Below are 288,358 nucleotides of genomic sequence, written 5' to 3' on the forward strand. Positions count from 1 at the left end.
ATGGGGAGTCCCCCCCCCAAAAAAAAATAAACAAAATATATTTGTTTCTCTTTCCATCCTTAATGCTGGGTTCCTCTAATACAGGGGTGGGTACTTCCAGTCCTCGAGGGCCACAAACAGTCTGGTTTTCAGGATATCCCTAATGAATATGCATGAGAGAGATTTGCATGCACTCTGCCTCAGTTGTATGCAAATCTATGTCATGCATATTCATTAGGATATCCTAAAACCGCGACAGGTTTGTGGCCCTCGAGGACTGGAATTGCCCACCCCTGCTCTAATAGCAGGAACTTTGTCCAAAGCTATCTATTAGCTCTGGGCCTGGCACAGGGAGTATTGGCTTCAGTGGTGCCAATTCAGGAATGTAAGACTTCATATCTTCCTCTAATTCCCCAGGGTGGCTATAAGTAGCCTCTGGCACTTGCATACTCCACCCTCAGTATGGAGTTGTGAATGTTCTCTGCATACCTTTCTCCTCCCTGAGCCTGCACCGACAGCTCTGTGTGATCAGCACAGACCCGCCGGGTTCAGGAGCCAGACCGCGGCCCTCGACATACCTCTGCCGCCGTTGCCACCGCTATGACCTCGGCCCGCCGCGCTGCACCGGCTGGAGCCTACCAGGCTGCTTGTCCGGAGCCCTCCTCTGCCGCGACATGAGTCTGCCGCCACCCCCGACCAGCGCCAGGGCCACGGGCCCTGCCCCTACCGTACCAACCAGCCGCCGACGTCCTGGCCACAGTCCTCACTTCTGGTCGGTGTCACTTCCTGCCGACCAAAGGACTTTAAAGAGGCCTGAAGCCCCGGCGTCACGCACCAAAGGAGCACAACCAAGGGGCCTGCCCCTTTGTGCGCCCCTTAGTGTCGCTCCTTCACTTGCTTTAAAACCCATTATACTTAGCTCATCACTCAGCCCCTCCCTCCCTTCTCTCCCTCAGAGCCTACTCCCTTCCCCCACCCCTGGACCAAACATTCCTCCGACACCCTGCTCCCCTCTCCCCCATCAATTACCCACTGCTCTCAAAACAGATACCCCTCCAAATTTCACCTCACCCTCTCCCTCCTCCCACACCATGGAGGCCTCTCCTGTCCCCAAGATCGCCCACTGTCCTTTCACCCTCCGTCTACCTTTCAAATCCCATCCCTCTGCCAATACCAGATCCCTCATACCCATATTGATATCCCCATTGACCCAATTTCTTGGTCTAACAGCCTTCTCAATTATCCTCTTCAATGCCCAATCACTCATCAAAAAAAACCCTATCCTGACCGATATGCTGACTGACCTGAACCTGAAATCTGCACTGTCACCGAAACCTGATTCATATCTACCAATCATGTACTCATCAACCAACTTCCCTCCCACCTCTATTACATTTTGTCCATTCCTAGAAGAAAGAATCGTGGAGGTGGCCTCCTCCTTGCCACCAAGAAAACCTTGAACCTTCGACTACTCCCCTCCATATCAGAATCCAAAATTGAATTTGGCCTGTTCAAATCCCTCTGCCTCCAAATATACCTGGTTTATTCACCCCCTGGCCTCCTAGAAAACAACCCCTCCCCCCTCACCGAATTCATTGCCAAACACATAAAATTTGACTCCCCAGCCATCATCTTAGGCTATTTCAATCTTCACATTGACTCGATTCCTCTCTCGCTCAGCTGCGAAGCCATCCTAAACTCACTGGATGCTATGGGCTTCAAGCAAATTATTAACACCCCCACCCACAAAGCTGGTCACACCCTTGACCTCATCTTCATTAACTCCTTTTTTCAACACACAGAAACCACCTCATGCTCACATGTCCCCTGGTCTGACCACTCCCTTCTAAAAGCCTCACTATCCTTAAACAGAACCCTTACCCCCCTCCAATCTCACCCCTGTCATTCAATACAGAAAATCATGCAACCAAGAAGACCTTATCTCCTCATTTAACACAGTCTTAGTTGACCTCGACTGCTCTAATCTAGACCTTGCCATGAATACCTGATCTAAAATCAACTCCACGATTGCCAACAAGCTGTGCCCCCTTGTATCTAAACGAAATCAACCCGCACTCACATAACAAGAAACCCTGGTACACCAAACTCAAAAATCTCAAGCGCACCCTAAGGAATACTGAGAAATCTTGGCAAAAGAACCCTTCCCCCATCTTACTCGCCGCTTACAAATCCACTCTTCACAAATATAGAACTGCTCTCCAAAACACCAAACAGGATTTCTACACCAACAAGATCCACAACTTCCTCTTTGATCCCATAGTTCTGTTCTCATACGTATCTGAGCTCACCAAACCACTCACTCACCCCTATATTAACCCTGAACCTGACAACAAATGCAACACCCTCGCCAAATACTTCAATGACAAAATCTCCAAAATCATGATGAACCTTCCACCTCCTGACCCGGACCTCCACATCCCCTCAGTCACCATCAACACCTCTTTTACCACCTTTGACACCATATCCGCCCCCCCCAAACTGAATCCCTCATCAAGAAAATAAAACCTGCAGCCCACCCATCTGACCACATTTCACCCAGCACCCTTAAATCCATCTCCTCCACTATTGCCAAACCAATATCCGACATCATAAACTCCTCCCTCACTCATGGAACCGTCCCAGACATTCTTAAGCAGGCCATTGTCAAACCGATTCTAAAAAAACCCAACCTCTCCCCCACTGAGCCCGCCAACTTCAGACCCATTTCCAATCTCCCCTTCATAGCCAAATTCCTAGAAAAAACTGTTCTGAAACACCTCAAAAACCACAACATTCTCTTCCTCTCACAGTTTGGGTTCCGAAAATTCTTTAACACCGAAACCCTCCTTCTCTCACTCTCTGACATCGTTATCAAAGGCCTTGACACCGGCCACTCATACATCCTGGCTTTACTCAAGATTTCCGCTGCTTTCAACACCATTTGTCACAAAACCCTCTTATGCAGACTAGCCGAGATAGACATTTCTGGCTCAGCCCTCAATTGGTTCAAATCGTATCTTAACAATAGATCCTACAATGTAAAAGTAGACAACCATGAATCCCTTCCCATCAGTCTCACCCGCGGAGCCCCCAAGGCTCCTCTCTGTCCTCCACCCTCTTCAACATTTACATGTTGCCCCTCTGCAGTCTCCTTTCTGACCTGGGCCTAACCCACTACATCTACGCCAACGATATCCAAATCGTCATACCTATCACCAAATCTCTCTCCGCTTCCCTTCAAACCTAGCAAAACCACCTAACCTCTATTAATAACTTCTCTCAAACCTAAAGTTAGATTTGAACTCCTCCTTCTCACACACGACCTTCCACCTCCTCCCCTCCCCCCCCCCCCCCCCCCCAACTCCTTCCCCTCTCTTACTCCACCAAGCACGAAGCCTTGGTGTCACCCTGGAATGCAATCTCAACTTCAAAAAATTTATCAGTTCCACCCTCAAAGACTGCTACTATAAACTCCATGTCCTTAAAAAACTCCAATCCCTCCTTCACAAAACCAATTTCCGCACAGTCCAAGCAGTAATTTTCTCCAAAATCAATTACTGCAACACTCTCCTTATTGGTCTCCCTGCCTCATCCCTCAAACCCTTGCAGATGCTCCAAAACTCCAATGCCCGTATTCTCACCAACTCTCGTAAATGTGATCATATCACTCCCATCCTTAAAGACCTACATTGGCTCCCCATCTCATCTAGAATTCTATACAAGACCCTCACCTTAATACACAAAACCCTACACAACCCTGACATGCAATGGCTAAACAATTCCCTATACTTTCACACTCCTTACAGACTTACCAGATCCTCCAACACCAGCACCCTATTCATTCCCCCCGCCAAACATACACACCTTAGCTCCACCACTGGAACTCGATGCCCTCTGACATTCGTCTAGAACCCTGCACCCAAACCGTCAAAAAGAAATTAAAAACTTGGCTCTTCAAACAGGCCTTCTCATAATACATCGCCACTCCTAATCGCCGACCATTTTCCCCTCCTCTGTACATACCCCTACCCCTACCCTGTATATACTCCCCCCCATGAAAGTTATGATTGTACGCTATATTTCTCCAGTTAACTTTTTCTCTACCTTTCACCCCTCTCCTATCCACCTCTCTTCCCTCCTCTTCGTTCTTATATCCTCATATATAATCAATTAATTGTTTTATTGTAACTTTTCTTTCATTTCCGCTTCCTTTGTTTTATGTAAACCAATGTGATGTCCATACGAACTTCGGTATATAAAAGTGTTTAAATAAATAAATAAATACCTGTAACAATTCTTAAATCAAGGAGAATCAATTGAATACAGGTATTGCATGTTATATATTTGTTACCTTAACACCTTCCAAAGATGTCCCCTCCAGGATAATAGGATCACCCCCATCCTCGAATAATATCAATGAACATTCAAGCTCATCCATTTCATTTAGAGATGGGAACTTCCCAGGACATTGGATTTTATTTTGGAAGAAAAAGCAACTTACCTGCTATCTTGTTATGCAGTTGTGCAATTCAACCTTTCCTCCACTCTCCTCAGCTGATTTGGCCAAGGATTGCAACCTCCTGTTTTGCTCTGGTGTTGCTGTATCCTGACTGCATTCTCCTAAATTGTTCACTTGCTGTCCTGGAGTCAGTGTTTAATGTTGTTGGTGATTCTAGCCAGCACTCCCAAGCAAAGATTCTGCACTTATCACCTTCTCATCATGCTCCTTTGCAGCCAGGGAATTAAATGGTGGTTAAGATGTGATAATTTTGTGGAACATGTTCCATGATCATGTCACTAGTTCTTGGATATAGTGGAGTATACACCAGCATGCAATTAGCTCTGAAGCACTGGAACATGACGCAGCCTTCTCCTATTTATTTTCATGCTCTAGCATTGATGATTGTGGTTAGTATGTTGTGCATCCTTACTTCTCTGCCATTTCTTTCACATTTCCTTCTTCCGCTCCATATCTACTCATCTTAACATTGAACTCTACCCTCCCTCTTACCCCAGCATAACCTGCTATCTGCTGCAGTTCCCCACAATCATGATCTGTCCCTTCAGGCTCATTCTCAACTCAGCATTTATGTTCCTAATCACACTCTCATTATGGCCATGTATTAAGAAAGTCACAATCCCTGTACCATGCTCAATCCTCTCCATGCTCACACATTGTCACTCCTTTTTTGCAAGTCCCAGCATGGATATTGTAACACTTGAGATAGATAGAGACCAACAGATTGACCATCACAAAGACCAAACACTAGGTTAAGGCTGTTTAAGTCATCATCATAAGTTAAAGAAAAGTCTAGCAATGGGAGATTTCAGGGGTATAATTAGTAGGGATGTGCAGACCAAAAGTTTAAGTTCATAAGTCCATAAGTCGAAAGGGGGTCCCATTTGCGGTCAATATGGACATATGGAGAATTCCATAAGTTGAGTCTATGTCCATATGTGCAAATAAAAATTTAAACCCCTCACCCGCCTTAATCCCCCCCCCCCCAAGACTTACCAAAACTCCCTGGTGGTCCAGCGGGGTCAGGACGCCATTCCTGAACTCCTTTGCAAGGAGCACGTGACGTCGGCGTCACGTCGGAGTGACGCGGCGTCACGTGATTCCTCTCGGGTTTGCTCCCGGATCCCTCGTTGGGCTCAAAAGTGCCTTTTGGGCCCAACGAGGTGTCCGGGAGCGAACCCGAGGGGAATCACGTGACGCCGCGTCACTCCGACGTGACGCCGACGTCACGTGATTCCCCACGCGTCCGCTCCCGGACCCTCACGGAACTTTTGGCCAGCTTTGGTAAGTCTTGGGGGGGGATTAAGGAGGGTGAGGGGTTTAAATTTGTATTTAGATCAACAATCGCAATTTCCAACGTATTCAACATAGCTATGTTGAATAAGTTGGAAATCCGATCGTTTAAGCCTCATCTTTTTTTTAAGTTAAAAAAAAAAATAAGTTGCGTTTTCCATTTAAGTTCAAAACGAATGCACACCCCTAATAATTAGTATGTCACAAACAGGTTAGGTCTATGCCTAAAATGTATAAGGGTGTCTCAGTGGGGAGTAAGGGTGATTCAGAAAGTGGCTGTGGCTCACCAGGGTTCTGAAAAGGGGAAAGTTGCTTTGCCTTCCTTTTCCATTTGGAGTATGTGCTTGTTTATTTCTTTCCTTCAACTGGATAGCGTGAATTCTAGGAGGATTTCCTCTCATGGCTTTCAATACCATTTTTATTCTGATTTCCAAGATATACTTTTCTACATCAGAACTTTCACCAGAAATCCAGTCCCAGATCTCAGCCTGCTTGACTAACACTGCTGCCTGGATGTCCCACCACCACCTTAATTTCAACATGGCCAAGACAGAGCTCCTTATCTTTCCCCCCAAGCCAACCTCCCCTATTCCTCCTTTCTCTGTTTCTATGGATAATGCAGTCATGATTCTAGTCCCATTGGCTCATAACAGAGTCCTCTTCGACTTCCCTCTCTCTCCTTCTCTATGCATATCCAAAACTCTGCTAAAATGTGTTGTTTCTTTATAACATTTCCAAAATCCTTCCTTTCCATTCTGAACACACTACCAGAACCCTAATCCCCTCTCTTATCTCCTTAGACTCCAACCTGCTCCTCACAGGTCTCCCATCAAGCCATCTCTTTCCACTCCAATCTGCCTTAAATTCAGCTGCGTAACTTATCTTTCACCAAAGTCGCTATGCTCACATAACCCCTCAGCTGAAGTCACTGCATTGGCTCCTTTTCCACTCTTTGTTGTGAACCTGCCTGTGAGGAGCACGGGCAGGTCCCCTACCTCTCGCGGCCAATCGGGCCGCTGACGCTGTTCCCTCCGACATGGCACAGGAGCCGTGTTCTCTTGCCCTGCGTAGCAGGGCCGAGTGCTGGGAGCCTTCCCTCATGGCCGGGCCCCACTGCTGCCACTCCAGGGCGCTCTGAAGTTGGTACCGGGGTCTTCAGCCGGCAGGGACGTCATCCCTGCCGGTGCCTGCTGCTGCCAGGGTCCTTTTCCTGCCGGTGCCTGCAGCCTTCCTACTTCAGTCTTCGTGGCATGGAGCCACTCCTGCAGCCTGCCTTCCTCTAGTTCCACAGCAGGTCTGCTCCGCTGCCTGCCTTGCTCCATCCTGGACCCTCTTCGTGGCTAGGACGCCACCAGCGGATCTGTTCTCTTCTTCTGGATCTTCATAGGCGTGGGCGCACGCCTCTCTTGTCCTCTTCAAGGGCCAGCCAGGTGTGGCCCCCTGCTGGCTCCTCCCTGTGTGTTGTCCTTTTCAGCCCTACAATAAGGTCCAGCGTTCATTCAAGCTTTGCCTTCGCAAGGAGTTAGTTGCTCCTGGATGTTCCTGTCTTTGCTCCAGGAGTCTTCTCTGTTCAAGCTCTTCTTCAAGGTCCTGTGTTCCTTGTTTCCCATTGGAGCTCCATGTCTCAACTTGAAGTCTGTGATCCATTCCTGATGTCCGTGTTCCAGTCTATATGTCCGTCTCCTGTTCCTGATGTCCGTGATCCAGTCTTGATGTCCGTCTCCTGTTCCTGATGTTCGTGATTCAGTCCTGATGTCTGTCTCCTGTTCCTGATGTCTGTGATCCAGTCCCAATGTCCTGAACCCCAGGTTCCTCATCACCACCTTTCCTGGTGTGCCATGTCATGGTCTGCGAGCAGTCCCACAGGTGGGCTGAGTCGGGCGCTTCTTGATATTATGCCTTCTTCACTACCGTAGCTCAAGCCTCCGGAGGGAATACCTTGCTTGAAGCCAAGCTGTGTCTTGATCCCGTATCCCTTGCTTGAAGCCAAGTCGTATCTTGGTCCTGTGTCTTGAACTTTGCTCGCCCTCGGATATCTTGTGTCTTCACCATCCATGCCTAAGACTCTGGTCATGGACCATTGCAGCATGGTCCATGACCAGCCATTGGTGGCTGTGTAGGGCATGCCTCGGTGCAGGCCTCTTCAGTATCTTTGTCATGTTCTAGTATCAGCTTCCATCATCTCGTCTAGAGGCTCTTCGAGTCCAGTGTGGTCCGCGACCAGTCCTGTGGGGGGACTGTGTAGGGTGTGCTGCATCGCAGTCTCAACCCAGTACTTTGCTTGAGACTTCTGAATACCTTGTGCATCCAAGTACTTTGTTCCTGAGTCTCATCTGTGCATCCAAGTACCTTGTTCTTGAGTCTCGTCTGTGAGTCCAAGTACCTTGTTCCTGAGTCTCGTCTGTGCATCCAAATACCTCGTCCCTGAGTCTTTGTCTGTGCACCCAAGTACCTCGTTCCTGAGTTTTCATCTTTGCACCCAAGTACCTTGTTCCTGAGTCTTTGTCTGAGCACCCAGGTACCTTGTTCCTGAGTCTGTCTGAATCTCCATGTTCTGGTCTTCGCTGCCATGGCCTCTATCCAGCCTGCTGCTTCTTACCGTTACCCAGCGGCAGGTCCGAAAGGGCTTGGAATGGTCGGCGGTCTGTTGATAAGACCACCATTGCGTTGATGGTCTTCCTGAGGTGTGCAGGTCCGGAGGAGGGTCAGTATCTTCAGTCATCCTTGTCTTCGCTCCAGTCTTGTTTCTGCTCCGGATTCCATCTGTCTTCAGTCCAGCCTCGCTCCTGTCCAGCCCATGCTCGGGCATGTCTCGCCTGCCGCGGCACCTCTTCGGACTTCTTCTGGGGTCAAGCCGTGGTCCAAGAACAATATTCCCCTGGTAAGTGGAACCGCTCTCCTAGTGCTTCCCAACAGATTGTGAAGACCTCTGAGCTTTCCCAAGCTCAAGGTCTCCATCTCCATAACAGATTACGAAGGCCTTTGAGCTTCCCCGAGCTCAAGGCCTCCATCTCCATAACACTCTTTCATGCAGTTCAATATTCTTTTCTCACCTACAAATGCCTTCACTCAGCAGCACCTCACTACCTCTCCTCTCTTATCCCTCTCTAAACTCCACCTCATGCAATCCACTCATTGGATGAGTCACTCCTATCTGTACTCTTCTCCTCTGCCTCCGTGCTTTTCACCTGGCTATGCCGTGTGCTTGGAAAAGTCTTTCTGAACTCATGTATCATCCTCCCTCTCTCACCAAATTTTTGGGACTGTTTTTAAATCTTAGGCCTGATTATTTGCATTTAGCCTCATTAACTTTCTTTTCTTTTTTAACCATTGTCTTGTGTTATGAAATGCCCCAAGTCTCTTGTCCTGTATGTTTGTATTATTAGATTGTAAGCTCTATTGAGCAGTGACTGTCTTTTCTGTGTGTACAGTGCTGTGTATGTTGTGTAGAACTATAGAAATGATAACTAGTAGTAGGGACTCAGAACAGTACTTAGGAGGTGGATATTTCCAGCTATCAGGGATAGAAATGTTTTCCTTGTTGCACTGTGAGATAAGAGGATTTTAGTATGATTGTACTTGTGCTTTTATTTTTGTTTACATATATATGTGTGGCTATATGTTATATTGCGATGATGTTATGATTGTACTTTTGTAATTTTTAAGTACTTCTTTTGTAAGTGGGAGAAGAGGATTTCAAGGTCCATTTGAGGTCCTAATGGAGAGGAAGCCCCTAGAGAACTGAGGAGGTCCTGATTCCTGCTCTTGCTATGAAGCAGCAAGATAAACTGACTTCTTGGGATTTTTTTTTCTGATTGAGACTGTCAACCATTTGAATGCTGTGTGAAGGACTGTTTTCCTGTACATTTCTGTTTTGTGCTGCTTTATTTTTACTTTGTTCTGGACCACAAGACTTGATGCATGGACTTGTTTTGTGAGTGTGATTCCTAGGGCTTTACAGCTTCGATATCTTGCATGGAAGAATCCTGATCTGGAGCTGAGGCTCGGATTTCCTCTAACTTTACAGCTCAAGAAGGAGGCCCCCTAGCTTATTTTCAGCAGATCCTAAAAAGGGGGTTACACCAGGAAGGAAAACAGAAATGGAAACAAATCAAATATATAATTCTACCTCGCATTGCAGAAGAAAACTGAACATGTGGTACAGTATCAATATGAAGCATAAGGTACTACACACCATGCTTATGTCCAGGTGCTCTGCCCTCTGTCCAGGCAGCACTGATAGCCAGGGCATGTGCTAGTCTCCATTTTACGTGATTTTGGAGAAAAAGGAGAAGCTGGGAGTAAAGATATGTGGCAAGGATGCATGAGTTATTATCTCATGTGACAAGGTGCATTAACCAGTAGGGATGTGAATCGTTTTTTGACGATTTAAAATATCGTCCGATATATTTTAAATCGTCAAAAAATCGTTAGGGCCATGATACAATACCAATTCCCCCGATTTATCGTTAAAAAATTGTAAATCAGGGGAAGGGGGAGGGCAGGAAAACCGGCACACTAAAACCCCCTAAAACCCACCCCCGACCCTTAAAATTAAATCCCCCACCCTCCCGAACCCCCCCCCCAATGCTTTAAATTACCTGGGGATCCGGCGGTGGTCCAGAACGGCGGTGGTCCGGAACGGCCCCCTCAATAGAATTGTGTTGTCTTCAGCCGGCGCCATTTTTCAAAATGGCCGCCGCAAAATGGCGGCGGCCATAGACAAAAACGATTCGACGGAGGAGGTCGTTCCGGACCCCGCTGGACTTTTGGCAAGTCTTGTGGGGGTCAGGAGGCCCCCCCAAGCTGGCCAAAAGTTTCCTGGGAGTCCAGCGGGGTTCCGGGAGCGATTTCTTGCCGCGAATCGTTTTCGTACGGAAAATGGCGCCGGCAGGAGATCGAGTGCAGGAGGTCGTTCAGCGGCGGTCCGGAACCCCCGCTGAATGACCTCCTGCAGTCGATCTGCCGGCGCCATTTTCCGTACGAAAACGATTCGCGGCAAGAAATCACTCCCGGAACCCCGCTGGACTCCCAGGAAACTTTTGGCCAGCTTGGGGGGGGCCTCCTGACCCCCACAAGACTTGCCAAAAGTCCAGCGGGGGTCCGGAACGACCTCCTCCGTCGAATCGTTTTTGTCTATGGCCGCCGCCATTTTGCGGCGGCCATTTTGAAAAATGGTGCCGGCTGAAGACAACACGATTCTATTGAGGGGACCGTTCCGGACCGCCGCCGTTCTGTACCACCGCCAGATCCCCAGGTAATTTAAAGCATTTGGGGGGGGGGTTCGGGAGGGTGGGGGATTTAATTTAAAGGGTCGGGGTGGGTTTTAGGGGGGTTTAGTGTGCCGGCTCACGATTTTAACGATTTTTCACGATAGTTTACACACCCAAACGGCAACAATACGATTCCCTCCCCCTCCCAGCCGAAATCGATCGTTAAGACGATCGAGGACACGATTCACATCTCTATTAACCAGTCCCGATTTGTCCGGATCCCATTGCCTGGAAAAGATATCTGATATCTTTTCAGTGTCAGATGTCAATTGTCTCTGTGGGGCTGATTTTCAAAGCACTTCACGTGCATAAAAACCAGGCTTTGAAAACAATTCACAGGGCCTGCAAGTAAAATAATATGACCCTATTTTCCATATACTTTTACCCACAATTGAAACAGATGCTCTGCGGGGTGGAGTTAGAGTGGGCAAAAGATTTGCATGCACTTGGTTTTCAAAAGTATGCAAATAAATCTGCATGCACAAAGGTACCCTATTCCCATGCATGGCCCCTGTTAGCTTGCACTTTTTCAAAGCAGACTGAGGCGCCTATGATATCAGCACTATGCCGTATGCTCTGTTCCACATTATTTTTTATGCACCTCTAAGTTTTTCAGATTGAAGATCTCTAATTGTACTGTTGCTTAGCTGTGTTTAACATCTTTCCCTCTTGATTGGGTCAGTAAAATGCTCTGAGTTTACAAACAGTGTAATGAAGGAAACTTCCATATACCTGCTCAGTAATGCAATGGTTCATGACGAGTAAAGCAGCAGCTAAGACAAATTGCTTGACATCTTTTTATATTCTTCTTAATTACTGTAGTAAAATGAAGAACCATCCCCGAATGCAGATCAATTATGCTTTCAAATTAAAACATAAAACCAGAAACTCATTAGCATAATTTTCATGTCAAAATACTTCCTAGATTAAAAATCACATAAAATGCAATAATTGTTTTTCCATAAATTATACTAATTTATAAAGTAAAAACATTATTTTTAATGTATAGTATTACAATTATATCTTCAATACCCTCTTTTGAGAAATAGCTTCATTATTATAGAGAGAAGATAAGATTCATGTTCTTAGTTTTACATTACAGGAGTCAAAGGCATAGGCATTAGGAGCCATCTGTGCCTAACACAAACACCATTTCTTTCCATTGCACAGCTCTGAAGTTGCACACTTCCTTCCACCTCCCCTGTGATAGGACGCACTGACATTTTTAGACAGACAAATACAGAAAAGAACTATCACCAGGGGAGGCAGGGAGAAAGGGGAAGAGATGCGGATGACACTGAGGAGCCGTCTGCAACTTTTGCCTTACTTACAACTGACCCTGAAACATAGGAGAACTCCATGAGGATTTACACTACTGTAACTCATGCCTAAGATGATAAAATATGATGGTAGAGTCAGTAAGCCATTACTGCAGATCATATTTCATGATTGACTTGACTCCTCTTTTTCTCTGCCAGGATCATCTCTGCTTTGTGCTATGCTTTCTTGAATTGCAAAAATGTTATAACCTCCATTACTTCTGGTGGGAGTATATCCCACTCCTCCGCCAGCCTTTCTGGGAAGAAATGCTTTTATATGTTATTAATCCCGAATCTCTGCCCTTCGGCTTCATATCATAACCTCCGGTTCTCAAACTTTCTTTTCTGTGCTTTATTCACTCAAAAAGTCTTAATCTGTCAATCTGACTTTGTGTCTTCCCTGAATGAAGGATTACAAAACAGGGTACCAGTGGTATGAGCAGGAACAAGGAGGAGAGGTATGTGCCTCAGTTACACTTAAAGGTGAATTTGAAAAGCTCAGCACGAACCAAAACCGGGAGATATGTGCACAGGTCGGACCAGCACGCAATGAGCAGATTTTAAAAGGTGCCTGAGTGTGGGCGTATCTTGCACTACATGCACACATGTAGTGCATGTAGTGCATCTTAAAAAATGGTGCGGGCCATCCATTGCTCCTACCATGTGACAGGGGCTGACCAATGGCACTGATAGCCCCTGTCACATGGTAAGGGCAAAGGGCCATCGGTGCCATTTTGATTAGGGGCAGCCGATGGCCCGAGAGGGGGAGATCACTCCCGGGACCCCTGCTGGACCACCAGGGATTTTTGGCAAGTTTTGGGGGGTCAGGAAAGTGGAGGATTGCAATTAATTAAATTTGAAGGGTTGGGGTGGGTTTAGGGTTTCTTTTTTTAAATGTGCCCTTTCTCCCCCCCAAAAAATGATAAGAAAACCACACAAAATTTAGTGGGTTTTTATCATCGTTTTGTCGCTCCCCCCCAAAAAAAAAAAATCACAATGAAATAGGAAATATCATCTCTATTTTCTATTTTGTCGCAAACGAATGCACATCCGTAGAGGCTATTAAACCTAGGGGTTTTGGAAGTCCTATTCCTTGCTTAGGTGAATTGGGAACAAATTGGGAAAACTGGTAATTATGTCTATTAAAATCCCACAACCTACTCGGCAAAAGTGGCATCTGCAGGTATATGCAGGCACCCACTTAAAATTGGGCCCACATCCTGTGTATTTTATATCATGTGTGTAATGCATTCTTATGCGCTGGTTATCGTTATAATGTAACCCGAAGTGATTTGTAACTTGTTACATGAATATCAGTATAGAAAAGTGCTAAATAAATAAATAAATAATGAATATACCTGTATATGTTATAAAATGGATGCGTCTCTGGATGCAAGCCAGCAAATACACAAACATGTGTGTCCACGCAGCAGTTTCAAGGTTACAACCTTACAGTTTTACCATGAACCAGATGTCAAGGGCTGTGGTTTCCCACACTGGGCTACAGTCCCTGTACTGTTTTCTTTGCTTTTGGTGTTCATATCTATCCTGAAGTTGCTAAATAATCCGAGGGTAGTTTGTATGCTGCACATAGCACTTTTGCATTTGATAAAGGTTTATTCACTTATGCCAAAGCTGTCTCTATTGATAACTCCATATATTTACTTCAGGGTAAGGGATCATTTTAGCTTGAGCCAGGAATGGCGATCCAATTTTGAACAGGCCTTTCTTGAATCTATATTGAATGTCTTTTCTTTGAAACACTCATTTATCATTTTTGCAATGAATCTTTATTTCTCCGGACACTTCTTGCTGCGATCAAAACAGTTTACTTTCTCTGTTGTATGTAAGACTTTGTAAATCAATAAACCTGCCTGTTTGCTTGTTTGATAAATTTGTACTCATTTATATTGTCATAAATTTACAAATTGGAAGCTGGTGCCCAGATTTCGGAATGGAAAACACAACTGGAGAAGAAAGAAATAGAAGTTATCAGCAGCAGGGAAGCCTGCAGGTATATATGAGAGTAGTTTGGGAGAAAAAAAGCACCATAAGTAGATGAAACAGAGAAATCAGAAGAAAGTAATACAATGTTTTATGCTATCCAGTTTATCAAACAGTGCTGAAGGAAAAGAACCAGGCGTGGGATAAGATATGAAGAACAGACCTAGAATATTGATAATTCAGGAGGTTTAAGGGTCTTTGTGCCATACTGAAAATATTTGTGACATAAATACAAGGTGATATTTAAAAGAATTCCCAGGAAGAGCAAATAATAAAGTAGAAAACTAAGATGTTTCACAGATGATGAGGTTGATTTCCAGCAGTGCATGTTAAATTAGCATGAGGAGAAGTAGCATTGGTCAAGTAACCAGGGAAGCCTCAGTTCCATTTGCTGATGCTTCCTGTGATCTTGGGTGAGTCACTTCATTCTCTATTGCCTCAGGTACAAACTTAAAAGTGAATTTTTAAAGGGGTTCCATACATAAAAATAGCATATACATGCAACTTTATAAATCTCAAGCATAGACACATATTTTTGGTTTTGCACATATATTTTACCGGAAAAAAAAAAGGATGAACTGGGGCAGCTCAGGACAGAGTTCAAAATTACATACAATAATAATTGCTATTTTATAAGAGATAGGTACCTATACATTACTGAATGTAATCATATACTTATATGCCTGCTAATTAATTCATGTGAATTAAATAAAACGTCTATTGTCTACAGTTTTTCAGTGGGAGGTCTTGGTGAACAGGTAGGTATTCAGGGTGAATTGCTAGAGGATGTAGATGAACTAATGTAGGTATCAGCAAACCAATAATTCCAAGAATACGTGCAAGAATTGCCAAAACAATATAACTTTTAAACAGAAGCACATGCCTCCACATATATGTGTATATGGGTGCATGCGAAAATCTACTCCCGTGTTTTTATTAGGGATGTGACTCGTGTGCCCGATCGTCTTAACGATCGGGTTCGGCTGGAGGGAGAAAAAAATCTGATCGTTGGAGATGTGAAGCGGAATCGGTTCCGATTCACATCGTTAATTTTTTTTAGTGAGACCTGACCCTTTAAAATTGACCCCTTACCTTCCCCCACCCTCCCAAACCACCCCAAAACTTTTTACGAGTGCCTGGAGGTCCATTGGGAGCGTGGGGATGAATCTCCCGCTCTCTGGCCATCGGCGCCATTCTGGCTGCCACTCAAAAATGGCACCGATGGCCCAATTAAAAAAAAAAAAACCCACCCGACCCTTTAAAAATGACCCCTTAGCTACCCCCAGCCTCCCAATCCCCCCAAAACATTTTAAAATTACCTGGTGGTCCAGTGGTGGTCGCAGGAGCAATCTCCCATTCTCGGGCCGTCGGCTGCCACTCATAAAGATGGCGCTGATGGCCCTTTACCCTTACCATGTGACAGGGTATCCGTGCCATTGGCCGGCCCCTGTAACATGGTAGGAGCACTGGATGGCCGGCGCCATCTTTAAAGTGGCAGCCGACAGCCCAAGAATGGGAGATCGCTCCCGTGACCACCACTGGACCACCAGGTAATTTTAAAATGTTTTGGGGGGATTGGGAGGGTGGGGGAAGCTAAGGGGTCATTTTTAAAGGGTCGGGTGGGTTTTTTTTTTAATCGAGCCATCGGCGCCATTTTTGAGTGGCAGCCAAAATGGCGCCGATGGCCCAAGAGCAGGAGATCGGTTTTCGCGCCCCCACTGGACCACCAGGTACTCGTAAAAGGTTTTGGGGGGGGGGGGGTTCGGGAGGGTGGGTTTAGGGGTTGTTTTGGTATGTCAGTTTTCCCGCCCTCCCCCCAAATAACTCCCGTTAGTGGACACTAACGGGAGTAACGATTTTTCACGATAAATCGGGAAACTTTATATTGTATCGCGCACTCTAATGATTTTTGACGATTTAAAAAATATCGGGCGATTTTTTAAATCATCAAAAAACGATTCACATCCCTAGTTTTTATAACCTGTGTACAGATGATACAAAATTATTCAGATTAGTTAAATCACAAGCGGATTGTGATAAATTGCAGGTGGACCTTGCAAGACTGGAAGACTGGGCATCCAAATGGCAGATGAAATTGAATATGGATAAGTGCAAGGTGATGCATTTAGGGAAAAATAACCCTTGATGTACTTACATGATGTTAGGTTCCATAACAAGAGCTATACCCAAGAAAGAGATCTAGGCATCATAGTGGATAACATATTGAAATTGTCAGTTCAGTGTGCTGCGGCAGTCAAAAAAGCAAATAGAATGTTGGGAATTATTAGAAAGGGAATGGTGAATAAAACGGAAAATGTCATAATGCCTCTATTGTTCCATGGTGAGACCGCACTTAGAATACTGTGTACATTTCTGGTCACCACAACTCAAAAAAAATATAGTTGCAATGAAGAAGGTACAGAGAAGGGCTACCAAAATGATAAAGGGGATTGAACAGCTCCCCTATGAGGAAAGACTAAAGAGGTTAGGGCTGTTCAGCTTGGAGAAGAGACGGCTGAGGGGGGATATGATAGAGGTGTTTAAAATCATGAGAGGTCTAGAATGGGTAAATGTGAATCAGTTGTTTACTCTTTCGGATAATAGAAGGACTAGGGGGCATTCCATGAAGTTAGCATGTGGCACATTTAAAACTATTCGGAGAAAGTTCTTTTTCACTCAAAGCACAATAAAACTCTTGAATTTGCTGCCAGGGGATGTGGTTAGTGAAGTTAGTGTAGCTGGGTTTAAAAACAGATTGAATACATTGTTGGAGGAGAAGTCCATTACCTGCTATTAATTAAGTTGACTTAGAGAATATCTATTGCTATTACTAGCAACAGTAGCATGGGATAGACTTCATTTTTGGGTACTTGCCAGGTTCCTATGGCCTGGATTGGCCACTATTGGAAACAGGATGCTGGGCTTGATGGACCCTTGATCTGACCCAGTATGGCATGTTTTTATGTTCTTATATATGCAGGTCTGAAAATACATGCAAATGTACCCTGAGACATGTGCATTCATGAAAAAAAAATGCATTAATACTATCCATACAAATTCCAATGTTTCCATCTAAGTAGCAACGAAAGCACTGTCTGGTTGTAGCCCTTTATAGACTTACAGGTTGATTTCAACTCCCCCCCACACATAAAGTCTGGGGGTTATGCATGTGCACGCACCACACGCGTTCTAGGAGTGTCCTGGCCACGCGCATAACACTTGTTATGCGCACAAGAGCTGGGCCTTCCAAAAGGGGCAGTCTGAGGGGCAATCCAGGGGGTGGGGCGGGAGGCAGCCGATTCAGCAGACATCTGCCGCTGTGCTGGGAGATCGCGCGTGCCGCGTGTCGCGCGTGCCAGATTGACAAACTAAAGAGTAGCAAATCACCTGGACCGGATAGTATGCATCCTAGGGTACTGAAGGAACTAAAAAATGAAATTTCTGATCTATTAGTTAAAATTTGTAATCTATCATTAGAATCATCCATTGTACCTGAAGACTGGAGGGTGGCCAATGTAACCCCAATATTTAAAAAAGGCTCCAGGGGCGATCCGGGTAACTATAGACCAGTGAGCCTGACTTCAGTGCATGGAAAAATAGTGGAAACTATTCTCAAGATCAAAATCGTAGAGCATATAGAAAGACATGATTTAATGGAACATAGTCAACAGGGAAGTCTTGCCTAACAAATCTGCTTCATTTTTTTGAAGGGGGTTAATAAATTAGGGATGTGAATCGTTTTTTGACGATTTAAAATATCGTCCGATATATTTTAAATCGTCAAAAATCGTTAGAGGCGATATACAATAGGAATTCCCCAGATTTATCGTCAAAACTCATAAATTGGGGGAAGGGGGAGGGGAAGGGGGAAGGCGGGAAAACCGGCACACTAAAACAACCCTAAAACCCACCCCAACCCTTTAAAATAAATCCCTCACCCTCCCACAACCCCCCAAAATGTCTTAAATTACCTGGGGTCCAGTGGGGGGTTCCGGTGTGATCTTCCACTCTCGGGCCACGGGTGCGTTAATAGAAATGGCGCCGGCGCCATTTTGGTTCCTGTCCCCCGACGTCACGAGTGCAGGAGATCGCTCCTGGACCCCCGCTGGACCCCCAGGGACTTTTGGTCAGCTTGGGGGGGCCTCCTGACCCCCACAAGACTTGCCAAAAGTCCAGCGGGGGTCCGGGAGCGACCTCCTGCACTTGAATCGTATTGCGGTATTGCAAAATGGCGCTGGCCGTATGGCCATATTGCCGTATTGCAAAATGGCGCCGGCCATTTAGTTTGTCAATCTGGCCTACTACATCTTCCAGGTTCACAATGATTTCGTTCATTTCGTCTGACTCATCACCCCTGAAAACCATCTCCGGAACTGGTATTTCCCCAACATCCTCATTAGTAACACGGAAGCAAAGAATTAATTTAGTCTTTCTGCAATGGCCTTATCTTCCCTCAGAGCCCCTTTAACCCCTCTGTCATCTAATGGTCCAACAGACTCCCTTACAGGATTCTTGCTTCGGATTTATTTTAAAAAAGGTTTTGTTATGAGTTTTTGCCTCTGTGGCCAACTCAATTCAAATTCTCTCTTCGCCATGTAAATTAACAGGGTAAAACCTCCACAAATATATTTTTAAAGTTAGACATAAAAATATGTGAATTTAGCAGTGGCACACTTCTTATCCAGATAAATTCCAATTTATCCGGCTAAATCTTGAAAGCAACACATTTCTATATGAGTTATGACAACTGGCTATGTAGTGGCACTTACTTGGGCAAGTTCCAATTTTTCCAGAGAAGTAGAAGCAAAGCCACTACATAGCCAGATAAGTTAAAAAATACCACTTATTTGGCTAGGTTAGATAGCCGGATAAGGGGTAAATTTTGAAAGAAGTGTGCAGACGCATACATATTATAAAATCAATGGGCCATGCACACATGTTCACCGGATTTGGTAAACTGCATGTACGTGCAGCGCACGCAAGGGGGGGTGTGTGTAGATTTTGCTAGTTTTGCGCTGCTACACATCCTGGCCTTCCCCACTTCCCTCCAATTAAGGATTGGACTGGAAGGGAACTTTCCTACCCCCTACCCTAAACTCCCTTCCCCTTCCCCTCCTCTCCAACCCCTAATTCCTACCTTTCTCCTTGTTTTTTTTAATTTCACAACTTACGCCAGAGCTCAACCAGAAGTACGTTGTGCACGCTGGCAGGCTGCCGGCACGCGCGATCTCCCAGCATAGCGGCAGATGTCTGCCGTATCGGCTGCCTCCCGCCCCACCCCCTGGATTGCCCCTCAGACTGTCCCTTTTGGAAGGCCCAGCTCTTGTGCGCATAACAAGTGTTATGCGCGTGGCCAGGACACTTCTAGAACGCGTGTGGTGCGTGCACATGCATAACCCCCAGACTTTATGTGTGGGGGGGAGTTGAAATCAACCTGTAAGTCTATAAAGGGCTACAACCAGACAGTGCTTTCGCTGCTACTTAGATGGAAACATTGGAATTTGTATGGATAGTATTAATGCATTTTTTTCATGAATGCACATGTCTCAGGGTACATTTGCATGTATTTTCAGACCTGCATATATAAGAACATAAAAACATGCCATACTGGGTCAGATCAAGGGTCCATCAAGCCCAGCATCCTGTTTCCAATAGTGGCCATTCCAGGCCATAGGAACCTGGCAAGTACCCAAAAACTAAGTCTATTCCATGCTACTGTTGCTAGTAATAGTAGTGGCTATTCCCCCGCTGGACCCCCAGGGACTTTTGGCCAGCTTGGGGGGGCCTCCTGACCCCCACAAGACTTGCCAAAAGTCCAGCGGGGGTCCGGGAGCGACCTCCTGCACTCGAATCGTATTGCCGTATTGCAAAATGGCGCCGGCCATACGGCCTTACAGCTGGTGCCATTTTGCAATACGGCAATATGGACATACAGCCGGCACCATTTTGCAATACCGCAATACTATTCGAGTGCAGGAGGTAGCTCCCGGAGCCCCGCTGGACTTTTGGCAAGTCTTGTGGGGGTCAGGAGACCCCCCCCCCAAGCTGGCCAAAAGTCCCTGGGGGTCCAGCGGGGGTCCGGGAGCGATCTCCTGCGCTCGTGACGTCGGGGGACAGGAACCAAAATGGCGCCAGCGCTACCTTTGCCCTGTCAGGCAAAGGTAGCGCCAGCGCCATTTCTATTAACGCACCCGTGGCCCGAGAGAGATCACACTGGGACCCCCCCACTGGACCCCAGGTAATTTAAGACATTTTGGGGGGGTTCGGGAGGGTGAGGGATTTATTTTAAAGGGTCGGGGTGGGTTTTAGGGTTGTTTTAGTGTGCCGGTTTTCCCGCCCTCCCCCGATTTACGATTTACACAATTTAAAAAAAAACAAAACCGCGACGATCCGATTCCCTCCCCCCCAGCCAAATCGATCGTTAAGATGATCGATCACACGATTCACATCTCTAATAAACTTGTGGATAAAGGTGAACCGGTAGATATAGTATACTTGGATTTTCAGAAGGCGTTTGACAAAATCCCTCATGCGAGGCTTCTAAGAAAACTAAAAAGTCATGGGATAGGAGGCGATGTCTTTAGTGGATTACAAACTGGTTAAAAGACAGGAAACAGAGAGTAGGATTAAATGGTCAATTTTCTCAGTGGAAAGGGGTAAACAATGGAGTGCCTCAGGGATCAGCCGCATGCATGTTATAAAATCCGTGGTCAGTGCGCACAAGGGGGTACACAATAGTGCGCCTTGCAAGCGCTGAGCCCTTGGGGAGCCCTGCTGGCTTTCCTCATTCCCTCCTAGGCCTCTCCAAAATTGGAGTGGCCTCAGAGGGAATTTTCCTTCCATCCCCCCACCCCCAGCCCTACCTAAACCCCTCTCCCCAACCTTTATTTTATAAGTTGTGCCTGCCTCCAGACAGACATAGGTTGCACGTGCCGGCCGATGGCCGGCCCGCGATCCTGGGCACAGCAGCAAATGGCCACTGTGCCTGGAGGCTCCGGCCCCACCCCCAGACCACCCTGTCCCCGCCCACACTTTGCCCATGCCCCACCCACATAGGGCTTGGAAAATCTGCCCCACTCCGTTTATGAAAATTCTTGCCTTTGCTTATTCATTAAATCACCATTTCAGTGTCACCCCCACCTGTTCACCCTGACCCCACTACTTAACCTAGACCTCCCATCCTAAAACTGCAAGCAAAAGACTTATGTGGTTTCATTTTTACAACTCGAATAGCAAGAGTAAAAGCATGTGTGATTTGCACATACACTGCATGCAAGAGATACAATTCCAAACCCCCACCCTGGAGTGCCCTTGAAATGCACTCTTTTTACACACATAGAAGTACGTGCATACTTCCGATTTTCTGAAAATTTGCATATCAAGCACAAGGGCTATATATGAGTGATGTCTATCCTATTTTTACATGCACAAACGTCACATCACTCTTTGAAAATATATACAAAATGAACTATGTGTAAGCCCAGGCTAGGTAGACCTAGATGGGGGCCTAGAGCACACATCTCAGTTCAGGTGTCAATTCACGCTGAGTGTTAGTATTTGCAAACAGGGTTGGGAGGGAGAGAGATTGACTTTTAGACTCTAATGCATTGCTATAAACTTAGTCACACTTTAAGTTCATTGTAAATAGCACTGATAATCTCAAGAAGGTAAATGGCAGCAATAATCATGCTGGAAGCTGGGTAGATTCCAACTCAATTTTACTGATAGTTAATAAAATGGATGAAAAGTTCTTTACTGGTCTTGATGTTTCAATCCAATTAATTTACAATCTGAATTCTTAATAAATTTGTGACCTTCAACTTCCAGCAAAGGTCTTTAATTGAATAAAGCCATTCCTTCAATAATTTAGCTCTTTCTCCTTGCCAATCTGTATAAATTAATTGTGAGGTTCTTCTCATTGTGAAATGAATATAAAGTTAATTTCTTTTCTCACCTTCTTCCCATTGTGAAATGGGTAGATATTTAGTTCCAGGGGAGGAGTCAAGATGGTGGCCTAACTTTTTACCATCTGGTTTAGGATTTCAAACGCAAACACCGGCTGTTGATCTGGATAACCTTACAGATTATTTGGAGTCCTCCAATTATGCAGTGATAGAAAGAGCTACACTGCTGGTTTCCTTCTTAACTGATAGTGACTTGAGTGCTGTTATGAAGAAGTATTTCAAGAAATCTAACATCCTATTCATGGGACAATCTGTGAGAATTTTCCTGGACTTGTCCAAGACCATACAAGAAAGAAGGAAGGTATTCTTGACTCTGAGGCAGGATACATAGAAACATAGAAAAGACGGCAGACGAAGACCAATAGGCCCATCCAGTCTGCCCAACAAGCTTTTAAACTTATTTTCTCATACTTATCTATTACTCCAACACTGAGTTCATGGCCCTTATTGGTAGTTTTTTGATTCTAACTTCCTTCCACCCTCACCATTGAAGCAGAGAGCAGTGTTGGAGCTGTATCAAAGTGAAGTAAAAGGCTTAATGTTTGAGGGTGGTGTATGGCCTGGGTGTGGTGTGGAGAATATGTCTCTGTGTCTGTCTGGGATGTTTTGGTTTGTATGTGGGGTTCCAATCTGTATGTATGATGTAGTCTGTCTGCCTGTATCTGGTTATTAGGGATGTGCTGCAGGGACGGATTTGTCCCATTCGGTATTCATATTCGTCGGGATCCAAATCTGTTGCATCCGTTCTCAGGGGACCCCGATCCGTTCATTAGTTACATATGTATTCGTTTCCCCCCCAAAAAACCCCCATCCCAACCCTTTAAATTTAATTAACTACAACCCCCCCACCCTCCTGACCTCCCCAAGACTTACCAAAAGTCCATTGGTGGTCCAGCGGGGGTCTGGAAGAGATCTCCTGCACTCGGGCCATCAGCTGCCAGTATTCAAAATGGCACCGATAGCCTTGCCCTTACTATGTCACAGGGGCTACTGGTGCCATTGGTCGGCCCCTGTGACATAGTAAGGGCAAGGCTATCGGTGCCATTTTGAATACTGGCAGCTGACGGCCCGAGTGCAGGATATGGCTTCAGGCCCCCACTGGACCACCAGGGACTTTTGGCAAGTCTTGGGGGGGGGGGGGGTCAGGAGGGTGGGGTTTATTCGTTAGTGATACGTTGTATTCATGGGGGTTTGCCATATGTTTTGTGACCCCACGAATACAACAAATATGGCATATATGTTGCGGATTGCCAATACGTTCCAAACAAATGCACACCCCTACTGGTTATGGTGTGTCTGCCTGTGTTTGTCTGAGTGTGTTAAATCTATGTTTGTGTCTGAAGTATGTCCATGTCCTGCCTGGGGGCAGTGTGTCTGTGTCTCTGTGACTGAAGGGCTGCCAAAGCCTCCTTTTTTTTTTTAGTGGTTTGGGTTTGGGATTTCTTTCCTGTTAAATATTTTTTTTGTTTACCAAATGAACCAAACTTAAAAAAAAAAGAAAAAGAAAAAGAAATATGAAAAAAGAAAAATTGAACCAAACTGAAAATTTTTGTGGCAGACTATCCCTACTAAGAAATACATTTTTGCTAATCACATAACATCTCTCACTTTCTGTCTTAAATCAAATGAAAGACCAAAATGCTTGAGTATCCCCATGGCACTTGGCATTTCACCTATACAAATCAGTGTTATGTGAGCCAGAAGTGAGCATACATATTGCAGACCATTTTTCAAGGTTTAGAGCAGAGGTACAGGGAGCAGAAGTGGTCCATATATTTTTTAATAGAGATACTATTCCATTGACATGCTTTTTAAAGCTGCATTATCCCTGCTTCCAAGATCAATGCAGAGGAAAGGATACTATACTTGTTTGTCTCTGAACCTGATGAACTGGATTCATGTTCTGAAAAGATTGCCTCAATAAATGTGTTGGTCTATAAGATAATACTAGCCTCTGTTATTTTTGTAATTGATGACTAATATAGCTATCTCTGTAGTTGCTTCTGGCAAAGTTGTCTCTTGTTCTTAATTTGGATATTTCTAAAGTGCTTTTCAGAGCTAAACATACATCAATAGAATACATCATATCATACATAATACATTTCAGGTCTGATTTTCATAAGGATTTATGCACATAAAACATTTTATTCATGTAAATGGCCATTTGAAAATTGCCTGGGGCATTGTAAAAGCATTTGTAGAAGTGATTTTGTGCATAACTTTACATAAACTAGAAAGAGGCATTCTGGAGCAGATTTGGAGTCACAAAGCATTTACTAGGGATGTGCAGCAGGGACGGATTCGTCCCATTCAGTATTCATATTTGTTGAGACCCAAATCCGTTGCATCCGTACTTGGGGGACCCCGATCCGTTCATTAGTTACATATGTATTTGTTTCCCCCAAAGTAACCCCATCCCAACCCTTTATATTTAATTAACTACAACCTCCCACCCTCCTGACCCCCCCATAGACTTGTCAAAAGTCCCTGGTGGTCCAGCAGGGGTCCTGGAGCGATCTCCTGAACTCGGGCTGTCGGCTGCCAGTATTCAAAATGGTGCCGATAGCCTTTGCCCTTACTATGTCACAGGGGCTACCAGTGCCATTGGTCTGCCCCTGTCACATGGTAGGAGCACAAGATGGCACCGGCCGTCCATTGCTCCTACCATGTGATAGGGGACGACCAATGGCACCGGTAGTCCCTGTGACATAGTAAGGGCAAAGGCTATCGGCACCATTTTGAATACCAGCAGCTGACAGCCTGAGTGCAGGAGATCACTCCAGGACCCCCCGCTGGACAACCAGGGACATTTGGCAAGTCTTGGGGGGGTCAGGAGGGTTGGGGTTTATTCGTTAGTGATACGTTGTATACGTGGGGGTTCGCCATACGTTTCGTGACCCCCACAAATACAACGAATATGGCATATACGTTGCGGATTGCCAATGCGTTGCAAACGAATGCACACCCCTAGCATTTACATGCATACTTTTGATTTGGATAATATGTATATAAATTAGGGATGTGAATCGTTTTTTAACGATTAAAATTATCGTCCGATAATTTTAATATCGTCTTAAATCATCATAGAACACGATACAATAGAAATTCTAACGATTTATCGTTAAAAATCGTTAAATCGTGTTAGTGCGCACTAACGGGAGTTAGTGCGCACTAACTCGAGTTAGTGCGCACTAACTGAAAATGATACAAATTGACACTTTCCAGGTCAGTAAAGGTCAGTTAGGAATGAATATGTGTTCCTATTGGCTGGCTGCCCTCTTATCTATTGATGTTAACCAGGTTCCCACTGAGGTGATGGTTGGGGGGATGGGAAATGGAAATGGAAACTCAGGAACACTAACAGAAAATGATACAAATTATTGACACTATCCAGGTCAGTAAAGGTCAGTTAGGAATATGTATTCCTATTGGCTGGCTGCCCTCTTATCTATTGATGTTACCAAGGTTCCAACTGAGGTGATGGTTGGGGGGATGGGAAATGAAAACTGTTGGTAGTTGACAAAAAAAGTAATGTGATCAGTCAATATGACTAGAACCTGTGCCCTATTCCTGATACCAGGGGTGTTGTGATCTTCCTGCACTCAGTGCCCTATCCCTGATACCAGTCTGAGACAGCTCCCTCCCTGCATTACTAGTGAGAGGCTGGCTTCACAGACAGGGGGGAGCTGCCTGACCCTCACTCCTGACTTCCCCCATATCCCAGCTAGTGAATGGTGTGTGGGTGAGGGGGGGGGGGAGGATGGTGAAGTCTGAGACAGCTCCCTCCCTGCATTACTAGTGAGAGGCTGGCTTCACAGACAGGGGGGAGCTGCCTGACCCTCACTCCTGACTTCCCCCATGTCCCAGCTAGTGAATGGTGTGTGGGTGAGGGGGGGGGGAGGATGGTGAAGTCTGAGACAGCTCCCTCCCTGCATTACTAGTGAGAGGCTGGCTTCACAGACAGTGGGGAGCTGCCTGACCCTCACTCCTGACTTCCCCCATGTCCCAGCTAGTGAATGGTGTGTGGGTGAGGGGGGGGGGGAGGATGGTGAAGTCTGAGACAGCTCCCTCCCTGCATTACTAGAGAGAGGCTGGCTTCACAGACAGGGGGGAGCTGCCTGACCCTCACTCCTGACTTCCCCCATGTCCCAGCTAGTGAATGGTGTGTGGGTGAGGGGGGGGGGGGGGGATGGTGAAGTCTGAGACAGCTCCCTCCCTGCATTACTAGTGAGAGGCTGGCTTCACAGACAGGGGGGAGCTGCCTGACCCTCACTCCTGACTTCCCCCATGTCCCAGCTAGTGAATGGTGTGTGGGTGAGGGGGGGGGGGGGAGGATGGTGAAGTCTGAGACAGCTTCCTCCCTGCATTACTAGTGAGAGGCTGGCTTCACAGACAGGGGGGAGCTGCCTGACCCTCACTCCTCCGGGGTATTGTGATCTTCCTGCACACAGTGCCCTATCCCTGATACCAGGGGTGTTGTGATCTTCCTGCACACAGTGCCCTATCCCTATTAATACCAGGAGTGTTGTGATCTTCCTGCACGCAGTGCCCTATCCCTATTAATACCAGGAGTGTTGTGATCTTCCTGCACACAGTGCCCTATCCCTATTAATACCAGGAGTGTTGTGATCTTCCTGCACGCAGTGCCCTATCCCTATTAATACCAGGAGTGTTGTGATCTTCCTGCACGCAGTGCCCTATCCCTAATACCAGGGGTGTTTTGATCTTCCTGCACACAGTGCCCTATTCCTGATACCAGGAGTGTTGTGATCTTCCTGCATGCAGTGCCCGATCCCTGATACCGGGATGTGTGCAAGAAGATCCCAACACCCCCGGTATCAGGAATAGGGCACTGTGTGCAGGAAGATCACAACACCCCTGGTATTAGGGATAGGGCACTGCGTGCAGGAAGATCACAACACTCCTGGTATTAATAGGGATAGGGCACTGTGTGCAGGAAGATCACAACACCCCTGGTATTAATAGGGATAGGGCACTGTGTGCAGGAAGATCACAACACTCCTGGTATTAATAGGGATAGGGCACTGTGTGCAGGAAGATCACAACACCCCTGGTGCCAGGGTTAGGGCACTGTGTGCAGGAAGATCACAACACTCCTGGTATTAATAGGGATAGGGCACTGTGTGCAGGAAGATCACAACACCCCTGGTGCCAGGGTTAGGGCACTGTGTGCAGGAAGATCACAACACTCCTGGTATTAATAGGGATAGGGCACTGTGTGCAGGAAGATCACAACAACCCTGGTGCCAGAGTTAGGGCACTGTGTGCAGGAAGATCACAACACTCCTGGTATAAATAGGGATAGGGCACTGTGTGCAAGAAGATCACAACACCCCTGGTGCCAGGGTTAGGGCACTGTGTGCAGGAAGATCACAACACTCCTGGTATTAATAGGGATAGGGCACTGTGCGCAGGAAGATCACAACACCCCTGGTGCCAGGGTTAGGGCACTGTGTGCAGGAAGATCACAACACTCCTGGTATTAATAGGGATAGGGCACTGTGCGCAAGAAGATCACAACACCCCTGGTGCCAGGGTTAGGGCACTGTGTGCAGGAAGGTCACAACACTCCTGGTATTAATAGGGATAGGGCACTGTGTGCAGGAAGATCACAACACTCCTGGTATTAATAGGGATAGAGCACTGTGTGCAGGAAGATCACAACACCCCTGGTGCCAGGGTTAGGGCACTGTGTGCAGGAATATCACAACACTCCTGGTATTAATAGGGATAGGGCACTGTGTGCAGGAAGATCACAACACTCCTGGCATTAACAGGGATAGGGCACTGTGTGCAGGAAGATCACAACACTCCTGGTATTAATAGGGATAGGGCACTGTGTGCAGGAAGATCACAACACCCCTGGTGCCAGGGTTAGGGCACTGTGTGCAGGAAGATCACAACACTCCTGGTATTAATAGGGATAGGGCACTGTGTGCAGGAAGATCACAATACCCCTGGTATCAGGGTTAGGGCACAAGTTCTAGTCACATTGACTGATCACATTACTTGTTTTGTCAAGCTACCAACTGTTTCCATTTCCCATCCCCCATATACTGTCAGTGGGAAGCTTGGTAACATGAATAAATAAGAGGGCAGCCAATAGGAATACATATTCATTCCTAAACTGACCTTAACTGACCTGAAAAGTGTCAAATTGTATCATTTTCAGTTAGTGCGCACTAACTCGAGTTAGTGCGCACTAATCGGAAAAAACAATTTTTAACGATTTTTTAACTAAAAAATCGTGCCTAACACGATTTTCTTGCCCTGCCACACGATTTCTATCTTTAAGACGATATGGAAAACGATTCACATCTCTAATATAAATCTACTCATACATATTTACATCTGCTAACAAGCATGGGGAAATGTGCATGCATATGCCATGCTGGGTTAGGCACATGCCTGCTAGTTTTCAAAGTGGTCTTATACACATAAGCCTGTTTTGAAAATTTAGGATAAAGCCTGTTTGTAATTTGTATATGCAAACCCTAGACCTGAGCATTGAGAATGACCAACTTCAAATACATTATTGCAAAGTCATAACCCTTATGCTATTGAGCTGAAAGGAATAGATCTTCACACAAAGCCAACCAAATGTACACCCAAGTACAACTATCATAAATACGAATGCTCACTGCTAACCCTAAATTAAACAATCTAAATAAAAAATAACATGCCAACATACTATTACTCGCTGACCCCTCTGCCTTCAGCTTCACAGGGCGAAAATGCCCCTTAACAGTAGGATGAAGTATGTTTATGCTTCATTACATCTGTTTCTCCAGAAGGAACCTCAAGCCTTTTTCTTGTTTTCACTATTACAAACTAATGTGTAAGTTTGTTTGTGGCATAAATGTGAACGTGAATGCAATACCTTCTTGTTGTATCCTTATTCTGTGCTTGCCAGCAAACCAATTTTACCTTCTTGTGCCTTATCCTTTCCTGTTTTTCTGTTTAGACAAATAAAGATATAAATATCCTACCTCTAATTATTATGTGACTGCTGTAACTAGGATGTGAACATTTTCTTTAGGCAGCATTGCAAACTGTAATGGTTTTATAAAGAAGTATATTAAAAAAAAAACCATAGAGTTTCCCTCCGCACATTTTAAGTGCCTAACATTGCAATCCTGATGAAAGCAAAGATGTGCACAAGCAAACAAGAGGCAATATAAAAGAAAACAGAGGAGCATGCCCAGTAGCCCTGTATATTTCTTTTTTTCACAGAAAAGGTGGTAGTTGTCTGGAATGCCCACCTGAGTGGATGATGCAATCCAAAAATGGTTACTGAATTCTGGAAGGCATGGGTAAGCACAGATAAGAACATAAGAACATGCCATACTGGGTCTGACCAAGGGTCCATCAAGCCCAGCATCCTGTTTCCAACAGTGGCCAATCCAGGCCACAAGAACCCGGCAATTACCCCAAAACTAAGTATATCCCATGCTACTGTTGCTAGTAATAGCAGTGACTATTTTCTAAGTCAACTTAATTAATAGTAGGTAATGGACTTTTCCCTCCAAGAACCTATGCAGTATAGGGAGGGGCGGGGACATGGCCAGAGACCTCCATAGGGCCTCTAGGCTGGGGGATAGCGCGCCGACCAAGTGCCGGTGCACGCAACCTATGCCTGCCCAGAGGCAGGCACAACTTCTTTAACAAAGGTGAGGGGAGGGTTAGGTAGGGGAAGGGAGTGGAAGGTGGTGGGGAGGGAACAGGGAAAGCCATCGGGGTTACCCTAGGGCTCAGCACAAGCAAGGTGCACAAGTGTGCACCCCCTTGCGCATGCCAACCCCAAATTTTATAACATGCGCGTGGCTGCACACGCATGTTATAAAATCGGGCGTAGATTTGTGCGCGCCGGGTTGTGCGCACTAATCTGCGCCCACACGTAACTCTTAAAATCCAGCCCTAACTGCACTAACCACATCCTCTGGTAACAAATTCCAGATTTTAATTGTGCATTGAGTAAAGAAGAACTTTCTCCGATTAGTTTTAAATGTGCCCCATGCTAACTTCTACTATCCGAAAGAGTAAATAACTGATTCACATTTTTTTATTTATTTTATTTATTTAGAGTTTTTTTATACCGGCATTCATGATTAAAAATCACATCATGCTGGTTTACAAATAACAGGGGGGGGGGGGGGGTGAAAAAAAAACAAAAAAACGGAACATTAACAAGTGCAAAGAGGTCATAAAGTTACATTACAACAAGGTTGATATAACTGGGGAAAGAATTAGAGCATGATAACTGAGCAGTTAAGGATTAAATATTTACATAATATTGTGAAGTCTCTTAAAAGATTTATTTATTTTATTTATTTATTTGAGGTTCTTTATATACCGACATTCGTTTAGTAACATCATGTCGGTGTACATTCAACAAAACTTTAGCAGCAGCGCTGGAACAGATAGAAAATAGCGGCAGTGCTTTACAATTAATATTAAGATGTTGCTGTTCTACATCTCTCATGATTTTAAACACATCTATCACATCCCCCCTCAGCCATCTCTTCTCTTCTCCTTAGTCACAAAATAGTGAAGAGATGCAAAAGAATTAATTAACAACTCAAGCCATCTGGATGGCTGTTCGTACAGTAATAACTAGACATTCAACTAGAAAGATAGCACTTCCATAGCTGGATCTTTTTGGTAAGACTACACACTCCTGATATTGACTCAATCAGTGCAATTGGCTGGGAGTGGCAGGGAACTATCTAAAAAGAAGAAGTAGACCTAAAAGGCCAGATATTCCTAAAAGGCCAGGTAATAGCTGTGCTGGTTCTGGTGGCTGCTTAGATTATTGTAGGATCTTGTGCTTTGAAATGAGAGGAGAGAGTATTTGGTATAAAATAAATAAATAAATAAATAAAGATCATGTATACTAGATATGTGCATTCGTTTTAGGCAAAACGCACCAAAACAAACAATATTTTGCTGAAATTCAGGACAAATTTGAATTTTGTGTTAGTGCGCCCTAACAAGATATAGGGGCAGATTTTCAAAGGTTACGTGCGTAACATATTTGTGTAACCCGAGAAAATCTGCCCCTACGTGTGCCAAGCCTATTTTGCATAGGCTCGGTGGTGCACGCAAGCCCCGGGATGTGCATATGTCCCGGGGCTTGCAAAAAGGGGCGGTCCCAGGGCATGGCCTGTGGCATGGCGGCTGTTCATGGGCGTGCCCAGGGCATGGGGGCAGTGCAGGGGTGGTTTGGGGGTGGGGTCAAGTGCTCTGGCACAGCAGCTTGTGCCGGGGCATGGCACGCTGGCATGCGGCCAGCATGCGCAAGTTAGGCAGGCGTAACTTTTGCAGCAAAGGTAGGGGGGTTTTAGTTAGGGATGGGGGGTGGGTTAGATAGGGGAAGGGAGGGGAAAGTGGTGGGGGCCAGAAAAAAAGTTCCCTCCAAGGCCGCTCCAATTTTGGAGCGGCCTTGGAGGGAATGGGGAAAGCCATCGAGGCTCCCCTCGGGCTCGGCACATGCAAGGTGCATATGTGTGCACCCCCTTGCATGTGCTGAGCCTGGATTTTATAACATGCGCGCAGTAGCGCGTGCATGTTATAAAATCGGGTGTAGATTTTAAGATCTGGCCCATAGTGTACACTGACTCTCATTAGTGCACACTAACACGAAATTTGTGAAATACAAAAAAATAAACCCCCGAAACGTGGATAAACCCAAAGTTAACCACGGAAAAAACAAAGTACGAACCAATACGATATAAAAATGATACACATCTCTAATTGATCTACCTATGAGGGAAGAGTAGAACAGATGAAGTTGGCAAAAGCTTTCTTGGATAAGGAGTGATATCCTATAGGTGGTCACACTCTCTGACTGAAAACTGTGATGCATTATTTGCAGTGCAATTAGGAATAACTGAGCATACTTAAACAGTCTGTTTTTTTTTTTTTTTTGCTGTCACCTACTATGTTACTATGTTATTTAGGGGTAAACAGATGTTCTATGTTTTCAAAATTGCCTGCCATATTTGAAGCTACAGCTATGCTTGTTGTATGATAATGATCACAGCTGTGGCAAAGTGGGATGGGATCTAGCGTGGAACAGTAAATTTTTGCAAAGCATGGGTCCTCCAAGTATGTTGCCTAGTAGGGGTGTGCATTCGTTTTGAACGCATTTGCATGCCGCAACTTATTTTTTTTCAAACTTAAAAAAAGTGATGATGCGCAACGCATCGCGACTTCCAACTTATTCAACATAGCTATGTTGAATACGTTGAACCTAAATAAACACTTAAACCCCCCCAACCTCCTGACCCCCCCAAGACTTACCAAAACTCCCTGGTGGTCCAGCGGGGAGTCAGGAAGCCATCCCTGCACTCCTTTGTGATTTCCTCATGGCGCCGATAGCCTGTGTCACAGGGATTGCCGGTGTCATTGGTCAGCCACGGTCACATGGTCACCGGCGCCATCTTGTGCTCCTACCACGTGACAAGTAGGTCATGTGGCAGGAGGTCGCTCCCGGACCCATTGTTGGACCCAACCGGAACTTTTGGCCAGCTTGGGGGGGGCCTCCTGACCCCCCCAAGCTGGCCAAAAGTTCCGGTTGGGTCCAACAATGGGTCCGGGAGCGGAGGAGCACGTGACGCTGGAGCGGAGTAGCACGTGACGCCGGAGCGGAGTGATGCCGGCGTCACGTGCTCCTCCGCGCCTCCGCTCTGGGACCCCCGTTGGACCCAACCGGAACTTTTGGCCAGCTTGGGGGGGTCAGGAGGGCCCCCAAGCTGGCCAAAAGTTCCGGTTGGGTGCAGCGGGGGTCCCGGAGCGACCTCCTGCCACATGACCTACCTGTCACATGGTAGGAGCACAAGATGGCGCCGGTGACCATGTGACAGGGGCTGACCAATGGCAAGGGCAGCCCCTGTGACACAGGCTATCAGCGCCGTGAGGAAATTGCAAAGGAGTGCAGGGATGGCTTCCTGACTCCCCGCTGGACCACCAGGGAGTTTTGGTAAGTCTTGGGGGATTAAGGAGGGTGGGGGGTTTACATTTTTATTTAGGGAATGGGAAAAGTATGGACAGATCATCAACTTATGGAATTCTCCATAAGTCCATATTGAACGAAATCAACACCCCACGAAAACGTATCAACGATTCAACGAAAACTTTTTGTCTGCACATCCCTATTGCCTAGCATAATTTGCACATGTAAGTACTTGGGTACTAGGGATGTGTAGGCATTTGAAACAAATGAAGAATACATAACCAATGAGCCCATATTCATTTCATGTGTGAACTCATGAAATGAATGGAAGGGTCCCACAAATGAAACAAATAATAATTTTCTAATGTGTTAGTTTCCCATTGACATCTATGGCCCATTGAAGTCTTTGACTATGTTCTCAGTAAAAAAAACAATAGATTCAGGTAACTTAGCAAGCAGCTCTTGCCTGTCTGACCTCACAGCCTTGACAAAGCCAAGGGAGGACAAGTTGATAAAAAGACAAATCACAGTGAAGCATCTTGCTAGGCTAGCCTATAGATGTTATCTGGATCAAATGATGCTGATCCACTCCCATTGTAAAGTCTGAACATGTGCCAGAAACCTTCAATATTTCCTATCTAGCTCTTGGCAACGAAGGAAATGCTACTAGAAGCTCTCACAAAGTTTTAATAAAGTTTAGAAACATTTGGATTTGGCACTGGTAATAGACTGGACTGCTCTACTCCGTAGTGCAGTGGACTCATACACTCACTGTGCCAGAAAGAGAGGCAACGCACTGCTGCTGATTTTGAGTTTTCGCTGAGGGAAGGTCAGAGTGGGAGAAAGACTAGAGATTTCATTTGCTGCAGTGCTATTGATGTTTTTTTTGTCTCTGAACACAAGGGAGGTGAGAAGTGTATACAGGGACTGAAGAGAAAGGTCTTACCAGGTTGTTAGTCTTTTTGGTTCTGTACTTGTTTAACAGATTTCTTTTGTGTGTGTGTTGAGTTAGCCATCACTAGTGCACACAGCACAGCACACATACACTGTATCTGTGTGTGTGTATGCGACAGTTCTCCATAAAATGAGAGTTACTGTGGGGTGGAGTATGGTTACAGTATCACTAAATACATTTATTTGTAATATCCAAACCTCTATTGCCAGCATCATCCCCCAAAGATGTAGAGAAGGGATGGCAGAAGAAATCCCTGATCTGGAAGCACTTGAAGTGTGGGAGGACCCATACTTTGCTCAGTGAAGAAAGGATATCAATTGAGGGAAGCAAGAGGGGCACCTGACAAACAATGGTATATAACATCACCTAGACAAGCAGCACCTGCTAACATTGACATCAGTGAACGGTGGCAGGAGGGAATCCTTCTTCCAATCCAAGTAAAAGACAGAGAAAAGGGCTTGAAAAGGGCTTGAAAAGGGGAAGATTTTTCCCAAGCTAATCCCATGGGCCCTTCCAGCAGTCAGGTGGCAGGCCATGCGTCCAAAGCGGCCACCCACCATAGAGGAAATGAGGTAGTGCTCCATAGCACTGTCCCAGGGTAAGAGGTAGGCAGCATCTTAAGTAGTGACAAGGATCATGGGGGAAATGATTGCTCTTGAAGAGCAGGGCCTGCAGGCAGTGGAGAATGTGAGCTTTATGTGTTTGCTGCATGTGTTAGTCCCCCATACCTCATGCATACCTTTCATAACCAACTGCATTCTAACATACTAATATCCCACGCCCGAGATCTTGGAGTCATAATAGATAGTCACCTGAACTTAAAGCAATTTATAAAACATACCACAAGGGAGTGCTTCTACAAGCTACAAGTACTCAAAAAACTCAAACCGCTCCTATTCCATTATGATTTCAGATCTGTCCTTCAAGCCATTCTTTTCTCCAAGATAGACTACTGCAATTCCATCTTGCAAGGTCTACCGGCTTCTACTATAAAACCTCTCCAGCTGCTCCAAAATGCAGCGGCGAGAATTCTAACAAACACTAATCGGAGAGCACATATCTCCCCCATTCTAAAAGACCTTCACTGGCTCCCAGTAAACTTCAGGATCCTTCATAAATCACTGACAATTATCCACAAAAATATCCACCATCAGACCCCAGTAGATCTTTCACATCCTCTCAAACTGCACTTGACGACCAGACCCTTAAGAGATGCCTACAAGGGATCCTTACATGTTCCCCCAATCAAAATTATACACCACTCAAATATCAGATACAGGACATTCTCTACCACAGGGCCCTCCATCTGGAACGCCATGCCTCCGGATCTCAGGCAGGAAACTTGTCTTCTAATTTTCAAAAAGAAACTAAAGACATGGCTATTCTGCCGAGCCTTCCCCACCACTAGCCCAACAGTCTGATTTAGAACTTTCAAATTGCTTATGTAAATAAACAAAAGCTAATCATGCTCACAGGTCATCATGAGGTCGGCTCCTTGCCTCCCTCCCATATTCCATTGTATATAGTAATTTATCTTCGTTCTCCCCCTCTTTTTTTCCTTATCCCAGTTAAGGCATCCTTGTTATAATGTAACTTTATGCTCCTTTAAATTGTCACTTGTTGATTGGTTGGTTATAGTTCTGCTTAGTTCGATGTAAACTGAGTTGATTTGATTTGTATCAAGAAAGTCGGTATATAAAAGCCTTAAATAAACAAATAAATAAATAAATAAATAAATGCAATATTCTTTCAGCCCCAAAATACCCCCAGAATGCCCTTAAGTTATCCTACTAAATTTTAGCCGGACAATAAGATAGCCAGCTAACCATTACCTACATAACTTCTGAATTATCTGACTAAATGCCTCTGCATATGAACCTCCCTGTAATTTTTGGCACATGAACTGTAATCATATACATTTATATAATGTACCTGCGACGTACAGTGCCTTTTTTTAATAGTGGTTTAAGCTTCATATTATCTTATATGTTTGTGTAAAATTGGCCAATAAGTTGGTAAATATTGAGTTTAGGATGATAAACTCATTATATGAAGACTTTTCCTATCTTTTAGTGGCTTTAACTTTGCACATCTATGGCTGGTAATTAATCAGAGAAGATGAGGTGCTTCAGTCATCTATGTATGTCCCTTGTGTAATAGACTTCATGGTGTTTTCATATGGACTTCTTTGCCCCTTGTAATTTACATATCATATTTAATATTAATTATGTCTAGATGGGAAGCAACTGAGGGAACTCACAGTTCTCAACTTGCTTTAGGTGATTTACCTCATACTCAATGTTGCTTTCTGTGGGTTCTTTTCCATATAAGGGACACAGGTAGATGAGGGGATGAGGAAACATTAACATCTAGGAAAGATCACAACTGGGAGCTTTAATGAGAAAGCCTTTAATTACTCCTTTAGTCTACATATCTGATAGAAGATAGGGATGTGCATTTGTTTCAAATGGATTTCAAAAACATGATGAATAACACAATTTGTTTTTTAAGGGGACCCAAAATGAATTGGGGACACCCAAATGAAACAAACATTTGTTGCATTCATTTAAAATGAATGCATTGAGCTAAGTCTAGGCCTGAGAACAGGGCCTCACCTAAGGCATAGGGTGAGGCAAAAAATAGGGGGCATTACCTGGGCCTGAGTATCAATGCTGAGGTCTCAGCCTAGGCCCAGCCCGATGCTGGAACCTCAGCCGAGACCTAAACAATGGCAAGCCTGGGCCTTGGGTACCAATACCTGGGTCTCAGCCTAGGCTACAGCCTGGGCCAGGACATGACCTGGACCCAGACTGAGTCTGAATCCTGACACCTAGCCCGGATCTAGGCACAATGTCATGACCCAACCCATAGGCTGGGTCCCAATGCTGGGGCTTCAGCCCAGACCCAGGATTGATGCCAGGGCCGGGCCTGGAGGCTGGGTCACAAAGCCTTGGCCTTGGCTTAGAGTCAGACCAGGTCCAGAGCCCAGGCCTCACAGCTCCTCTCTATTCATCATTTTCTTTCTTTTCACCCCATGCATTTGGGTTGCATTGGAGTTAATTAACTCCATTGCATTTACTTCAGTGGCTGGTACCATTCTGATGTATGGCAATTGTTTGGCTATGCGTGCATGGATTATAAAAACCTCTTTTGTACTTACAAGTTTGGTGCGTGCACATACAGAGGTCTGTGGGCAATTTTGCAGACTCACATATATTGGGACAGCGGTGCTCTCTGAAGCCAAATCCCCAGTCGGCCTCTTTTGTAGTTACAAGTTTGGTGCGTGCACATACAGCAGTCTGTGGGCAGTTTTGCAGACTCACATATATTGGGACAGCAGTGCTCCCTGAAGCCAAATCCCCAGTAGGCCTCTTTTGGAAATAATTATTTTAATTGAAATACCTAGTAAGCAGTGATCTTCAATCCATAATGTCAGGGAAAGCTAGACATGGTCGAGTGATTGGGACGGGACGAGGAGGCACTTCAAAAGGCAGTGCCAGTCCCCCATTAAAGTTAAAAAAGGACCTGTTCCAATCTAAAATCTCTGGAGGGGCAGGCAGTTCCATCTGGAAAAAAATGAAATTTAAAGATGATGCATCGCCACCACCTGTTTCTGACTCTGTAATTTTGGAGGTGAGGGAAGGGGAGGATGAGTCATGCAAGACAAAATGGTGACACCCAAAAGCAGCAGTGCGAGAGCAGACTCAACTTAGCATTGAGAATGTAGCGCAGAAACTGTTTGCTTCTGATTCTGATGAAGACTCATCTTGTGTGGGATTCTCATCATCAGAAATGGAAGAAGTAATAGCTGAAGAAGGTTTAGGAGGATTAGTTAGTCCTGTCTTAGCCTCCAATTCAGTGCTGCAGGGGAGTGATGAAACTGATGATGAGAAGGAGGAAGAGCTGTCAGCGCAGGCATAGAGTGTGACTGAGGCTCCTGGCATTGCTTCTCAGGGTGCACCCACTACTTCAGCTCCAGTGCCAGCATCCACCCTGAAAGCTATAGAGAAGGGATCACGAAAGAAATCTGCAATCTGGGACCACTTTAAAGTGATGGAGGACCCACATTTTCCTCAGTGTAATTACTGTGTCAGGGCTATTAGCAGAGGCAAGCAAATGGGACATCTAACTAATTTTGGCATGATGCATCATATGCAGAAGCAAAACCCAACAGTACTGCCATCTGGGGATGGTGGCAATACCAGTCATGGGACCCCCTTTTCCAGGCAGCATAAAGAGGTTGAAAAGGAGCAGAGTCACCCCACGCCCTCAGCCCCTTCTAGCAGTCAGATGGCAGGCCATCAGCCCCCTGCCATGTGGCAGATGCAACAACCCACCATGGAGGAAATGGGGTGGAGTGCGGTAACACTATCCCGGGGTAGGAGGCAGGCAGCCTCAAAAGTTGTAACCAGGAGCATTGGGAAAATGATTGCCCTTGTTGACCAGCCCTTGCAGCTAGTGGAGAATGTGGGTTTCAAGCATTTGCTGAATGTCTTAAATTCCAAATTCCAAATTCCCCTCCAGAACCACATTTAGCAGAAAGGTCATCCCCAGCTTGTACAACCAGTGTCACAGTCGCATCCAAGCGCTGCTAGCTAAGGCACAGGGGAGTGTGCATTTCACCTGTGATATCTGGACTGCCATGAATGCTGCACACTCTTATCTCTCCCTGATAGCACACTGGTGGGACCTGGCTGAGGAAGGGGCAGGCAGCAGCTCTGTTAGTGAACAGGTATCAGGGTGGAGGTGGGTTTTAATGCACACCCACCTGAAGGATGAGCCAATATTCTAGCATGCATCAGACAGATGCTGGCTGGCTGGCAGCTACACCAACAAGACAGGAATCTTCAGGCAGGGTTCTTTGTCACAGATAATGGTGCAAACATGGTAAAGACAATATCCGATGAGCACTTTCAGAACATCCGATGTTTTGCACAAACTCTGCACCTGGTAGTGAAGTCAGCTCTGGGGTTGGAGTAAAATCACCAAGAAAATGAATACCTACATACATTAATACACAAGTGCAGGAACATAGCAGCGCACTTCCACAGATGTTTAAAGGCGGGGCAGGTTCTCCGACAAATGCAAACTGATTTGGAGATGCCTCACAAGCTTCTCATTCAAGACATTTCCACCCAGTGGAATTCAACTTATATGATGCAGAAGAGGTTAGTGGAGCAGCAGACACTCCTTCATGAACTTTCTGTGGCAAAGGACATAGGTGTGCATAGTCCCCTAAGGCATCATGTTTGGTTTCGTTATGAGTCAGCTGGTAAAAATCCTGCAGCCCTTCAAGGATGCCACGAAGGAGCTGAGTTCCAGAAGTGCCACCTTGGCTGACATCCCTACAGTTAATTTTGTGGAGGAAAATTTGGAGGGCTTTAAAGAGGAAGAGGGAATGACAGCAGAGATGCTGCATTGTCTGGACTTTTTGCAGAAGCAGGTGCAAGAGAAATTAAGGCCTTTAACAGAACTACCAGACATACATGCTTGCCACAGTCTGTGATCACCGTGTGAAAGAAAAACTCGCCTTACAGTCCAATTGTCTCACATTTGTGAAGGACCTGCTGTTATTAAAAGTCAGTGAACAGGAGCACCATAGGCAGAGACAGATTAGGCATGAAGCAGAGGAGGAAACAGTGGGCACTTCAGAGAGTTGTGCTAGCCCAAGCAGGAGCAGCACTCTGTCAGCAACAGCTAGTGCTTCCTCCTCCACTTCAGTACGCCAAAGGCATGTTTGCCCATAAAGAATCATCTGTTCTGCAATGGGCTAGAGAGAAAGCAGCTGGCATGAGTGACTCTCAGCCCACCCAAGCAAAGGAGACACCCATACAAATGTCAGTGTCACAGTATCTCTCAGAGTCCACAAAGGACATGCAGATAGATCCGCTGGCCTGTTGGGCACACAAGCCCACTGTCTGGCCAGCCTATCTCTTAATGCCCACCAACCCTTGTTGAACCGCTGTTCACATGGAAACCTCCTCCACGTCGACTCGCCACACTTTGAAGGCTTGTGCTCCACTCTAGGTGCCAACAACCCATTCTAGGGAGCCGTTTCCTGTGCATTAAAATCATCCAGTGTACCTGAAGACTGGAGGATAGCTAATATAAGCCCAATATTTAAAAAGGGCTCCAGGGCCGATCCGGGAACATAAGAACACGCCATACTGGGTCAGACCAAGGGTCCATCAAGCCCAGCATCCTGTTTCCAACAGTGGCCAATCCAGGCCATAAGAACCTGGCAAGTACCCAAAAACTTATTCCATGTTACCGTTGCTAATAATAGCAGTGGCTATTTTCTAAGTCAACTTAATTAATAGCAGGTAATGGACTGCTCCTCCAAGAACTTATCCAATCCTTTTTTAAATGCAGCTTTTTTAAACGCAGCTATACTAACTGCACTATACACCAACGGAAACACCCCACTGTAGGGGCGAACCCATTCTAGGGAGCCCTTTCCTGCACAAAGGAAAGGGAACTCTCCCCGGGGCCAGCCTGTCTTGCCCCTATAAAAACCACAGGGACCTGACTACCTGAGCTTTGCCAGCCTGTCTTGCACCTATCAAAACCACAGGGACCAGCCTGTCTTGCCCCTATCAACTTTCTGCCACTCTGCCTTGCTGCCATACACCAGATGACTCACTCTATTCCTTGTGGTGTTCTTGCCACTATCATGGTTCCTCAGTGTGTTAGTGTTAGTCTTTCTGCTGCTTTGTCCCTTTATTTGCACCTTGTGGGTTTTTTCTGTCACTCTTTCTGTTTGCTATGTTCCCCCTTCATTGTGCTGTAGCATGTTGATGCCACTTGTCTTGCCACTTTGCCTGTCTTGCTGCCTTCGAGGTTTCATGCAACTGTTACCGGTGCTCTCTTTTGAAGCCTGGTGTGTTTTTGACACTCTCACTGCTGCTTTGCACCTCTGTTAAAGCACTCTTGCCACTCTTGCCACTCTTGGTACCCCTTTGCTCCTTTACAGTGCCTTAGGCTATTCATGATACTTTGGAGCCACTTTGCCACAGTCTAAGTACCTTGGAGCTCTTTTCTTGTTCTGATTCTCCTCCCCAGAAGTTTCATCAGAATTGATAAGAAAACCCCAATTCTGCAGCCAAAAATAGGCTGCAAATACTTCCCCCATTGACTTTAATGGGAAAACGGACAATGAATAAAACTAATCAACAAATTGGTTTTTCCCCCTATGAAACTAATGCAATGAATTTGGGTCCCGGCGAAACGAAAATCGAATTGAAACAAATCCCTAACCTTTACACATGCAACCTTTTCCCAAGCTTCTATGAAAAGCTGCTTGCAGAATACAAAAGCCTACACCAAGTTGCATATCTACCCTGGTTGCCCATGTTTTTTTAACCCCTTAGTTCCCTTGATGCACTTATATCTCGGGGATAGGAAGCCCCATGCTTGAACTCTCTCTACAGGCCCTGCCAGGCCTGCCTCATGGTCCAGGCAATCTTCTGGACTCCCAGGATGGGGAACAGCATGTCCTTATTTTTTATTATGAAGAAGGCTAGCCTGGTCATGTCACTGGCTGTGAAATTTAGCTGTATTGCTATGGGGGCCATTTCGGAAAGAGCTCGCACCAGTAAAACCAGACTTGCACACTTGGTGGAGTGGCACATGTATTCCAAAGTTCCCGAGTAAGCACAAAGTTGTTCGTGCACTGAAAACAAAATGTGAAGAAATGTTTATTTTTAAAGCTGCCTGGGTGTTTCCATACAAGTTATAAAATACTAGAGAAATGTTCCATGGACTCCTATATGCACATGTGTGGGGCCACGTGTGTTGTGCGCCCCGGCCGTGCTAGTGCCGTGCCCAGGCCTGCTCACCTTCTTCCTAGTCCCGCAGGCTCCGGACCTATCTCTCCCGCTGCCGTGGAGTAGTATGAATGGTCCAAAACATTTAGGAAAAGAAATCTCTCTAAAACAATACATAAAATATAAAGTTTTCTATGTAAGAATTAATAAAGTTAAGCTGACACATTGAATGAATAATTTCTCTATACAACGTATTTTTCCCAGTTGTAAATTGCAATGCCAGCCCCTCAGAATTCTCAGGTTGAAAATATGGAGGATCATTTTCAAAGTCAGTTCCATAGCAATTGGATTTTAGAAAATTGCCTGCCCTATATGAACGCAAAAGTACCTGCGTAGGGCTTTTAGCACATACGTTTACCCACAGGTTAAAGAGATGTTCAGGGGAAGGGTTGGGAGGGAGTTTGCACGTGTGCTCACACTTTAATATTTTTAAAGTATGTGAGCATTTTTTTCTCAGAAAACCTACCCATACAGATTAGCAATAGGCACAAATGTGTGCAGGGAATTTTGGGGAAGATAAATTACATTCCCTTTGAAACAAATCCATGAAGTTACAAAATCCCCCCTCCCCTCACACACACACACACACAAGGTTTTCCTCGGTATACGGATTTTAATCTACTGAAATATTACCTATTTGTAGCTATTCTTTTAAATATATTCTCCCATCTCCACACGACTCTTTTCCTATGTAAAAACATTCTTTAAAGTGTAAGTTTAACAGAACATTTTTTCTGAGAAGGGAAACATTTCCTATGGAGAATTTTGGTTTTGTCTATCTCATGTCATGTGGGTAAAAAAAATGAAAAAAACCTAATGTCTGTATGAGTGTCCTGGTGTTTCTCCTCCAGCACTCTTAAGGGCAGTTAATGTCACTTACGAGTTGCTTCTGCCTTGTTTCACTCTGTGAGCTGAAACTCATATACAATTTATTGTTTTCCTGCATTATTAAAAGTCAATATTTATCTCTAGAGAGAGAATGAACTCGCTTCTCTGTGCTGCCATGAAAAACTAAATATTTCCACATCCCTGTAAAACTAAAACAATATTTCAGCCTCTTCCCGAAAATAAATGATAAAATAATACTAGCTATGATGCTATTACATTGAAATACATATATATTATAACAAATTCTGGACAAATAACAAATAAAGTGCATTTTATATAAAACAGTTTTTAAAATTCTGACTATGCAAGAAAGATACTAATAACAAAGATATCCACATCCTTAGAGGATTGCTAACATTTGAGACTATTATTAAAAAATCAATAAGATATTTCAAGCCTTGATTTTTTTCATGTTTTCCATGTTTAAAGATGGTGTTTTTTTATGATACTAATGCCATTTATGCGGTGTGGATAAGCTTTCAAACATTAATGCCTACTATGTAAGAAAAGGTAAGCTATATACCCTTCCATTCTGACTCCTACTAGCCCTTTTATGCAATGGCATTGCAAGAAAGCTATGATGCTACTTTCTTAATAATTATTGTAAAAAGACAAAAAAAAAAAATAGTTTCAAAGTAAAATCTAGGATCATAGGAATTCATGTCCAAGAATAAAACTGTAAAAGAAGATTTTGCTGTAGATAACCTTTTCCTTTACTTTCATACAATTTAATAGTTTCAGCATGGCTATCATCTTATAATACACTTATGGACTCTTGGCATTCATCTATCTATGGAGGTTCATGCTAGCAGTGGCTACAAGGTGGCAGTATAGTATGATACTGACACCTTATGGACTCTGATGGTACTGCAACCTCTTGCATTTTCTGGACAGAGAGAGCATATAAGGAAATGTGGCCCTGCATGTGACATCTTGGTTAGTGTGGGTGCAGTGCATGAATGTTTGGACTGACCTTTCAGGAGATGCCTAGAAGTTAGAGTTGCAGGCTACGAACCTGGGAAATCAGTGTTCAAATCCTGCTGATGCTCCTTGTCATCTTGGATAAGTCTATTCATTCTCCATTCCTTCATGGACAAACAATTGTGAACCCTCTGGAAACAGGACTCATTTATTGTATCTGAATATAAGTTCCCTTGAAAGCTTAATGAAAGGTAGACAATAATTGTTTTAAAAAAGAACTAATTATTGTGGTATTGTGCAGGTTGTAGTACTGTGACCATTTTTTTTTTTTAATTTTAATATAACTGCAGGAGTTCAAACATCCACTGAAATCAGCATTATGATCAGGGCAAGGTCCTGTAGATGCAGGAATGCAGTTGCGGCAGGAGTGCTATTAGGCCTTGATGTTTAGGCTGTGATTGGTCCCACAAGGACTCATCCCTGCCACTCCTTTTCCCATTCATCTTTTTCTTTTATCTCTACTACACTCCTTGCTCTGCATCTCTTTCTCTCAATCCACCATTTGTCCTGAATCCCACTTTCACCCCCAATCACAGATATGCTAAGGGCCGAATTTTAAGACCTTCACGTGGGCGTAGATTTGTGCGCGCAACCTGGCGCGCACAAATCTACGCCCGATTTTATAACATGCGCATGCAGTTGTGCGCATGTTATAAAATCCGGGGTCAGCGCACGCAAGGGGGTGCACACTTGTGCACCTTGCACGTGCCAAGCCCTAGGGGAGCCCCGATGGCTTTCCCCATTCCCTCCTGCTCTCAGAGAGAACTTTCCTTCCGCCTCCCCCGACCTTTCCCTTCCTTCCCCTACCTAACCCGCCCTCCAGCCCTATCTAAACCCCCACCTTACCTTTGTTAAATGTTGTGCCTGCCTCCGGGCAGGCGTAGGTTGCGTGCACCGGCCAAGTGCCGGCGCACGATCCCCCGGCATAGCCACTGTGCCGGAGGAATAATCCCGCCCCGCCCCCGGGCTGCCCCACCCCTCCCACTCCTTGCCCCTTTTTTCAAGCCCCAGGACATATGTGCATCCTGGGGCTTGTGCGAATCGCCAGGCCTATGCAAAATAGGCTCGGCGCGCGCAGGAGCAGGTTTTTGGGGTTACACACGTAATATACACGCGTAACCCTTTGAAAATCTGCCCCTAAGTCTCGTACATTACTTGTTAGACTCATGCATCAGAAGGGATCTCATACTCCCACGCAATGAGCCACAACACACATGCATTCAAAGCACAGTGATGCAGTGCTGATGTGCCCATAGGGTTCCCACTCCCTGCAGGCAGAACTGTGGCAGCATGGTGATGATGCATCCCAGTTTCCCACCTTCTATGGGTAAAAAAAATAATCTGTGGTGGTACTGAAGATCATGCCTGTCAAGCCATGTGGCATGACAGGCAAGCAGTGAAAGGGAAGGGAAGGTAATGGAGACAGAGAGAGGGAAAGGGAAAGGAAGGTGGAGTGAGAACCTCTCATTCCCTCACCTCCTTCCCTTTATTATCCCTTCCCTTCTTTTCCCATCCCATCTCACTCACTGAGCTCCCCTCCCCTTCCTTCTCACTGAGAAAGGAGGGAAGGAAAGAGAAGATGAGCTGAGTAAGTAAAAGGGAAGGGAAGGTAGAAAGCTATGAGTAAGTGGAGATGTGAGTGGAAGGAAGAAGGTATGAGTTGAATGGATTGATGAGTGGGAGATGATGAAAGGAAAGCAAAGGAAGGAGGAGTGATTGAGAAGGATGGAAAGAAAGGGAGGGGATGGGTGAGTAAGAGGGAAGTTCAGTGGGTATGAATAAGCGAGAAGGAAAGAACCCAACAGCACAGGCCCATGTGGCCAGAAGAAAGGAGCATAAGAAGCATCGGCCCATGCCTCAAGAGGAAAGAGGAGTAGTTCATCAACTGTGAGGGCTAAAGGTGGAGCCTGCTACAACATGTGCTTTTTGGAGGAAGGGAAGAGAAAAGTTTGTATGTGTGAGCATTTGAGAGAGCGTGAGGTGTGTATGTGAGAGAAAATGAACTCGTTTGTGTTACTGTAACATATGTTATCTCTACATCTTGTAAAGAATTGTTGTTTTTATATGTAACTTGCTTTAAATTTATGCTTGCTAATGTGATGAACCACTGGTGCGCGCAAAGCCCCGGGACACGTTCAAGTCCCGGGGCTTCGTAAAAGGGGTGAGTAGGAGCGTGTCTGGGGTCAGGGGGTGGTCCGTGGTGGGTCCAGGGGTGTGTCGACGGTTCGGGGATGGGCCAGGAGGGTAGTCCCGAGTCCCCCGGCACTGCGGCCTGTGCCAGGGGATGGCAAGGCGGCACGCGCAAATTACGCCTGCTTCAAGCAGGCATAACGTACAACAAAGGTAGGGGGGATATAGGTAGGGCTGTGGGATGGGTTAGATAGGGGAACGGAGAGGAAGGTGGGGGGACGCGGAAGGAAAGTTCCCTCCGAGGCCGCTCCGATTTCGGAGCGGCCTTAGAGGGAATGGAGGCAGGCTGCGCGGCTCGGCGCGTGCAAGCTGCCAATTTTGCGCAGCCTTGAACGTGCTGACCCCGGATTTTATAAGATATGCGTAGCTACGCACGTATCTTATAAAATCTGGTGTACTTTTGTTTGCGCCGGTTGCGCGAACAAACATATGCGCGTGCGTACTTTTGTTTGCACCAGTTGCGCAAACAAACGTCTGTGCATGCGTACTTTTTAAAGATCTACCCCCTATGAATTTATAGATCCAATGCAATTGCGTACTTATCTAGATTCTTCATCGTGATCCTAGGATGAATCCAAAGGTGGTTGGAAATAGGGCAATTTTTTGGTGTCACTCACAGGGTATCAGCATGTTATCTTTCTAATGATAAGATTACTTTTATTTATCTGCTATTTTCACCCTTGGTCTCTCATATTTCTTTATGGTATGATTTCAATGTGCATAAGACCAGGTGATATTGTATGATTTATACTGTTTTGAGATAAAAATGTGAAAGTTGGATCTGTATTTGCCTACCTGGAATATGATAATACATTGGAAAAAATGTCTTGTAATTAAAGCAAAAATGCAATAAAGTATAAATAAAAAAAAAAAAAGAACTTATACAATTAAATCCTTGGCATAACGAAAAGATAAAAGAAGTCAAGCAAAATCTTAGAAAAATAGAAGAATAGAAAAAATATAAACAGATAACTTGACTAAATTCAGAAAACACCTAGCTTACTACAAACAAGTAATACTTGATGCAAAAAACAATACTTCAGCTCAAAAATTGAAAAATTTGCAAACAACTCAAGACACTATTCAACATAGTTAAAGATCTTAGCAACAATAAAACAGAGTCTCCCCAGAACCTTCCAAAATATAGGTGCAACGAAATAGCGCAATTTTTTAGTGACAAAATTATAAACTTAAGAACCAAAATTCCAAACTCAATGAAACAAGAAATTAAAATGCACAAAAGAGACATGACACAATGGTTTACATTCGATGAGGTTTCAGATTTTGACATAGAATCCATGCTAAAAAAGTTAAATCCTGCCCCACATATAATTGACATCCTGCCTACTATGGAGATAAAAAAACTAGCTGACATAGCTGCCCGAATACTAGCAAAGATCATAAACTTATCCTTAGAGGAAGGATCAATGCCAAATATACTTAAAGTAGCAATTATCAAACCAATTATAAAGAAAAAAAACAGTGACCCTAATATCCTCAACAACTATAGACCAGTCTCAAATTTACCATTAATGGCAAAACTAATAGAAAAAAACTGTACAAAAACAGCTAGCTGAACATTTAGATAACAACAACATAATGTATCCTTTGCAACATGGCTTCTATAAACATTACAGCACAGAAACATTACTAATCTCAATGACAGACAATATTCTGAGAGGTTTTGATAGTGGAAAACATTACATTCTTGTACTATTAGACCTGTCATCAGCTTTTGATTCAGTAAATCATGTTATACTATTAAAAAGACTAGAAGAAATAGGACTACAAAACAACACAATTGCCTGGTTCAGATCTTATCTAAGTAACATATTTTTTCAAGTATAGATTAAAAATGTAATGTCAGAGAAAATAAGTCTACAAACAGGAGTACCACAGGAATCAGCTCTGTCCGCGACACTCTTTAACATTTACTTGCTTCCGTTGTGCCACCTACTGGCAGGCCTGGGAATCATATATTACATATATGCTGATGACATACAACTAATCCTACCCATTGATGACACAATTGAACAAACATTAAACCTAGCAAACATGTACCTAGACATAATTAAACAACTACTAAACCAAATAGAGCAAGTTATTAACATTGAAAAAACTGAATTCCTACATTTAGAACAAAAAAATATTGAGCTCATTCAAAATCCAATTTTACTTAAAAATAATCAGAAAGTTGAATTAGCCGAGAAGGTACGGAACTTCGGTGTAATAATTGACATGGAACTCAGCCTTAAACAACACATTTCACTAAAAGTAAAAGAAGGGTATGCTAAACTTATGGTCCTCAGGAGGCTAAAACCTTTACTAACACCAACAAACTTTTGAACAGTTCTAAAAGAACAAATATTTGCAAGCACTGACTACTGCAACACACTGTTTTTGGGATTACCATATACAACTATAAGACCACTCCAAATTTTACAAAACTCTGCTGCAAGAATACTTACTGGTAAAAGAAAAAGAAATCACATTACTGAAACGCTAGCAGATTTATAATGGCTACCCATAGAACAGAGGGTACAATACAAAACACTATGCACAATACACACATTAATTAATGACGAAAAAGCTGAGGGGCTGAACACAGCACTATGTGTGCATGTCCCACAGAGAAATCTTAGATTGGCCAACAAAGCCCTCCTAACCGTCCCTTCTGTTAGGAAAGCAAGACTGACCCAAGTTAGAGAGTGGGCACTATCCTTAGCAGGACTGATACTATGGAACACCATGCTCCTCGAGATCAGATTACAGAGAAATTTCAAACTTTAAAAAAAAAAGTTTAAAAACTAGGCTTTTCAAACAAGCGTTTTATAAAGAGAACAGAAAAAATAAAGCAGGCAGTAGAACATCAACACACAGCACGTAGTTTAATATATGCGTATTTTATTATTTTATTATTTTATTTTATTATCTCTCAGCTAGTATTAGATAAAATATACAGTGAAAAAATATTATACATGTAAAGTTAATCTATTACATGTATAAATGGACAAGATTCATGACATTCATCAAGTAGTCTTTATTTTTTAAACTATATAACTGGAATCTTATTGGCACTTTGATAGTAATTATTACCCAACTTCAACATTACTACACGGTGCCTATCTGTGGACCGTTGTGATGGTATATAACTTAATGACGGTATAGAAAAGATTTTAAATACAAATAAATAAATAAATAAATGTGATGAAAGTGAGGGGGAAGAGGAGGCAAGCTGAGGGGGGAAGGGTTGAGGGGGGAAGAGGAGGGATTAGAGAATTCAGAGGGCTAGATGGTGCTGATGGAAGAGGTTGGGAATTGGGGACGGGAAGGGCTAAGAATTGTAAGGGGAGGTGATATGGAGAATGAGGGAGAAGAGGAAGGAGAAGGGGTTGAGGGAAAGAGAGGGTGAAGGAAATTGGTGATTTATACTCATTTGACTGCAAATGCTTCATGGGTTTAGGCTAATACTATAATAATCTTTTTTGTCATTCTTCTACCAGACTGCAACAGTCTTTCTAGTTCTTTCTCTTCTAAACACATGGGGGTAGATATTCAAAAACCATTTCGATGGATAGCTCAATAGGTATCTGTCTAAATGGCAAATGTGGCATATTCAGCCATTTATCCGGCTAGCAATGAAGATGTGCTGGGCCTGGATTGTGGTAGGCCACTGCCATGAGTACAAGAGAGTCGAAGGGACAGAGTTGAGATGGGAATGGAAGAAAGGTGGGCATCAAGCCTGGAAAGAAGGGTATTTTAAAAATAGGAAGCGAGAGCAGGGGGTGCAGGAGGGGATTTAGCTCAGCCCCCAGCTCTATTATATGTATTAATTCATATGATGCCATTGATTTGAGGAGTGGGGGGGGGGGGGGGCGCACAGGCTCGACCTGGCCGAGCTGAGCCTTGAAGCTGCAGTAAAAGGGAAAAGGGATTCTAGATAAGGCCTATAGGCCCAATAGTTTCTTTTTATGTTGTTGATGTTTTTTTTAATATACAGGGATATTCAGTGGGACATTTATCCTATCGAATATGCAGAACAAGTTATCTGGCTAAACGTCCTACTGAAAATGGACCCCATTGCTTTCTAGATTTCTTTTTTTTTTTAATAAATACTGCTCCAGGAAAAGAGTGACACATGCAGAAAAGCTTAGTCAAATCCCTTATCGTCAAAGCTATAGTACCGTATCACAGGTACTTTAATATTCTCTTCTAGAAACAGAATGAATCTGGTTTTTGGTAAACTGAGGTATTAGTTGTAGACGGCAGAAAATGAAAACATATCTTTGTGTTCTCAGCTAATGAAGTCCATTAACGGAAAATCCATTAAAATGTATATATTCTGCACACAGCTACAAATCACATCAGAAGCAGGAAAACTGCTTAAACAAGAATTCTAAAATATACAGAATGTTCCAGCATTTATTATAATTCATGTAAAGTCAGCAATAATCTAAACATGGGTTGTTTTTTTTTATCTCATCTGCAATAAATGGAAAAACTACCCCTTCCTTGCTTTTTAAAAAAATAATATGCTATTGATTTTTTTCTAAAGTAAAGAAGCATTATCAGTCATAAAGAGTGTTTCTTCTTACAAATGTACATATTGCAGCAATGGAGAAGTGGCATAATCAGTCTCGAGGGCTGAAAGATCAATGAGGTGCGCTGCATGATGTTTATAAATAAATAAATGCATGCATACAGAAACAAATCTCTACTGCAGTTCAAATGCTTGAAAGAACTGTGATAATTTCCAGCAACAGCTTTGAAGAAAGGTGGACCTGGACAATACTCATGAGTTCATTCATAAAAGAATCTCCCTATATCAGCAATCAAAATATTTATTTGACTGGATCTCATACCCTGCGATTCTACAGGACAGAGAAAAAAAACACGTGGGCAACAGAAATCAGAAGCAAGCAATCCCACTACTACTCTCATTGACTCAGTAGCTAGCAAAGGCCGAGTTGGAGAAATCAACGGGGTAAATCGCTGCCTTACTAAGAAGATTAGGTGTTGCTTCAAAGAGTGCACACTTCAAAAATCAGGCTCTAAAATGACTAGAGATATTGCCAACACCCAACCTCCTCCAAACACAGTCTTTTCTAATGCAATCCAAAAATAATAAATCTGTCAATTAAATATCACACTTAATGTGAATCCGGTGTCCCTGAGAGCAATGTGAATTGCTTATGAAGTTATGCCGAGTTGATAAAGGATTGAGTTTAATAGTTATATTATTTCTAATGTATTCATTTAGATTGTTTCTTTCACATTATTCCATAGATATTTTAAATTAGAATACTTACAATCAGGAAATGCAATGCTTAGAAGATGGAATGTGATCTTCCTTGTTTCCTGGTAGCCCATTCATAGAAGAGAAGTAACTTAACGTTGTTGTTTTTATTTGTGACATCAGAAACTAGGTTAAAATAATTATCACAAAACATAGTGTTACAATTAAACACACATTTGTGCTACATGTACATGGTATGAAGAGTCACAGATTTCCATTGTAAGGAAAAGAAAATAATGATAAAATGTATTCTTGACTTCATATGGGAAGACAATTTTTCATTAAACTATACTACAAATAATGTCCATAAGGTGATTAATGCACATCATTTTAAATGTAATCATATTGATTTTAATCGTTGTCATGATACAGTATCACTACAGATATAATTCTTACTGATGTTCATAATATCACGATATCTTCATGCTCACAGTGACTACAGCAACATCCACATCTATGTCAATGTGCTTAAAACTGTGTAGTGCTATTGCTGATACTGGTGGTGACAGCAATCCAGAAATTATGGAAAACAACATCACAAACAAGTTTTTGTTGCAAAGCTAATTAAATATCAAAACCCTTCAAATCCACTAACTAGTTTACGACAGAGCTAACACCATGACCCTCTATTAACAGAGTGGCAATTGCAATTACAAATGAGCTTGCTATAAAAAATACAATAAAAAATATACTGAAAATTCACTAACAAACTCTGGGCATAATTTACTAAGTTGCATTAGGGCTTCACCTTATGGTAAAAAGCTTTTATCATGCTGTAACCGGCCTAGCACGGTGAAAACATGTGGTATTTCAAACACCATACATCATCTTCACCACCCAAAACCTACAGACAAGGTAATAGTGATCACATTTGCAATCATAGTAAATCAGAAGCAAATAAAATAAGGTCTGCATGAAAATCTGCCAACCACATTATTTGGAGGCAAGTTAGCTACGCTTCAAGAGGGGTGGTTAACCTTCCTCGAGAGGATCTGGATGCTAATGCGTGTCCCTGAACTCCTGGAATAAATATGCATCATCCCTGCTGGTGGCATTAAAAGCCCTGTGAGCCTTGAGAGAGACCCTCTGTCCTACCTTCTCACCACCACTTCAACAGTCCCCGTAGTCAAATTGTAAAAAAGAAAAAAATGTTTTGACCTTGGCCCAACTCTCTCCTAGGCTCTGACCCCTTTTGACTTAAACTTACTTCCCCAGACCTTCTACTTCACAAAAATGGAAATGAGGAAGAAGCTGGGAACTTTTCAGACAAATGTAATCAATTTCTTTGGCTGGGTGACCAGAAAGTTGGAACAGGGGAGGACATTAAATGTAGTTTACTTGGATTTCAATAAGGCCTTTAACGAAGCCCCATGTAGATGACATAATAGACTGATCATCCTTGGTATGGGTTCTAAAGTGACTGGCTGGCTTAAATACTGGTTGAATGGGAGGCAATAGTGGTAAATGGAGATCACTCAGAGGAAAGTGGTACTACTAGTGATGTGCTGTGAGAATTGATCCTTGGTTTGATTCTTTACAATATTTTTTAAGTGACATTACAGAAGGTCTATTGGGAAAGGTTTGTCTTTTTGCAGATAATACCAAATTCTGCAAAAGGGTAAGCACACAGGAAGGTATGGAAAACTTGAAGGGGAATCTAATGAAGCTTGCAAAATGGACTAGAGTCTGGCAGCTAAGATTTAATACTAAAAAATGCAGGCATGCATTTAGGTTGCAGAAAACCCAAGATAGCATAACATTTTAGAGGTGAAATATTTCTATAGCCAAAACAAGAGATGGATCTGGGGGTGATAGTATCTGATGAGCTCAACTTGGCCAAACAGGTGGATAAATAAATGGAAAAAATCAGAAAGATGTTTAGTGCATAGGGAGAGGAATGATCAGCAGTATAAAAGAGGTGATAAGGCCCATGTATAAGTCTCTTTTGAGACCTCATTTGGAATACTAGTGTGTACTAGAGATGTGAATCGTGTGATCGATCGTCTTAATGATCGATTTCGGCTGGGAGGGGGAGGGAATCGGATCGTCACAGTTTGGGTTTTTTAAATATCGTATAAATCGTGTAAATCGAAAACCGGCACACTAAAACATCCCTAAAACCCACCCTGACCCTTTAAAATAAATCCCCCACCCTCCCGAACCCCCCCAAAATGCCTTAAATTACCTGGGGTCCAGTGGGGGGGGGGAGGGGAAGGGGAAGGGCGGGAAAACCGGCACACTAAAACAACCCTAAAAACCACCCCGACCCTTTAAAATAAATCCCCCACCCTCCCGAACCCCCCCCAAAATGCCTTAAATTACCTGGGGTCCAGAGGAAGGGTCCCGTGTGATCTTTTACTCTCGGACCTCCGTGCGTTGTAGAAATGGCGCCGGCGCTACCTTTGACCTGTCATATGACAGGGCAAAGGTAGCGCCGGCGCCATTTTGTTTTTTTGTCCCCTGACGTCAGGAGCGTAGGAGATCGCTCCCAGACCCCCGCAGGACCCCCAGGGACTTTTTGGCCAGCTTGGGGGGGCCTCCTGACCCCCACAAGACTTGCCAAAAGTCCAGCGGGGGTCCGGAACGATCTCCTACCGCGAATCGTTTTTCCGTACGGAAAATGGCGCCGGCCATACACCGTATGGCCTCTTTCAATAAAAGAAATGGGGCTCTGAAGAGGGATAATGGTCAAAGGAGGAAGATAAAGGAGTAATCTAAGCGAGTATTTCTTTATGGAAAAGGTAGTTGATGCATGGAATAGCCTCCCAGTGGAGGTGGTGAAGAAAGGATAGCATCTGAATTCAAGAAATCATTGGACAAATACAGAGGATTTGAAAAATGACCCCCCTCAGTAAGAGGTACGGCTGGGGGAGCAGTGGCATCTACACCTTAAGTCCCTGAGTGGCCAAGGCAACAGGAAAGGATTGGACAGAACAATAGCAGGTTATTTCCTTCCACTCTTCTATCAGATACCAGGAGAATATGTTGTAGCTGCCATCATTGCACTCTAAGCAAAGGGCTGCAGGATCAGAGGCATTGACACCTCAAGTTCCAGAGAAGGTATGTACGTTAGTTTGAAATGAATGGATACAATGCAACAAAAGCGATAGTTTGTTTTTTTTTTTCATTTGTGGCCCTCAAAACAATGAGGGCCACAAATGAAGGGTGCTCACAAATATCTGCAAAAATATTATTTCATTTATTTGTGTTTCTCATTCACATCTATGGCTTATTGAAAGGTGCTGCATTGAAACTGGCAATTATAGTAACTAAGCAATACCTACGTAAGAAAGTAGCATAGACAGAGCTAAGGCAGGAAAAATAGGCAGAGGACAAAGCAAGGTAAAACATTTATTTTTTCACTCGCCTTTAGTTGGCATTTGGATCATATGACACCAACACCCTCCCATTGAAAGGTCCAAGCACATGCAAAGAAATTCCATTACCTCTGTTTGATTTCACAGGGAAGGTTGTCGTTTCACAATCTTTCTTAGAGTCAAAGAAAAAGATTAAAATGGAGAGAAAATAATTTTGACATGGGCAATAGACTTTTTTTTTTGTCTTCACAATACTCTCACAGTGGGAAGGAAAAGAGGTGTTTCATCAGCATTATGTCAGCACAATGGAGCAGGGCAAAGAACAATGGCATGAGCAAACAGCAGTGATTTTTTCATCTCTGACTCTGCACAGTGAATTGCTTGACTGAAGAGAGAAAACAGAAGAGCAACCATGCCAGTTTTTTCTCTGACTTTTTTTCTATGTACAATAGGATTTAATCAGCATGTACACCATTTATGTGTATGTGGGACATTTTTACATACATTATGAGGGATAGCCCTAGCCAGGCAAAGACTAAGTTTGTGCCACTGGCAAGCTGCAAATTTTGCTTGGCAAGTTGGTATAGTGTTTGCTAAACACTCAGTCTCTGAACTCAGTCTGTGCACTTGATTAAGTGTGTGTGACAGACAATCAGTATTAGAGTGGTACTTGTGAATGGTATATTATCAATAAAGTATATTGTAGCAACAAAACCCATAGTAGCCACTTCCAATTCCATCATGCCACTTTGAGGAAAGGGGAGAGGAGGGAACAGCAGCAGGCAGAAAAAAGGCAGGGGCAGAGGTGTGGGTGTTGCTGCAGGGTCAGTCTACTCTGTACAAAATGCAAGTACTACTAGTAGCAGTGAAAAAAAATGAAAGTCCTGCCTCTGAAATTAAAAGAGAATTTTTAGCCACAGGAAACCAGGAGTGGAAGCTGGTTTAATCCATAATTAAAACTGAGAGATCATATGCCACTGCCACCTATTCCTCTACCTCTTACTTTGGAGAACGGGAAAAAGGTGGAAAAGCCATCTAAGACTAGTGATAGCAGTTTAGAGGCAGAAATAGGGGTTGCAGAAATGTTACCCCCAAACCCAGCAGCGCACTCCTTCATGATTACTGCTTCTGAGGTAATGGAGGCAGTATTTTCAAAAAGTGAGTTTGAGAAAGAATTATGTATAAGATTTCCTGAATTAGTGGATATTGAAAAACTAGTAGCCAAAGAACATTTGAGTGCTATAGTCAATACCATCTTAGACCCCAATGAGGAATTGGGGGAGATAGGTAATGCTGATGGTTTTGAGATCAACCCTCAGGAGAAGCAGGCAAGTCAGTTAAAGAGTGTAAGCAATGCCCCTGACTTTTTTTTTTCTCATGGTTCACCTTTAACCTCAACTCCAATGCAAGCTGCAGCAGGGTCCAAAGATGCAGAGAGGAGACTGTAAAAGACATTCATGTTATGGAGACATTTTAAAGTGAGGTAGGACCCTAGATTTCTTCAGTGTATTCACTGAAGTAATGTCATCATTGAGGGAAGGGGTGGTATTAACAAATGCTAGTATGCAGCAGCTTTTTTAGAAGCAACACCTGCTAAAATTAGCTTTAGGGGAGGGCAGCAGTACTAGCCTGAGGACCCACTCTGTCACTCAAAGCAGACAAAGTAGCAAAATAAAAGAGGAAGACTTCTCCCTAAAGCTGATCTCACAGCCCCATTCCCCAGTCAGGGGTGGTGTTTTCTATCACTGTCCCAAGTAAAGAGGCAGGAAGCATCTAAAATAGAGATGAGGATCATCATGGAAACGATTGCCCTAGATGATCATCCCATGAAGAGAGAGGACCCTGGGCTTTAAGCATCTGCTGCATTCCCAATAACAAAAGTACCCTCCAGGATTATATTCAGGAGGCAGGTTATTCTACCCTGCACAATCAGTGCTATAGACACTTGTAAGTGCAACCGGCACAGGCAGAAGAGAGTAGCATGTGTTTAACCAGTGATATTTAGACCAGGCAGAATGCTCTGCATGCCAAATTCTCCATGCCAACATTCTGGTTGGAATTCCCCAAGTCAAAGGCAATCAACAGCTCTAGCAGAGACGGATCATCAGGGTGCTGGTGGGCTGTGCTGCATGCTAGTGGTGTAGAGAAGCAAACATTTAAGTCTGGTATGTTCATTCATTTCACAGGTCACCTCCATTTGTTTCATTAGTTTAAAAAAAAAAAGTCAGTGGCTTAGCAAGAGTGAGGGTGGGTGGTCCAACGTTCCCAAGTGCCAGGGTATAAGGAACATCCGAGGGGGGGGGGGGTCTCTTTTTTTTTTTTTTTCAGCTGCACACAGGTAGAAGGTGAGAAGTGGGTGTTATTTGAAATATCTGCTGTTTCTGTGACCTTAAGCATTTCTACAAGGAGGATGGTGGTGGTGGGGTGCGGGGCGAAACAAATGTATTGGTCCCTAGGCAATGGAGAACCTTGCTGCGCCACTGAAAAATGTTTGTTTCATTGGTTTCCCATTAAAGTCAATGGAGGAAGCAACGTAGCCTGTTTTCAGCTTCAAAATTGGAGGTTTCTAATCAAATTATAAAGAAATTCACAATTAGACAATATCAGGATGCAGAAGAGAACTCCAAGACCCCAAGACTGGCAAAGGAGCAACAACAATGGTTTGAATTGACTAAGGCATTGTAAAAGGCCAAACGTTCTCCAAGGCACCATCAAAGAAGCAAAAGCATTTGTAAGAGTGTCAAGAACACGCCAAGGTTTCAACAAAAGTGTACCTATAACAGTGGTGTGAACTTACAAAGGCAGCCTCAAAGGGGGAAATTGGCAACAAGAGTGGCACAAACATGCTAAGGCACTGGGAAGGGGTGCAAAGCAGAAAAGGTGCAGGAAAAAACACAGTGACAGAAGGCCAAATCTGCACAAAGAGTGGCATGAATACTCAAAAGCCTCAGGAAAGGTGCAAAGCAGTCACCTACTGTGGCGAGAATATCCCCACGTTGTAGAGTCTGAAATAGGACAGCACGGAAAAGTGGCAGAAAAACATCCAAGTTGTAAAGTCTGTGGCATGGCAGCAAAAATAAGGTGGGAGAGTTAGAGTGCATAGCACTGAATGAAGAGATATAATTGGCATCTCAGAAACCCGGTGGAAAGAGGATAACCGATGGGACACTGTGATACCAGGGTGCGAATTATATCACAGTAAGGGGTTGTTAGAACAGGTGGAGGGGTGGCACCGTATGTTAAGGAGAACATTGAGTCAAACAGAATAAACGTTCAGCAGGAAACAAAATTCAATGTTGAATCTTTATAGACAGAAATTCCAGGTGGAAAAGGGAATAAAATAACAGTGGGAGGTTTATTACCATCCAACTGGCCAGAATGAACAAACAGATAATGAAATGCTAACAGAAATTAGGGAAACTAACAAAATCAGCAGCACAGTAATAATGGGTGATTTCAATTATCCCAGCATTGACTGAGTGAATGTCACTTCAGGACATGCTAGAGAGGTAAAGTTCTTGGATGAAATAAATGATTGCTTCCTCATGCAACACCTGGTACAAGAACCAACAAGAGGGGAAACTGGTTTAGACCTAGTCCTTAGTAACTCAGTATTTGAAGCAAGAGGTGACGTTGTTGTTGCCATTGGTCAATAGTGATCACAACATGACCAAATCTGACATAATAATTGAAGGAAAGATACAAAAGAAATCAATTGCAATATCATTTAACTCTAAAAAGGGTGACTATAATACAATCAGAAAAAATGGGTAGGAAAAAACTGAAAGGAGCAACTGCAAAAGGTTATGAGTTTACATCAGGCATGGTATCATCTCAGAAGTCCAGGCCATGCATTAGAAAAGGTGTGAGGAAGGCTAAACTACTACAGGCAAGGTTAAAAGGTAAGGTGAAAGAGGCTATAATAGATAAAAGAACATCTTTCAAGAAATGGAAAGCAGGAAACAGCATAAGCACTGGCAAGTTAGATGCAAATCATAGATAAGGAGGGTAAAGAGAGAATTAAAAAAAAAGGTTTGCCATGGAAGCAAAATCTCATAATAAAACCTTTATCAAGTACATTTAAGAACATAAGAACATGCCATACTGGGTCAGACCAAGGGTCCATCAAGCCCAGCATCCTGTTTCCAACAGTGGCCAATCCTGGCCATAAGAACCTGGCAAGTAACCAAAAACTAAGTCTATTCCATGTGACCGTTGCTAGTAATAGCAGTGGCTATTTTCTAGGTCAACTTAATTAATAGCAGGTAATGGACTTCTCCTCCAAGAACTTATCCAATCCTTTTTTAAACACAGCTATACTAACTGCACTAACCTCATCCTCTGGCAACAAATTCCAGAGTTTAATTGTGCATTGAGTGAAAAAGAATTTTCTCCGATTAGTTTTAAATGAGCCACATGCTAACTTCATGAAATGCTCCCTAGTCCTTCTATTATCCAAAAGAGTAAATAACCGATTCACATCTACCCGTTCTAGACCTCATGATTTTAAACACCTCAATCATATCCCCCCCTCAGCCTTCTCTTCTCCAAGCTGAAAAGTCCTAACCTCTTTAGTCTTTCCTCATAAGGGAGCTGTTCCATTTCCATTATCATTTTGGTAGCTCTTCTCAGTACCTTCTCCATCGCAATTATATCATTTTTGAGATGTGGCAACCAGAATTGTAAGACATAAGAACATAAGAAATTGCCATGCTGGGTCAGACCAAGTCCATCAAGCCCAGCATCCTGTTTCCAACAGAGGCCAAAACAGGCCACAAGAACCTGACAATTATCCAAACAGAAGATCCCAAGCTACTGATGCAATTAATAGCAGTGGCTATTCCCTATGTAAACTTGATTAATAGCCGTTAATGGTCTTCTCCTCCAAGAACTTATCCAAACCTTTTTTGAACCCAGCTACACTAAATGCACTAACCACATCCTCTGGCAACAAATTCCAGAGTTTAATTGTGCGTTGAGTGAAAAAGAATTTTCTCTGATTAGTCCTAAATGTGCAACTTGCTAACTTCATGGAATGCCCCCTAGTCCTTCTATTATTCAAAAGTGTAAATAACCGATTCACATCTACTCGTTCAAGACCTCTCATGATCTTAAAGACCTCTATGATATTCCCCCTCAGCCATCTCTTCTCCAAGCTGAACAGCCCTAACCTCTTCAGCCTTTCCTCATAGGGGAGCTGTTCCATCCCCTTTATCATTTTGGTTGCCCTTCTCTGTACCTTCTCCATCGCAACTATATCGTTTTTGAGATGTGGCGACCAGAATTGTACACAGTATTCAAGGTGTGGTCTCACCATGGAGCGATATAGAGGCATTATGACATTTTCCGTTTTATTAACCATTCCCTTCCTAATAATTCCTAACATTCTGTTTGCTTTTTTGACTGCTGCAGCACAGTGAGCCGAAGATTATAAAGTATTATCCACTATGATGCCTAGATCTTTTTCCTGGGTGGTAGCTCCTAATATGGAACCTAACATCGTGTAACTACAGCAAGGGTTATTTTTCCCTATATACAACACCTTGCACTTGTCCATATTAAATTGCATCTGCCATTTGGATGCCAAATCTTCCAGTCTTGGAAGGTCCTCCTGTAATCTATCAGAGTCTGCTTGTGATTTAACTACTCTGAATAATTTTGTATCATCCGCAAATTTGATAACGTCACTCGTCATATTCCTTTCCAGATCATTTATATATATATTGAAAAGTACCGGTCCAAGTATAGATCCCTGAGGCACTCCACTGTTTACCCTTTTCCACTGAGAAAATTGACCATTTAGTCCTACTCTCTGTTTCCAGTCTTTCAACTAGGTTGTAATCCACGAAAGGACATCGCCTCCTATCCCATGACTTCTTAGTTTTCGTAGAAGCCTCTCATGAGGGACTTTGTCAAACGCCTTCTGAAAATCAAAATATACTACATCTACTGTTTTATCTTCATCCACATGTTTATTAACCCCTTCAAAAAAATGAAGCAGATTTGTTAGGCAAGACTTCCCTTGGGTAAATTTGTGTTGAATGTGTTCCATTAAATCATGTCTTTCTATGTGCTCTATGATTTAGATCTTGAGAATAGTTTCCACTATTTTTCCCGGCACTGAAGTTAGGATCACTGGTCTATAGTTACCCGGATCGCCCCTGGAGCCTTTTTTAAATATTGGGGTTACATTGGCCACCCTCCAGTCTTCAGGTACAATGGATGATTTTAATGATAGCTTACAAATTTTAACTAACAGATCAGAAATTTCATTTTTTAATTCCTTTAGTACCATAGGATGCATACCATCCGGTCCAGGTAATTTGCTACTCTTTAGTTTGTCAATCTGGCCTACTACATCGTCCAGGTTCATAGTGATTTTGTTCAGTTCGTCTGACTCATCACCCCTGAAAACCATCTCCGGAACTGGTATCTCCCCAACATCCTCATTAGTAAACACGGAAGCAAATAATTCATTTAGTCTTTCTGCAATGGCCTTATCTTCCCTAAGAGCCCCTTTAACCCCTTGGTCATCTAATGGTCCAACCAACTCCCTCACATGTTTCTTGCTTTGGATATATTTTAAAAAGTTTTTATTATGAGTTTTTGCCTCTATGGCCAACTTCATTTCAAATTCTCTCTTCGCCTGTCTTATCAATGTTTTACACTTAACTTGACAATTTTTATATTTTATCCTATTTTCTTCAGATGGATCCTTCTTCCAATTTCTGAAGGATGATTATTTGGCTAAAATAGCCTCTTTCACCTCACCTTTTAACCATGACGGTAATTGTTTTCCTTCCTTCCACCTTTCTTAATGCGTGGAATACATATGGACTGTGCCTCTAGGATTGTATTTTTAAACAATGTTCAGGCTGTTGAACACTTTTAACCTTTGCAGCTGCACCTTTCAGTTTTTTTTCTAACAATTTTCCTCATTTTATCAAAGTTTCCCTTTTGAAAGTTTAGTGTTAGAGCTACAGATTTACTTATTGTCCCCCTTCTAGTTATTAGTTTAAATTTGATCATGTTATGATCACTGTTGCTAAGTGGCCCCACCACCGCTACCTCTCTCAACAAATCCTGCGTTTCACTAAGAATTAATAAATCTAAAATAGCTCCCTCTCTTGTTGGTTCCTGAACCAATTGCTCCATGAAGCAATCATTTATTACTTCCAGGAACTTTATATCTCTAGCAAGTCCTGATGTTACATTTACCCAGTCAATATTGGGGTAATTGAAATCTAGCCAAAAAGACAACGAGCACACGCTGCACTTCATCAAATATTATCCAGCCAAAAAGTGCAGACAAACCAAGATTAAGTCCCAAAGAAATTCCAAATACAGAGTTTATGAAAAAATGTTTGTTGTTTTATTGCGGCAACTCCACTGACTTAATGCCAACCAGACAAAAGTAACACATATCACATTGAACAGGTTACCATACCTGGATGCAGAAACTCATAACATAGCAGGGAGTGCAATAAACCTCAATACAATATTTAAACCAAACAGAGTTAGGCGCGAAATTCAGGTGAAACGATCGCGATGCTCCAGGGAGCCAATCACCGGCTCCCCCGACCCTGAAGCACCCAATAGCAGACAAGCGAACAAATGCCATTTAAGCACCAATGATATTCATGTAAATAGGTGCCATTCGACTTCTCGATTCAAGCCCTTAGGTGTTACAGTGTCTAAAGTAAAGATCCACCTTTGTTCCTTATGACCTAAATATTCAGCATAATTCCCTCCCCGAGATGGACGGGGGACCACTTCAATGACAAAGAAAAACAGGTCAGAGATAGTGTGTGAACACCGGGCCCAATGTTCAACCAAGGGTTCATTCTCTCAGGAGGTCCTAATATTAGAGCAGTGTTCAATGATATGCGTTTTTACCATCCTAGATGTTTTACCAACATATAGTAAAGAACATGGGCATTTAATAACGTACACTACCCCGTGTGGTACAATCAGAATCGGATCTCAAATGAAAGATTTTATGAGTACTCGGGTGTGTAAAAGATGACAAGGTATCCGTAACCGTATGACTGAGCAATTACCACATGGTTTATGTGTGCCGGATGTTATAGGGTCCTCATCAACCCGGGTGAAGTCCGCATTAATTAATCTGTCCCTTATGTTCCTCCCCCTTCGATAGGTGAAACGCAAAGACCCCTGAAGAAGCTGATTTAATGATAGAGCCTGCCAGTGTTTCCAAACAATGTTTGTTACCACCCGACTCAGAGTGGAAAATGGTAGAATGCAGTTATTAGTAGTATCAGATGAGCAGGTCTGGGGAAGAAATAACAGGTCAAGATTTACATGTAAAGCCCGCTTAAAAGCATTCCTAACCACTTTTATGGGGTAACCTTTTGCAATAAACCATGATGTCATTACTCTGGCCTGTTTTAAGAACTCTGCACGGGTAGAACAAAGTCGCCGGAGCCTCAAAAATTGACCTGTCGGTATATTGTTCCTGAATATGCGTGGATGACAACTATCAAATGACAGCAGGGTGTTCCTATCAGTCTCTTTTCTAAATATCGTGGTCTGAAATTTATCACTGTCAGCAGATATTAGAATGTCCAGGAATGCTATACGTAAGGGATGTATAGAAAAATTAAACTGTAAATTGTGATTAAGCGAGTTCAGCCAATCTAAGAACATAAAAAAACTGTACGTCTGCCCCCTGCCAAATAATGAACACATCATCGATAAACCACAGCCATAAGGAAATAGAATTAAACCATTCAGAGGGATAGATGAACAGTTCTTCAAATCTCACCACAAAGAGACACGCCAAACTGGGGGCAATAGTGGCCCCCATGGCTGTGCCCATAATCTGCTGATAGAATGTATCTTTGAACCGAAAAAAGTTTCTTGTTAAAACTAATTCAGCTAGTTTCAGCAAGAAAGATGTTGGGACCCAACATGGAGCAGGACGCGAGTTCAAAACGTCCTCCACAACCTCTAACGCTTCTGCCTGCAGGATATTGGAATAAAGGGAAACTACATCCAACGTAACAAAGAAAAAAGAGCCCGATGGTGTAGGCATAGCCTCTAGGATAGAAATAAGGTGGAAAGAATCTCGAACATATGACCTTATTTTGGGGACAAACAGTTTTAAAAATAAGTCCACAAATTGTGAGAGAGGCTCCAAAAGAGAGCCAATCCCCTACACAATAGGGCGACCCGGAGGATTCACAAGAGTTTTATGAACCTTAGGGAGAATGTAAAAGATGGGAATAATCGGAGATTCAACCGTCAGAAATTTTCCTTCTTGGTTCGTAAGTATTTTCGCATCCAAGGCTTGTTGAACCACATGTTGGACTAGCTTCTTCAAATCATGTGTGGGATCCCCAGGTAAGGGTAGATAGAAGGTAGAGTCATTGAGTTGATGGCACACTTCAGCTTCATATTGGCTCCTATCCTGGATAACTATCCTTCCCCCTTTATCAGCGGGTTTAATGATAATATCCCGATCCCTCTCAAGCCTACTGATAGACACATTTTTATTTCTAGACAGGTTAAAATGTGTATAATGATTACCAGACACAAGGTGATGCACATCCTGATTCACCAATTTTTCAAAGGCAAGAATAAGGGGATCAACCGGGCCAGGGGGGGTCCACCTAGATTTCACATATACAAGAGATTTATCCCGACTGGCGGGGGAGTCAGCAAAAAATAACTTTAACCTAAGAGATCTAAAAAAAAATGGTATAAATGCACCTGGAGTTCAAACACATTACACTTAGCTGTTGGTACAAAAGAGAGACCCCTCCCCAATACATCAAGCGTTATTACATGTAGCAATGCCATAACGTGCTTTAGTGAATGACCCCCTAAGATTGCTGAGGCTAGTCCAATCATAGTTTTAGTAAAAGAAAAAGATAGCTGATACTGTATCTTGGTGTTTCTTTCTCTTCAAAACAAATTATTTTTTCTACAGTGCTAGTCACTTCTAGGTGCCTGTGACTTGCACAGTTGACCTATGATTGACTTTTAACTTTGATGATGCTGCAGCTGGTTACCATGGCAATCCATCAACAACCAATGATTGATGGCACGTTTGAAACAGAGAATAAATAGTCCTTCCATTTTACAGAAAAAAAAATAAGTAGCTTTAGATATGGTCAGCTGCCTCCTATTCTTGTCTTGAAAGGATAGGCTCTTTGGGGAGCTTCAGAAACATTCAAACATTCACATCTTTGTGTAATTCATGAGAGATGAATCTCCTAACAATGCACTATATTTGAAGGGTACTTAGTGAACAGCTGAAAGCTGGCCCTGTTAAGTGTGGTTTGCTTCTTTTCAATCTATACCTATGAAACGTGTTCATGTGGGATTCTGACAGTACTTCTAAGTCCTGAGGAATGCTTTACATCTACCATTTATACTGCAGGCATTAGTGTTTTCCTGTATATTGGGTAAAAAGATTTCTGACTTGAAAGGGGCTCTGTGAAATAGAACTGGCAATGCAACTGTATAGGGAAAGTAAACAGGTTGTACCACTTTATCAAAACAGACTGGTTTTGTCAGTTTAAGAAAATCATACATGCAATTGAGTACACTTTCAAAGGGGTTGTATGCGTATTTATAAGAATTTATTAGTCACACTTCCCAAAGATCAAGGCAACAAACAATAAAACTTACATAAGAATATGAAAAACCATAAAAATATAAGAACCGTAAAAACATAACAAGAGCAAAAATATAAAAGCATCAGATCCACAGAGAGAAGACCAAAAATTGCCAGGATCAAAACAAATAATGTGAGCTGCTTTGATTTATTTTATTTTTTCATTTTTTATTTATTTCCAACAATTTGTATTCTATATGTATCGAGAATGCTTGTGCAGGCAGATTACAGGCAACTAAAACAGTTTAAAAACATTTCATAAAATCAATTAAAATACAAACAACATATTAAAATAACATCCTCATGATATATAAACATTCCATACTGATGCTAAAGAGGGACAAAGCTGACTTCAAAAAATTACTATTTGCTAAACATAAAAGCTTTCAGATGTTTACAAAAGATGGTAAATTCCTCAACAGCTCTCAGAGAACCAGGCAAAGCATTCCAAAGAATGGGACTGATTACTTAGAAGGCATGATTATGAGTCTCCACTATATGGGCAGCCTTTACAGAGGGAACCGTCAATAGTAATTTACTTTAAAAACTTAAATTATGACTGGGCGAATACTTTTTTAGTAGAGATAATTAAATTGGTTCTCCACACTTTAAGACTTTAAAAATGTGTGTTCACATTTTAAATTTGATACACTTATTAACAGACAGCCAATACAGGTTATATAATAGTGGAGAAACATGGTTCCATCTTGGCCTCCAGAAATCAGATGGGCCGCAGAGTTCTCCAATACCTGTAATGAACATAAGAACCTAAGAACATAACATTTGCCATGCTGGGTCCAACCAAGGTTCCATCAAGCTCAGCATTGTGTTTCCAACAGTGGCCAAGCCAAGTCACAAGTGCCTGGCTGAATGGAAGACGTTGGAATAACCATAAACAGGAAATTGCAATAGTCAATTACTGATAGGACAAACGCCTAAACAAGAGTATGAAAATTACCCTAGTCTAAGCTAAATTTAAATGCCATAGTACTCTTAGTTTATAAACCCCATGCAAAGAATTTGCTTAATATGAGGATGAAAAGAGAGTCCACAGTGAAGCAAAAATCCTAAATTATGAATAACAGATTTAAAATCAACACTAGTTCCCATGACTGAAAGAAAGGGACTGCCATGTTTAGTCAAATAGTCAGGATCTCTAGGAAACAGATAGGTTCCAATTTGGAAATATTCAGCCTAAGATGATTTATTAATTTAAGACCCTTAGAGACAGTGACCAGCGAGGCTTGTAAAGTACCAAATTATTCATCTAGATACTTCAAATGTCTCTTGAAAGACATGGGATTTGAGAGACTTTCTGGAAAAACACTGTATCTGACAGTGCCAAGGAAGTCTCTGCAGCAAACAAACGGCCTGTGGAACAGAAGCCCAGTACCACGGTGGAAGTCTCTGAAGAAAAGATGCTGGGCCTATGTTTCACGGATGTCATAGTCCCAGCAGCCACACCGATCAAGAATGAGAACAGTGAAGAACAAGGCTGTAATTCAAAAATTTAAATTTATTAAAAGTGCATGGAATTGGAAAATTATTATAAAACATAATTCATTAAACAGGCACACTGCAAACATTTTAAAAAAACTGGCATATTTACAATTTGTTCATTTTGAAAAATGTTGCATTCTTATGGCAGTCATCTTCCCTAGGACTGGTGCTGTTTTGAGAAGAGAAATATGTTGAAGTCAGAATCCCACTCAACACATAACCCAATCAATCTATCCCCCCCCCCCAGGTTTACAAACATACTCCTGAAGTAGTTTGCAATAACCTCACGATGGACCTTAATTCCCCTTGCTGTGCAGTCTCTGTCTGTAGCAAGTGTGAACATTTTGGGCTCTGGCACCAGGTCTGGATCCAGATCTTGATTTATGCCATGCTGGAGCGCAATATTGTGTAGCATGCAACACATGACTACAATATCCACAACTTTCTCCAGTGACTATAGAAGCTCACCTCTACAGCAGTCAAGGTAGCAGAACCTACTTTTCAAAACACCAAATGTACGTTCAATGTCCACTCTGGTTTTGGCATTTGCCTCATTGTATTGGATTTTTACTACTGTACATAGCACAGGTAAGAGTGTGAGAAACCATGCTTTGCAGACCTAACCAGCATCTTCTTGACACAGGCTCACATATGCTCGCAGGAATAGATTAAGGGTTCTGTTAGTCCTCTCGGTTTGGCCATTGGCTTGAGGGTGGCAAGCTGAGGTAAAATCCAAAGAAATATCAATTTTTTTGCAAAGAGCTTTCCAAAAGCGTGCAGTAAATTGGACCCCATGGCCGGAGAGAATGTGTCTGGGAAGGCCTTGGAGCCAAAATACTGTTTGAGGTGCCGTAGGGAGACCTGGTAGAGCCACAAAATGCGCCATCTTAGAGAAGCGGTCGACAGTGACCCATATGGTGTTATTCCCATTGGAAACCAGTAAATTCACAATAACATCTGTGGCAATATGGGTCCAAGGTTTGCAGGGAGTGGCTGTAAAAGTCCCCAGGGTTTGCCTGCCAGAGGCTTACGCTGAGCGCACATGGGGCAGGACTCTACCTATGCTTGAGTATCCTTGCGCATGGTAGGCCACCAGTAGTAGCCTGAACTGCGTAAAATACAATATTTTCTGCAGTGGGCAAAAAATGAAGCCTGAACCAAAAGGTTTGGGCATTGCACTTCCCTATTCTCTTCTGTCAGAAGTTTCGTGTCTCTTTTGCTCCTGCTTTTGCAAGTTCAGAAACTGCAACCCTTCTGCTTCCATTCCTTTTTGCTCATGGAATCCCTCTCATTTTTCCTTCAGAATATTTTCTGTAGGGATGACTCTGCTCAGGCTGGTGTTTCTAGAACACAGCTCTTCCATGGCATTCTTGAAGGGTTTCAATATTTCTATCAGCTGTCTCATACTACACAATCATGATGCTCCAGGGAGGGAGAAATCCACACCTAGCTCTGATTCCATCAACAAATCATTAATGGTATGTGAAATACCCTACTAACCTTTGCAGCATCGTATATGTGGCATTCCTGCAGGTGTCAACATCTTGAATCAGATGTTTAAGAGGCAGCCTGAAATCTTCCTTCTTGTCATGGAGAAACTGCAGAAAGACTAAGGGGTAGACTTTCAAAGGCTTACGCGCCTAACCCTGAAAACCTACCCCTGCGTGCACCGAGCCTATTTTGCATAGGCTCGGCGGTGCGTGCAAGCCCTGGGACGTGCGTTTGTCCCGGAGCTTTCGGAAATGGGCGGTGCAGGGGTGGGGCCGGGGCATGGAGGCGGGCTGGGGGTGGGTCCAGTGGTGTTCCCAAGTCCTCTGGCACAGCGGCTGTGCCAGAGGTTTGCTCACCGGCAGCCGGTGCGCGCAAGTTATGCCTGCCAGAGGCAGGCGTAACTCCATCAAATAAGTTGGGAGGGGGTTAGGTAGGGCCTGGGGGGGGGTTAGTTAAGGGAAGGGAGGGAAAGTGGGGGGATCCAAAAAAAAGTTCCCTCCAAATCCGCTCCGATTTTGGAGCAGCCTTGGAGGGAACGGGGAAAGCCATCGGGGCTCCCTTGGGCTCAGCGCATGCAAGGTGCACAAGTGTGCACCCCCTTGTGCACACCGACCCCGGATTTTATAACATGCATGCGGCAGCGCGCACGCATGTTATAAAATCGGGTGTACATTTGTGCGCGCCAAATGTACCCGCGTGCGTAAAATTTAAAATTGGCCAATAAATAAATTCTTTGCTTCCGTGTTTACTAATGAGGATACTGTGGAGATACCAGTTCCGGAGATGGTTTTCAAGGATAATAAGTCAGACGAATTGAACCAACTCAACCTGAAAGATATAGTAGGCCATATTGACAAAATAAATAGCAAATCACCTGGACCGGATGGGTATGCATCCTAGGGTACTGAAGGAACTAAAAAATGAAATTTCGGTTTTATTTGTTAAAATGTGTAACCTATCTTCAGATATATTGTATCTGAAGACTGGAGGGTGACCAATGTAACCTCAATATATTAAAAGGGCTCCATGGGCGATCCGGGAAACTATAGGCCAGTGAGCATGACTTTAGTGCCAGGAAAAATAGTGGAAATTATTCTAAAGATCAAAATTGTAGAGCACATAGAAAGTCATGCTTAAATGGAACACAGTCAACACGGATTTACCCAAGGGAAGTCTTGCCTAACAAATCTGCTTCATTTTTTTGAAGGGGTTAATAAACATGTGGATAAAAATGAACTGGTAGATGTAGTGTATTTGGATTTCCAGAAGGCATTTGACAAAGTCCCTCATGTGAGGCTTCTAAGAAAACTAAAAAGTCACGGGATAAGAAGCAATGTCCTTTCGTGGATTACAAACTGGTTAAAAGACAGGAAACAGAGGGTAGGATTAAATGTTCAATTTTCCCAGTGGAAAAGGGTAAACAGTGGAGTGCCTCAGGGATCAGTTCTTGGACCGGTGCTTTTCAATATATATATATATATATATATATATATATATATATATATATATAAATGATCTGGAAAGGAATACAACGAGTGAGGTTATCACATTTGTGGATGATGCAAAATTATTCAGAGTAGTTAATCACAAGCTGCTTGTGATACATTACAGGAGGACCTTGCAAGACTGGAAGATTGGGCATCCAAATGGCAGATGAAATTTAATGTGGACAAGTGCGTGCAAGGTGTTGCATATAGGGAAAACTAACCCTTGCTTTAGTTACATGATGTTATGTTCCATATTAGGAGCTACCACCCAGGAAAAAGATCTAGGCATCACAGTGGATAACACAGCAGCAGTCAAAAAAGCAAACAAAATGTTAGGAATTATTAGGAAGGGAATGGTTAATAAAACAGAAAATGTCATAATGCCTCTATATCACTCCATGGTGAGACCGCACCTTGAATACTGTGTACAATTCTGGTCGCCGCATCTCAAAAAAGATATAGTTGCACTGGAGAAGGTATAGAGAAGGGCAACCAAAACGATAAAGGGGATGGAACAGCTCCCTATGAGGTAAGACTAAAGAGGTTAGGGCTGTTCAGCTTGGAGAAGAGATGGCTGAGGGGGGATATCATAGAGGTCTTTAAGATCATGAGAGGTCTTGAACGAGTAGATGTGACTCGGTTATTTACACTTTCGAATAATAGAAGGACTAAGGGGCACTTCATGAAGTTAGCAAGTAGCACATTTAAGACTAATCAGAGAAAATTCTTTTTCATTCAACGCACAATAAAGCTCTGGAATTTGTTGCCAGTGGATGTGGTTAGTGCAGTTAGTGTAGCTGGGTTCAGAAAAGGTTTGGATATGTTCTTGGAGGAAAAATCCGTTAATTATTATTAATCAAGTTTACTTAGGGAATAGCCACTGCTATTAATTGCATCAGTAGCATGGGATCTTCTTGGTGTTTGGGTACTTGCCAGGTTCTTATGGCCTGGTTTTGGCCTCTGTTGGAAACAGGATGCTGGGCTTGATGGACCCTTGGTCTGTCCCTGCCTGGCAGTTTCTTATGCTCTTGTGTTCTTCATGCTATAATGGAAATTCCTTGCTATTTTCCTGCACCTCGCTATCAGATTCTTCAGGACTGAATTCCCATGAGCCCAAGGTCCAGGTCATCTCACACTGCCATGTACAGCAAGTGTGCAAATCAATTGATATCTCAAAAGCCCCCATCTTCCACTGCTCATATTTATCTATCACAAAGAAACTTGCCTGAAGTATCTCCAGTCTAGCTGCCAACCCTCCATCATCTTTCTTATGGCTGATAGAATATTGTACATGATATGAGAGCTGTCCATCACGAGTCTGACGCACAGTCCACCTAAAACCTGATGATCAGTCCCTGCTACAGCTCTTTCCTACTCCCAAGGTTTTATGAGTGCATGCATTTTTCACATATAAAACTTTAAATATGTAGAGAAAGTGCTTGCTTTCGTCACATTGGAAATCTTCACATTTACTGAGGCAAACAGTAAGCAGTTACCAACTAGTTGGCATTTTATAAAACTATGCAGCTCCCGCCACACATATTTTAAAATACTAGGATTAATCTCTGTGCATAAATGCTCTACCACAAATAGTTTTGAAAGTTATCCTCAATGTCTACATAACCAGGACTTGGTCAACACATTCTTAAAAATAAAAGGAATCAAATGGTAAGTCTGCTGGTTGGATCAAAGAGCTCTGAAATGAGGAGGTTCAAGCTGAGACCTCTGCTACTTGCAGTATAAAAAGGGAAGAGTCATTTTTGAGCAGGAATACTTTATTGTAACATTTTATCTTTTACAGTGGTTTGTAAACTAACAGACGTGCATAAATATTTGTATCCCATTTGCATTATTATGGCTTTTAGATGTGTATGGTATTATCTTCTAGAAGACAAAATGGAAATTGCATACCACTTTAATGAAAGTTCTTCCAGAAATACAATTTCAGTGCATCAAGTCTGTCATCTCTATAAGGAAACAGGCAGTAAACAATGTAAGAATAACAATTTAGCATAAAATAATCTGAAATGAATCTATGGAGAATAAATTGTATATGCTACATCAGCTATAAAAGTTATAATATTTTTTCACTCAGCTAAAATTAAGACGCACATATTTCCTCTGCCTCTGCAGAATATATGAATTATTAGTCATTCACGTGCATAAGTGAAACATTATTCGTATCCTTCATGGGTGAAGTATTCAACATTTAAATCCAACTGTTATCAGTCATGCTTATTATATTTGACAATCGGTCTAGCAAGGAAACATACAAACTGAAGATAAAAATGCCATCAAAGATTTAATACACGTTGCTTGGCTAAAATGGCAGATCCTTCCGTTGCATATTACACATGTGTCTATGTTATAGTTGCCTGCACAAATCTGATGATGTAATGATTAGATTTCCTCTATAGACTATCTTTGATATAACTAGGTCAAATAGATAATCATAAGTTTAGAAATCTAACAATATTTTGGAGGAAATACCATATAAATTAAAATAAAAATGCCCTTTAAACAGTTCAGGAAGGCTAAATAAGTCTACTGGTAAAAAAAAAATAGAAATAGAAATACTTCCATATACCCATTGCTCACTTTTCTGTTGCCTTCACTCCCATATGACCAACTCTTCACATCATTTAAAATAAATGTCACATCTGAATCAACAACAGAGGCTATTTTTGGTTTGTTCCAAATGACAACCCAATAATGAAGGGAGATTTCAATTATCCCAATATTGTCTGAGACAATGTCTCATCCAGACATGCTAAAGAGGTTAGTTTCTTGACGCCATAAATGATTAATTCATCGAGTAGCAGGTTTTTGAATGAATGGAAGGGGGGAAATACTTAAAATCTGGCCCTCAGAGGAATGCATTACCTGACACAAGGGGTTACACTGTGGTGAGGCTGCTTATCAATCATAATGGAGAAATTACTTACCTGATAATTTTATTTTCCTTAGTGTAGACAGATGGACTCAGTACCAGTGGGTTTATGCTCCCCTGCCAGCAGATGAAGATGGAGCAAGCTGACATCACAGTATATATAACCCTGCAGTGACCCCAGCCTTTAAAAGCAACTGTGGACAGACTAGCAAAAAACTTGATTAAAAATATTATAAAAAACAGATAACCAGAACGATATTCAACCAACCATAAACACTGAACTAACTTAAGATTCTAAATACCTCAAGCTAGGGACTGGATGAATGCTTACCAGTAATCCATTGGGACCTAGAGCCCCAGAGGAGGACTATTGACAAACTCATGTGGCAGCCGAGGGCAGGAAGCTAAGTCAATCTGCCTACACTAAGGAAAAAAAAATAGTCAGGTAAGTAATTTCTCCATTTCCTAGCATGTAGACAGATGGACTCAGGATCAGTTGGTTGTACCAAATCTACTCCAACAGGATGGGAGGCTACCCATGGTACAGTCAATACCGCACGTGCAAAGGCTGAACCCTCCCAGGATTGCACATTCATGCAGTAATTCCTGGAAAAGTTATATGAAGAGGATTATGTTGCAGCTTGGCAAATCTCGACGGGAGTCAGCAATCTAACCTCCACCCATGACACTGCCTGAGCCCTAGTGGAATGAGCACTAACCTGACTATGCATATGCAATGGCTGCTCAGCATCCACATACATAGCCATGACTTCCTCATTAATCCAACAGGCTATTGTAGCCTACAACACCGGCTCACCCTGTTTACTCCTACCATTTATTTTGTTTATTTAGGCACTTTTATATACTGAATGTTGTGCTGGAGGTGGACCCTTGGCCTGGTGCAGGATTGGTACAGCCCTCCAGTCGGACCCGGAGAGCACCTGCCACCAGGAGGTGGAGCACAGGAGGAGACAGAGGCTAGCTGGAGCTTCACCAATAGCAACCTGGGGTTCCCTCAGGTTGAGCCCTTGGTTACCCAGGCCGCCTGTTCTTAGGTGGGCCTCGCAGGGTCTCCTAGAGAAGAAGCACAGGGGAGTGCCCACCATGAACAAGGGTGCGTGGTCGATGTCCAAGCAAGAATGCCCAGGGGTCGCAGGAGGCTAGAAGAGATTGTCCGAGTGGATAGTGAGGATCAAGGCCAGAGTATCAGTCCAGAATGGTCAGCCAAAGCAAGGGTCAGTACCTGTAGTCAGTTTGGTGGTAGTCAGGCCAAGCAGAGGTCAAGTTCCAAGCAGCAATCAGGAGTAGTCAGAGAACAGACAGAGGTCAGATCCAGGCAGCAGGCAGATGAGGTCAGAAGCAAGCAAGGATCAGTACCGTGAGATCAGTCCAAAGGATACTACCAGGTAGGGATGTGCAGAGGGACGCCATACGTTGCATTCGGGATTCGTATTCGTTGGGGGGCAGATATGTTGCATTCAGCAAGGGGGCCCCCAATCCATTTATAAGTCAATTCCTATTCATTTCCCCACTAAAATTAAATTAACTACAACCCCCCACCCTCCTGACCCTCCCAAGACTTACCAAAACTCCCTGGTGGTCCAGCAGGGGGGTCTGGGAGCCATCCCCTGCACTCACACCCTCGGCTGCTGGTTTCAAAATGGCGCTGATAGCTTTTGACCTACTATGTCACAGGGGCTACCGGTGCCATTGGTCAGCCCCTGTCACATGGCCATCGGCACCATCTTGTGCTCCTACCATGTGACAGGGGCTGACCAATGCACCGGAAGCCCCTGTGACATAGTAAGGGCAAAGGCTATCGGCGCCATTTTGATTACTGGCTGCCGATGGCCCGAGTGCAGGAGATCGCTCCCGGACCCCCGCTGGACCACCAGGGACTTTTGGTAAGTCTTGGGGGGGGGGGGGGGGGTCAGGAGGGTGCGGGTGGGTTGTTTAAATTGGCTTCTTTAGGTGGCCGAATAATTAGGCAAAGATTCGTTGTATTCATGGGGAATCGCGATACGTTTCGATTCAACACGAATACAACGAATATGGCCCTATATATTGTGGATTCCCAATTCATAGGGAACAAATGCACACCCCTACTACCAGGGATAGAGAGATGATGCAACAGGAGACGCTGGAACAGGAGACACAGGAGATGTTGGAACAGGAGATGCTGAAATTAGTGTATGACCCGATTGCCAAGGCAAGAAAGTGGTGTCTGACCACTTCCTTATATCCAGCTGTCAATTAGTGTGTGCCACGGAGCTGGGAGCTGCCCTTGGATCTTTAAGGGGCTGGGTGGTCCATGCACGCATGCCTAGGGGCGGAACCAGTGCCATGGAGGACGCCGAGCCCTGCCATGAGGCCTGGTGAGCGGAGGAAGGCTCAGCGGACGCAACCACAGGACATCGAGGACGAGCAGATCTGGCAGCAGCAGTGGGGGAGGATGACCCGGGACCCGTTGGAGCAGGGACGAGGTGAGCAGGCCCAGACATGGACAGGACATGCAACAGACCCCCCCCCCCCCCTCTAGACCTCCCCCTCCTTGGTCGTGGCTTGTCTGGATGAGCCTGTTAGAAGTCCTGCAATAAGTTTTTATCAAGGATATTATGTGAGGGCTCCCAAGAGTTTTCTTTGGCCCTAAATCCCTCCCAGGCATGGAGGTATTCCCAACGGCTTTGACGCCGACGGACATCGAGGACCTCTCTTACCTGGAGTGTAGCGTCAGGTTCAGCGGAGACTTGTGGTGGACCTGGTGGATATCTGGTGGGCCACGACAGTACCAGAGGTTTAAGGAGGGACACATGAAATGTGTTGAGGATGCTCATGTTACAAGGTAGCTGTAAGTTAATAAGTTACTGCCCCTATGCAACTGATGATATGGAATGGTCAGATGTATTTGGGGGCCAGTTGTTGGGATGGAAGACATAGTTTGATATGTTTGGTGCTCAGCCAAACTTTCTGGCTGGACAAACAAGGGTGCGGTGTGACGATGAGCGTCCGTGAATCGTTTGGCGCTTTCGGCTGCATGAGTAAGTCTATCTTTGACTTTATTCCATAATCGACATATTGTCTGTGCTGTGGACTGGGCGAGGGTACTGAAAGCAGGACTGGTAGAGGCAGGCATGGCTGGCGGCCAAAGACCACTGAGAAGGGTGAGACATCAGTGGCAGAGGCGACATGGGTATTGTGGGATAACTCAGCCCATGGCAAGAGGTCGGCCCAGTTATCCTGTTGATAATTGATGTAGGATTTCAGGAATGTCTTCAGGGATCGGTTTGTCCTCGCGCCTTGGCCGTTTGCTTGAGGGTGATAGGCCGACGTCAGTTTTAGGGTAATATCAAACTTTTTACACAAGGATTTCCAGTATTTGGCAGCGAATTGTGGTCTGTGATCAGAGATGATCTCTCTGGGTAACCCATGTAAGTGGAATACATTGTTTAGGAAGAGCTCTGCCAATTCAGGAGCCGAGGGAAGGCTCTGTAGTGGAACAAAGTGGCCCATTTTTGAAAAGTAGTCGATAATAACCCAAATGACCATATTGCCCTTTGATGGGGGCAGATCGACAATGAACTCAGTAGAGATGCTTGACCAGGGTTTGGTGGGAGCAGGAAGAGGTTGGAGGAGTCCTCAAGGGTGGCCAGTTGGAGGCTTTTGCTGTGCACAGATGGGGCAGGAGTCTACATAACAGCGGGAGTCCTTAACCATGCTGGGCCATCAGTAATGTCTTCTTAATGTCTCAAGGGTCCGAGCCCATCCAGGATGGCCGGCCAACTTCGAGTTGTGGGCCCTGCGGAGGACACGCTCCCAGAGATGGTGTGGGACTACAGTCTTCCCAGCTGGTACCATGTTGGTAACTGTGAGGGTATTGCAAGCTGGGTTGATGATGTGCCTAGGAGTTTCAGGCGTATCTTCTGGTGAAAGAGTGCACCATGAACATGAATTCCAGCTAACCTGAATGATCTATCTGGATGAAATTCTCAAACAGTATTAACACGGTGGATAACTTTCACTTCTATGACAAAATAAAAAAATATTGTTACAGGGATTTTTTCACCAGAAAGAATGCATTCCATTTAATATGAGGCTTTCATAAATGTAGAACAAGCCATTGCTTATGTTTTAATCCTAGCCTTCTTTTTATCTGGCTAAATTCTAGCTGGGTAACTAGTTTCCTAGCTAGAATTTAGCTGAATAAGAAGGGGACATTCTATGTGTGGGCAAGCAGTATTCTGACGATAACTAATTAAGTTAAGCGGCTAATTCCAATATTCAGAGTTAGCCACTTAAGCAGCTAACTCTGGTCAGCCAAAGAACTGTCCTAAAGTTAACCAGTTAGACATAACTGCCTAAGGGCCTTATTTACTAGGCATTTTCCCCATAGACACAGAATGTGAGAAAAACCTTAGTAAATCAGGCCCTAACTCTAAGATAGCTGGGTATATACAAGTGGTGCAACCTCAGCACTGAATATACCCTGCTAGTTAGCTGGCTATGTTTATCCGGCTAACTAGCCGAACTGCACAGTGATTAAAAATGAACCCCCAAAGTGTCTTAATCAACATATAAAGCATAGAAATTTATTGTGTTCACCAGATTCTTTCAATAGTCTTTTATTATCCCAAACTTTCTTCAAATGCAGCAGTCTTAAAATGATGAGTGGTTAAGCAAAATTACTTTCTGCAATATAATACCTGCATCTGGGAACATGAAATGAACTTCTCTTTTCAAAAATCCCATCTTGCTTCAAACTACAAATGTCACAATCTATTTGTGCTGCTGTTTTTTTGAAAAGAGAATTTAATGCCGGCATTATGTTGCTGAAACACAGCTATATTGGGAGTTTGGATCAACATTCATACATTGTTACATCAAAGGGTGCTTTTGATCATCTCAAAGATAAGTAATTTTGTTTAACCACATCATCATAAGACTGCTGAATCGTCATAGACAGCTGGATCTTTACATGCTAGCCATGCTGTGTGAACCTTGGGAGAAAAGAAGCATTGCCCTCTGGGCCAACATCTAATTTAGTAGAAGATACTGGTGGCTATGTGGTAGAAATAGAAGCTCCAAAGGAAGAGGAGCAATGGGAATGCAGACAAGGAACGAGTAGGCATGGACATCATCTCCTTACTGTAACTAGCACTTTCTCCCCCTCCCCCCACCTCTGGTTGCTTGCCAAGTCTCTATTCACCCTCTAAGGATCTAGGCAAATTTTCAGCTGAAAACCTAGGCACTTAGCTTTGGCTTAAAGTTACCCACCTAAGGCAATCTGCTCTTTTTACTACTGGATCCTGGAACATTAACAGGGATACCTGCAAGTAAGCCACAAATCAGGATGTAGGCTTTTCTATGAACTTATCTTTTTGGCCGGTAGCCAAGAGCTCTATGCAGCTGCTCCTCCATTGGCCAAGAGGCCCAGCACTAATTGACTGCCATATTTAAATTTCTTGGTATCCCTGGCTCCCTGCTGGAAGAATAATTTGGAGAAACAAGTCCAAGAAGTTCAGGTGCTAGCCTGCCTGCCTGCCAGGATTCTCACCCTGTTCCTGTGATTTTTCTCCCTCCTTTTAATATGCTTGATTATTCCTTGGGCTGATCTTTCAGCTCTGGTCTTGGCCTCAACCTCTCCACTCTCTAGCCTACAGATTATATTGCCATCTTACCATACAAAGCTGATCTCCATTTGAAAAATACTAACTCCACTACTGATGTTATGCTTCAATAATTTCAGATATGCCTTATTATTAAGTGCTTTTGACCTATAAGTCACCTGCAGCCTAACAACTAACACATTACTCTATGCAAGTGTTTTTCAAGCCTCATGCCATGATCCAGTTCTTGGTTGCAGCATACCAGTAAATCACTTGCATCTCCATTCTTTGTTTCCTATGCTATTATGATGTGTTTTTGTTATGCACCAAATCTGGGCTTCTTCCTGCCTTGAAATGTTATGCAAACCATGTTCCCCTCCCCCCATGGGAATTGCCAAGCCATCCCATGCAAGCCCACCCTTCAGAGATACAATCCTCACACTTCAATGAGTGTGCAGACTAAGCCTGAACTCATAAGCTCAACCCAATAAACGGGACTTGTGAATGAATACTTTGTCCCCGCATTCTCTCAATGTAAGGATCACATCAGTTGGAGAGAAGCAGGGTGGGAGGGAGATTGGTAAGGATGGGAATTAAATGGAAGCATTAGTGGTTGGAAGGATACTATAGGAGTTTCAGCAGTTTGCGATCCATAGTCCCAGACTATTCTGGTAGTGTTTTGTGAGAAGCATGACAATATGGGCAGTAAAGTGATATAAATTGGCAATGCAAGGAAGAAGAGCAAGAGTGTTCTACTGGAGTAAGCAAGGGATGGATTGGATGAAAGAAGGTAATAGAGTGACCTGGAGAGAGTAAGATTGTGATGATGGTGGACTATCTCTGGGGGAAGGCTAAAAATTGAATTGGAGTGAGGAGAAGAGTGAGCAATTAGGAGATTGGGATGAGCTAATGAACAGTTGGGGACTGGGAAATGAGAAGGTGAGCAATGGGGGCAGGCAGGATATGAGAGCGAAAAATAGGGACTAGGGTGTGTGAATGTGAACAATGGGAGCTGGGAGAGGTGAGAGCGGGAGGAAGCACTGTAAACCAGTCATAAAGAGGACGAAAGTGTCAGAAGAGCAGAACTGATATTGGGAGTAGCACATCCAACTTTTGATTGAAATTGGAAAGAGATCAGGAACAGGCAACCCACCCACCACGTTAAACTTAAGTGAAACAACTTAACTTTTTTTTTCTTTTTATTAATTTTTATCATGTTTAAAATGTTATATTGTGTTTATAATGGTTTCCAAGTAACCTCAATATCCAATTTTAGTTATTATATGATACTCCATCTTTATGAGGAGAAGTATTTTTGTTCTACTGGGTCTCAAGAAAACCATTTTTGGCATCGAGTCCTGAGTTAAATAACACCATTGTTGTATACTATCAATATAAATAAGGGGTTTGACAAGAGATAATGATGGATCGTCATGAATGGTTTTTATGATTTCATGCAGTCTGGCTATGAAGACCAAAATTATTGATCTCTCCCACACGTTTTCAAAGTGGATCTGCCATCTACAGAATAGTATATAAGTAGGAACAGAAGATTTATTAGTACATAGGGATGGTAACTTTTAAACGAACGTACGCACCCATATGCGCGCATGTGAGGGCATACAGCCACATATATAAGACACATATCGTCCACACAAGTGCACGTACACTATATGAAATGCACCTAGCATGTGTATGTATGTTCATAAGCTTAAGCATTTACACAAGCAACTACTATTCACACATTTTCCTTAGGAATTTTCATCATTTATATGTAAAAATTATCTAATTTTATAACAAGTGCACGTGAAGGAAATGACCAATTTTACTAGTTACAGTTCTTTATTTTTTATTTATTTTTAATTTTTCTATACCGAAATTCTTGTATGAAATACAAATCAATCCGGTTTACAAAGAACGGCAACTAAGTTTACCATAACATATATTCCTTTGTATTTTACGTTTATTTTATGATTTTAATATGATTGCATATGTTTGTCAATGTATTGTTAGTATAATATTATTTATGTATGTATTAATATGTAAACCGCCTAGACGGATAGTTCCCTACCCATTGTGCGGTATATAAGAACTGTAAATAAATAAAATAAATAAATAAATAAGAACGGCAACTCGCCCGGGGCTTGTCTGGCCGGAGCTTTTTTACATTAAACAGTTAAACAAGGCTTATTTACATTAAGTCGATAAACAGGCTTATAAATATTGAACAGTTAAACAGTTAGTCCCCAGTTTGCCCAGTCTCTCTCTAGTTCATCAAGACCCCCGTTCTTCTTTAGTCTGCACTCCCCTCAGTTTACCCAGATCCCTCATGCAGTACATATTTGGCAATAAATAGCTTTATTCAGAATTACACTTGATAAACAGTGGAAGTAAATATGTGCAGGTATGAGCCGTATGCATCCTGCATTTGCTGGATATAAAATCTCTACTTATGCCATGTATAAGCTGGCCCCTCTCCAAATCCCCCTCCCCAATTTTAATTCCATCAAAAATATTTGTGCATCAGTACTTGCACGGGTATGTCGGGCCGATACAGTAAAAATGCGGGAGAGCGGATAAACCCCCGCTCTCCCAGCATGCGCACAGGCCACTCTCCTGTGCGCGCAATTCAGTATTTTAATTTATTCTAATTAGGGCTGGCAATAAAAAGAGGTGCTAGGGACACTAGTGCATCCCTAGCGCCTCTTTTTTGACAGGAGCGGGACAGGAGCGGCGGCTGTCAGCGGGTTTGACAGCCGACGCTCAATTTTGCCAGCGTCGGTTCTCGAGCCCGCTGACAGCCGGCATCGGGGTTCAGAACCCGGATGCTGGCAAAATTGAGCGTCCGGTTTTCGACCCGCGAGCCACAGGCCTATTTCAATTTTTGTTTTCTATTTTTTTTACTTTTTTTTTTAACTTTTGGGACCTCCGACTTAATATCGCCATGATATTAAGTCGGAGGGTGCACAGAAAAGCATTTTTTACTGCTTTTCTGTGCACTTTCCCAGTGCCTGGAGAAATTAGCGCCTACCTTTGGGTAGGCGCTAATTTCTGAAAGTAAAATGTGCGGCTTGGCTGCACATTTTACTTTCTGTATCGTGCGGGAATACCTAATAGGGCTATCAACATGCATTTGCATGTTGCGGGCGCTATTAGGTTCGGGGAGGGGGTTGGACATGCATTTTGGACGTGCTATTATCCCTTACTGAATAAGGGGTAAAGCTAGTGTGTCCAAAATGCGTGTATGAGGTTTATAAAATAGCCCCAGAGTGATTAAGTGCTACTTGCACACACATCTGTCATTTTATAGTAGATGTGAAAGAAGGTTCAAGACACTTAAGAACCAAAAGAGGGTGGCTCCAATTGAATCAGAAAGCCAATGGAACAGAAGAAAACTGCTAGACCAAAAAAATGACAAACCAAAGCGAAATTTGAAGCTACCTTTATATGGTTGTATAATTAAGAAGTCCCTACAGTATAAGAATGAAACCACTTTACTGAAAGAATATAAATAAAAAATAAAGGCAAAATGCCCAAACATACTGTCCAATTGAAGCCAAGATAATGTTATACTTAGTAATATTTGTAATTATTCCAATGAGAAATATAAATTTGAAAAACACATGTTACAAGATTTAGATTTTCAAAAGCTAATACCAAACTAAAAACCTGGAAGAAGGAGAAATCAAGATGACTAGTTCAGCCCATCTTCCTGCTCCCCTTTTGTTGTAAATTCATTCATTCTTTTCCATCAGTCATCCTTCATTCATTTGCATGCTTTTTCGCACAGCAGGCTCATACAGGGCTTTAAAAAGTGAAGGTCAAGGCATCCCTCTGACATCTTCCTCATAAGTGTTCTGTTTGTGTCCAGAGGTGAATAACACATAAAGCCACCACCAGTTACCACCCACAGGCCAACCTAATTGAAAGGGTCAGTAGGATTTTAAAAGCTATGATTGTCTCTATTCTGGGAAACAACCAATAACAATTTCGATAGCTGTAGGATGTCCTCGGTCTGACAGATATCCAAGCCATTTTGACCTTTGTTCTGTATCAGCAATGCAGAATAAATTACTGCCATCCAGCCAGTTTCCTCTACAGATTTTTGTCCACCATTCTTTATTCTAAAAAAACACAATTTGTAGTTTTATAACCTTAAACAAGATTAGGTTTTTATGATTTTAAAAATTGCCACTTTCCTATGCTTTCTCTCCCATTTCATGCAATTTCTCTTTCTTAGCTATGCTTGCACTCAGCTATAAAATTGCAAAAGTAGGAAGAAGTGTTGTGTTAGTCAATCAAAAATAAAAATAATGGAGAAGAGAGGAACTTTTATAAAATCAATTAATGCACAAAGCTGCAATGTCCTATAAGGTAAGAACATGGGGCAGATAAGGCCAGGCGATTCTGGCTACAAATCCCTCACAGTTTGGGGACATTTTCTAATGGATCTAGCTGAACAAGCAGTTAGTAGGCCTAGTTCCATTGGGGTGGAAACTCTCTCCTGCTGAACAACTAGATATAGTGACTGAAAAAGCCAGTTTTTCAGCAGGTATGGTAAGGTCACAAGGGAGGGGGCTGGAAGTATGCTTGTATATTAAAGTTTCAAATATATGTGCATATTTTCTGCTATGTAATCCCATCTGCAAATATATCAGGGGCAAGATGCTCGGGAACTTTTGTAGCAACAATTGCTTCCATTCATTTCCAAAGAGAAACCACAAAGTAGTTTCTCTGAACAATTGCTAAAACGTACGTGGGAATGTCATGTAGCACTATAGAAATGTTGAGCAATAGTAATAGTACAAGTATATCTTGCCATTAGCTGGCCAACCAAAAATTGTCCCCTAAATTTACTGTAAGAGGTTTTGTCATTTTTATATTTTAGTGCTCTTAAACAATACAGAATTGACAGAACTGGAAACCAAAGTGCTCCATGAATGCACTGAAGATGTTTAGCAGTGACAGTGACAGTGTCTTGCCAATGCACGTCAACATGGATTTACCCAAGGGAAGTCTTGCCTAACAAACCTGCTTCATTTTTTTGAAGGGGTTAATAAACATGTGAATAAAGGTGAACCGGTAGATGTAGTGTATTTGGATTTTCAGAAGGCGTTTGACAAAGTCCCTCATGAGAGGCTTCAACGAAAACTAAAAAGTCATGGGATAGGAGGCGATGTCCTTTCATGGATTACAAACTGGTTAAAAGACAGGAAACAGAGAGCAGGACTAAATGGTCAATTTTCTCAGTGGAAAAGGGTAAACAGTGGAGTGCCTCATGGATCTGTACTTGGACCGGTGCTTTTCAATATGTATATCAATGATCTGGAAAGGAATACGACGAGTGACGTTATCAAATTTGCGGATGATACAAAATTATTCAGAGTAGTTAAATCACAAGCAGACTGTGATATATTACAGGAGGACCTTGCAAGACTGGAAGATTGGGCATCCAAATGGCAGATGAAATTTAATGTGGACAAGTGCAAGGTGTTGCATATAGGAAAAAATAGCCCTTGCTGTAGTTACACGATGTTTAGACCTTTCTAGGGATGTGAATCGTTTTAGGACGATTAAAATTATCGTCCGATAATTTTAATATCGTCTTAAACCGTTATGGAACACAATACAATACAGATTCTAACGATTTATCGTTATAAATCGTTAGAATCGTGAGCCGGCACACTAAAACCCCCTAAAACCCCCCCCCGACCCTTTAAATTAAACCCCCCACCCTCCCGAACCCCCCCCCCCCCCCAAATAACTTAAATAACCTGCGGGTCCAGCGGCGGTCCGGAACGGCAGCGGTCCGGAACGGGCTCCTGCTCTGAATCTTGTCGTCTTCAGCCGGCGCCATTTTCCAAATGGCGCCGAAAAATGGCGGCGGCCATAGACGAAAAAGATTGGACGGCAGGAGGTCCTTCCGGACCCCCGCTGGACTTTTGGCAAGTCTCGTGGGGGTCAGGAGGCCCCCCACAAGCTGGCCAAAAGTTCCTGGAGGTCCAGCGGGGGTCAGGGAGCGATTTCCCGCCGCGAATCGTTTTCGTACGGAAAATGGCGCCGGCAGGAGATCGACTGCAGGAGGTCATCAGCGAGGGTTCCGGCGCCTCGCTGAACGACCTCCTGCAGTCGATCTCCTGTCGGCGCCATTTTCCGTACGAAAACGATTCGCGGCAGGAAATCGCTCCCTGACCCCCGCTGGACCTCCAGGAACTTTTGGCCAGCTTGTGGGGGGCCTCCTGACCCCCACGAGACTTGCCAAAAGTCCAGCGGGGGTCCGGAAGGACCTCCTGCCGTCCAATCTTTTTCGTCTATGGCCGCCGCCATTTTTCGGCGCCATTTTGGAAAATGGCGCCGGCTGAAGACGACAAGATTCAGAGCAGGAGCCCGTTCCGGACCGCTGCCGTTCCGGACCGCCGCTGGACCCACAGGTTATTTAAGTTATTTGGGGGGGGGTTCGGGAGGGTGGGGGATTTAATTTAAAGGGTCGGGGGTGGGTTTTAGGGGGTTTTAATGTGCCGGTTTTTCGATTTTTCGATTTTTCACGATTTTTCACGATATTTTACCCCCCCCAAACAGCAACAATACGATTCCCTCCCCCTCCCAGCCAAAATCGATCGTTAAGACGATCGAGGACATGATTCACATCCCTAGACCTTTCTCATATCACATTTATCCACATATTTTTTTATTTTATTTTTTATTTATGCAGTTTTTTTATACCGTGGCACAGTTTACATTATAAATAAAGCTATGAGACCTGAATTATTTGTGTAGTAGGTTCTCATATCATATTTCTATTTCCTTTTTTCTTTCACGCACAAGAAATCTCTGGAATTTGTTGCCAGAGGATGTGGTTAGTGCAGTTAGTGTAGCTGGGTTCAAAAAAGGTTTGGATAAGCTCTTGGAAGAGAAGTCCATTAACTGCTATTAATCAAGTTTACTTAGGGAATAGCCACTGCTATTAATTGAATCAGTGCATTAGTAGCATGGGATCTTCTAGGTGTTTGGGTAATTGCCAAGTTCTTGTGGCCTGGTTTGGCCTCTGTTGGAAACAGGATGCTGGGCTTGATGGACCTTGGTCTGACCCAGCATGGCAATTTCTTATGTTCTTATGTTCTTTTGAAGGTACTGTTTTTAAGGCAAGAGAGCATACGAAGGGCCATGCTGGGTCAGACCAAGGTCAATCGAGCCCAGCATTCTGTCTCCAACAGTGGCCAGTCCAGGTCTCAAGTACCTGATAGATCCCCAATAGTTGATCTGTTTCTTGTATTTCACTCCCAGGGATAAGCACCAGCTTTTCCACATCTTCCTAGATAATAACTGTTTATGGCTTTTTCCTTGAGGAATTTGTCCAATCCTCATTTGAACCTCACTATGTTATTAATTGTCATGATCACATTCTCCAGCAATAGATTCTATAGCTTGATTGTGTGTGGAGTAAAAATATACTTCCTAAGATTTGTTTTAAATTTGCCAGTTGCTAGTTTCATGGAGAATCCCTAGTCCTAGTATTTTTTGAAAGGTTAAATAACCAACCGATTTTTACCCACTCCACTCCTGATTTTATAAATTTCAATGTGTTAGATTCGTGGACCCTTGAGTTGGCTGAGAGAGATGAAGACTCACAGTGGGGAGGCTCACTGTGGATGTCGAAATGTTGGGGCAAGGGGATGTTGATCAATTGTTGCAGTTGGAGGCGGAAAACCCGAGCCAAGTTGAAAATTGGAAATAAAAGTTTGTGTAAATAGTAAAGGGGGGGGGTAAGTCTTGTGCAGTTGGGGGGCTGCTGAATGAGGCAGCCGGAAGAGCTAGGGGGTTAAAGCTCTAAGGCCATGTCTTACCCTCACTGGGACAAGGTGGGGTAAGATAAAGGGGGGGGAGGTATGGAAACCTCACCATTGGGACATGGTGGTCAAGGTGGAAGTGACACGGAAGGGGTGTGGCTTTTGTTGGCATGTTGCCATCACAAGTTGTAATTGTTATGGGTTCGGGATTGTGAATAAACTGCGGCCTTTTATAATGCCAAAACTGTGTTTTGTGTTATTGGGGACATGAGGGAGCCAAGCGCAGATCTTGACAACTCACGTTATTTCCATAAAATAAAACCACATCTATAAATGCAAGGAAAACAAACAATATAATCAAGTTATAGTATTAAAGAGCAGGAACATGAATAGATAAGGAACCAATAAAGGGGCCAATGCTATAATAAATGCAGAAAGCGGGTGCTGACTTTTTAGCGCCCACTTTCTTAACATGTGCATGGCGCCCGCAAGGGGGATGTCATGCTATAAACAAATTAGGGGGTTGTGCTAGCAAGCAGGCGCTAGGGTCCCTTGCGTGACCTTAGCACCTCCTTGCTAATGCTAACCTGCAGTCACCAGCGGTCTGCCGGTTATGAACACCGACGCTGATAAACTCAGCATCAGTTTTCATAACTGCAGTCCGCCGGTTATGAAAACTGACACCAAGTTTATCCAACTGAGCGTACTGTATTGCATCAGCCCCAATGGTAGTTAAAAGGCAAATTTTTCCCCACACTACCAGAAAAGAAATATCAAAAGTGAAAATAATGATCAATAGAGAGCCACATTGCAATCCAATTAATATGTCTATGAAATTGACCTGCAGCAGTATTTTCATATTGATAATATTAATAAATTATATTCTAGAGGTGTGCATTTGTTCCCTATGAATTGGTAATCCGCAACGTATAGGGCCATTTTCGTTGTATTCGTGGGGAAGAGAAAACTATCACAATTCCCCACGAATACAACAAATCTTCGCCGAATTATTTGGCCATCTAAAGAAGCCAATTTAAACAAAACCCCACCCTCCTGACCCCCCCCAAGACTTACCAAAACTCCCTGGTGGTCCAGTGGGGGGTCCAGGAGCCATCTCCTGCACTCATACCCTCGGCTGCCAGTATTCAAAATGGCACTGATAGCCTTTGACCTACTATGTCACAGGGGCTACCGGTGCCATTGGTCAGCCCCTATCACATGGTAGGAGCAATGGATGGCCGGTCGGTCCCTGTGACATAGTGAGGGTAAAGGGTATTAGTGCCATTTTGAATACTGGCAGCCGACGGCCCAAGTGCAGGAGGTCGCTCCCGGACACCCGCTGTCGGGGGCATGTTAGGGGTGTGTCGCGGCCGGCATGTCATCGGGGGGCATTCCGGGGGCGGGGGCTGTGGGCATGGTTCCGGCCCTGGGGCGTTCCGGGGGCATAGCCGCGGCCACCGCACCAGCCCCTGGACCAGAACATGGCGTGCCGGCAGCTGGCTGGCGTGCACAAGTTACGCCTGCCTCAGGGCTGGGGGGTGGGTTAGATAGGGGAAGGGAGGGGAAGGTGGGGGGGGGGGGCCGGAACGGAGGATGGCTGCGCAGCTCGGCGTGCACAGGCTGCCGATTTTGCGCAGCCTTGTGCATGCCGACCTTGTATTTTAATAACATGTGCGCTGCAGCGCGCATGTTATAAAATTGGGAGTAGATTTGTTCGTGCCGGGTGGCGCGAACAAATCTACTCCCGCGCGCACCTTTTAAAATCTACCCCTTAATGTATAGGAATTAGAGAGATGAGAATATAGAATATACATATAGGATATAAAGGAATCTCCACAGCCATTTCAACTTGCCACATGGTTAAAAGCCCTCTCAGCATCTAATGAGATGGAAACCATTGGATCTGGCTTTTTCCATGCAACCCACAGCATATTGTGGAAAATATGAGCATTGTCAGTGATATATCGATTGATTGATCTGGATATATAAGCTTACTTATTATAATCTCCAAGTGAAAGGTCAGAATCTTAGCAAAAATGTTATAGCCCAGATTGAAAAGAGAAATTGGTTGATTCTTAGCAACTAATAAGGGATTGTGATGGTGCTTTGGAAAAACCACTATTTTAGCATCATTGAAATGGCATGCCGCAAAACCAGTAAGTTTAATTTCACAATATAGGGAGTGCAATTTGGGTACTAAGGAAGAGACAAAAGCTTTAAAAGAAATCAATGGGAAAGCCATTTAAACAAGAGTCTTCACTCATTTATAGAGAGGAAAGGGCCCATTACCTCTTGTTGTGTGAGTGGGTAATCTAGCATCCAAATTTTAAAAGGCCCACAAGCATAAAAATCGGGGATTACGCGTATAGCTGGGCCTTGTGTGAGCCGCACACATTCTAGAATGTGCCTGGCCACGTGATTAACCCCTGATACGCAGACAAGTGCCAAGCCTGCTGAAAGGGGCGGGATGGGGGTAGAGTCTGGGTGGAGATGGATAGGGAGGGAAGTTGGCCGGGACAGCACCATTTGACGCTGTCCCGGGGAATCGCACACCTGCAGCCAGCCGGTGCATGGAGATTACTTCTGCTCTGGAGGAGCAGTAAGTACAAAAATAAAATAATGGGGATAGGTAGGGATAGTTTAGGGGTCATGAAGGAGAGGGGAAAGAGGGAGAAAGGATAGGGTTAGGGGTAAGGAAGTTTCCTCCCAGTTCTTTTATTGGAGCAGACTGCGAGGTAACTGGGGAGGCCCTACTCGTGTCACTGCGCATATTATTCTAAAATTCACTCCCTGCATGTGGAGCAGGCCACCCATCCACACATGCATGCATGGACTTGAAAATCTGGCGCACATGTGCATGTGGGAATTGTATGTTATAAAATCAGCACATCCATGCGTGCGCACTGGGAACCGCGCACACAGGGACACACACGTGCTTTTCAAAATCAACCCCTAAGATCAGAGTCCTCTGGAAATCAAAAATTTCTCATTACAGTTGGATCTTTACAAGAATCTGAGCAGTACAAAGACAGATAGTATTCTCTAAATAAATCAACAATATCCCACTCCTTATAGGACCCAAGTTGGATTTTAGAGCAACAATCCTCTTGTGTTCCAGTTAACTTTTAAATAATTCATGAGAAGCCAACCTGATTTATTCTATTCAGCATAAAACAACTTTTATAACAAAACGGCTTTTCCTGCTGTAGCACTAAGCAATTTATTATATCGATGCTTTAGCCTATATTATTCAGCGAGAACAGAATTACTATTGGAATGGTGATGCTCAATCTCCAATCTAAGGATTTGTCACTCCAATATCAATATCACTAATTCCTGTTTCGATTCTTTCTTTTCTTTGCAGAATAACTGATCATTTCCCCATGGATAGCGGCCCTAATGGCCTCCCAAATAGCTTGTTTTGATACTTCAAAATCATTATGTAGGAAATAATCATCCATCTTTCCTACAATTTATTGTATGAAAAGGAGGTCCCCCAAATACTTAGCATTACATTTCTAACTGGGCATAGTTTGTGTGTGGAGGTCTAAACAAAAAGATAAAAATATTACAGCATGGTCTGATACAAGAACTGGAGAAATAACGGCTTTAGTAACAGAATTGAAAAAAGAATCAATTCTCAAGTATGATTGGTGCAGAAATAAGTAAAAGATGAAATCCTTACCGTTCAAATGTATCAGCTTTCAGGAATCAATTAATCCATGCGAGAAGATGACATTAAGAAGCGCTGTATGTGCAGCTGAAAGTTTGCCAGGTTGAGAGGATTGTCAGTTCATCATCAAATCTAGGGATTGGTTAAGATTGTCCCCAAGTATGACTGGAATATCTGCATTCTGAAAAAGTGTAGAAATATCCTGAAAGAAAGATAGAGCATTATAATTAGGAGCATAAACATTCAGAAGAAACACAGTTGTGTTAAAAAGTTTAACGGTAATAACTATCCATCTACCCTATGAATCACCTTTCTGTTTTATGATATGTATGGGAAGCGCATTATGAAATAGAATTGTGACTTCCCACTTCTTGCATAGCACAGGAGAAAAAGCCATAAGGCAAACCCAATCCCTTTTCATTTAAGAGATTCTGGTGACATCAAGTGGGTTTCCTGCAAAAAAACATTATTGGTATGTATTATTATTATTATTATTATTAAGGCTTTTATATACCGAATTTCTTGATACAAATCAAATCAATTCGGTTTACAATGAACTAAGTAGAATATACAATTAACCAATCAACAAGAGATACAGAGCATACAGTTACATTATAACAAGGAAGCCTTAACTTGGAGTAGGAAAAATAAAGAAGGGGTGAACGGAGCAATAAATATATAAAGTGCAATAAAATAGAATAAATACTATATACAGTGGAGGGGGCTAGGAGCCAACCTCTCTTTAATGGATATTAGGCATGAAAAATTTGGAAAAGTTTTGTTTACAGAGATGTGTGGTGAACAATTCTAGATCAGGCAATGGAGTTTGTGGTGGGGAAGGCTTGGCTGGGGAAGGTTTAAAATAATTCAACATCTTCTTACATTTAATACAATGATTAAGACCATTTATAATTAAAGAATAAACCTTTAGTTCAATAGCCATGATTAAGAGCATAAGAATATAAGAAGTTGCCATACTGGATCAGACCAAGGGTCTATCAAGCCCAACATCCTGTTTCCAACAGTGGCTAATCCTGGTAACAAGTACTTGGCAAGTACTCAAATCATTAAGTAGATCTCATGCTACTAATGCCGATGGCTATTCCCTAAGTCAATATGATTAATAGATGTTGTGGGCCTACCCGCGAGCGCGGGCAGTCCCCTACCTTCCTTTTAGTCTTGAACGCGGCAGGCTGCCGCCGATGCCGTCCTCCACCGCCCGGAGGCCGTGGCTGTCTCCTGCTCTGTGCAGCAGGACTGAGCTGCCCAACACTTCCTCCTCATGGCTGGAGCCGCTGCCAGGGTCCTTGAGCAGCAGGGAAGCCGTCTCTCCTGGTGCCTGCCTCTTCCTCCGTTTTCACGGCAGGGAGCTGCTTCTCCTCAGGCCTCCCACGTGGCAGGCTCACATCCTAACTTAGATGGGACCGCGCCTCCGCTCTCCTAACAGGGTCTGAGGGCTTGCTCCACAACAATAGAAGTTAATGGACTTCTCCCCCAAGAACTTATCCAAACCTTTTTTTAAACCCAGCTATACTAACCTCAACCAAATTAAGAGCTTTATTGTTCATTGAGTGAAAAAGAATTTCTCCAATTAGTTTTAAATGTGCTACTTGCTAGATTAGATAATGATAGGAAGAATAAACAATAATCCAGATAAATAGAGAATTGAGATCATGAAATTAACATAAATGTGGCATAAATGTACAATGAGAAAACTTGCTTTCCTGTACATGGAACCAGAAGTAAAATAAAAGGAAAAGGAAAAAACAGCAATATTGAAAAACCAAAAAAAGGCACAGTGAAACAACAGAGAATATTCTGCAGTAATAGGCTTCAGAAAAAAAAATGGAATGTCAGAAGGGTCTAGGAAGGCAAAGAAGGCATCTCAGCTTCTCATAATTGTATATTATAAAAAAAAGTCAGAATTCTGCTGGAAAACCAAGAAAGGAAGAAAAGATGGTTGTCTTATCACTAAAATAGTAGAACAAGCAGGACATTTCAAACTTGGGAACATATAACTTGATTGCAGATATAAAAATAATCCTAGTAGAAGATGATTGAAACCAAAAACATCATTCCCTTTCTTGAACGAAGAGTCAAGTATCCAAAACCAGCAAAGTGTAGTTGAGTGTTAAAATGCAGTCAGCAGGACGGAGGCCGCAGCATCCAGTCCAAAACTCAGGGCATGGTCCAAGCATATAAGTCAGGTAACCATGGAGGAAGTGGTGATTGCAAGGCCCTCTAAATATTTGTTTAGATCTTCAGGACAATCATAGGTCTTGAATGAATTATGATTTGTCACTTATCCTCCAGGTTAAATCAGACCATATTGTGTTCCAGCAGCTCTAAGGCTAGGCTGTAGATCCAAAAGCAACTTTTTTTTCTGACATGCAGTATAGTTGGTGCTAAATCTGGCACATATAGAAGGTGAATTTCTTCAAACTATTTTGGCATTTTTCCTTTAACAGTTGTCAAAACTGTTAATGCTTGTTGATACAGAGACCATTTACAGACCAAATGTAGCTTTTCAAAGAGCCCGTAAATGGTCTCTGTCCCGGTTCCCGTGAATTCTTTGAGACATGGCGTCCTCAATGTAAAGATCTGGCTCTCCATCAACACTCCAGTTAAGTACAAAACATAAGTTTCAATGTAATTGTCCCATTTGTAATCATGTATTTTTTCTTTAATATTTATAAAATTAAGATTTGATTTCCCCTGAAGAAGCTGCATCTTTGCAGTGAAACACCAGCCACTGATGGGCGGGTCAAAGTGTATCAACATAGACTGGGCATACCACAAAAACACTTGGGACACAATATGGGAAATACCCAACTAATACTGTAATTAAACATGTTGACAGGAGTTGTCATCTAGCCGCAAATGATTAGAAGTCTGGGTGGTTCTAGTACAATACATACACAACACGCCGTCAGGCTTGCTGATGCGGTGCCTTACAAAAAATTTATAAAAAATGTTTTGTTATTTCACACATGGCTTGGAAACGGCAGTGGTTTTGATGGCAGAGCTTTTGTGAAAAACTTAATGTCCTTGTTGCCGGTTCCTTTTCTTGATAAAGTTCTTGATTTGCACATCTCTAGTGCAAAGGACGTGGATGCTTTCAACATATCTATTTTTCAGTTGCTAGTTTTCAAAAAGAAACAATGCAGGTATCCCCCCTCCTGAAGTCTAGCAACCCATGCATTCAGAATACTAGATATTTTGTGGTTATTTTATTCAATGAATACATTTCCAGGCATCAGGCTGATATAGACAATGATCCTTAGTGCTTTATACGGTGCTTTAGATATATATTATAAAAAGTTCTTTAGGATACTTCAGGAAGTAGAATGCTGTAAAATGAAGGTGCCCTTTCTGACCAGAAGAAATGACATTAGCTATACCTTAAGAATGGTTTCTCAAGCTTCTATTAATAAAGTTACTGTGGACATATCAGTCATGGTGAAGAGGATTAATAAGTCTCAGCGTGCTGGACAATGGTAAACCGTAGTTCTCATGAGAATATACTGCCAAGAAGAAGAAGGGCTTAGCCATGGCTATGTGTTACAGGGCTCATTAACGCTGCCATGCAGTTATTCATTTTAAGGGAATAAAGCTTCAAGTAACATCTTTCTGCTTTTCATATAATGAAGTGCAATAGATAGTAAATTTAAGGTTAAAGACATTTTAAAAAATCTGACAGTGCAATTCTTGCAGGGTAGCACTTCAGTAGACCATTGTTTCTCAAATCTGGTTCAAATCCCGCCCCCCCCCCCCCCCCCCAAGTTTAGTTTTTGGGATAGTCACAATGGGGGCCGATGCAATCCAGTGCGCTCAGCCGGGCGCACTGTTTAACCCGCTGTCAGACGTGGGTTAAATAGGCACTAATCCACCCCCTAATGCAATAGGGGGATTAGCGCCTATTTAACGCGCGTCCGACGCGGAGTGAATGACTTAGCGCTCATCACCTGCAAATGCATGGGAACGAGGCTATTACTCATTCACTCCAAATGCAAAAAAATAAACGTGAGTCTCAGACGCACATTTATCACTCAGATATTAACACCTGCCTGAAGCAGGCGTTACTAGCTGAGCGCACTGAAAAAAGTACAGAAAAGCAGAAAAAAATTGCTTTTCTGTACTTTTTTTAAAGTAAAAAAAAATAGAAGAACGACGACGATATGCTCGGCTTCGGTTTTCATACCCGGCCGGCTGCAGTAATGAAACCTGACTTTATTGTATTGGCCTCAATGAATGTTCATTACATCCTTTTGCTCTAATAGGCAGGAATTTGTTTACATTTTGATTTACCTGAAAACCAGACATATTAGGGATTCTAAAAGGCCAGATATGCTATTCTACAGAAGGGGTTATCTCCAATGTTTCAGAAAATTTCATTGGACCAGTAAATGTGGAATTAGAGATATACTTTCCAAACAAACAAACAAAAAATAAATATATATATAATTATTATAGGAAGTTAAATTAATATGAGAATACAGTTCAGATGACTTGAAAGATTTAGGATACTGCAGGCACCACAGGAAAATTTAAGTCTAGTAGCTTTATACTATGTGCCCTAAGAGTCACAAACAGAAATCTTTAAGAATAGTGTGATAAAAGGATTGTGTGTGTGTGTGTGTGTGTGTGCATATGTATGTATGTATTAGGGATGTGCAATCTTTTTCCCGAACTAGGCAATTTCAACGAAATAGAGCGATATAGAGGCATTATGACATTTTCCATTTTATTCACCATCCCCTTTCTAATAATTCCTAACATTCTGTTTGCTTTTTTGACTGCTGCAGCACACTGAGCCGACGATTTCAATGTGTTATCCACTATGATGCCTAGATCTCTTTCTTGGGTGGTAGCACCTAATATGGAACCTAACATTGTGTAACTATAGCAAGGGTTATTTTTCCCTATATGCAACACCTTGCACTTTCCACATTAAATTTCATCTGCCATTTGGATGCCCAATCTTCCATTCTTGCAAGGTCCTCCTGTAATGTATCACAATCCGCTGGTGATTTAACTACTCTGAATAATTTTGTATCATCTGCAAATTTGATAAACTCACTCGTAGTATTCCTTTCCAGATCATTTATATATATATATATTGAAAAGCACCGCTCCAAGTACAGATCCTGAGGCCTTCCACTGTGTTTACCCTTTAAATTGATCATTTAATCCTACTCTCTGTTTCCTATCTTTTAACCAGTTTGTAACCCACGAAAGGACATCGTCTCCTATCCCATGACTTTTTAGTTTTCGTAGATGCCTCTCATGAGGGACTTTGTCAAACGCCTTCTGAAAATCCAAATACACTATATCTACCGGTTCACCTTTATCCACATGTTTATTAACCCCTTCAAATAAATGAAGCAGATTTGTTAGGCAAGACTTGCCCTGGGTAAATCCATGCTGACTGAGTTCCAAGCAGAGTGAATACGGGATAGACGTGTTGCCGCTGACGCTTGCCACCGCAAGCGCTTTCAATAATATCGGCACATGAATATCAGTGCATTTGGGAGTGAATGAGAGGCAGGGGCACCATTGCCCGTACATGTTTTCCAAAGTCTGTTTAATAATCAGCTGTTGTAGAGTCTTATTTAAGACCTGGATATTTATTAATCAAAACACGACACAAGTTGAGCCCCTGATGTAGCCCCATTGAAAGAGGGCGAAACTCGGCCAGAGTCGGGCTTGTTTACATATTCGTGTTACTGCTCAATAAAGAAATCCAGTTTGGACATCTGGCTGCTAATCCTGTTTTGCTGCCCCCATGGCTTTGTTAGACAGCCTTCCTTGCTGTTTCTTCAGTCCTATACATACATATATACATATTTAAAAAATCTCTCTCCTTCGGTATCTTGAAGGATTTTTTCTTACCTTACTATGTACAGTAGTGCTCTTCAATAAAATTTAAGTAAGAAGGCTATTTCATTTCTGCCCAATCTATCATAGTTTAATTATTCATTATCTATAGTTTAGGCAGATACGGAATAGCCTTCTTACCAAAACCTTACTAGAGAAAATTATTTTACAATAAGAAATTATTCAGTAGACCAAGGGAGCATTTCAAACATTTGAATACAGCTCTTTTCTTTAGATGGATATACCTTTAGTCAAATGGAAATCCTGGAGAGAACCTGCCAGCTTTTTGTCAAACAATGTAAAAAGCTCATTTTATAGTTTTGTTATAGCACTAATTTTAGAGTTCACCTGATACATCTGTTTCAGCTAATCTGGCATAGGGGTTCACTAGGAAGATCTGGAGTTAGGTTGTGATGCAGGCTCCAGGCTCTCTTTCCTGATGGCATGGGAGGGAGGGAACGCAGGAAGGAAAAGGCTTCCAAGGCTCTTAGGAGATTTGTAACAAAGTCTCATTGTAGGACAAAATAACTCACAACACAAAGAACTGGTCAAAAAGATCAATCATTTACTGGGTGCACTTAAGAAAACTAATTACCTCTTTCATGCATTCATTTTCCAATCTCACCATGTCACATTTTTCCTTGCTTGTTCTGTATATATATACATCCACGCTCTTAGCAAGATGGGACGAATAGCCTGAAACTATGCTCAAGATATTAAGATGTTAATAGGTATTATCTCAACGGTGATGTGAAAAATAAGAGGTTTATAATACATAGAAAATTCAGCACCTTGCATCAGAAGTCATTAAAGTACTCGTTTCCTACTTCTTCATTCCTAGCTTCCTGTAAACATTGCTTGGAGAGCATTGGCTATTTCTTCATTCATTTCACTCTAGGCAAGCTATTTCAAAAGGTGAAAGGATCTGATGTTATTGTAACTCATTAATTTACTGCACTGGCAGGGGTTTTTTTTTTTTTTTTTCACTAGAACTCATGCAATGAAGTAATTCATTTTACACCATGGCATGTGGTGCTTTTTTAAATTAAAGAAACACATTTGTTCTATAATTTGATCAAAAGTCTGGGAAGGTAGTGCGCTTTCAGTTCACACAAGACTGAAAGGTAATCTTAAAGTACTGTCTAGTGGTAGCCTTTTGAAATTACAGATTCCCATTACAAATCCATAAACGCTGTCCGACGGCAGCTGAAGGCAATCTGAGTTGGCTTCTTTCCTTTTAACGAGTGGACCATAGAGAATTGCACTTAACACATCCTCATAAAAACGATGACAGTTAAAGACGTGCAGTAAAAGGGCGATGTTACAGGTGGGTGAGATCTGTGTGTTCAATAGGGAATTAAGCAGGTAGATTTTAATTGACGTGTGTGTGTGTGTATATGTGTGTGTGTGTGTGTGTGTGTGGTGCAGCATTTCAGGGGCTTGCTTGGGAATTAAGGTGTTGTGGCTAAGCATGCATTTCTTTCCTGACATGTGGGCAACTGCCCCACTAGGGAAGCAGAGGGGACTGTAAAGGCGTCAATGGAATAGAAGCAAGAAATGATGTCAGTGCAGCCAGAAGATTGCTTGGGTGATTTACTTCCAAGGGAATATTTCAGTCCAGTGGGGATGTGCATGAGGCAGACAGGAAAACTAAAAAGCAGTGGACAGGAAAAAGGGCCATGGACCAGCCAGAGGAGTCGGGGCCCAAGACTTGCAGAAAGGCCATGGTGTGAAAGCAGGAGCTAGCTGCAGAGATATTATGGAAGATGAAATGCGGTTACTCCAGCCCAACAGATAAATGCTGCAGATCGTTTTGCTAGGAGCCGAGCAGTGTGCTATTGTGTAGCTTAAGAGGGGTACTGGGTGGGGTTAAGGTAAGCCTGTGAGTAAAACCCTGCTGTACATGATTAGATTTTCCTGATGTCTCAGAGAATCAGCTGGGGTTGTAATTGTGACCTGGGAAAGCTTGAGCAAGGCATACAAGACATTGATATTGAAAGACTTTGTTCAAGTAATGTTGAATTACCCCCCACAAATCCTGATGTTTAAAATTTCCCCCATCACTGACTGCATACATGTTGTGCACACACAATTTATCCACATAAAAAAAAAAAGGAAGTGATCCAAGAACAGGGCTAAACTTTAGCTGGTGAACACTCTCCTGCCAACTTTACAGAAAAATCACTGTCCTACCTTTAGCTGACTAAAGCCTTGCACATGTCTGCATATATTCAGTACAAATATAAATGGATCCAAAAGTCTCAGGAAATAATCGACATCAACAATTTATAAATGGTTCCTGACTATAGGAGAGCGGTGGGGAACTCGTGGAGACCTCATATATTGAATGCCCAAGTATAGGCTAATACAAGCTCATATAGCGTAAGCTTATTTTAATTTATAATCATCGGTCTCAAGGAGTATTTGAAGGGGCGCCATAGAAGTATAGCTGCCCCAATTATGCACTTAATGTCAATTGTACAGTAAATTTGTACTTAACTTGCAAATTTGAATGTCCGGCATCGGGGTCCAAATGCTACTGAAGGTGATGGTAAAAGTGGAAAAACACCAACTTTGATCCGACACGCCGTGTTTCGGAGGGGAACCTCCTTCTTCAGGGAGTCGGGTACCACTGTTACCTGCTGTTGTAACAGACCGGAGATGCTTGCTGCTGTTAGAGATAGAATAGGTACAAGAGAACAAGTGCATAATATGAAGCCCACCACTAGAAAAAAATGGCAGTAAACAGAGGAAAGAACACTTACTGTATGTGCAGCGTTAACTCAGTTTATCGCGCCCTTTTACGTCATTTCCCTTTCATGGATAGCCGCGTCAGGGGCACCCCTCCATTTGAAGTTTTCCAAAATGGCCGCCGATATCGTCACTTCCCTTTTATGGTCCGTTCTTGTTTTAAAATGGCCTCCACTGTGACGTATGTGTCCTTATTTGGACACACCCATACTTTTGGCGCCTTTAGTGTCTATAAAAGTCGGCGTCTAGACGTCCTCCGCGGCCGATAGGAATTACACGGTCCAGCAAGTAACTCTACGATCGCGACGAGGTAACATTGATATGTGTTAGGTTTCCCGGTCTAAAACACTCAATACAGGGTCATAGCATTTGATTATGTATTGTTTCTCCTGCAGAATCACACAGAGACGCCTTAGGGCGCGATAAACTGAGTTAACGCTGCACATACAGTAAGTGTTCTTTCCTCTGTTTACTGCCATTTTTTTCTAGTGGTGGGCTTCATATTATGCACTTGTTCTCTTGTACCTATTCTATCTCTAACAGCAGCAAGCATCTCCGGTCTGTTACAACAGCAGGTAACAGTGGTACCCGACTCCCTGAAGAAGGAGGTTCCCCTCCGAAACACGGCGTGTCGGATCAAAGTTGGTGTTTTTCCACTTTTACCATCACCTTCAGTAGCATTTGGACCCCGATGCCGGACATTCAAATTTGCAAGTTAAGTACAAATTTACTGTACAATTGACATTAAGTGCATAATTGGGGCAGCTATACTTCTATGGCGCCCCTTCAAATACTCCTTGAGACCGATGATTATAAATTAAAATAAGCTTACGCTATATGAGCTTGTATTAGCCTATACTTGGGCATTCAATATATGAGGTCTCCACGAGTTCCCCACCGCTCTCCTATAGTCAGGAACCATTTATAAATTGTTGCATATATTCAGTGGCAGTCTTCTCTGGATAACTTCTGCTGAATATATATATATCGGTAAAAAGTTTGCATGGCTAAAATTTGTTGCTTGCTATTTAAATGTCGACACATCATTGTTTTACTGCAAATGCTGGCTGTATTCAGAGTTTCTGGTGAACGGCAGCAGAGCAGGACAGTTTGCCGGAACAGCCCTATCAAAGTATGTGCATTTTGGACTCGATTTTATAATGTCACACATAAGTTAGCCAGCAAATAAGCACATAAGTTACACCAATTTTCAAAATGGACTTATGTGCGTAGTTTTGGCAATATATGCACCCTGTTTGTGTTCAAATCTTTTTCTTAAATATTAACAGCAATCACAGAATCAAAATGTATGTGCATCAGTCCCAACAAGCACAAAACCACACCCCCTAGAATGCCCCTCCTATACGTGCATAAAAGTACACACATACATTGTGTGTATATGCATATTATTTTATGTGCAAGTCACACAATTTTCTAAAGGGTCATTTGTGTGGACAAAGCACTGCTTTACCTGTAGAAGTTATTTTGAAAATAACCCTCCCTCAGTTAAAACAGTTTTACCCACAGATCTGGCCCTTTTGGAAGTTGCTCAGAAAATGCACACGTACAATTATGCACAAGCCCCCTGTCTGCTCCTAAGTTTAAGTGCTCCAGAGAGAGGCAAACCAGTTCTGGAACCTGAGTTGAGTTTGCATTCATGCACACACATTTCAATTTGGAAAAGTATGCACATAGGGGCAGATTTTAAAACCTGCACGCGCGGCTTACATTTGTGCGCGCTACCCGGTGCGCACAAATGTACGCCTGAATTTATAACATGCACACGCGCATGTTATAAAATCCGGAGTCGGTGCGCGCTAGGGGGTGCACACTAGTGCACCTTGCGCACGCTGAGCCCTGATGGCTTTCCCCGTCCCCTTCGAGGCCGCTCCGAAATTGGAGCAGCCTCGGAGAGAACTTTCCTTCCACCCACCCCCTTCCTCTCCCTTCCCCTATCTAACCCGCCCCACAGCTCTACCTAAATCCCCCCTACCTTTATTTTGATATTTACGCCTGCCTCTGGCAGGCGTAACTTGCGCGCACCAGCCGGTTGCCGGCGCGCGATTCCCCGGCATGACCGCTGTGCCGGAGGCCTCGGTCCCGCCCCCGCCCCACCCCTTTCACAAAGCCCCGGGACATACGCGCATCCCAGGGCTTGTGCGCGTCGCCGGTTCTATGCAAACTAGGCTCGGCGCGCGCAGGAGCGGTTACGCGTGTAAATCCTGAGGATTTACGCACGTAATAACCCTTTTAAAATCCGCCCCATATTTCCCTGCACAAAGTAGCAGGTATTTTTCATGGAAAATTTTCAAAGCCAACTGACGTGCCTGAGGTGTATATTTACAAGCCAGGGTGGATATTCTCATCCGAAAAAAAATGCAAAGAGTCATGCATAAGTGACATGAACTTCCTGCTATGTTACGAGATATTTTCCTTCAGTAAGAAAAGAGAGACTTCTGAAAATAGACTGAGAAATTAAAACAAACGAATAAAAAAAACTTACATATCACAGTTCTAAGAAGTAACATGTTGAATATTCATAGTTTCAACTAAGGCAACCACTTTCAGGAAAGGTCAGCTGAAATAAAAAAGGTTTTGAACTGATTTTTGAAAGATTTTAGTTTTCTAGCAGCATTGGATTTACCTGTAAGTCTATGCCACCCCAGCATAGAGAATAATACCACTGTGCCATAGGAACTGGTACAAGGTGCCAACATCACCTTTTGGATTCATCGGACTCAGAGCTGGTAGCATTTTAGGATTACCTGCAGGAAAACCTTCAAAAAGGGGTTATAGGTCAATTCACCTTCCTGGAGGGAATTCATTTTATTTTGATGAAAAAGAAAGGGGGAATGTTTCGCCTGTGCATAGACCACCAGGAATTGAACCTACCTATAATCTCCTACTCCTGTATAACTGACGAGTTATGATGAGTGTAACATGCCGCCTACTAAAGGGTGCTGCACCAGGCTGGCATCCGGTACCTTCCATGTCCTGTGACCTGCTGGGGCCTCCCAGGATGGCCTCCAGTGTCCTGTTCTGCTGCATCCTGCTGCTATGGATAAGGGCTCGTAGGAACTCACCAGCTTTATAGATCCAATGCCCAGGGTTTGCTATGGCACGGACTAATGTCATTAGCTCTGCTCATAAAATAAAGCTTACTCCTCTGGGCAGGTTCTTGAGCTCCAGATTCTGTTTCTTCATTCTTCTGCATCTGGCTGCTCCTGTTTCTGACCACCAGTAGAGACACAGGCTGCTTCCTGACCTCGCTTCTGTCTGCTGCCTGCCCTGATCCTTGCCTGACTCCTGCTTCTGAACAGACTCTGCCTGCCTCAACCTTGTCTGTCTGACAGAGTCTCTGCCTCGCTTTCCTGAACCATGCCTTAGCTCAGTCAACTGTTCTACTCCTCAACTGTTCTACTCCTCAAGCCTATAACAATAAGGCAGCTTTCCCCAACCTTTTCAAGCCTGTGACACAACCACATTATAAATTGTAAGGTGAATTCTAAGAGTCTGGCATGTGCCAAAACAGGGAGATAAGCCCCCAAGTCAGGCTGGACCATGCCGAGAGGATTTTAAAAGCCGCCCGAGTACGCATATATTTGCCACTATGCACACAAATGAAAAGTTTCAAAAAGGGGCAGGGCATAGGTGAGGTCTGGACAAGGAATGGGCATTCCTGAATTTCACTTAGGGGTAGATTTTAAAAAGACTACACGCATAGGTGGGGCTACGGGAGCCAGGCCTATTTTAGAAAGGCCCGGCGACGCGTGTAAAGTCCCAGGACGCACGTATGTCCCAGGGCTTCGAAAAAGGGGCAGAGAGGATGCGAGGCGGAGCAGTCCAGGGAGGGCAGGGTGGGGTGGGACCAGAGGTAAAATAAAGGTCGAGGGGGGGGGGGGGTTAGGAAGTACCCTTCAAGGCTGCTCCGAATTCGGAACAGCCTGAGAGGGAATGGGGGAAGGCTGCGGGCGTTGGCAATTGTGCACCCCCTTGCACGCACAGACCCCCGATATTATGAACATGCGTGCATGTGCAACCTTTTAAAATCTACCCCTTAGTGCGTAAATAATTATGTGCACAGGTGTGCACTGGGAGTCCCCCCATCATGTAACTTTACTTCTGCTAGTTAGATCAGTGGGATTTTAAAGGTTGCAGCTAACAAGGGAGAAGAGAGGCTATTAAACTAGGGGGAGTTTTGGAAGGCCTAATCCTTACTTGGACAAACTGGGAACGAACTGGGAAAAGTGGTAATGGCATCAGCTTGAGCATCTATTAAAATACACCCACTTACACAGTAGAAGTGGCATTTACGTGCATAGGCACGTGTACACTCAAAATTGTGCACACATATGCATGCAGTCAGGCTACTTTATAACGTGCGCATATACGCAAGTGTGTTATAAAATGGCCGCGTCTCTGTGTGGTACACCAGCCTAGGCAAAGAAAGCAGTGCACATAGAGAGAAAACTCATATGAAAATAGCTAGGGAAGCATTGAAAGCCCCAAATTCTGAATGTTAAGCGCTTGATTTCAAAGTATCTTATGTGTATAAAATCATGTTTTGTTTGTGTGTAAGTGGCATTTTAACAATCAACTGGGGTCATTGCGCATTGGGGCAGAGTTCAACTTATCATATGTGATGGTACTCCTAACAAGGATTTAGTTTTCATCACAAAGAAACTCTTTTGAAAGGATTCAGCTTGGGAGAGACTACTTGGCCCTCATTTGGGTGCTCATCCCAATCGTTCAAAAAACAATTGAAAACATGGCTATTCCACAAAGCCTTCCAACACACAGACTAATCCCCCCCCCTCACCCCACCCCCTCTCTTCCATTTTTGCTGTCATACTCTCTACCCCCTTGCCCTCCCCTCTCCAATGTCTCCATGTATCATTATTAAGACACCTTAACCTCAAGTTAAAATATTGCTCTAAGCTTCAACGGCAAGAGGAAATGTGGAAAAAAGGATTTGCATCCACAAAAAAGCAAGGGAGTAGCTTGCTTGTTACGGCAGTTACTACCCCAAATCAAATAAGCCTGATACTTCACTTTCAATGCATATCTAGCATAGCTCTCTGCTTCAACAGCAGGGAAAATGAAGAAAAGATGATTTATATCAGCATCAACCAACAAGGAATGAATTACATAGTCTGGGTAAACAAATAAGCATGGGAGTAGCTGGCTTGTTATGGTGGCTACTACCCCGAATCAATTAAGCATGATTCTTGACTTGGAATAAGTATCCAGCGCAGCTCACTGTTTCAGCAGCAGAGGGAATTAAGTAAAGAGGATGTTTATTCAGACAACCAACAATGGCTGAATTGCACATGCAGGGTAAACAAACGGGAGTAGCTTGCTTATTACGGCGGTTACTACCCCAAACCAATTAGCTAGATACTTCACTTAGAGGCAGCTCCAGCACTGCTGTCTGCATCGATGCTGGGGGTGGAAGGGAATTGGAACCAAAAAGTTACCAATAAGGGCCCTGACCTCAGCGGTCAGAGTAACAGATTATGAAAACAAATAGGTGTGAAAGCTTGCTGGGCAGACTGGATGGGCCGTTTGGTCTTCTTCTGCCGTCACTTCTATGTTTCTATGTCACATGCTACACTGTATATATCATATCTATTACATGCTATATTGTATATATTGTTTCTGTTAAGAGGCACTTTAGCCCAGTTCTAAAATTGAATTTGCAATATCCAATCCTTAATGTTTAATGTTATTTCTGTTTAATGTTTACTCATCAAGGCTTAATGTTACAATGTATAAATAGTAAGACACCCCCTGTCATACTATTACAAGTATTATAATGTGAACCGATGTGATGTACTCCAACAAATGTCGGTATAGAAAATCAAGTAAATAAATAAAATAAAATAAATACATTTGAGAGGAATATGTCCATTGCTGCTAATTGATTGGGAGAGGTATGAAATATTGAATGGCAGCTAGATGGCATTTGCACTGTGTGATAGTGAAAGAGTGGCTGTGGGATGTCCTCCTTTACGAAAGAAGAGAAAAACTGCCGCTGTGTGAGGGCTGATTGAAGATTTGGCTGGAGGAGTTGAGAAGGGATAGGGATTGGAAAGACTCCAGCTGGGGACTGGTTTTGCCAAGGCTGCCTCTCTTCAGAGAGGATCCTGCAGGGGCTTCTCCTCAAGAAGAACGATCCAATGCAAAGCGGTATATCTCCTCAAGGGGAAGCAACCATGGAACAAGACCCGAGTCTGGAGGTGGAGGGACGTCTGAAGAGACCACAGTCGATAGGGAGAAGGTAGAGTGAGGAAGCCACTGATAGTTGAGGGCTTGGGACACCGGAAGTCTTATGCTTTTGCTTATATGGCACAGAAGAAAATTCCGAAGGGTTACAGCATTTCTATGGAGTACTGAGAGAATTACTTACTGTCCAATAAGTGAGAACGGATGCAATTGCAGTGGGAGAAATGGAGGCAAAAACTGATAGACATAATCTGTTGAGCTAGAGCAGAAAGAGTGGTAGTATTGTGTGGGAATGGTTTCCACAGAGGGTTTATTGAATTCGGAGAGAAGAGTAGTGTAAAAGTGTTTGTAAGATGTTCCCCTATTCTAGGGAAAGTTATACATATTTACTAAGGATTTAGTATGCTGACCTTTCTGACCTCCACAGCCAGGCTACTCAGGCCTACGGATCCTATCTCACTCTATTGTTATATTCTTGACTGCTAGTAATACCAGAAAAATAAAAGTTTGTTGTTGGAATACATTTGCAAAATGAGCTCCTTCTTTTTGGTGTGGTAAAATGTGAGCAGGGAAGATACCAATCAAAGGATGTCAACACCTGTCTTTCTGAATATAAAATTCACTTAAGGCATTTACAATACATTGGAATAGATGCAGATGAGCAAAAGCCATTTGTTGCTTTACATTGTATATTTTAAACAATTTTAATGTAGCAGCAATCTGACATTTCACTTTGGAATTAGAAGGTGCTAGACAAGATTACTAAGTTTATACTTAATGAAAATGTGAGTGAATTTTACTCTGGAAATAGATGCATGCAGCAAATGTGTGTACATAGCAGCATGTCTCCTTGGCTGTCAAAGCTGACAAAACAGCAGCACCAAAGCCTTAACATAATCAATTAGAAACACAATTCCTCAAACATTACACCTCAACAGCTGGAAATGCTGTGGGGAATTACTGTCATCATAGGAACTGTGTTTCATGAAATAATATAATTTTTATATTTTTTGTTGCAAATAAAGAGGCAGATTTTAAAAGTTATGTGCGCGGCCTACATTTGTGCATGCTGCCCGGCGCACACAAATGTACTCCTGATTTTATAACATGCACTCGAAATCGGAGTGGCCTCAGAGGGAACTTTCCTTTCCCCCTCACCTTCCCCTTCCTTCCACTACCTGTCCTGCCCCCCAGCCTGAAACCCCCCCCCCCATACCTTTCTTGTTGAAGTTCTGTCTACCAGAGGCAGGCATAACTTGCTCATGCCGGTGCGCGATCCTCCGGCCCAGCGGCCATACGGAGGCCTCTGGCCACGTCCCCGACCCTGGACCACCCTGCCCATGCCCATTTTTTCAAGCCCCAAGACTTACACGCATCCCGGGTCTTTACGCGCTCTACCGGGCCTTTTGAAAATAGGCCTGGTGCGCGTAACCCCACTACGCACATAAATCCTCCTGGATTTACTCGCATAGGGCTTTTAAAATCTTCCCCAAAATACTTTCATTACTTGTGTCTTATATCAAAATTACTTAGTCATTTGTTAGCGAGGAACACAGCCAACACTGATGTTGACAGTATTTCAAGAGCGTACTCCACTCTCTGCCTCAGGGGAACTCGCCATCTTGACCAAACAAATCTTTGTTTCTACAAGACAAAAATGTAATCAGTTTATTCATTGGTCACACCTTCTCCCCAACCAATCACAATAACCTGTCTTGGAGGATGTCAATCAACAACATTAAATAACCAATGAGACAAATATACCCCATCCTACATCACAGAATGTTATACCAATCAATGTCCTCATTCAGCCCATTCATAGCTTTTGAATTTAATTTGAAAATCCACATTTGGTCTTTTATGGTCAATCATTTTTCCCAATCAACACTCCTAATGAACTCAGGGACGTGATCAATGATGGTTCAAGAAATTTGTTGAAAAGTATTTTTCAAGTTAAAAAAATGAGCCACCATCAGCACCATCACTTTTTCAGTACTGAGCCAACTTCTGTGCTTAATTAAACATTACCTCAAAGGTTGAATTGACCAAGCAACATAGATAAGATCACAAGGACACTTAATTAAATTACAAACACAGAATGCAATCAGTATTATATTGTAGTTTTATTAGAGATGTGAATCGGAACCGGAATCAGTTCGGATTCCGGTTCCAATTCACATCGTGTTTTCTTTTTCGTCCGGCCCGATCGCGGTTTTGTTTAATCGGCTGTGCCAGAGCTGATAAACAAAAAATTCACCCTGACCCTTTAAAACTAATCCCTTAGCTTCCCCCACCCTCCCAACCCCCAAAAAAACATTTTACAGGTACCTGGTGGTCCAGTGGGTGCCCCGGGAGCATTCTCCCACTCTCGGACCGTCGGCTGCCACTAATAAAAATGGCACCGATGGCCTTTGCCCTTACCATGTGACAGGGTATCCGTGCCATTGGCCAGCCCCTGTCACATGGAGGGAGCACTGGATGGCCGGTGCCATCTTTAAAAATGGCACGGGTCATCCAGTGCTCCTATCATGTGACAGGGGCCGGCCAATGGCACGGATACCCTGTCACATGGTAAGGACAAAAGGCCATCGGCGCCATTTTGATTAGTGGCAGCCGACGGCCCAGGAGTGGGAGATCGCTCCCGGGATCCCCACTGGACCACCAGGTACCTGTAAAAAGTTTTGGGGGGGTCTGGAGGGTGGGGGAATCTAAGGGATTAGTTTTAAAGGGTTGGGGTGGGTTTAGGGATTATTTTTGTTTGCTGTTTTTCCCACCCTCCCCCAAAATGATAAGAGAACCCCCACGACCAATATCGTGGGGTTTTCCTATTGTTTTGGGGAACCCCCGATTTCTGATTATTTTGAAAATATCGTACGATATTTTCAAACGTCTGAAGCCCGATTCACCTCCCTAAGTTTTATTGTGACAGCACTTTTGAGATGTAAATTTATGCCTGTAATCACTGTACTGCAAAAAACACACGAGCTACATATTGAATGTCCAACTATTTCTTGAAAGTCCACTATTGTAGATAGAGATAAATGTACAGTAATTATCTCAAATTCTTTCCTCTCAAAAAGACAATTCTTGTTTTTTCCTGAAGAGTTTGATGCATAGATAGAAGATGCCAATGGCGATAAATCCTTGATGCAATTAGTATATGGTATAACACATGTAACTGGAGCCACAGACTGAGAATCTTTTTTATACTGTGTAAGAAGTGATTCACAATCAGAAAACTGAGCACATAAATAAGCATTTTTTTATTATACTTAAAGGATACCCACATTCCAATAAACATTCTTTCAAAATGTAGGGTTGATGTTTAAATTCTTGTAAGTCAGAATATATTCTTGTTACCTAAAAAATTGGCCAACTTGTAACTTATCTTTTAAAGATTTAGGTTAATGACTTTGATTTCTCAATAAGTTGCTCCAATCACTTGGTTTTCTGAATACTGAGGTTTCAATGTGATTATCCAGTAAAGTCAGTTGTATGTCCAAAAAGTTGTACAATCAAAAATGACAAATTTTGATCTTGAACATTAAGCCATTCAACAAAACATTTTAAAGTGAAATAATAAGAATTCCATATGAAAAATATATCGTCAATGAATCTGATCCAGACTGACATATTGAAACCACCTTGATGGATAAACAATTTTAGATTAAAAAGATCCATATATAATATAGCCAAATTGGGAGATAAAGGGGACCCTATTGCAGGAGCCAATGTCTGTAAATAAAATTCACCATCAAACATTAAATAGTTTGAAAACAAAACAATCTTTGCCAATTCAATTAAAAATTCAGATGGAATACGTGAGGGGGATGCTGTTTTTTTTCAAAATGCCAGATAACACGTCTATGCCTACTTGGAGAATAGTATATAGACATGATTCTATATATATTACTGCCATGGCTGGGTTGGCTGGGAGAATGTTAGATTTTCCTGCCTCAATTAACAGGCATAGACTGATTGCTAGTGAACCTTGGACTCAAGGAGATCCTGTCTCAGAAGGATAGTCTCCAGCTACAGTAGTTGAGGTGTAGAACAGTGTAATCAGTGTAGAACAAAAATAGCAACTCACAGATTACATTGAAGAAAACAACATACTCTCCTCATCCCAATATGGCTTCCGTAAACACCATAGCACAGAAACGCTACTCATCACCCTCTCGGAAACTATACTTAAAGCTATGGACAAGGGACAATCCCATATACTTGCACTGCTGGATATCTCTGCAGCATTCGACACGGTCAACCATCTCACACTTATCAAACGACTCATGGAAATTGGCATCTCTGGCACCGCCCTACTTTGGTTCCAATCATACCTTAATGACAGGAGTTACAGTGTAAAAATTGGCTGTAACAAATCCAAACCTGTCAAACTATCACAAGGAGTACCACAAGGCTCATCCCTTTCTTCAACCCTTTTTAATATATACCTCCTTCCCCTCTGCCAACTTCTTTCTAAACTGGGTATCCAGCATTTCATATATGCTGACGACGTACAGATACTCATCCCTATATCTGACTCCATCACAAATGCAATGAAGATCTGGAACTCTGCTCTGTCTGAAATAAACAAAGTACTCACTAACAATTTCCTAGCACTCAACACCAACAAAACAGAGCTTCTCATTCTTTCTCCCCCTAACAACCCCTTGCACAATCTTCCCCCCACCCTCTCACTACCCGGCCACCCTCCTGCACAACAAGTCCGCAACCTTGGCATAATGATAGACAACCAATTCAACCTCAAAAAATTCATCTCTGCCACTATAAAAAGCGGATTCTTTAAGCTCCACACCCTGAAGAGAATCAAACCTCTTCTCCACACCTCCGACTTCCGCACAGTGCTGCAAGCCATGATTCTGTCCAAACTCGACTACTGCAATGCCATCCTACTAGGCTTACCAAAAAGTATCTTACAACCGCTACAGTTACTACAAAACGCTGCTGCCCGCATCCTCACCAATACTCACCGTCATGAACATATTTCTCCAGTTCTTCAGTCACTACACTGGCTCCCCGTATCCTCCAGGATAATATATAAATCACTCACACTCATACACAAAGCCATTCACAACCAAAACATGCAATGGTTCCCAGAATATTTCTCACTCCACATTCCGACTAGACCAACAAGAATGCAACACCAGGCCAAACTCCAAACACCCTCTCCTAAACTCATGAAGCATGTCACATTTAGAGAGCGCTCATTCATTATAGCAGGAACCTCCCACTGGAATAAAATGCCTCCCCATTTACGCCAGGAACCCTGCCACAAAAAATTCAAACACAATCTCAAAACCTGGCTGTTCAAACTAGCGTACCCCGACTAACTAACGGACTCCGCGCCAAAGCTACGATATGACCACCCGACTGATTTACGCCCAATTATATCTATTCTCCCTCCCCCCCACTTCTTGTGGATCTCCCTCTCCTCCTCCTTCTTACTCCTAATACCCCACCCACCCCCCTTCAACTACCTAATTGCTTTGATTAACTCTATTGTTAAAAAAAAAAAACTGCTTTGATTAACTCTATTGTTAAAAAAAAAATAAAAAAAAAAAATGTACATATGTATATAATCCACGTATTATCTCCACCACCCCCTGTTTACTGACTCCTTGTTAAAAAATTTATATTATTGTAAAGCTTGTTGCTAGGTTATGTTACATTGTGAACCGAGGTGATGTTTTGCAAACGTGCCTCGGTATATAAAAAACCCTTAAATAAATAAATAAATAAATATAATATTATAGGAGATATGATGAGGTCTGTAGTAGGATCAGTCACTGTCAGACACTCTCCTGCACCGGCTTTAATTGCCACATTACCTATTACCCAAAAAAGGGCTGTTATTGGATCAACACCCTCTAATATCAGGGATATTGCGATATGGCTAGGCAGTATGATTGCTAGAATTGAACGTGTATCATTGTGAAAAGCCACTAATCAATGACAGCTCGTGATGAAGCTTTTTACCTGTGAAACACCGGCCAATGTCACGCTAGAGCAAAAGTGGAGAGCTCAAGTCTTCTTGAGCCTATATGTAAAAATAGAGTTTTGAATTTGATCACCAGCTTTCTATATTTACTCATCTTTTAGACCGCAAATGATTAAAAGTCTGGACGGCCTCACTTTTGAAAACCCTTGAGGTACGTTGTCAGGCTTGCTGATGCGGCAAAAGAAAAAAAAATTAAATAAGTAAAAATTAACTAAATTAAAAAAAACTGATACAATTTAATATAAAAGTCAAAATATTTGTGGATGGTGATATGTTGAAAAATAAGTATATATGATTTCCTTTTTTCCTGTTGTTTGACTTGAAGTGGAAATCAATTGGGCTCTTTTTGGGGGTTTTGCCAAATCAAACCAAACCATCCCCAAGGATAGGTCCAAAGCAGGTCCACAGGTGAGTACTGGTCCCAAACCTAGTGTAAATGTCCAGAAAATTAAAACTACATCAGAAAAATCTATTAGTGAGGAATAATAGATTGTGACATGAACCAGCTAATGTATAAATACGGGAATCATTCAGCTTTGGGACATTATGATACAATGGAAGAAATTACTTGCTTTCCCCACATTGGCTAGAAGAGGATACCCCAGTAGATCAGTGGAATATTACAATACAAGGAACACAATTGACAGATGTCTATTTGGACACGTGTCATCTAGGGGAATAAAGAGGGGCATCCAGGTGATAGGTATAGATGAACCTATTATTTCCTATCAAGATGTTCCATGGTAGAAGATACTAAAGGAACCTGTGTTACAACCCCCTACCCGCAATAATGTTGAAGAACAAATTAAAAGTCTGATCGATAACTCTGATTTTTCCCCTGATGGTAAGCAGAAATTGAAAGAACTGTTATAAAAATATATATGGACTTATGGCAAGCCTGGGAAAATTTGGTAGAACATCACAAAATGGAACCTATACATATAGCTATGTGGACAAAGTTACCTAAGAGATAGAAGCAATTTAATCACCTAGCCATCCCTGTTATACAAAACGTTATTGATGATTTAATCATACAGGGGGTCTTTATCCAAAAATTCAGTCCTATGAGTACTGGTGTTTATCCAGTCCCTAAGTCAGATGGGGCTTGGAGAATGACTTTAGATTACAGGCAGGTGAACAGAGTAATGCTCTTAATCAGGGTTCAGAGCTGTCATTCTATCAGTATGTTGCTACAACTCCCAAGGTATACCTATAAAACTATGTTGGACTTGTCCAATGTGTTTTGGGCTATACCAATTCCAGCTGACAGTGGTTAACAGCCTTTATGTAAGGTGGCACTCAGTTTGTCTGGATGCACCTCCCACAAGGTTTTTTAAATTCCCCAGCTATTTTTTCTGCAGATGTGGCAAACCTGTTAAAACATTTTCCTAATGTAGCAGTTAATGTTGACGATATCTATATCACTGATCACACTGAAATCGAGCATTTAGAAACCTTATCACAAGTCTGGTTAATTTGAAGAGATACTGGATATGCTGTCTCCCTTAAAAAATCCTCTGTAGGAAAACATGTGGTGAATTTTTGGGGATATTAAAGGAAGGCAGAGGTCTGACTACTAGCTTTAAAGAAATGTTGCTTCAGTTGCAGTCTCCAACCACACTGAAGCAATTTCAGTCAACATTGGGGTTTCTAAATGTTGGTAGAAGTTTTGTACAGGATTTTTCATTAAAAATAGCACCTCTTTAAAGAATTTTAACTAATGCTAAGGGAAGACCACTAATTAATAGAACTCTAAAAGCACAAGCATGTTTAACATCCCTGACTGAATCAGGCTGCTGTGCTTTCGGAGCGTGATCCTGCTCAAGCATTTAATATGGTGGTATATGTTTCAGGCACTGCTGGATATATGCATTTTCAAAATCATGTTTCAGGAACTTTAGTACAGTTTGCATCCTGGTTATTCACTCCAGTTGAGTAAACATTTTCCCTAGTAGAAAAGTTAATGGCAGCTATTTTTAAAGGTATTTTGAAGTGTAGAGATCTAGCACAGGGACAGAAAATATCTGTCTACTCCCCATTAATTTCTTCTGCTTGGCTGCAATGCCATCCAATTTGTGACCGAAAAGCTTTGCAATGCAGGTGGCTGAAATGGATAGCACTCTTTGAAGACCCAAAGCTGATATTTCATTATGACATGACCTTGGCAGACTTGCATTCACTCTCTGACACTATAGAAGAAATGAGAGGCGATAAGCATTTAAAACCTCTCCACTCTATAGTAGAATATGAGTACGTTGTTTTACACGGATGGCTCAGCCATCAGGTCACATGATTCTGCTAAATTTTCTGTTTTCTGTTCCAAGATTTGTTCCATGTAAACTGCCACCCGGCAGTAGTTATTACTGTTAACTGTGAACCGGAGTGATATGTATTGTATACAGGAACTCCGGTATATAAAAACCATAAATAAATAAATACATAAATACATAAATAAATATAAAGCTGCTGGAATGGGAAGTATGCTAGGCAAATTCACCCAATATTTCCAGGGCCAGAAACAATGGAAATTATCTTTAGGTAATCATACAGTTAATATGCAGAAATATCAGATTTAAATTTTGCTTTCAGACAGGCTCAGAAAGAACTTAACCCTGTATTGATTATAGAAACATAGAAACATAGAAATGACGGCAGAAGACGACCAAACGGCCCATCCAGTCTGCACAGCAAGCTTCGCACTTTTTTTTTTCTCATACTTACCTGTTTCTCTTGGCTCTTAGTAACCTTTTGGTTCTATTTCCCTTCCACTCCAACCATTAATGTAGAGAGCAGTGTTGAAACTGCATCTAAGTGAAATATCTATCTTAATTAGTTAGGGGTAGTAACCGCCGCAATAAGCAAGCTACACCCAAGCTTATTTGTTTACCCAGACTATGTAATTCAGTCCTTGTTGGTTGTCTGTATATAGATCCACTTTTCTTCATTCCCCCTGCTGTTGAAGCAGAGAGCTATGCTGGATATGCGTGAAGTATCGGTCTTTCTCCCCTGCCGTTGAAGCAGAGAGCTATGCTGGATATCCATTGAAAGTGAAGTATCAGGCTTATTTGGTTTGGGGTAGTAACCGCCTTAACAAGCAAGCTACTCCCCGCTTTTTTGTGAATGCAAATCCTTTTTTCCACATTTCCTCTTGCCGTTGAAGCTTAGAGCAATGTTGGAGTCATATTAACATTGTGTATGTTTATTGAATAAGGGTATTATCTCCAGGTAGTAGCCGTCATTCCCGCGAGCCACCCACTCTTCATTCACGTCCTCTAGACTTTATGCATCTGCAGTGTTTATCCCACGCCCCTTTGAAGTCCTTCACAGTTCTGGTCTTCACCACTTCCTCCTGAAGAGCATTCCAGGCATCCACCAACCTCTCCGTGAAGACATACTTCCTGACATTGGTTCTGAGTCTTCCTCCCTGGAGCTTCAAATCGTGACCTCTGGTTCTGTTGATTTTTTTTCTGACAGAAAAGGTTTGTCGTTGCCTTGGATCAAAAAAAATTTCAAGTATCTGAAAGTCTGTATCATATCACCCCTGCTTCTCCTCTCCTCCGGTGTATACATATTTAGGTTCTTCAATCTCTCCTCATAAGTCATTTTATGAAGACGAACATCCACCTTTTTGGTCGCCCTTCTTTGGACCGCCTCCATCCTGTCTCTGTCCCTTTGGAGATACAGTCTCCAGAACTGAACACAGTACTCCAGGTGAGGCCTCACCAAGGACCTGTACAAGGGGATAATCACTTCCCTTTTCTTACTCGATATTCCTCTCTCTATGCAGCCCAGCATTCTTCTGGCTTTAGCTATCACCTTGTCACATTGTTTTGCCAACTTCAGATCATTAGACACCATCACCCCAAGGTCTCTCTCCTGCTCCGTGCACATCAGCCTTTCTCCCCCCATCGAATACAGTTCATTCGGATTTCCACTCCCCATATGCATGGCTCTGTACTTCAGATAGCATGTATTTGGCACAATCTTTTAACTATGATCTGCCTACTTGGATTTCTAATGTTTTTGCTATGGCCAAAAAGAAACCTTTATAGCATGTAGCAATGCAGACAATTTTCTATGAGTTATTTTTACAGTGTCTGGATATACAGGTTATTCATAAGCCAGGTCACAGATCTCCTGGGAATTTCCCACACACAGTCCCTTGAAGACAGCTTAGTGCAGGTTGCTGCAAATGCAAATAAAGTGATGGTTATTACCTATACAATGGGTCTCGATGAGGAACTTGATCAAGTTATAGATATGTTGTGGGAGAATCCTCCAGGTTATTCTAAAGACTACACCCTATGAGGAAAAAATGGGATGTGTCATGTTTTATAGCCTGAGGGTTTACGTATTGAACCTCCCAAAAAAGCATGGTTGGGACTGGTTAAAACAGCACATTTCTCTTTAGGTCACTTACATGGTGGTAAGAATGCCACACTGTCACAGCTAAGGGTATAATATTGGTGGCTTAATATGGCTAAAATGCTACAGCTAAATTTGAACCTTGCTTATTGGTAAATCTGAATACATGCCCAATAGTGCCTTACCTTTCCCCAACATTTGCTAATAATCCTTATGATAAAATATATGTCACCATATAAGACCATTCCCACCTTCTCATGGTAAACATCATGTATTGATATGTGTTGACCATTTTACAGGATTTTGTTGGTTATACCCCATTAAATCTACCTCTGCTAAACACACCTGTGAGGTTCTCAATTCATTGGTTGCACTTGCTGTTCCAAAAATCCTGCACTCTGATCAGGGACCTGCTTTTACTTCACAAACATTTCAGTCCTGAGCAGAAGTGTTAGGCATCACTGTGGAATATAGTGCCCCCTACCATTCCCAAAGAAGTGGCAAGGTGGAGAGGAGAAATTCAGATGTGAAACAAGCACTCACTAAATTGTTATGTGGACGTGACTTGCAGTGGATTTCATTGAATCCTGTGATACAATTTGGTTTGAATAATTTTCTTGACTCAGAGGGGTTTACACCATATAAGAAAATGTTTGGTGTTGATGCTAATACCTCTTTGGATTTGTAGCTCACTCAATCCCACCCTCAGGATCATCTGTCTCTCTTGCAGGAGTTGTGGACTTCCCTGACTGATGGTGACATTTCACCACCTCTCTCTTCACCTGTTCCTGGCCTTCTTGTCCAGGAGAGGGTATCTTTTCTTAGACCACTATGCCCATATTGGCATAAACCCATTCCTATTTTTAAAGTTATAAACCCCAGAACAATAGTGATTTGGACAAGAAAGGACAGGAACAGATTATATCAATTGACAATTTTAAAATTACTCCATTTCAACAGTAGGGTGTTCAGGATGGCAATGACAATCCAAGAGTAGATGTGGTGGCAGAAACTGGTTCCAAGTCTGTTGAGATTCCTGTGCCTCCAGAAACTATGATAGCAAATCCTATGTAATTAAATGGGTAAAATATAAACTTCTTTCCTGTGTACAGCACTCCCAAGAGTTACATTATTATAGCTGGTTTTAGGTTTTGCTCTAATTTTGATCTTAATAAAGAGTAATAGATGGGGCAAACGAGAAGGATAACTAAAAACTGGTTATCCTTGAACAGTGCCACCGTACAAAAAAGACCACCGAGCAAGGTTTCCCTTGAATCAGTGAGTGTTGGAGACTAATTTTGATCTTCAGCATAGTCCCAAGGGTTATTTGTTGTTTGCAGTGGAAAGCTATGATTGTTAAACCGGGACATTGAAAAATCAGACCGATATATTAACTCCTACACACAGGCAAAAAAGAGAATTACATATGAATCAGATATCTGTAGATCTTAAGATTTCACCTGTTTCCCAAGGACTGGATACACTTTTCCATACCCCATAGTGATTAAAGAAAGGATTCTGGTCATATCATCAATAATTCTAATAGATGCTGAAACATTAGGCCATACTTTAGGAGGCAGATTTTAAAATCTGCGCGCGGGCGCAGATTTGTTCGCACAACCCGGTGTGAACAAATCTATGCCCGATTTTATAACATGTGCGCGCAGCCGCGCGTGTATGTTATAAAATCCAGAGTCGGCGCGCGCAAGGGGGTGCGCAATTGTGCAACTTGCGCGCGCCGAGCTGCACAGCCTGCCTCCGTTCCCTCCGAGGCCGCTCTGAAATCAGAGCGGCCTCGGAGGGAACTTTCCTTCCATCCCCCCGCACCTTTCCCTCCCTTCCCATACCTAACCCGTCCCCCAGCCCTACCTAGAAACCCCCCCTTACCTTTCTTGAAGAAGTTACGCCTACCTCCCGGGCAGGCGTAACTTCCGTGTGCTGGCCAACGGCCGGCCCGCGATCCCAGGCACAGTGGCAAATGGCTGCTGTGCCTGGAGGCTCAGGCCATGCCCTGCCCCACCCCCGGACTGCCCCGGACAACCCACGACTCACCCCTTTTTGCGCGTCCCGGGGCTTGCGCGCGCCACCGAGCCTATGCAATATTGGCTCGGCGCGCCCAGGGGGAGGCAGGGGTAGGTTTTTCAGGGTTCTGTGTGTATCTTACGTGCACAACCCTTTGAAAATCTACCCCTAGGTATGCAGGCATGTAATGGCTTTATACAATTATAGCAAGTAGTAAATGAAGAATTAAGGAATTTAGAACAAACAGTACAGGAATTTGATATACCCTTATAATCAGGAAACATATCATGAATTGGCATGTTATGAGGAGTTTGCACATTGTTACATTATGACATATAATCATCCCAGAAATTGGCCAGCTAATACTGTTAAAGCAGATGATTGCCCAATTGTAAATCCTTACTTAGGGGAAAATAGTCCATTGAACTACAAACAATTTCCTAGTCAGGATTATAAATATGATCCTCCTAATTTTTTTAAATCATAATGGTACACATAGACCAGGTGAATATCAGATTCTCAAAAGTGCTCAAAATGTCACTAGTGTTATATTCTGTGACCATTCCCTTTATGGAGACTGGTGGAACCATGATGAAACTTATGTTCAGAATAAAGCTTTACTTTTATTGAAATTGAAAAAACTGAGAAGTGATAAGAATAATGTAGAAGATTGATAAGGCCTCTTCAGTCAAATTTTTGCAGATAATTTTTGCACGTATCTTGAGTGGACAATGATGACAAACACTACAAGATACCCATAGTCATTATATGAAGGTGATTGTTGTCTCTCAACCAAACAGATTCACAATAATGCAAAAGGAGTTTCGGGATCGCTGAGGGCCTGCGCATTCGGCGCCGAGACCTGCCGGGGTAAGGCCTTTAAATTTTCAGCTTACCCACGGCAGCTCCAGCGCCTACCACGAGGCTGCCCCGATAACAACCGCGCCTCTTCTCCGCCTCCTTCCTCGCCGGAACCAATCATCTGCTTCAGCCGCACAGCCAATTGGGGGACAGCCCCTTTGGCTTAAATCGTCGAGCGGCACACAAAAAATCCTTTTCGCTGCAAAAGGAGTTTCGGGATCGCTGAGGGCCTGCGCATTCAGCGCCGAGACCTGCCGGGGTAAGGCCTTTAAATTTTCAGCTTACCAACGGCAGCTCCAGCGCCGACCACGAGGCTGCCCTGATAACAACCGCGCCTCTTCTCCGCCTCCTTCCTCGCCGGAACCAATCATCTGCTTCAGCCGCACTGCCAATCGGGGGACAGCCCCTTCCGCTTAAATTGATAGGCGGAAGCTAGGCGCCAATCGGGGGACAGCCCCTTCCGCTTAAATTGATAGGCGGAAGCTAGGCGCCAATCGGGGGACAGCCCCTTCCGCTTAAATTGATAGGCAGAAGCTAGGCGCCAATCGGGGGACAGCCCCTTCCGCTTAAATTGATAGGCGGAAGCTAGGTGCCGTGCGCCGGGCGTCGCGCGCACGAAGGAGCGCGACAAAGGGGCCTGCCCCTTTGTTTCGCCCCTTCGGTTCGCCCCTCGCTCACCCCGAGCAGCACCCCACTAGTCCTCCTAAGCTGTTTCTAGCAATTTCACTAAAGCCAAGAACACACCGCCAGAAGCAGCCGTCAGTCAATTGGAGACAAGTACCCTCACCAAGAGAACCACGATCATTAAAGACAAGCCTTAGACCACAAATTTCAGCCCTACCAACACCTTGGACCCCACATCAAGCGCATCACACGTAAGTGTGTCTCCTTCAGAAGACTTTCATATGACCTTCTTGGCTAAACTCATAGCGTAAAATACTTAACAGTATCTGCATATTATAAAACACATTATCCATATGCCAACCTACTCTGTGCTATTAATTTAAGTATGACAAACTGCATTAATCTTTTCTACTGCATTCCTCTGGTAAATTGCTGTACCCTGTACTTTGTTAAATTGTACATCTTCCGTTTCAATTGCATTATTCCGGTCAAGTACTCTAATGTTGTTAAACTGCTTTAACCTATACATTTGCACCACAGAGCCTACATCTGTATCAATCTGCTACAACTGCATTATTCTGTTCAATTGTTTTACTGTGCCTGCAGCTCACAATTGTCCTTCTCCACAATACTCCCTTGCTAGCCCTCTACCCAATAATGCCCCCACACGCTCACCCATGTCCCCCCAACTATCTAATCGGACACCCCTCAAAACCTTCCCTCCCCCTTTTCTCCCACCACAACACTCTAAAAAGGCGTCTGACCTCCATCCCCATTTCTCTCACCCCGCAAGCCCTCACCATCTCCCTCATTTCCCTTCTACTCATTAATGCCCAATCCCTAAGACAAAAAACACATCTTCTCCATGATATTTTAACTGACTCCAAACCAGAAATTCTTGCTGTTACCGAAACCTGGTTCAAACCCTGTGACACCCCCCTTATTAACCAACTTCCTTCTGAAACCTATGACATTTTTTCCATCCCCCGCAAAAAGAAAAGAGGAGGGGGCCTACTCCTCATAGCTAAAAAAGAATTCAAGCTTACCTCACAAAACTGCAATATTCCCAATCAATACGAAGTAGGCCTTTTCAAATCACAATCTCTACAAATCTGCCTTATCTATACCCCTCCTGGCCTTCTAGAAAAAGACCCCTCCCCCCTCATTGAATTCCTCACCATTTCCCTCTCTCCCGACATCCCCACGATACTCCTCGGCAATTTTAACCTCCATGTTGATTCCGTTCCACAATCCCCACCATGCGAAACCTTCATCTCTTCCTTAGACGCAATGGGCTTCACCCAACTTATCCACTCCCCAACCCATAAAGCCGGTCACACCCTCGACCTTATTTTCACCAACTCGCTCATCAACGTCATCCACTCCCCCACATGCCTCCCCGTCCCCTGGTCCGACCATTCCATCATCAACACAACCCTCTCTCTACAAACCCCATCTACACCCTCTCCCTCTCAGCCTAAATCCTTCCAATTTCGTAAAACCTGTCCCCTAGAAACCCTTGCCACGGCTTGCTCCAACATCCCAAATTACATTAACTTGGAGACAGCAGATAGTGCCATATCCTCCTGGACCGAAACTACCCAAGAAATCGCTAACAAATTATGCCCAGTCATCCGAAAAACAATCACACAACCCAAATCATCCAAAAAACCCTGGTACACCCAGACACTTAAAACCCAAAAAACCAAGCTTAGAGCAGCAGAAAGACTATGGCGCAAACATCCCACTCCTGCCTCAAAAACCATCTATTACCAACTCATGCATGCATACAGAAATGCCATTCAAACAACAAAAAAAGAATACTATGCCAAAAAAATTCACCACCTCCAATTCAACCCAAAGGCCCTATTTACCTTAGTCTCAAATCTCACTAAACCCATCATGTCTACCCCCCAAGTCCCCTCCTCACAGACACGATGCAATGAAATTGCCCTCTTCTTTAAGAACAAAATATCAAATATCACCGCCAAGTTTAACCCTAACACCAAAAATTCCTCTAACACCAACAGTATAACCCCCCCCCCCACCCCACACACTCTCACCCCTCTCTCCTCATTTGAACCCTCCTCTACCCTAGAAATAGAAAACATTTTAAAAAAGATGAGACCCTCTTCCCACCCCTCAGAAACTATCCCCACTAAATTACTTCTCGCTATTCCTAAAACAATAGCCTCTTCACTCTCCAAAATCGTGAACTCTTCCCTGGAACACGGCCTTGTCCCTATCCCCCTGAAACAAGCCGTGGTCAAACCCATTCTAAAAAAACCCTCCCTCGATCCCTCCAACCTATCTAACCTCCGTCCCATTTCCAACCTCCCCTTCCTCTCCAAAATCATGGAGAAACTAGTTAACTCCCGTCTCTCTGAACACCTAGAACAAGCCAACATACTCCTTCCAACACAATATGGTTTCCGAAAACACCTCAGTACAGAATCCCTTCTCCTCTCCCTCACAGACACTATCATCAAAGGTATGGATGCTGGTAACTCCTACCTTATCGCCATGCTAGACATTTCTGCCGCCTTCGATACCGTAAATCATAACATCCTCATCAACACTCTCATCAGCATAGGAATCACAGGTACCGCCCTTTCATGGATAAAGTCCTTCCTCCAAAACCGAACTTACACAGTCCTCACCGACAATTTTACATCCCCTCCTGTTAATCTCGACTGTGGCGTCCCCCAAGGATCCTCCCTTTCTTCCACCCTATTTAACATCTACATGCTCCCCCTCACAAACCTCCTCTCTAACCTGGGTATTACACACTTCAGCTACGCTGATGATGTGCAAATCCTCATACCCTTCACAAATTCTGTACTCACTGCTCTCCAAAAATGGAACACCATCCTCACCTCCATAAACCAACTCCTCACTGACATGCACCTAGCCCTTAATCCGCAAAAAACAGAACTCCTCCTCATCTTCTCAAAACATGCATCCATAATCTCTCCCTCCACCCCCCCAATTTTCTCTCTGACACAAGAAACCTGGGGGTTATTCTCGATAACCAACTAACCTTCAAACCATACATCAAAACTATCCTTAGCAGCTGTTACTTCAAACTACAAACCCTCAAAAAACTCAAACCCCTTCTCTACTTCTCTGATTTCCGCACAGTACTTCAATCCATAATCTTCTCAAAAATTGATTACTTTAATGCGCTCCTACTTGGTCTCCCTGCTACCCACATAAAACCTCTACAACTCCTCCAAAACGCTACTGCACGCATCCTAACCAATGCCAATAAAAAAGACCATATTACTCCCACCCTCATTAATCTTCATTAGCTTCCCATTCACTCACGAATTATTTACAAGACCCTTACCCTCATCCACAAAAGTATTGCTAACGAACATTTCAATTGGCTAAACCCACCTTTCCTCCCTCGTATCTCCACGAGACCCACCCGCTCCTCTCTCCGTGGAACCCTTATTCCCCCTCCCATAAAATCCACAAGACTTATCTCCACCACCAATAGGGCCCTCTCTCTCGCAGGCCCTTCCCTTTGGAACTCCATGCCTCCTGACCTACGCACCGAAACCTCCACACCCACTTTCAAAAAGAAACTCAAAACCTGGCTCTTCCTCCAAGCATACCCGCAATCATCTTCATCCCTTACTAACACCCTAACCTGACCACCACCCCTCACCAACACTCCCCCTCAGGACCTACACCTGACACCCACCCCCTCCAAGAAGCTTCAAACCTAAACAAAAACAAAAACTTTGTATATAACCTATGTACATATTAATTGTTCCTCGAACCCCTGTACATATCTTTTCCCTATGTTCTTCCATTTTCACCCTTCCCCCTCCCCCCTCCTTTTGTCTCGTATATCCCTACCCTTCCCTCCCTACTTATTTATCTAGTTAATTGCCATGTTACTGCATTTATGCTACAAACCGTTCCTTGTAAAGGCTTTGCCTATATATTATTTGTTATAAGTTATCTGTAAACCGGCACGATGTGCAAACGGTTGTCGGTATATAAAATCAAATAAATAAATAAAATAAATAAAATGATATGAGAACTCAAATAAGTGTTTCCTTTTATATATATATATATATATATATATATAGCAATCAAAAAAATTTTTGGCAGTATTATCTCCACCAGTGCTAAAACTAGTGTGTATACAAAAAAAAACCCCAACGTAAAAACATGGGAGAAAAACAAGCACTCTTGTGTATTCAATAAACCATTTCAAAAAATGTGATGTTTCTTAAGATTATTATTCTTTTATTGAAAATTTAACAATATTAACCTATCAATGTTTCATGAAATGAATTTTTAACATATCATTGAGTATTTCATTAACACTAAAATCAACATTAAGTCCACATAATTATGACCCTCAACCCTCTCCTACTTCTTACCTCAATCTTGCCCTAACTGGACTTTGTATTCCCTAACCACATTGATGTTATTATTGGTCTTTCTTGTTGGATACACCATTTTTACTTCAAAGATTTATTTATATTACTTAAATTACAATCCTATATTCATTTAATAAAAGTGTATTAATGGTGTATTCCATTCAGCTGGTTCTATCTTCCATCCCGACAAGGACCTCGTTTCGCCAATCTGGCTTCTTCAGGGGAATACTCTTATTAAGACCAAACATCAAATGAAAGCAATAACTTCCACCTCTTGTATCTATAATACATAAGACAATGTTGAAATAAGCTGCTTTTCCCATATCCTAAACCCCCATATATAGTATTTCACCAAATTTACCCAGATATTATCAAAGCATCCTTTAGACCATTATATGTATATATAGTTTTTAATCCATAAATAATTATTAATAAATGATGCAATTTATAAAAACCTCATCCTGAAACCCACTCCTACCTGAACATAAAGGAGTGGATCAGAAAAAGCACATTCAATTCACTCCGGCTCAATAGCTCCTATCGTTTTATTTAAAAAAACTCCCGAATGTGAGTGTGCACCTATAAAATAATTCAAACAAGAATTTGTTTCAACCTTCTTCTTCCAATGTAATTTAAATATAAGAATCTCAAAATAATTTAAATGAACATATTTATAGTCCGGTGTAGTCTAGGTGAGTCTAGGTGCACACTCACATTCGGGAGTTTTTTAAATAAAACGATAGGAGCTATTGAGCCGGAGTGAATTGAATGTGCTTTTTCTGATCCACTCCTTTATGTTCAGGTAGGAGTGGGTTTCAGGATGAGGTTTTTATAAATTGCATCATTTATTAATAATTATTTATGGATTAAAAATTATATATACATATAATGGTCTAAAGGATGCTTTGATAATATCTGGGTACATTTGGTGAAATACTATATATGGGGGTTTAGGATATGGGAAAAGCAGCTTATTTCAACATTGTCTTATGTATTATAGATACAAGAGGTGGAAGTTATTGCTTTCTGTTGATGTTTGGTCTTAATAAGAGTATTCCCCTGAAGAAGCCAGATTGGCGAAATGAGGTCCTTGTCGGGATGGAAGATAGAACCAGCTGAATGGAATACACCATTAATACACTTTTATTAAATGAATATAGGATTGTAATTTAAGTAATATAAATAAGATCTTTGAAGCAAAAACGGTGTATCCAACAAGAAAGACCAATAATAACATAAATGTGGTTAGGGAATACAAAGTCCAGTTAGGGCAAGATTGAGGTAAGAAGTAGGAGAGGGTTGAGGGTCATAATTATGTGGACTTAATGTTGATTTTAGTGTTAATGAAATACTCAATGATATGTTAAAAATTCATTTCATGAAACATTGATAGGTTAATATTGTTAAATTTTCAATAAAAGAATAATAATCTTAAGAAACATCACATTTTTGAAATGGTTTATTGAATACACAAGAGTGCTTGTTTTTCTCCCAAGTTTTTACGTTGGGGTTTTTTTTGTATATATATATATATATATATATAATATTTTCCTTCCAAAAGCGACATATGACATATATATACATACATATATATATATATATATATATATGTCGCTTTTGGAAGGAAAATGTGTCCATAGACAGCAATACTAAATGTATGAATGGTAATGAAAATCCAGGTACTTAAGTTTTCACAATTATTTATCTTGTCCAATATGCATTAATCAATTCAATATGAGTAAAATGTAGCTTGTATTTATAATGCAAGGATGCTAACCTGACTGAATCCTTAGATACCCATCTACAAAAAATGAAAATTAAATTTAAAAATGAACTATGTAACTTAGGAACAGGAATAAGCCTTTGTTCTTTTAAAGGTAAAACAGCCATGATCAATAAAACAAGAAAAAGGAGATCTACAACTTCTTACCAAGAAGGACAACAGTTACCACAGAGAGGAAGGACACCAAAGGTTAGTGGACATATAAATAATTTGAATGTTCAGAGAACAATAACTGAGAACACATTTGAAGCTCCACAGAGAATTGCAAACATTTCTGACCTAAATGATAGTTTGTTAGCACATGGCATGAATATCCTTCAGGTAAATCTCATGCAGGCATTTGAAGCAACCCTACATGATGTAGAGGATATTTATGAATTTGATATTTTATAGCTTGCAGAAATAAACTAAGTTTCATGAAGCAACATTTACTTAAAGAGAAGGTGGATTGGATGTATTTGGATATGTCAATAGTACAGTCTGCTTTAAACCTCTCAGATGCGCAAATTAAATAGATGAGAAGACTGACATGTGCGAATCTGCATAGTGTCAGAGAAACCCTTTATCCAGGTATCAGAAGCATATGGGAGATTGGCATTCTACTTGAGCTTTTAATTCCAGACTGTATTTATTATCACAATTAGAAAGTTCATAATATAGGACATTTGCATCATCTGGAACAGCTTTATTGAAAATAGTCACAGAAAATCATTTTTAATTCATTAACCAGGACTATGAATCAATAAAATATTTGAATGTGAGAAATTGTGTTTTACAAAAATATCTAATCTGTGACACTGTTGCTGAGATTGCAGTGTGTGGTAATTGAACTGAGAATACCAACTGCCCTGTTTCATTTGAACATGTTAAATCTCCCTTTCTAGAAATATATTATCTCCATAATGGAAGCTATGATGGCCATGTTGATAAGGCGGGTTTTAATTGTGTAATTCCATCTTTTGATCCTTTATATGTTACTTTTAATGAGACACCCACCTGCTTTAACTGGACATTTAAGAAAACAATTATAAATATTTCAACTCAAACGTTTATCATTCATGTTCCAGTGTTACATTTGCAATTACTGTGCCTATTAGGTATATATATACCGTTTAAAAAGACCAAGATCAGAGTCTATTCCACTTGGGATTCTGTTCAGGACATCTTCACTAGGGATGTGCAGAGGGACGCCATACGTTGCATTCGGGATTTGGATTCATTGGAGGGCAGATACGTTGCATTCAGCCGTATGGCTCCCGATATGTCAATTCCTCACTCTCCTGACCCCCCCAAGACTTACTAAAACTCCCTGGTGGTCCAGCAGGGGGTCCGGGAGCCATCCCCTGCACTCACACCCTCGGCTGCCAGTTTCAAAATGGTGCCGATAGCCTTTGCCCTTACTATGTCACAAGGGCTACCGGTGCCATTGGTCAGCCCCTGTCACATGGTAGGAGCACAAGATGGTGCTGATGGCCATGTGACAGGGGCTGACCAATAGCACCGGTAGCCCCTGTGACATAGTAGGTCAAAGGCTATCGGTGCCATTTTGAAACCGGCAGCCGAGGGTGTGAGTACAGGGGATGGCTCCCGGACCCCCCACTGGACCACCAGAGAGTTTTGGTAAGTCTTGGGGGGATCAGGAGGCTGAGGGGTTTGTTTAAATTTGGTCCTTTAGGCGGCCAAATTATTCATCGAGATTCGTTGTATTCGTGGGGAATCGCGATACGTTTCACTTCCCCACAAATACAATGAATAAGGCCCTATACATTGTAGATTCCCAATTCGTAGAGAATGAATGCACACCCCTAATCTTCACTGACATAAAAACTGAGCTTCTGAGGCCAGACCTACATGAAAGAGATTTACGTTAAGAGATACTCTTAAAGAAGTTTTTTCATTTACAGTGGAAGATATTTCCTCACTGGCAAAAGGTGGGAGTAATTTATTATCTGTTTTATTAACAGATATTACAGGTATTCTCCTATATTTTTAAATGTATACTTTTAATTGTTGGATTACATCTTATATGTTATTCTTTTGAAGTTTATATCATGGCTACTTCATCCAAATCAAAGCCACAAGAAGGAACATCACAGGGATGTGATTGAATGATCCAAATTCCAGGTCCATTTTCTATTCTGATACGTGAAGGCCAAAGTGAAGAGCAATCTTTTACTTCTTCTGCTATGTTGGCTACTTATCCACCCAAAACTCTCCTAGCTATTAAACAAGTTGCTGATGTGGAGATTAAACAAGAATATATTTCTAACAATGGTCCAGTGTATTGCGTAACTTATACTTGTAAAAAAGCTGGTTGCAAGAATTCAATTGCCTAATGATTCATGGTTGGCAGAAATGAAATGATCATTTTAAGCATCACCGTTCTGTGTCTGATGTTGTGCCTTCATCAAGAACCACTAGGATGGTTTATCCAAGAGTCATTCCAGTGGATAGCATAGCACCAAAGTCCAAGCTAATTCTGCTGTAGTTTTATTAATCATTGTTTTGTACTGTACTATGATATCTGTATCAAGGTAATTAATATTGCTTCTGATTCTAGCTCAGTAAAAAATCTAGAATAGTTTAGAATAGACACATCAATATAAAATGTTCACAGATTTAAGACAGATAAAGTGATGCCTACACAGGCCTTGAATGGATCAGAGATTAATGTTTTCATGGAGGGGGTGACATGGTATCTGGTTCCCTGTACCTCAAAAATGCAGAAAATATGAAAATCAATAATTCTGTGACTCATTCTGAATCATTTTTTTTTACTTAAAACGGCTAGTGTGGCACTAATGTCTTTTAGTCATGCAGTTCCTAGTTTAAAAAGGATTTTTTTTTTCTCTTCTTCCTACGAAATATATGATGTACACCAGCCAACACTGGCAGGGTTCCCGGAGTTTGTAGCACTGGGCTCTGGATAACAATGATGTATTTTTACCTTTGCAATTAGTTTAAACATATGTTTGATGTAGTGTATCTGAAGTAAGATCAAAGTGTTTCTTATAGCTATACATTGTTCGACATATAAAAATGCAGTGGTTTAGTAACACAAGAGGTTAGAAGATTTCTGAGTTATTTGGACTTATATTGAAAAGAATTAGTATAAGATGTTAAAGGTCCACAACAAAGAAGGGTGTATATACAATGATATCTAGACATTCGAGGCTGCTGCTGCTATTTTATTCTGATTACAGCATGCCTGAGACCCTAGCATATTTAACTCATAATTGGTAAGCAAACATTTTGGATTTTATCTGTGTATCTATGACTTGATGACTTGATTAAATAAATTAAATCTAATTATATACTTTCCTCATGTAAAATAAAAATTATATTCTTCTTTTGAGAATATATCTCTGACTGAATGAGTGGCTCTGATCTCATTTAAAAAGAATTAACTGCATTAACTCTCAGGAGCAATGATGTATTAACTTATGTGACATGGGGTTCTAAGTTCAAGAGAGTAAATTTTAAAGGGAACTCCGTTAATAACTTCTCTCTACTTATCAGCTGAATGGAGACCCTATCCTTACATTCCTGACTACAAAACAAAAAGTCTAATATATGTCCTGCTCTATGTGTTGGATTTATGATCAATTGCTTATAATTAGCTGCAATCATACTAAAAAGTAAGTCTTATGCCCAATGAGCATTAGGGTGATCTATATGAAAATTAAAATCACCTAACACTATTAACCTGGAATAAATAGCTGCCAATGAAGTTAAGAACCTTAACAGATTATTCATTTCCTCAACAACTTGACCTGGTAGAAAATACACTATACAAAAGACACAATCCTCAATCTGAACTAAAAGTAACTCCCAACTTGAAGAGGTGGGAGATTGAAAACTATAAATCTTTAGTTTTCTATTGTAAATTAATACAATACCATGACCATTTTATAAGTTCGCGCTTGTTGAACATAAGCATATCTAGGAGGGCAAATCTCATTACGAAGAATGAGATCAAAATTATGATGCCATGACTCAGTAATACAAAATACATTTACATCATACTTGTTAATGGTCCCAAGTATATATGCTTCTTATTCCTAATTGATCTTGTATTTATATACCCTACTTTAAGTGGATTGTAACCTAAAGACAGAAAATTGTTATTTAAAATCATTTTAGGGTAGATCAAAGTATGTACTGAGGCTTCTCGATAACCCCTTAGCGGATGCTCTGAATATTTTCCCCTCCCATAAATAACTGGAATAGATTAAAACATTAATATCACTAAAAACCAACAACCCAAGAAGGAAATCTGAATCATAGCTAGATAAATAAAATACTCAAAACAAGAGCAGGATCCCACTTTCAGGGTCCCACAAAGGGGCAGGCACTTTGGCGAAGGCCAACCAGGTGGTTGCTCTTCTTGGAGGTCCGCCTTTTATGCAATGATCTGTCCCCCAGTGATGATGTCAACTCCCTTGGAGGGGGGCTTCCAGGCTCTGAGCCAGATCGAGAGAAATAGCAGCAATTTAAAAAGTGCAACAGTGCATTTCTGAGTAAATACACAGGTGATTCAGCAGGCGGGTAAGACACCCTTGCTAAACAACTTGGCAGTCCATCTTGCATGCAATAATTCAGCCCCCAGTGATGATTTCAGCTCCTTTGGAGGGGGAACCTCCATGCTCCATAGCAGATCAGGAGAAATAGCAATTTAGAAAGTGCAACAGTGCTGTTTAGAGCAAATAAACAGATGATTCAGAGGACAGGTTAGGCACCCTTGCTAAATGCCGTGGTGGTCTGCCTTTTATGCAATGATCCATCCCCAGTGATGACATCAGCTCCCTTGGGGGGAGTACTTCCAGGTTCCATAGCAGATCGAGAGAAATACCAGCAATTTATAAAGTGCAGCAATGCAGTTCTGAGCAAATAAACAGATGATTCAGCAGGCAGGTGAAGAACCCTTCATGGACATCTCCTCTGGGACCTTGCCTGACTGGGCATGCCTGAGCAGCCTCAAATGCCAAAGGGCGGGCATGAAGTATTTAAGTACATAGACAGCAGATTGATTAATTCAAGAACTTAATTAAAAGGTATGCAGACAGAAGGGCTCCAAACTGCCTATATCATCTGATAATAAGTAGCCGTGGAAGCAATATAACATAGGAAGAGAAATAAATGATTTTTTAAAAAATGGCTACATGCCATTGCTGAAGGTCAGAAAATAAGACTGGGTAGTCCGAATGTATGGCACTGTGTAGCCAAGAATCTTACTGGCTTATGCTGTCTCTATGCTACTCCTCTTAGTGGAAGGTATGGGGACGACTAACCTGCATAGAGCAGCAGTTACTGTCCTTACTGAAGGCATGGGATAACCTGCACAGAGTGGCAGCTACCACCTTTCACAAAAAGGGCATGGGGATAACCGATGTTGATCAGCATCAGTTGCTACTTCTCATTTACGAGGACTGATTGCAACCAGTTTATGTACTTTGAAAGTGCGGTCTCCTAAATTGCACACAGGACTCTAAACGAGGAGTCACTGGTTTGGAACCAGGAAGCAGCCATCTTTCTCTCCTGACACATAAATGTTCAGACCAATCAGCAAATGCTATAAAGAATCTTGCGATCAGAAAATATCAATATCTACCTTGAGTCCAAAACTAGAAAAGGAAGAAAATCAAATGTTCATAATTAAACAAATAATTAATAAAAGGGTCAAATGCTCAAGGAAGCTGCCTTCAGCTGGGGCAAATGCAATTTGTCATGTATGACGATGGCTTCCTGCCCCACTGAAGTGCTGAAAGGGTGAGGAGAGAATCCAAGCACCTCAAAATCTGCCACCGGGCTCATAAGGAATAGGACACTGAGGCTTGGAAGAGGCAACAGACCTCAAAAGCAGTCACAGCCTGGTTGCACATCCTTTATCGGTGCTGTGCTGGGGTGGTCTCCTGCCCAAAACCTGGTGAGCCAAAACTGCACCGCACATGTCCCACTGCACCACTCCTAACCACTACCGCACCACGGGTGGCAGAGGCGGCAGCTGCAAAGAGAACATCTGTGCAGGTGGGGGAGTATTTGATTCATTGGGGCTCTGGATGATGCACTGCAACTCCCTCAAATAGCTGGAAAACCATTGGCATCAGGCGGCTGCCCCAGATATATTTCCAGCACAGCTGGAGCCCTATCCCAATGACCATTCCACCAGAGATGCTGCATCACTTGCCAGCAGAAACAAAACATCCACCCAGCATGTCCCACATAGGTGTTGCAGGACACAGAAGGCCATGCACCTGAGTCAGAAACCTGGCCATTATCATCCCAGCACTCACATCACGTGTGAATACTGGGAGGACTGACGGAAAAAAGAATAAACCCTGCATAGAGGACTTCTTCGGCTGCCACAAGAGAGCCCAGATTGAGTAGCAGCAGCAGCAGGCCAAAGAAACCAGTGCTCTCTTCAATAACATGCTGCCAAACCAATGTGACGCTTCACCACCAGTGTTGGGGATGCTGGACAGCTCCCCACCATGAGAAGGTCACATTTATGTCATGAGGTTGTGCTATTGCACATTGCTACCTCCCCATGTGCCCCTGCAGGAGCGCACCATCTGGCTGCGGCGGGTGCCAAACTGATAATCTGGTCCCAGCAAATAAAGGTCTCAAAGGTGACAGCCCTGCAGACTTGGCCTCCATGTGCACACTTCTCCAACTGGCTAACAGAGACGGGGGCCGATGGTCCCCAGGCAAACACAAGCTTTTTTTCTTTTAATCACACACACCCTGCACTGCCACTGCACAAAAGCCTCTTGACTCAGGACAGAGCCATGAGGTGAGACCTCAGCAAAGTCCGCCCCCATGAACCATGCTGCTGCAAAGGCCTGATCTGAGGCTGTCCTGAACCACACCCATTGGCACTCAAAGAGGCCACAGCCCTCTAAGCAGCATCCCTGCATCAGAGGGGAAGGTTTTGCTGCTCTTCCTGAATGGTAAATGGCCAGATTTGGAGTGGACGCCACTGGGAGCAGCCCCCAGATGGAAAAGGCCTATTACCTGCCAGGTGAGCTCCTTAAAAAGCCGCTGAAGGAAGAGGTTGGTGGGCACGCTGGCTTAGGCTTAAATTGAGCTTGCCGGCCCATTCACCAGCCTCTATGCCTCTCTCCTTGGAGGTGGACCACCCCCACGGTTGTGGCGTCCCCCTCTAATAGGGGATGGGGGTGGCTCCTTTCTTACCCTCATCTTTTCAACACATGCGGATTCTTTCTATCCCTCTCAGTTGTTGAGTGAGTAGACCTCCAGCTCTCTCTATGTTCAAGTGCGGGAGAAGGCAGAAGTCTGTGCTGAACAGAAGCAGCCTGTTAGTATCTTGGGTCGCTGCTGGATCACCACTGCTGGTTGTCTGTGACTGACACAGCATTCAAAGGGGCTGCTCCCAGCATTCAAAGGGAGTTCCATGAGGTCTCAGTGCATGCACGCGCTCCCATCTCACGTGGCCTGGGGATAAGAGGCTGGATGGAAAGGCTCAACAGAAGCAGCTCAGGAGGGGGAAGAGGAGGAGGAGGAGGTGTCATGGCCAGCGTGCAGAATCTGTGTCTTCATGCCTTTCATTCCCACACTGTGAGCTTCATGCTGTGTCTGGGAAGGAGCGAGGCATGGGTGACTCCATGCACGTTTGAAGGTCCTGCACCTTCTGAAGAGCCACGGCTGGTGTCTTTGTGCTGCATGATGCTAAGAGCACAGACCAGGTGCTTGTCTGGACTGGAGTATTAGGCAGTAATGACTTTTACACGGAATACTTGATCAGATCTGATGGATTATACAAGTAGGCAGGAAAAAAACCTTTTTTTTTTTCCTATTGGAACTTTTTGAAATGTGTGATTGAGTCTGATTAATGTTTATTTGTTTGTTCTGATTACTGGATGAAAATAAGCATAAAATTAAGAAAATAAATTGCAATGCCCCCAGCACAAAAACAACATAAGAAACACACCCCAGGCTTTCCCTCTTCTTGGGGTCTGTAAAGTAGAAAGGGACAGGAAAAATCCCTAATTGAGAATTACTCTCTCATCAGCTCCTGCTTAGACTATTGCAACCTGCTCCTCCATCTATCTCCACTTCAATCCATCCAAAATTCAGCTGCATGACTTATCTTTCGCCAAAGTTGCTGCATCCATATAATCCCTCTTCTCAAGTCACTACATTGGCTCACTAAGCATTCCAGCATCCAGTTCAAGTTCCTCATACTCACCTACAACAGGCTTCTCTCTGCAGCTTCTCACTACTCCTCTACTCTCTTATCTCTCTCTACACCCCTCCTCATGCACTCCTCTCATCAGGTAAGTCACTCCTATCTATTAGGGATGTGAATCGTTTTTCAACGATTAAAATTATCGTCCGATAATGTTTATATCGTCTTAAATCGTTATAGAACACGATACAATAGAAATTCTAACGATTTATCGTTAAAAATCGTTAAATCGTGTTAGTGCGCACTAACTCGAGTTAGTGCGCACTAACTCCCCGTTAGTGCGCACTAACTCGATTTAGTGCGCACTAACTGAAAATGATACAAATAAACACTTTCCAGGTCACTGAAGGTCAGTTAGGAATGAATATGTGTTCCTATTGGCTGGCTGCCCTCTTATCTATTGATGTTACCAAGGTTACCACTGAGGTGATGGTTGGGGGGATGGGAAATGGAACTGGAAACTAACGAACACCAACAGAAAATGAAACAAAGTGTTCACACTTCCCAGGTCAGTAAAGGTCACTTAGGAATGAATATGTATGTATGTATTCCTATTGGCTGGCTGTGCTCTTATCTATTGATGTTACCAATATGGTTGGGGGGATGTGAAATGGAAACAGTTGGAAGCTTGACAAAAAAAGTAATGTAATGATCAGCACTCACCTGACTAGAACTTGTTTGTTTATTATTTTTGTTAGCAGGCACCTGAAATGCTAGTGCATGTTGAATTTGCCAATCACTGTGCATTTTAGAAAGGTGGTCCTGGCTGGAACTGTACACAGTTCAAATATATGTAATTGATTGTTGGTAAGTGTATTTTTTAAGTAGCCACACTGGCACCAGTATGTTTACTTTTCCTCCTACTTAACTCACTAGCTCAGCTTTGTAAGAAGGGCTTCTCTGCTTGTGTGTTGTTTTTGTTTGGTGTGAGGAGAGCAGAAACATCAGATCTTTATTCAATCTACTACAGTCATCTCTTACAGTGCCCTATCCCTATTAATACCAGGAGTGTTGTGATCTTCCTGCACACAGTGCCCTAACCCTGATACCAGTCTGAGACAGCTCCCTCCCTGCATTACTAGTGAGAGGCTGGCTTCACAGACAGGGGGGAGCTGCCTGACCCTCACTCCTGACTTCCCCCATGTCTCAGCTAGTGAATGGTGTGTGGGTGAGGGGGGGGGGAGGATGGTGAAGTCTGAGACAGCTCCCTCCCTGCATTACTAGTGAGAGGCTGGCTTCACAGACAGGGGGGGGGGAGCTGCCTGACCCTCACTCCTGACTTCCCCCATGTCCCAGCTAGTGAATGGTGTGTGGGTGAGGGGGGGGGGGGATGGTGAAGTCTGAGACAGCTCCCTCCCTGCATTACTAGTGAGAGGCTGGCTTCACAGACAGGGGGGAGCTGCCTGACCCTCACTCCTGACTTCCCCCATGTCCCAGCTAGTGAATGGTGTGTGGGTGAGGGGAGGGGGGGAGGATGGTGAAGTCTGAGACAGCTCCCTCCCTGCATTACTAGTGAGAGGCTGGCTTCACAGACAGGGGGGAGCTGCCTGACCCTCACTCCTGACTTCCCCCATGTCCCAGCTAGTGAATGGTGTGTGGGTGAGGGGGGGGGGGGGAGGATGGTGAAGTCTGAGACAGCTCCCTCCCTGCATTACTAGTGAGAGGCTGGCTTCGCAGACAGGGGGGAGCTCCCTGACCCTCACTCCTGACTTCCCCCATGTCCCAGCTAGTGAATGGTGTGTGGGTGAGGGGGGGGGGAGGATGGTGAAGTCTGAGACAGCTCCCTCCCTGCATTACTAGTGAGAGGCTGGCTTCGCAGACAGGGGGGAGCTGCCTGACCCTCACTCCTGACTTCCCCCATGTCCCAGCTAGTGAATGGTGTGTGGGTGAGGGGGGGGGGGGAGGATGGTGAAGTCTGAGACAGCTCCCTCCCTGCATTACTAGTGAGAGGCTGGCTTCACAGACAGGGGGGAGCTGCCTGACCCTCACTCCTCTGGGGTATTGTGATCTTCCTGCACACAGTGCCCTATCCCTGATACCAGGGGTGTTGTGATCTTCCTGCATGCAGTGCCCTATCCCTATTAATACCAGGAGTGTTGTGATCTTCCTGCATGCAGTGCCCTATCCCTATTAATACCAGGAGTGTTGTGATCTTCCTGCATGCAGTGCCCTATCCCAGATACCGGGATGTGTGCAAGAAGATCACAACACCCCCGGTATCAGGAATAGGGCACTGTGTGCAGGAAGATCACAACACCCCCAGTATCAGGAATAGGGCACTGTGTGCAGGAAGATCACAACACCCCTGGTATTAGGGATAGGGCACTGTGTGCAGGAAGATCACAACACTCCTGGTATTAATAGGGATAGGGCACTGTGTGCAGGAAGATCACAATACCCCTGGTATCAGGGTTAGGGCACAAGTTCTAGTCACATTGACTGATCACATTACTTGTTTTGTCAAGCTACCAACTGTTTCCATTTCCCATCCCCCATATACTGTCAGTAGGAAACTTGGTAACATGAATAAATAAGAGGGCAGCCAATAGGAATACATATTCATTCCTAAACTGACCTTAACTGACCTGAAAAGTGTCAAATTGTATCATTTTCAGTTAGTGCGCACTAACTCCCAGTTAGTGCGCACTAACTCCCGTTAGTGCGCACTAACTCCCGTTAGTGCGCACTAATCGGAAAAAACGATTTTTAACGATTTTTTAACTAAAAAATCGTGCCTAAGACGATTTTCTTGCCCTGCCACACGATTTCTATCGTTAAGACGATATGGAAAACGATTCACATCCCTACTATCTATGCCCTTTTCTTCAACTGCAAATTCTTGACTCGGAGCTTTCTACCCTGCTGCACCATGTGCTTGGAATAGTCTTCCTGAGCAGGTCCATCATGCACCCTCTCTTACCTTATTTTAACCCTGTGTAAAAAAGAACCCTTTTGAGATGCTTTTATATCTTAAACCCTGATTGCTTCGCTTACAGGGGTAGATTTTCTAAATTTGCGCGATCGCGTACTTTTGTTCGCCCACCAGGCGCGAACAAAAGTACGCTGGATTTTATAAGATACGCGCGTAGCCGCACGTATCTGATAAAATCCGGGGTTGGCGCGCGCAAGGGGTGCTCGGAGGGAACTTTCCTTCACCCTCCCCCCACCTTCCCCTCTCTTCCCCTACCTAACCCACCCCCCCCAGCCCTATCTAAACCCCCCCTTACCTTTGTTTCATGATTTACGCCTGCTAAAAGCAGACGTAAATCTACGAGCGACAGCGGGCTGCTGGCGCGCCATCACCCGACCCAGGGGCTGGTCCAGAGGCCCCGACCACGCCCCCGGGCAGGCGCCACACCCCCGGGCCCGCCCCCACAATGCCGCATCACGCCCCCGAAATGCCGTGTCATTTTAGACACGCCCCCGACACGCCCCTTTTAGAAAGCCCCAGGACTTATGCGCATCCCGGGGCTCTGCGCGCGCCGGCGGCCTATGCAAAATAGGCATGCCGGCGCACGAGGGCCCTGCGCGCGTAAATCCGGCTGGATTTACGCACGCAGGGCATTTAAAATCCGCCCCACAGTCTCATTAATTTTTAACCCTTATCTTAATAAAAGAAATTCCCCAAGTCTCTTTTGCCTTGAAATGCTGTCCTGATTAGATTGTAAACTCTACTGAGCAGGGACGATCTCTTATATGTTTTTTGTACAGCACTGCATATGCCCTCAAAACTACCCCAATTCAAGCTGCAATAATAAATCGCTACTAAGATGCTAAAGAGTCAACCCAGACTTATTTATTGAATCCATATTGCTGAGCATTAACTCAAAACCTGATAAAGACCGTGATTCAATGTTATCTTACTGGAACTCTATTATAAAACACAGTTTAAATATCCTAGCTCCTTTGACACCTTGCAAGAATTCATCTAAGCTAAACTCACCTTGGTATACTGAATCCTTACGTCAAATGAAACGTAAACTATGTAACTTAGAATGCAGTTGGCACAAAATTCCAATACGTATATGTAAACAAGCTTATTACACCTACTTACACGCCTATAAAGGGGAAATTGACAGTTCTAAAACATTGTTTTATCCTTCAAAAATGCATGCAGTGAATGGAAATATTCATACCTTGTTCACTATTGTAAAATTCCTTACATCTACACCTCAAATCTCATCTACCTACCATATTGACAACTTTTGAAATAAAATAGCTCAACACTTCAAAGGAAAATAGAAAATGTTTCATCAGAGTTTGCATCATTGCCACTTCCAGTAGCTAATCTACCTCAAGCTATCAGTTCCTTTTCTGATTTTGATATAACTAATTCCAATACTATAACCCATATATTAACAAAATCCAAAGCCTCTAATAGTCCTTTTAATCCCTATCCTGGATAGTTACTTAAAAGCATTAAAGAACACATTGCTCCTTCAATATCTAATACAGTAATCTCTTGCTCAAGGTTCCTTTCCTTCTATTTTGAAACCTATCAATTCTACTGATTCCTATAAAGAAAAACCAAGACCCTTTAGACATTTCCAATTACAGTCCTATTGCCACACTCCCTTCAATAGCAAACAAATATTGATTCTGTTGTTCTCAAACAACACTCAGATTACATAAATGATACTATTTTACACCCTAATCAACAGTTTTAGAAAGAGTTATAGCACAGAATTCCCTTCTGATATCATCTTTCGATATGATACTCAGGGGTTTCGATACCAACATGGACTACTTTCTGGTACTTTTAGACATTTCAGCTACATTTGATACCTTAAATCATGAAATCCTCCTCTCAAATCTTGAACACATAGGTATATCCCGTTCTGTATTACAATGGTTCCATTCATTTCTAGCTAATCGTCCTCAAAAAGTCACTGTGGGTTATTCCAACTCCAATTGGTAGTTTACCAGGTCAAGCATATCTCAAGGCTCATTGTTGTCTGCTATCCTTTTCAGTATAAACCTCCTACCATTATGCTATCTCCTCACTGGTCTTGATTTGAACTTCAAAATCTATGCAGACAATATGCAGTTTATTATTCCGTTTTCAGATTCATGGTCCAAAACTTTTACACTACTGCAACTGTAGTTAAGAACAATACAAAATTGGTTATTACATAATAGATTAAAACTCAATGCATCAAAAACAGAATTGATTTTTTTAGAAACAGTTCCCGATTCAACACACTGTCCTCCAGATAAATTCATTTTTGAAGATCATACAGTTCCTATAACTAATTGTGCTAGAAATCTAAGTATACTCATCGATTCAAAGCTATGTCAAATAACATTTCTGCAATTGTAAAAAAAATCTTTTTTAAATTACAAATTCTAAAGAAACACAAACCTCTGCTATTTTCTATTCTGTAGTACAAGCATTAATATTGGCAGATCTCAATTATTGCAAATCATTATATCTAGGACTCCCAACTACAACTATTCATCCTCTTCAACTTATTCAGAACTCAGCTGCATGTCTACTATATAACATAGTTCACAAAGAGCATATTACACCAACGCTGCAATTTCTGCACTGGCTTCCAATATATCATATTAAATACAAAATTCTCATTATAATACACAATTTAATCTATAATCCTTCATCGATCAGATTTTGCTCAATGCTAAGACTTTACAAACCATCTCGTCAATTACGTTCAATGGACAAATGCATTCTCGAAATGCCCACAATAAAAACGGCAAGATTGGATTTTACCCGTAAGCACACTTTCTCAGTTGCTGGTCTGGTTTTATGGAACTCTTTACCTGAAGACATCCTTCTCATACCCAATATAAAAAAATTTAAAAAGCTTTAAAAACATATTTTTGCACCATTGCTTACAATTTTACTTAGTTTTATGTTTTCTTGTTCTTCTTATTATTAAAGTACCTTAATTTTAAGGCTGATCTTATGTACCCTATTTCATGTTTTTAACTATTAATTTGCTTGTTTTATTGTTTCTCCATTTTTTACTTAAATTTTTGTTTTATTTTGAATTTTGTGTGTCTTTGAATTGTAAACCGCATAGATCAATTAACCAATTGTATAAGCAGTATATTAAAACTTTTAAATAAGTAGTCATAAAAGTATTATAAGTATATTGTAGCAATTTTCAGAAATACTATTAATGTGCATACATCCTTTGAATATGACCTCCATAGTGAATAGTCACTTGATACTATGCATGCAAACCACTATTTATGTGCTTATTAATGGTAATGCAATGAATCATCTCCTTTGTAACTCTTACAATTATTCTTTATCATTCTGAGGAGTCCAGGCTAGTGCACTATATAATAATCCTAAGTGGGTTAACACTAGGGATGTGCAATTGTTTTTCCTGAATTAGGCAATGTCAATGATATTGCCTAATTCGGAATGGTTCGGGAGACCTGAAAAACAACTGAATTGTTTCCGAAATTTCAGAAAAAATTCATTTTTGAGTTAGTACGCACTAATGGGAGTTAGTCAGTGTGCACTAACTCCCGATAGTGCGCACTAATCCAAAAATCGGGGCCCCCGGAAAAAAAAAACCTGAACCATGGGAAAAATGAAATTCCTGGGGGAGGGCCCCAAAATGAAGCCCGAGACAAAATTTTTACCCAAAGCACATCTCTAGTTAACACAAGGGCCTAATTTGCTAAACTTTTTTCCCAAGGACACAGAATGGGTAAAAAGCAACAGTGAATCAGGACCAAAGGAAATAAAGGAAAGCAAATCAGGACATATAGGAGTTGTGCTGTATAAACAGGACGCAAAATAAAAAAAGCTTAGAGAATAGCAAGTTAACATTTTGAAGGCTCTAGGCAGCACTGCTGCTGATGTCACAATGTAAATTTCCATCATAACAATATTGCATCCAATTGAATCAAGTCGAGAGATGGTGTGGGAATTCGTAAGAATGAAAATAATCTGCAAGCACATCCCAGGATTTACATATCAAAACACCTAAAAGGCCCACACAAAGCCCATTTTCACAAGCAGCTTTTCCAATACATAGACTGTGATTTAATAACTTGAATTTGTTTCAAATACACTCTTGACTTTTAATCAGTCTTTTAAAAACAAATGCTGTGATTTGATTCCAGAATTATCTTTAGTCTGATGGGTTAGATTGTTCAACCTTTGCAAGATGTGAATACTCGGCTCATCCTCATGTTAAACATATTAATTTAATTAGCTGCATGCGTTCACCCATTAAAGCAGCAGGACTAGCATTTATTTTTAGATAATTAAGTAGGTAGTTGAAACAGACAGCATTATTAAAATTGCCTCGTTTCCATTCCAATGTATACTTCATTCCTGATGGTATATCAGTAGTCAATATTTTTGAAATCTATATGCTCATAACCTCCAAAATGAGTCTTAGCATACTGGGATACAGATCTGCCAGTCTTCATTACAGACTGAGCTTTATAGCTTAACTATAAAGTAACATCTAGGTCATGGGAGATGAAAAGAGTGACAGGAATATAGGCTACACATGTATCTTTGTGTGGACTGGAGAATGGCTGTCACAGATAAGAAGGCTAGGAGCCACAATTCGGGAGAATCGGAATTTTGAGCCAGGATGTAGTTCAAGGTTTTAGCATATCGAGACGCACGGAATAGAAAAAAATTCCAAAGGGGATGAAGTGAGAACAGGAGCGTGACTGAAAGTGAGAGAGGGAACAAGCAGATTCCAGAATGAGAAATTAAACTGTGGTTGTGCCAGCAGTGAAGGTCCAATAAAACAAATCGGAAGGCGGTCCCACGTAGCCAAGGCAAAAACAACAATGAGACAACCTTATGTCGTGGAAAGATTTATTATTTGTATTACAAAGCCCGACTCCGGCCGAGTTTCGCCAATTAAGGCTGCATCAGGGGCTAAAATTAAAAAAACATTTTTTTAAAGAATTAAAACAGTAATAAAAAAAATCATATCTATACAATTCTCTTTAGAAAATTATTTAAAAAAAACTCACATGATTTCTGATGTCAACATCAGAAATCATGTGAGTTTTTATTTTAAATAATTTTCTAAAGAGAATTGTATAGATATGATTTTTTTTATTACTGTTTTAATTAATTAAAACAATGTTTTTTAATTTTAGCCCCTGATGCAGCCTTAATTGGCGAAACTCGGCCGGAGTCGGGCTTTGTAATACAAATAATAAATCTTTCCACGACATAAGGTTGTCTCATTGTTGTTTTTGCCTGTGCCAGCAGTGAGCCTGCGCTAGAACTGGGATTAAAAGCTGCAGCTAGTACGTACTCCTTGCTGAACTAATGGAGGTCCCTTATGGTCGGGTTCTGCTCCTTGTTCAAGTTAAGATAGAGAGCCAACAGGATCCGAGCACTCTCCGAAGGTCCATGACTAGATTTGATGCCTTTTGATTCCCTAAGCCTTTACTATTCTTATTATTAGGTCTGTATTGCTTTTCTGTGACAAAGTATATTTGTGCTTTGTAAATTAAATTCTACAATTATAAGATTTAAAACAAAATGAAAAAAAAATGTTTCCCCACTTGGGGAAGATAGGGCCATCATGGAAAGACTATATGAATTCGTTGCTTCAGTGTTTACTAATGACTAATGAGGATGTTGTGGAGAAACCTATTCCAGAAAGTTTTCAAGGGAGATGGTTCAGATGAACTGAAGCAAAAACCATGGTGAACCTGAGAGATTAGTAAGGATGTATTCAATCATGGATGATTAAAGAAATAGATCACTGGCCAACTCAGAATTCTTTGACATATTATATTATACAGGAAGATAATTCACACTACATACTGAGAACATGTGCAGGGTAATAGAGACCACTAGGAGGAGGGCAAATGTTTATGTCAGCTATAGATATCAGCTACCTCTCCTTATTCTTATAGACTGCAACCAGATACCTAACAACAAAAACAACATTCCTACAGGAGAGGCTACATGGTGTTAGCTCCACCTGAAAGCTACAGCTAGTTATATCCCACCTTTAGACCACAATGGAAAGAACCTGTTTCTACTTGATAGAGATATTCTTAGACTTCACAAGGTTCATCAGCAACACCGTGGTCCTCATGACACTCCTTATACCCAAATATCGGACGTCAGCTGGGTAATGGTAGGTGATGCTTGCACTGAGAGAGTACACAAACCAGATAGTATTTATGTTCTCACTACCAGTGCATAAAAAAGGACTCACATCTTTATGCAACCCATGTCCTAAACATTTCTTCATTAAAGAAATGCCTGGCTACAATGAACAACCAGGTTTATGCTGCACAGACATATTGGAATATTTTCATAACAGAGAACGTGTTGTGAGCAAGAGCTGTCCTTGGTTGGCATCCTTGTATTAGTCTCCAGAGACAAAAGGATAGTTTGTAACCTTCATGAAAAATATTTGACAATGGTCATGCAGAGCCAACTCAGTCACTGAAGGAAGGCAAAGGGTGCTGGTACCTTCCTACCCTTTGGTGTAGACCATCATCAGAAACCTGGTCAAATCAAGGACTATTTGATTCATGGAGTTTTTCTAAATAGTGAACAGACTTAACAAACAACCTTTCAGAAGTGTTGATCCACGCCAAAAAAAGCCTATAGCTATAACCACTGACATCCAGTGAATTTTGTACTGTTTTGTAGTCCAAGCATATAATAGGAATTACTTAATGGAACCATGACAATAAAATAAGCAATGACATCATCATGTACTGTATGAGAGTGCATGTCTTTGGCAACAGTCTATTAGAAGTGGTGGCTATCTGTGGACTCAGAAGAACAGCAGAAGAAGGAGAAATGAAAACATATGGTATAGATGCTAGACAGTTTGTGGAAAGGATGTTTATGTGGATGATGGGCAAGAAGAAAGAGGTGATTGACCTACAAAGGAAGAGGCCATTGACATGCTGAAAAGGACAGAAAGGATGTTAGCAATTGCTAACCTAATACTGCACAAAATAGCTTCCTACCGTGTAAAGGTAATGAAGGTGCTTTCTTTAGAGAGCCATGCAAATGACTTAAAGAACCTAGAACTAAAAGTCGACATACCACCAATTCAGCACAGCTTTAGTCTCTGCTGGGATCTCAAGAAAGACACATTTGTCTTTCAGGTATCAGTTCTGGTAAAACCATGTACCAGATATGAGATTGTAGTCTCAGTCATTATACAAGATAAAACTTTGGTAAGGGAGCTTTCAGTGGAGACATGAGAATGGGAAACCACACTGCTTCTAAGAAAAAAAAAAGGAGGAGTGAAAGGCTTGGAGGGTCCCCCTATAAGCTCTTGATCAGTTCTAGATTCAATGTATATATACCTCTGACACTCTCACTATAAGCTCTTGATCAGTTCTAGATTCAATGTATATATACCTCTGTGTCTCTCACTATAAGCTCTTGATCAGTTCTAGATTCAATGTATATATACCTCTGTTTCTCTCACTAAAGCACAATACAGGGAAATCTGTGAAAGCCGTAGCTGTAGTGGCCTATTTGAAAATATTGGGCAATGAAGTTAAGCCTCATGTGGAGTCTATCATTGGTAAGACTAATTTAGCTCAGACTAGCCGCACCACCCCAAGGCTTGAATTGTGTGGGGCAGTGTTAGCAGTAGAAACTGCTGAACTGGAACTACATGAAATAGACTTACAACCTGACGTGATTACATTTTACACTGACAGTAAAATGGTAATAGATTATATATATATACCCAGAGCAGGAAGATTCATGTATATGTGAGCAACAGGATTGAACACATCAGAAAACCAACACAGCCAGAGGACTGGCACCAGGGATGGATTTAGAATTTTGCTGCCCCTAGACACTTTTGGTATTTTCATCACTCCTCTTCCTGTAAAGGTACATTGCATGGTAGTAGTGAGCTGTTCTCTGCTGAGTGAGGGTCAGCAGAATTGGATGGCAGCAAATCTTAGCCAGCTTGCTGCTCCTAAATATTTGCCACACTAGGCACAGGCATAATGGGTACCTACCTACTGACAAATCCAGGGCTGACAGGCACTAGATTCACAAAGAACTGAACCCTGCTGAATATACCACAAGGTTCATCTCTGCAAGCCACCTCATGCAAACTACCTGGCTGGCAGGGCCAGCATGTCTTTGGAAATGTGGTGAGTCAGCATCAAAATCAACAGTTTGCCTTGAACTGGTAAATCCTGAAATTGATGCAGAGATCCATCCTCAGGTGATTGCTCTGGTTACCCATCTTTCAAGGAAAAAACAAAACCAAACCTAGGAACATACCACTGCAATTGGTTTTCAAGATGGGCATTGCTCATTCTGACTACTCTGATGGTTGAAGTCCTAGACATCATCAATATTAACATAAGAACATAAGAACATAAGAAAATGCCATACTGGGTCAGACCAAGGGTCCATCAAGCCCAGCATCCTGTTTCCAACAGTGGCCAATCCAGGCCATAAGAACCTGGCAAGTACCCAAAAACTAAGTCTAATCCATGTAACCATTGCTAATGGCAGTGGCTATTCTCTAAGTGAACTTAATAGCAGTGAACTTAATAGCAGTGAACTTCGTAGACAGCAGGAACCTTGGTTCCTGTGTCTACGAATACAGAGTCACCAACCATTCTGACTCCTGCTACCATCCTCACACAAAAGAAGCATTCAGATTCACTCTGTTCCCATGCTGCTCACCTCTCCATTTCTTTGGTATGCAAGTACATTTTATAAGGAGCATGCGTCTGTCCATAAATGTGCATAGTGGGGGCATACGAGCAAAAATATGCTCAACTTTATATTGTTCACGCAAGTACACGCGTGCCATTTTAAAATATCCCTACTGCAAGTATGTGTTGGAGTCTTTATGTGCCTACTCACAAGTGATGGGAGAGAGAGAGAGACAATCTGATACTCTATATATCTCCCAATGTAAGAGGGGCACTTTCAACTCTGGGTGGGTTTTGAGGGGGGCAGTGTTTCAAGGGTCTACAGATCCTTATGACCTAGGCAGGCTAATTTAACTCTATCCATCCAAAAAATCCCACCTTGAGTTGAAAGTGCCCCTCTTACATGAGAGATAATAGAGTGTGAGATTGTCTCTTTAAAAGAGTCTTTCTCTCTCTCTCTCTCCCCAGTGTTCTGGATCCCTCTGGCCCACAGTCCTCCAGACTTGCACCTCATCAGGTCCAGTAGTAAAGTTTCACAGGTAAGATGGTGTGCATTGCCGTGGTCAGCCTTACACACATCGGTCCATGCCCTGCCTCCTTACTCTTGACGTGCATACTTCCCAGCTTCTTAACATTTCCGTTGCTCGCGTGCAGCCCACATGTGTGTGTATGGGGCCATTTTTGCATGAGCAATGCTTTTAAAATCTACCTGATAGTGTCAGATGGAGGTAAGATGGGAGGCAGGAGTTTGGGGGTGGAGTTAGTGAAGAGGTAAAGATGGAGGATAGAAGTGGGAAAGAAATGCATCATGGGAAGAGAGGGTATGGGGAAAGAAGTACATTATGGGTAGAGATAGGGTGGGGAGGAGGAAGAGGAGCATCATGGGGAAAGATGGAATGAAGGGGAAGAGGTGTCAGTTTATGTCTGGCCGGTTCAGAGATGGTGAATTCTGGTCCTCATATCCTGAAGCCAAGGCTGGTTTTCAGGATTTCTTCAATAAATATTTGAGCTATATTTGCATACACTTTATTCAAGATTCAGGTTTGCATCATTTAGCTTTCCTGGAAACTGTACTTCCTTGTAGCAGTTAAGGGCCAAAGTTAATCATGCCTGCATGGCTTCTAAAACTTACCAGCTGGCACTTAAGCTTGTCTAATATTTTTCTAGCCCTGAGTGTGTGATTAAAAAAAAAATGTATGATGACTTGCATCACTGCTTGCATGGTTTTTTTTTTCCTCCTCACAAATATTGGCAGGGACTCAGGACCTTGTAGTAAAGAGAGGAGGGTAATTCCTTATGCTTGGCTGGCCATGGGGAACAGTGATTGACAGTGCCACAAAAGAGAACCTGATGCACCCACCTGGTTTTCTGAATACAAGAAGATAGAGAGATAGATGTGGACCAGAGTGGTTTACTGTTTAAGATCAGATAGCTGGGGAAGAGAACTGGGAAATGTTGTTGTTGTTAACAGTGGGGATTCAGAGAGCTGTCTAGGTGCTTCATTTGATTTGGGGTACATTTTCAGGAAATCACTCCGAGATCTGATCGCTAGATAGATTTTAGCCGGTTAAATAAACAGCCTAATTCCAAGCCTCAGACAAGCTGGCTGTGATTGAAAATTAGCATACGTTAGCTACTCAGTGGCTCTTTGAAAATCTATCCCATTTGACTTTTTCAGAAACGACATAAAATAGAAACAGACAGCAGATAAAGACACACATGGCTCATCCAGTCCAGCCAGCAAGATATGTCAAATTTGGCACTGATGCTCTGTGCATGTTACCTCAGTGTTTCATTACCATTCTTTGGGTTCGATGTAATAAGAACTGTGGCAAAACAAGCACTAGTCATGAGGGCAGGTTTTAATCACTGTGTGCAGCTAAAGCTGGTGCTTCTGTGGGATGAAAAAAAAATATGCAAATGATTTCCGCTGAGAAATCCGTGCACTCATGAAGAAGTAAGTGCACGTACATAAGTGTGATAAGGTCCTATGTAATAAACCGCATCCGTGGCGAAAACCCATGCCAATAATCCACGCATAAAAGCAAGCAAGCGAACAGGTCTCCTTAGTCTGTAAAAGTATGACCCTGGAATGTGTTTTTAATATTTTGAATAACTGTGTGCTGCAGAAAAGATGACAAATGTTTTCAACCTTTGGCGAACCATAAATCTCCATCACAAATCACACCAGAGCTGCATGATCACACAACCACAACCTCACCACAGCAAAGCAAGCAATGGAATAAAGTGTCCTCTGAGTTGGTGCTGCCACTTAACTCGTGTCCTGACTGTGGCAATCCAAAGCCCACCTTCAACAACCTGCACTAGCATTAGTGCAGCTCCCTGCATTGCCCATGATTAAGTAATTGCCTCCTCTGCGTGCCTTTAGCATGCATTCGTGCAGAAAGGGCACGGGTCTGTAAGCATGCTTGTACGTGCACAAAACCCTTATTGCATCCCCGTACAGGGCTTTGCGCAGGAAAACATGCGTACAAATGTGCGTACGTGCACGTAGAAACCCGCCGCGGCTTCAGTGCACCTTATTCCATCGACCCTTTTGTGTTTGTCCCATGCATTCTTGTACTGTTTTTTCCTTCCACCATCTCCGCTGAAAGGGCATTCCCAGGTATCCACCATCCTTTCTGTGAAAAAATATTTTCTGACAATGGTCCTGTGTCTACCACCTTGGAGCATCATATCATGCCCCCTAGTTCCAGAACTTATTTTTTCCATTGAAAGTGGTTCGCCTCTTGTGTATTTCAGGCATTTAAAAGTCTGCATCATATCTCCTCTCCTCTAGGGTATACAACGTGTAACCGTTCTGTGAAGTTTATTACTACCATTTAATCCTCTTTTGCATCGCCTTTTCTGCTCGTTCTGTATGGAGCAGGTACACACAAGTTCTTACAGAAGCAGCACGGTGATTGGCATACAGATATATTTTTAGTTGCTTGGCATTAGATGGCCTTGATAATACTGCTTGAACACGCTCATTGCACATCCTCCTCCCTGTTCAAAGATATTGGGGATGTCAGAAGAACAACAATGAGCTTCCATAAAAGAGTTATGAATATTGCAATGACATGAATAATGTATTATGTTCTGAAGAGTGGGGACCATCCGAAAAACCAACATAAAGGGGATTTATGTAGCATTTCCATGATGCACAGTAAATCTCGGCTGCCTTTTTTCAAACATAGGCTGGGGATATTTTTCTTCACCCTCACTTGAATAATTTCACTGGGAAATTATTTGCAGGGCAAGTTTTAAAGCCACTCACATGGGTAAAGGGATTTCTTCCTATCAATCAGCTGTCTGAAATCTGACCTAGCTCAATGCGGCCGAAAGTAAGTGGTGCTGCTGCTGCAGCGATGCGCGAGGAAGAATTCCCGGGGGAGATGGGAATAATGCAGTTTGCTATCTAATTTATTGTCCATGCAAAAAAGTGCTTGCAGCACTAGAAGCAGGTCTAAATGCCACTGGTACTTTGTATCCACAGCAAGCTTCAAAGTGAAAGTACAGGCACACTTTGGCTTTGAAAATTGGAGCAACGTTCAGAGGTTAGAAGAAGTACCTCACAGTCTTTGTCCCAGTTCAGTTTGAAAATGGTGGTAAGGGTCCTCACCTTCCAGATGGGTCAGGTCCTTCAGAACACAGTCCAGACTTGTCCTGCTTATTCATTAGAGATGTGAATCGTTTTCCATATCGTCTTAACGATAGAAATCGTGTGGCAGGGCAAGAAAACCGTATTAGGCACGATATTTTAGTTAAAAAATCGTTAAAAATCGTTTTTTCCGATTAGTGCGCACTAACTCGAGTTAGTGCGCACTAACGGGAGTTAGTGCGCACTAACTGAAAATGATACAATTTGACACTTTTCAAGTCAGTTAAGGTCAGTTTAGGAATGAATATGTATTCCTATTGGCTGCCCTCTTATTTATTCATGTTACCAAGCTTCCCACTGACAGTATATGGGGGATGGGAAATGGAAACAGTTGGTAGCTTGACAAAACAAGTAATGTGATCAGTCAATGTGACTAGAACTTGTGCCCTAACCCTGATACCAGGGGTATTGTGATCTTCCTGCACACAGTGCCCTATCCCTATTAATACCAGGAGTGTTGTGATCTTCCTGCACACAGTGCCCTAACCCTGGCACCAGGGGTGTTGTGATCTTCCTGCACACAGTGCCCTATCCCTATTAATACCAGGAGTGTTGTGATCTTCCTGCACACAGTGCCCTATCCCTATTAATACCAGGAGTGTTGTGATCTTCCTGCACACAGTGCCCTATCCCTATTAATACCAGGAGTGTTGTGATCTTCCTGCACACAGTGCCCTAACCCTGGCACCAGGGGTGTTGTGATCCTCCTGCACACAGTGCCCTATCCCTATTAATACCAGGAGTGTTGTGATCTTCCTGCACACAGTGCCCTAACCATGGCACCAGGGGTGTTGTGATCTTCCTGCACACAGTGCCCTATCCCTATTAATACCAGGAGTGTTGTGATCTTCCTGCACACAGTGCCCTATCCCTATTAATACCAGGAGTGTTGTGATCTTCCTGCACACAGTGCCCTAACCCTGGCACCAGGAGTGTTGTGATCTTCCTGCACACAGTGCCCTATCCCTATTAATACCAGGAGTGTTGTGATCTTCCTGCACACAGTGCCCTATCCCTATTAATACCAGGAGTGTTGTGATCTTCCTGCACACAGTGCCCTAACCCTGGCACCAGGGGTGTTGTGATCTTCCTGCACACAGTGCCCTAACCCTGGCACCAGGGGTGTTGGGATCTTCCTGCACACAGTGCCCTATCCCTATTAATACCAGGAGTGTTGTGATCTTCCTGCACACAGTGCCCTAACCCTGGCACCAGGGTTGTTGTGATCTTCCTGCACACAGTGCCCTATCCCTATTAATACCAGTAGTGTTGTGATCTTCCTGCACACAGTGCCCTAACCCTGGCACCAGGGTTGTTGTGATCTTCCTGCACACAGTGCCCTATCCCTATTAATACCAGGAGTGTTGTGATCTTCCTGCACACAGTGCCCTAACCCTGGCACCAGGGGTGTTGTGATCTTCCTGCACACAGTGCCCTATCCCTATTAATACCAGGAGTGTTGTGATCTTCCTGCACACAGTGCCCTAACCCTGGCACCAGGGGTGTTGTGATCTTCCTGCACACAGTGCCCTAACCCTGGCACCAGGGGTGTTGTGATCTTCCTGCACACAGTGCCCTATCCCTATTAATACCAGGAGTGTTGTGATCTTCCTGCACACAGTGCCCTAACCCTGGCACCAGGGTTGTTGTGATCTTCCTGCACACAGTGCCCTATCCCTATTAATACCAGGAGTGTTGTGATCTTCCTGCACACAGTGCCCTAACCCTAACACCAGGGGTGTTGTGATCTTCCTGCACACAGTGCCCTATCCCTATTAATACCAGGAGTGTTGTGATCTTCCTGCACACAGTGCCCTAACCCTGGCACCAGGGGTGTTGTGATCTTCCTGCACACAGTGCCCTATCCCTATTAATACCAGGAGTGTTGTGATCTTCCTGCACACAGTGCCCTAACCCTGGCACCAGGGGTGTTGTGATCTTCCTGCACACAGTGCCCTAACCCTGGCACCACGGTTGTTGTGATCTTCCTGCACACAGTGCCCTATCCCTATTAATACCAGGAGTGTTGTGATCTTCCTGCACACAGTGCCCTAACCCTGGCACCAGGGTTGTTGTGATCTTCCTGCACACAGTGCCCTATCCCTATTAATACCAGGAGTGTTGTGATCTTCCTGCACACAGTGCCCTATCCCTAATACCAGGGGTGTTGTGATCTTCCTGCACACAGTGCCCTATTCCTGATACCGGGGGTGTTGTGATCTTCCTGCACACAGTGCCCTATTCCTGATACCGGGGGTGTTGTGATCTTCCTGCACACAGTGCCCTATTCCTGATACCGGGGGTGTTGGGATCTTCTTGCACACATCCCGGTATCAGGGATAGGGCACTGCATGCAGGAAGATCACAACACTCCTGGTATCAGGAATAGGGCACTGCATGCAGGAAGATCACAACACCCCTAGTATTAGGGATAGGGCACTGCGTGCAGGAAGATCACAACACTCCTGGTATTAATAGGGATAGGGCACTGTGTGCAGGAAGATCACAACACCCCTGGTATCAGGGATAGGGCACTGTGTGCAGGAAGATCACAATACCCTGGAGGAGTGAGGGTCAGGCAGCTCCCCTCTGTCTGTGAAGCCAGCCTCTCACTAGTAATGCAGGGAGGGAGCTGTCTCAGACTTCACCATCCTCCCCCCCCCCCCCTCAACCACACACCATTCACTAGCTGGGACATGGGGGAAGTCAGGAGTGAGGGTCAGGCAGCTCCCCCCTGTCTGTGAAGCCAGCCTCTCACTAGTAATGCAGGGAGGGAGCTGTCTCAGACTTCACCATCCTCCCCCCCCCCCCTCACCCACACACCATTCACTAGCTGGGACATGGGGGAAGTCAGGAGTGAGGGTCAGGCAGCTCCCCCCTGTCTGTGAAGCCAGCCTCTCACTAGTAATGCAGGGAGGGAGCTGTCTCAGACTTCACCATCCTCCCCCCCCCTCACCCACACACCATTCACTAGCTGGGACATGGGGGAAGTCAGGAGTGAGGGTCAGGCAGCTCCCCCCTGTCTGTGAAGCCAGCCTCTCACTAGTAATGCAGGGAGGGAGCTGTCTCAGACTTCACCATTCTCCCCCCCCCCCCCCCTCACCCACACACCATTCACTAGCTGGGACATGGAGAAAGTCAGGAGTGAGGGTCAGGCAGCTCCCCCCTGTCTGTGAAGCCAGCCTCTCACTAGTAATACAGGGAGGGAGCTGTCTCAGACTTCACCATCCTTCCCCCCCTCACCCCACACACCATTCACTAGCTGGGACATGGGGGAAGTCAGGAGTGAGGGTCAGGCAGCTCCCCCCTGTCTGTGAAGCCAGCCTCTCACTAGTAATGCAGGGAGGGAGCTGTCTCAGACTTCACCATCCTCCCCCCCCCCCCTCACCCACACACCATTCACTAGCTGGGATATGGGGGAAGTCAGGAGTGAGGGTCAGGCAGCTCCCCCCTGTCTGTGAAGCCAGCCTCTCACTAGTAATGCAGGGAGGGAGCTATCTCAGACTTCACCGTCCTCCCCCCCCCCCCCCTCACCCACACACCATTCACTAGCTGGGACATGGGGGAAGTCAGGAGTGAGGGTCAGGCAGCTCCCCCCTGTCTGTGAAGCCAGCCTCTCACTAGTAATGCAGGGAGGGAGCTGTCTCAGACTTCACCATCCTCCCCCCCCCCCCCCCCACCCACACACCATTCACTAGCTGGGATATGGGGGAAGTCAGGAGTGAGGGTCAGGCAGCTCCCCCCTGTCTGTGAAGCCAGCCTCTCACTAGTAATGCAGGGAGGGAGCTGTCTCAGACTTCACCATCCTCCCCCCCCCCCCCTCACCCACACACCATTCACTAGCTGGGATATGGGGGAAGTCAGGAGTGAGGGTCAGGCAGCTCCCCCCTGTCTGTGAAGCCAGCCTCTCACTAGTAATGCAGGGAGGGAGCTGTCTCAGACTTCACCATCCTCCCCCCCCCCCTCACCCACACACCATTCACTAGCTGGGACATGGGGGAAGTAAGGAGTGAGGGTCAGGCAGCTCCCCCCTGTCTGTGAAGCCAGCCTCTCACTAGTAATACAGGGAGGGAGCTGTCTCAGACTTCACCATCCTTCCCCCCCTCACCCACACACCATTCACTAGCTGGGACATGGGGGAAGTCAGGAGTGACGGTCAGGCAGCTCCCCCCTGTCTGTGAAGCCAGCCTCTCACTAGTAATGCAGGGAGGGAGCTGTCTCAGACTTCACCATCCTCCCCCCCCTCACCCACACACCATTCACTAGCTGGGACATGGGGGAAGTCAGGAGTGAGGGTCAGGCAGCTCCCCCCTGTCTGTGAAGCCAGCCTCTCACTAGTAATGCAGGGAGGGAGCTGTCTCAGACTTCACCATCCTCCCCCCCCCCCTCACCCACACACCATTCACTAGCTGGGATATGGGGGAAGTCAGGAGTGAGGGTCAGGCAGCTCCCCCCTGTCTGTGAAGCCAGCCTCTCACTAGTAATGCAGGGAGGGAGCTATCTCAGACTTCACCGTCCTCCCCCCCCCCCCCCCCCCCCCTCACCCACACACCATTCACTAGCTGGGACATGGGGGAAGTCAGGAGTGAGGGTCAGGCAGCTCCCCCTGTCTGTGAAGCCAGCCTCTCACTAGTAATGCAGGGAGGGAGCTGTCTCAGACTTCACCATCCTCCCCCCCCCCCCCCTCACCCACACACCATTCACTAGCTGGGATATGGGGGAAGTCAGGAGTGAGGGTCAGGCAGCTCCCCCCTGTCTGTGAAGCCAGCCTCTCACTAGTAATGCAGGGAGGGAGCTGTCTCAGACTTCACCATCCTCCCCCCCCCCCCCCCTCACCCACACACCATTCACTAGCTGGGACATGGGGGAAGTAAGGAGTGAGGGTCAGGCAGCTCCCCCCTGTCTGTGAAGCCAGCCTCTCACTAGTAATGCAGGGAGGGAGCTGTCTCAGACTTCACCATCCTCCCCCCCCCCCCCCCTCACCCACACACCATTCACTAGCTGGGACATGGGGGAAGTCAGGAGTGAGGGTCAGGCAGCTCCCCCCTGTCTGTGAAGCCAGCCTCTCACTAGTAATGCAGGGAGGGAGCTGTCTCAGACTTCACCATCCTTCCCCCCCTCACCCACACACCATTCACTAGCTGGGACATGGGGGAAGTCAGGAGTGAGGGTCAGGCAGCTCCCCCCTGTCTGTGAAGCCAGCCTCTCACTAGTAATGCAGGGAGGGAGCTGTCTCAGACTTCACCATCCTCCCCCCCCCCTCACCCACACACCATTCACTAGCTGGGACATGGGGGAAGTCAGGAGTGAGGGTCAGGCAGCTCCCCCCTGTCTGTGAAGCCAGCCTCTCACTAGTAATGCAGGGAGGGAGCTGTCTCAGACTTCACCATCCTCCCCCCCCCCCCCCCCCACACACCATTCACTAGCTGGGACATGGGGGAAGTCAGGAGTGAGGGTCAGGCAGCTCCCCCCTGTCTGTGAAGCCAGCCTCTCACTAGTAATGCAGGGAGGGAGCTGTCTCAGACTGGTATCAGGGATAGGGCACTGAGTGCAGGAAGATCACAACACCCCTGGTATCAGGAATAGGGCACTGGTTCTAGTCATATTGACTGATCACATTACTTTTTTTGTCAACTACCAACAGTTTTCATTTCCCATCCCCCCAACCATCACCTCAGTTGGAACCTTGGTAACATCAATAGATAAGAGGGCAGCCAGCCAATAGGAATACGTATTCATTCCTAACTGACCTTTACTGACCTGGATAGTGTCAATAATTTGTATCATTTTCTGTTAGTGTTCCTGAGTTTCCATTTCCATTTCCCATCCCCCCAACCATCACCTCAGTGGGAACCTTGGTAACATCAATAGATAAGAGGGCAGCCAGCCAATAGGAACACATTCATTCCTTACTGACCTTTACTGACCTGGAAAGTGTCAATTTGTATCATTTTCAATTAGTGCGCACTAACTCCCGTTAGTGCGCACTAACACGATTTAATGTTTTTTAACGATAAATCGTTAGAATTTCTATTGTATCGTGTTCTATAATGATTTAAGATGATATTAAAATTATCGGACGATAATTTTAATCGTTAAAAAACGATTCACATACCTATTATTCATCTCTGCAGGAACCTGGGGTGAACGTTCTGTAAGACTCGTGGGGGAATAACTACAGCTCATTTCAGTTTGGTAAACTCCAGTACATCCAGAGTGGATTCCAGTTCCTCGTTCCTGCAGCTGTGCTGGCTTTTGCCTGACTTTCAGGTGTGAGGCCAATAATCCTTTCACACAGTTCTTGTCCTAATTCCACTCCATCATGCTGCTTATTTTTAGCTTAGCCCCATCCTTTGAAAGAGTTCATTCAGTGTCTCTGCCCAACTTGGGCAGTGCGGCCCTGCCTCCTAAACAGCAGCATTTCCTGTTTTAATATTTTATTATTTTGTATTACAGGTGGGTTCTTTTAGAGTTGTAGTTTCTTGAACATCTTTAAGTCTTCATTAGGAATGCTTACATGAGTTGAAGAGTCTTGTCATGTTTTTACTAGTTTATTTTAGCTATGTTTTTGTACACAACTTTTATTGTGAATGTTCTTTATGTGAGCCACTTAGGGATTTTAAGCAGGTTATAAATAAAGAAACCAGAGCCATAAAAATATGCCAATTGCTTCACATGGCAAAGCCCATTCAGTGATTCACAGGGTCTTACCCCCATGCTGTGGCTCATTCGGATATTTTGACCAGTCTAGCCTGGTAATCTAATTTTCTCTCATTACTAATGTGAAGTCCTTCGTAGTTCAACTGTTTTTCTTTGGTAGTATTTCCATCCAGAATAATCTTTAAATGTCTTCAAGGGCTCATCTCAGTATAGCCTTTACATAGAAACATAGAAATGACGGCAGAAGAAGACCAAACGGCCCATCCAGTCTGCCCAGCAAGCTTCACACATTTTTTTCTCATACTTATCTGTTTCTCTTAGCTCTTTGGTTCTATTTCCCTTCCACCCCCACCATTAATGTAGCGAGCAGTAATGGAGCTGCATCCAAGTGAAATATCAAGCTTGATTATTTAGGGGAGAAGAAAAACTGATACTTCACGCATATCCAGCATAGCTCCCTGCTTCAACGGCAGGGGAGAAGAAAAACAACCAATAAGGGCTGAATAACATAGTCTGGGTAAAACAAATAAGCATGGGTGTAGCAGTTTTTCTTCTCCCCTGCCGTTGAAGCAGAGAGCTATGCTGGATATGCATTGAAAGTGAAGTATCAAGCTTATTTGGTTTGGGGTAGTAACCGCCGTAACAAGCCAGCTACTCCCCGCTTTGTGAGTGCAAATCCTTTTTTCCACATTTCCTCTTGCTGTTGTAGCTTAGAGCGATGTTGGAGTCACAGTAACCATGTGTATGTTTATTGAATAAGGGTATTATCTCCAGGCAGTAGCCGTCATTCTGGCGAGCCACCCACTCTTCATTGATGGCCTCTTGACTTTATGGATCCACAGTGTTTATCCCATGCCCCTTTGAAGTCCTTCACAGTTCTGGTCTTCACCACTTCCTCCGGAAGGGCATTCCAGGCATCCACCACCCTCTCCATGAAGAAATACTTTCTGACATTGGTTCTGAATCTTCCTCCCTTACTTTACTTTACTTACTTTACTTCTGGAAGTCATCTAATTTGGAGCCGGATAGGTGCTTTACTACTATTTATCATTTTTACAGTGCTATTAAATAGGTGCAGTGTTGCACGGATGTGATGGCCCGCTCCGCTGGGGACAGGGAGTGGATACAGTCTAGGCAGGGGCATAATTCGGAGAGGCCAGATGGTCTGAAGCAGCCGCCATTCCCCAGAGGTTGTGCCCTTCGGTGCAGGCATTTGCCAGGACTTCCCAACAGAGGTAGGAAGCAGGAAGGACCCAAAGATCAGGATTGGGGCAAGAAGCAGGAGTGTAGCTGAGGACCAGGACCAGAGCTGCACCTAGGAACCCCAGGAACATGGCTAGGCAACAGGATATCATGGTACAAACTCTGCATGGTGTGTCAGGCTAGAGCTCCTTATATAAAGCCCTACTGTACCATGAGCTGTCTTAGGATAGCCAAAGGATAGAATCAGGCTGGCAGAAATCTTGCATAAACCTCTAGATTACTGAGTGACAAAAAAAGCAACTCCTTTATTCTTCATAGTTCAACAACACACATGTAGTATCACACTTATTATAAAGCAGTAGTCTCCTTCTCTAGGCTTCCTTCTCCTCTCCCCTGGGCCTCCTGTTTCCTCCTGGGCTTCGCTAGTTATCTATCTTCCCAGGGACCTCTGTCCAGTTATATACTTCCCCATGGATTCCCTACTGTTTTAGGCTTAAGGTGGACTGGGCCAGATCTTTAGATCTGGTCCTTAAGTTGTTTTAGGGTTGTCTCCTATATTCCCCTTCACAAGCCCTCTATTTGGGACACACCCAATGCTGGTCCCATAGGGATTTGAAGAAAACATCCTCCCCCCCCCGACTCTGTGATTTCTGTCTTCTGTCCCTCTCATGTCCCAGCCTCCCCCTCCCCCAGTGTTGTAGCTACCCAGCAGCCACCAGGGGGAAAGGAAAACATGCAAACAATGAGACACATTCAGGGGTTAGATCTGATTTGTAGTTATTTATTTTTAAATGGATTTGGAGCTATACTCATTAGGAGTTCAACCTAAGTTTCAAACAATGAAGGTGGCCAGAGCATTTCCCATGTATTAATTTCAAGTGATTTTCAGTCTTTGGTGCTTCCAGAGGGGACACTGGAGAACAGTCAGCCTTTCCAACAATGGGCAGGATTAAACTGGAAAATAGTCTTGAAACTGGTCTCCCTAACTCTGTTTTGCTTAGTATTTTCTGCAGGAATTTTGCTGATACAGAAGCCGTGTGGCTTCACTGTATTATCTTTTGGCTTTGAATAGCCAAGACTGCAGATTCAATCCCCACTGGCCCTGTTAATAGACATCTATAAGTGATAAGGTCATGGGTACACCTCCGTGGTTGTCCTAAGGGAGAAGAACAAATGTCCTTTTCCGCTTTTATTACTTCAACTGTTCTCGTAGAGCTGGGACATGGGCCCTGCTATCTCCCACAGCTTCCCAGTTGCTAGAAATGATGGGAGTTGTAGTTTTTCCCTCCTCCATTTGTTCTGCTCTGGAGGGTTCTCTTTCTCTCCTGCTCCGGTCATGTGTCCTCGCTACCTCATCTGCAGGTACCAAAGTGACATCTCCATCACACTTAGGGATCTTCAGTTTTTATTTTAATTTGCTCGTAATTTTTCTGTGTTTATTACAATAATGGCAAAAAAGCAGAAAAAGTCATTGGAAAAAATGCCAGTTTTTCCTGGTAAATAATTTTGTTGGGTTTTTTTTTTTTTGTTGTTGTAATAAACACTGGTAAATCTCCAGGAAAAATGAAATGAAAAACTGAAAATGATGGTCCATAATCACACAACAATGACTATGTTAGAATCAGGAAACCAAGAATAATGAATGATAAAACAGCCATGGAATTTCCAAGACAGGGGAGATCACTGCAATGATTTAATTATCCATAAATGATAGTCCCTGTGCAAGGAATATATTTCTGCACACTGGTGTGTGCTTGCCTGTCCCAGATAGTGGTCTCTGTGCAGTAATCAAGGTACATAAATGCAGACAATTTGAAGGTCCCTTCTGCAATAATATGACGTGTTGAAATACAGATTATACTGATTTGCTGAAGTTATCCTGCATTATCTGAAAACCCATATGCCCCGGGCACTTGTAAGAGAAACAGGATGTGAATCTCTGGTTCTCATTAGCAGTATATTTCTATTACTGTCATCCTTAACCGTAGAAAAGCATTAAGGGACCTAAGAACTAAAACTTGCACTACAAAATGCTGAGCGTGTAACCTGCGCGTAAGAGGTATGCACAGATTATAAAATACAAGCATGTTTACCCCTAACATCTGCATGTATGTTTCCTTATATATGAATATCTGCAATGCATTCAAAGTATCTAACTTTCCTACCTATTTTTCTTTTGGTTCAATATGTTTATTAATATTATTATAATCACCAATTATCAACAGACTGGCATTATTAACAAGTAGCAATAGGTACAAATTTCATTTTAAAAACATACATGCGTATATAGTTTATACACACAAAATTGTGACTTGCTCCTGTCAAACCCTGTTTACTCACAGAATTTAGTATTTTTTAAAACTTGTGCATGTAACTGAAATCACCGGCCACAACCTCTACCAATTCATTCAGTCCTTCTGCAGGTAATCGAGACCCTCCTATTTCTTCACTCTGAACTTCCTCCTGTTCCTCCAAACCTTCCCCTCAGTCATTAGTAATAGGGCCTAGGGCCAATAGTGAAGGAAGAAATAGAGGCTAGTTGTCCTTTTTAACTGATTTAATGGGCTCTTCATTATGTGGGGGTTAATGTAACTCAAAATTGAGAATAGTGTTCTCTTTAAATTTTATTGCACATTTATCTAAAAATTATACAAATTTGCATGGGCACAATTTGGCTGCCTATGCAAATTTCCCGGTAGGGAAGGATCAAATCTATTAAACATTTTCCCCAGAGTAAAGTTTATTTTTGTGATGCTTCCAATTTGAGAGTTTCTTTGTGAGTTGAATAAATGGATTAGTATGTCTACCTGGAGAGGGGAAAAAAACCCAGGGTGGCAAGAAACATTTTGGATTTAGATTTAATTATTCTTGTTTTTCAAATCTGAGTACAGTTCAGATGCTGTAGTTGTATCTCTGCCCAGGTGGACTTATAATCATTGCATGGAATGATTATATATAAAATATCTAAATAAATAAATAAATACATACATACATAAATAAATAAATAAAATAGGTTGTACCTGAAGCAATGGAGGGTGAAGAGATTTGTCCAAGATCGCAAAGAGCACCAGCAGAATTTGAACTCTAGATTCCCTGGTTGTCAGCCTTTTGCTTCAACATGGGCTAGTCCTCCTGGCACAATGTAGGAAGAAAGTTGAGCTAGCAACCCCTGACTTTAAATGATATTACTTGGGAAATCCGCTTAGGAGTATATTATGTTGGTGGGATGAATCGAAGGGTCCCAATGGAAAAGACAACAGTATCCGCTGGAGAGTTTATTGTGGATCCCTAAGAATTTCAAAAATCATGTCCCTTGATCACCCTTTGGTTTTATTAGTATTACAGACTTAGAAAAGATTAAGGGTCCATATTTATTTATTTGGTTTTATATACCAGTATGCAAGAATACATCATATTGGTTTACAAAATTAAAAGTAAAAATAACGAGTACAATAAAATACATCAGTAAAAATCTAAAAGGGAAATAGAACATAGTTAATAAATTAGAGATACAAAACAATATTCATAAAATACACAATAAAATATTAAAAATAAAATAAAAAAGGGGCATCATTCAATCAGGAAATGCTTGCTGAAATAGCCAGGTTTTTAGTTTCTTTTTAAAAGTCAAAGGAATTGCCTCAGCTCTCGTCTATTGGTGTGGAATTCCATAGTTTTTGACCTGCTAAAGAAAGAGCATGCTCTCTGTGTTTAGGTGGGCCAATTTTGGAGACGGCATCAATAATAGTCCTTTGTTTGATAAACGCAGATTTCTTTATGGTGTGTGGAAATGTAAGGTGATCTCCTTTGATTCAATTGCGGGAGGACCCGCATAAAGTGTTGTCATCTAAGGGCTTTGGCTTGTTGTGTAGAGCAGGTATAGTAAAAATAGCTCAATTATTTCACAGGAATTCTTTGCTAGACTTTCAGGAAATAAGCAAGATAATGGAGTCATCTTCTTTCAGTATATATATCTAGATATAGATACATTTATTTATTTATTTAGGGTTATTTATGGTTAAAAGGTTTAATAGCCAAAGCTTCTTACAAGGAGAATTGCAGTAGCGCACTAACTTCTTAGTCAAGTATTTATATCTCAATAGGAGGGCCATCTAATAGCTCGAGGTGAGGTGTTGGTGGTGCTTTAGGGTTCAGGGGCCTGTTTCTCATGTAGAGTGAGATGTACGGACAGCACAGTATACCTTGGTCAAGATTCTGTTTGCTTTTTTGACTGCTGCAGCACACTGAGCCGAAGATTTTAAAGTATTATCCACTATGATGCCTAGATCTTTTTTGTGGTGGTAGCTCCTAATATGGAACCTAACAATGTGTAACTAGAGCAAGGGTTATTTTTCCCTATATGCAACACCTTACACTTCTCTACATTAAATTTCATCTGCCATTTGGTTGCTCAATCTTCCAGTCTTGCAAGGCCCTCCTGTAATGTATCACAATCAGCTTCTGATTTAACTACTCTGAATAATTTTGTATCATCCGCAAATTTGATAACCTCACTCATCGTATTCCTTTTTAGCTCATTTATATATATATATTGAAAAGCACCAGTCTAAGTAGAGATCCCTGAGGCATTCTACTGTTTACCCTTTTCCACTGGGAAAATTGACCATTTAATCCTACTCTCTGTTTCCTGTCTTTTAACCAGTTTGTAATCCATGAAAGGTCATCGCCGCCTATCCCATCAATTTTTAGTTTTCTTAGAAGCCTCTCATAAGGGACTTTGTCAAATGCGTTCTGAAAATCCAAATACATGACATCTATTGGTTCACCTTTATCCACATTGAAGAAAACAACCTCCTATTCCCATCACAATACGGTTTCCGCAAAACCATCCATCCTCTCACACACCCATCCTCTCACACACATCCTCTCCTGCCCTCTCCCCCTTTCCTCACTCCCACCTCTAAATTCCTCCTTCGCCCCCAACCTGTTCAGTCCTCTTACCTTCTCCTGATTTCTCAGCTCGCCTTCTCCTTTTACCCCCTATCCACCCCTCCTCCCCTCCTACACCCCCCACCCCCTCCTCTCTCTTATAACTCTACACAATTGTATTTCCATGGCATTGCTGTATTTATGAATACTTTGTACATAGTGATACTCTATATATATTTGTAAATTTTGCTCATAAGTTTTGTTTGATTAGTTCCCTCCTTTGTTCCCCCCTCCTCATTTGTTCATATGTTAATTCGTTATATCTGTTCGATGTAAACCGCCATCCCAGGCGCCTGTTTCAGTTACACTGTAAACCGATGTGATATCCCGGATGAACGTCGGTATATAAAAATTTTAAATAAATAAATAAATAAATAAAACACTAAGCACGGAGTCCCTCCTCATTTCCTTAACAGATCACCTCATCCTGGGCCTCGATAAAGGTCAAGCCTTCTTACTGATCCTACTGGACCTTTCTTCAGCCTTTGACACCGTCAATCATTCCTTACTCATTCACCAGTTAGCCTCCATAGGTATCTCAGGCACAGCACTATCTTGGTTCATATCATTTCTCAGCAATAGAGGATACAAGGTCAAGATACAGAACAAAGAATCCTCTCAACATTCGTCATCAGTAGGAGTCCCACAGGGGTCCTCCCTGTCTCCTACTTTATTTAACATTTACCTTATACCGTTATGCCAACTTCTCACCGACCTCAACCTCAAACACTTCCTTTATGCGGACGATATACAGGTCCTGATACCCATTAAGGATTCCTTTGCAAAAACTCTGGCTTACTGGGATACATGCCTTCAAAAAATTGAACTCCTCCTCACCAGCCTAAACCTGATATTAAATTCCGGCAAAACTGAACTCCTGCTCATCGCCTCAGAAAATAGCACCATCACCTCTGCACAACAAGCCACGCCAACAATCACACAAGTGAGAGACCTAGGAGTCCTAATTGATAATCGCCTGAATTTCAAAGCCACCATTAACAAAACCACCAAAGACTGTTTCTGCCAACTACAAGTGCTGAAAAGAATTAGACCTCTTTTCCATGCCCAAGATTTCAGAACCATTCTAAAAGCAATCATTTTTTCAAAATTAGACTATTGTAACACCATCCTACTCGGTCTTCCCGCTTCATACACCAAACCGCTTCAGATGGTGCAAAATGCAGCTGCACGAATTCTGACAAATACCAGGAGAAGGGACCACATAACCCCGATTCTAAAGAGCCTCCATTGGCTACCTATACACTTTAGAATAATATACAAGGCCATTCTTACCACATACAGAATCATCCACCAACTGGCTCCCATTGACCTACAGATCCCTCTCCAACTACACAATTCGTCAAGACCGACAAGAGATGCATACAAGGGATCGCTACAGGTACCACCGTCCAAATCTACTAGACACTGCACACTAAGAGACCGGGCTTTCTCTACAGCCATTCCACCGTTATGGAACTCCATCCCCTCAAATCTCAGAACAGAACCATGCATCTCAACCTTCAAAAAAAGACTAAAGACCTGGATATTCATACAAGCTTTCCCGGACGCCAACATGGTCAACTAACCTCCAACTACACCTTGATTAACCATATCTTCTATCGTTTACCTGTGTGAATTAATAACCTGTCCTTTCTCTTCCTTCTCAGCCAAGTTCTTATCACCCTGTTATATGTAACTGCCTTTTCAGCACCATTGTTATAGTTATGTTTACTATGCACCCCTGTTCTATGTGAACCAGCATGATGTGACTGCTGTCTCGAATGCCGGTATATAAAAAGCTGAAATAAATAAATAAATAAATAAATAAATAAATGTTAGACTATCAACCAACACACGCAACTCGATCTACAAATACCACTTAAAAAATACACTTCTGCCAGACCCATCAGGGAATACTACAAAGAGTCACTCCAAATTCCAAATGCCAAAACTTATCCACATAAATCCTTGAGTCTCAGAGCTTTCTCTTCAGCAGGTCCAGCTCTGTGGAACACTATCCCACCTGATTTGAGACAGGAGCCATGCTCTCTAACATTTAAGAAAAGACTAAAAACTTGGCTTTTCAAAAAAAGCATTTCCAAGCCTTGAATGAAACCTCCACTCACCAACAAAAACTCGTATGCAATAATTGGATCTAAATAGGAATCCACCTACCATAAACTTACACTCATCATTACCTGCTGAGTTTTATCATATCATTACCATTCACTACTGTGTCATATTTATTCTCTTGGTTACTTATTTTAAAGTTTCATATTTATGTAATGTCACATTTATTCACATAGGCTTATTTATTTACTCTGCTATACTATTACATTAATTGGATGAAATGTAAATATTGCATTGTTCAATTTCTCCCCTCTTCCAGTTCCAAGTTAATTTTCCCTGTTTTATTGTAACTTTCTCACACCCTGTAATTGATTCACTGTATTTAAAGTTCACAGTTTTATTGGGAATATTGCTTATTACTTTACGCTATGCTTTACACACATTGTTATTTGTAAACTGGGTTGATGTGATGCCTGTCATGAAACTCGGTATAATAAAAATAATAAATAAATAAATAAAATAAATAAAATGTTTATTAAGCCCTTCAAAAAAATGAAGCAGATTTGTTAGGCAAGACTTCCCTTGGGTAAATCTATGTTGACTGTGTTCCATTAAACCATGTCTTTCTATATACTCTATGATTTTGATCTTGAGAATAGTTTCCAATATTTTTCCCGGCACTGAAGTCAGGCTCAATGGTCTATAGTTACCCGGATCCCCCCTGGAGATTTTATAAATATTGGGGTTACATTGGCCACCCTCCAGTCTTCAAGTACAATGGATGATTTTAATGATAGGTTACAAATTTTAACTAATAGATCAGAAATTTCATTTTTGAGTTCCTTCAGTACCCTAGGATGCATACCATTTAGTCCAGGTGATTTGCTACTCTTTAGTTTGTCAATCTTGCCTACTACATTCTCCAGGTTCACAGTGATTTCATTCAGGTCATCTGACTTATCACCCCTGAAAACCATCTATGGAACTGGTATCTCCCCAACATCCTCATTAGTAAACACGGAAGGAAAAAAGTAATTTAGTCTTTCTGCAATGGCCTTATCTTCTCTAAGAGCCCCTTTAACCCCTCGGTCATCTAATGTTCCAACCGACTCCCTTACAGGTTTCTTGCTTCGGATATATTTTTACAAGTTTTTATTATGAATTTTTGCCTCTATGGCCAGCTTCCTTTCAAATGCTCTCTTTGCCTGTCTTATCAACGTTTTACACTTAACTTGACAATGCTTATGTTTTATCCTATTTTCTTCAGATGGATCCTTCTTCCAATTTTTGAAGGATTTCTTTTTGCCTAAAATAGCCTCTTTCACCTCACCTTTTAACCATGATGGTAATCGTTTTATCTTCCTTCCACCTTTCTTAATGTGTGGAATACATATGGACTGCGCCTCTAGGATTGTATTTTTAAACAATGTCCATGCCTGTTGAACATTTTTAACCTTTGCAGCTGCACCTTTCAGTTTTTTTCTAACAATTTTCCTCATTTTATCAAAGTTTCCCTTTTGAAAGTTTAGTGTTAGAGCTGCAGAGTTACTTATTGTCCCCCTTCCAGTTATTAATTTAAATTTTATCATGTTATGATCACTGCTGCCAAGTGGCCCCACCACTGTTACCTCTCTCATCAAATCCTGTGTTCCACTAAGAATTAAATCTAAAATAGCTCCCTCTCTTGTTGGTTCCTGAACCAATTGCTCCATGAAGCAGTCATTTACTTCATCCAGGAACTTTATATCTCTAGCAAATCCTGATATTACATTTACCCAGTCAATATTGGGGTAATTGAAATCTCCCTTTATTATTGCACTGCCAAATTGGTTAGCTTCCCTGATTTCTCTTAGCATTTCATCATCTGTCTGACTATTTTGTCCAGGTGGATGGTAGTATACTCCTATCACTATACTCTTACCCAACACACATGGGATTTCTACCCTTATAGATTCTACTGAGCATTTAGTGTCTTGGATTCTATACTCTCCCGGACATAAAGTGTAGTGACACCCCCCCACCAAGTTGATCCTCCCTATCATTGCGATGTAATTTTTACCCTGATATAGCACTGTCCCATTGGTTAACCTCCTTCCACCAAGACTCTGTGATGCCAATTATGTCAATCTCATCATTTGCTGCTATGCACTCTAATTCTCCCATCTTACTTCTTAGACTACTGACATTGGCATACAGACATTTCAAAATGTGTTTTTTGCTTATATTAACAACCTGCTTTTCAGTTGTTAGGGAAAATTTGGAAATCATTAGCTTTGGTGATTTTTTACATATAGGCACATGGACTATGTTTGCTTTTAATGGAACCTCTCTGTTGGGATGCCCTAACTCTCCTGTTTCATTAGTATCCTTCAAGGATACATTGCTATGAACCATGCACTGCTGAGTGACTGTCGGCTTTCCCCCTTGTTCTAGTTTAAAAGCTGTTCTATCTCCTTTTTGAAAGTTAGTACCAGCAACTTGGTTCCACTCTGGATAAGGTGGAGCCTGTCCTTTCGGAAAAGTCTCCCCTTTCCCCAAAAGTTTCCCCAGTTCCTTACAAAACTGAATCCCTCTTCCCTGCACCATCGTCTCATCCACGCATTGAAACTCTGGAGCTCTGCCTGCTTCTGGGCACCTGGACATGGAACAGGAATCTGTTTTAATGTTCCGAGATTACTTTTGTCTTCCCTGCATGCACAATAAAATGTCACTTAGGGGCCAATGCAATACAGTACGCTCACATGAGATCACTGTTTAACCCGCTGTCAGATGTGGGTTAAAAAGGAGCTAATCCATCCCCTAATGCAAAAGGGGTATTAGCGTCTTTTTAACGCGCGTCCAACATGGAGTGAGTGAGTTAGCACTCATCACATGCAAATGCTTTTCGGTACTTCTTCAATAAAAAACAAAATTAAAAAAAAATACCTCGCAGACCGCCGAGTTATGAAGACCGACGCCATTAAACTCGGCATCAGTTTTCATAACTGGCCATCTGCCCGTAATGAAAACGAATCCCGAGTTTACTGGCATCGGTCTTTATAACGGGTAGCTGCCGCAGGATCACGTTATCAAGGAGGCGCTAAGGTCGCGCAAAGACCCTAGCGCCTCGTTGCTAGCTTGATCCCCTAATTTGCATATTGCATGGCGCCCCCCTTGCGGGCACTATGCGTGCGCTAAGAAGGCGGGCGCTGAAAAGTCAGCGCCCGCTTTCCGCAAAATTTATTGCATCTGCCCCTTAGTGTGTGATGCATACCAACACTTTTAGCATGGACCTCAAACTATAAAACTGCTCTACATAGATCAATTTAAACCCAAACAGGTTTTGTTTTATGAACAGGGCTAATAGAGATACATAATGAGAGAGCTATATCATAATTGTATAATTAGATGTAATTACTTGCCTTGCCAAATCCTAGCTCAATATACATAACAAAGTCAGGTATGTCTCTTCTCAGAAGGGCTCACAATCTAAATTTTTACCTGAGGCAATGGAGAGTGAAGTGACTTGCCTGAGGTTACAAGGAGTGTCAGGAAGAGAATTTGAACCCTGGCTTCCCAGCTTGTCAGCCCACTGCTCTACACATTAGGCTGCTGCACCTCTGAATTCAGTTCGTTCCAAAGGTGCACTATATTTTACTGAATTTTGGGACCTAATTAATCCAAGCAAATCAGTGGCAGCACAGAAAACTGGTGTATTTATTCATGTGGAAATAGTTGCACAGATATCAGACTTCAGATCAGAATTTTACCAATTTTAATTAAGGTTTTCAATTTCAACTAGAATAAAATGAGATTTTCTTAAAAGGAAACCTAAGTATGCACTATGCACATACATATAAAGTGAACATTTAGTATGTCTAAGATTATTGTATCATCTTACATTAAGTCACCTTGTGAAAGCTTAAACTTTCATCTTGATATGACAAATTATAAGTGGGAAAATAAATGGTAAGAAATAATAGGCTTTCTTGCCTAGTTAATCATGCAGTCGCCTACATCAAGCACGGTCTCATGGAGGAGGAGGGTGCATTTCTTCTTCATATTCTTATAGTATTCCTCCTTTTCTTGCCCAGCAAGCCAACGTCAGTCTGGGCTCTGTCCCTGTCAGGATAACAGAGCTGCCAAGTCCTTTCAAAGGCAGGAGAGATTGGGGCACAGACACGTTTACAAAGAGAAGGAGAAAAGTTGCTCAGAGCCCTCCACCCCAGCTACAGCCTTTCGTCACTCTCTCTTTCCCGGGAAACTTAAGGCCACCCTTAGGTTTTGTAATATTGCAGAGCTCCCAGTTACAAGCTCAGGGTCTTGTCAGAAAGTGAACCAGGGGCTGTTTATTTATCCACACAAATAGGGGTGGAGGAATAAAGAGGGAGGGGAGGGAGGGGAGGGATAGTGCCATGACAGGGATGGGTGAGGAACTGGGGAGGAGTGCAATAAGGAAGGGAACGGTGCTGTAACAGCCACTTCCCTTCCCGCCCCGCTGCCATCCCTCACACATATCAGCCTGCCCCCTTAGCCACATACACCCACCGACCCCTTTGCCAGCATCACCAGCCATCATTGAGTCTTACATCCTCCTAACTAAAAATATCAACCCCAGAACTCAGCATTTTGCAATTTTAAAGAATAAAGAAAAATACATAATTTATTTACATCTTATTATCCTAAAGAATCCTGGCTTTGATACAAAAACAATTCACAACTTTCACCCAGTCTCTAGCCTTTCCTTTCTTGTCCAAGTGTTTTACCTCCAAGCGTACAACATCCTACATCATCATCAATCTGGCTTCAGAAACGTCCAGGGTACAGAATCTCTCTTGCTAGCCATCACCAACAGAACCCACCTACATGTGGTTGAAGATGGTGAGTCCCTGCTTGTCCAGCTGCCTTCGACCAATCCAACACTTATAGATCACCAGCATCAAATCATTGATCCAAAATTGCTTGAATCATTCCCATACAACAGAACCCAATCTGTCACATGGGCCAACAAGTCATCCAATCCCAGAGATCTCACCTGTGTAGTTCATAAGGGCTTGGTCCTTTCCCCAATTTTTAGTATTTACAATACTATTTGTGTCCTCATTTTGCTGATGACATCCAACGCTGCGTCAAAATAGGACCAGACCAAACTACATCCAATGCATCCTCAATGACCGTCTTAGAGCAACTCATGGTTTAATGACCATAAACTCAAGCTAAATCCTTCCAAATCAGAACTCCTCCACTCAGTTGACAGAATCATCCCCTACAATTGTTGCCTTCCCTGTCAAGTACCCTGTTATAGTGGAACAAATCAGAATGAAGCCCAGGAGTTTAGCTTGATCAAAACCTCACTATGGAAGCTCACATTACTAAGGTGATAAGGTCTTCTTTTATGTACCTGCACCAGATCCACCAATGCACAACTACCTTGATAAACACAATCTCACTACTGTCATCCAAAGAGTAATCACCAGCCACACTGATTAGAGCAACTTCCTACTTAATGGTTTTATGCAACACAGTAAAACTATGAAGTGTCTCCAAATCCTTCAAAGTGCTTCCCCTAGAATTTGGATAGGATCCAGATCAACCGACGATATAAAATCTAGTTCTATGAATTGCACTGACTCCCAGTCAAAAGCAGGATAACACTAAAAACTCTGCTTTTTCTGCAAGTGCATGAATAAGCAAACACCTAAGTACCTCTCCCAACTTCTCTCCTCCTACACAGTCTTCCGAATGGCTCTTCTTCCCTCACTCCCTCTGGCTTCTGCCAGATGGTCCTGTAATAAACTTTATGCTTTCAGCTGTTATGCACCAAAAATTTGGAATAAACTACCATTACCCCAATGGCTTGAGCCTTGCTACCTTAGCTTCAGGAAAAAGCTAAAGCATGGCTTTTCATTTAGACCTTCCCTGCAGAAACCTCACTCCCCTGGTTCTAACTCCCTGTTCTTTTGATTAAGGACTTGAAGTTAAATGCCCTGGATTCCCAAAGATTTTCCAAATGAAAATTTGAATATCGCTGTAATTATCTGAATAGCAATTTGTCTTTTTTTTTTTTTATAATATATTACAATTTGCCTTGAGGTCATTCTTGGCAAAAAGCAAAATAGCAAAGGTCTATTAACAAATAAATTAATGTAACTAAATGCACCTAAAAATGTGTAAAAATTGTAGTCTGTGCAACAAAAATAACTTACACTTTTTTCGGACTGTGCACTGCGGTACATGAAAAACGTCTTCAATGAAATAAGCATATTAAACTAATCAGAGGCTGTTAATATACAAACGTTGCCTTTCATATATTAACGTTCACAAAATGGGCGTGATAGTTATCTAAATACTGATATTTCAATAAAATTGTAGAAACACTCTCCAGTGCTACTACAAATTGAGCAAAAATATATTTTTGAATTTAATACTGTAGTACCACATGGTTTAAATATGGAGTCAGATTTGTCAGTTTTTTTATGATCTTTGTTTTTTGTGCCACCAGCACTTTTACAACTGTTTTAGTGCCATATATTTTATTTATGTTATTTTATGAGTACAACCACTATAGACATGTGAATTTTTACAAAAAATTTTAAATTAATTTTTGGTAATATTTATTACATATGCTTTTTTATATCTTTTTTGATTTTTATATTATTGAAATACACACCACACCAATACATTGGATTGTTGTTAGGAAAGTTGTGAACAGTAGTTATTTAAAGTTCCACTTTCTTTTCACTGGAGAGTGTTTCTACAATTTTATTGAAATATCAGTATTTAGATAACTATCACGCCCATTTTGTGAACGTTAATATATGAAAGGCAACGTTTGTATATTAACAGCCTCTGATTAGTTTAATATGCTTATTTCATTGAAGAAGTTTTTCATGTACCGCAGTGCACAGTCCGAAAAAAGTGTAAGAATCGGGACACCAACCACACCCCCTTTGTGATTGACATGTTTCGAATAGATACTAACCATGCCCCCTTTGTGATATTTTTTCGGCGCCAAAAGTGACACTTTAAAAATGGCTACCGAAAGACAGCTCACATTAGCTGTATAGCAGAGACTGCGGTTTACACACAAATCTGTGTTTGGACCCATCGTTGTGAAGGTAATTTTAAAATAGTTTATGCTACATGTTGCAATATTTGATGTTTTATATATTATTGATAGTCAATTACTAACAGCTATTGACTCTAGCAGTAGTTTTTAATTATATATTTTGTTGTTTAGACACTATCTGATTCTTCGAATTTGGTGCTTTAAATTATTTATTGAGACAAGGCTTGCAATTGTTGCACAGCAGAGATCATACTTTGGAATATAATTCTGGATCTAAAGATAACATGAACATGGTTTCTGCAACCGCAACGCCGACAAACACAGCCATCACTAGTTCGCACTAGAGAGGATTCCGATAACACTAATTTCTTAGACCGCAGTGCATAATTTCAGTGAAGTGTAAAAATCGATATATTAACTATTCCTTTGCTATTTTAAATTCAAATTCATACTATCTATAGAGTTTTTTCCATATAATTGAGAACTTACTTGGCTTTGGTTTGTCAAGATTGTTAAGAATTTTTGGCGCCAAAATTAGCATTTGAAAATGGCTACCAAAGCGCGGTTTATACTAGTTAAATAGCGAAGATTGTGGTTCATATGCAAAATTGAGCTTAGATACATTTTTAAACATCAATATTTCTAAGTTTTTTGTATCATTGATAGTTAGCCTCTATTATAATTAATAGCTTATTACGTTTTTTATTTTTAGCGGTAGCTTATCATTAAGTGAGTATCTTATACATCATTAGCAGTTCGCTGTTATATATTCTGTTTTTAGTCAGAACATCCTCTGATGTTAGAAACACTCTCTAGCTGAATTTTTATTGTATTTTTATATAATAATTTTTATATAATAGATTTTTGTATGACAGATTTTATATAATTAATTAATTTTTTACAATAGTTTTACTATTTGGTGTGCTGGTTTATTTTAATATCATATTTTGAGATATGCATATGTGGTAATTTGTTGTTTGAAATATATTAAGTTTTTTGTGAAACTGACACATATTGCAATGGTGGTTATTTCTCTTCTAGTTGTTTTATCATCGTTGGCACATTATCTGATTTGAGTGGATCAAACATTATTAATGATTTGAATTTTGGAGGTAAAGTATTGTCTAAAGGTTATTGTCTAACGTCACTGTTATTTATTTATGTATTTATTTCTATGTGTATTTATGTATTTTAACTTTTTTATTGAAATTCATTAGTCTGATTTTAAATTTAGATCTTTATAATGTTTAAAAAAGATGTTTATTGATTTATATAAATTTCTTTTTAATATTTATAAGATCTTAATAATATATCTATTGTGAGATATTTATTTGCTCAATATCTATTGTGAGATATTTATTTGCTCAATACTGATTGTTTATTTGTAGCCCCTGAGGCAGCGGCTAGAAGGCCGCGAAACTCGGCCAGAGTCGGGCAATTTATCTGGAACGTCTCTGCATCAATAAAGTATTTGGAAAAGATAACGGCATCTATTCCTTTTGTGTTCACCTGACGGTATCCTAGATCGCCTACCTCTTTGTTTTCTTGGACCTAGACATAATTAAACAACTACTAAACCAGATGGAACTGGTTATCAACATTGACAAAACTGAATTCCTTCACCTTGAGAGAAAACATACTAAAATCATTCAAACACTGATAACCCTAAGAAATAACCAAAAAATTGAGCTAGTCGAAAAAGTAAGGAATCTGGGAGTAATAATGGACCCAGAAATCAACCTGAAGCAACACATATCTATAAAAGTAAGAGAAGGCTACGCAAAACTTATGGTGCTCAGAAGATTGAAACCATTACTCACACCTGCCCACTTCAGAACAGTATTGCAAACACTTATCTTTTCTAGCACTGACTACTGCAACGCACTCTTACTAGGACTCCCAAGCACATCGATAAGACCACTCCAGATACTTCAAAATACTGCAGCCAAAATACTAACGGGAAAAAAGAGGAGGGACCATATAACCGAAACTCTAGCAGACTTACATTGGTTACCCATTGAATACAGGATAAAATACAAGGCCTTATGCACCATACACAAACTAATATATGATAAAGAAGCAGACTGGCTAAACACAGCCTTACGAGTACACATTCCACAAAGAAACCTCCACTCAGCAAACAAAGCACTACTAACAATCCCTTCAGTAAAGTCAGCAAAATTAACCCAAGTGAGAGAAAGGGTTTTATCATTGGCTGGACCCACATTCACGGCATCGCCCATCTCAAACTAAGCACTCAACTCCGCCCGCACACATCAGATAGACCTATCAGAAACGCATATAAAGGATCTTTAATCGCCCCACCGGTCAAAACCACATTAAGAAAGCGTGTAATCTCAACAGCAGGGCCCACCCTTTGGAACTCTCTGCCACCGGAGCTTCATCAAGAACCATGTCATCAAACTTTTAAGAAACACCTGGGTCCTGGCCCTGGCCAAAAACTGAGGCACAGGCATCGGGACCTGACCTCCCAGCCAGGTGGCAGTATCAGGCCTGGAATCAGATCGTGGCCTAGGCTGAGGCCCAGGAAATGAGTCCATGCCTCCAAGCGTGGGCCTTATATGTAGGGCCTAGGCTGAAGTCACAGTGACCTACGGCAACCTAGGCTTATGCAAGGCTGAGACTTCGGGACCAGCTGGTCCCAATGCCTAGGTCCAGCTTTGCATAGGCTTAAGCCACTGTAAGTAGCAGCGACCTGGGACTAGGTCCAACACAAAGCCAGGACTTGGGCCAGGGCCTAGACTTATATGCGGATCACCCCCCCACACACACACACACACACTCACCAGGTAAGTGGGGGCTGGGAAAGGATCCTGGCCCAGTATTTTTTTTCCGGGTGAGAGGGATGAGTGAGGGCACAGGAGGCCCTAGGATGGCCCTTCTTTTTTTTTCCATTTATTGGTTTTTTCACCTTTTATTTTAAACTAAAGAAATAAAATAAACATTACATGAAATGCAATTCATGAGAAAAAAGACCCCCCCAAATGAAACAAAAAGCTAAATTTAATTTCCCCCATTTCCATCCAAATTAATAATGGAAGTTTCAATACCAAGCCATTATTCCGTACTAAAATTTAGGATGTCATTCATTTATTTTTATTGTAATTAGTGTGCACCAATTTATATAGTGCACACTATAATACATTGTGTACTAAATCAACACAGTGTGCACTAATTGGATATTCCCCCTAACTAATTAGCCTTTTGCTCCCCCAAGTCAGCCTGAACTTAACCAATCCTTCCTTTTCCATCAGCCAATCTGTTCCCCCAACCTGCAAGTTAGTCTCCTTAGTCAGCCAGATCAGTCCTACTTGCCAGCCCTCCCCCTCACAAGCCATTCTGCCTCCAATCCACACTCCCCAAGCAAGCCAGCTTACTCTTCCCACCTTCCAGCAATCCTGCTTGCCTCCATCAATTCAACCCTACCCCCACCAGCAACAAGCCAGTCCCTACAAACCTTTCTCACTCTGCAGTCTCTCCCGTGCCATCCCCAAAACAGCTGATGCCTGCACTTCCTGGTTCTAAGTGAGTTTGAGCCATGCACGTGCCGGCATTCTTGGCGCTAGTCTTGCAGTCTCGGTCTCATGAGATCAGCATGAGAATACAGTGACCCTTAAGGCTCATACAGAGAGTTGAGTGGTGCTGGCGTCAGCTGTTCTGGAGATTGTATGGGAGAAAGACTGAAGAGCCACAGAAGAAAAGTCGATCAGGCCAAGGCCAAGATATCTCACCACATTTATTTATTTATTTATTTATAGGGTTTATATACCGGAGGTTCCTGTATAAAATACATATCACCCCGGTTTACAAGAAACAAGAACTATCGCTTCATTTAGCGGTTTACATTGAACATTGAACATATTAATTAACATTGAACATTGGACATTGAACATAAACATTGAACATATTAATTAAATTAACGAATTAGTATATATTGCTGACAGTTATAAATAATACCTAATAAATAAATAGCGTGGTTATAAGGTTCTAACATGATAGAATATAATATATATGATTATAAAGGTATAAGATAAATAAATGACTCAATTTTTTCAACTGGTCTCTTTATGAAGTTATATGCTGTGGGATGGGGAGAGAGCGAATAGTCTGAAACATGACTTTCTTCCTGCTTTTAGCTTTCTGGGAATGCTTGTTTAAACAACCAAGTCTTAAGTTTCTTTTTGAATGTAGCGTGGTCAGGTTCAAGGCGGAGGTCTGGAGGTAGCGAGTTCCATAGTGAAGGGCCCCCACCAGCAACAAGCCAGTCCCTACAAACCTTTCTCACTCTGCAGTCTCTCCCGTGCCATCCCCAAAACAGCTGATGCCTGCACTTCCTGGTTCTAAGTGAGTTTGAGCCATGCACGTGCCGGCATTCTTGGCGCTAGTCTTGCAGTCTCGGTCTCATGAGATCAGCATGAGAATACAGTGACCCTTAAGGCTCATACTCACAGAGAGTTGAGTGGTGCTGGCGTCAGCTGTTCTGGAGATTGTGTGGGAGAAAGACTGAAGAGCCACAGAAGAAAAGTCGATCAGGCCAAGGCCAAGATATCTCACCACATTCTGATACCTATATGATGATTTATTTTCTGGAAAAAGCTTAATTTTATGGGTGCATTTGGCTTCATGTGTCTATTTCCCTTCTCAGGGTATATTTTCCTGAAAAAAAAAATATTCCTGGTGGGGTAATTTTGAAAGCATGCTTATATATGAAAGTTCACCTTGAGAATTGGTGTAACTTATACGTCTATTTACCAACTTTCGTATGCAGGCTGTCAAATATTTAAAAAAAAATAAAAAATCAGTCATTCTGAAACAGAGGATTCTGTGGGATTTTAAGAAATGCTTTAATGTGCACCCTGGCAGTTGTTTTATTGCACCAGTTAATTGACTTTGGACCATAGTAAATAGTACTGGCAGATAAAAACCAAATGGCTCATTCAGTCTGCCGAGCAAGTTGCTTGTGGTAATAATTGCCGCTTTGTGCAGGTTACCCCCATGCAGAAATGTTACAGTTAATATAGCTTGCCTTATTTCTTCATTTGTATCCTCTAGCCTCTAGGGATCCACATTGTTTAACCCATGCTCTTCTGAATTCCATTACCAACCTTGTATTCACCACCTCTTTCGGGAGGGTGATACAGGCATCCACCACTCTTTCTATGATGAAATAGTTTCTGATGTTGGTTCTCAGTCTCCTGCCTGAGCTTAATATTTTAGTTTTAAATAGTAATTATTTAACAATTTTCATGTCACAAGAGTTCATTATTATGTCTTCAAACATTGTTAAATCTATTGTACCATTAATTAGTGCCTCATAGTAATGTATACTTACTCTACTTTGAACTATTTCAACCATATAAACACTCAATTCACTTTAATATTCAGGAACTTTTACAGATTGTAATGCAAAAATCTGACTTCAGAACAAAATATATTATTTACTGATTTATTTATTTATTTAGAAACTTTTATATACCGGTATTAGTGGGGAAATCATACCGGTTCACATATTAACTGAAGGCTTGGAAAATACATTTCAACAGGGAAGAAAAACTGGGCGGGGGGTTAACCAGAGGCAGTATGGAAAGAATAGATTAAAAACAAGAAATCATAACAAGAAGATAACAATTTACAAAGTAATTAACTCCTTAGATATTAGGAATGGGCGGGCATCCGGGGGGTGAGGACTATGGTGAGGATGGGATGAGCTATTCTAGGTAGACTTGGTTGAATAGAAATGTTTTTAGTTTTTTTTTGAATTTGATTGCACATGGTTCAAGGTGCATGTGGACTGGTAGGGAGTTCCAGAGAGCCGGACCGGCAATGGAAATGGCACAGTCGCGGGTGGAGGAGAGATGAGCTGTTTTCAAGGAAGGTACATGTAGGGTACCTTTGCTGGCAGATCTGGTCGCTCGAGTGGACAGGGGGGCATGTACCCTGGATAGGAATATTCAATTATTAGGACTCTAGTAGAGTCAGTAGAATATCCAGTCTGAAGATTTGGGTAAATTTAAGCCACCAAAAGACTACAGAGGTTAGGACTTTTCAGCTTGGAGAAGAGACGGCTGAGGGGGGATATGATAGAGGTGTTTAAAATCATGAGAGGTCATGAACGGGTAGATGTGAATTGGTTATTTATTCTTTCAGATAATAAAAGGACTAGGGGGCACTCCATGAAGTTAGCAAGTAGCACATTTAAGACTAATCGGAGAAAATGATATTTCACTCAATGCACAATAAAGCTCTGGAATTTGTTACCAGAGGATGTGGTTCATGCAGTTAGTGTAGCTGGGTTTAAAAAAGGTTTGGATATGTTCTTGGAGGAGAAGTCCATTAAATGCTATTGAACAAGTTGACTTAGGGAATGGCCTCTGCAATTGCTGGCATCAGTAGCATGGGATCTTCTTGGTGTTTGGGTACTTGCCAGGTTCTTGTGGCCTGGTTTTGGCCTCTGTTGGAAACAGGATGCTGGGCTTGATGGACCCTTGGTCTGACCCAGCATGGCAATTTCTTATGTTCTTATGTTCTTAACAGGGATTAAACTGGACAGAGGAAAGATTAGTTGAGGGATCAAGGTGGGGGAGGGAAGGTGACAGAATTTAGGATCAAGCTAGGATAGGATTGAGGAGTGTTACTGAACTGAGTCCTTTCAATACATGTATTTTCTTCACAGTACAGCAGACCTTATTCTGAATACGCATTATGTCTGGGAAGCTGCTACTTCTCAGTCTCGAGATTCAGTTTTTCCTGTTTCCATATTGATGATCATTCAGTGCGTGCTTACTTGGATCATACAGCTTGTTCAGATTTCAGTGGGTTTTAAGGATGCAAATCTATCTTAAAATGACAGAAATGTCTCTAATGTGGAGGTTTTCCAGAAGGAGTTACCATATTTTGTGCTATAGAATTATAGTTTTGTTACATTTTATTCTTGAATCTGAAATGATGGTCTGGGTTGTCGTGGACTTGTGGGTGTAAAACTTCCTATCCCAAATGTTAGAACAGTCTGTATGTTTCTCCTCAGGTATAAGAAAAGTTTTGAGTTAACTTACAGCCCCGATTTACTAAACTTTTATCTCCATAGACTCAGAATTGGGGGAAAAAAAAAAGCTTTAGCGAATCAAGCCTAAATGTCATTGAAAGAGTACAAAGAGAAATACATGTATTACATTGGAACAAAAGTGTCATTGTCAAACTTTGATATCCTAATGTTTGAAATAGATCTTTCTATCTTTATAACTGCAATCACCTTCCAGTTCAAGGTATAGCAAAAGCCCTTTTGATATCCTGCACTGTTTATCTCCTTTGAAGCTGTATAGTAATAATTTCAGCTTTGACCTTTCTGTGTATTGAATAGGTTTTGCCTCTCCTCAGAAAAGCCCATTTCAATTTCCATGCTGTTGCATTAAAGCCTTGTAAAAGCACGTAATAAAGTACTGTGATTCCTCATAATATCTAGCTGGGTTCAAAAGAATTGCAGAGAACTGGTCTCCTGTTAATAGCTTGTTCCTATGTGACCTAAAAGTTTTAACGGCATGAAGGTATTTGCAAAGAGCAACCATCTGGAGAACTTACAGATTTCCCTAGTTACTCTATCACAAGATCCATATTTGAAAAGGTTTTTGAATTCCCATTTGCATTTCTTACCAATATACTGTGCTGAGAAATCTCTAACTGCCAAGGGCAAACATTACCTTAGGTAAGCAGTTATCTATCTAGGGAACAACTGTTCATTAGCACACATCTGCCCAATATTGGTTTTCCAAAGGTATACGGTATTACACAAATCTAAAAGTTCCTATTTCCAAAAGTTACATTAATAAATACCTCCAAGGTTTTCAGTTTGCTGAAAGAAACAATTATGAATGTCATGTAAGAATAATTACATAAGAACTCAAGCAAGTGAAACGGCAAGGCAGACTATGTCCCTGCATTGATAATTACAAATATTTATTTTGGTGCTTTCAACAGAGCAGAAAAAGAATAGTTTTGCAATTTTTTTCAAGCACAGATAAAGCTGCTGGAATTTCACTTTTCCAAATATTCAGGTTACAAAAATAATTCAGATTTGTGTTGTTTGATCGTGGGCCTAATATGCAAACCATGTTTAGCGCTATTTGGCCAGATAAGCAGGACTTATGTAGCTAATAGCGGCTACTGAATGTGCGTCTACTACATTCAGCTGCTGCTCTTTAGCTGTATAAGTCACCTAAATGGCTAAAAGTTAAACGCACAAAAGTAGATGTGTACCGGGCAGATCAGCAGCGGAGTGAGTTAGCAACATGCGCACGCAGCCACGCGCATGTTATAAAATCCGAGGTCGGCGCGCACAAGGGGGTGCACACTTGAGCATCTTGCGCACACCGAGCCCTAGGGGAGCCCCGATGGCAGTCCCCCTTCCCTCCGAGGCCGCTCCGAAAACAGAGCAGCCTCGGAGTGACTTTACTTCTGCTCCCCCCATCTTCCCCTCCCTTCCCCTATCTAACCTGCCCCCCAGCCTTACCTAAATCCCCCCTACCTTTATTTATAAGTTGCGCCTACCTCCGGGCAGGCGTAGGTTGCGTGCGCCGGCTGACGGCCGGCCCGCGATCCTGGGCACAGTGGCAAATGGCCTCTGTGCCTGGAGGCTCCGGCCACGCCCTCTCCCCGCCCCCAGACCAGCCACCCACACCCCGCCCCTTTTTTCGAGGCCCGGGACATACGCTCACCCCGGGGCTTTATGCGTGCTGCTGGGCCTTTTGAAAATAGGCCCGGCATGCGTAACCCCCCCCCCCCCCCCCAAACGCATAAATCCACCTGGATTGACGTGCGTAGGCTTTGAAAATCTGCCTCATAGTGAGCAGCTTCGTCGTGCCACTGAATATGCATCATAATTTAGCTGGGTAAGTTCTAAGTTACTTACATGACCAACTCTGAATATCTGCCCCATAATGATACAGCTAAACATTTTACTTGGCATCATTTCTGAGCCTGTGAGGAGTAGAAAGACATCACACATAGACAGAGCTAACTCTAGGAGGATGTGGCATGGGATACATTTACTCATGTGGGGACTCCCTCCTGAAGTATGATCCTATACTTTCTGCCTTCCCTTCCCCCCATTATCACATCTATATGATCCTTCCCATATCAAGCTCCTCCTCACCTCCCCTCACATTTAAAATTATCCTTTTCTGCCTGCTGGCAAAAGGAGGAGGAGGGAAGCAGTGTTTTTTACCTGTGTTTTCCTTCCTCTGCCATCTTCAATATGAAATTTGACACGCCTGGAGTCAGAAGGTCCTATACTACTACTGAACCCTTCAGACTTCAATCTTCTTACTAAAGCAGATGGATGAGGCAGAAACAGGAAATGCTGCTTTCCTCCTACCAGTGGAAGGGAGGGGGACCTAAGATAGTCAGCCTGGTTTGCTATTCTCTTTCTCCCCTCTCCAAGAACTGCATAGCACAAGATGAAAATCTTGCCTTTCTGAAGAAACTTACTACAGAGATATGCTGAGAGCAGCACAGAATTCAGCATCAATTTGTGGCCCAGAAAAGGCCACACAAAATGGTAAACCTCTTTCCCTTGGGTTTCTCATGGTGTGGGGCATTCTTCAGTTACCATTCTAACAGGCCGATACAGTAAAGAATACAGGAGAGCAGGCACTCCATGTAGAGCGCCCACTCTCCCGACGCATGCCCAGGCACCTCTCCTGGGTGTGGATTTTGTATTTAAATGAGGTGGTGGGCTAATAAGGAGGTGGTAGGGACAACAGTGCATCCCTAGTGTTTCCTTATTAGTGGTAGAGGTGGCTGTCAGTGGATCCAACAACCGACGCTCTATTTTACCGACATCGGTTTTCCAACCCGCTGACAGCCATGGGTTAGGAAAATGGATGCCAGTAAAATTGAGCATCGGTTTTGCTAACCGCAGATTTATTTTTTTATTTTTTTATTTTGGTTCCTCTGACTTAATATTACTAGGTTATTAAGTCAGAGGGTGTACAGAAAAGAGGTATTTTCTGCTTTTCTGAACACTTTACCGGATTGGTCAGAAATTAACACCTGCCCTTGGCAGGCAGTAATTTCCTAGATAAAATGAGTGGCTTGGCCGCACATTTTACTTTCAGTATCCCGGGGGCTAACTAATAGCCTCATCAACATGCATTTGCATGTGATGAGCGCTATTAGTTTTTGGAGGGGTTGGCTGCACTTTTTCAATGTACTAAACCCCTTACTGTATAAGTGGTAATAGATGTATCTTGAAAACGGGTGGCTAATTGCAGGTTAAATGGTGCACTCGGCCGAGCGTGCCTTAATGTATCGGCTTGTAATTATGTAATGTGCACAATTAAAGAGGGTATTCCCAGGTTGACTTACTGTGTGGGAGTCAGGAGAACTGGGAAATAAGGGTATGGATTCATGTGAAATGAATGGGTAAAACAGGACAAATGAGACTAATTTCCTTCAGTTTCAAACAAGTCAAAAATGAGAGGCAAACATGAAAACATTTGTTTTCATTTTCTTTGTGGCAAATAGTGTGCACTATTTGGAAATAGCATACACTATTTACCAAAAATGAAAAACAAAAATTGAAAGCTACAAAAACAAACAAAACAAACAAAAAAAAGAAAATGTTCTGAAAAACAAATTAACAAACCAAAAATGATAAAATGGAGTGTGCATTTCTTAGTTTGCAATGATACGACTGCAGAGTTAGCAGTAGAGCAGTGCCTTGCTTGTAAGAGATTTCAATGCTCTGTTGCTCCATTTGAAACTTGATTTTGGTGATGTTCCTGCTGAAAACCATTTCAACACCCTTCACATGCCTCAGGAGAGGCTAAACTGAGAATCAACAGAAATAAATTAAAGCCTTTTAGTTTTTACCTACTATGCTGCACTTCTGGTTCCTACAGGCAATCTGGACTATCGCAGAGCCATAAATGTTTTTAAAGATTTAGAGCAGGCAGATTTATGAGTTAGATTTCTTATAAACAGAAAGAGTGTACTGATGATTGAGAAAGTAATAACAGCTTACTATTTATTTAAAAGATCTAGATACCACACCCCTCCCCCTGACACCAAAAAGAGCACGGAAAATGATGCACAAGCTTTTTTTATAATAGGCTTTGATGCATAACACATGGACATTGAGAGTCAAAAATCATCAGTATCTGGGAAGCTAACTGAAGTTCTTAATCTTAGGAAGGGTAATTTTCAGTCGGTTGTTATATAATTGCCCTTCTAACATGCTGATAAATTTAAATGAGTATGCCCTATGGGGCAAATCTTTAAACTTACGCGAGGGTGCACATTTGTTTGTGCAACCCGGTGCGAACAAATCTACGCCCAATTTTATAACATGTGTGCACTGCCACGTGCATGTTATAAAATCCAGGGTCGGCACACACAGGGGGGTGCACAATTGTGCAACCTGCGCTTGCCGAGCTGAGGCCACTCCGAAATCGGTGCGGCCTTGGAGGGAACTTTATTTTTGTCCCCCCCCCCACCTTTCCCTCTCTTCCCCTATCTAACACCCCCCCCAGCCTCAACTAAATCCTCCCCCTACCTTATTTTGTGGAGTTACGCCTGCCTCTGTGCCGGAGCACTCGGCCCTGCCCTGGACCATTGTCACGCTTCCGTCCCCATCCATGGATCGCCGTCATACACCCCGGACCCACCACCATGTCCCAGGACACGCCCCCAGTCCGCCCCTTATTCAAAGCCCAGGGACATATGCGCGTCCCGGGGCTTGCGTGCGCCGCCGAGCCTATGCAAGGTAGGCTCAGCGCGTGCAGGGGGAGCTCGGGGCAGATTTTCAGGGGTTACGTGCATATCTTACGTGCGTAACTCTTTGAAATTCTGCCCCTATATGTGCATGCATTTCCATCGACTGAATAGATGAGTTCCCATATGAAGAGTCAGAAGAGGTTTGAATTTGCATGTATGGTTTTGGATTTTTATAAAGGTGCACATATATTTTCTTGAAAAAAATCTGTGCACAAATTCCAGTTGTAATTTTCTGTGGGCAATTTTGATGGGATAATTTTCAAAGTGAACATATCTGTGTAATTTTGCTTTGAAAACTGGAATAACTTATTTGTGTACTTGCTGGCTTTCTTATAAAGACTGTTACAAAATATCCCCTTAGTGTCAAACATTGATAAATCAATGTTTTTAAAAAAAAGAGGATTCTGTTGGATTTTAAGAAATGCTTAAATGTACTTCTGTTCATTTTTATTGAATCAGTAAAATGACTTTGGACAAAATGGACTTAATATTTTAATTTAAATTGGTAAATGTTTGACTTTAGTGAAGCAAGAACTCATTTTTATATCTTCATGTAGTGCTGGAACTGTCAGGCCATTTGTTAATGCCTTATACTACTGTACACTAGGAAATTGCATTTGTGTGAAATAAATGGGCAAAACCTAACAAATTAGCCCATATTGTTTTCATGTAGGCTTCCACAAAATGAATGGAGTAATTCCATAAATGAAACAAATAATCTATGTCTCATTCTTTTTTGTTTTCCATTGAAGTCTATGACTCTGCTCTGAGTAAATAAATAGGTGGCAGGTAGATACCACTCTGCCTACCTGCCATGCCCCAGATATACCACCTTAGGGGTCTTGCTGCTAGAACTCTACCTACCTCCCTTTTCTATGATATGCCACCTTGTAGATTATGCTGTTAATATGTCAACTTGCCATGCTTTGTTATACACCAGTTGAGAGTTTTGGTGCCTCCATATTGTTTGCTGTTTGCATCTCATTCTTCTTCTCCCACACTCTTTTTTTTTGATATACTCATGTTTTGTCCCAGCCTTCCCCGCCCCCCCCCAAAAGAAAAATGTGAAAAAGACAAGTTTCTCCTTCTAACCACTTCTTTTACGGTTCTTTCTTTCTTTCTACCGCTCTGAAATCCCAGGCTAGTTTTTCCACCCTATTTCTCTGTTGTGATGCTTTAGTATTTTGCCACAAAAATCAGATTGAAATAAACAAACAAAAATACACCCAAAAAACTAATTTCTCCTCACACCCTACATCTTTTCTGGTTTTTTAGTTCTATACCTTACTGTTTTGTTGAACATCTTTAGAATACATGGCCAGTTTTCCCACTTTTCTTTTTTCTTGGTTATACTGGAATGCTTTGTTCCTACAAATCCTTAATGAGAAGGACAAAATGTTGGCACAATAGAAAAGATGCACAGGAGAGTCTTTTTTTCATGTTCTCAGTTTGGGAAAGGCTTCAGTAGGAAGAGAGAACTAATGCAACACCAGAAAGTCAAAAAAGGAAAAATACTGTGCTCAGCTACAGAATATGGGAAAAAATTTCTTAATAAAGCAAACCACAAATTTCCAGGAAAGTCCCTTTTCACATGCGATCCCATTAGAAAATGACCCCCTTAGCTAGCTAACTTATGAATGTTTGGAGGCATTTTGGTATGGAGATGAGTTAGACAAGTACTTGTCTGGCTAACTCAAATATGTAGAGTTAGCTGAATACATATTTTGATTAACTCTAGATGTGGCCATGAGCAGGTATAAAGTTATTCTGAGATTCAGATTTCCTGACTTCCACCCCACTGTTCAAAAAATGCGGTTTGACATCCCAAGCCACTCACCCTTTCACTTAAACCCATTCAAAGTTTTAAAATGTAATAGCTCTGCATCCATGCACTAGCTCCCCCACTCCTCCCCTGTTTGCCAAAAATAATAGCTATGGGTCCCTCCTTTTCTTCCCTCTCCTCCTTCTAAGCCTTAACCTTACCACCCTTTCCATTACCCTTTCTTACCTGTTACCACCTCCAGAATCAAAGTATGCTCATACCCTATCTGAAATTTAATTCTGAGAATTTTTGGCTGCTGGGAATGTTACGAGCATTCCATGATTCCAGTGGTGGTAGTAAGGGGTTTGACAGGCTGCTGGGTTGTTGGCATGGCATTGGGCTATTATATCTGGCCAGGATTATTTTTTTCTAATTATCCAGCTACCTTGAGGACTGCCCTCTGACAGAGCTAAAGTTATGCAGTTGATGCTGAATATTTGTGTTCTCTGGATAAAATAAGTTAGCCTCTCTCCAAACTCCAGTAAATTATTTAGATAAATTTTATCCAGCTAACAACATGGTCATATAACTTAGAAGTGCTGCCCATTAGGGATGTGAATCGTGTCCTCGATCGTCTTAACGATCGATTTCGGCTGGGAGGGGGAGGGAATCGTATTGTTGCCATTTGGGGGGGGTAAAATATCGTGAAAAATCGTTAAAAATCGAAAAATCGAAAAACCGGCACATTAAAACCCCCTAAAACCCACCCCCGACCCTTTAAATTAAATCCCCCACCCTCCCGAACCCCCCCCAAATAACTTAAATAACCTGCGGGTCCAGCGGCGGTCCGGAACGGCAGCGGTCCGGAACGGGCTCCTGCTCTGAATCTTGTCGTCTTCAGCCGGCGCCATTTTCCAAAATGGCGCCGAAAAATGGCGGCGGCCATAGACGAAAAGATTGGACGGCAGGAGGTCCTTCCGGACCCCTGCTGGACTTTTGGCAAGTCTCGTGGGGGTCAGGAGGCCCCCCACAAGCTGGCCAAAAGTTCCTGGAGGTCCAGCGGGGGTCAGGGAGCGATTTCCCCGCCGCGAATCGTTTTCGTACGGAAAATGGCGCCGGCAGGAGATCGACTGCAGGAGGTCGTTCAGCGAGGCGCCGGAACCCTCGCTGAACGACCTCCTGCAGTCGATCTCCTGCCGGCGCCATTTTCCGTACGAAAACGATTCGCGGCGGGAAATCGCTCCCTGACCCCCGCTGGACCTCCAGGAACTTTTGGCCAGCTTGTGGGGGGCCTCCTGACCCCCACGAGACTTGCCAAAAGTCCAGCGGGGGTCCGGAAGGACCTCCTGCCGTCCAATCTTTTTCGTCTATGGCCGCTGCCATTTTTCGGCGCCATTTTGGAAAATGGCGCCGGCTGAAGACGACAAGATTCAGAGCAGGAGCCCGTTCCGGACCGCTGCCGTTCCGGACCGCCGCTGGACCCGCAGGTTATTTAAGTTATTTGGGGGGGGTTCGGGAGGGTGGGGGATTTAATTTAAAGGGTCGGGGGTGGGTTTTAGGGGGTTTTAGTGTGCCGGCTCACGATTCTAACGATTTATAACGATAAATCGTTAGAATCTGTATTGTATTGTGTTCCATAACGGTTTAAGACGATATTAAAATTATCGGACGATAATTTTAATCGTCCTAAAACGATTCACATCCCTACTGCCCATGGCAGGATTTTTGGATCCTGCAGTTTGTCTGGATAAGTGTGGGATTTAAATCCTGAATTTCCTGGCTTTCAATAACCTGTAGGCTTCGGCTTCACTCAGATATTGGGGTTTGCTTGCATAGTATTATTATTAATAATCTAGTAATAATATTTATTCAGCGTATTTCTTATTGTCATTTATAATTTAAGAAAAGAACATTGTGTATATCTTTGCTTCGGTGAAGTTCTGCCTTCACTTAGTGTAGACCTCGGCACTTACAGATAGCCAACTTGTCTCTAATTATAAAGCCTGTTCCTGTTTTTGGTCCACTAGCAGCATTCAGCAACTAAGAGAGCTTAATTTACTACAGCATTCCTACGTAGGGAAGCTGGAGAACATGAAACAATGTACATTTAAAGCAAGTTAGCATCTGAAAACTAATTTGTCACTGAAAGCTGATGAAATACAAACATTGTATTATTGCATTATCAAAGAACAGAAAAGGACATGGGTGTCCAAAAAACAATCAACAATAAATCTTTGGATTGTTCTCAGTAGTAAGGAGAGTAATAACTCATGGCTGTCACAAAAGGTCATGATTTCCATGGTTTGGATCTCCTCCAAAATAAATGTCTTCCTGCTTACCGTTTTATGTGGGCATTAACCTATAACACTGTTGTACTCCAATAATGCAATGTGTTCCAACTGAAAGTTAATGTAAACAATTTACAAAGTGCATTTGTAAATCTAACATGCTGTGTTCTAAACGTGCATATACCATGATATGCATATACAAATATGCCTCAATAACACATGGTGAGATTGTAAAATACAAACAACTTTTAAGATCATTTGATCAAAATGTGGGATGAAATGGATGAAGCTAATTCCTCACATAACCTTCCACTTTCCAATATAGATTTATTTAAGTCAAAATCCTTTTCTACCTATCCTTTAGCCAGATTTCATCTAGAAGCACTGATAATGGTGAAAAAATGTCTCCTTTCCTTTTATATCTCTTAAAATAATGTATCTTTTATTATATGCCCCCTTCATCTTCACCACCATGTAGTTCTAGGTTTGACGGGGAAGATGAAGGGAGCAGTCATGTAATAAGCTCCTCTGCTGGCTTTAAGCAAAAGTGAGGTAGAACAGTTATGAAGCCTGCAAGCCAGTTTCTTTGCATAACTAAGGCATGTGCATATCTTTAAAACAAGTGGGTAAAATGTAATTAATGAGACCAATTTCATTTCAGTATTGAACCCTCAAAACAAATGGAGGATGTCCACAGATTTATACAAAAAGTTTTGTTTCACTCATTTATGTTTCCCATTCAAGGCTATGACTGTGCTGAGCAAGCAATGGGTGCAGGCTAGGGATGTGCATTCGTTTTGAATGAATGCACAATTTGCAACTAATAGGTCCCTATTCGTTGCATTCGTGGGTCCGTGAAATGCACGGCAACCTCCACGAATGCAACATATCGTTAGTTTCATTCTTTTGGTTTGTGCCGCGGTGTTTTAGTGGCCATTTGAAATAGAAGGCCATGTGAGAGTAGGGACAGATTGGCCTATGAGGGGTTTGGGCTTCCCCTGGTGGACCAGACTAGCTGATCACATGGCCTCCTCTGCTCCGGGCCATTGAGGGCGCTGGGCTGAAGAAATGAAGAGACTAGGCAAGCAGGGCCGAAGAAAAGAAGATGGCCGCTGCCAGCCACCACTGGAGAAATGAAGATGGCTGCTGCCAGCCTCCACCAGAGAAATAAAGACTGTGAGAAAGACAAAGGCAATGGCACTTTCTTCTGTAGTTACTAGGAGTAGGGTATGTTATGAACTAGTGCTGCCCGCGGGTCCCCCCGCGAGCAGGCCACTTACCCTCACTGTTATCTTCGCCGATGCAGCAGGACGCCGCCGGCCTGCCCACGCAGCCAGGAGGCCGCCCTGCTTCATCTTCGGCTCCGCGGCCAGAGCCGCAGCCTTCCTTGGGGCTGGGACCGCCCCCGACATCATCTGCTTCTTCGCGGTGCTAAGGCCACAGCCCCGGGCTCGAGTAGTGGCTGGAGCCGCCCCCGGGGCCTCCCGCAGCGGCTGGAGCCGCTGCCGACATTGGAGCCTGCGCTCAGGCTCAGCCCTGCCTCTGCCGACGTCCTACGCACAGACGCTGTGCAGGCCGCTGGCCATGGTCCTGCACAGCCCCTGCTTCCTGCTCTCTAGGTGCGCGGCCGCGTCTTCTTCTTGTATTTAAAGGGCCAGACACAGGAAGTGTCTGGGCCCCACCTGGATGACTGTTTCCTGCTCCAGCCCTATAAAGGGCTGCTCCGTTCTTCGTTCCAGGGCCTTGCATTGTCGAGTCTTCGCTCTGGAGGCTCCTGCCTGCCAGAGCCAGTGTAAGGTCTTCTTCTTGTGGAGCTCCTCACCGTGATGTCGTCTTGTCTCGTCATGCTTTGCCATGCTTTGTCTTGTCTCCGTGCCTGAGGTCCATGTCCAGGTGTCTTCGTTCTTCTTCATCCTGGTGTTCCTGCCTTTCCGGATGTGCTTCCCGATGCCACGCCTCGTCTACGCTCTCGAGCCTTCTGGTACCGGTAGGCCGGGGGTCCCTCAGATGCAGTATTCCTGGGTGGACGGTCGTCCTGTGCTCCTGAGCCGTCATGTCCCGGATGTGTCTTCCTGTGCTGTCCCGCTCCCGTCGTGGTCCGTGACCAGCCTTGGGGCTGTGTAGGGTGCGTAACGGACAGGGTGGTCCGCGACTCAGTCCCGCGGGTGGCCTGAGTAGGGTGCCCTGAGAGACACTGCCAATGTCCATGCCTTGTGTTGCCTCCCTTGGATGTCTTGTTGAGGTTGCTGTTGCATCAGCCATTTGTCTTCGTACCATGGATGCCGTCGCATCAACCCTTGTCTTCATGCCATGGATGCCGTCACATCAACCCTTGTCTTCATGCCATGGATGCCGTCGCATCAACCCAAGTCTTCGTGCTATGTGATGCCGTCGCATCAATCTTCATGTCTTCATGACAAGGCCCATCTGCCCTCAACCTCAGGCCAGGCCTGCTGCTCCATGCTGCTTGCAGCAGGTCTGAAAGGGCCCAGAATGGTCGGAGGACCATTCACCTTCCAAAATCCTCGGATGTTTGGCCATGGGAGCTTGCCGGCCTGGCAGAGGGTAGACAGTCAACCCTTGGCTTGGCCTACAAAGTCTGGGTCAGGCTGAGGCCCATGGGCACACTAAACCACCAGTACACAACAGGGTAGGAGTAGAGTGGAGATTGAAGCAGTGCCAGTGAATGTGGTCTCTGACACAGCGCACTGTAGTACAGAATGCAGTGTGGTGAAGTTATCTGCAGACAGATTAAAGAGAAGCATAGCTGTTGTACTTGCAGTGCCTCGGCATCAGCTGTGAGGAATTAAAGGCCTGGAGGCAGGAAGCAAAGGCTGGCTCCCTGCTGTCCTCAAAGCTGTTCCCTTGGCATCAAGTTTGCATTGTTACTTAGTAGCTTCCCCGCTGATATCAGAGCTCTTACCTTTAAAACAAAGAACAAACATTCCTCTGGCGTCTTGGCAACAAGTTTGCCTTCCTACTTAGTAGTGCTGAAGTTTGCTCCTAATACTTTTGAGCCTGTTCTTGTTTTCCAGGCTGTTCCCGTTTTCTCTCCTGGTTCCTGTTTTTGATCCTGCCTTCCGTCTTCACAATTCCTCTGGCTTCAGACAATAGACTGGTTTCTGTAATACTTCTGGTTTTGGACCACAGACTAGTTTCTGCAATTCTTCTAGCTTCGGACTTTGGATTAACTTTTGGCAATTCCTGGACTTCTGATTTTGGACTGAGTTTGAATATTTTTGCCATCTAGAATTTATACGAATTTATACACTTGGAAAGGAATTTGTACACTTAGAAAGGAAAAGCATGAACATTACACAAACCCCAATATTTCTCAATAACAACCAACAAATTGACTTAGCAAAGAAAGTTCACAATCTCGGAGTAATAATTGATAATGAACTAAGCCTCAAACAACACATATCAATAAAGGTTAAGGAAGGATATTCTAAACTCATGATATTAAGAAAACTCAAACCATTACTATCATTACCACATTTCCGTACTGTGCTTCAATCGCTGATTTTCGCCAGCACAGACTATTGTAATGCCTTGCTACTAGGCCTACCTAACACTACAGTAAGACCTCTACAGATTTTACAAAATGCTGCTGCTAGAATCCTCACTGGAAAAAACAAAAGAGATCACATAACAGATACGCTCGCCACCCTACATTGGCTTCCCATAGAACAAAGAATACAGTTCAAAGCACTGTGCCTAATACACAAACTCATCCACGACGATAAAGCAGAATTGGCTGAACACAGCACTTAGAGTACATGTCCCACACAGAAATCTAAGGTCAGCAAACAGAGCACTCCTTCTGTGAAAACCGCAAGACTTACCCAAGTGAGGGAGCGAGCTCTGTCTCTAGCCGGTCCCACATTATGGAACTCCATGCCCCTTGACCTTAGACTCCAGAGCAGTCATAAACTTTTCAAAACACAGCTCAAAACCTGGCTTTACATACAAGCCTTCAAGAAAGAAAACTGATGCGGGCAATGAAGTAAACATTATGCGGAATAAAGCACCGAATGCCTAATTTTATAAATCCTTACTGAATTATTTCAACATTTTTTTTAACTGTAGGCAACCTTCAGGACATATTGCTATGAAACACCTAATCCCCCTAATAAACTCCTTATTGTTACCGAATACTATTGGCACCACCTATGTAATGTATGACCCATATTTTTTACTGGTGCCCTATTGTAAACCGTTGTGATGGTGAATAACTTAATGACGGTATATAAAAACTCTTAAATAAATAAATAGATCAGCCATGCCTTCCGATGGTAGGGACCTGCAGGGGTTCTCCGTTTCAGGTTGTGTCAACCTTACATCGGCAAGGGGTCCACACTTTCACCTGGTATCATTACAGGTGCACTCTCTGGGCAACAAACAAACATTGGGGAAAGTTTGAGTACGCGAGTAAAACCACGGAGTAGTCACAAATTATTGCGAAAAGAGAGGTTTCATCCTGTTCCTTACACGTTGCGCAGGGTAATCGGTAAGTGCAGTGTTGCGAAGTGATTTAGGGAAGTAGGTAGAGTAGGGTTGTACTTTATGAAGTTTTGTGTTTTGGTGTGTTATAGATTTCGATTGATGAGATTTTGACGAGGAACCTTCTTTGGAATATCTTGAAATGCTGTTTGTGGGTGGTCAGAAAGTTTAGAAAAACAGAAAAAAGAAAAAAAGAAAAAAAGAAAATGGATGCAGTCTGGAGAATAATTTGAGTATAGACATCTTTGAGGTAAACATTTGGTTAATAGACACATATGGTGAGTGTGTCCAGGGAGTTAGGGTTTAAAATTAAAATCTAAGTTTGGTTTTCTCAGTGGTTGCAGTCCCCCTGAGGAAGCAAACGCATGTGAAACAGGGGCCGCTTGTTGGGGTCAGACCACGTGAACACAATCAAGTTGAAAACGGAGATTTTCTAAAGAAAAGAATTACACGAGAGGAGCCAACATTAAAGAAAAATATAGATGTATTATGTGTTTAAGCATTAAATAGATTGTAAGTGGACAAGTCCACAGGGAATTAGCTACATACTGCATTGCATGCATATTATAACATCATACAGATTCATTGTGAACATACATGCTGGCCTTATTGTGTATTCTGATAATTTTAAGGTGTGAATGAGTGTGAGTGTGAGTATGGTTTTATGCTTTATGGACACATTCCTGAAACATTGAAATTATGATAATAAAATTGTACACTTTTCTCTTACTTAGTGTTATGTGATATCATTACAGGTGCAACAGATTGCCAAGACCATACCTGGCCTGGCTCAGAAAATCCTGGAACAACAGAAGGTCCTCGAGTCTCTTGCTTCAGCCATGGATCATCTTAACCTATATCTGGATTCCACAATACAACAGGGGGCTTCCTCAGATGGAGATTCATTTGCCATGCCTACCCCACGACCAATCCTGCCGCTTCCAGTTCCTCCACGTTATGCCGGGGAACCTCAGCTGTGTCGCGGCTTTATCAATCAGTGTCACATGTACTTTTCTTTGCAGTCTGCTCTTTTTCTCACAGACCTTACTAAAACGACTTACATTCTATCCCTCTTAGATGGGAAAGTGCTGGCATGGGCTTCACCACTGTGGGAACGAGCTTATCCGGTCCTGCAAGATCTTCAAGCATTCCTGCCATTGTTTCATACCATCTTTGATGATCCTCGGCAACAGACGATTTCCGGTAGTACTTTGCTGCATTTGCGACAGGGATCCCGACTCCTGAAGGATCCAATTCCTTACATTGGCATCCAAACTTCACTGGGGTGAGGACTGTCTGTGTTCCATTTTTCTTGACGGTCTTGCCTCTCGGATAAAAGATGAATTGGCATCCCATGAGCTACCTTCTTCTCTGAATGCTTTGATTGATTTGGCTGGCCTCAGGAATGTTTTGATTGATTTGGCTGGTCTCAGGAATTTTCATCTTCTAGAAGATCTCCACCTATTTTTAGGTCCTCTCATCGTTCACCTTCTCCCAAGCCGCAGACTGTGACCACCAGGGATGTTTATGAGGAACTTATGCAGCTAGGTCACGGTCCATTGAGCCCCGAAGAATGCCTCAGACGTCGTCATAAGGATCTTTGCTTATACTATGGAAAAGCTGGACATGTGCTTGCCCATTGCCCAATGTGCCCAGGAAACTCCCAGGCCTAGGTCAAGTCGGGGAACTTTCCCTAGGCCTAACTTCTCCCACTTCCCCACTTACTGTACCAGTTGCCATTATAGGCAATAAAGATTAATTTCACACTCTGGCTCTTGTAGATTCCGGCTCAGGTGGTAACTTCATCCTCAAACAACTGGTTCAGCACCTGCAGATTCCTACTTGCTTAGCTCCCATGCTGCTAATGCTATCTTCCATTTCAGGGAGCCCTTACCAGGAAAAGTCACTCATACTACCATACCGATCACTTTGCGTACGGGTGTTCTACTTGAAGAAGAAATAGTCTTTCACCTGTTGGACCAAGCTATCCTTCCCTATAGTCCTTGGATTGCCCTGGCTTCGGAAAAATTCTCCTAGCTTTGAGTGGGAAACCCTACAACTGTCACAATGGGGTTCTTCATGCCACAATTCTTGCTTGAAGAAACCATCCATTTGGCGATGTCTCTCCACAGCTTTGTGTCCTACTGGGCTACCAGCCCATTAAGCTTCCTATGCCATTGTTTTTTTCAAAATTAGGGATGGATACATTACCTCCTCATCATCCATATGACTATGCCATTAATCTCCTACCCAACGCTGAACTCCCGCGAGGGTGAGTCTACCTACTCTCTCTCACAGAAACCAAAGCCATGACGGACTACATCCAAGAAAATTTAGCTAAAGGATTCATTCATCAGTCGACTTCCTCTGCTGGAGCAGGTTTCTTTTTTGTGGCAAAAAAGGATGGATCTTTACGACCTTGTATAGACTACAGAGATTTGAACGCCATCACTGTCAAAGATCGTTATCCTCTACCACTCACTTTGGAATTGTTTGATCGCTTGAAAGGTGCTAGAATCTTTTCTAAGCTTGACCTCCGTGGGGCCTACAACCTGACCTGTATTGTTTCAGATCATGGAACTCAGTTCACGGCCAAGTTTTGGAAGGCTCTTTGCATTTAACACTTGAGACGGGCACTACGAATACCGAGTAATGTCGTTTGGCTTATGCAACACTCCTGTTATTTTTCAAAACATGATGAATGAGGTTTTCCATGATATCTTATATAATTCAGTGGTTGTTTGTTTAGATCCTTGTATTCTCCAAAGTCCTACAAACTCACTGCCAAGATGTCATCCGAGTTCTTCAATGTCTCTGAGACAACAAGTTGTTTGCTAAACTGGAAAAATATACTTTTGAGGTAGAAAGTTTACCATTTCTCGGCTACATGGTCTCTCGTTATGGTTTCCAAATGGATCCAGAGAAACTCCAAAGTATCCTGAATTGGCCTCGGCCTGTTGGCCTGCGGGCTCTACAACATTTGTTAGGGTTTACTAATTATAACCGCACATTCGTCCATAATTACTCAAAATTAGTTGCTCCACTCACAGCTCTGACCCATAAGGATGCAAACCCAAAATCATGGCCCACCACAGCCGTATCGGCCTTCCAGCATCTTAAGACCACCTTCCTTCAAGAACCTTGTCTTCGACACCCCGATCCTTCTCGACCTTTCATAATCAAAGTCAATGCTTGTTCTGTGGGGGTAGGGGCAGTACTTAGCCAGCATTCTACGATGGGTACTCTACACCCATGTTCATTCTATTCCATGCAATTCTCTCCTGCTGAACATAATTACGGAATAGGCGATAAGGAGCTTCTAGCGGTAAAACTTGCATTTGAGGAGTGGCAGCCTTGGCTCGAGGGAGCGCAACATAGCATCACTGGGTATACAGATCATAAAAATTTAGAGTATCTTCATCAAGCTCAATGATTGAATCCTCATCAGGCCCGCTGGACTCTTTTCTTCAGCCGCTATGACTTTTGCTTTTGATACCGGCCCGCTGCCAAAAATCTTAAGGCAGATGCCTCGACCTGTTCGTAAAGACATGGAAGAGCCTCCTCATCATATCATCGATTCTGCTCGGGTCATACTCTCAGCGAACACTACCATACCACTGGGCAAGACAGTTGTACCTTGCTGACTCCGAGACACGGTTCTGCAATGGGCTCATGACACCCGCACTGCGGGTCACCCTGGAAGAGCTTGTGCTTTAGCATCCTTACAACGATATTATTGGTGGCCCATGATCCGACGTGACATCAGCAATTATATAGACTCCTGCCCAGTCTGCGCCCAGCAGAAGCCTCTCGCAGGTCGACCCTGGGGACTCCTACAACCCTTGCCAGCACTCTCAGAGCCTTGGTCGCATATTGCCATGGATTTTGTGGTAGATCTCCCTCCTTCAGATGGTAACACAGTTATCTGGACTATAGTGGATTGGTTCTCAAAAATGGCACACTTTGTTGCTCTTCCAGCTCTTCCCTCCACTCCATAATTGGCGCAACTTTTTATCCAGCATGTCTTCTGCCTCCATGGTCTACCCCAGCACATTGTTTCAGATCATGGAATTCAGTTCACGGCCAAGTTTTGGGAGGCTCTTTGCAAAAAGTTTAATATTTTGCTACGGCTTACCACCATCAGGCCAATGGACAAGTGGAGAGGACTCACCAAACTCTTAACCAGTTCTTGTGTAGCTACATCAATGCTCGACAAAATGAGTGGTCATTTCTGCTGCTCTGGGCAGAATTTGCCTTGAATTCTCATGTCTCATCTGCTACTAAGATGTCTCCTTTTCACTTAGTTTATGACCGACAGCCTCGTCCTCCACTGCCAGTCCCGTTAGCAGTACCATCTCCTGTGGCTCAACTAAAAGCTCAAGAATTACATTCGCTCTGGAAGGAAACTCAAAGACTTCTCCAAGAAACTGGTCGTAAGGACAAGAAAGTGGCAGGAGACCAGCGGAGATCAGTTTACTTTGATTGAACCAACCAGGTGGAAAACGCTTTCATTCCCACTGCTTCTCACCCTTTCCTCAGGCAAATCCATAAGAAACTATTCACTCACGTCCATCCATGAGATTAAACTGCCAAACAAAAGGAGGGAAAACAGGTATCAAAACCTGCAAGCCAGTTCGCTCTGAAATGGCATATGTTTTGTCTAATTCATTGCAAAATGTATGGAAATGCAATCCATAGGAAAAGATTGTAAAAGTGAAAACATCTTCAAAAGGTGTTCTGGAATTACTACTCAAAAGTCATAAACTTTAAAATCAGGCAAATGTTCCATTTCTCTTTTCACTCGTGCTTTTGCTTGCATGTTTTTTTTTTTCCCCACCCCTGTGAAATATTTGCTCTTTCATAAGTGGCAGGGAAAGGGGATAACAATTTCAAAGTCATTTACAAGGGTAAATGAATTATGGTTAAACAACCTGAACCTTGTCCTCCCCGCAGGGATGCATTTAGGATTTTGCCACCCCTAGGCACTTTTGATGCTTTAACCCCTCAGCCTCCTGTAAAAGTGTCTATTGCAGGGTAGAAGAAAGCCATTCCCTGCTGAATGGGATTCATCTGAGCTGGAGGGCAGCAAATCTTAGTCAGCCTGCTCCAGCCAGAGTTTTAATAGGTTCTTCCTATTGACAAATACAGGGCTGCCACATTCCACAACACGCACACTTTATTCTGTGTTTACAGGCATCATTCCCAGGGACATTAGGGCATGGTATGGAAATAAAGCATGTGGATGCTATTTTCAAGTCATATGTGCATTATTTGCCAGAAGAAAACTGCTTGCACAGAAAGTAGGTGCAAATGTCTGTGAGTATTGTTGCATCGGTGGTGAGTTTCAAAGTTAAAATATGCTCATATATTTTTTTTTTTTTAATTGGTGCAAAGTTCACAGGCAAAATGTTCCAGCAAACGCTTTGTCTATGCAGACAGTTTGAAAATATCATCCTGGATCCTTCATTAGAAAATGGGCTATTCTGAAACAGTGTAAGAAAACAGACTTGCATGCTTCCTATATGGGCAGCCCCCTGGCACTCTTCCTTGTTGGTCCGTCATTGGGCATGGTGACATCATCATAATGCATCCTGACGCCGGACCACTCGATTGGCCTGGAGGAACAGCATGATGATGCTGGGGGGGGGGGGGGGGGGGGAGGTCACCGGTCGGAAATTTTAAAGCTGCTGGCTCCAATTTATTCGGCTTCTTCTTCTTTGGCCCCAACTCAGGGTGATTTGCTTGATCCCGATGCTGGTTCATGCCCTGCCACTATAACACGGGTAGATAGTGCAAAAGAACTTCCCTGCTTTAAAGATTTTTCTTCTTCTTTAATTGCATATTAAAAAAAAGGAGAAATTTAGAATTAGTAAGCAGCTGGCACTATTTATATAGCTGCAGGCTTAATTTTGCCTCACTTCCTGTGCAATTCTTGTTTCTCAAGACCGTGCAATCCCGCATATTGCACGCTGTAAAATAATCTTTTTTCTAATTATTCAAAATAACTAAATAAATAATTTAGGCTTTGGTCGATCTGGAACAAGTGAGCACGTGGTGAAGATGAGGAGCTACTAACATTTGTTACGGATGTCTCCGAGGTCCAACTCCAGCACAATGCGCTATGGAGGTTTTAGGCACCCCAATCATTGAGGTACCCATTGCACCAGGATCTTCAGGTCTCCATCCTATGGCCCTCCTGACTACTGGTGTTTCTGACCAGAGTGGAGTTAGAAGCCAACAGGGAGGAAGTAGACCATCCGGGCCACCACGAGGAGCGAAGACGGGTGCAAAAAAGCTGGGGAAAATGGCAATAAGGTAGGAAGGACTCTGAAAGGCAAACATAATTTGGATACTCCTGCAAAGCAGAGGGGCCAAGGAAGAAAAGCACAATGGACCCGCAGCAGCAGTTTTGGTGCACTTATCACTGAGATGCCACAGCCCATAGCAGACGAGATGAAGAATCATGTAGTTTTCTTGCCGGAAGTCGTTCTGCCACACCTACTAAGGGTGTGCATTCGGTCCCTATGTATTGGCAATCCACAACGGATGTGCCAATATTCATTGTATTCATGGGGAAGCAAAACATATTGTGATTCCCCATGGATACAACGAATTTTCGCCGAATTATTCGGCCCCCAATTTAAACAACCCCCCCACCCTCCTGATCCCCCCCCCCAAGACTTAACAAAACTCCCTGGTGGTCCAGCGGGGGGTCCTGGAACCATCTCCTGCACTCTCACACCCTCGGTACCAGTTCAAAATGGCGCCAATAGCCTTTGACCTGCTATGTCACAGGGGCTACCGGTGCGATTGGTCAGCCCCTGTTACATGGCCATCGGCGCCATCTTGTGCTCCTGCAATGTGACAGGGGATGACCAATGGTGTTGGTAGCCCCTGTGACATAGCCTTTGCCCTCACTATGTCACAGGGGCGGTGACATAGTGAGGGCAAAGGTAGCACCTGCGCCATTTTGAATACTGGCAATATGGCCCGGGTGCAGGAGGTCGCTCCCGGACCCCCGTTGGACTTTTGGCAAGTCTTGTGGGGGTCAGGAGGCCCCCCCAAGCTGGCCAAAAGTCCCTGGGGATCCTGCGGGGGTCCGGGGAGCGATCTCCTGCACTCGTGCCGTCGGGTGCCAGGAACCAAAATGGCACCTTTAGCCTTGCCCTTACTATGTCACAGGGGCTACCGACGCCATTGGTCAGCCCCTGTCACATGGCAGGAGCACAAGATGGCACCAATGGCCATGTGACAGGGGCTGACCAATGGCACTGGTAGCCCCTGTGATATGGTAGGGCTATTGGCACCATTTTGAACTGGTACAGAGGGTGTGAGAGTGCTCCTGGACCCCCGCTGGACCACCAGGGAGTTTTGGTAAGTCTTGGGGTGGTCAGGAGGGTGGAGGTTTGTAGTAAATTTAATTTTAGCCGGGTAACGTATAGGATTAGACGTATAACCGTATCGGGACGCCATACGGACGTATACCGTATCTGCCACCTGGCGAATACGTAATGTATGTAATGTATGTAATGTATGGCGTCCCTCTGCACATCCCTAACACCTACTTACCCCAGTAGCTAAAATAGGTGCACAAGATCTGGTTGGCCATGTAGAACATGCCTCTGACATTCACTAGAGCCCAGCATTTGGAACATGTGCAGCCTAAAGGAGGAGTCACAGTACAGATCCTCATCCTGGCTGGCTTCCCGTTCATCTTCTGAGCATTTCCATAGAAGTCCTGATTCATCGTACAGGCTATTCTAGAGGCCCACCGATGGTGGTTACTCAAGGAGCTGGGATGTTTTTATGCATTTTTGGGGGGTACAGGGCCTTTTGATTTTGAATCTCAGTCCATGTGGGAAAGATGGCCTCACTACTTATCAAATGCAATCAGATCTCCCCCTTACTCAGAGTTTTCACCATATCCCAATAGTGGTGGGTGAGGCAGTAACTACCATCCTTGCCACACGAGGTGCAGATGTGGGTACATGGAGCCCCTTGCTGTGGGAGGATGTTTGCAGCTCGAACGGCATGCTATACCTAAGATTGAGACAGTGCAAGACAGACTAAGTGGCATGTGGTCAAGTCCTCACTTTGACAGCAGTTAAAAATCTGGTAACATGTCCAGTTGCAGCTGTGACTCTATACTTGACCTTACGCCAAAAAGGGGATGGCTTGTATTACTGCACTAGGATAAATCCCCAGTAAGCAGATACCAGTTTTCAGCAGTCTTCAAGAAAATGTTGGTGAAAGCTGGGCTTCAGAGTAAAGGTTTCAGCACTCATTCATTTCACATCAGAGCTGCTTCTAGCACTGCAACTGCCAGGCTATCATACAACAGATGGGCTGATAGAGGTCCAGAGTTTTTGCATTATAGATTAGACCTGACAATGTTTCCCCTGTGCTTATGCTGGGTTGGGTACAAACCAAGACTTAAGTTTTCCTTTTGCTTGCAGCTGCCATGCATCATCATTCTGCCTGGGTTGTTGGCCATTCATTCATTACGCATACAAGTAGAAGGGCCATGAGTGGGAAATTTGGGCCCGACCTTGGATTGTCGGGAAGAGGCTGGACCATCAAATGGTTGGGCCAAGGAGGCATGTGCTGGGACCAATATTGTCCCATGCTGCAGGCAAGATGGATAGGTCTGGCACCATCAGACCTTATTATCATACAGCTTGGGGGGAAATACTTTGGGAAATAGCACTGGCCTCACTCTACTGAACACAATCAGGGATGACTTCAGCCATGGCCATCTTCAAAAATCGGCTAGTCTAAAATTCTACCCTAGCAGAAAATTTTGAGCATTGGATGGTGGGGAAGATACTATGCCAAGTTCAACAGGCAGGTAGCCAAGGCCATTCAGTGCATGAGTGGATATCATCTGAGGCATGAATAGGTGGATGTGCATTGTGCAGAATGGTATGCTCCAGAGTGCATTTGTCAAATATGGGAAATGATTTAGTTTTGTAGACTATGCAGAGGTTATTCATGGGTTTGATGCAGCAGCCATAGCCATTGTGTATGGGGGGAGCCCGTCCTGCATGGGCAGAGGGTACACCTGGCCCACACATGACGGAATCACTTTGGTGGAGGTGACTGAGTCCAAGAAAGGCTATTGTAATATTGGAGGCATTAAAAGGAAGCAGGGAGGTGCTAGTAAGGGTGTTAGAGGCCTTGGGGATTGGGCCTCGATGGATCGATGACCAGGAACATTTGTAATGGGTTCCAGTGAGGTCTGTTGCATCGAGGCTCATCTGGACCCCTTCCGATGATGGTGATCTGACGCCGGTCCACAGGGCTCATGGCGAGCGAGACCATCTCGTTCCTCTTGGGTGTAATGAACCGGATATATTAGCACCGTCCCGATGGTTGAGAATAGACAGTATTGGCAGGATTCGGCACCTAAATCCCTGTTAGGGATACTAATAAATGGCTGTAGCCATTTGTATCCTAGTGCTGTGTCACATTTTCCTTGTGTGTGTATTGCTCGGTGACCTGTCGGGATGGGCGGGGTGATAAAACATGGGTGTCCGGGCTGCCCGGTTAATGAGTGGCCCCCAGCACAGATGTGTGGGTGCTACTAATAAATGGGCACCCGATGCATCCATGTGCGGAACTGCCCCTGCCATGCTGGGCTTACCAGGGATGCACGGTAGGGAGGGGGTTCCATCCCCATTTCCTCAGCGATGGTCATAATGGCATCGGCAGCTCTGGATGGTGCCTCGGGTAGAGATCCTTCTTCTGGCAGGCTGGTGTGGCTCATGATGCTGCTTCTCCTGGTTGGTCTGGCATTGGTCGCAGTGGCATCATCATAATGCACCATGACGATCGACCATTCAATTGGTTCAGAGGAGTGATGTGATGGCATTGGTGGGGGAAGTTAACTAGCGGGATATTTTAAAATGCACCAGCTCCCCTTTGTTTGGCCTCTTCTTCTTTGGTCTCAATGCAGCATGATTCCACACCCAACCCACCCTTGTTAGCCAGAATTAACTGTTAGTTAGCAAGTTAACATTGTTCATTTATTATTCTGTCATGGCAGTGGCAACCAAGACCATGAAAGCCTATTGTAATGTTGGAGACATTACAAGGAAGCAGGGAGATGCCAGTAAGGGAGTGAGTGGCCTTGGGGCACCACTCAGTGGTAGGCCGCAGATGACAAATGTCAGGTCTGGGGAGTGGGCCTTAACAGATTGACATCCAGGCATGTTTGAGAGGGGTTCCGGAAGGGTCTGCTGTGTGGTGGCCCGCCTGGACCTTCGGTTTGATGCCAGTCTGGGGGACTCACAGGGAGCAAGACCCAGCCCAGTTCCATTTGCATGGAATGAATTGGAGATATCAGCACCTGCTCAGTGATTGAGAATCGACAGCACTGGCTGGACTTGGCACCTAAATTAGACTCCCCTGTCAGGGATTCTAATAAATGGCTGTGGCAATTTCCATCCCAGTGCTGTGTCACATTTTCCTTGTGTTTGTATTGTTGGATGTCCAGCCGGGATGGGGGAGGGGCATGATGGGTGTTCAGGCTGCCCGGTTACTTCCTTTATGCATTTAATCTTCACTAATACATTATTACTTTCCCGTCTTACTGCCAAGATTCTAGAATTTGCTCTCCTACAGAATGTTTCCGTGTTGCTAATTGGTTTCCTACCATGTCATTTCCCTGTATTTGCTGCCTGCCTGCAGTCATTTCATTTATAGAATTGATTTCACTCTCTATTCACCCACTTTTTCCCTTTCACAAACCAGGGACAAAGGATCAAATATTTTCAGTCCTCTCTAAGTTACAAAGCTAAATCATAAAGCCAGGTGATTCTTTCAGTTTTGTTCTTACACAATGACTATCTGGTTCCTCCTTTCTCCATCCTACTCTGCTTGATTTTTTTTCCAAAGAGAAAATATTACCTGTCACATAGTGCATTTCAAATCCTAAATCTGTCTTTTAAAACAGAGAATCATAGGAAGGTAAAAGTAAAGTGCAATGTGTGGCGCATTAGTCAGAGAACTCAATGCTTGACATGCTCTGTGGGATTGGCACGTTGAGTCTCAAGATAGCAACAAGCTGAGAGGATGTGATGGGCAGAGCTCTGTATTAAGGCCCACAAATCTAGATGCAAGCAGTAAAAAGGAAAAGAAATGTTTGAAGACAATATGAATGGAAAAGAGTAATAAACTAAAAATATATGCAACCTATAAGATCAGTAAGACACAGAAATCTAAGAGAATTTAAGAATACCCCTGTTCAATTTAAGAATTTAAGAATACCCCTGTTCGATGTAAACCGACCTGATATGGTATTCAACCTTGAAGGTCGGTATAGAAAAATGTTAAATAAATAAATAAATAAGAATGAAAGTGAAGTACAATAAGTAAATCAAATGCAATCTAAAATTAAATCAACATTAACATAAACTAATAAACATAAGAAAAATAAATAATCAATATCATTCAAAAACTTATTGCAGTTTAAAACAGATGAAAACATAAAATAAACAAGCATTTATTACAAAGCTAAAACAAACATAAATAGGCAAAACAACAATAACAATCATGAATAAAATATCTGCAATTTCTTTCTTTTTAATTTTCTTTTTTCACAAATTACATATTAGCACAAGAATCCCCTTTACCAGAAATACAGATTGTGAGATAATGCAATACAAAATGTATAGATAACACTTAAGGCAAATGGTTAAAAATTCTACATAATATTATAATAAAAGGTAAAAAAGAACGGCCAATGGGATCGGCGTCCGCTCCACGGAGAATCCCACAGCAGCCATCACAACCGGAGTAGAAGTCAGCACTGGGGTGAAAAAGCCTTCAATCCGAGGCTGATGAAAATATGAGGGAGAATTATTAATATTCTCATCTTGGCCTTATGCTTTGTATGTGACATATTGAGGGAGAGAGGGCTCTTCTGCTGCTTCTCAAACGGCGGCCATCTTAGTCTCCCCCAAAATATCTTCAATTTCAATAGGATTCAATCAGATCAAAAGCCTTACTGAAAAGAAAAGTTTTTAGATCCTTCCTATACTTGCTGTAGTTTTTCTCAAGTTGTAGTTTAAGGGGAAAAAAATTCCAAAGTGAGGGGGGCCAGGAAGGCAAAGGACGTTTCCCTTGTTTTTTCCCATCTTATTTAGTTAAAATTAGGAATTTTTAAAAGTTCCTGTTGGGAGGAGTGAAGCTACGACAAAGAAAATAGGGTGCTAATGTGTTAGCAAGATAAGATGGACTACGAAATCAAAGGGCTTTAAAAACAAGACAATTTTAAGTTGGATTTACAGAGAAATGGGCAACCAATGTAACTTTTGTAGTAGTGGAAATACACGGTCAACCTCCCTTTTCCCAAAGGTTGGCTTGGCAGCTGTGTTTTTGAACTAATTGAAATACATAATGAAAAACAATGATATAACACATTGCAATTATCTAGTCGGTTAATCAAGAATGAGTTAAAGTTTTCAAATCAGCAATACCCAGAAATGGACATAAATGATATATATGACACAGGAAAAGATAGGAGTTCTGAACTACTTTTCAAACTTGTGCTTCAAAAGTAAGCTGCTAATAAGCAAGATAATTATATGCCATTAACAAAAGTTTTGAGGGACTGTGTCTTGTGAGAGTGATGGGAAACAGTGCTTAAAACTCTATGACATCATTATAGATCCCTTAATTTTAATTTTTACATTGCAAACAGGTGCGACAAATATTCTTATTTGAAGGATCTTCTAGTAAGTTTGTCTCTGCCAGTGCTGGAACTAGTCACAAAAGATGACCTGGTTGGACATTTGCACGTGGTTCATGTTCCATGTGTGCTACTTCCTTGCAGAGCCCTACTTGGTGTCACCCTATTACCCAGGCAGTGATTATATTATTTAAACAACATACGGATTGTAATAAAGTCGAAGTTATATATTAGATTCAGTGTCTTTACAATTTACTGTATATATAGGACGCACCAAGAGATCCCTTCAAATTTGACTGCAAAAACATCTCAGTTGCCTGAATAATTTAGTGAGAGGTGCTCCTATGGTTTCTCATTGGGAAGAACACCACATTTTTTTTCAGGACTTGCGATGGGTAGACCTAGAGCATGTCAAGACGCCTACATGAGGAGGAAATATAATTTTGAATTTGAAAGAGCAACAGTGGATTTTTTTTTATCTTAACAAAGTTAATCCTTTTGGGCTCAGTGATCAGTTAGAATGGCATTTATTGCGTTAACCTTTTTTCAACTTTAACTCTTAAGGGTAGATTTTTTTTAAAAGGCGCACAAGCCTCCATGTGCACGTGCTACTCGGTGTGCACACATGGATGTACAATTTTATAACATGGGCACATGTGCACTGGATTTTGTAATCCATGAGCGCATGTGCGCGCAGAAGGGGGGTAGATTTTAGCTACTTTTGTGCGGCAACGCATCGCTGCTTTCCCCAGTTCCTTCCCAGTCCAGTCCAATTAAGGAAAGGACTGGGAGGGAACTTCTCTACCCCCTAACCTACCCTCCCTTCCCCTTCCCCTCTCCTCTCCAACCCCTAAATTTACATTTTTTTTTTTTTTTACCTTTTTGGGGCAACTTACTTCAGCTCCTGAGATGAAGTAAGTTGTGCGCGCTGGCAGCCCACACACCCCACACAAAACACACCCTCCGGCCCGCCCCATCTAAGAGGCCCGGCACTTGAACGCGTATTGGCCTTTATGTGTATGGCAGAGCATCTTGGATGATTCGCCCGGTGAGCGTAATGCTCGGCTACACACATAAAGGCCAGAATTTATGCACACTGGGCATTTAAAATCTGCCCTTTAATGTAATACATTTTTTAAATTGTCCAGTGTTTAGTGTTTTCACTGCATAAAGTTGTTTCAAAAGCAGTTCCTTTTTTCAGATCCTCTGAGGACTGTTCTTCTGCCATTTTTACCGCAGCAAACAATGGAAACATTAAGAATTGACCAAGTGAGTCTCCCCCTGAAACAGATTTACATTGAAAGACTGCACCATGTCGGTGCTCATCAACAAAGTATTGGAACAGAAGAACATGCCATACTGGGTCAGACCAAGGGTCCATCAAGCCCAGCATCCTGTTTCCAACAGTGGCCAGTCCAGGCCATAAGAACCTGGCAAGTACCCAAAAACTAAGTCTTGCAATTTACTGTATATACTTGCGATGGGTAGACCTGCAACTGTTCACAAAGCTAAGCATCATCACTAAGAATATTCTCTGCACTTTACTGCAATGTGAAAATTAAGAATAAGGGATATGTAATGACATCATAGAGTTTTGGGCATTATTTCCCATCACTCTCATAAGAGACAGTATCACAAAACTTTTGTTAATGGAAAATAAGTATCCTGAATATTAGGGGTTTGTTCATGTTTTGATGTTTTATTATATATGAGATATAATAGGGCTTTTTTGTTGTGTGTCAGAAGGTAAGCTGAGCATCAAACTTGATACCCAAAGCGGTAACAATATTTTTAACTAAATATGGGAGCCTGCAATAAGAGGGGATGGAATGTATCAGACTCATTGGAAAACCAGATGGCCTTTAACTTTTCAGGATTCAATTTGAGCTTGGATAAATGAATCCAATTAGCAACTTCATGAAAGCAGTTGTTAAACCTTGCCATACAGTTAAAAGATTTAAAGCCCATAGAGGCAATTATCTGAATGTCATTGGCATAAAGATAACAAATAAAACCTAGACTCTGGATAATTGTAGCTAAAGGAGATAAACAGAGGTTAAAAAGGGTAGGGAAAAGAATAGATCCTTGTACTACACCACATGATATGAACTGAGATTGAGATGATGATGGATTGCAGTCAACATAATATAATAAGAGATTAAGTATTCTCCATAACAGGTCCAAAGCTCTGGAATTCTCTACCTGAAACACTACATAACCTAACAGATAGAAAGACATTTAAAAGTGAACTAAAAACCTGGCTATTCATAAATGCATATAATTTAACTTAAAAACACAGAAAAAACAGAGCCACAAAGACATGAAGGTCAAAAGACACATGTGGCACAAAGAATAAATCCACTGAGAGAATGCAAGATTTTCAAACATCCTACAGACTTAGATGTGAAAAACTACCACTCTCTTATCCAAAATCTCACATAATCTATGCCTGGTGCACTAGGCTAATTCCATAGGTTCAAGAAACCATTATTAGAGAGATGGTAATTTAATTCCGACAGACAATTACTAACATTGTAACTAATCGTTTTGTTTCTGATTTTTGCTGTATTTATAAATATGAATACCACTTTGTAAACCCTTGTTATCTATATATGGAATGACAGTATATAAAATGTCAAAATAAATAAATAAATGGATATGACCTACTGGAGAGAAAATATGCAAACCAATTGAGTGGAGCCTCTCCCCCCATCCCAAGATCGACAAAGCACTTAATCAACAATTTATGGTCAATGGTATCAAAGATTGCACTCATGTCTAAAGGAACCATGAAACTAGTTTTACCACTATCCAGATTAGTACTGATGTCATTCAGAAGGACAGCCAAAGCAGTGCTATATCTCTTCCAAAATCCAGATTATTTAGGATGGAAAACCAGAGTTTTTTCTAAGTAAGATAACATTTGTAAATGTGTAACTTTCTGAAATATTTTAGCCAGTACAGGAAGATTTGAAATAGGCCTGTGTTAGGATTTGTGGACCCTTGGCCCAAGGTGAAGGTTGATTCTACCTGAGGGGTGGAGCCCCACAGGTCCTCACCATTGGGAGGCATGGTCAGCTGCAGCAGGGGACACAACTGTAGTTCAGTAGAGCGAGAACGTCCTGCATCACAGCCACGTGATCACAGGTACCTGAACTGAGATATACCGTGAGGTATCCCGAGGAGCGGGATGAAGAAGCACAGTTCAGAGAAGTCACAGTGCTTATGCAGGACTGAAGATACAATGTACCCAACCTGGAACCTCCAAGATCAAGGAGCGCTAGGCAGGTCCTGAGGAGTGGGGAGCAAGAAGACAGGATCTTCTGGAGGATTGATACAGAGACTGTCCTGAGGAGTGGGACAGCGTACCAACAGAGTCTCTGGTGTGATGACGTAGGGGCTGCCTCGAGGAGCAGGGAAGTGCAGTCAAGTCTATAATGTAGTGACATAGGCTGCCCTGAGGAGCGGGGAAGAGTAGAGTAAATCCACTGGTGTAAGACGTGGAGACTGCCCCGAGTAGCGGGGAAGTGTAGAATCAAGTCTCAGATAAATAATGTAGAGGCTGCCCAAAGGAGCGGGGAAGCATAGAGTCAAAGTCTCTGGTGTGGTAAGGTAGAGACTGCCCCAAGGAGTGGGAAAATGTAGAGATGGGATCTCTGGTAGGCAGTGCTTGAGGCAACCCAGAGGAACAGAGAAGCGAGCAGGCAGGACCTCTGGTGAGGAGCGCAAGAGCTACCCCAAGGAGCGGGGAAGCCTGGAGACCAGGTCTCCCAAAGGAAGCACAAGCAGGCCCCTGAGGAGCGGGTACCCATGCCAGAATCCAGATCAGCAGGCGGAGATCCAAGGCAGGAACCACGGGTCCAGAGAGACAGGAACAAGCACCAGTGAGGTGAAGGAATGCTTTGTCAAGTCAGTTAGGATAGGCCAAGGGAGGTGCTTCTAAATCCCAAACTTGTGATATCATCAGTCGGGGATGCCCCTGAGGTCCCTGCCATTGAGCAGGAACTTCAGTGCGCGCGCATAGGAAGGCCTGGAGTTGGTGTTTGGGTCGGTGGAGTCCCAGCCACCACAAGGAGTCTGGAGGTATGCGGCGGTAGTGGCTAGCCACAGCTGCGAGTTCACCTGGAGAGGAGAGCAGAGCAATCATGGCATGAGTTGGGTTGCTGTGGCTGCCTGTGACCGACGGTCATGACGGCCTGTAATTTTCATAAAGACTGGGATCCAAATTTTCTTTTTTTTTAAATGATGAGGAATGTAGCAGCTTTGAAGGACTCTAGTAAATATTTATAAATGATCTGGAAAGAAATACGAGTGAGGTAATCAAATTTGCAGATGATACAAAATTGTTCAGAGTAGTTAAATGACAAGCAGATTGTGATAAATTGCAGGAATACCTTGTGAGACTGGAAAATTGGGTATCGAATGGCAGATGAAATTTAATGTGGCTAAGAGCAAGGTGATGCATATAGGGAAAAATAACCCATGCTATAATTACACAATGTTAGGTTCCATATTAGGTGCTACCATCCAAGAAAGAGATCTAGGCATCATAGTGGATAACACATTCAAATCATCGGTTCAGTCAAAAAAGCAAACAGAATGTTGGGAATTATTAGAAAGGGAATGGTGAATAAAATGGAAAATATCATAATGCCTCTGTATCGCTCCATGGTAAGACCACACCTTGAATACTGTGTACAATTCTGGTCACTGCATCTGAAAAAAAGATATAGTTGCGATGGAGAAAGTACAGAGATGGGCGACCGAGATGTTAAAGGGAATGGAACAGCTCCACTATGAGGAAAGACTAAAGAGGTAAAGGCTTTTCAGCCTGGAGAAGAGACGGCTGAGGGGGATATGATAGAGGTGTTTAAAATCATGAGAGGTCTAGAGCAAGTAAATGCGAATCGGTTATTTACTCTTTCGGATAATAGAAAGACTAGGGGACAGTCCACGAAGTTAGCATGTGGCACATTTAAACTAATCGGAGAAAGTTCTTTTTCACTCAACTCACAATTAAAATCTGGAATTTGTTGCCAGAGGATGTGGTTAGTGCAGTTAGTGTAGCTGTGTTTAAAAAAGGATTGGATAAGTTCTTGGAGAAGAAGTCCATTACCTGCTATTAATTAAGTTAACTTAGAAAATAGCCACTGCTATTACTAGCAACAGTAGCATAGAATAGACAGGTTTTGGGTACTTGCCAGGTTATTATGGCCTGGATTGGCCACTGTTGGAAACAGGATGCTGGGCTTGATGGACCCTTGGTCTGACCCAGTATGGCATGTTCTTATGTTCTTAAACAGCCTTCATTTAAAGTCAAGTTTATGATGTCAACCAAGTACTGAAACAAGTCAAGACCCAGATTCTTAACATATTTAAATGGTTATAGATCTAAAGAGGAGGATGAAGATGGTTTCATCTGCTTTAGAATAAGCTGAAAACTAGCCACTTTGACTTTATTAAAGGCCAAAAGTCTATTTATCATGATATTATCCTCTATCAGTAAGGCTTGTTCAGAAAAGGCAACAAGATCAAGTAAAGTCATCAGGGTTAAAACTAGACTGAATTGAAACCACCTTGGCCTCAAAAGCTGCTGCAAAACCATCAGCTGACAGAAACAGAATATTTAGCATATTTGACAAAGAATTAGAAAATTTCAACTTAAATAACAGACACACATTTGTACAGAGGAATGTTGGTAGGGACAGAGTATAGATGGTGAATTGCCAGATTGGTCTAGAACAATATTTTCCACTGTGTCCTGGAGACACAACTTACCAGTCTATATTTCTGGATAGCCACAATGAATCTACATGAGATAGATTTGCATACAGTGGTTCTCTGATATATGCAAATTTATTTAATGAATATTCATTATGGATATCTAGAAGCTAGCCTCCAAATCCTCCTTACATACGCTCCCCCTGGACTACTAGATTCAGATGCCTCATCTCTAGTAGAAATCATAGCCAAACACTTAATCCTGCATTCCCCAGCTATTATCTTAGGGGATTTCAATCTACACATAGACTCAAACCCTCTTTCATCCAACTGCGAAGCTTTCTTAACTTCACTCACAGTCATGGGCTTCAAACAACTTGTCAACGTGCCCACGCATAAAGCCGGGCATACACTCAACCTCATTTTCATAAATGCCAGCTTTGCTCAGCATTCACCCCCCCTTCATGTCTTCCAGTTCCATGGTCTGACCATTCTATTATCACCTCTACACTCAAGATGATAGGAAAATCTTCAACCCCCCCCCCCTTCACCACACTGCATTACAGGAAATCCTGCTCTTCAGAGGTCCTCAGCAATTCATTGGACAAAGAACTTCCCAGCCTTGATCTATCAAACCCCAATTCGGCCCTACTCTCTTGGCAAAGCATCATGGAAGCAATAGCCAATAACTTATGCCCCCTTTCGATAAAGAAAATTAACCCTGCTCAGAAAAAGAAACAACCGTGGTTCTCAAAGGAGCTCCGTTCATTAAAACAAGACTTCAGACAGAAAGAAAAGAAATGGCGGAAGACCCCTAACCCTAACTCTCTAGCTATATATAAAGCTGCCCTCCACTATTACAGAATTGCGACACTACGAACAAAAAGGGACTTTTACGCCCTCAGAATCCATGATCTGATATTCGACGCGAAGGCCCTCTTCGCTTATGTTTCATAACTCACTAAAACCACCACCTCTCCCATCCCTGATGACCAAGCACAATTGAAAGCCAATGACCTGGCACTCTTCTTCCAGAATAAAAGATTGCCACCCAGCTCTAACACACCGCCCAACTCCTCATCCCCCCTCTCAAACTCGGAACCTGCGTTGGAATCTTTCGAACCTACTTATACTATAGAGATAGAAACTATTCTAAAGAGAATGAAACCTTCCACACACCCACTCGACCAAATTCCGTCCAAATTACTACTTCTAGTGCCGGACTCGATCTACAACTATCTAGCAGACATTATTAACTGCTCACTTTCACATGGAATCTACCCAGATGTTCTCAAACTGGCTTCTCTCAAACCTATACTCAAGAAACTTAACCTGGACCCTGGAGACTCTAATAATTCCCACCCTATTTCCAACCTGCCGTTTGTAGCAAAGATCATGGAAAAAGTGGTTAACAATCAACTATCAAACTATCTTGAAGAACATAAAATCCTCCATCCCTCACAATACGCATTCCGCAAATCACATAGTACTGAAACCCTCCTCATCTCCCTTACAGACCACATTAGCATGGGCCTTGATAAAGGACATTCCTTCCTGTTAGCGTTCCTTGATATCTCCACAGTGTTCGATACAGTAAACCACTCCATCTTATTAAATCGACTATCAGACATAGGAATCACAGGATCAGTTCTTAGATGGTTTGACTCATTCCTCAGCAATAGAGGCTATAAAGTTAAAGTCAATAATAAGGAATCACCACGCACCAATTCCCCACTCGGAGTCCCCCAGGGCTCCTCTCTATCTCCCACCCTGTTCAATATCTACCTCCTCCCTCTCTGCAAACTGCTCACGACTCTAAATCTGAAATTCTATATATATGCGGGCGACATTCAAATTTTGATCCCCGTAACGGATTCTTTGGCAAAATCACTCAAGCAATGGGACACCTACCTGCAAATGATAAACCTTCACCTTACAGGCCTTAACTTGGTACTTAATACAGCCAAGACGGAACTCCTTCTTATTACACCAGAAGATGTTGACCACCAACAGCAGTCGCATGCTTACACTCAAATTACTCAAGCAAGAGACTTGGGAGTTATAATCAAAAGATATCTGAGTTTAAAGACGTTCATAAACCTCACTACCAAGGATTGCTTCTATAAACTACAGGTTCTCGAAAGACTCAAGCCTCTTCTATACCATCACGACTTCAGAACTGTCCTACAGGCTATTTTGTTTTCCAAGGTAGATTATTGTAATTCTATTCTTCTAGGTCTCCCAGCATCTACCATAAAACCCCTCCATATGCTCCAAAATGCGGTGGCGAGAATCCTGACAAACACTAATAGGAGAGATCACATTACGCCTATACTCAAGGATCTGCATTGGCTCCCTGTTAATTTTAGAATCCTTCATAAATCTCTCACTATTATTCACAAAAGCATCCACCATCAGGTCCCCCTTGATCTGCAATTCCCACTCAAACTACACATCATGGCTAGACCTATTAGTGAAGCTTATAAGGGATCTCTACACACCCCTCCAAACAAAGTTCTGTACCGATCAACCATCAGAGAATGGGCATTTTCGACAGCGGGTCCTTCTATCTGGAATGCCATACCCCCGGACCTCCGGCAGGAATCTTGTCTTCTGACTTAAAAAAAAAAACTCAAGACATGTTTGTTCGGTCAAGCCTTCCCCTGATCCTAGACTAACATTGCTATAGCATAGCCATGACACAGATTAAACGTAGGCCTCCCAAGTTCCCACCACATACATAACTGTAATTAGTTATCGTATTCTTCCCCTCTACTTTTCCACCTCCCAATTATATTCCCCTGTTTTATTTTAACTTTTACTCCTTCTAGTTATGGTTTAATGTGTATTGTTAAGGTCTTTGTTCCCTGTAAACCGATTTGATTTGATTTGTATCATGAAAGTCGGTATAAAACAGCTTTAAATAAATAGCCTGGTTAAGTGTACCTTTAGGACAGAACTAGGAACCTCTAGGTTTAGAGGAAGAAAAGCCAGTGCAGTTATTCACTTTTGTCAAAGACTTCTGCAAATGCCGAGATATGTCTATCTCTTATCGTCTGAATTGAGCCATGAGAAAGGATGCATAGACTGATGGTAACTGAAATAGCCATGGGGCTGCATTTGAGACACAGAAAAATAAACATACTTGTGGCAATTTTCCAGAAGCTTTGGGGGGTACATTGGCTTCACACTGACATCAGAGAAGATGGACTTTTTGGTATAGAAGAGTAAAGCAGGACCTGCTATTCTGGCTGATATTCAGGGAAAAGGCAAATGTCACAGTGCAAGAAATTATGAAAGAAGTTATATAGATCACAAGCATAATGAGAAGGAAAAGATCAATAAAATCTAGTCTTCTACAAAAAGATTACAACACTCCTGTAATGATTTTACAAATAAAATATTGGATATTGAAAACAGGATTGCTCAAGTGGAAGAGGCAATGGAAAAGCTTCAGGCAAAAATAAACATCTTAAAAATCCATAATGCTATACTGCAAGCCCAAATTGAAGAGCAGAAAAATTGGGAATGGAGAAACAGCCTGAGGATAATTGTGGTTCCAGAGGAAGAAGATCTTCAGCTACCACAGCTAATTTTAGTGATAGTTTACAGATTAATAACAATAGACTGTCAATTTCATTTTTCAGTTCTTTCAGCACTCTGGGATGCATACCATCTGGTCCAAGTGATTTGCCACTCTTTAGTTTGTCAATTTGCCCTAGTTTATCTTCCAGGTTCACTGAGATTTGTTTCAAGTCTTCTGAATCATAAACTTTAACTATCTTTTCTAGCATAGGTATCTGCCTTACATCTTCCTAAGTAAAGACCAAAGCAAAGCATTCATTTAATTTCTCTGCTATGGCCTTGTCTTCCCTTTACATCCCTTTTATTCCTCAGTCATCTAATGGTCCAACTGACTCCCTTGCTTGAAATGTATATTAAAAAGGTTTTATTTATGAATATTTTCTTACCAATGCTTTGCATCTAATTTGCCAGTGGTTTCAGTTTTCTGTTTTCATCATTTGAATTCCTTTTTCATTTCTGGAAGGATTTTTTTTTGGCTATAATAGCCTCTCTCACCTTACCTTAAAACCATGCTGAAAGTAATTTGGCCTTCCTTCCACCTTTTTTAATGCATGAAATACATCTGATCTGGCTTTCTAAAATGGTATTTGTAAACAACATCCATGCCTGATATAAACTCTTGACTTTTGCAGATGCTCCTTCCAGATTTTTACTAACCATTTTTCTCATTTTATCATAGCCTCCCTTTTGAAAGTTATATGCTATTGCAGTATATTCCCTTAGGGGTTGATTTTTAAAGCAGCACAAGCCCATCCATGTGCATATGGTTGCCAGCGCATGCACATAGACATGCTGATTTTATAAGATGCATATGACGGAGTGTACATTTTATAAAATCTGATGGCCACGTGCAGATATGCAGGCTGGCAGTATTCCTGCCATGAGACTGACTGCAGCATCCTGTACTACACTTGAATACTGGAAGCATTGGCAGTGAGTGAGATAGCTCGCAGGGTCATCCCATGATCTGCCGAATGTAACACCTCACTCAAGTTATCAAATCTAATTGGATCAGGTTTTGATCATTATTGCACTCTTGCCCTAACATCATTACCTCTTGCACCAAATTACGCATTCCAAAAAGGATTAAGTCTAGAATAGTTCCTCCCTTGATGATTCTTGTATCAACTGCTCCATGAAGCAGATATTTATTTCATCGAGAAACTTTACCACCTTATCATGTCCTGATATGACATTTACTTTATCAATATTGAGGTAATTGAAATTACCCATTTTTACTGTATTGCTAATCATTTCTGTTAGCCTTTCATTGTCTTGTCTATTCATTCTGGCCAGGTGAATTATAGTAGGGATGTGAATCGTTTTTCAACGATTAAAATTACCGTCCGATAATGTTAATATTGTCTTAAATCGTTATAGAACACGATACAATAGAAATTCTAACGATTTATCGTTAAAAATCGTTAAATCGTGTTAGTGCGCACTAACGGGAGTTAGTGCGCACTAACTCGATTTAGTGCGCACTAACTGAAAATGATACAAATAAACACTTTCCAGGTCACTGAAGGTCAGTTAGGAATGAATATGTGTTCCTATTGGCTGGCTGCCCTCTTATCTATTGATGTTACCAAGGTTACCACTGAGGTGATGGTTGGGGGGATGGGAAATGGAAACAGTTGGAAGCTTGACAAAAAAGTAATGTAATGATCAGCACTCACGTGACTAGAACTTGTTTGTTTATTATTTTTGTTAGCAGGCACCTGAAATGCTAGTGCATGTTGAATTTGCCAATCACTGTGCATTTTAGAAAGGTGGTCCTGGCTGGAACTGTACACAGTTCAAATATATGTAATTGATTGTTGGTAAGTGTAGATTTTAAGTGATTTTCCTGCACACAGTGCCCTAACCCTGGCACCAGGGGTGTTGTGATCTTCCTGCACACAGTGCCCTAACCCTGATACCAGTCTGAGACAGCTCCCTCCCTGCATTACTAGTGAGAGGCTGGCTTCACAGACAGGGGGGAGCTGCCTGACCCTCACTCCTGACTTCCCCCATGTCCCAGCTAGTGAATGGTGTGTGGGTGAGGGGGGGGGGGAGGATGGTGAAGTCTGAGACAGCTCCCTCCCTGCATTACTAGTGAGAGGCTGGCTTCACAGACAGGGGGGAGCTGCCTGACCCTCACTCCTGACTTCCCCCATGTCCCAGCTAGTGAATGGTGTGTGGGTGAGGGGGGGGGGGAGGATGGTGAAGTCTGAGACAGCTCCCTCCCTGCATTACTAGTGAGAGGCTGGCTTCACAGACAGGGGGGAGCTGCCTGACCCTCACTCCTGACTTCCCCCATGTCCCAGCTAGTGAATGGTGTGTGGGTGAGGGGGGGGGGGGGGATGGTGAAGTCTGAGACAGCTCCCTCCCTGCATTACTAGTGAGAGGCTGGCTTCACAGACAGGGGGGAGCTGCCTGACCCTCACTCCTGACTTCCCCCATGTCCCAGCTAGTGAATGGTGTGTGGGTGAGGGGGGGGGGAGGATGGTGAAGTCTGAGACAGCTCCCTCCCTGCATTACTAGTGAGAGGCTGGCTTCACAGACAGGGGGGAGCTGCCTGACCCTCACTCCTGACTTCCCCCATGTCCCAGCTAGTGAATGGTGTGTGGGTGAGGGAGGGGGAGGAGGATGGTGAAGTCTGAGACAGCTCCCTCCCTGCACTACTAGTGAGAGGCTGGCTTCACAGACAGGGGGGAGCTGCCGGACCCTCACTCCTGACTTCCCCCATGTCCCAGCTAGTGAATGGTGTGTGGGTGAGGGGGGGGGAGGATGGTGAAGTCTGAGACAGCTCCCTCCCTGCATTACTAGTGAGAGGCTGGCTTCACAGACAGGGGGGAGCTGCCGGACCCTCACTCCTGACTTCCCCCATGTCCCAACTAGTGAATGGTGTGTGGGTGAGGGGGGGGAGGATGGTGAAGTCTGAGACAGCTCCCTCCCTGCATTACTAGTGAGAGGCTGGCTTCACAGACAGGGGGGAGCTGCCTGACCCTCACTCCTCCGGGGTATTGTGATCTTCCTGCACACAGTGCCCTATCCCTGATACCAGGGGTGTTGTGATCTTCCTGCATGCAGTGCCCTATCCCTATTAATACCAGGAGTGTTGTGATCTTCCTGCACCAGTGCCCTATCCCTAATACCAGGGGTGTTGTGATCTTCCTGCACACAGTGCCCTATTCCTGATACTAGGAGTGTTGTGATCTTCCTGCATGCAGTGCCCTATCCCTGATACCAGGATGTGTGCAAGAAGATCCCAACACCCCCGGTATCAGGAATAGGGCACTGTGTGCAGGAAGATCACAATACCCCTGGTATCAGGGTTAGGGCACAAGTTCTAGTCACATTGACTGATCACATTACTTGTTTTGTCAAGCTACCAACTGTTTCCATTTCCCATCCCCCATATACTGTCAGTGGGAAGCTTGGTAACATGAATAAATAAGAGGGCAGCCAATAGGAATACATATTCATTCCTAAACTGACCTTAACTGACCTGAAAAGTGTCAAATTGTATCATTTTCCGTTAGTGCGCACTAACTCCCGTTAGTGCGCACTAACTCGAGTTAGTGCGCACGATTTCTATCGTTAAGACGATATGGAAAACGATTCACATCCCTAAATTGTAGTATACCTCCACTGTTATTCAATTCCTCTTCTCATATTCTACAGTGTATTTTTTTTTCCAGTACAACTTTTATCCTATTTGATTCAATGCCCTCTTTAACATATAGTGTCACCTCTCTACCATTTTGATCCATCCTATCATTCCCATATAATTTATACCCTGATATCACAGTGTCCCATTGTCTCTCTGAGATGTCAATTATATCTACCTCTGTATTCCGTGCTATACTCTCTAACTCTTCTTATTTTTTTGACATCTAGCATTTGTATACAGACATTTCAAAGTATATATTTGTTTGCATTAATAACCTGCTTATCAGTTGACAGGGAAAATATGGAATCTTTCTGCCCTCTCTGCTTTTTGCTTAAAGGCACCTGGGCTATGTTATCATTTATTGCAACCTCTCTGTTGGAATGCCTTCCCTGTTGTGTTAGTATCCTTCAAAGATGCATCATTCTGAACCATGCACGTCTGAGCAACTGTTGGCTTTCCCCCATCATCTATTTTAAAAGCTGCTCTATCTCCTTTTAAAAAGGTTACTTTCAGTAGCCTGGGTTCCATTCTGGTTAAGGTGGAGCCTTAACCAGAATATTCTCCATTTCCTAGCAAATCTGAAACCCTCTTCCCTGTAACATCATCTCATCCATGCATTGAGACTCTGGAGCTCAGCCTGCTTCTAGGATGTTGCACATGGAAAGGAACTTATATCACTCTGCACAAAACTGTCTAAAACTAATATTTGGGATATGCTAATGAGACCAGTTAAGCTTAAGGTATGTAGAAGGAAGAATTTACATTTCTGGATAAATCATAAAATGTTAAATTTTTATTGAAGAAATAGTAATCGTGTCCTGAAGTGAGCCTTTGACTTGAGATGCTGAGCTGGAGAGTGCCAGACAGTTTTTCTGCATTCCCCTATTTATTTTTTTATAGTAGATAATTTTGTACAATATTTTTTCCAGGGCATGTGTAATTGTGTATTCATGGGAGCCTTGTTCTTTTTTTGAGATGGAATAATCTAGTGGCAGTTGTGAAAATGTTCTGCTGGGTAGAGTTTAGACATTGAAATTTGGGAGTTGGCATAGTGTATATGTACTGTATGAGTGCAGTCTAGAAATATTTTAAATAAATACATAAAACAGAAATAATTAAATATGAGTGGAGGTAAGATGTGACAATCAGAGTAGAAATTGTAGGGATACAATTTAAGGTTTGTTTCTTTTATTTACACAGATTTAGGTGCAACACCAAAGATGATACAATGTAATGTTGGAAACATAAATCTCTTATGAAAATGTACTTCAAGGGCAATGAAAATGATTTATATTATGTCTTAAAATATAAATGATTAAAACATACAATCATGCTTAATGAATGACCAAGTTGCTAAAGGTTTTTATTTCTTTTTTTAATGGGAAAACTGCTTACTACTTCTGAACCTAAAATTCTTAGCCTATGAATATTAATGGCCCCACTGTAAACAGGTCTGTGCACATCACAAATAAATGAGCTCTCTGTGCCTCCTCACTACCTGGCTTGAATTAGGGTGCTTTCTCTCCATCATTTTTCTTGTGCTTTCTCTCATGTCTTCTTTCAGCACAAAAGCTTCATCTCTTGACTGATAAAATAGTATATAGCTACATAAGTACTTCCATTACTTTGATAAATCAAAATGGTTCAGAATCCAAAATAATAGTATAGTTCATCAGCTTCAACAAGCCATATGAGCTGGGGTCGAAACTGAAACCAGGTTCCTCACCTGTCAGCAGAGTCATATAGGCCACTTCCAGAATTCCATAACTATTTTTGCTATAAATAATGACATCAGAACAATGTACTTATCAAAACATGATCCAATTACCAAAGACTAGTAGTGTAACTGTTTGAAAATTCACAGATCCTATGTTTTGGTGTTAATTTTTTCCCAGTACATTCCTCTCTATTCTTTCAACTCGGTAGGAACATGGGCTGGGATCCGATGCCATAGTCCTTCTTTCACAAGTGCACTGGATATTATTTACCTTCATCTTATATCCCTCTCTTTCACTTTAAGCCAGTCACTTTAGTGATCTCTTTCTAGGGTTCTTGCAATTGAACTTCCTTAGGAGAGTTTGTTCATGGTCTTTAAGTCTTACTGAGCATTGAGTGACACTGTAGAGAGATGCCAGAGGCTTCCCTCAATATGGAGGGTTGCTAAAGCTTTCTCTAGTCCTGGATGACCCATTCATCAGAGTTTTGATTCACAATTCAAAAGTAGGTCCTCGAACTGCCACTTAACTACTGGACCAGCCCCAAGCCTGTGGTTCTGAGGTTGATTACAGCAGCAACTCAAAGCACTTCCATTAATTTCAACAAAGCTGATCAAGGGTTGCCATGAATAATATCCAGGTTAATTGTGTGGGACATCCAGGATGGTTAGGAGTTGTAAAGAGTACAATATACCTGAATGACAAAGTCTGCCTTTATATCAAATCTTAAAACTTGGGAGCAATAAACATAGATAATAGGAAAGGTCTGGAAGATTGAAGACAGACTATTAGCAAGAAAAAAAGGCCAGCCGAAAAAGAGTTTGTTACAGACTGCCAAATGTCATGGAAAAAAAAGGATTAGTTAAAAATGCAAAAAACAGCTGGAAAAGTCAGGCAGCATGGGGCCGATTATGCTAATGAAGGATTTAATTATCTGGAAATTAATTGGAAAGAGAAAACATGCAGCACAGTAAGGGGCACAAGGTTTATGGATGTTTTCAAGGACAAGTACTGTATATGTCACAGTAGGTTAGACAGGTATTCAGCAATTCTTGACACAGCAATGAACATCAAGGTCATTGTTCATTGAACATCAGCAGTCACAAATGATATTGGGGTAACAGGTTCTACATTTTAAACCCCTTTGTGCTATTTAAGGTCACTTTGTAAAAACACCATCGGGTATCAAATATCTTAATGTTATATGACGGCCATATTCTGTCTGTTAAGGATGTGTATTTGTTTGAAAGGAATTGATAAAACATAATGAATATCTATTTTTGTCTCATTGGCAGAATGAAGGGGGTCCTACAAACGAGACAAAAATGTTTGTCTCATTTATGTTTCCATTCAAGTCTATGGTACATTTAAATCTATAACAGTGTACTGCTCAGCAAAAAAAAAAAAACCCAACAAAATAAAAAACGGGTAACTATAGCAACAATGTTTTGCCTGTGTAACATCAGAGCCAAAGTAGGACAAATTGGCAAGAAGGTTGCTGAATCCTTTTACATAGCCTATAGCTGCTCTCTGTAAATTCTGATACAATAAGAAGCATAGGAGAGAACAGGTGCTCTGTGTTCAGCAACCACTCTCCCAATGCACACCTGTATTTAGTGAGGGGTTGCGCTTAAAAGGAGGCACTAGAGACAATAGTAGGGGTGTGCATTCGGTCCCTACGTATTGGCAATCCACAAAGGATGTGGCCATATTCGTTGCATTCGTGGGGAAGCGAAACGTATCGCGATTCCCCATTAATACACGAATCCTCGCTGAATTATTCGGCCATCTAAAGAAACCAATTTAAACAAACCCCCCACCCTCCTGACCCCCCCCCCCAAGTCTTAACAAAACTCCCTGGTGATCCAGTGGGGGGTCAGGGAACCATCCCCTGCACTCACACCCTCGGTGCTGGTTTCAGAATGGCGCCGATAGGCTTTGCCCATACTATGTCACAGGGGCTACCGGTGCCATTGGTCAGCCCCTGTCAAATGGCCATTGACACCATCTTGTGCTATCATGTGAAAGAGGCTGACCAATGGCACCGGTAGCCCCTGTGACATAGTATGGGCAAAGGCTATCAGCGCCATTTTGATTACTGGCAGCTGATGGTCCAAGTGCAGGAGGTCACTCCTGGACCACTGCTAGACCACCAGGGACTTTTGCTAAGTCTTGGGAGACCCTCCTGACCCCAACAAGACTTGCAAAAAGTCCAATGGGGGTCCAGGAGCGACCTCCTGCACTCTGGCCATCAGATGCCACTACTCAAAATGGCGCTGATTGCCTTTGCCCTCACTATGTCACAGGGGCAGACGGTTGGCCCCTGTGACGAGGTGAGTGCAAAGGCGATCAGCTGCCAGTATTCAAAATGGCGCCGATTGCCTTTGCCCTCACTATAATATTTTTTTATATCATATCATATAGCCATTAAATCTTGAAGGACCCTTACTCGGGGATTTGGGACTTCGATCTATTTTGCGATGAGTATCTCTTTTGAAATATATTGGATGGGATTCGGGACTTGGATCATTTTTGCGATGAGTATTCCTTTTTGAAATACATTGGATTGTGACTTGACATTTACATTATTGCTTCACAACATATTACATTGGTTCCTATGGTTTTTTGATCATTTACAGTTCGTCAGCATGCTTGAGAGACTTGTTTTACTTTAACAAAAAAAGATAATATAAAAAATGGACAAAATATAGTGAATTGAAATTAAGTAAATTGACCCTATACCATATGAGAGTTTGATTTCGATACTGACTCTAAGAGTAAGGGTCCTACAAGATTTATTTATTTATTTATTTTTAGTTTTTTTATACCGATTTTCCTGCATAAAATGCATATCAAACCGTTTACAATGAAACAGAATAAGCAGGAAGTAAAATTCCTTAGTCTAATACATTTAAACGTCAATAATGAAATAATTTTAAACAAAGCAAAAAGCTAAATAACATTAATAAAAGTTAAATTATTAACATAAACATAAATATAATTATATTAGAAGGACCACAAAGGTTAGCACAAAGGGGAAAAACGCCTGGTGGAATCGCAGATTTAATTAATTAAGATTTAATGGCTATATGATATGATATTAAAAATACCAGTCTAACCATTTATCATTTTTTGTGTTACAAATAGAGGTTCACTGGAATACACCTTTGTGTGGTTTTGGGTGTTGTTTGTGATTGATATTAGTTCTATAATCATCACAGTTAAACAAGTAACATAAGGAACAAAAACCGATTTAATGAGTCATTTTATTTACTACTAGCTGTACCCTGCCATGCGTTGCAGTGGCTGAACCTGGTTAAGTTGAAAAACAGAACAGAGCAGTAAAGGTTACAGTTTGTGTGTTTTTTGTTTTTTTTTTACCCCAAATGAACAGCACCAGCAAAGAATAGTTTAAATATGCAAGCACGCCTTCCTGGCCCCCCCAACCCGGCGAAATAGAGCAACCCACGCTACAGCCCCCCTCTCGGGAGATGAGGAAAATGAGTGCCCCCCCCTTTGAAAAACGTGCGGCGGAAAATAAGAAGGGTCCCCCACCGTGCTCCTCCCCGGCTACCTGTGTAAACTGCCAGCCGGTGGCGAGGGTGTGTGCTAGGGTTTGTTCCGCCGGCTGCCATGTCGCAAAACTTCACCGGTGAAAGTGGTGCGTCAGGATTCCTGACCTAGTAAGGGCAAATGTCCGCTGAGGATATGGCGCCGACGGGCTCTTGCCCTTACTGTGTCACATGGTGTACCAACGTCATTGTTGTCTCCGTATTGCATAGTAAGGGCAAGGTCCGCCGGCGCCATTTTTGTTGCTGGCATCCGACGGCCCTACTGAATGCGATGTGTCCCGGACCGTTCCTGTGGTGCCGGCGGAGAAGCACGGACTTGTTTCAGGTGTAGTGTGTGATCGGAGTGCAGTGCGTGGGTGGGTGGAAGAGGGTACTTTAATTTAAATTCGGAGGGTGTGTGAAATGCGTGGCTTCCCAATGTAGCAGCCAGGAATCCATGTTTTGGGAGGGTGGGTGAAGTAAGTGACATTGGCAGGTGTGTGGGTGGGGGTGTGTGGTGTGATGAGTGTGGATTTCTGTGTGTTATGAGGGAGTGTGAATGAAAGACAATAGCCCTGTGTGGGGGTGGGGTGTGAAGTGTGAGTGTGTGTGAAAGGTGTAAGAGGTTGCGCTTGCGCTGACGGCCACCAGATGTCGCTGTTTTGTGTAAGCAATTTTTAAACTTGTATTACCTGTCACAGGTGTGACCTATATGTAATGTAAGTGTATAAGATCCTTCCCGTATGGGAAGTGAATGTTGTGTGCAAATTTGAACGCATTCAGTTAAGCGGTTGGCGAGATTAGCGACGACGTACAAACTATTTAACATTTTTATTTATATAGATTGTATTTTATTGTATATGTGTTTTGATTTATGTTATTATATATGTTTTCTTTGTACATCACTTTGGGTGGTTTTATATGAAAAGAAATTCCTAAATGTAATAAAATGAAAATGAAATGAAAAAACAAAACATAGTTTCCCTATATACTGTGTATATTTAACACATGCAATGCCTAATCTTTACATTTTGAAAGAAGCATATACTAATTGTTGGATCAATCATATTCCTTCTACTGGGACAGGCATCCCTCATTCCAGCTGTGTTGGAGGTTCTTTTCAAATCTCCTTCCCCTATGGTACTTTACAATTCTGTGTCTTAACCTGACCATCCATTGCTTCACATGCTTACTGCACCTCTCCTTGGGCCTTTCATGTCACAATAGGTACTGCTTTGTTCTACTGGTGCCTTTAGCTTTTGATTCCATTCTTCCTGTTCCTGTCTCAGGCCTCAAGGTACACCTTGTGTGTGTGTGTGTGTGTGTGGCGTGGGGGGGTTCAACTATTCTTTTTGCTCTGTTGCACTACTCTCATCATTTATTGTTTTTAATAACTAGCACCACTTTTGCCACCACCACTCCAAGACAGATTTAGAACCTTAAGGTGCTTCCTCTTCTATTCTGGCTGTTGTCTTTGTGCTCTCCAAATCCCAACTCTTGGTCTTGCCTTGGTCATCTAATGCTTTTTACAGGCCTTACTCACCCAGTTATCTTCAATGGTTTTATGTCCTCTTGGACATTTTCTTCAAACTCTTTCCCTTATGGTTCTTGCAATTAGTGGTCACATTTGGTATTTAGCCTTCGATGGATTATACCATAACAGAAGACAAGGAGTACAACACCAGGACCATACTTCTCCATGATTGCTGCTTCTGAGCTAACATAAGCAGGATTTGCAAACACTGATTCATAAGAATTGTGTCCTGGTTTCACTGTATCACAAAATATTAAACAAGTGGCTAAAGAGCATTTCATGTTTCTAGTTGGTTGCATCTTAGCCTCCAGTGATGGACAACTCCAAGCTCAAGCAGCCCTTTACCCAATGATGGCATATGCAACTTACATTAGGATTCCTCCAGGGATTTTCTCTGGTTTCTCCATGCTTATGGCTTTCTACCAGTTTGATTGATGCCTTTTGCCCCTCATTTGGAGACTTGGGGTATTCTTGTTACTCTAGATGGCTGCTTTGCATCCCTCTTGATTCTTTGGGATCTTCATGCCTCTCTTTCACTTGCTTTGACCCTCTATCCATAACTTGGGCGGGGGGGAGGGTCAACCCCTTTCTTTTTGCTTTCTTTCCTCTTCATGGTGCCTAACTATTCATGCCACATTTTGTGTCATTTTGCCCTTCTTGTAAAACCTTGAGGGTTTTCATGCAACTAATTGTTATGCTCTCCTCCTCCAGAAGAGAGGAGTTTGCAATTTGTTATCACTCATGCCGTCAGGAGGTTGGAGTTAGCAATTTATTCTGCTTTTCTCCTGAAAGGGGGAGAAGTTAGCAATCTATCATGATCTGCTCCTCCAGAGGGGAGGAGTTAGCTATCTGTAGTACTTACCTGCCAGGAGGGCGGAGTTAGTAATCTGTTAGCGAACTGCTGTTAGATGCTTCTGTAAGGAAGGAGGTAGCAATCTGTTATGGATCAACTGCCCAGGGAAGAGGAGTTGGCAAACTGTTCAATAATACTCTTCTGAGGAGAGGAGCTAACAATAGGTATATTGTACTTTGCTACTGAGATAGCAATTTATCATGCCTCCGCTACGGAGTAGCAATCTGTTATTGATAGGCTGCTGGAAAGTCCCATAGAAAGAGAAGGTAGCTATCTATATAATACTTCCGTAAGCGGTGTTAGTGGTCGGTATTGGTTGGCTCCCACAGAGTGATAGTAGTGTAAGGAATGATCACTTGGAGGAAATAGTGAATCTCTGGGCCAATGGCAGATGATAGCACCCCCAGGAGGAGATCCTGAGAAGAACCACCAGCTAGGCTAGAATTTGAAATAAACACAAATAGTTCTTTATTAGGCTGGAAGCTGGACCACCAGTGGTGGCAGTAGTGAGTTGATGTGTCCGGCAGACTGAAATCCTTCTGATATTGGAATATAATCTCTGGGTCACTGAGCTGTAGAGAGAGACTAGAAGTAGTGAGTAGACAGGGTATACTGGATACAAGATGGTACACTCACAATAGTAGATGTCTGCAATGGTCTCTATGCCACAGAGAGTCTTAAGTATATTCAGGAACAGGAGCCATAGGTGAGCACTGGTTCCTATAGACAGTCTGCAATAAGAACTTGCAATAGCTGTATATGAAATGGCTTCTAGAGTAGAAGAGAGTCTGTAAAGGATTCTAGGAACATGGGCCCTCATGGAGCGAGTACCGGTTCCTATCTGCAATCTTGCCACTATAACTCTCAATCTCCGTACCTGCGATAATGTCTTGGATGGAAGGGAGTCTTCAGAGCTATAGGAATGTAGGCCCTCGTGGAGCGAGTACAGATTCCTATCTACAATAGAACGCACTTTGTTCATGTCTGCAATCGCTTCCAGGCAATGAGGAGTCTTCCGAGTATTCAGGGATGTAGGCCCTCGAGGAGCGAGTACAAGATCCTGTCTTGGCAATCTGAAATCAAGAAGAGAGAGCGGAGTCCCCGTGGAGTGGGAACTCCTGGTAAGTTTGAAAAGGCCGAGCAGTGGAGAAGGATTCCCCTAGCTGACTTGTATCGTTGTTGCAAGTATTGTGGACTGCCGAAGCAAGTCCTGTTGGAGTTCCTTGCTAACTCATTAGAGGTTAGCAAACAAAGACCTTTTAAAGTGGAAATGGATGATGTCACTACGGGGGGATGTCCCTGAGTTTCGCGCCCTTGCTGGTACAAAGTCTGGAGTGCGCGCGCGAGCCCTTACATCGTCAGGAGCATGGCAGATCCGTAGCATCAAGCCAGCCCGGGGACACCGGGTCCAAGAGGCAGGGAGAAGCCGTGGCTGCATCTGTCAGTCAGAGCCGAAGGGAGTCGCTCCCGAGGTAGAGAGGGTGGAGCGAGGGGTGAGAAGAGGCACTAACGCAACACTAATGTGGTGGTTACTACCCTTAACCATTAAGCCTTATGCTCACCTTTGATGCAACTCCAACATTACTCTCTGCATCAATGACAGAGGATGGCAGGAAATTTGAATCAAACAGTTACCAACAAGGGCCCCTGAACTTGGTGGTAGATGAAACAGATAAGTTTGGGAAAATAAGTGTGGGAGCTTGCTGGGCAGACTGGATGGGCTGATTAGTCTTTTTCTGCAGTCATTTCTATGTTTCTATATTGTTGGTGTCCTTTTTCCAAGTTTTGCAGTCTTGGGGTGATCTGGCATTTCTTGGTGCTCTGTTCTCCTCTGATGGTGCTTTGAATTATTTCTGCCACTATTGGTAGCATTTTGTCCCACTGCAGGTCCTTGGCTCTTCATACCACTTCCATGTTGGTATAGTCTTGATGCATTTGTTAGGAAGCGCTAAGAGAGTGGTTCAGCTTTCCAGGGGATTGTGTGTTCTTGGATCACGGCTTGACCCTGAGGAACTCCAAAGAGGTGCTGAGGGAGGTGAGGCATGCCCGAGCATGGGCTGAACAAGAGCAAGGCTGGACTGAAGACAGATGATGGAATCCAGAACAGGAGCAAGGCTGGACTGAAGACAAGGATGACTGAAGGCACTGACCCTCCACTGGACCTGCACGCCCCGGAAAGACCAACAACGCAATGTGGTCTTTGAACAATCCTCCGACCATTCCAAGCCCTTTCGTACCTGCCGATGGGTAACGGCAAGAAGCAGCAGGCCGGACGAAGTCCAGGGGAAAATGAAGGCCTTGGAAAATGGAAGGCTCAGATGAAGACTCAGGCAAAGACACTTGGACAATGACTCAGGTGAAGACACTTATTTATTTTTATTTATTTACTTATTTAATAACTTTTAATATACTGACGTTCATGGGACACATCATGCCAGTTTACAATTAACTCAAGGAAGGAAATATTACAATGAACAAGGTGCCAGGGGAGGGAGCAGGCAAGAAAGGGGAGGGAGAGACAGAACAGAGGAAGGAGAGAAAGGGCAGAAATGAACAAGGAGAGAGGAGCAACCATAACAGCAGAGGGAACTTAATTACAACATTTTGTAATATTACATCCAGCGGGGGAGGGGAGGGGCATAGGATAAAAGAGTTGTACGAGAGCAGGTAAAAATTCTACAACATATACAACGTGCAAAAGGAGTAGTGGATGGATTCTGAGTAGCAGGGGGAGGGCGTCTAGGTATAGTTAGTATCTGGATTCACTTGGACGAAGACTCAGGCGAAGACACTTGGACGAGGATTCAGGAGTAAGGTACTGAAGATGAAGATTCAGTATTAAAGTGCTGAATTAAGACTGCGACGCAGTGCACCCTGCACACCCCACCCATGGGTCTGGTCGCAGACCACACAGACTCAAGGCAGACTCTAGATGAGATAGTGGAGCGAGTGAGAGAAACATGTCCCAAAGACTGTAGAGGCCTGAACCGGAGCACACCCTACACAGCCACCAGTGGCTGGTCGCGGACCATGCTGGAGCAGCACAGGTTCAAGCAGAGATTGTAACATGGACGGAGCATACACAAGGAACTCTGTAGATCAGGGACAAAGATTCAGGCGGAAGTCTCCCGGAGGCTTGAGCTGCAGTAGTGAGGGAGGCAATGTACCACGAGTTGACATACTCATCCCGCCCATGGGGCTGGTCAAGGACCATGACATGGCATGCCAGGAAAGGTGGCGACGAGGAACCTGGGGTTCAGGATATCAGGAACGGAGGACGGACATCTGGACTGGATCACGGACTTCAGGAACATGAGAAGGACATCATGGACATCAGGAACAAAAGACTGGAACACGGACATCAGGAACATCTGGACTGGATCATGGACATCAGAACTAGACAAAGAGCTCCAACAAAGAACACAGAACCTTGAAGAAGCGATGGAACAGTGAGGGCTCCTGGAGCAAAGGACAATAACATCCAGGAGCGTCTAACTCCTTGCGAAGGCAAAGCTGGACTGAATGCTGAGCCCTCTTGTAGGGCTGAGAGGACTACGCCTGGGGAGGAGCTTGTAGGGAGCCACACCTGGCTGGCCCCATAAGAATGGGGGAGAGGCATGCGTCCATGCCTACGAAGAAGCTGGAGAAGAGCAGGGTCGATGGTGGCGTCTTCAGTCACATGGAGGACCCAGGCTGAAGAGGAACGGACTGCAGGAGCGTCTCCATGCTGTGAAGAGGAAGCAGGAAGAGCAGAAAGGCTGTAGGCACAGGCAGGGGCAACTTCCCTGCCTAGTAAGGACCCCAGCAGCAACAAGGATGGCTTCCTTGCCTCTGAGGACCCCGGGAGCACCAGCGGCAGTCCCAGCCATGAAGAGAGGCACTCAGTTGGCAGAAGAGGCAGGAGCAGCCTCATGCCGCGATGAAGAGACTCCTGCTTACAGCTCCAGGACCGCAGAGGAGCCCATAGCGGCGTGGCCCAAGTAGCCACGAGGGATGGCATCTGCCACGGCCTGGCTGCCGCGGAAGGTAGGGGGCCTGCCCATGCTTGTTGCGGGCAGGTTCATAACAACATTGGCATGCTTTCACCCTTCTGATATCTACTCACCAGTTTCATTAGAAATGATTAGAAAATCCCAGTGTGGAAATCCAGAATAGCCTTCAGTGCTTCCCCCATTTACTATAATGGTAAATGAATTAACGAATAAAATGAACAATTCTTTTTTGTTTGAAACATTCGTAATGACTGACTGTGGCCTATGAAACAAATGAGAATCAAACTTTTTTTTTTTTTTTAATATACCGACATTCATCTCAATTGAGATATCACACCGGTTTACATTCGGGTACTGTAGGTATTTCTCTATCCCCAGAGGGCTTACAATCTAAGTTTTTGTACCTGAGGCAATGGAGGGTAAAGTGACTTGCCCAAGGTCAAAAGGAGTGACAGCAGGACTTGAACCCTGGTCTCCTGGTTCATAGCCCCCTGCTCTAACCACTAGGCTATTCCTCCTCATGTTAAAACATATGCCAGTTTGAAAACATTCTGTACTTTATCTAGATCATATTCCACAGAGCTCTTTTGGAGGAAACAATTATAGCACTTAGAATATAGTTCATTTTCCATGTTATTTAAAACATGATCTCCTGAGAACTGGCATAGTGATTTTAGTGATAGAGAGCAGAATAATGCCTGCTAGAAACTGGTTTCAGTAAATTAATTCTAGAATATCATATTACAGCAAAAGGGAGCATGATTGTGGGTCAATCATGACCACATGACCATGCATTCACATTTTGCTTATTTCACCAATCAGATCTTTCTTTGACTTATTACCATCTTTCATGTCTATATACCTAATCACAGAACAATTCTATTGGTCAAAACAGCTCTCATTAAAAATAATCAGCTTTCTATCATATAACATCCAGTAGTAAACTGCTTGAGAGAAAGCAAGAATAAAAAACGTATTTTCAAGATTTTCTTTCACTGTGAATCCTAAGTTTAGCTGGATAAGTGATCATGAATATTCAGTGGCATAAACATTGCTTTAAAACCTCAAGGTATCAGGCCTACAGGTCTGAAAACCCTGCTCTTTCCCTCTCCCCCCTGGATTTATGGAATATACTAAAGGTCATCCAGCCTACCCCTCCCATTCCCCATTCCCTCTTACCCTATTGAACCCAAATTGTACCCTCCCACTTCACCTGGAATCCTTAATATCTCAAACTGTATCCAAGAGCTGGAAGAAGCAACCAGCTCCTGAAGTATCCCAGCTGGAATTTGCTCCCAGTTGCAGTTTGAGGTACGGGAGGATCTGGGTGGTGTGGGGAGGCCAGATAAGTACCGGAGCTATTCAAAAATACGTATTTATCTGAAAAACTCAAAAGTTATCCTGATAAATACCTTTGAATATTAGCATCTTTGGTTTTCTTTTTTTTTCATATTCCAAACCTATTTTCCTCACCTGAGGTAGGTATGCTAACAAAGATCATAAACTATATTTTTAAACATTCATAAAATCTGAAAGTTATCCTCAGGAACTTCAGTATCTACCTTGATTCCTCCATCAATGCCACCTACTTATCCCTGTCTCTTTTACCTACCCCTCCTTTCCATATTGCTGGTCAAACATTTTGTGTTTTGTGTTAATTCCCAATGGAAACACCACAAATGAGCAATGCAATGTCATTTTTTTCTTTCTATTGATTTAGCATGCACTAAATGATTTTATTGAGGCGTATATAAGAACATAACATAAGTTGTCTAACTGGGTCAGACCAAGGGACTATCAAGCCAAGCATCCTGTTTCGTACTGTGGCCAATTCAGGTTACAAGTACCTGGCAAGTACTAAAGCATTAAATAGATACTATCCTACTGATGCCGGTAATAAGCAGTCAACATGAAAAACCACCCAAACACACAGATTCAATCTTATGGAGGGATCCACAGTATAAATTAACCCATAAACTCAATTATGTCCCTCCTTTAATGTTATTACTCATCAATTTTTCCAATTAAAATCAATGCAACTCCATACCATGTGATGTTGCTGTGTATATTGAAAAGGTTCCTTCTGCATAAATTGAAAAAAATTGAAACAAAAGTTTTTAAGGAAGAAGTGGAAAGTTTCATATACTACTCCATAGCCATTACCAATTAATAACGTGCTTAGATTTTATAATCATGAACTATGCACAACCAACTTTTTTATTTTTTATCAATTAAGTGTAAATTAAAAATCTTTCAACAATGTTTCAATTATTTATTTGATTTTTATCTAATGTTTTTTATGAACTCTTCTGAGATAGTGTAGCTACAACAAAACTGCAAAATATTGATTTGACATATGCGCTTTCTGAAAACATTGAAAACCAACATTCATTCGATGGTTTTACCGTCCACCCAACAGGACCACATTTCAGACCAGCTGTCTTTCCTCAGGGGATGTCAACCTTATTTCTTTCATTGAGAGCTTTACCAATTCCTTGAAGCGCATTCTTTCTTCACCATCCCAAATGTTCCTCCAATTAAAGATTCTCACGCATTTAACCACATTAACTTCACTGACATCCTTATACTCTACGATGTCCTTTAAACTGTCCAATCACGGTTCATTGTCAGCTATTATGACATTACGTCGGTCTTCCCACAACCTCACTCTAGAACACGTCATCCCGTATATCTTACAACAATGACATCCAATCCAGTTCTTTGTTGAGGCAAGGTGGTGTCTGGTCTTTAAAGTAAAAATCTAAAATACCTCACGAAGATTCAATGTATATATATAATCACCCCCTTGGTGATATCTCCACATGATCCAAGACAGTCCATTTCAACTGGTCAAAACTATGATGATACTGTTCACATTGTGATACAATAGGCGCTGTAAGTTGTTTATTCAAACGGGATTTATGTTCATTCAAGCAAACTTGCATCGAGCAAATTGTTCTCCATACATATACTTTATGGCACAGACAAATCAATGCATAAACCACAAATGTGTAAATGCAAGTAGTACTTGTCTTCCATTAAAACTCTGTACTTGGTCACCGGATCGATCCAATTTGTTCCTTCAATGCAATTATTACAATGAGAGCATTGACCACAGCCTCCCATGGTAACCAATGCTGAGATGGCAGGGCACTTTAAATGTAGTCTGTTTCATTTTATGATCCACCTTCACATGGATAAACATTCTCATTCTTCTTGATCTATTTTCAGACTCTTAAATGTCAGTGACCTCACTGTTCTCATTAGTTTTCCCTCTCTGACCTCTGTCCTTTTAGTGGCCCTTCTTAACCAGAAGCTACTACATTTTAAAGGATAGGACATCCTCTAGAATACCTTTACCCTTTTAGTGAACCCTTTAGGCTGAAAGATCTCTTGCACTTCACAATAGATTACACTCTACTACCATCTAGTGGCCAAGCAGTGGCCACAAAGGGATAGAGTTCTTTGACACTGATTCAATGTTTATCCAATTTTTAATACTCGTGCATTCTCACATCTAAGGAAAGGGTCTGCAGACCTCAGAATTTCTGGCTTTTGTGATAATCATAGAACTACTGCTGGGTTTTGTAGATAGCAAACCATCCAGTGGATGGTGGCAACTTATTATCTTCATGTCATTCTGTTTAAACAAAACTTGTAATCATGTGCGGTAAAAACATCATCAGATTGTCATTAACATTAAAACTTTTTTTTAACCACATGGTGTCTGACTACTGGAGGATAAAAAACAATCTTGTTTTCTGAGATTGAGTTACTGAGCATCTAATAATCATAATGTAACTCTAATCAAAACCTTGTGATATTTCACTTTCTAATAAAAGACAGTATTTCTCAAAAGTCAAATTCTAGTTGATATCACTTAGGAGCAGCAGCAGCAAGTATGTCAGAGTTTGGATTATTCTTGGCTCTCAGTCATTTCTCTTTACACTGACAATCAAAAGTAATATATTTGAAGTTATTCCTCTCTCACACACAAAATGACCAGCTTAATAGGTCAATGGTAGTTATTCAAGACAGTCATTAACTAATCAATATGCTATCATTTATCATTCTTTTATTACACTAAATGGCATTAATGGCTTGTGAGTACTATGAAAATGTAATTTAGCATCAGATTCTAAATAGAGAGGGACAACTTTCCATATTTTAATGACAGTGACAATATGTTATGCTAATTGGGGAAGGTATTCAGCATCAAAATGTAGAAACTTTACATTACAATAATGCTAGCTTAACATTGTTTTTCAGAATCTTGTATTCACAGTGGTATATAGTTGGTATAGATGAAGAATTTGTTACTGTGGGTGTGCATGGAAAAACCTTTTGGTTCTGATTGTCCTTTCAGTTTGATTGCCTTTTTTTGTTTGTTTGTTTTGGTTCAAAATTAATTTGTTCATCCATTACGTCATTTTATTTGTTTCCATTACAATCAATGGGAAAATCAATGCATCCTACTTTCTACTTGAACATTTTTTTTCAAGTTTAATGAAACTTGCTGGCAGGCAGCGGCTAAGAATGGGGAAAAGTGGTACCAATAGTGACAAATAGCTGAAGGCTCCGTGAGAGGGGAAAAGAAGAATGAACAGTTTCTTGTACAGACCAAGGCACAATGAGAGTGGCAAAGTACTGAAAGACTGGTAGAACACTGCAAGGCGCCTTGAAAGGGGCAAAGGGAATCAACAACAGTGGCATTAATAACCAATGGCACTGAGAGATGGCCAAATCCACATTGACAGTGGTATGAAGTCTTAAAGGCACCAAAAAAGGGGCAAAAGTGGCTTATGAATTCCCCAAAGCACTGTGAAAGGGACAAAGGTCACCAAGAACAGTGACATGAAGACTCCCAAGGCACCAAAGAAGAGCAAAGGGCACCAATATCAGTCATGAAGACCCCAAGGCACCCAAAGAGTGGCATGGACAACTCAAGGTATAGAGTGAGAGGCCTGGAAGCAAACACAGTAGAATCAACACTCCAAAGCATAGAGTGAGGGGTAAGGCAGTAAGAGGAGAGGCATTAAGACCCCAGACATTAAGACCCTGGCCGCGGACCCTCCTACCTTGCCTGGGCCCGGCGTATGGCTGACATGGCTCTTCTGGAGCGCATGGCGTGTTCGCTGGGACATCGACCTCTGGATAAAACTTACTGTGCATGTTGGAATGCCTGTGTGCTGGCTTTGCCTACGGAGCTACAGGATGAACTTCGACTGAATGGCTATACTTCGGACTGGACTGTTCCAAAGGGGGGGAGGGGGGGTGTTCTGACTGGGAGGTGAATGGGGATGAATGAGGAATGCTTGGTGGGGTGGGGGGTTGAGGGTATCCGCATGGATCCCCCTTCCCAGTGAAAATATAAAATGTTATGGAGTGTTGGGTGGTATTTGTACTGATGCTTTCTTTGCCTGTTACTGTGTGTATTGTTCTAGTGTTTTCAGTGCATTACGGTTGTTACTCACCCGATACTACCAATAAAAAAGATTTTGACAAAAAAAAAAAAGACCCCAGACATTTTAAGGTAAATCTTAAAAGCCCAACGTGTGCATTAATTACGGATGCATGAATATGTCGGGCTTACGTGCACGGAGCGGATTTTTAAAGCCGCTGAGAAACGTGCATATCTCCTGGAGCATTCACATCTCGAAACTTTTCAAGAAGGGGCAGGGTGTGGGTGTGGTCTGGGCAGGATATGGTAGTTTGGGGGAGTGAACCTGAAATGTGTGCGGAAATATGTATGTGATGCAGCTCGCGCTGAGGCCCCCTGCCTGGTAACTTTACCTCTGCTATGGATGACGTGCACATTAATAAAGAAAATAGGCAGATCTGCGGGGTTTAAGGGTCATGGATAACTGGGGGGAGTGAAGGCTATTAAACCATGGGGGTTTGGAAGACCTCTCTCTTAATTGGGTGAACTGGGAACGAACTGGTAATACTGATGTGGGGCCTGACGTAGAGTGAATGCTGCCCCCAGAGGCTGAGGAGTTCTCTAAGGCCCAGAGTTCCGATTACACCATCTATCCCTTACTGAGAGTTGTCATAGCACTTGGATCTTATACAGGCCTTCTCTAAGGTGAGTCAGGGAGTGCTGATTTTGGAGGGAGCAGCTGTGGAGGAAGTTGGGGGCCCTGTTCCATCAGCCGTGACAGTGGTTTTGGCCTCTGCCAGAGAGGAGTGCTCTGTTTCTGGGGCTCTTGGAGCGGTGAGCCTCCCAGCTGAGGCCCTGATATCGGCCTTATTTGGTGCCTGGGATGATGACACTGCATTGAGTGGAGGTGGTGTGGCACAGGAAAATCCAGCGGTCATCACTCCCAGACTCAATACTGGCATTGTTGCAAAAAAAAACCCTCAATCCGGCCTGATGTAAATCCAGCAAGGGAGAACTGGTAGTGCTCTCCCTTAGTTTAGCCTTCCACTTGGTATGAGGTGTTATGAAACAAACTAAATCCAGGTAAGGAAATACAGAGAGAGGGAGCTCTTGCAGTGCTTCTCAGTTGGCAGCCATCTTGGTCTCTGTGCACTCAGTCCTAGTATTTGAATGGAAACCCAGGAGAAGAAGGCTTACCTTATGGACGTCAATAAATCAAAGAACAAAAGGTTACTCAATGGAAGAGCAACACTAAATCAACTAAATACACTGAAATAGACTCAAATAAGTATAATATATTCAAAATGGCATGTGAAATACTACAGAAAGAGAAGAACTTCAGAAAGCACACACGCTTGACACAAATTCCAGGTTAAAAAAAAAAAAAAAAAAAAAAAAAGAAAAACCCTTAGAGAAAATACTTATTTGATAGCCATGACTTTGCACTGAAAATGCTCTCTTAAATAACACTATCATCTAAAGCAATTTTTACTTAATCAAAAACAATTCTAAAGTGCATACAGGCAGGAACAATATTTTTAAATCCTCAAAATGATCTGAAATGCAAAACCATTTCTAGAATACACACCTTCTTAAATGCATCATTATTGCCTTTCCACCAGTCTTTCATCACCCCTTACACTGCTAAGATATGGGCCAAGGTATTGCTCTGGTACAGCATTTGGGTGTACTACACATAGCCCACCTCTACCCTTCTGGTGCACCCCTGCTAACGCTGTTGCCTGACATTGCGTCATCCATCTGCCACCAGTGTACCATAAGGAAGAAGTGGGCATGCATGGCATTTTGGCTGGTCCAGATGTCACTAGGGAAATTATTCCTGCTACTAACCTCTGCTTTGGCCAAATCTGTCTACATCTTAGGATGACAATGAGTAAGTAGGGTAAGGATCACCCACTTACTAAATGTTTTTTTCTGGAGGGAACTTTGTCATTTGGGGTTAAGAGAATAACTTTCAAACTACTGCACGCGGCCCCATATACATGTGTATATGGGCACACAGAAGACTACTATAATATTATTATTTGTTACATTTCTATTCACTTTTAAGCATTTCAAAGCATATTATATTCAGGTATTTTAGGTATCTTCCTATTCCCAGAAGGTTTTTAGTATTTTATAACCCATGGGGTAGATTTTAAAAGCCCTGTGCGCATAAATCCTGCTGGATTTATGTGAGCAGGGCATTCGCACACCGGCGCACCTATTTTGCATAGGCTGCCGGCGCACGCAAAGCACCAGGGTGTGCGCAAGAACCGGGGCTTTATAAAAGGGGCGGGAGGGGCGTGTACAGGGGCGTGTCTGGGATCAGGGGGCAGTCCGAGGTGGGTCCGAGGGCGTGGTGATGGTTCGGGGGCGGGCCGGGAGGGCGGTCCCGAGTCCCCCGGCACTGCGGCCTGTGCCGGGGGACGCCAAGGCGGCGCACACAAGTTACGCCTGCCTCAAGCAGGCGTAACTTGCACAACAAAGGTAGGAGGGGTTTAGGTAGGGCTGGGGGGGGGGGGGTAGATAGGGGAAGGGAGGGGAAGGTGGGGGGACACGGAAGGAAAGTTCCCTCCAAGGCCGCTCTGATTTCGGAGCGGCCTCGGAGGAATGGAGACAGGCTGCACGGCTCGGCACACGAAGGCTGCCGATTTTGCACAGCCTTGCGCGCGCTGACCCAGGATTTTATAAGATACGCGTGGCTATGCGCGTATCTTATAAAATCCGGCATACTTTTGTTTGCGCCGGTTGCGCGAACAAAAGTACGCGCGTGCGTACTTTTTTAAGATCTACCTCTATGTGTTTCTGATTCATGCAGATTATATAATACATGTATATCCCACCAGCATATGCATGTAAATATTATGAAGTATGAACATAATTAAGCAGGAATATCATTATGCATGAATATCAGCAATGCATTGAATGTACATACATTTTCTACCTATTTTATAAACATACACAAGTATATATTATGTGTGAAAAAAATAGTTATATGCTAAAACTATTATTTATATGCAGAAGTAGGTTTATTTAAAAAAAAAAAAAAAAAGTGTGTAATTGAATCATCAGTTTGCCATAGATCCAAAAGATCACCCAGTTCATGACCAGTTCATCAAAACCCTCGCAGTACTTCACCCTGAACTCCACCTAGTTCACCTAGGTCCCCCTACCCAACAATAACATACAACAGAATGATATCAATTGTGCTAGATAATTAGCAGATGTAAAATTGCACAAATTAGTTGCTCTGGAATAAGAGTTTTAAGGGGTCATCGGTCTGAGACCTCTGAAATTCTTGGACTTTAATTAAGCCAGCTAGATGAGTTTTAATTCAAGCTAAGAATGCTGTTTTTGCATGCCTATGTTTTGTAATTTAATGTAGCAATCATACTGTCTAGAATCTAGGGGGAATCTAAAATTTGTACCTGGAGTCTAGTAAGAATGAAAGTGCAAGGCTTCCTGTTTTAGAGGGATGAAAAGCATGTTTTGAGTTGAAATAAAGAAAAACATCACATGATGACTTCTACAAAATGGCTGATAAAAGATATGCAGCCTTGAGGCCTAAAATGACTGGTAGTAAGGCATGCTATGATGATGTAAATAAGGAAGGGAATGGTGAATAAAATGGTGGATGTCTAATGCCTCTGTATCGCTCCATGGTGAGACCGTACCTTGAGTACTGTGTACAATTCTGGTCATCGCATCTCAAAAAAGATAGTTGCACTGGCGAAAGTAGATAGAAGGATGACCAAAATGATAAAGGGGATGAAAGACTCCCCTATAAGGAAAGGCTTTAAAGGTTCGGGCTGTTCAGCTTGGAGAAGAGGCGGCTGAGGGGAGATATGATAGAGGTCTATAAAATCATGAAAGAACGTGAACAGGTTTAAGTAAATCGGTTATTTACTCTCTCAGATAATATGAGGACTAGGAGGCACTCCATAGAATTTAGCAAGTAGCGCATTTAAAACAAATTGGAGAAAATTATTTTTCACTCAACACAATTACGCTCTGGACTTCATTGCTAGAGGATGTGGTTGTAGCAGTTAGTGTAACTGGGTTTAAAAAGGTTTGGATAAGTTCCTAATATAGAAGTCATAAAGTGCTATTAATCAATAAGGAATATAGCTTGGGATCTATTTAATGTTTGGGTACTTGCCAGGTTCTATGGCCTGGATTGGCCACTGTTAGAAACAGGATGCTGGGCTTGATGGACCCTTGATCTGACCCAGTATGGCAACTTCTTATGTTCTTAAATTAATGGACTGGACCCATGATTAGATGGAGCATAGAAACTGAACATTAGGATATGATTCATGGAAATACGGAAGGACATTGAATCATGCTGATTGGTTTTCACATGAATTCAATGTAATGTATGATTTATTTTATTAATTATTTATTTATAGTTTTTATATACCGATGTTCCTGTATAATATACATATCACACCGGTTTACAAGGAAATACAACTGATGCCTCGAAGGGCAGTTTACATCGAAACATGATAACAGATAACATAAAGGGGCAGGGGAACTTGGAGGAGGTTACAGTGATTAAAATATATCTGGTTACATAGCGCTAGCGAAATAAACAGTAACTATTTACAGGAGGTAATGGTCGGTCTGAGTCTATGCAGATATTGTGTTATTCTGGTTCTTAGCTCTCCGGGAAAGCTTGTGCAAAAAGCCAAGTCTTTAGCTTCTTTTTGAATGTTATGTGGCAGGGTTCGAGGCGCAGGTCTGGAGGGAGCGAGTTCCAGAGAGTGGGGCCGGCTGTGGATAGTGCGCGTTTCCTCAGGGAGGTTTTCGCCAGCTGGGTGAGTAGCATATTTCTGTACGCAGTTCTAGTCGGTCTCTTAGAGGTGTGTGGCTGAAGTTGATAAGTTAAATTGAGAGGAGATAGGTTATGTAGGGCCTTGTGTATCATCATAATGGTTTTAAATTGAATTCTGTATTTGATTGGTAGCCAATGTAGGTGCTGGAGTATTGGGGTGATATGATCCCTTTTTTTGGTGTTTGTAAGAATTCTGGCGGTAGCATTCATGACCATCTGAAGTGGTTTGGTGGTGCTACCGGGAAGTCCGAGAAGGAGTGAGTTGCAGTAGTCCAATTTCGGTAGTATGATGGCTTGTAGAACCAGGCGGAAGTCTCTGTAGAGTAGTAGTGGTTTTAATTTTTTTAATACTTGCAGTTTAAAGAAGCACTCTTTTGTAGTGTTGTTTATGAACTTGTTGAGGCTGAGTTTGTTATCTAGTAGTACTCCTAGGTCTCTTACTTGTGGCAAAGAGATGTCTTTGGAGTTGATAGGAGATTGGTTAGAGGTAGAATTGGTAGGTGGGACGTGATTTTCGGGAGCGATAAGGAGGATTTCAGTTTTGTTTGTGTTTAGAACCAGGTTGAGGCTGTCAAGTAGTTTATTTATTGATGATAAGCAGTTATTCCAGTATGACATGGTTTTGTGTAGAGATTCTGTTATGGGGATGAGTATTTGTATGTCATCCGCGTATAGGAAGTGAGTTAGCTTGAGATTGGTAAGAAGGTGACAGAGAGGCATTTATATAACTGATTGTAAGTGTTTGAAGATCCAGAACAGCTTTGGGATTGCCACTTTCTCAATAAAACAGAAAAGATGATGTTTGGTCTTATGTGAAATATTTATTTTCCTGTCTTTTGATTTGGAGATAATTTAGTTTCAACTGTTCACTGGAGGCAGGGGGCGGGGGCTTTGGCTTTTCACCAGGCCTGTTTTTTTTTTTTAAAACAAGAAATCCTCATTGCCTAATATATTCATGTGAACCTCTTACAAAATAGCAACATTGAGTGGCTTATGGGGTCCTCATATTGGTAATGACCTCACCTCAAACCAACTCTAATGGGTTTTGCTTTTATAAATGATGGAGAAAAATAACACTGAATTATGGCCAGTACCTTTCTTTAACTGATTATCTTTCAACAATTAATGCTTTATGCAAAATCATGATGTTCTATAACTATAAATTGCCTTCATAATTCTCATGTCTGGCAGAATCTTCTCTGTCAAATATTGGGTGCTGCTGCAAGGGATGGAGTTAAGGGTGGATCAGGAGATTAAAGGCTAGGGGTGTCTCTCACAAATTTGACTGCCTTCTCTTCCTGGGGTTTGATATTGGCCCCAGCAGAATTTCTTATTGCCTGTGGCTGCTCACTGGATATGACACCAGTAATTCTCCTTAGCTATTAGACTTTCAATATCTTCTTCCTCTAGCGATCTGCATTCATTTTACCCAAAATGGGCAGGATGTACATTACGTTTACCCAAATGGGCAAAATGTGATGAATGAGTCAATTTTACTTTTTTCCAAATGGAATGATCTGAAAATTGACTTATTCTGAAAATTTGAAAATAATTTCAATCTTTAGAGTCAGCAAACGCTTCATGCTAGTAAATAGTTATTGCATTCGTGCCTGCTTTCGCCCTCGCTCTACCCTCTCTACCTGTGTGGCAACTCGCTCCGTGCCTGATGGACAGCTTGATGCTGTGGCATCTCCATGCCACTTCTCCCCGGCATCCCCAGGCCGGCTCAATGCTGCGGATCCACCATGTTCCTGATGACGTAGGGCACGCGCTCTGAAGTATGTACCAGCAAGGGCGCGAACCTCAGGGGCATCCCCCTGTATTGACGTCATCCGCTTCCAACATAAAAGGTCTTTACTTTTGCTAACAGATCGAGTTAGCAAGGACTCCAATTGGACTAGCTTCCAACCCAAAGGATTGCTTACGGGATTTCCTTCAGACCCACTTCACTCTTGAAACATTGCCTCTCCGGACCTACCAGGGGTACCCGCTACTCGGGGGCCTCGTTCTCTCTCTCTATTTCAGACTACGGATAGGAACCGGTACTCTCTCCTTGAGGGCCTATGTTCCTGAATACTCTGAAGATTCTCCTTGTCCAGAAGCTACATGTACAGACATTTGTGAGTTATTATTTCAGAAGGTATATAGGAACCGGCACTCGCTCTTCGAGGGCCTATGTTCCTGAACATTCTGAAGATTCTCTATTGACTATAAGCTATTCCAGATACAGATTATTGTGAGTGACCCCCGCTCTCTCAGAGCTTTCCCTGGAACTAGGTACTTGCTCCTCGAGGGTCTTACCCTTTCCAGCTACTGAGCCATCTCAAGACCTTATGTGAGTTATCATCTAGTACTGGCTATGTATATCTGCATACCCTGTCTATTCACTATCTACAGTCTCTTTGTAGCTCAGCAACCTTGGAATCGCAGTCCCAGTATCTGAGGGACTTCAGCCCTGCCGGGCATACCAGCTCACTACTGCCACCTCTGGTGGTTATACTACCTATCTAATAAAAAGAACTATCTGTGTCTGTCTCCAGCCTAGCTGGTAGTCCCTCTCGGGATTCCCTCCGGGGGGCGCTGTCATCTGCCATCGGTCCAAGGATTCACCTATTTACTTTCTGTCCAGCTGAGCACCATCTGTAGTACTCTGCTGGTACAGATTGCCAACTCTGCAGTCTACATCATAACATATTGCCATTCCTTAGTTGACCCATAGAAGGCAGTTCACTACAGATTGATACTCCTCCCCTTTGGGGAGGGGATTCTATAAGACTTCTATTCTCATCTGCTGGCTCCTCCCATCTGCATAGCAAATCCCAACAGATTGGTAACCTGCTAGCAGATTCCACAACAGATTGCTAACTCCTCCCTTCCGCAGGAGCCAAAGCACAACAGATTGCTAACTCACCCCTTCTTGAGGAGTAGAGCACAACAATAGCATGCACTGTTTACCAGCACAGCCAATCCCTGTGACTCACCTTTGGCCTCCTCAGAGTCCTTCTTGGCCCCAGTCTCTGCTTACCCTTTCCAAGGGAGGCTTCTAGATAGAAAGCAATAGGAATGAGCTTCAGTTGTTCCTGCCCCCTCCAGGTTTGGTTGCACAAAGGCACCATACTGTTTTATAGCCATATGCCTTATGGCTGAGTGCTTTATAGCCATTAAACAACATAGTGTTTGACCAAAATTGCCTGGCATTATTTTACAACTGTACCTTGTGGAAGTAGGAGCACCTGGGGCTTACTCTTGTCCCTTCCTAGCTTGGAGATACCCACGGATGGGATAAGCAGAGGCCAAGAGGTGGTGGTGGTGGGGGGTCATTTTGTTTTGTTTTTCAGTTGAATATTTTTTTTTGTTCTGAAAATTAAATAAACATTCATCAAACCAAAATCCAAAGGAGAAACACCTTGAAATGAAAATATTTTGTGTGCCCATTCCGACCATCCTGCTACAGATTCTGGTCAGAATGGAACAGGGAGTGCTGTGCTGATTTTGCCTGATGCCCTCCCACTATTAGCATACACTATTCATTTTCTTATCCTATGCCTCTTTTCAATGCCACTGCTTCTTATGCTGGCCTCAGACCTCTCTGGAGGACGAGCCATCCCTCTTCCTCTCCCATTGCCATGCTTGCCTCTTGATTCCTGTGATACGATGGAATTATTAAAAGAGATCACTAGTGGATATACTAGTGATACTACCATATATTGTTTAAGCCCATTACCTCTTTTAATAAGCTTCGTCCCCTGCCCTGCTCCATGTAATTTTCATTTACCCTTTTCATTGCATTTTTTTGTTAACTCGTTATTGTTAATGCTATCTTATATCTTGTAAAGCCTATCCTTTCTGTAGATGCTCGGAGGCCCCTTTCCTGTTCCATGCAACTTTCTTCGTTTACTGTTAACAATGTTCGACGTAAGCCGGCATGATGTACCTACGAATGTCGGCATATAAAAATTCTAAATTTTAGCATAATAAAAATACTAGTGGGTTTTTAATGTTAGCCTAATGTGGCTACACAAAGACAGCTGACTTGTCATTTGTCAGACAGAGGGAGCACTACGAATGAACTTATACAGCTTGTTGAGTGGGTACTCTAGAGTATGTACTCTAAGATGAAACTATTATTTTTTAAATCTTTATATCACCTTCCTCTCAAACTAGGAGATCTAAACTGATTTACAACATAAGAAAACAGAAATACATCAATAGAGCATAATAAAAATTAAATTTATTAGAAACTGAAACAGTACAAGAGTCATACACAAGAATAAGTAAACTGTCACTCTGATGCTTTCATACAGAGAAAGCAGCAGGTTCCCTCTAGGTCACAGCAATGCTTATGCTCCAAAAAACAATCTGTCTGTTTCTTTCCTGCAGCTACTGACACAGTGTCAGCTGCACTAGAAATCTTACCCTGATGATACATACTGTATTCTTCTCACAGTGATTACACACTTTCTTCTACTATTAGTACTCCAAACCATAGCTAGACACAATGCAGTGAAAGACTCGAACAGTACATTTTGCATTTTCCTGAAACCTATCTTTGTTTAATATATATTTTTTTCATTCTAAATTCTGAAGCAAGGATCTTCAGAATCTTTGCCTTTTCTCTCTGAGATCCAGTAGAGAAATGACTGAACAAAATTGTTACTGTCTGCTCAAAGTGCTTTTATTTTCACTTTCACCTAAAAATGATAAGGTTATAACATACAGCTGACAACTGGGATAGAATGATTGATAAACTGCCGAAGCAAATTTGGTCTTGCTCCTTCCTTATTCTATCCCTAAATGGTTCTATTCTAACTTATTTCAAGTCCATAAAATGGATTTCATTTCACCCCATAGTCTGGACTGAGCCAAATGAATAAAAACAGTTCATATATTTTTAGAGAACTGGGCCCAATTGGTTCTGTTAACTCAAATGAATGTGAAAATTGACTCATTTCATCACATTTTTCACATGCAGATCATATGAATGCACATCCTTATTTGGTCAGAATTTAGAAAGAAAATGTTTCTTCCATAAATAAAGGAACTTACTTTCTGGGATTGCACATTTACAGTTCTTGCAAGAATGTGGATCTGGAAAAAAACAAACAAAAAAAAAAAAAACATCAAAGTCCTCAAGTACCTTCTGACAGGTCCTGAAAATTTGGTGTGGATGGGACTCCAAAAAAAAAACAAAAACAGATATTGGGACACTTACACATACATAGTCATCTTATAAGTAGCAAGTGTTCTTTCCTTTGGAAAGTAGGCTAAAATGTGCATATTAGACAGTAGGGATGTGAATCGTTTTTTGACGATTTAAAATATCGTCAGATATATTTTAAATCGTCAAAAATAGTTAGAGCCGCGATACAATAACAATTCCCCCGATTTATCGTCAAAAAATCGTAAATCGGGGGAAGGGGGAGGGGAAGGGGGAAGGCGGGAAAACCGGCACACTAAAACAACCCTAAAACCCACCCCGACCCTTTAAAATAAATCCCCCAGCCTCCCGAACCCCCCCCAAAATGCCTTAAATTACCTGGGGTCCAGAGGAAGGGTCCCGGTGTGATCTTTTACTCTCGGACCTCTGGTGCGTTGTAGAAATGGCGCCGGCACTACCTTTGCCTTGTCATATGACAGGTCAAAGGTAGCACCGGCGCCATTTTGTTTTTCGTCCCCCGATGGCAGGAGCGTAGGAGATCACTCCCGGACCCCCGCTGGACCCCCAGGGACTTTTGGCCAGCTTGGGGGGGCCTCCTGACCCCCACAAGACTTGCCAAAAGTCCAGCTGGGGTCCGGGAACGACTTCCTGCACGCGAATCGTTTTTCCGTACGGAAAATGGCGCTGGCCAAACGCCGTCGGGAGACAAAAAACAAAATGGCGCCGGCGCCATTTCTACAACGCACCGGAGGTCCGAGAGTAAAAGATCACACCGGGACCCTTCCTCTGGACCCCAGGTAATTTAAGGCATTTTGGGGGGTTCGGGAGGGTGGGGGATTTATTTTAAAGGGTCGGGGTGGGTTTTATGGTTGTTTTAGTGTGCCGGTTTTCCCGCCCTCCCCCTTCCCCTCCCCCCACTGGACCCCAGGTAATTTAAGGCATTTTGGGGGGGTTCGGAGGGTGGGGGATTTATTTTAAAGGGTCGGGGTGGGTTTTAGGGATGTTTTAGTGTGCCGGTTTTCGATTTACACGATTTACACGATATTTAAAAAACCCAAACTGCGACGATCCGATTCCCTTCCCCTCCCAGCCAAAATCGATCGTTAAGATGATCGATCACACGATTCACATCTCTATTAGACAGGGGGCTACATTTTCAAAGGTTTACAAGGTAGTCATCATCTAAAAGTGCAACATAGATTTCAAAAAGAAGAGGAAGAAATCTAAAAAAAAAAAAAGGGAAAAGTAAAGCATTGAATTGAGTTAGATGCCTATGCGCCATGTACTTACAATCAAATTTATATCCGATTCAAGGCAAGGTCTACAGGGGACGTTAAGTACAAAAGGAGAGAAAAAGAGATTCATATCTCAAAATCCTGAGGCCAAGTGGCAAAGCTCTGGATGGAGAGATAGAATGCCAATCAAAATATAAACAACATGTAGAGTAGAGGGCCTTGAGGGTGGAGTCAATTGGCGTGAGAGAGGCATGACTCCTCCCAACCCCTTTGTGTGAGATGGGGTGGGATAGATGCAGTTGGGTGGATAAGTAAGCAAGAAGCAGAGCTAGACTCAAGAAATGCACATTTTTCTATGACTGAAAATGCTGCCAGAGATAGGAAAAAGGGTTGTTTTATTTACTGACCTGAACTATTTTCCTGCAAGCATGCCTCAGCTCTCTAAGCATTTCAGTAGTAGCTTGAAAAGGAGCAGCAGACCTGGAGTTGTATGTTTCCCCTTTGTTGTTTTTTTAATTTTATTGCATACCTGAGAGCATGCCTCAGCACACTTAAAGGTGAATTTTAAAAGCATAATCTGCTCATTAATTAGGGGATGTATGAATATATCAGGCTTCAAAAAAGGGGTGGGGAGTGATCTGGGCAGGGCATAGGAGTTTCAGGGCATGTACATAATATGTACATGTAAATACTTATGTAATTCTGTGCATGCTGAAGCCCCATGCCATGTAATATTACTTCTGCTATGGATCCATCTCTTAATTGGGTGAACTGGGGCCGAACTGGTAAAACTGGAAAATGGCATTGGCACATACCCTTTTTAAGTTCCTTGCTTTACACAGTAAAAGTGATATTTGCATGTACTTGCACGTGCCTACTTAAAATGTGGCACACATTTAAGCGAGGCCAGGCTATTTTATAAAATACGCACATATGCTTGCGTAAATTATAAAATAGCCGTGTCCCTGGTGCGGGCTGATGAATCCACGCACATGTGCACAGACATGCTGGTTTGAAAGTTTCCCTCCCTGCTGCTGAGTACTAGCCTGCAGAATGGCCAATGATTAAGGACTATTTTATTTCTCTCTCCTTCAGCTGGCTATTTGAGAACATGCCCTTAACCCTCTTAGGGCTTGCGTACTTGCCTGCAGAGGAGTAGAAAGCAAAGGACTGGATTTATTCCATTGGATTGAGTCACTTTTCAGAAGGCATACAGTGAAAATGTTTGCAACACTTGATGGAAATATATTTGAAATAACAGTCCTTGAGAAACACAGCTATCACTTCCAGAGAGAGAAGTTATCCTAAAATGATAAAAGGACCACAAAAATGATTCATGATGGTATTTTTTCCAAAGCTCATTTACACACATTAAACATGCTTTAATGAGCAATAATGTAGCATTATTTTATTTATTTATTTATTTATTTATTTGTGCTTTTCTATACCGGCATTCACGGTTGGTCGTATCATGTCGGTTTACATTGAACAAGGGGTGAGCAATAATAGTATAACTTACAGAACTATAACATGAGTATATACAGTACAAACTATAACAAGTGCAAAGAAAAAAGTAGTTACAATAAAACAAGGTTGATTCGAACTGGGAGTAGAAGAAGAAGATGATGATTTAATGCACATTAGTGCATCAGTCCATGTTAACATTAGCACAAACTTAATAAAAAAAAGTTTTAGCATTCAAATTAATGGAACACAGCTCATTAATATTAAAATATGTTAATGCAAATCATACTTGCATTAACCTGTCACTAACACTAAACTATATACTCCAGTAGGTGGGAAAAGACTATATTAAGACACATTGCACCATTTTGCATGTCAGAGTTAGAGAGGCAAACTTTGGAAGGGACAGGTAAGTGATAGCTGGCTGAGGGGAGGGGGAGGGATACGTGTTTGGGATGGGAAAGGTGAGCAGCTCATGGGCGGGCCTTGATCTTGACTTGGAAATGTTGTGTGTAAGTTAGGGGGGTCCTTGATTATGATTAATGTGGGTGGAGATTGGGAGAACTTTGACTCAAGGGAGCTTTACAGTTGACCTGGGAAGATGGGAGAAGACCTTTATATTCATCCTGGAAGGTCCTTACTATTCTTTTACAGGGAATCTTTTATTTTGACACAGGAAAGGTATTTGGGTGTGTCTAGAGGGGGGATCAGGGGAGGGGACCTTGGCCCACAATATCTTTATCTTCAATTGGGGAATGATGGCGGAAGAAAATGGAGCCCCACAGCGCTTTGTTTTACTGGTGGTAGTAATTCATATGTATTTCTGGTGCTGCAATGTATCAGAATTATCTGCTGCAAAATACCAGATTTAATGACCGATGCAATGAAGGGGAATTGAGCTTTCTGTGAACTAATTTTGTACTACCATCGCCTTACAAATAGTAATTAGTACTAATTTATAAAGAGCTACTTTGAACATAAGTTTCAGTGAGGTTATTGGATAAATTAGCAGGTGGGTCTCCTCTTAAACAGCTGCAAATATTAGATGCTATATTAAGGCTTCAGCAAAACACCTAATACAGGACAAATATGGAAATCAGAATAAAGGCATTTTAACTTAATTAGCAATCTCATAATTTCTGATCAATAAGGGCTCTTCTAATAATCATCTTTAGTAAACTTTTGCTGCAACCAACTTATATAAATGTTGTTTCCTAAAGCAAATTTTGTACATTATTATTATTTAATATATTTATATATTGTTTCCCCAGTCTTTATTAGATTTGCTGAAGGTGGTATACAACAGTAAAAAACTAAATAGATCAATATAACAATAATGTACATATTAAAACAAATAAAACTAGAACTAAGCATAAAATATCTGTTCATCATCTAAAGTCTGCTTACTCGTCCCATAATCCTGGAAAGAGATATGACTTAGGGCCTCATTTTCTAAAGTATCGCAGGCCTGCGATACTTTAGGTAATGAGGGGCGGGGGACTGAAACGGGAGGCGGTCCTGCGCTAGCCGGCAGCATTCGCACCGCCATGGTGCGATCGCTGCCGGTTTCGCACCCAATAGCGCCACCATAGAAGGTGCAGCTATTGGGCGCGAAATAGAACACAAAAGGCCCTTACCTTTTCGTCGTCCTTGGCATCTTCGCGGAGTCGGCCCGGTGACGCCCCGACTCCTCCTCTTCCGGGGCCGACTCCGCCCCCATCTTGGTATCGCAGGCGATAAGGGACGTTTTGCGTGCGAAACGTCCCTTATCGCGTGCGATCCATCTGGTAAATGACCCCCTTAAGTTGTTTCCTAAGAGCTAACAAAATTGTCTCTTGCTAAAAGCTGCTGGGAGCTTATTCCTTAGAGATGGACCAATGACTTTTATGCTATAATAGTAATTTTCTATTATGATGCTAGTGGTTTATACAATTCTAACCAACTTCTTTGGGTTGCCAGGGTAATTTGTAATGATTCCCACAAGTTTCAATGTAGCTTGACCAGCTACATAGAATGTCCTCGGATGACTGTTTTACATCTCTAGCACTGTAAAGCAAATTATTTTTAGAATAATCATTATGTTCCAGCTTATGTATTATATATAGCAAGAACATTACATGAGAGGGGAACTGGGGTTTACAAGGGATCAGACTGCCTACCTCATTTTTAAAATGAAAAACTATTGCTTTAAATGTATGGATGATCCAAACAAGAATGCATCATGAAAATGCTAACAAATTTAATATTATTCAAAGCCTGAGAATTCAACAGCCTTGTATATTGCTAATCCAAATGACAAGGAAACAGATGCTGAAATTATTCCTGGTGACAAATTAACAAATATCAAGATGTACCTAATGACTGATGACCTCAATAGAGCATTTCTTTCAGAAGCAAAATTAGATTTGATAGACTTATTAAAAATAGAGCCAAACCACAATGTACCCTTATGATTTATATTAGCAATTATAAAATGTTCTAATAACAGTCAAGATTTGTCTTATATTTTGAGGTGATAAAAATTATATGACTTCTAAAGTAGGATGGTGAACTAGTGGTAGTTGAAGACCATTTTAAAAAGTAAACAAAATGTTTATGAGGTTCATAATTAAAATGAAGATTGGGGTTTTGCCAAAAGTGCAATGAGGTATTTTCTTCATACATATATTACAGTTTTAGATTATTGACTTTCTCTAGTATTTTCCAAACTATCATCAGCCTTACTACAGCCAAAAAGCAAAGCAACTACTCCCCCACCTCCACAAAAACAAATTGTGATCCTATTGTTAATAATATACCAGAAAGTAACTCTTGAGATCCCAAAGTGTGAAATCCAGATTCAGTTTCAATCATAAAGCTAATTATTCAAAGTGATTCCGCACATTAAAACACCATTCATGCATGTACATTCAATAAGTATGCACATACTTGGATGTTTACACAGGAAAATAGGCATAAAAATGGATGTGTTTGGAGCATATTGCTGTGCAATGTGGAAGTTCACACATACTATGCTATTTTATAAAGAATCTATGCCTATTCCCTTTTTTTTGCTTTTCCCCTCAACAACATCTTATCCCAACACATCTGGAATTGGTGATTCTCTATAGGTTGGCAAGATCTCATCCTGCCACAAAGCCTGGGTTTGTGCCTCATCTCTTGGTACATCCCACTATTGCTCCTCTCTATCAGCTGCAGACTTTGCAAACCCCTCCTCTTCTGATTCACCTTGTTACTCTGGACTGGCAGGTAGCACTGCCACCTTGGCCTTCCAATGCCACAGGTGCTCCAGCCAATCATAAACATGCTGTATGGCATCACCAGCAAGAAGACAAAACACATAGTCAATAATGATTCTTTCTATCTTGCATTCTCTCTCTAAGCCACAGAGCCAGCCTCTGCAGTCATAGCATGCTGGCCATATAAGAACATAAGAAAATGCCATACTGGGTCAGACCAAGGGTCCATCAAGCCCAGCATCCTGTTTCCAACAGTGGCCAATCCAGGCCATAAGAACCTGGCAAGTACCCAAAAACTAAGTCTATTCCATGTTACCATTGCTAATGGCAGTGGCTATTCTCTAAGTGAACTTAATAGCAGGTAATGGACTTCTCCTCCAAGAACTTATCCAATCCTTTTTTAAACACAGCTATACTAACTGCACTAACCACATCCTCTGGCAACAAATTCCAGAGTTTAATTGTGCATTGAGTAAAAAAGAACTTTCTCCGATTAGTTTTAAATGTACCCCATGCTAACTTCATGGAGTGCCCCCTAGTCTTTCTACTATCCGAAAGAGTAAATAACCGATTCACATCTACCCGTTCTAGACCTCTCATGATTGTAAACACCTTTATTATATCCCCCCTCAGTCGTCTCTTCTCCAAGCTGAAAAGTCCTAACCTCTTTAGTCTTTCCTCATAGGGGAGCTGTTCCATTCCCCTTATCATTTTGGTAGCCCTTCTCTGTACCTTCTCCATTGTAATTATATCTTTTTTGAGATGCGACGACCAGAATTGTACACAGTATTCAAGGTGCGGTCTCACCATGAAGCGATACAGAGGCATTATGGCATTTTCCATTTTATTCACCATTCCCTTTCTAATAATTCCCAACATTATGTTTGCTTTTTTGACTGCCGCAGCACACTGTACCGACGATTTCAATGTGTTATCCACTATGACACCTAGATCTCTATCTTGGGTTGTAGCACCTAATATGGAACCCAACATTGTGTAATTATAGCATGGGTTATTTTTCCCTATATGCATCACCTTGCACTTATCCACATTAAATTTAATCTGCCATTTGGATGCCCAATTTTCCAGTCTCACAAGGTCTTCCTGCAATTTATCACAATCTGCTTGTGATTTAACTACTCTGAACAATTTTGTGTCATCTGCAAATTTGATTATCTCACTCTTCGTATTTCTTTCCAGATCATTTATAAATATATTGAAAAGTAAGGGTCCCAATATAGATCCCTGAGGCACTCCACTGTCCACTCCCTTCCACTGAGAAAATTGCCCATTTAATCCTACTCTCTGTTTCCTGTCTTTTAGCCAGTTTTCAATCCATGAAAGGACATCGCCACCTATCCCATGACTTTTTACTTTTCCTAGAAGCCTCTCATGAGGAACTTTGTCAAACGCCTTCTGAAAATCCAAGTATACTATATCTACCGGTTCACCTTTATCCACATGTTTATTAACTCCTTAAAAAATGTGAAGCAGATTTGTGAGGCAAGGCTTGCCTTGGGTAAAGCCATGCTGACTTTGTTCCGTTAAACCATGTCTTTCTATATGTTCTGTGATTTTGATGTTTAGAACACTTTCCACTATTTTTCCTGGCACTGAAGTCAGGCTAACCGGTCTGTACTTTCCCGGATCGCCCCTGGAGCCCTTTTTAAATATTGGGGTTACTTTGCTATGTAACGGGAGGCTTGAATCCCCTTACCAGGTTTGGCCAACATCAGAACCTGTGTCCTGAGATCCCTGGGGAAAATGAGTTGAAGCTCCTATGGAGGAGGGGGGGATCAGAGATGAGAAGGGGGATGCTGTTATATTCCAGGGATGCTACTGCAAGTTGATATGGTGGTGACGGATGCCTGCCACCTGAAGCCAGCATTGCAGCTGCACCAGGGAGTTGCAAGGCCATATGTAAATGTTGGCTTTTGTACAGTGATTCTTTACAGCATGATGCCTATCTAGTGGTAAAGGCTCTAAGGTAACTCCAGTGAGTTGGTGTGTGCCTCGGATTCCAACCTATCAGCAGCCATGATGCTGCCAAAAAAGGGTCCTTGTAGACAGGAATCATAGAGACTCTCTGGAAATTGTATTTTGAGTAGGTTCTTATGTCTATAGTTTGCTTATCAGTGAATTAAAAGTAGTGCTTCATGACATGGCAGGCCATGACCCAGAGTTTGTGCTGTGTCCACCATAACAATGGATGGACTCCTATGCCTCTAGAAAGAAGAAGCATTATGTGCATGTGGTATACTTTCAGCTATAGGCAGAGAAGTAGTATTGTTGAATGTCAGTGAAATGGAGCCTTTGATGGAAGCAGAAAATAGACTACATTGACATTTCCCAGATAGGCATTTCAGGAACTTACCTTTGGCCTCCTCCTGCCTGGCACGCAGCTACTACAACCAGTTCCCCTCAAGAAAGTACAATTCCCAGGGCTTCTTGAGGTCCTCAATGTATATATAAAATAATATGATCTTTCTTAAATGTTACTGGTCCTGTGACCTCCTCAATATCATGTTTCCATTCGTGCCAGTTAACCTTTGACCCACTGTTACAGTGGCTCTTTCCCATCCCTTCCGACATGAATATATAGTCAGGATTTTGGCTGCCATCTAACCTCCACAACAACCCCGCTCTCACCCCAACATCATACCCCAAACTCCCAATACGTCAACCTAAACACTCATTCCCTCACACTCCCCACTCCCCATCCCACACCTATCCCTTATTTCCTTTAAAGTTCTTACCTAATGGGTGTAGAAGACTTGCCAATTAAATTCTCTGTGGAGGCTCATCTACGCATCCCACATTGTCTACGTATTCCAGCATACTCCCTGGATGGAAGGAGATCTTTGTCCCTCACCATCAGGGAGGTCAGCTGGGCTCCATCCTTGGTGGTGAAATTAGTTTATTTTGCACCATACCACCAGCATGGTTTGAACTTTCTTTGGGAACTTGTGACCCTCTCCAGGACTGAAAGTCTCCACAGACACCCCACGCTGACAGGCAACACCGGGCACTGCCTATGGTTCTGTGGGAAGGCCTCAGCTTCACCACCTCTTCAGCCTCCCACAGTCAGGGGGAGGGAGCACTTTAGAAATGAGCCTACCCCAGCAAAACCAAAAATGCATGCGTGCATGTGAAAATTGCATGCTTATGAAAGTTCCCGAGCACATGCAAAATTGCACGCATATATTAAAGAATATGATAATACATGTACTTTTGGAGAAGGAGTTATATATAGTTTAAAATTGAGCAGATAGGCCTGCGCAGATCTATATCAATTCTCCACAGACCCTTATACGTACATATATGAGGCTGGCTGGGGATGTTTGAAAGTATGCATATAAGTTTTGTTGGAAAACTGCCCACACAGGTTAGCTGGTTTAAACCTCAGGACCGGATTTTGGAATAGAAAATGTAGGCAACTGCCTTTAGTGTTACATTTTTTACAGGTGGTAGAGTTAGCATCATCATCACCAGGGTTCTGCTTCTCTTTTCTAATGACACTGGCTCTGCATCAGGAACTACTTCAGATAGAAAATTCAGTATATGACCTCCTTCTGTCATCCCATTCTGATAGAGTGGGGTGCTGCAGGGCCTATCTATGGGAACCAGAAGCTCAATATGGATGGAAGGGGCAGGGCACCATGGGCCCTGTCATGAAATGATGCCTGCAGGAGGCCCTCTGCTGAATTTTCTATCCCCATTTACTGCTCCTGCATGGCCGATGCTGTAACATGGAGGGGAGAGGTGATGCTCCAAGAGGCAAGGACTGAGCAGGAGAGGATCAGGAGCAGGGTATCCTTCTATTGCCTATGGGCAGACGTTGTTTAAATTTGGCCCTATCCAAAATCCACAGGTAAACATTACCTGCAGCCTTTGTACCAGTGTGAGCAGTTGGAAAATTAGCCCTCTAGAGATGAAATGTCGCATCAATGGAGAAAGCTATGGTGGTAGTCATCCTTATAGTGAGAACTGCAAACCGAATAAGTAAGTATCTCTCTGAAAGAGAAGTAATTACAATAGATGACATATAGTGGAATATCATAGAGGACATTAAACATGGATTGGGAATTAGGACAAATTCCCTGCTGGGGATACCACAAACGCAATTTAAAACTATCTCACTGACGAAAGAGTCAGGCTCTTACTGTTGTGTCTCCTCTTTATGGAAGAAGCTTCAACATGATGTCAAGAGGGCACCTCCCTAGTAATTTACCATAAAAAAACAAACAAAAATTCCAATCTGGCAAGGCAATTTTCAGAAGTCATTAACATGGGCAAATACCAATTTATCAGGGTGAAAGGGCTGTCTGAAAAATCGTCATTAGGAATGAAAACAAGAAGAAAAGACAAAAATTACCAGCGCGGTAATGAGTTTTCTAAAGAGGTGATTGAAAAGATAAAGGAGAAATCATTAGCAGAACATTTTCAAAGGGATTTCCACAGATAAATATGGGTTTACCTAATGAAGAAAAGTTCTTTGATTGTTTCCTTCCCACTATCAAGGGCATACATTTGCCTTCAGTATTGCTTCTTTACAAGCTTCCATATTCCTTTTCTTGTTCTTCCCCCTTCTTAGATTTTGGCTGACTGGACATGAAAATGCTTCTTCTTAATATTTTATTGGTACCTACTAGCTAATTTATATTGTATAATTTCTCCTTCTTGTATTGCTACGTTTCTTGATAAAGTTACTCTTGTTTAAATGAAATCATAAATAAATGGTAAAGGAAAAAATGAGGCAGTACTGTTTTTTGTTGGGTTTTTTTTTAGCGCACGGTTTCACTTTGCCAAGGCAGTGCTGATAGCAATTCCTAAAGTTAGCCGGAAGGTGATGGCTCTGGTTCAGGTGAAGCGTAGGCGACACCACCTCTGTGGTGGCACAGGATGAGAGGGCGAGACTGAAGCAAGGCTTTGGCAGTCCGGTAAGGTTGGAACAAAGCTTGGACAGGATGGTACGGAGTGCAGAAAATGCTGGAGCTAAGGCTTGGATTGGGATAGTGTGAAGTTAAGACCGGAACTCAGGAACAGTGTGCTGGTAAGACTGGGACTGAGGATGGGATAGGAATGGACTAAGGCAGGAAAAGGTCAACATAGAACATGGAACATAAAGCCTGAAGGCAGTAGTACAAGAAGGCCCAGAGAGGCATGGCAGAGAGAGGCCTAGAGAGGCCACAGAGATAAGGAAGGCCTGGATAGGCTAGAGGTAAGGAATAGGCTTAGAAGGCCACAGAGCAAGAAAAGCCTAGATAGGCCAGGATAGCTGGATGGCACCAAGACAAGCTAACAGCAGAAGGCCCAAGGGTCACAAAACAAGGCAAGGCAAGACTGGGATCAGAAGGTCAGAAGGCAATGAGGCAAAGCATGACAAGGCTAAGGTCAGAAGGCTATGATGCAAGATGTGGAAAGGCATGGGGCCACAAGGCAAAGGTGGCTAAGGCAGGGAGCCATGAGAGACTCGATGCATAAACATTGAGGCAAGGCAAAGGAAGAATTAAGTAGGTCTAGAGTCTGGGTGTGGTGCAGGCAGGAAGGAGGAGCTTGGCCAGCCTATAGAGTATGCAGCCAAATCTATAAAATTATCCCCATTTAAGATCCTCTCCTCCTTTTCCAGGGTAGTCAAAACTGGTTGAGTGAAGTGAGACTTGACTGAGAGATTGTTAACTAGGGCAGAAACCTCTTGCTAGGCAGACTGGCTGTGAATGGACCCTTTCTCCTGGGTGAACTGACTGTGGATGGATTCCCTCTCCTGTGTGGACTGATTGTGAACATATATCCACTTTTGGGTGGACTGACTGTGGATAGATAGTCTCTCCTGGGCAGGCCAGCTGGATGGATGCCCCCTTTTGAGTGGACTGGCTGTAGGCAGGTGCCCCCTGCTGGTTGAAGAAACTGAGGAGGAGTGACCTTTTCAGGGCAATCTGATTGTAGAACAGTGCCCTCTGCTGGGCAGTCAAGCTGTAGAGAAAGACCTGTGTGATCAGGATGTAGAAGATCACCTTCTTCTGGGTGATCAAACTATGCAAGAGTGCACTCATCTGGGTAGACAAAATGCAGAAGGATGTCCTCTTCTGGCTGATCAGGCTATAGAAGAGTGTCCTCTGTTGGGCAATCAGACTGTAGAAGTGTGCTCTTTACTGGGTGAACATGGTCAGGCTTGGGATGGATGCCTTCAGCTGGACTGGCTGTATTAGGTTGGGAGCTCTCTGCTGAGCTAGGTTCATCTAGATGAGAGCCTTCTGTTGGGCTGGTTACATCAGGATGAAAGCCCTTGGCTGGACTGACTGTATCTGGGCAAGGACCCATTTCAGGGCTAACTGGAACAGAGGTGGGGGCCCTTTGTTAGCCTGGCTGGAATAGCTGGAGCTATTTGCTGAGCTGGCTGGAACAAAGCTGGAGTCTTTTACTGAGCTGGCTGGAGCAAAGCTGCAGCCTTTTGTTGGACTGACTGGAACAGTGCTAGTATCCTTTGCTGAGCTGGCTGGAACAAAGCTGGAGCCCTTTACTGGGCTCAGGGAGTAGATAGTACTCTTTTATGAGCACTGGGTGTCTGAGGCAAAGCTTTTCTGGGTCTGGACATCTATGTATAGTGTGGGTAGCTTAAGGTTGGTAAAAGCACATGCTACTCTCATAGGTTTCACTGAAAGGCTCATTAGCAGCTGCTGGATTGTAGCTGACAAGGACTGAGCTTTGCCTGGGTTAATTAGCCCTTTCTGTTTCATATAGTTTCATTAGTGTCTGCAAATGGAGCAGGGAAGCCACAGGATCACTGCAATCACGGTTTGTGTCACTCCTCACTAGTAAAGGTTTTGTTACATTGGTAAATAGTTTTTGCTGTGTTTTTACAAAGAGAAAAAAATCAGGTATTTTAATTCAGGTGCAGATTTTGCTATTTTCAGTGTCTAGTGCTACATATTAATCATTGAGGAACTAGGGATCTCAGTGAGTATATGTTACTTCAAACCAGGCTTTCTTTGTAAAGCTTTTGGGAGAGCAAGTATTCTATCACAAAGTGCTTTAGCAATGTCAGTCAAAACAAATCCCTATATACATGGGATTTAAATATACTTGCACCCCTTGTACTCCCAGATGGCTGGATTGGAAAATTCTGGGCTCTCTTTTACAATCTTGAGATGGGGCTTGGATATAGCTAAGGAGCAGTTAAAAGTAGATACATTTTCATAAGACTCACCGGGCTGGTTCGGGACTCTGTCCTCACTCAGGAAAGTAGTAGTTGGCTTCTATATCCTGTTGTGGCTCAGGTTCAAGTAGAGCATAAGGAACACTACCTCCAGAGTGGTGTGGGATAACAGGGTGAGACTGGAGCAAAGCTTGGACAGTCTGGTACAGAGTGCAGATGATGTTGGAACCAAGGCATGGGCTGGAATAGTGTGATGACTGGAACTCAGGAACAGTGTGCAGGCAAGGCTAGAAATCAGGAACAGAGTGCTGGCAATTTTGAAACAGTACAAGTAAGATTGGAACTCTGGAATAACATGAGGGTAAGACTGGGACTGAGGCTGGGATAGGTATGGACTAAGACAGGGCAAGACAAGGACAACCCAGAGCATGAAACATAAAGCCCAAAAGCAGTAGTACAGGAAGGACCTAAGGGCATGATAGAGAGAAGCATAGAGAGGCCACAGAGCTAAGCAAGGCCTGAATAGGCCTTGGGTCAGGAATATGCCTAGAAGGCCACAGAGCAAGAAGGCCTAGATAGACCAAAGTGCAGGAAGGCCAGATAGCAACAAGGAAAGCTTGGAGCAGGAAGCCTAATGGCCACAAGACAAGGGAAGGCAAGGCTGAGGGCCAAAGACCCAGAGACCATGAGTCAAGACAAGACAAGGCTGAGGTCAGAAGGCCACTAGGTAAGATATGAAAAGGCCTGGGTAGGCTGCAAGGCAAAGGTGGCTAAGGCAGGGAGATAAGAGAGACGATGCAGAAGCATTGAGGCAAGGAACAGACAGGGCTTGACTCTGGGTGTAGTACAGGCAGGAAGGAGGAGCTTGGCCAGCCTGTACAGTATGCTTACTGGGTAGGGGTGTGTATTGTTTTGCAATGTATTGGCAATCTGCAACGTATATGCCATATTTGTTGTATTCATGGGGGTCAGGAAAGGTATGGTGAACCCCAACGAATATAACATATCACTAAGGAATAAACTCCCACCCTCCTGACCCTCCCAAGACTTGCCAAAAGTCCCTGGTGGTCCAGCAGGAGTCCTCGAGCGATCTCCTGCACTCGGGCTGTTGGCTGCCAGTATTCAAAATGGCGCCGATAGCCCCTGTGACATAGTCAGGAGCCCCCTAAAGACTTGCCAAAAGTCCCTGGTGGTCCAGCGGGGGTCCTGGAGTGATCTCCTTCACTCGGGCCGTCGGCTGCCAGTATTCAAAATGGCGCCGATAGCCTTTGCCCTTACTATGTCACAGGGGCTACCGGTGCCATTGGTCAGCCCCTGTCACATGGTAGGAGCACAAGATGGCGCCAGCCTTCCATTGCTCCTATCATGTGACAGGGGCCGACCAATGGCACCGATAGCCCCTGTGACATAGTAAGGGCAAAGGCTATTGGCGCCATTTTGAATACTGGCAGCCGACTGCCCAAGTGAAGGAGATCGCTCCAGGACCCCCGCTGGACCACCAGGGACTTTTGGCAAGTCTTGGGGGGATCAGGAGGGTGGGGGTTTATTCATTAGTGATACATTGTATTCGTGGGACTTCACCATACGTTTCGTGACCCCCACGAATACAACATGGCATATACATTGCAGATTGCCAATATGTTGCAAACGAATGCACACCCCTATTGGACACCACCATTGCCTCCTTGCTGTTTTTTTGGGTACCTGACTAGTGAACCTTGCTACAGTGAGTATTTTGGTCAGGGACTGAGAAGTGGATGAAATTGACTGTTTTGAGAACACCAACCACTGCACTAAGTGTCCTGAAGGTCTAGATTTCTTCTCCACCAGTGAATCTTGACATCCTAGGAATTATTGGAGCAGTGTGATGGCACAGAATCAGAGGGCTGGGGAATTGATAGCATCCGGGGAACTATAAGTTCACTTTAGTCAATCCACCAGAGAGGGAGTTACACAAGTCAAACTCAGGGACTAAAAATAGTCACGATCATAATAAAACACAAAACAAAGTCCTTTACCAAGAATTAATTCATTATGTACAGTCAATTACTGTGATCATAAGTTGATTGGAACGTTATTGCATTCCATTTTGTAAAATTCCAGTTTTATTCCATTTTTCAGCTCATTACTTTTCAAAGCTGAATGAGATACCTGTATATGGCAGTGCGACAAGCAGGACTTTGGACAGATTAGATAGGCCTTATTTTGCTCACCTGCTGTCATCTTGTATTCTATCTTTCCTGTTGCCTTTAAATTGCAAAATCTGTCTTTTCAGCACTGTGGCTGACTTACTGAATTGTCAAACGTGTTTATTAGAGAAATGGCACTCGTCTGTACAGCTCACATTTCTTTAATACACCTTGAATGTCACATTGTCACTAACTTGATTTTCTCAAATTATGTACAGAAAATAAAAAAAACATTGTTTCATATCGCCTGAAATTTAATTAAAGGTTACAGACCAGATCTTCCTTTTATAATTTCAGAAAGGATGCATTCATCTTGTGACTTCTAGAACTCAGCTATTTTTATTCTAAGTGAATAAAACAAAACTCATGTATCATTTGGTCTGTTTCAAAATAAAATTGAAATATGAGAAATCTTCATTTCAGTAAAACATTTATTGAAATGTTTCTTCCACATACTAAGTAACCCAACAAAGAATTTCTAAGGGACACTTGGAAACATTGCTTTAGGTGAGAGACTATGATAAAAGTCAAGTATTTAGTTTAAAAGTGTCCTTGTAATTAGTTGTGAAATTAAAACTATTCCTCAAAATGCTTATTTAGTGTTGTGGAGATCGCCATGATATTTTTTTAGTAGGGCTGTGCTTGGAAAAAAATGTTTGTGCTGTTCATTTGGTTCAGTAATTCATTTCACTCAGTTCAGTGCCAAAAATATATTCTGTTTTGGGGAGGGTTATTTTATCATTCTTTTCCCATTAATCTAATGCAATAATATTTTAGGCTTGAAAACTGGAGTTTTCTATCTAAGCTTAGTGAAATTAGCAGGCAGGCATCAGCAGCAGCAGAGGTAAAAGCACTCCGAGACAATAAGAATGGAGAAATGTGGTATCAAGAATGACATGAATAGTTCAAAGCACCATGACTAGCAAAAGCATCCCAGAGGCATAAACTTGCAAAGACACTGGGAGAGGAACAAAGCAGCATCAACAGTGGCAAGAACTCTACAAGGCTCCAAAATAGGGTCAAGAGACATCAAAAACATTGGCATGAAGACACCAGGGCAACAAAAGAGGGTCAAAGGGAGCCAACAACAGTTGCATAGGCATCCCAAGGCATGCCAAGATAAAGGATGAAGAGGCAAACTATCTAAAAAAGACCAATGAATACCCCAAGGCATGTGAGAGGGGAAAAGTAGAATAACAGTGGTATGAACACACAAAGACATTAAGCCATAAAGCACATTAGCATCAAAACCCCAAGGTGTAGAGTGAGGAGTAAGACAGAAAGCACAGTGGAATGATTAACCCAAGTGCATTGAAGTGCAATAAGTGCTAACAAAATCACATTGTCAAGAATGTACCTTCTAAAAATGACTTACAGTATCTTAAATTACAGTAGGTCAGTAATGCTGGTTCACATCATCAAAGTCGCAAACAGGTAAGAAAGCTCAATAGCTAAACACAGATGACTCAGTTGTTAAAAACATAAGTATACAATTTTTCATATTGGGTCAGACTGGGTCCTGTATCCAACAGTAGCCAATTTAGGTCACAAGTGCCTGGCCGGATCCCAAGAGGTTGATAGGTTCCATTTTGTTTATCCCATAGATAAGCAGTTGATTTCCCCAAGTACCTAAAAACATTAATATAAGAATATAAGAACATGCCTATACTGGGTCAGACCAAGGGACCATGAAGCCCAGCAGCCTGTTTCCAAAAGTGGCCAATCCAAGCCACAAGTACTTGGCAAGTATTTTAACATTAAATTGATCCCAAGCTACTATTCTTTATTAATAAATAGCAGTTTATGGACTTCTCCTCTAGGAACTTATCCAAACCTTTTTTAAAACCCAGTTACACTAACTGCTGTAACCACATCCTCTGGCAATGAATTCCAGAGCTTAGTTATGCATTGAGTGAAAAATGTTCTCCAATTTGTTTTAAATTAGCTACTTGCTGTTGCAACCGTCCCTTCCCGATGGCTTCAATCCGCCTACAGTTCTTTCTTTGCTCCTCCTCCTGAATCTGCTCCCTTTCACTCTCATCTCATGGTCCCTCATTTTAGATCCTCCTTTGCATTGAAAAAGGCTCACCTCATGCATGGATATCTTTGAAATATTTGATTATCTTTATCATATCTCCCCTATATCGCCTTTCCTCTAGGATATACATTTAGATCTTTAAGTCTATCCCCATATGCTTTAGAATGAAGACCACTGACCATTTTAGTAGCTGTCTGCTGGACCAACTCCATCCTGTTTATAACCTTTTGAAGGTCCGGTCTCCAGAATTGTACACAGTATTCCAAGGGACCTATACAGGGGCAATATCACCTCCCTTTGTCTGCTAGCCATTCCTTTCCTTATGCAGTGAAGTATCTTTCTGGGCTTTTACCATTACTTTATTTACCTATTTAGCCACCTTAAAGTCATCAGATATAATTACCCCCAAATCCCATTCTTTCTTTGTGCTTAGAAGAATTTCACCACTAATACTCTTGTCTTTCCCTTGGGTTTTTTTCATCCTAAATGCATTACTCTGAAATTTTTAGCATTAAATCTTAGCTGACAGACCTTAGACCATTCCTCAAGCCTCACTAGATCCCTCCTCATGTTTTCCACACCTTCCAGCTGTCCAGCCTGTTACAGATTTTAGTTTAATCAATAAAAATACAAACTTCCTGATAATGATTTCATTATGTCGCTCACAAAAATGTTCATCGGGGCCGCATGGGGAGCTTGACTCCACTGCACCACAACTGTGCTGGTGCATGGATGCCCTGAAGTGTCTGCAAGTCAGGCACCTGTTGATGATGCGGATACCGGCATGCATCACAATTGGGCACTGTGTAGAAATTGTTTGTTTTCTTAATTTTAATAATGAATGTTGTTTTATGTAATCTGCTTGGTCCTTGTATTCCTTGAAAAATATGTAATATATTTTTGCAATTAAATTAAATTAAATTAAATTAAATTAAATTGTGGGGTGGACTGATGTCATAGGAGTCCACTGTTAATGTTAGTATACCCTGCAATTGGCCATGCAATAGGATTATGTCATGGGGGACGGGCCATACCAATTTTAAAAGCGACTGGTCCCAGCATTTTTACATCTTTCTCTGCTCACACTTAGACCAGACAAATTCCCATCCATCCCACCTCTTCATAGTTATGGTGTTGTTAATGACCTCTAATGTTATTAAGGTCATATATTTTTGTATGCTCATTATAGTTTTTTCTTACCCATGTCACATCAAGGTGCTTGAAAATACTTTTGGGGAGAGGCAGATTAGGGAAGGGACCAAAGGGATGAAACAAGAAGGTGCAACTGGGGTTGTCAATTGTGTGGAAGCTCCAGGGATATGATGGTGGCTATTCCCAGTAGAATTTTCCCAGGAAGATACCCAAAAGGTCTAGTTACACTGATAAGAGGGGAGGCCAGCAATTGTGCTCTGTATGGTGGCCTTCCCAGTCTGGCCACTCTTCATGATAGTATCAGGGCCTGCTGATCTACGCGGTTCTTGGAAGACTAAAATGAAAGTCACAATTGGGGTCCAATGTCATCTCCCATAGGTAGGAAGGGAATAAGCCATAGGTAGGCTCAAGTACCCATATTAGATTATCTTGCTAGTTATCTAATAAAAGATTGTCATTGATATTAAATATTATCTTGTCTGTTTTGGTTGTCACTGTGTATCTCCATACAAGTAGATGGCAGCACTAACAGGTTTGCTACAGCTGCCTTGTAGGGAGATATCTCATATTTTACCATATTTCTTGCTTTTCATATTATGAAAGCTTGAAATATGAATCATAATAACCAAGAAGTATGCAGACAAGACTTACTGGCCCTAAAAGCACTGTCTCAGTGAAAATACAAGAGACATTGCCCTGATGAGAACTTTACGCTGAAGGATACGTTATCAGATCTGCCTGTTTGTAAGTAGCTGTTTACATAAAAAAGGAAGACAGAGGGAGAATGAAGCTCATAAGCCAGGAGTCAGGGACTAGCCAAGGCAAGTCCAGAGGCTGGAAAGACCCCCCACCCTTGGAAGAAAGGGGGGCAGCCTAAGGCAGAGAAAAACACTCAGGCACACAGCTTGGCATACAGATGTGGCAGTTCTACCCCCTCAGAAATGGGGGAGGAAACCTGAAATGTGGCTGGCCCCCCAAAACAAATGTGGAGGGGAAAAAGAAATGCAATGCGGTAAAGACTCTCCACCCACCACATGATGAGTTTACGCATATTTATCAGCTGAAAAATATAAGATGGGGCAAATAAGGAGAGGAAAGTGATCCTGGAAGCGAAGGCCCCCCTGGAACCTGGGGAGCAAACCCCAAGAGTGACTTAGAGTCTGAAGCAGAATAGCAGTCTCTGCTATTGAGGAGGGAGAAGACAAGGTGTGGCCAGGAGACCGGAGAGAGGAGATGCTCTGACGAGAGACAATGGTGAGCAGTCTGAGGTGATGGGGAGCCGAGAGTAGGCCAACAGCTCTGCCAGTATGGGAAGGGACCCAGAAGCAAGCCCAGACAGCTGGTAGCTCTGCCAGAACCCATCCCAGAGTCGTCTCCTTGCCTGCCCACATTCTCCAGCTTCAGAGGTGAACAGAGGGATATCACTTAGGATGGGACCAGGGGTAAGTGAGTTAGCCATTAAATATTAATATATTAAGCAGGCTACATTTTATGGCATGTTTGGTACCACGCATGATACATAACTTTCTTTAGGGAAAACTGGTGCTTATTGGCCAAGATGTTAGAGATAGGAATTGTTTTTTATTTTCTAAATGCTACATCCTGCCAAATCTGATAAATAAAAGTATTTTTCTGAGGAGAACATGTTGTCTTTTTTCTGATTTAGGATTGTAAAGTAAGGAGTGAGGGCAATTGGAAGTGTCCTGTAGCAGACAGGTCTCTGCACCCATAAACCTGCTTATAGCCTCACTTACTTAGTGCGGAGAAAATTATTAATACATATTATAATAATGTTACCAACTGTAAGAATAGCCAGCACAAAAATACATCTAGTAGATTGATAGCCAGCACACGTGTCACTAGCACTATGAAGAACTATGAAAACAAAACTAACTTGGTCTGAATTCCTGGAAATTACCACAGAGGTTTCTGCCCATAGTAACAGAGCATGTACACATGCTAAAATGTATTAATTGGCTATGAGATAATTTATTTATTTATTTATAACTTTTTCTATACCGAAGTTCAGGTAACAGAGTTACTTATCACTCTGGTTTACATTGCAACAGATATTAAACAATGACAACAAGATAATGGGTGGGCATATGCAGACACCACTTGATTGGCTGAAGGTAACCCTTAAATTGCTGAGCATGCACGTTAAATCTTTGTGCAAGTTTAGAGTTTACAACCATTGCTTAGTATGTCTTGCTGCGGCAAAAAAAAGACATTTCTTTTTATTAAACTTCTCATTGATTAGATTCTTAAAGCTGGTCTCTATTGGTCTTATTAATCCGAGGTTTATATTCATATGGCACCTGAACAAGGACCCCAGGTGGCTCTGATCTCGCCCCCCTAGGGACATCTGTGTCTGGCACCATCGGGCTTAAAGTGTGGTGACTGCCCAAAAAGCTGCCATCAGTAGCCAGGCGCTCCGCGGGCATTCTGGTGTCGGTCAGTAGCACTCGGGGAGTGCAAGCAGAGTTGTGACAGAGTTCCAACGTCTGCTAATTTAAAGGGTCCGTGACAGGGTCTGAACGCCTCCTTCTTTTGTCAGCTTTACTCTGGGACGCCGGACAGGTATGTTTATTAGGGGTGTGCATTCGGATTGACCGCATTAGTAAAACACAACTCATATTTTTTTTTTACTTAAAAAATTGATTCGACATAAACGAGCGGATTTCCCACATATCGAACATAGATATGTTCGATATGTGGGAAATCGCGATTGTTGAGCCAAAATAAAAATATAAACCCCCTCACCCTCCTTAATCCCCCCCCCGACTTACCACAACTCCCTGGTGATGGAGCGAGGAGTGAGGACGCCATTTCTGCAATCCTTGGCGAGAAGCATGTGACGTCGGTGGCACGTCGAGTGACGCGGCGTCACGTGATTCCCGGCTCGTTCGCGCCGGACGGCTCGTTCGGCCCAAAAGGAACTTTTGGCCAGCTTGGGGGGGTCAGGAGGCCCCAAGCTGGCCATTTGCAGTTTGTTGGGGGATGAGCACCCCCAACAAACTGCAAATAAGGAAAGTTGATCTTTTTTAACATATAGTAAAAAATAAAATACAAAAAATACAAATGATTGAATTTTGATGCTAGCCCCTTAGACCAATTGATTAAACGTGACCCTGTGAAAGTGCATGAAATGCAAGTTTAACTTGTGAGCACTGGGGGTGGTATGATGGTCCTTAAATTCATATGAGAAAATTCTACAGCGTTGTTATTTTCTAAAAAAGTCTCTAAATACCACGTGTCTTCATACAGTTCATTTCAAATCGTGGGATTTTCTATTAAGAGAGTTTTGTATTTGGTAATTGAAGTTTCCCATTATTACCACACTACCAATTTGGTTAGCTTCCCTAATTTCTCTTAGCATTTCACTGTCCGTCTCATCATCTTGACCAGGTGGATAGTAGTATACTTCTATCACTATAGTCTTCCCCGACACACTAGGGATTTCTACCCATAAAGATTCAATTTTGTATTTAGTCTCATGCAGAATGTTTATCCTGTTGGACTCTATGCCATCCCGGACATAAAGCGCACACCTCCTCCCGGGTGCTCCTCTCTGTCATTGTGATATAATTTGTTCCCCGGTATAGCACTGTCCCATTGGTTATCCTCTTTCCACCATGTCTCTGAGATGCCAATTAAGTCTAGGTCATCATTCAATGCTATACATTCTAATTCTCCCATCTTACTTCTTAGACTTCTGGCATTAGCATACAAACATTTCAAAGTTTGCTTTATGTTTGTATTTTCATTTGGTTTTTTAATTGATAGGGATAAGTTAGAATTTTTTTAGCTCAGGTGAGTTTTTAGTTACAGGCACTTGGACTACTTTTCTTATTATTGGAACCTCACTGTCGGGATGCCCTAATTCTAATGCATCATTAGTATCCTTTGAAGATACTTCTCTCCAAACCATGCGCTGCTGAGCGACTGTCGGCTTTCCCCTTTGTTCTAGTTTAAAAGCTGCTCTATCTCCTTTTTAAAGGTTAGCGCCAGCAGTCTGGTTCCACCCTGGTTAAGGTGGAGCCCATCCCTTCGAAGAGACTCCCCCTTCCCCAAAAGGTTCCCCAGTTCCTAACAAAACTGAATCCCTCTTCCTTGCACCATCGTCTCATCCACGCATTGAGACTCCGGAGCTCCGCCTGCCTCTGGTGACCTGCACATGGAACAGGGAGCATTTCAGAGAATGCTACCCTGGAGGTTCTGGATTTAAGCTTTCTACCTAAGAGCCTAAATTTGGCTTCCAGAACATCCCTTCCACATTTTCCTATGTCTTTGGTGCCTACATGTGCCACAACAGCCGGCTTCTCCCCAGCACTGTCTAAAATCCTATCTAGGTGACGGGTGATGTCCGCCACCTTTGCACCAGGTAGGCATGTTACCAGGCAATCCTCACACCCACCAGCCACCCAGCTATCTACATTCCTAATAATCGAATCACCAACTATGATGGCCGACCTAACCCTTCCCCTCCTGGACAGTAGGCCTTGGGGAGATATTCTCAGTGCAATATCCTCAGTGTGAAAGGATCCAAATGGATCATTGATTTGATGTCAGTGATCTATTTGGATCCCTTGGATCTTGGTTCTGTAGCTTAGGTTCAGGATTCAAAATTCTAATTGGCTCCATGTGTACGATTGCCTTACTGAGACTAGTTGTCGGCCTCTGCTTGCCATGCCTTTGTATCTGCCTACGAATATGCCACGATCAAGTATCTGAAATGCTGATAACCCAGACCAGCACACGTATCATGATAAATCAAGTTGAAACCTTAAACCTTATGCTCCTGGATTCCAACGATGACACTGAACTATTTCCCACCACCTATAATAACTATCTGTGAAAAATGAGCACATTGGTACCATGATGGGTAAGTCTCTAGCCAGTAAGGAATATCCTTAACTAGGCGGAACAAACTAAGACAGGCGATGTGCGACGTAGATAGGTGTGAAGGGTTCCTAGGAGAAACCCTTCAAAGGAGGGAATATAAGAATAGCCAGCACAAAACTACATCTAGTAGATTGATAGCCAGCACACGTGACACTAGCACTATGAAGAACTATGAAAACGAAAATATCTTGGTCTGAATTCCTGCAAATTACCACAGAGGTTTCTGCCCATAGTAACAGAGCACGTACACATGCTAAAATTTATTAATTGGCTATGAGATAATGGGTGGGCATATGCAGACACCTGTTGATTGGCTGAAGGTAAATCTTAAATTGCTGAGCATGCACATTAAACTTTGTGCAGGTTTAGAGCTTACAACCATTACTTTGTATGTCTCGCTGCTCCAAAGAAGAAGGTGCATTTCTTTTTATTAAACGTCTCATTGATTAAATTCTTAAAGCTGTTCTCTATTGGTCTTATTAATCCAAAGTTTATATTCACAACTTAGATACAAAGTTCAACAAAACACAGAAACCAGTTAAAATGTAGCCCAAAACAAAGTGCATTTTGTAAATTAAAAATGTTTTTTTTTAATATGGAGTTTTGTGAAATATTTTTAAACAGAATACCTGTAGCATGCATATGCTTTTCCTATGATATTTTTAATCTCTTTGAGGTCAGTAATTATTTAGGTTTGAATCTAGAGCTCTTTTCTTTGAGGTCCATATGGACTAGTCATTGCTAGCCCAATACTAGATGATTTTTGTAAGGGGGGAGCAGGTGTGGTTAGATTAATGGGCCACTTCTGAGTCAGGGTGGACCGATTTGTCACTAGTTTAACCCCTTTCATGTTCCATTCTCTAACCAACCATTTCCTTTTGTTCCAGTCTTTCAAGACCATTAATGACACTGAAGACAGACAGAAACGTACACCCATTTCTAGTTTATCCTCTCATGAAGGTTAAAGGAAGAAAAAGAGATCTTGCTTTCCCATTTTTTCCTCAGCATTGACATGTATGTCAATGCTGAGGACCCTATGTGTCAGGCTTACTTTGATGCAGTTTTAAAGCAAGAAGGGGAACCATGGGGAACTACTACTTCTACTAGTTATCATTTCTAAAGTGTTACTAAACATACACAGCACTGTACAGACACATATACGAGACAGTCCCTTCTTTATTCCAGGAGTGTGGCATAGCAAGGTAGATAGTATGAAGTTGGAAATGAAGGAAAACTGCACAGATAAGAGCAACTTATCTAATGAACAGAGTTCATAAGGAAGTATGTAGGGAGAGAGAAAAATGATAGATAATGAAGAGCTGCAGAGTGAATGCATTTAAATGTAAATAACAAATGTTTCTGTATATAGAGTAAGCTAGGAAGCCAATGTAATAATTTGATAAGAGAAGTTATATGGTTATAGTGATGTTGAAGAAAAGCAAGCCTTGTAGCTGAAATCTGAATAGCAGTGGAGAAAGATGGATCAGGAGGAGATCAGCAAATAGCAAGTTGCAATAGTCTAAACAGGAGGGAAAAGGAGAGTGGTTGAGAATTTTGGTAGCAATCTCAGAAAGGAAGTGATGTATTTTAGCAACATTATAAAGGAATAACCAGCATACTTTAGCAGAGTTTTGGATGTTCATCGAGAAGGAGAGAGAGAAGCATCAAAGATGACCCCATGGTTATAGACTGAGACAAATAGGAGGATGAGAGCGTTATCCACAGAGATTGGAAAGAGGGAACAGGGAATGCATATTTCAGTGGAAGGACAAGAAGTTTCATCTTTGCCATGTTAAGTTTAAGGTGGAGGCAGTACATCCAGGTAGTGGTCAGACAAAGAGGCTGAAATTTATGACTGGATTTGTGGTAACATTTCTGGTGAAGAGAGGTAGATCTGGAAGTCTTCAGCATAGACGTGATACTGAAAGCCATGGGAGGAGATCAGAGCACTGATAAATGAAGTGTAGATAGAAAAGAGGGTCGGGGACAGGATTCTGAGGCATACCGATCAATAGCAGATTAGCGGTAGAGGAGGAACCATCAGAAGATAAGGTAAAAGTACGAGTGGAGATGTAAGATGAAAAACAGGAGAGCTAAAGTGACTCCTCCATGCAGGAAAACGTTCCAGAATCAGATCACTGCATCAATGATGTTATGATCAGAATATTTAAAGGAACATTTAACATAATGAGGACTGGAAGATTTTTGAAGGTAAAATTATCAGACACTTTAGGAAAGTATTCAATAAATTGATCACCTGAAAAGGATAAGACATAAAGATTATGAGGACGTATATACTAAAGATTTATTCTGGTCCCCATCGTGTGTCAATGGGAAAGACATTAAGGAAAACAAAATAGTATGCATTTGCCGCAGTGTCTTTGTTGTACAATCCTTTTACAGATTTTCCTTGTAATTTTCATCATGGATTATTTCTTGTGTTAAGGAATACATTCTTTAAAATTATTGCATTGCATTTTATCATAGGATCAGCTATTATTTAGACTCCCTTATTTGCTGAGTCTGAAATCTGAGACAAATTGGATTTCAGTCTCAGATTCTCAAAGCTCACCTTCAAAAGAACTAAGCACCAAACAAACAAAACAGAGGTTTATGGACATTACAGCCAGATAATGAATTACAGTACATGCCCAAGCTAAAGGGGATTATGTGACCTCTCTGCAATGTCATCCCTTGGCACAGCAAGTACCACTGAATTGCATTCCAATAATGAAACCTGCCAAGTTTGCAATTTAATTTGAAATTAATAAAGGTGTGGAGACATGAAACAGATATTCAAGGTCTTGAGGTAACATCAAAATAACCACATAATCTTGCCTTTCATTGTTTGACTTCAATATACTTTGTGTTCTTTTAAGCCAAGGGGCAAATATTTGGATAACACATAGGGACAAGTAGGTATCATACATAACACATCATGTGAATTCTGTAGATCAGAAATACAATGTTGAATTCAACTCAGTAAAAGTGAATAGAATTGCCAATCAACTTACTGAAGCAGGCATAAAATAAATAATTAGCACAATGCTTTATTTGAAGCAAACTGTAAAGTACATGGCAATCATTGTTTTCTAGCCTACTCGCTAATATAGGCATGACAGAGTGTATGCAGATGATATACAGTGACATACAGAGTGTATGCAGATGATATACAGCTTTTAGTGCCAGTAACATCAGCTATTGATAATATATCGATTGCTTTTAGCCACTGTTTAAAATTCATCTTAGAAGCAATGCATGCTAATAAATTAGTCCTAAACATTGGTAAAACAAATTAATGACACGGAGTGGATTCCCTTCTGATAACTTCCTCACATCCATCAAGTCTGCAGATTAGACAATAAAATGATCTTCTATAATAAGGACACTGGGAGTACAATTTGAACCAGCCCTATCATTAAAAGAACATATGAGATTTGTTGCAGAAGAAATTATATTACACATATTACAGGGATTAAAACCTTAAAAGTGGATTTTAAAAGCCCAACATGCAATAATCAGTTCAATGTGCTGGACACTGAACTTGAGAGCACTCAGATGAAGGAATCCTGCTGCCTGGCTGCCAGAATGGGTTTCCACTTCCAGAGAGGAGTCCTCCTCCTTTTCTCATGCTCACTCCCACACCGGTCTCCCTTTCCTTCTGCCCCTAGCTTGCCATCCTCCTTTCTCTATGCTCACCTTCCCCCTCCCACCTCCTCCTATACCTTCCCTCCTGCTTATCTCTGCTCCTGTCCCTACTGCTACTCTTTCTTCCCCTAGCACTTCTTCCTTCACCCTCCCTCCTCCTCCTCTCACACCTATCTCTTCATGCCTCTCACACTCCATCCTCTCCAACCCTCCTCACCACAACTACCATTCCTCAATCCTCCTTGTTACTACCACCACCACCACTCCTTCAAGTCACCACACTCCTCCTCACAACCACTACTCCTCCACACTCTTCCACACTACTGCCACCGCTTCTTCTCATACCTCCTCTTCACTACTCCACTCCCCCACTCCACCACAGAAAAAGACACAGACAAATGGGACAATTAAATGTTGCAGTCCTGGTCGCTAGGGTAGCGACCGGGTCCTTACCTCGCTTCTCCCGCGCTGAGCCGCGTCGGGAACCGCCATGGTCTGGGCCTGCTAGTCCACATTGCAGCGGTATCTTCACATGGGAGACACCACTGAGGCCCAATCTGGACTCCGCCCCCGCGATAGAATGCGCGAAGGGGAACCCTTTAAAGGTCCAGCACCCGGAAGTGCTGGACAGCCCCCAGAGTGACATCAGATGCCGGCAGACTATTTAAGCCAGTGTCTGCCTCCACAGAACTGCCTTGCAATGAGGTCTCTCCATGTGAGTGTCTAGTTGCGTCCTGCTGTTCCTGAAGCCGCTCCTGCTGTTCCTGAATCTGCTCCTAGCTTTAATTCTCTGGTTCCTGACTCCGGCCTGCTTCTGACTTCCCATGTCTGCTACCTGCCTCGACTTCTGGATTGTCTCATCATCTCTCCACGTCTTCGCTGCCGTCGCCTAAGTCCCAGTGGTCCTGGTCCTCACAGGTTCCTCCTGGAGGGATCTTGGACATCCAGGGTGAAGTTCCATCCCTCCACTTCTTCACAGCCATCACCTAAGTCCCAACGGTCTGGATCCTCACGGGGTCCTCCTGGGGGGGGGGGGGGGGGGGATCTCGGATCTCTAGGGCGAAGCCATCACTTGGTCTCCAGCCACAGTTCCACCTCCCGGCCTATCTTCTCCAGCGGAGCCTCGGTTCTGCCAGGCCGGCCCAAGGGTCCACCATCCAGTCCGCAACAGCAACACTACAAATATTTTTTACATACACCAAAAGGTAAAAGGGACCAAGAAGAAGGGAAACAGCAGAAAACACAAAACAACTCACTTCAAAATCACTAGAAAGAACCTCCAACTATACACCAACATCAGCTACTTATCTCCTCTGGCCAAACTCCTGACACTCCCTCAAAGAGATACATGCAGGAAGCCGGGATATATATAAACAAAAAAAAAATCATAAAATGATGCAATCCACAGCTGTTGATGTATGATGCAGCTGATGACACATGACATGCTGATGCATCAAGTTTTGCAGTTCGGTGTCACCATTTGCGGTATGGTATCACATAGAGAAGTGCATTGGTTTCTTTTTTCATTTTGGGCTTCATTTTCGGGCCCCCTCAAGAAATTGTTTTTCCCACGTTTTTTTTTGTGGGCCTCTGATTTTTGGGTTAGTGTGCACTAACCCAAAATATTAATTTTTCAGAAATTTCAGAAAAATTCTTTTCGGTTTTCGTTGCCCCCGAACCATACTGAATTAGACAATTTCTTTGAAACTGTCGAATTCGGGAAAACCGAATGCACATCTCTAGTATCGCACTTCGCCAATCAATATCACAAATTTCAGAAATTACCTACGCAATGCGGAGGGAAGGCTATTCCCCTAACAAGCCCTTTTTTTTTTTATCGTGGTTTCTAGTTTTTGTTATATTTATAAGAAAATGATAATTCTAGGCCTATGTGTGCCCATTAACATTCATTCCAGCCATGCCATAAACTCCATTCATTACCCATTCACACAAATCATAAAAATACCCTAAAATTAGATTTGTAATACACTTACACACCTCAGTGCATATCACTTATACAGAGCTCACACACAATATTGTTTGTGGCAGAATCTCACAACTCAGTATTACATATCAAAATAAGAATATTTCACGTTACTGAATCCCACACAATATTTAGGCAATTGATTGGCAAGCAGTCCCTACCAAGGTCTTTGTTTCTTTGATATAGACTTCATCAGGGGAACTTTGATCTATTGTAAATAAAGCAAAACATATATTATATCATAACACCCTTAAACAATGCAATTGCCATAACTTTATAATCACAGAAGGTGCTTGAAATGATCACATGCCAAGCAGATTATTTGGTTCTCTTCTATTGATTCTTAAGACTTATACCATACAAAATACTCTAAATAGTTACTCATCAACCCGGTGACTCAATGCTCAAACCTTTTACCAACCAATTGCTTTGCTTGGATCAATAAAGTTGGTGACTTTAAGTGTCTCTACGAAATGAATAAAGTTGGTGTTTATTCAATACATCGATAAATGTGAATGAGTGAGTCAATACTTGATGGACCTTTAAAAGGTGGAATTATTTTTTGGGCTTGGGGTTCCAGGAGAGTGGGGGGAACCACTATACCCCAACAATTTTTTAATTCAGCGGTCAGGGAAGACCTGCCTTGCCATTTTTTTTTTATTGATAGGGGGTTGGGGGAATACCCTATAGCCTTTATTTTATTATTGTTCACTGGGTTGGGGAGAAGTCATTGTCGCACAAACATGACCATTTATTTTTATACTTTTGTTGTCGGGGTCACCTCAAATGGCAGCTCCAGAGTGAGGAGTGGGATCATGTTTGACTCCTGGACATTTTTTATACTTTTTACCACTTTGATTTTTAGGTAATTGGGCCTTTTAAGATGATGGTGTCCTCCTTGCATTGGGGGGGTGGGGGAGGGCGTCATCACACATTAAAGGACCATGCTTTGTCTTGTGAACTTTTACCGCAAGACAAAACACAGTAATAGAGCCACAATATATTTTCAGGGGAGGGGACCACTATTGTAGGTATCCTCCTGGGACAGTGGGGCCCCTCCTGTGAAAGAATATCATAGTTTAGTGAAGCCAGGCCTACGTTTGTACCAGAGGCAATGGAAGATGAAGTGATTTATCAGGTCTCACAAGGAGCAGCAGTGGGAGTTGAACCCTGGCTTCCCTAGTGCATAGCCCGTGGCTCTAACCACTCGTTTACTGGTTTGGAAGAAGAAGTAGCAGCTTCCTTTGTAATTATTTTGAAAGAATACTCTTAATAATGTTACATGGATGCCAATCTCTTTTTCAACATATTCACTTCAAGACAGACAACTCTCTAAAATCAGAATAATAAAAACTAGAAATGGAAATAACTGTCATACTATGACAAAGTAGCTACTTCCTTATTCTCCTGAGACCCAGGCTGTTATTTTACAGTTAGACAATAGTCATGCTTGGAGATCTGACTCCAAAGAGAGACACTCTTTCCATATGTGGATAGATAACAGCAGACTTGTCTTAGTGCAATATGTGCAGCTGATCCCAGGTCTGTGTTGTTCATACATTTATCGTTTTGATAGGAGAATGGAAAGCATTTCTTTCTTTTGTCTCTATAAGCAGCTGATTCAGACACAAAGAAGAGAAAGTGAAACACATCTAAGCAATCCTATTACAATCAATTGTGTAAACATTATTTTAACATGTCAATCTTTTTCAAGTGCATTGCTGAGGTGTTAGATATTTTTCAATTCAATTCAATTCAATACAGTTATTCCTATGGCCCAGTTCTCACAGTATAGGGAAGCCTGTAACCCATCGGCTGTTTCCACAGTGAGGAGCAGATGGAAAGAAATGACTATGTTATGAGAATATTGACCATGTGTATGGTGAGGAAAGATTCATTGCTACATTTTCTGGGGATGTACATTTGAAAACACAAGGATGTAGAGATCATGGAAAACATTCATTATCTGGAGGAACTTTAAAGTGAGGGAGGACTCACATTTTGATCAATATATTCACTGCAGTAATGATATTAGTTGAGGGAAGAAAGTAGAGTCATCTGACAAACACTGGTAAGCAGCATCTCCAGGAGATGTAGCATTCACTATCATTGACATTGGGGCTGGAAATACAAGCCTTGGGACAATATTCTGCCAGTCAAAGTAAAAGCCAAAGAATTTACTGAAAACAAAGGTTTAATTCAAAATGAATATGCCTCTTTCATTTCATTTGTGGGGCCCCGAAAACAAACGAGGCACTTCCCACAAATGAAACCTATGTTATTTGTTTCCCGAAGAAATTAGCGCCTACCTGTTTACTCAGGAGCGCCTACCTGTTTACTCAGGAGCTCAGGATCTTAATGCCTTATTTGAGGAAAGTGTAAGTATTACATATAATGGCCTGATGTTCTATAGGGATTTTGTCCCTATGGGGAAAATGCTAAGAACATAGTGTAGCCAGGTATGCTGGTCCATTTTGAGCCTGATAACTTTTACATTTATTTATTTTTTTCTGCTATTTCATTTGATGGGGAAGGAAATGACTTTTGAGCTGAGATTGGCAATTATGCTAAATGTCATTGAATAACTACGTGTACATGTCCCACAGAGAAATCTTAGATCGGCCAACAAAGCCCGCCTAACCGTCCCTTCTGTTAGGACAGCAAGACTGACCCAAGTTAGAGAGTGGGCACTATCCTTAGCAGGACTGATACTATGGAACACTATGCCCCTAGAGATCAGACTACAGAGAAATTTCAAATTTTTTTTTTTTTTAAATTTAAAAACCTGGCTTTTTAAATGAGTGTTTTATAAAGAGAACGAAGAATAGGAAAATAAATAAAACAGGCAGCAGAACATCAACACACAGCACATAGTTAAAAATATGTGCGTATTTTATTATTTTATTACCTCAGAGCTAGTATGAGATAAAATATACAGTGAAAAGTACTATACATGTAAGTTAATCTATTACACATACAAATGGACAAGATTCATGACATTCATCATGTAGTCTATTTTTCAAACTATGTAACCGGAACCTTATTGGCACTTTGATAGAAAGTATTACCCAATTTTAACATAACTATATGTGCCTATCTGTGAACCGTTGTGATGGTATATATCTTAACGACGGTATAGAAAAGATGTAAAATAAATAAATAAATAAATAAATAAATAAAATTTTCATTATCAATTAAAAGCAAAGATAAATGTGAATTAAATTCAGTTTTCCAAAAGTAAAAGATTAGCTTTAGGGTCTAGATGATGAAATGTAGGGCCATAAAAGTACATAAAGTCCAAAATTCAGTTTGTTGCACAATTCAGAAATAAAAATCCTTGAGCAAACGATGTACTTTTATCAATAGCTTGTGGCAGGGATAGCGAGTGAGACCTTGCTGAATAATAACTGAAGCAAACTACAACAACCAACATTACAGAAAGTTTTCTGGATTCTTAAATGCAGTGCGCCTTTAGGAAAAAGTCTCACAGTGCAGAAGGGTCCACATCGGGGCGAAGACCATGACTTTGCACAAGTTCTCAAAGCGAAAATACATGTGCCCCTTCTCTTTGAAAACTGCCATAGGAGTAAAGTCCAGGTGGTCACCTGCATATGTTCTTTTTTCTGCAGATAGAGTTTTTCTTGAAAATGATGTATATATATAGATTTGAAAATGTAAATCATTGGTGTACTATTCCTCCCCTCATATGAACATGATGCCAGGAATGCCTTCTCTCTATGAAGCTAAAAGCCTAAAGTTTGCTGAGAAACACACCCATATTTTTTATTATATTATTATTGAAGGTGTTCAATTTTATGATGGAGGATATACACAGATCCTTTTTACCGACTGAAATCCACCCTGAATATAAGAAGGGTGGAATAGAAATCATTTCAAATCAATCAATCACTTTGAAAACTGAGCTGTAAAATGTTGTCATATAGTATGACAGCTAGAGCGCCATTTGTCTCATAAGGGTCTATGTACAAAAATGTGCTGCAATAATGTGCTCCAATGTACTGATATGTAGACCATGCAGCCATTCAAAGGGCTGCACTAAAGGGAGATCAGTCCTTAGAACTCATATTCTCCCCGCATAATCCCGAGGGGAAAATGCCCGCCCAACAGGAAGCCCCTGTGCTACCAATTCCCAAATCCTGGTCAGCCACTTCCCCCAAACAGCCCCCTTTTATGATCCCCTGTCCTTTAACTTTTCATTCCTTCATGCGTTATCAAGGTATCACATCTTTAATGCTACTGCAGAAAGAAAAGGAAATGGAAAAGGTAGCCCACTTTTAGGTTTAGCTCAAGTTCACTTTTTCTGTTCCACCGGGGAAAAAAATGCAAATCAAACTAAAAACAAGAATTAACATCTGTCAGAACATCTGTAATTTCTGCATGATTTCAGGTCTCTCTGTAGTCTCTCTAGCATTACAGAGCTCCTGTTCCCATGAAGAGATACATGTTCAGCATAATGCAAAGAGAATTAGCCATGCGTTTTCTGGAACCGCTAATTGGGAAGCAAGACAAATAGATAGCAGATTATACCCCCAACAGGAGAACCTGCTTTCAGTGGTGACAACATCTCACAAAACCACGAACCTGCTCTTTCAGTTTGCCCAAGCTAGTATTTGAAAATGCATATTTTACTTTTATCTAACAACAGATTTTAGTAGCTTTCCTCAATGCTTCTTGGGTTTTTTTTAAATTATTTTTTTAAGCTGCAATGTCACTGAAATACGTGTTTTTGCATTTAATAACTGAATGAAGAGAAAGTAAATGACCAACAATAAGAACATAAGAATTTGCCATGCTGGGTCAGACCAAGGGTCCATCAAGCCCAGCATCCTGTTTCCAACAGTGGCCAATCCAGGCCACAAGAACCTGGCAATTACCCAAACACTAAGAAGATCCCATGCTACTGATGCAATTAATAGCAGTGGCCGTTCCCTAAGTAAACTTGATTAATAGCAGTTAATGGACTTCTTCTCCAAGAACTTATCCAAACCTTTTTTGAACCCAGCTACACTAACTGCACTAACCACATCCTCTGGCAACAACTTCCAGAGCTTTATTGTGCGTTGAGTGAAAAAGAATTTTCTCCGATTAGTCTTAAATGTGCTACTTGCTAACTTCATGGAGTGTCCCCTAGTCTTTCTACTATCCGAAAGTGTTAATAACTGATTCACATCTACTTGTTCAAGACCTCTCATGATCTTAAAGTCCTCTATCATATCCCCCCACAGCCGTCTCTTCTCCAAGCTGAACAGCCCTAACCTCTTTCTGGCTTTTAGCTACTGCCTTGTCACATTGCTTTGCTGCTTTCAGATCATTAGACACTATCACCCTAAGGTCCCTCTCCCAGTCCAAACACATTTGTCTTTCACCCCACTTCACATACAGCTCTTTCGGATTCCCGCATCCCAGATTCATGGTTCTGCACTCCCCCGTTGGGAGGGATCCAAAAGGGATCTCCTCCCGGGCGTCGCGGCCCTTTAAGGGGCCTGCGACTTCATCCCTACGCGCCGGCGTCTCTCCCCTCTTGCATCACAGCCCTCGGCGGGGCTATGACGCGAGATTCTTTTCCCTCCATCTCGGGGAAGGGGCCTGGAGGGGCGAGGGAGTGCACGCTGGTGCCCCCCCTTCCCCCGCCATCTCGTCAGGAGGGCCTATGCCGCGGTTAAGGGTGGGCTCCGTGCAGGTTAGTCCCACCCATATTTACTCGTGCTTCTAGCTCAGCTGCCTGCTGTGTGCAGGCAGGCCCTCTCATTTCTTTAAATGCTTTTCTAAAACTATTTATATTACGATTTCTTTCTCTAATTATGTCTTTAATGTTTTCCTTGATTTAACCTTACTTCTTCTCATACGATAACTGAAAAAATGGATCTTTAGGGTTTTCACACCCTTTTTTTAATATTTCATTTTTCCCCATCTTCTTCTGGATATTTAAGCACTCCTTGAAGGGGAACAGTAAAATGACATGTGGTCTCAAAATTGTATGCACTGCACATGTTTGGAATAAAAGTTATTGCAACTTCCAAGGAATCCAGCTTACCTATGTATGAGTCTGATTTATTCATTTTTTTTTCCACATGGACCCAAAATGGGAAAAAAAATCAGACCCTATATCTTAATAAAGCTATTTTTCCATAAACAATGTGATGTCCTGTTACCATTTACTCTCTTAAACCCTTTACTAATGTATTTAATTTCTAAAAAGAACATTTTATACTTTATTAGGCTTTTATCCTCTTGCTGCTCCCCTTGCCCCCACGGAAGTAGCAGCTCTCACAGTTCTGCTTACACACACACAGTCCTCAGATTTTCAGCCATCATTTCACTATTTCAGCTCTGCTCGCAGAGCTTGCACACCTGTATATTCTAGGGATGTGCAGCAGGGATGGATACGTTCAATTCGGTATTTGTATTCGTTGGGACCCAAATCTGTTACATCCATTTTCGGGGGACCTCAATTCGTCCATTAGTTACATATGGTATTCGTTTCGCATTAAAGTAAAAAAAAAACAAAAAAAACCCATCCCAATCCTTTACACTTAATTAACTACAACCTCCACCCTCCTGACACCCCAAGACTTGTCAAAAGTCCCTGTGGTCCAGCAGGGGTCCTGGAGTATTCTCCTGCACTCAGGCCGTCGGCTGCCGGTATTCAAAATGGCGCCGATGGCCTTTGCCCTTCCTATGTCAGAGGGGCTACCGGTGCCATTGGTCGGCCCCTGTCACATAGTAGGAGCACAAGATGGCGCCAGCCGTCCATTGCTTCTACCATGTGACAGGGGCCAACCAGTGGCACCGGTAGCCCCTCTGACATAAGAAGGGCAAAGGCTATCGGCGCCATTTTCAATACCAGCAGCCGATGGCCCGAGTGCAGGAGATGGCTCCAGGACCCCCTCTGGATCACCAGGGACTTTTGGCAAGTCTTGGGGGGGTCAGGAGGGTGGGGGTTTTATTCGTTAGTGATACGTTGCATTTGTGGGCGTTCGCCATACGTTTTGGAACACTATGAATGCAACAAATAGGGACCTATATGTTGCAGACTGTGCATTCGTTCAAAACGAATGCACACCCCTAGTATATACTATTTACCTACAGGACTGAAAATGTTTTTGCAAAGGGAAACTCTTTGATGCCTGGCCGGTGCTTCAGGTAAGCTTTTGCACTGGCCTATAGGTGCCCACAGAGTTTGGATATGCAAAGTCGGCAGGTAAAAAGTACATGCAGACTTTGTCATAAGGCAGGCAGTGTGAGAATTGCCTCACGTTATGCATGTGTGTACATATAGGAAAGGCTATGTGACCTAGAAAAATGTAACTTCTGGATTTGTCTCGCTTTTTTAAAACTATTATTTTACTAGATTTTGCATCCAAAGTGGACGTTGATGATAGACAAAATGCCATCGAAAAGACAGGATTTCACAGTTTGACCTGAGGTTAGAATAGGGGGCTATGTTTCCATGCCTTGCTCAAGCCTCTCTTCCTTTTTCTCTCTCCTCCTTTCTCCTATAAAAGTCCCTGGTGAGACCTCATATGGAAATCTGTGTACAGTTCTGGAGACCGCACCTTCAAAAGGATATAAACCAGATGGAATCTGTCAAGAGGGTGGCAACTAGGTCTTCACTGTAAAACATACGGGACCGACTTAAAGATTTAAACATGTATACCCTAGAGGAAAGGTAAGTTAGGGGGAGATATGACTAATAGGGATGTGAATCGTGTCCTCGATCGTCTTAACGATCGATTTCGGCTGGGAGGGGGAGGGAATCGTATTGTTGCCATTTGGGGGGGTAAAATATCGTGAAAAATCGTTAAAAATCGTTAAAAATATCGAAAAAATCGAAAAACCGGCACATTAAAACCCCCTAAAACCCACCCCCCGACCCTTTAAATTAAATCCCCCACCAAATAACTTAAATAACCTGCGGGTCCAGCGGCGGTCCGGAACGGCAGCGGTCCGGAACGGGCTCCTGCTCTGAATCTTGTCGTCTTCAGCCGGCGCCATTTTCCAAAATGGCGCCGAAAATGGCGGCGGCCATAGACGAAAAGATTGGACGGCAGGAGGTCCTTCCGGACCCCCGCTGGACTTTTGGCAAGTCTCGTGGGGGTCAGGAGGCCCCCCACAAGCTGGCCAAAAGTTCCTGGAGGTCCAGCGGGGGTCAGGGAGCGATTTCCCGCCGTGAATCGTTTTCGTACGGAAAATGGCGCCGGCAGGAGATCGACTGCAGGAGGTCGTTCAGCGAGGCGCCAGAACCCTCGCTGAACGACCTCCTGCAGTCGATCTCCTGCCGGCGCCATTTTCCGTACGAAAACGATTCGCGGCGGGAAATCGCTCCCTGACCCCCGCTGGACCTCCAGGAACTTTTGGCCAGCTTGTGGGGGGCCTCCTGACCCCCACGAGACTTGCCAAAAGTCCAGCGGGGGTCCGGAAGGACCTCCTGCCGTCCAATCTTTTTCGTCTATGGCCGCCGCCATTTTCGGCGCCATTTTGGAAAATGGCGCCGGCTGAAGACGACAAGATTCAGAGCAGGAGCCCGTTCCGGACCGCTGCCGTTCCGGACCGCCGCTGGACCCGCAGGTTATTTAAGTTATTTGGGGGGGGGGTTCGGGAGGGTGGGGGATTTAATTTAAAGGGTCGGGGGTGGGTTTTAGGGGGTTTTAGTGTGCCGGCTCACGATTCTAACGATTTATAACGATAAATCGTTAGAATCTGTATTGTATTGTGTTCCATAACGGTTTAAGACGATATTAAAATTATCGGACGATAATTTTAATCGTCCTAAAACGATTCACATCCCTAATGACTAAGACATTTACATTCCTCCGAGGTATTGATGCACAGGACGTGGGCTTCTTCCAATGGAAAGGAGAATCTGGAATGGGATGAAGATGAAAGGGAGCAGAAGTTACAGAAAGGGTGGTAGATTCATGGAACAGCCTCCCAGGGGAGGTAGGGGTGAACATAGGACAACATCTGAAATCAAGAAAGCATGGGACAAACACTGGGGATGTCTGGGGGAAGTGATAGGGATTGCATTGCGGAGCAGCTGTGAGGATTGGCAGACTAGATAGGCCCTCTGGGCTTTTTCTGCTGTCCTATTTCTGTTTCTGTGCAGCTCCTGCATGTTGACCTCCTTACCGCAGCCACTGCTGCCGCCATGCTAGCCCTCATGTCTGCTGATATTTTCACCCCTTCATGAGAGTCTCCCCACCTTTCTCCTATGCTCCCACTTTTTTCCCTGCGGCTTTGCTCGCCTTTCTCTCCCTCCAGCCTCTGACTCTCCTCTGACATCAGCCATCTCCCTCTCCCCCCACTTGATAATGCCACACTGGCCCCCATATTTGCTGGCACTGTGCCGGCTCCCACTGCTCGATCTTCTTTCAGCTGCTTTTCTGGCTTCTGCAAAGTTTTTTTTTCTGTCATCGCTACTGAAGTCATCGCCACTTAAGCCCATTAGTGACTCAAGGACCAGGGAACTACACTTCTTTTATGTCAGTGTGACAGACAGGCACTGGCTTTAATTATATAGGATTTAAACATCAAGATATATTTTTGTTTAAAGAACAAATCCTCATTGCCCATTGACCACCGTGTAAAAATCAGCCAGAAACAAGTTTTTAGAAAGTGAAATGGACGTCAATGTCTGTTATTGGCTTCATGCAGACAGTTTAGTATGAATATGTCTTACAATCTTTCTGCCCCTATTCCAGATGTGCATGATGTCAACCTGGGAGAGAAACAGATATCCAAGAGGGATGTGCATGGCCAAAAAATGTGCTCTGTTTTCATTTTTCTTTTATGTTTTTGTATGTTCACATTTTTTAATTGTATTGCTTTGATTTATTTTGGGCATAGTTTGCAAACTATGTGTGCACAATTTGCTGAAAACAAACTGGACATTTTTTTTTATGTTTATTTTGGAGGGTTGAATTAATTTCATTAGATATGAAACACAAATGTGCTCATTCGTCCTGTTTTTCATTTTTGTTTCAAATGAATGCACATCTCTAATATTCAAAAAAGAACAGAGACAGAAGAAGATATATAAATGAAAAAAAAACGGGATAGATTTTAAAACATGCAGGCATAAACGCGCACAGGGCGGGATGCGTCGCGGGCAACATGTATTTTGCAATTTTCGCGCATATGCACACAAACTAAGGAAAATACGTACATTTTGCCTGCAAATTGTGTGTCTCTTGTGCGCAGCACGCGGATTTGCGCACACCCCTGCACGCGCTTATGACTGCTCAAGTATTTCTGTGCACCCCTGTGTGTGCTGAGCCCTCGAGCGCCTAGGTTCACCTGCATGCACAGAAACGCAAGGGCGGGGACTTCCTGCTCCTTTTCAGTGCATGCAAAATGGGCGGGGGAGGGAGGCAACCAAACTTCACCACCAGGGACGTCGCTCTGCTCACATCCCTGGTGGTAGAAAAGGAGAGGTTACCTCTTCCTGTCCAAGTTCGCCGCACCAATTTGCCCCACCTCAGGAAGGCCTGGCGAGAGCTGCAACATAAGTTTAACGAGCGAGCCTCTCACCGCCGTGGCATAAGTTGACAGTCATTACAGTTATGTAAGCTACTGCAGATGGGGGCACTGTGAGAGTGTGAAGTCAGGTTAGTCCGTGAGGGAAGCGAGTGAGAAACACAGAGTGTTATAGTATAGAGTTATGAAAGGAGACTGTAATGTTAAGACCAAAGATTATTTGCATGGATGATCATAGTTACAACGAGGTCATACTAAGTAATAAAGACATTAGGCCTAATTTATAAGGAATTGTTCAAGCATTACTGCTGTAAGTATTGTAAATTCTGTAAGGAACACTGGAAAATTAAATAGTTTCCTGCTGTTATGTCCATGTTTAACCCTCAGGATTGGCTTGTAGGGGTGTGCATTCGTTTGCAACGTATTGGTAATCCGCAACATATAGGGTTTATGCTTTATCCTATTTTCTTCTGTTGGATCCTTCTTCCAATTTTTGAATGAAGATCTTTTGGCTAAAATAGCTTCTTTCACCTCCCCTTTTAACCATGCCGGTAATCGTTTTGCCTTCTTTCCACCTTTCTTAATGTGTGGAATACATCTGGATTGTGCTTCTAGAATGGTATTTTTTTAACAATGACCACGCCTCTTGCACATTTTTTACTTTTGTAGCTGCTCCTTTCAGTTTTTTTCTAATAATTTTTCTCATTTTATCAAAGTTTCCCTTTTGAAAGTTTAGCACGAGAGCCTTGGATTTGCACACTGTTCCTCTTCCAGTCATTAAATCAAATTTGATCATATTATGATCACTATTGCCAAGCGGCCCCACCACCGTTACCTCTCTCACCAAGTCCTGTGCTCCACTGAGAATTAGATCTAAAATTGCTCCCTCTCTCGTCGGTTCCTGAACCAATTGTTCCATAAAGCTATCATTTATTCCATCCAGGAACGTTATGTCTCTAGCGTGTCCCGATGATACATTTACCCAGTCAATATTGGGGTAATTGAAGTCTCCCATTATTACTGCACTACCAATTTGGTTAGCTTCCCTAATTTCTCTTAGCATTTCACTGTCCATCTCACCATCTTGACTAGGTGGACGGTAATATACCCCTATCACTATAGTCTTCCCCGACACACAAGGGATTTCTACCCATAAAGATTCAGTTTTGTATTTAGTCTCATGCAGGATGTGTATCCTGTTGGACTCTATGCCATCCCGGACATAAAGCGCCACACCTCCTCCCGGGTGCTCCTCTCTGTCATTGCGATATAATTTGTACCCCGGTATAGCAGTGTCCCATTGGTTATCCTCTTTCCACCATGTCTCTGAGATGCCAATTAAGTCTATGTCATCATTCACTGCTATACATTCTAATTCTCCCATCTTACTTCTTAGACTCCTGGTATTAGCATACAAACATTTCAGTTTGTTTTTTGTTTGTATTTTCATTCTGCTTTTTAATTGATAGGGATAAGTTAGAATTTTTTAGCTCAGGTGAGTTTTTAGTGTAGGCACTTGGACTATTTTTCTAATTATTGGAACCTCGCTGTCGGGATGCCCTAATTCTAATGCATCATTAGTATCCTTTGAAGATACCTCTCTCTGAACCATGCACTGCTGAGCGACTGTCTGCTTTGTTCTAGTTTAAAAGCTGCTCTATCTCCTTTTTAAAGGTTAGCACCAGCAGTCTGGTTCAACCCTGGTTAAGGTGGAGCCCATCCCTTCGGAAGAGACTCCCCCTTCCCCAAAAGGTTCCCCAGTTCCTAACAAAACTGAATCCCTCTTCCTTGCACCATCGTCTCATCCACGCATTGAGACTCCGGAGCTCTGCCTTCCTCTGGTGGCCTGCGCTTGGAACAGGGAGCATTTCAGAGAATGCTACCCGGGAGGTTCTGGATTTAAGCTTTCTATCTAAGAGCCTAAATTTTGCTTCCAGAACCTCCCTCCCACATTTTCCTATGTCGTTGGTGCCCACATGTACCACGACAGCCGGCTCCTCCCCAGCACTGTCTAAAATCCTATCTGGGTGACGCATGAGGTCCGCCACCTTCGCACCAGGTAGGCATGTTACCAGGTGATCCTCACACCCACCAGCCACCCAGCTATCTACATTCCTAATAATTGAATCACTAACTATGACGGCTGACCTAACCCTTCCCTCCTGGGCAGTAGGCCTTGGGGAGATATCCTCAGTGCGAAAGGACAATGCATCACCTAGAGAGCAGGTCCTTGCTACAGGATCATCGATTTGATTCTCCATGTGGGGCTCATTCAGCATTTATTCTCAGTGTTAAATAGTAATCCCCTGTACCCAAGCTGATTGCACTTTTAGAATAAATAATCTGCTTTTTTTTTTTTATGTCAATGTTATTTCTCTTTGACCCTTCTCACCCTCCAAGACAAATTGCAAAGATAAACAGATTATGAATTGCACAAGTAGAATTTGCATATCTGAGCTAGAGATACAAACATGGTCATTTATGGTCCAGGTTCATGATCAGGAATAATGGATTCTTGCAAATCAGATTGTCATAGTAGGCTACTATAAATCTGTGCATTAGCAAGATATAATCCTAATTGTTTCATTGAATTTTTCCATGTTTGCTAAAGTATGAGATAAGAATATGCAAAGAATAATACTGCAAATATAATAAAAGTAGGTGCAAGAGGCAACTCCAAGTTATTTTGAAGAAAAAAAAACCTTTCATTTCTTAAGACTTTATAATGTCAAAGTCTGTGTTCTAAAACTGAATCACCAAATCCTTGCTTAAACTATTTAATTATCTTTCTCAGAATGTCATGCTATAAAAGGAAATCACAAAATGACAAATCTGCTTTAAGTACATTATTTTTTAACTCTGCATATGTTATCAGAAATTGGATGCGCTTTCTAATGTTCTCTTCAAAAGAGAATTATTTTCCTATGAGTCATCAGTTCAAATAATTAAAAAAACAAACAAACCCTTCTTTCTTTAAAAATCATTTCTTGAAAGGAATAGTATAATATGGATTTAATGTATTTATATAAGCTTACAGTATACTTAAAAGATATTGCTCTATTTTGTTCAAATTCAGAGACACAAGAAACAGAGGAACCGAATGCTTCATAGACAAATAAATGTGTTTAAACTCTATCTCTGTCAAACTTGAACCTAGAGAACTTGCTTTGAGTTAGTTACGAAATACAGCATAGGAGCCTGATCAACCTGTTAATTTTTCATGGGTTTGATGAAGAGTGTGGAAAACGTCTTTTAGACATTTGAGCGTCCCTAATGATTGCCTATATTTCAAAGACTATATTGTGGAGATAGTGACAAGCTCACACAAGAGAAGAAGACAGCTGAATAAAAACTATGTTCTGATAAATGTAATCATAAGGAGTACATTTACTTTAATGACATTGACTCTATTCAACCTCTACACTTCACCCACCTATGGGCTACAACCCAACAAGTTTTTATACCCTTATGTTTAGGCACCTTTTGTATGCCTTCTGGAACCACCAGGCTGGAATATATTTACTTTTGCTTCAAGTAGGAAGATCTTTTGGCTCAAGCATTGCCATAGTCACAAAACTCCCCTTATAGTTCATTTTGATCCATTTTATTTCTTTTCAAGAAAAAATTGGATGCGTTAAGCATCCCATGTCAATTTTTTCTATCACAAGTCATATATAGAAAAGTAACCCTTGGGAGGGATGAATCCTTTAACAGAGACACATAGAAAGAGTTAGAGACAGACCCTTTCTGCTTAAACACCTCCACAGTCTCTATATACCTCTTAGTTTCTCCTCAGATAGCTTTAGTTTCTGAGGCTAGGCTCCCAGTTGTGGGGATGAACAATAACTCTTATACCTTGCTTATTTGCAATCAAGCCCTATCTGCATCCTTTGATTCACAACTCTGCTAATTTATTTATTTTATTTATTTATTAGTTTTTACTCTACCGATATTCAAGACAAGTCTTATCGTACCAGTTTACATCAAACAAGGGGAAACAACCAGCTAGACATGTGGAACAAAGTTACATATAACAGGGGCGAGGAACTCAGAACAAATCGGAAATGTAGACTTATTTTAACATAGGGCTAGTATGAAGTTGAGAATAACTTAAGTTGAAATAAGTTTAGCGATAAGTTACTTGATGTTAATCTTTTTTACCGAGAAAATGTGAAGCGGAATTGGCATCAAATCTTGAGGATCTCAATAAATGATAGTATCGATAGATGACTGCATTAAGAGTCAGTATAAGTGGCTTGGTACTGTTTGAAGCCTGGCCGATTATGAGTAGACTTGTTCGAATAGCCAAGTCTTCAGTTTTTTTCTAAAGATGGATAGACATTGTTCCTGGTGAAGCTCTGGTGGTAAGGAATTCCATTGAGTGGAATTTATACTGTCTTTGCATCCAGTAAACACATTGAAGAAGAATGGTAGTTTCCAACATCTTTACTGATAGTTTTATCAGAGGGGAGAAATCATGAAAGCACTTGAATGGGTAAATATGAAACAGTTATTTACTCTTTTGAAAAATACAAGGACTAGGGATGTGAATCGTTTTTTGACGATTTAAAACAATTGTCAGATATATTTTAAATCGTCAAAAATTGTTAGAGCCGTGATACAATAGCAATTCCCCCGATTTATCATCAAAAAATCGTAAATCGTGGGAGGGGGGAGGGCGGGAAAACCGGCACACAAAAACAACCCTAAAACCCACCCCGACCCTTTAAAATAAATCCCCCACCCTCCCGAACCCTTCCAAAATGTTTTAAATTACCTGGGGTCCAGTGGGGGGGGGGTCCCGGCGCGATCTCCCGCTCTCTGGCCACGGCTGCGTTAATAAAAATGGCGCCGGTGGCCCTTTGGCCTTATCATATGACAGGGCAAAGGTAGCGCCGGCGCCATTTTGGTTCCTGGCTCCCGAAGTCACAATAGATGACAGCGGGGGTCCGGGAGCGACCTCCTGCATGTGGGCCGTATTGCCAATATTCAAAATGGTGCCGGCGCTACCTTTGCCCTCACTATGTCATATGGGCGACGTCGGAGAAGTGCAGTTATGTACTTCAGCGATAACAGTGATGTTTGTTGACCGTAAAGTGTACACACAAACAGTAAAGCTGCAAAATGTACTAAAATGGTACTCGCTCCCACATCCCAGATTTGGTGGGAAAGGAAGGGTGCAAAGGGTAGAAGGACATGTGTGGCATGCATATGATGTCATTGAGGATGTGCCTGATGCATCACCAATAAGACAGTATAGAACCAGCAGTATGCTTGCTACAATATCCTCAGCATGAGGAACAGTGTGCACAGGTTGCAGCAACAGTGGGAGCAGCAAGTATCAACTTTAGGTTTGCAAAAACAGCAAATTGAGTGTTCGAGTGAGCGGCCCGAAATATCAACACTGATAAAAACCAAGAAAGTTTGCAGCATCTGTAGGGAGGCAACACATTATAATCAATACCTTCAAAAGGCCACACCATGATCAACAAGGCCATAGCCTCTCAGGCCATTTCCAGCAGGAGCAGTCTGCCTCAGCCAATCGACGAGAGGATGACCATCCAAGTGACTGGGAGTCGATGGGTGAGTTACGACTTGCTTCCCATCGGGGGCCATTGGTTT

This window comes from Rhinatrema bivittatum, chromosome 10, assembly GCF_901001135.1.
Source record: "Rhinatrema bivittatum chromosome 10, aRhiBiv1.1, whole genome shotgun sequence".
NCBI lineage: Eukaryota > Metazoa > Chordata > Amphibia > Gymnophiona > Rhinatrematidae > Rhinatrema > Rhinatrema bivittatum.